This window comes from Micropterus salmoides, unplaced genomic scaffold (assembly GCF_014851395.1).
Source record: "Micropterus salmoides isolate LMB-PRFRI ecotype aquatic unplaced genomic scaffold, ASM1485139v1 Ms_hic_scaffold_3, whole genome shotgun sequence".
Classification (NCBI taxonomy): Eukaryota; Metazoa; Chordata; class Actinopteri; order Centrarchiformes; family Centrarchidae; genus Micropterus; species Micropterus salmoides.
Genome location: NW_024042261.1, coordinates 4,324,970 through 4,613,327, shown reverse-complemented (window position 1 = coordinate 4,613,327; position 288,358 = coordinate 4,324,970). Strand labels below are relative to the sequence as shown.

The following is a 288,358-nucleotide window of genomic DNA, read 5'->3' as shown; positions in this document are numbered from 1 at the left end:
TATTTTATTGTTGGGTACATTATTGTTCAGTGTACATATCACATCTGAAACAAACTTTACGTGCTTGATAACTCTCCACCCCGCAGACATCTACACACCAATACCGATTTATATTCATAGCGGCAAGTGCTATGTAGCTCCACATAGGGGACACAGGAAGTGACATAACACCTTCATGCGGCGTAACCGCGTAGAAATTCACAGCCGCACCGGAGCTCCAGAATATGCAACTCGGGGCCACACGCGGACGCGCTTACAAGTGCGAGGGCCGCCCAACGCTGCTTGCAGCTTTAATTTTTTTTTTTTTTTTTTTTTTTTCTGCAAAGTAGGCCCAAATGACATGGCCTAAACATACTCGAAAACTCACCAAAATTTGCAAACATGTCAGAACCGGTGAAAAATTTCGTATTCTACAAGTTTGCACATGGGCGTGGCAAAATGACTCGCTAGCGCCACCTAGAAAATTGGAAATGATTAGCCCCTCGTTCACGTTCAACCTACATGTACGAAATTTTCTGGGGACATGTATCGTATCAAGACGCACAAAAAAGCCTCAAGAACCCATAGCCTAAAGTCAACAGGAAGTCGGCCATTTTGAATTTTATGGCCATTTTTGGATGATTTACATACTTCGTACTTTAACGAACTCCTAGGGATTTAGTCGGATCGACTCAAATTTCTGCTGTGCCTTCTAAAGGCATTGACGATGAAAAGTTGTGCTATTTGCGTTTTCGTCAATGGGCGTGTCCGTGGCGTCGATGATTCGCAATGAAACAGGAAGTTGTTGTAACTTCAGTGTACATGCTCACATGGACCAAACTGTACATGTAGGATGAGAGTCCCGCCCTGAACACATGTACATGCCGACATTCACCCACAGTCATAGCGCCACCTGCTGGCAACAGAAAGTGACCTTTAACGAAGCAGCCCCCGCCGCACGTTTCACCTACGTGCACGAATTTTCTGTGGTACGTGTATCTTGTCCAGACGCACAAAAAAGCTCTTGGAGCCATAGCCTAAACCCAACAGGAAGTCGGCCATTTGAATTTTACGTCAAATTTTGGATGATTTACACACTTCGTACTTTAACGAACTCCTCCTAGGGATTTAGTCCGACCGACCTCAAATTTGTGCTGTGCCTTCTAAAGGCATTGAAGATGAAAAGTTGTGCTATTTGCAAGTTTTCGTCAATGGGCGTGTCCGTGGCGTGGCGTCAAAGATCAGCTCTTCGCCATGACACGGAAGTTGTCGTAACTTCAGTGTACATGCTCACATCTGGACCAAACTGTACATGTAGGATGAGAGTCCCGCCCTGAACACATGTACATGCTGACATTCACCCACAGTCATAGCGCCACCTGCTGGCAACAGGAAGTGACTTTAACGAAGCAGCCCCCGCCGCACGTTTTACCTACGTGCACGAATTTCTGTGGTACGTGTATCTTGTCCAGACGCACAAAAAAGCTCTTGGAGCCATAGCCTAAACCCAACAGGAAGTCGGCCATTTTGAATTTTACGTCAAATTTTGGATGATTTACACACTTCGTACTTTAACGAACTCCTCCTAGGGATTTAGTCCGACCGACCTCAAATTTGTGCTGTGCCTTCTAAAGGCATTGAAGATGAAAAGTTGTGCTATTTGCAAGTTTTCGTCAATGGGCGTGTCCGTGGCGTGGCGTCAAAGATCAACTCTTCGCCATGACACGGAAGTTGTCGTAACTTCAGTGTACATGCTCACATCTGGACCAAACTGTACATGTAGGATGAGAGTCCCGCCCTGAACACATGTACATGCTGACATTCACAGACAGTCATAGCGCCACCTGCTGGCAACAGGAAGTGACTTTTAACGAAGCAGCCCCCGCCGCACGTTTTACCTACGTGCACGAATTTTCTGTGGTACGTGTATCTTGTCCAGACGCAAAAAAAGCCTCTTGGAGCGATGCCCTAAAATCAACAGGAAGTAGGCCATTTTGAATTTTACGTCAAATTTTGGATGATTTACACACTTCGTACTTTAACGAACTCCTCCTAGGGATTTAGTCCGACCGACTTCAAATTTGTGCTGTGCCTTCTAAAGGCATTGAAGATGAAAAGTTGTGCTATTTGCGAGTTTTCGTCAATGGGTGTGTCCGTGGCGTGGCGTCAGAGATCAAGTCTTCGCCATGACACAGGAAGTTGTTGTAACTTCAGTGTACATGCTCACATCTGAACCAAACTTTACGTGCTTGATAACTCTCCCACCCCGTTATGGAGGACCGATCCTGACACAGTCAGAAATAAATACAGAAATAAATAAATGCTCAATAAATAAATAAGCATCCAATTAAATACACAAAAAAATAAAGTAAATAAATAAATGTAGGTAGTAATTAAATTATACAAGGAGACATAAATGTATATATTTTAATTAGTGCCTTTACTATTCACCTTTGTTATAATTACCTTATTTGTTTATTCAACTTTATTTTACAATTTTTAATGTATTTATTTATGTGTGTGTTTTAATATTTTTGTCTGTTTTATTCTTCCTTTGTATTTATTTACCTTATTTATTTTCACCCATGGTATTATTTCTGCCTGTCTTTTTTAAATTTTGTATGCATTTCTGCCTCATTATGCAAATGAGGAGGGGCTGTGTCTCAAGGGGTCATCTTCTCTGCTATTGGTGGACCAGTCAGACAGGAGAGCTCCTACTCTGCCTGCAGACATCAACGATCTTGCCCCTCACACAGTCAGATGGCTTCCTTCAGTGCGCTGAGGTGTTTAACAACTCTGAAGACATACAGCAATGTCTTCCTTCTCTTTTCACGTAGACGCTCCGACAGACGGTGCTTTCAGTTTGCTGCATGCATGGACACAGAACTGCGGTACAGCACACAGTAACGATGAAATGTGTGTTCTCACATTCTTCTCTGTATGTACACATAAACAACAAGGCAGGGAAATATAAAAGGAATTTATTTTATTGTTTGGGTACATTATTGTTCAGTGTACATGCTCACATCTGAAAACAAACTTTACGTGCTTGATAACTCTCCCACCCCGCAGACATCTACAGCCAACACCGATTTATATTCATAGCGGCAAGTGCTATGTAGCTCCACATAGGGGACACAGGAAGTGACATATAACACCTTCATGCGGCGTCATAACCGCGTAGCAAATTCACAGCCGCACCGGCAGAGCTCCAGAATATGCAACTCGGCCGGCTCACACGCGGACGCGCTTATAAGTGCGAGGGCCGCCCAACGCTGCTTGCAGCTTTAATTTTGGCCCGAGCACGACCGTGCGAGGTCCCTATTGAAATTGCTCGGATTATTTTATTTTTTTTTTTTTTTTTTTTTTTTCTGCAAAGTAGGCCCAAATGACATGGCCTAAAACATACTCGAAAACTCACCAAAATTTGCAAACATGTCAGAACCGGTGAAAAATTTCGTATTCTACAAGTTTCGCACATGGGCGTGGCAAAATGACTCGCTAGCGCCACCTAGAAAATTGGAAATGATTAGCCCCTCGTTCACGTTCAACTACATGTACGAAATTTTCTGGGGACATGTATCGTATCAAGACGCACAAAAAAGCCTCAAGAACCCATAGCCTAAAGTCAACAGGAAGTCGGCCATTTTGAATTTTATGGCCATTTTTGGATGATTTACATACTTCGTACTTTAACGAACTCCCCTAGGGATTTAGTCGGATCGACTCAAATTTCTGCTGTGCCTTCTAAAGGCATTGACGATGAAAAGTTGTGCTATTTGCGCGTTTTCGTCAATGGGCGTGTCCGTGGCGTCGATGATTCGCAATGAAACAGGAAGTTGTTGTAACTTCAGTGTACATGCTCACATCTGGACCAAACTGTACATGTAGGATGAGAGTCCCGCCTGAACACATGTACATGCCGACATTCACCCACAGTCATAGCGCCACCTGCTGGCAACAGAAGTGACCTTTAACGAAGCAGCCCCCGCCGCACGTTTCACCTACGTGCACGAATTTTCTGTGGTACGTGTATCTTGTCCAGACGCACAAAAAAGTCTCTTGGAGCCATAGCCTAAACCCAACAGGAAGTCGGCCATTTTGAATTTTACGTCAAATTTTGGATGATTTACACACTTCGTACTTTAACGAACTCCTCCTAGGGATTTAGTCGACCGACCTCAAATTTGTGCTGTGCCTTCTAAAGGCATTGAAGATGAAAAGTTGTGCTATTTGCAAGTTTTCGTCAATGGGCGTGTCCGTGGCGTGGCGTCAAAGATCAGCTCTTCGCCATGACACGGAAGTTGTCGTAACTTCAGTGTACATGCTCACATCTGGACCAAACTGTACATGTAGGATGAGAGTCCCGCCCTGAACACATGTACATGCTGACATTCACCCACAGTCATAGCGCCACCTGCTGGCAACAGGAAGTGACTTTTAACGAAGCAGCCCCCGCCGCACGTTTACCTACGTGCACGAATTTTCTGTGGTACGTGTATCTTGTCCAGACGCACAAAAAAGCCTCTTGGAGCGATGCCCTAAAATCAACAGGAAGTAGGCCATTTTGAATTTTACGTCAAATTTTGGATGATTTACACACTTCGTACTTTAACGAACTCCTCCTAGGGATTTAGTCCGACCGACTTCAAATTTGTGCTGTGCCTTCTAAAGGCATTGAAGATGAAAAGTTGTGCTATTTGCGAGTTTTCGTCAATGGGTGTGTCCGTGGCGTGGCGTCAGAGATCAAGTCTTCGCCATGACACAGGAAGTTGTTGTAACTTCAGTGTACATGCTCACATCTGAACCAAACTTTACGTGCTTGATAACTCTCCCACCCCGTTATGGAGGACCGATCCTGACACAGTCAGAAATAAATACAGAAATAAATAAATGCTCAATAAATAAATAAGCATCCAATTAAATACACAAAAAAATAAAGTAAATAAATAAATGTAGGTAGTAATTAAATTATACAAGGAGACATAAATGTATATATTTTAATTAGTGCCTTTACTATTCACCTTTGTTATAATTACCTTATTTGTTTATTCAACTTTATTTATTACAATTTTTTTAATGTATTTATTTATGTGTGTGTTTAATATTTTGTCTGTTTTATTCTTCCTTTGTATTTATTTACCTTATTTATTTTCACCCATGGTATTTATTTCTGCCTGTCTTTTTTAAATTTTTGTATGCATTTCTGCCTCATTATGCAAATGAGGAGGGGCTGTGTCTCAAGGGGTCATCTTCTCTGCTATTGGTGGACCAGTCAGACAGGAGAGCTCCTACTCTGCCTGCAGACATCAACGATCTTGCCCCTCACACAGTCAGATGGCTTCCTTCAGTGCGCTGAGGTGTTTAACAACTCTGAAGACAATACTACCAGCAATGTCTTCCTTCTCTTTTCACGTAGACGCTCCGACAGACGTGCTTTCAGTTTGCTGCATGCATGGACACAGAACTGCGGTACAGCACACAGTAACGATGAAATGTGTGCTGTTCTCACATTCTTCCTCTGTATGTACACATAAACAACAAGGCAGGGAAATATAAAAGGAATTTATTTTATTGTTTGGGTACATTATTGTTCAGTGTACATGCTCACATCTGAAACAAACTTTACGTGCTTGATAACTCTCCCACCCCGCAGACATCTACACGCCAACACGATTTATATTCATAGCGGCAAGTGCTATGTAGCTCCACATAGGGGACACAGGAAGTGACATATAACACCTTCATGCGGCGTCATAACCGCGTAGCAAATTCACAGCCGCACCGGCAGAGCTCCAGAATATGCAACTCGGCCGGCTCACACGCGGACGCGCTTATAAGTGCGAGGGCCCGCCCAACGCTGCTTGCAGCTTTAATTAGGGCCCGAGCACGACCGTGCGAGGTCCCTATTGAATTGCTCGGATTATTTTTTTTTTTTTTTTTTTTTTTTTTTTTTTTTTTTCTGCAAAGTAGGCCCAAATGACATGGCCTAAACATACTCGAAAACTCACCAAAATTTGCAAACATGTCAGAACCGGTGAAAAATTTCGTATTCTACAAGTTTCGCACATGGGCGTGGCAAAATGACTCGCTAGCGCCACCTGAAAATTGGAAATGATTAGCCCCTCGTTCACGTTCAACCTACATGTACGAAATTTTCTGGGGACATGTATCGTATCAAGACGCACAAAAAAGCCTCAAGAACCCATAGCCTAAAGTCAACAGGAAGTCGGCCATTTTGAATTTTATGGCCATTTTTGGATGATTTACACACTTCGTACTTTAACGAACTCCTCCTAGGGATTTAGTCGGATCGACGTCAAATTTCTGCTGTGCCTTCTAAAGGCATTGACGATGAAAAGTTGTGCTATTTGCGAGTTTTCGTCAATGGGCGTGTCCGTGGCGTCGATGATTCGCAATGAAACAGGAAGTTGTTGTAACTTCAGTGTACATGCTCACATCTGGACCAAACTGTACATGTAGGATGAGAGTCCCGCCCTGAACACATGTACATGCCGACATTCACCCACAGTCATAGCGCCACCTGCTGGCAACAGAAAGTGACCTTTAACGAAGCAGCCCCCGCCGCACGTTTCACCTACGTGCACGAATTTTCTGTGGTACGTGTATCTTGTCCAGACGCACAAAAAAGCCTCTTGGAGCCATAGCCTAAAATCAACAGGAAGTCGGCCATTTTGAATTTTACGTCAAATTTTGGATGATTTACACACTTCGTACTTTAACGAACTCCTCCTAGGGATTTAGTCCGACCGACCTCAAATTTGTGCTGTGCCTTCTAAAGGCATTGAAGATGAAAAGTTGTGCTATTTGCAAGTTTTCGTCAATGGGCGTGTCCGTGGCGTGGCGTCAAAGATCAGCTCTTCGCCATGACACGGAAGTTGTCGTAACTTCAGTGTACATGCTCACATCTGGACCAAACTGTACATGTAGGATGAGAGTCCCGCCCTGAACACATGTACATGCTGACATTCACAGACAGTCATAGCGCCACCTGCTGGCAACAGGAAGTGACTTTTAACGAAGCAGCCCCCGCCGCACGTTTACCTACGTGCACGAATTTTCTGTGGTACGTGTATCTTGTCCAGACGCACAAAAAAGCCTCTTGGAGCGATGCCCTAAAATCAACAGGAAGTCGGCCATTTTGAATTTTACGTCAAATTTTGGATGATTTACACACTTCGTACTTTAACGAACTCCTCCTAGGGATTTAGTCCGACCGACCTCAAATTTGTGCTGTGCCTTCTAAAGGCATTGAAGATGAAAAGTTGTGCTATTTGCAAGTTTTCGTCAATGGGCGTGTCCGTGGCGTGGCGTCAAAGATCAGCTCTTCGCCATGACACGGAAGTTGTCGTAACTTCAGTGTACATGCTCACATCTGGACCAAACTGTACATGTAGGATGAGAGTCCCGCCCTGAACACATGTACATGCTGACATTCACAGACAGTCATAGCGCCACCTGCTGGCAACAGGAAGTGACTTTTAACGAAGCAGCCCCCGCCGCACGTTTACCTACGTGCACGAATTTTCTGTGGTACGTGTATCTTGTCCAGACGCACAAAAAAGCCTCTTGGAGCGATGCCCTAAAATCAACAGGAAGTCGGCCATTTTGAATTTTACGTCAAATTTTGGATGATTTACACACTTCGTACTTTAACGAACTCCTCCTAGGGATTTAGTCCGACCGACTTCAAATTTGTGCTGTGCCTTCTAAAGGCATTGAAGATGAAAAGTTGTGCTATTTGCGAGTTTTCGTCAATGGGTGTGTCCGTGGCGTGGCGTCAGAGATCAAGTCTTCGCCATGACACAGGAAGTTGTTGTAACTTCAGTGTACATGCTCACATCTGAACCAAACTTTACGTGCTTGATAACTCTCCCACCCCGCTATGGAGGACCGATCCTGACACAGTCAGAAATAAATACAGAAATAAATAAATGCTCAATAAATAAATAAGCATCCAATTAAATACACAAAAAAATAAGTAAATAAATAAATGTAGGTAGTAATTAAATTATACAAGGAGACATAAATGTATATTTTAATTAGTGCCTTTACTTATTCACCTTTGTTATAATTACCTTATTTGTTTATTCAACTTTATTTATTACTAATTTTTTAATGTATTTATTTATGTGTGTGTTTTAATATTTTTGTCTGTTTTATTCTTCCTTTGTATTTATTTACCTTATTTATTTTCACCCATGGTATTTATTTCTGCCTGTCTTAAATTTTTGTATGCATTTCTGCCTCATTATGCAAATGAGGAGGGGCTGTGTCTCAAGGGGTCATCTTCTCTGCTATTGGTGGACCAGTCAGACAGGAGAGCTCCTACTCTGCCTGCAGACATCAACGATCTTGCCCCTCACACAGTCAGATGGCTTCCTTCAGTGCGCTGAGGTGTTTAACAACTCTGAAGACAATACTACCAGCAATGTCTTCCTTCTCTTTTCACGTAGAGCCGACAGACAGTGCTTTCAGTTTGCTGCATGCATGGACACAGAACTGCGGTATAGGGAGAAGCACACGGTCAGCTGGCTGCAGCTAAATCTGGAGTGCACTCGTATTCAATTCTGTATGGTAAATTCAGTTTTAACGGAGCAGAGCGAGCTGACAGGCAGAGTTAGAGACTTTTTCTGTCTGTTTCTCTCTTTACAAAGACGCATGTTGCAGTCAGAGTCTTCTCTGAGATGCGAGCACGACATACAACACAATTTATCAAATTACACAACGGATATACAGTATGAAAATAAGATTGATTGGATTATACTCACAGGAAGTATAAAACCTCTTACATGGGTCTATTAAAAGTAAAGTAACACAAAAATGTCAGGGAAATTACTTTACTTAGATTTAAGTACTGCAGTTGTACATTTGAAATACCTTCCTACCTTTCTGATAGGAAGCCTTCTTGAGGTGGTATAAAACATTTCTTCTTATATTCTGATTTGAGTTGTGGACAACTATGACCACATGAATTAAAAAAATTAAACATTTCACTGCCCAAGTCAGCTATAACACAAGTCTTGTTCATCAGACTACATGCTGTACAGTATTTGTGGACAGATTTTGTCCCAGGATTTCTTATGCATTTCTTCTTCTTCGTTGCATGATTTAGAATAATAAGGTGAGAAATGGGTCTATTCTGAGTTCATCCTGCACTGCAGCAGCTAATAAAGTCCATTTAATCCCAAAAACGCTTTTCTTTTAGGCAGGCTGGAGCAGAAAACAACTCACCTTTCTCAAGTTGTACAGTAATGTCACATGTGTATGAAGGTGGATCAAACAAGCTAATCTTAAATGTCAAAGTAGAGAGGAGCCTAGTAGGCCTATTTATTTTCATTCATTACACAATATGAATAAGCTATGCAGACAGTTGTAAAGAAAGAACATCTTTTTCTTCTGTTCTCTACTTGTTATAGTTACACAGTATTAGGGGTGTGGGCTGTATTAAAAGTATCCACTGTTCTCCCATGCTCTAACACACAGTAACGATGAAATGTGTGCTGTTCTCACATTCTTCCTCTGTATGTACACATAAACAACAAGGCAAGGAATTTATTTTATTGTTTGTACATTATTGTTCAGTGTACATGTCACATCTGAAACAAACTTTACGTGCTTGATAACTCTCCCACCCCGCAGACATCTACACGCCAATACCGATTTATATTCATAGCGGCAAGTGCTATGTAGCTCCACATAGGGGACACAGGAACTGACATATAGCACATTCATGCGGTGTCGGAACCGCGTAGGAAATTCACAGCCGCACCGGCAGAGCTCCAGAATGTGCAACTCGGCCGGCTCACGCGCGGACGCGCTTACAAGTGCGAGGGCCCGCCCAACGCTGCTTGCAGCTTTAATTTTTTTTTTTTTTTTTTCTGCAAAGTAGGCCCAAATGACATGGCCTAAACATACTCGAAAACTCACCAAAATTTGCAAACATGTCAGAACCGGTGAAAAATTTCGTATTCTACAAGTTTCGCACATGGGCGTGGCAAAATGACTCGCTAGCGCCACCTAGAAAATTGGAAATGATTAGCCCCTCGTTCACGTTCAACCTACATGTACGAAATTTTCTGGGGACATGTATCGTATCAAGACGCACAAAAAAGCCTCAAGAACCCATAGCCTAAAGTCAACAGGAAGTCGGCCATTTTGAATTTTATGGCCATTTTTGGATGATTTACATACTTCGTACTTTAACGAACTCCTCCTAGGGATTTAGTCGGATCGACCTCAAATTTCTGCTGTGCCTTCTAAAGGCATTGACGATGAAAAGTTGTGCTATTTGCGCGTTTTCGTCAATGGGCGTGTCCGTGGCGTCGATGATTCGCAATGAAACAGGAAGTTGTTGTAACTTCAGTGTACATGCTCACATCCGGACCAAACTGTACATGTAGGATGAGAGTCCCGCCCTGAACACATGTACATGCCGACATTCACCCACAGTCATAGCGCCACCTGCTGGCAACAGAAAGTGACCTTTAACGAAGCAGCCCCCGCCGCACGTTTCACCTACGTGCACGAATTTTCTGTGGTACGTGTATCTTGTCCAGACGCACAAAAAAGTCTCTTGGAGCCATAGCCTAAACCCAACAGGAAGTCGGCCATTTTGAATTTTACGTCAAATTTTGGATGATTTACACACTTCGTACTTTAACGAACTCCTCCTAGGGATTTAGTCCGACCGACCTCAAATTTGTGCTGTGCCTTCTAAAGGCATTGAAGATGAAAAGTTGTGCTATTTGCAAGTTTTCGTCAATGGGCGTGTCCGTGGCGTGGCGTCAAAGATCAGCTCTTCGCCATGACACGGAAGTTGTCGTAACTTCAGTGTACATGCTCACATCTGGACCAAACTGTACATGTAGGATGAGAGTCCCGCCCTGAACACATGTACATGCTGACATTCACCCACAGTCATAGCGCCACCTGCTGGCAACAGGAAGTGAATTTTAACGAAGCAGCCCCCGCCGCACGTTTTACCTACGTGCACGAATTTTCTGTGGTACGTGTATCTTGTCCAGACGCACAAAAAAGTCTCTTGGAGCCATAGCCTAAACCCAACAGGAAGTCGGCCATTTTGAATTTTACGTCAAATTTTGGATGATTTACACACTTCGTACTTTAACGAACTCCTCCTAGGGATTTAGTCCGACCGACCTCAAATTTGTGCTGTGCCTTCTAAAGGCATTGAAGATGAAAAGTTGTGCTATTTGCAAGTTTTCGTCAATGGGCGTGTCCGTGGCGTGGCGTCAAAGATCAACTCTTCGCCATGACACGGATGTTGTCGTAACTTCAGTGTACATGCTCACATCTGGACCAAACTGTACATGTAGGATGAGAGTCCCGCCCTGAACACATGTACATGCTGACATTCACAGACAGTCATAGCGCCACCTGCTGGCAACAGGAAGTGACTTTTAACGAAGCAGCCCCCGCCGCACGTTTTACCTACGTGCACGAATTTTCTGTGGTACGTGTATCTTGTCCAGACGCACAAAAAAGCCTCTTGGAGCGATGCCCTAAAATCAACAGGAAGTAGGCCATTTTGAATTTTACGTCAAATTTTGGATGATTTACACACTTCGTACTTTAACGAACTCCTCCTAGGGATTTAGTCCGACCGACTTCAAATTTGTGCTGTGCCTTCTAAAGGCATTGAAGATGAAAAGTTGTGCTATTTGTGAGTTTTCGTCAATGGGTGTGTCCGTGGCGTGGCGTCAGAGATCAAGTCTTCGCCATGACACAGGAAGTTGTTGTAACTTCAGTGTACATGCTCACATCTGAACCAAACTTTACGTGCTTGATAACTCTCCCACCCCGTTATGGAGGACCGATCCTGACACAGTCAGAAATAAATACAGAAATAAATAAATGCTCAATAAATAAATAAGCATCCAATTAAATACACAAAAAAATAAAGTAAATAAATAAATGTAGGTAGTAATTAAATTATACAAGGAGACATAAATGTATATATTTTAATTAGTGCCTTTACTATTCACCTTTGTTATAATTACCTTATTTGTTTATTCAACTTTATTTATTACAAATTTTTTTAATGTATTTATTTATGTGTGTGTTTTAATATTTTTGTCTGTTTTATTCTTCCTTTGTATTTATTTACCTTATTTATTTTCACCCATGGTATTTATTTCTGCCTGTCTTTTTTAAATTTTTGTATGCATTTCTGCCTCATTATGCAAATGAGGAGGGGCTGTGTCTCAAGGGGTCATCTTCTCTGCTATTGGTGGACCAGTCAGACAGGAGAGCTCCTACTCTGCCTGCAGACATCAACGATCTTGCCCCTCACACAGTCAGATGGCTTCCTTCAGTGCGCTGAGGTGTTTAACAACTCTGAAGACAATACTACCAGCAATGTCTTCCTTCTCTTTTCACGTAGACGCTCCGACAGACGGTGCTTTCAGTTTGCTGCATGCATGGACACAGAACTGCGGTACAGCACACAGTAACGATGAAATGTGTGCTGTTCTCACATTCTTCCTCTGTATGTACACATAAACAACAAGGCAGGGAAATATAAAAGGAATTTATTTTATTGTTTGGGTACATTATTGTTCAGTGTACATGCTCACATCTGAAACAAACTTTACGTGCTTGATAACTCTCCCACCCCGCAGACATCTACACGCCAACACCGATTTATATTCATAGCGGCAAGTGCTATGTAGCTCCACATAGGGGACACAGGAAGTGACATATAACACCTTCATGCGGCGTCATAACCGCGTAGCAAATTCACAGCCGCACCGGCAGAGCTCCAGAATATGCAACTCGGCCGGCTCACACGCGGACGCGCTTATAAGTGCGAGGGCCCGCCCAACGCTGCTTGCAGCTTTAATTCTAGCTGTCATAGATTAAATTGTGTGTATTTGCAAATCACACTGTATTTGTGTGGATATGATTTTACACAAAACAAACAATAAAAAAAATACATGTTTTGGGTAGTGAGATATTTGTGTATGTGTTTATTTGCAGATCTCTGCAGTACACATTGGACAAAATTCCACAAATGTAAACTAAACTGTGATTCATTTTACAAAGACTTCTAAGTACACAGAATTAAGTACAACAATTTAAGAAAGGTTGTATTGTCTTGGATATGTCAAACCAGTTTTACTAGAAAGGGGAGTGCATTGTGATTAGTTCAGCGGTAGAAGGTTACTGACACTGTGTCTACACAGGAGGTGTGAGCAGAACCTTGGCAGAGCAGCCCCAGCTTCACTACTCCATCTGTGTCTAGACGGAACGTTTTCAGGCATAGTATTGAGTGTAGGTCACACTGGCCTGTGTAGACAGCTGGATTGTTAACAATAGTTAAGTGAATTTGTCAGACAGACAACTAAAAAACGTGATGAAATGCTGCAAATAAATACTGTGTATTCAAGTATTGTGCTTAACCCTTCAGGCCCAGTGTTCACTGTAAAGGGCATCAAATACCAGGGGCATTTTTAGGATCTTGAAACATTGGGGGTTTAGCCCAGCCCATAAAACTTCATATCTTCACATAATAATTGGACCCCACAACCCCACCCCAAAGTTAAGTCTGTAAAGCAGTAAAGCAACAGTAAACATCCTCTACTTATACGGCACAGCAAAGCTCACAACAACACTATTAACTGTCTCATTTTGATGTTGCTAAATTGTAATGTCATGTGTCTAATTATAATAATATAACAACAAAACCGCGACAGTTTGAAAACATGGTGTGGGGGTACTCCCACGTACTCCCACTTAAAGAGCGACGCAGGCTGCTTTCCAACAGGCCACCTGTGCCATGGTGTGGCTCACTAGATTTCAGTTGTATTAGTAGAACATAAAGCCTTAAACTGAAAAGACATTTGCCTGATTTTCTAAATGTTTGCATCTGCCCAGCTCTGTGACTGTGGCAAGCGCCCGACCAGCGCTTTACTATGTGACTGAGCGTGCACAGCCTGGATGAGCTTATCTCGGTTAATGAAACAAAATGCAGATTACAGACTGGTGAAGTTATAAAAGGTATGAATGGAAAATGTAGCGAAATTAAGAGTAGTCCTACATGATATGTACCCACCCCTGCTGCAGACAACATCACTGCTGCCTTCAGCTAGAAGTAACAGCAGCACAAAAGAAAAGTCTGTAATATTGAGGCACTTTGCTGCACCGGCCTCGAGCAACTTTTTTTTCCTCCCTCAACATTTCTATCAGCTACATTTTGTCCGGGACTGCTGTGGATTGTGTGAGTGATTGACTGGTCTCTTAGTAAACCGCCTCCTATATGAGACAGCTCCAAAATTGCCTGAGCCAGGAAGGCAATGCCAAATAAAACGTTACATTAGGAAAGAGGGGTCACCAAACATAGATTTCAGCGCCTCTGATGCAGTGCAGCTCACAGCTTCAGGTGGAGCAGAGAGGACAGACACAGAGCTACAACTGGATCATCTTATTCTGGCTAATTTGTAGGAGAATAAATAATAACAATAATCTCTCTCTCTCGCTCGCTCCCACGCACATAACGTTAGTTAAACCTGTAAAGTTCAATTTCGGCCTTTTGTTATTTGTTTTTTAAAAATCCTTCTGAGATCCGGGGCTTTTCAAAAAACATCTGGGGCTACGACGCCGCCAATGAAAAAGCACAGATTTTTTCAGAAAAGATTTTACTTTGGCCTAGTACCTAAGTACACTCTAATAACCAATAATGTTAGGTCTTTACAGAAGTGGTCATGTGACAGAGTAAGGCATGACATTACAAGACATGCTTGACTTATTGTCCTACCTCAGTTTTCTACATGTGATCCTGTGAGGTTTGGTAAAAGCCCATGCAGGCTGACTATCAGCCTGAGCGTCTCCTGCTCTCTGCTGTTCTGCGTTTCTGAGCCCACCTGTTGCTTCCTCCTCTGTGTCAGAAGAAATTGAATCACCCTGTGGCACAGCTCTAACCCTGCCTGCAGTGTTTGTGTTCACTATTCTCTACAAGGCGCTTTCACGTCTGTCAAGCTGTGTGCAGGTTTGTGTGTGTGTGTGCCTGCGTCTGTGTATTTTGTTGGTATGTGCAGATGCGGGTTTGGGTGTGTATAAATAGCACACTGGGGAGGGACAGAGGCTTGCAGAGCTGCTGACTCAACACATTCTAGTTTGGGTGAGTGCTCATCACACAGTCATACACCAGTATGGATGGTGCTACTGAAGGACAGTGCAGGACTCTGTCCAACCAACACACTGCAGTGCATAACTACCAGACCTCACTAGTACTGTCAACACCAGGCCATCTAGGCCTTACAACAGTCAAAGAATTTAAGATTTACTGAAATTCAAGCTATCTAAGGCTTTGATGCCCCCCTGCATACCCTTGCAATAGTGATGCATTCCAATTGCATGGGAAATTAATTACGAAAATATGTCGATTTGCATTAGGAGTGTCAGCACGCTGAAGCTATTTGACCATCTAAAGTTTGGGAGAGACCCACCAACGTGTTGCTCTGTGAGCTCTGTAAATCATTCCAGAGCACTTTGTCAAGATGTCAGCAAGACAGCACCACAAATCCTGTTTCTTTTTGTCCCCACACAAGCCTGATGTATCAGGATCATTAACACGAGGAGCGTGTTTCTGTCAGTAGTCACTTAAAATTGATTTACTTAATCGCCCCCATGTTAAAAATAATTTCTGCACTGCTGCTGTCATGGTAAGGTCACATTACATGTGTCATCTAATGTTTGGCAGATTTATTATATTTTCTGTTTAACGGCCATGTGGAAGTGACAAAATGGCTTTAACTAATGTTACAGACTGTTGTTACAGCCTGTAAATCATTTAAATTATTTCCCTTATCCCACAATGATCCAAAATACATTTACCAGTGACAATCTTTCTGTATATTACTCCAGTGATGAAACCATCTTAAAGGTCCAGTGTGTAATATTGAGGAGGATCTATTGACAGAAATGCAATATAATACCCATAACTATGTTTTCATTTGTGTAAAAAGACCTTACATAATGAACCGTTACATTTTACGTACGAAAAAGAACAACAAGTACCGTTAGTAGTACGGTCTAGACCTGCTCTTTTATGAAAAGCGCTGTGAGATAACTGTTGTTGTGATTTGGCGCTATATAAATAAAATTGAATTGAAAATTTAATCGAATAGTAGTAGTAGTCGTCTGGTTTATTTGAAGTAAGAAAAGAAGTGAAATTTGGACAAACGGAGCCGACAGAGCGTGTCAGCCAACGTAGCTTCTCCTGCACACTATGTGACCTGTGACTGGTGGTGCATTCATGTGGTGTCAGAATAATCAGAATGTTTTTTGTCCTTAAATCTTTACTGCAAAAAGATAAATAAAATGTACATGCAATAAAATTTGAATAAAGTACCTGAGTAAAAATAAAGATTCTCTAGTTCAGGGGAAGAGTTGACATACAGAGTTTAAATTAGTCTGTGTCACAGCAATCCTTTTGAATTTGAGGTCCAATATTTTTCTGATCGGGCATCTGTTATTATTTTAAGTATTATAACAGTGACGTGGAAATTTTAAAACATGCTATTATTCTCATTTTTGTAATGATCTTTATGTGTCTCTTTTTCAGAATCTTTGAATAAAATATAGTATTATTAGTGACACGTTTTTGATATCTATTTTGGATAAATTAATTGTTATATTAATTCAGTAATAAAAAAATCTTCTGAATAATCATAAATAAATTAGTTATTAGGTTAATCGACTAATTGAAAAATTGATTGTCAGATTAATCCATTTGAAAAATAGTCATTAAGTGCGGCCCGACAAAATAACATCTTAAAAGCTTTTAATGGTCAAAACTACCGGATAACACAGCTCACTCAGACTCAGATTAAAAAAGAAACTGAGAGACAGATCCTTCACTCATGTCATGAGTGTTGCATAGTTTGCCCACCACAGGGCGATCTGCAACACCCCTGTTCAAAACAGCGCCACACATTCACCACAAAGCAAAACAATCAGCTGACCAGATTCTACCAGAGCATTCAGAACCAACAAGTGAGAGTATGTGATCACTGTGAGTTGGTCATTTGTGACATGAAATATATGACTAACTCATCTCTTCTCCTCTCCTGAAAACATTCAGGACCATACTTGCTAACCCTCCTGTTTTTCATTGCCCTCTCCTGGCTTCCTCCCAGGTCACAGCAGCGTGTTTAATGTTACAGCAGGTGAGTGGTGGAGGCTACGCTGCTGACAGACGTGATTGTAGATTAATTTCTGAATCAGTGTGGCAGTTCTAGTGAACGTTTCTATCATTTGTCCCTAGTTCATCACTTCTAAATATTCTCTAACATCACTTAAAGCAGCTAACGCTGCCCATTGCTATCAGATTAACCACAAAGCTAGTTAATGTTTATCAGTGGTAGAGCGCTATCGTTAATGAGCGGTTAAACTATAATGTTTAACTTGTTCCAAACATATCTATGAGCTACTTGTCTGTAGCTACAGTCGGTATGTCAGAAATGATTAAACTAGAGGGGACATGTAAATAAACATGAGCTGAACAAGTATCTAACACAGCTTCCAGCCAATCAAAGTTATCTAGCTCCTCTTTCAAATGTGCAGCGTCAGTGTGAAATTTCAAAGTTGCAAGTCTTCATTGTAGACAGTCATGGAGTATTAACAGCAGCGTTTCTCTGGGTCACTGTATCATAAACGGCATGGTTTAGACAGATGGTGGTAACTAAGTTCTGATACTTTCATGGCTGCGCTCCATTGACTTGTATGCAAAAGGAGTCATTTTCTAGCTTTTTTTTTTTGTTTTATTTTTCCATGTTATAGTCAAACACTGTTCCCGGGGCACTTAATAGTAATAGTTACAATCGCTACCCAGAGAGGTTGAAAGGAGAAGTACAATTTATTCTCTTTCCAAAACCTAAAATAAATCCAGAAAAATGTAGGCTGTGGATTGTTCCTAATGTTATGTTAGTTAGATAACGCTAGCTAAATTACTACTGAATATAAAGTTATAAAGCTATACTGTTCTGCTTTTTCATGATTGTAATAGTAAATGGAGACCTACCCAGCTGTACAGGAACCTTAATATCATTTTCCTCTTTCTCAGTAATACGGTGGTTCACTTTTACTCTGTAATCAGCAGGATTTAGCTTCTGTCTTTATTTGTTTCACGTCAGTTTAGTCAGTTTGACAGCCTGAATACAACCTTCAAATGCACAATGCAAATGCAAAAGTGTCTGCTTCTTTCTGAGATCGTTTTTTCCAAAAATTAGACAATATTTCTCAAGGGAGTGATGGACTAGACAGTGGCTGCGCTGTGATAAATGTCTGACACGTCCGACAGTTTGTTGGCAAGAGTAACTAAGGTGGGGCGTGGCTTAGTGAAGGGTTAACTGTTTCCATTATTTCAGTTGTTGAGACTGTCTTATTTTTTTTCATAATCCATTCAGGAAAAGGTATTATTGCCCATATAAATAACGGCTTTCAATATCGACCTGTTCTGAGAGTGGTTTGTACAGGAAAGGGGTCTACTATCCAATTCATTTTCAAAATCCAAATATTGCCTTATAAATCGGCTCCTTTTACTTTAATATCGGCCCCCAAAAACCCGTATTGCTCTAATAAAAGGGCAGAAAGAGGAGAGAGGAGAGAAAACAAAGACTGGGCACAGGCCATCACGCTGGGACCCTAAATGAATAGACTAGACAGGTTCCACCCATGGCTCTACCACACTGAGTGTTCAGTATTACACCATATCATGCAATTCAGTTCATTTCAATGTAATATTGTATGAACACAATGACCAATAATGCCATTTTACAATCTCCTTACAGAAATGTTCAGCCACTTATTTTAGCAACATAAGCAGGCACCAAAGAGAGGAGGGGCCAGTCATCAAGACAACAGCACTGCCAGCTCTGCAGAGATGACTGTTTAGATAAGCATATGACGACAGAGCACCACAAACAGTCTGTGAAGTCACATGCCTTACTGGCACAAGGTAAAGTTCCGCCGATGACATATCATAATAGGAAGTTATTTTAACTGATGAAGATGTCTCAGGTAGAACCTGCTTTTGTAGCAGTAACCATCAAAGAAAACATACAGTCCCCTCCAAAAGTATTGGAACAGTATGGCAAATGTCTTTTTTGTTGTTCACTGAAGACATTTGGGTTTAAGATCAAAAGATGAGTATGAGACAAGAGTTCAGAATTTCAGCTTTTATTTCCTGGTATTCACATCTAGATGTGTTAAACAACTCAGGACATAGCACCGTTTGTATTAGACCACAGCATTCTTAGGTGAGCAAAAGTAATGGAACAAATAATCTTATAGTATATAACAGTATATAATAACATTTAATATTTTGGAGGGGGACTGTATGTTTGTAACTGCTTGACTTAGGTTCTTCAGTTCTTGTTGTTTTTGACCTGGTTGGGATTTTAGAGCATGAGGCAATCATGATGGACTTCAAATTACATTCATATTTATGTTTCATCACTGCAAATCAGTTCATAATAATATTCAATCTATATTTATTCTCTACTTTTAGATCATAAAAAGACCAACTGTCAGCCTCATTTAATAATTCATCAGATGTTGGAGATTTTGGCCACCATGGTTGAGGAGCTAATCCTCTCCTCCATGGCTATCGGGCTGGAGGTGGATGAAAGCACAGATGTTTCTGTGGACAACAATTAATGACTGAATCTGAGTTGTTAGGGGTCTGCCATATCATATTTTCATGGAATATCATTTTTAAATTTATTAAAAATCATTTAGTGACAGTGGCAATATTCCCACTTACTGATTCCTTGTCTTGATTTTTTTCCCTTTCTGTTCTGAATGGCTGTTCTGAAAGTCCTTGGGCCAAGTGAATCTGAGACCACAGAAAAAATTACTGGCAGCTTTTAACAGCAATTCTAGCCATTACTGTGTACTGCAGCTGCACTTTGTGTTGTTATTAATCTTTCATCTCATGACACCTGGCATTATGTTCTCAGCTGCCAAAGGCCTGTATGGATTCTGTTGCTTTGTCGCTGCAGTTTTTTTCCAGCCAATATACAGCAGCCAAGTAAATAAGGCCATATCTATTTATCATTTTTTTTATTAACTAAAAACCTTTCAAAACCTTCACTTTTAAGTCATAAGGTGGTCACTACTATGTGTAAGATTCTTGTTGTTTTTGTCAGCCAAATTCCTATCGACTATGTAAAAATGGCATTAAAGTATTTAAAGGGGATCAGTGATTGTCCCAGTGTTTTTGGGATGACAAATACGGCAGGATATCTTCACAGACGTCATAAACAAACAGATCTGACAAGGAAAAGAGCTTCATTGACACAGTCAACTCTTCCATCCCTCTAATCCTGCCAGCATTTTATAGGTGAGGAAAAGTACACTTCTGCCATCTAGTGACTTTTTTTTTGTTTTTGTCTTAAACAGTTTTGTTTGTTGGACCCTTTTGAAACTGATGTATTTTTCTTTCTTCATTCTTCTGTCTGAATGATGTCAGTTTGGTATGGGGGTATGTGGGTATGTGGGTGGGGATCATGGCGCACAGGTCAGGCTCTGTGTCCAGCATGTATGCATGATAGGAGTGGAATGAAGGGGAGGTTACATCATCAAGGTGTAACTAGATTAGAAGGGCCCCTCCAGGCATACCTGCCATAGATAATAAATGATTTAGATTGGATCATAGTGTGGTACATTCCAAAATATATGGCTGTTATCACACTTGATACCACAAAGCCTAGCTTTTTTAGTATAATTTTAAAATGTAAATAACAGTTGTCAGGGCATAAAACCAAATGATCTGTTGATCTTTACAAATAAATATTTGATTGTCTAACAGTAGCATAGCCATCAGTGATGAAAGAAATAGAAAGACCTTGAATTCAAAATTCAAATCAAATTGTGGATTTGGAGAATCATGACACCCGATTCATTACATTATTTAAACTTGTACATTTCTTAATGTGACAATGGAAATGTCTTATGTGGGAAAGTTTTTTTTAAACATTTGCTAATAGTACAAGTAGGCATAGACATCTCAAACTTTCCCTTTTCAACTAAATACAAAATGTGTGACTATTAAACGTTAAACACTGTGAGGTGGTTACCACCACCACATGGGAATGGAGGTTATCACTACCTGAGTCGCCACTTCTGGTAACAGCAATCAAAACATCAAATAATATTAAACTGTGGCCAAAAAATAACTGCGACAGTACAGTGAACATTCCTTATCATGACACAGAAGCTGATGTGTAACAATTAATACTGTGTAGCACCTGTTTCAGATGATTAAGAAACGGTCCCCCTAACAAGCAAGAAGACGGCAGATGTTCCAGAACGTTACACTTCAGTGAAGTTACAGACCTTTTTGGAGGCTCAAGCACCGGGCTGGGAGCACGAGCATCGTGTGTACTTTAACGGAGCCTACCTCTAAAGTGCGGATCTCTTGCTGGCTGAGGTGGTCGGATGCGGCGCATCTGGTCAGGAGAGCCTGCAGGCTAGAGATGGAAATGTCCACCAGGTTCTGGATGAGTTGGCACTGATACAGAGTTTCCTCATGGTCCCCGGGCTCTGTTCTGCTGTCCATTCCTCTACATCGACATGCCCAGTTTATCACAACAGCGACCTAAAGACGAGTCTCACACCAGCGCTTCCTCGATACAATACGTAACATGTTTCCGTGTTTGTACTTCCATGAAGGTACTGAGAGTTTCCTTAACCAAGCTAACTGAAACAAGAACAAGGCAGCAGAAGTTAAAAACTACTTCCTTCAAATTAGACATTGAACGTTCCTTTAGAGGATATAACGGGATATAACTACATGTAATAAAAAAAGAGTATTACATTTATTATAACTTGTTTTTACATCAATTCCAGGTGATTGGCTACAGAGCAACCAACAGGCCTACAATTCATGGTGAAACTGCTGAAGAAACATATACTGGAGAACTTGGATTTATAAAGCAGATATCTTATAAACATTCGTTTTAACCTCTTTATCTGTCCAACTTAGCTAATGCAATCTTCAAGACTACTTTTCGTCGTCATTCAAACCCTGTATTATTTTGTAGGGCTGTTTTATGCTTTTCTTGAAGCAGGTATGTTTTATTTCCTGTTTTATTGTGGCTAATGCTGCGTTCGAGACCGGTCAGAACTGGGATATTTCCCAGTTGAAACTTCCGACGTCAAAACGTTTCAGGTGCAAGATGGTTGATGACGCCAAACGTAAACAAAAACATGGCTGACCGTGAGAAGCTCATGTTAATGTGGCAAGTGTATGCACAGTTGAACTATCAGCAGAGCAGCCTCCGTGCATTTATAAACAATACAGAGGAGGAAAAACGACGCATTAGGTAAGACACCATTGTACAGTTATTGTAAAATCTTATATTCTATTCACTAACCTAATACAAATCTGTAGCCTACAAATTGAAAACAAAATAGATGTAAAAGGAAATAAAATATGTACAAGCATTAACTTAAACAAACAGAAAGTTAAGGCTGAACATAAACCGAAATAAAACATCAGCTTTATTAGCCACGTATGTGTACACATAATGAGGAATTTCACTCTGGATTGTAGCCTACGTTGCTCACTATGTGCTTACTTAGACAATAAAGAATCAGACGTAGACTACATTAGGCCTATAAACACATACACACAACATATACACACCATAAACAAAAACAATGTTGACAGATCAAGACAATAGGGCAAAGGATGCAGAAGTAAATCATTATCAGTATTATTATAATGTACATGTCGAAGATGGATGTTAGATACACATATGCACATACATGGATACATACACACGCATTGATATTTACATATACATACACACACATACACATGTACACACAATGCAGTGGAGCAGAGGATGCTGAAATAAATAGTATTATGATAATAATAGTAGTATTACGTGCAGGTGTTATATACGTGAGTTAGGTGGATATGATATAGTAGTAGTAGTAATAGTACTAATAGTAGTATATACAGTACCAACAGTATTAAAAGCACTGAATTACAGAATGCACCAAGTTAGCATAGCCTATCAAACATAATACCTAATACAGTGTACTGTCACATTTATAAGAAATTTGTGGAAGATTTCACTTATTCAAACATTAGTCATTCCATTATTCTTAATTCATCATCTTGAATTTGTGTCACATTTTTTTCTTTTCAGAAATGCAATAATAGCCCAATTACTAATGCCACAGACAACAATTCTCAAGACTGGCACTGAATGGCAGATACTAATCATATGGATGAGCAGACATTCTTCAGGCATCTTCGGTTCGCCCATTCTCTTCTGATTACATCACAGATGTACTGAGACAGCAGGGTCTCGAACCACAACAGGCTGCGAGTCCTCCAGATATTCCTCTCAAGCAAAAGGTTGCACTCTTTCTGTGGTATATGGCCAACCAAAATAGCTTTAGAGAAATATCTGACAAATTCAATTTGTCACAGTCATCAGCACACAGATGTATTGTGGAAGTGATTTACAACCCTTTGCACCATGGTGCAATTATTCATCAGTTGGTTTACTATTCAATTCAATTCAAATTAGCTTTATTGGCATTATGGTAACAACAATATTGCCAAAGCATCATACAAACTACAGAAGAACAATCAACCCCGTACATTTCATTAAACAAGTACTATTGTGAGAAGAACTATACTTCTGCAGGCTACAGCCTAATGTGTGATACAGTGTGTGACCGAAATAAAGACAGTCAGCTAGACTGTCTTTGTATCGGTACATATATACATACATGTCTTTTATCTCTGTCTTGCAGTTGTTGTAATCACATAGTCAGGTTTCTCAGGAGAAATTTATAGTACATTTTTGTATATTAGCTGATGACTTCAAAGTAGCCAATGCATTGTGAACCTGACAGGAACAATGAAAGAAAACTGCAACAAAGTGTGCGAAAATGAAAATCTATGCTTTTATTAATGCATTTCAAATTACAACACATAAGATCTCAATTAGGGCACATTAATTTTGCGAAATGAAAAAGAAAATATCTCCATAGAGCACAAATGCAGATCCAGTCAAGTACACTTTGTAAACTTGGAAAAAACAAGTAAACACTGTAAACAATTCTGTCTTAGAATGTAACACATTTATATAATTATTGTTATGTGCCTATTGCTGGGCTGGGTCATATTAACCTCAAAATATTTTTAGGTTCTCGTTTTTAAAACAAAACCACACTTGGCACTAGAGCATAACAATGTACAAACGTAAGTCATCATTTCAACATTATTGACCCAACCTACTCATACATATGAGTTCACCTCACAACTTGCTTTGATAGTCTTTCATTAATGTCTCAAAGGAAAGCTGTAAAACTCTCATTTGACTTAAAAATTCATCATGTCTCCTTTGGCTTACAGCCTTTGATTCACGGAGGAATTCCAGAAGTGCGCTTGCCTGTGGACTCAACCTCTGTCTATGTGTGCCTCACGTGCTACACTGTGGAGATGAGCTGGATTGGCTGGGTGTAGGTAGCTGTCTCCTCTCACTACCAAGCAAATCAGGCCTGCGAATGTCAATCCCCTCTGACGTCATGATGTCCCCCCAAAAGAGCTTCCATTTCACTGAAGAACTTAAAGAGGTGGTATTATGCTTTTTGGCTTTTTCCCTCTCCTTTATTGAGTTATTTCTCTTTTTTGTGCATGTAACAGGTTTGCAAAGTGTCCAGGCCAAAGGGAGTTCCCATCTCCCACAGAAAGCTCTGCTCTGAACCGCTTGAAAACAGCTCGTTTGTAGTCCAGCCCTTCACTTCCTTTACTTGTGACGTCACAATGAAAACGCGTCATAAAGCTTGCCAAGCGGCTAGCGGGGTCAGGCACGCCCTCAAACCAAGCTAGTCTGAGCGGAGGCCCTTTGGCTCGACTCGCCTTTGTTTGGTTTTCCATTGTAGAAATGTTGCACCTGTACCTGCTTCCGGGTACTTTTTTTCGTATCACCTCACCTCCATCGAGGTTCCAAGCGAGCTGAGGGAAACTAAAATGTAAGGAAGTTTGATATTTTACAGTTTTCGTATGGAATTTCATCACTAAATCCACTTCAGCTGTGTAGATTTCCAATATTGACAGTTTTATGAGAAGTGATGGCGGAACAAAATGTGCTTGAATGTTTTCGGAGTTGAGGAGCTCTGCAAGTGGCTGCGGGGGAAGCCTGCTGTGACCCGCGGGAGGAGCGTGTGAGGCCGGCCAGCCGCCCGCTCACAGAGCCCTCTGCTCCCTCCGTCACACAGACCGCTGCAGCAACAAGGAAAACACAGCTGGAAGGTTTTCGTGATGACGTTTATCTCGACTGCTCGGCCCACGCATAGTTGTTAAATAAAAAAAAGAGCCGTTAAAAAAAGAGACAACGTAGTAATCAGTGTACGTTGTGTATTACGTATTACTATACTATACTTATATATTAAGATAGTATATTTATACTATTTTATACTATACTATTTATACTATATAATTCCTGCAAATAATTATTTACAATAGCCTAATAATAATAATAAGGCCATGTTTCAATTCATACCACTGTTGTACATTTTATTTCTTCCAAAGTAATTTTAAGTTTCACAAATATTCTGTAATGTTACATCACGAGCCAGATGTGTCTCGATTTAGGTTAAAACTTATTATTACTGAGAATTTATTGACAGAATAACAGTGGTACGAACATTATCCGCTGTTGCTGGACACGTCTGCTGTGTTGGCTGCAGTGGTCTGTGTGACTGGGCCTGGGGGAGCTAACCGTAGCTAGCTAGCTGACAGCCCCCCGAAGTATATTCCTCTTACCCCAACCAGGGTATGTGCCTAAAGTTATTGATTATATGCATGTCGACTGGTTAACCCTATCTGCTAGCATGTCGGCCAAAAGGCTGATGTACGCCGCCATTGTGTTGCTGTGCAGCCTCCGGTAACGTTACTGCAGCTATAACACCCGTCGGCGCTTCTCTACTCCGAAAACGTTTTAATACATTTTTGATTCGCTGCCAATTTTCGTAAAACTGCCGATCTTCGAAATCTTCACAGTTGATTTTTCGCCTAAAAACGTCTGAGAAGTGTATTTAAATTTCTGTTGTTGGCTTCTAAAGAATAAAACGGTTTGCATTAGGATCTATCATGTACGTAAGCCGAGATAAACGTCATCACGTTTTGTGCGCAGTGTCTTCTGGGACAAACCATATTTGGAAGTTCAACTTCCGTCACGATCTGCAGGCTGCAGCTGGATATACTTGCTTTGATTTGGATCACACTACCTTGTCTATGAAGATTCTCAGTCATCCAGGTCATAGTTATCCAACGAAGGTTAAAGTCAAGGGCAGCTGGACTTTAACCTTGTTACACATCAGCTTCTGTGTCATGATACTGGAAGACGTTTCATCCCTCATCCAAATGACTTCTTCAGTTCTGACTGACTGGCAAAGAAAAGCAATCTAGTGTATGGGTCCAATGCAGTGAGGAATGCACAGACCTGTGTATTGGGGAGACTAAACAACCACTACACAAACGCATGGCTCAACACAGAAGGGCCAACTCCTCAGGTCAAGACTCTGCAGTCTACTTACATCTGAAGGACAGAGGACACTCGTTTGAGGACCACCAGGTGCACATTTTAGACAGAGAAGATGGATGGTTTGAAAGAGGTGTCAAGGAAGCATCTACACCAGGGTTGAGAAGCCGTCATTGAACAGGGGAGGGGGTCTACGCCACCACTTATCCCCCACTTACAATGCTGTCCTCATTACAGACCTCAGCTTGATGAGATAAGCGTTTCATCATCAGTCCCTTTACAAAATGACACTGTAACATTTATCTCATATAGTCCCAATTACAGGTGTCATCACAGGACTCTGTTGCAATGACATGTGCAGACTACATTAGGCTATTAAGGTAATATCAGCATTGTGCCAGTAGAAATGATCCTGTGCCTTTGAGCAGGACATATGAGTAACCATTTTATTTTTCATGTGCAGGTGTTTGTTAAACAGGTAACAGAGAATCATGCTGCTCTGCACTGATAACTGTGAGACAGTGCACATGTATGTAGATACAAACTCCATCAAAAGTGTCTCAGCTCAACGTGTGATCAGCTCCGAACAGAAAAACATATCATCGTTGATTAAGAGTGTAACTTAGCCTCTCTTCCAGTTAAAAAAACAAAACACACACACTTCTCATTCATAATTTCCCTTTGAAGAGTAATATACTGTACACTATGGCATTTTGCTGCTATCAGCTGAATTTAATATGAAAAACTGACAACTGTGGAAACTGGACTACAATTTGAGCTTTGTGGGGGTCTGTAGTATAACGTTACCGGCAGGGATTAATAAATAAATAATAGAAGCCTGGACAGAGACTTCATTGCTCATTACGTGGTCAACACTTTCTCTCACACACAGCAGCACATTTCTTGCCCCAGATGTGTGTGATACTGCAACAAAGTTTAAGGTTTAAAAGCCTGAAATAAACCAACAAAAACCACTGCTTAAGGAGAGACCACAATCCCGCCCTTTATGGTATCATATTAATTATTATTAATCATGTCGTAATGGTATTCATGCGGTGCGCAGAATAGTTCATTTGGAAAACGGATTTATTTTAGTGTGTTTATTTTATTAATATAATATATTAATAATTTGTGATTAAAAACAATGGTTGTTGGTAAATGAATTGCTGACCCCCACAGATGCATGATTTTACTGCTTCAATAAGAGCTCAGACCCTCCTTATGGACCGTAACTAGAACCCTGCTGGACTATGTGGACTATCAAACTGTACAATCCGTAAAAAAAATGAACACACATGCAATACCACATGTATACCTGTATCCATAATTTTGTAAATATCCTCTATCCACTAAAAATGAATGGAGACACAAAAGTTAGTAGCTTACTGTAATAATACTTTATTTACTGTACACACACAGATTACACAGAAAAGGAGTTTGCAGCAGTGAGTGATTTGCATTATCCAAAACATCTGAAAGTCTGAATGCATGGGTCTTGGTATATGTTCGCCGTCAATAGCTACCGCTGTCAATATTGTACATCTCAATCACGCAAATTAGGATATGCCAACAGTGGCTGTGGTGTGGAGTTGTTTCTTTATGTGAATAACATTTTAAATAAGCGTGTGTGTTAAATATCTCACTGCTCCAAAACAGCTGATTCAAACTATCAACTGGTTATGAATCCTGAAGCTGCTTCAATCAGCTGTGTTGAAGCAGGGAGAGATTAAATCATGCAGGACAGGGGGTAACTTTCTTCTGGAAAGCGTACGAAACACTGTCGTAGTACATAAACTTCGATTCAACTAAGATCAATTCCTACAGCCAGCAAAGTCTTTGCACACTGTTTAACGTTAAGTGTGAAAAGCTACACCGAACGGTCTAAACGATACAGATTTTTATTTTATCTTCTTTTGGACAAATAACTAACCTGAGTGTTGTCGACATGTCAAGACAAATGCAAACCTATACCCTTGAAAAATGCTTTACAAAAAACAAACACACAGTAGCTTCATACAGTATTACGTTATACAAAGAAAAAAAAGCTAATCCTGCTACTTCAGGAGCTAACGCTAGCCACTGTTGGCGTAGCCGAACATTACCTATGTAGAATGACAAATAGGCTAACCTAACTTACACACATGTAACATTCTTTCATTTGTGTGATGTAGGTGTACAATATTCAATTCAATTCAATTCAATTTTATTTATATAGCGCCAAATCACAACAACAGTTATCTCACAGCGCTTTTCATATAAGAGCAGGTCTAGACCGTACTCTATGATGCTATTTACAGAAGCCCAACAGTTCCCACCAAGAGCAGCACTAGGCGACAGAGGCAAGGAAAAACTTCCTTTTAAGAGGCAGAAACCTCGAGCAGAACCATGGCTCAGGGTGGGCGGCCATCTGCCTCCTGGGGGTGAAGGAGAGAGAGAGAGAGAGAGAGAGAGAGAGAGAGAGAGGGCACGAGAGTAACAGAGAGAAAGAGGGAGGGGGATGGAAGAAGAGAGAGAGAGAGGGGAGGGAGGCAGCCTACACAATATACACACAGGTACAGACAGTAAAGGTGATGTTGCTATAGACTAAATGAAAAATGGTACAGATATTTATAATAGTGTTAATGATAACAATCATAATGTTAATGATTATAATAACAATAATAATAATAGGACTAGTAACAATAGTTGTAGCAGAGGGTGTCGAGCAGGAACACGGGGGCAGCAGGTGACCCGCAACCACAGATCCAGACTCCACAGCTCCAGAGCCAGAAACACCTGCAGGAAGTGATAGGAGGAGAGAGGAGAGGGACGAGAAAGCACAAGAATACCAGAAAGGGGAGAAGTTGTGTTAGTAACATGCAATAATGGGATAAGGTTGCATACAGAGGGAGAGAAAGTAGAGGAGAGAGGAGCTCAGTGCATCATAGGAAATCCCCCGGCAGTCTAGGCCTATAGCAGCATAACTAAGGGATGGTTCAGGACTCACCTGAGCCAGCCCTAACTATAAGCTTTATCAAAGAGGAAAGTCTTAAGCCTACTCTTAAATGTGGAGATGGTGTCTGCCTCCTGAACCCAAACTGGAACCTGGTTCCACAGGAGAGGAGCTTGATAGCTGAACGCTCTGGCTCCTAGTCTACTTTTGGAGACTCTAGGAACCACAAGTAACCCTGCATTCTGGGAGCGCAGTGCTCTGGTGGGGTAGTAAGGTACTATGAGCTCTTTAAGATAAGATGGTGCCTGACCATTAAGAGCTTTGTATGTAAGAAGAATGATTTTAAATTCTATTCTGGATTTTACTGGAAGCCAACGCAGAGAAGCTAAAACAGGAGAAATGTGATCTCTTTTCCTGGTTCCTGTCAGAACACGTGCTGCAGCATTCTGAATCAGCTGAAGAGTCTTAATGGACTTTTTCGAGCAGCCTGATAATAAGGAATTGCAGTAATCCAGCCTAAAAGTAACAAATGCATGGACTAGTTTTTCTGCATCATTTTTAGACAGGATGTTCCTGATTTTCGCAATATTACGTAGGTGGAAAAAGGCGGTCCTTGAAATTTGCTTAATGTGAGACTTAAACATCCTGATCAAAGATAACTCCAAGATTCCTCACAGTGGTGCTGGAGGCCAAGGCGATGCCATCCAGGGAAACTATATCTTTAGATAATGCGTCACGGAGGTGCTTGGGCCCCAGAGCAATATCTTCAGTTTTAACTGAGTTTAACATTAGAAAATTACAGGTCATCCAGGTTTTAACATCCTGAAGTGTCACGCTCTGCCGGTCGGCCATTCTTTGTGTTGCACTTTTGAGTTTAGTATCTGCCTTATAGTATGTTGAGTTTTGGGTTCTGTCCTGTCTAGTGTCCAGTATCTGCTTTATAGTCTGTTGTGTTTTGAGTTCCTCTGAGTTATTGTTTGGTCAGTTCATTATCTGTTATTAGTTGGTCTTTGATTCCATGTCATGTTCTTAGTCTTGTACTTTAGTTCATGTCTTTAGTGTTTACTCCTGGTCTTGTGTTCTCTGTTAAGCTCTGTACTGTGTTCTGATATTTTGTAACGTGTGCGTTTCTGTGTTGTCGCTTATTCACTCTGCCCCAGGTCTGCTTGTCATGTCTAGTCTCTCTGTTTTCCTCTGCTCTTTCTCTCTCTGCCTCTGCCTCGTTAGTCTCATGTCTGTCACCTGTGTTGCTCCCGCCCTGTGTATATATACCTGGTGTTTCTGTCTTGTCTTTGTCTGGTCATTGTTCATGTTACCCCCCAGTCTGTCGTGCGTGTACTCTCTGCCTGCCTGTAACCAGCCTTGCTTGTCTTGTCTCCCTGTACCTTTGGATTTCTGTTAGGATCACCTTGTTTTTGGACTCTGTTAACCAGCCACTCTGTCTGTAAGTGTGCTCGCCTTTTGTTTGTTTTCCCTTAATAAACCCCCATTGAACTATACTGGTTGCGTGTCGAAGTGTCCTTGGGCAAGATACTGAACCCCGATTTGCCCCTGGCGTGTGAATGCTAGTTTCTGTTTGAGCACTTAGGCTCAGTGTATGAATGTGTGTGACTGGTGAATGCAGATGTAGTGTAAAAGCGCTTTGAGTGGTCGAAAAGACTAGAAAGGCGCTATACAAGTACGGAGCATAAAAACATTTACAGTAGGTTTTAGTCTTCACTCACCCACTATGCTTGTAAATCATTTAAGGGCATATGGGCGTGAAAGAGTTGCACTGCAGAGCCCTGCTTCACTGTTGTACATAAAGCTTAGTGTATATGATATAAATGTGTATTAAAAGACATAAGTTGACATCATCCTTATCTACAAAAGCAGAGCCACAATTACAAGGTGTGGTTACCATAAATCATGATGTAAATATCTGAAACAACAGGGCCCTTTTCTGGTGCTGGAGGAAGGAGTGGTGTTCTGCTTTGTCCTGACAGTCAGCATTTATTTGAACAGAGAGTGATGGTAGATGATGGGGCCAGCCTTGATCATCAGTCCTTAAACCCTGCACAGACTCACATTCTCCAGGTATTGGGGAAAATCTGGGAGATGAGTACCAGGGAGAAAAACTAAATGACTCAACCTCGCTTTTATTTTACTATACATAGGTACCAACAGAGCAAGCACTGCCTTTCCCTGGTGGTTCATCAAATAGAATTAAACCCAAGAAAGGCAGTAAAAGATACATAATACTTACATACTACATAATACTTTATATTTCACTGGCAAATTAAATGTCTCAAAATAGAAAAAATAGAAAAGTCCACAGATTTATTTTGGAAAAGTTGTTTTGACACAGAAGGGGTAGTAGTAGATTGTTGAAGCTAAGAGTTTTTAGCAGTTATAGTACCATAGAAAGAGTAGCTGGGAGGCAGGTGAAGTTCTGCAAATCCTTCAAACTCAGTGATTACCTCCTGACTGCTCTACCACAGCCGCCCCTAAGGCTGTGGTAGAGCAGGTTGGCCGTTAATCGGAAGGTCGGTGGTTCAATCCACGCTCCCCCTGGCTGCATGTCGAAGTGTCCTTGGGAAAGATGCTGAACCCCGAATTGCCGAATTGAATGTGTGTGAATGTTAGTTTCCGTTTGAGCACTTAGGCTCAGTGAATGAATGGTGAATGCAGATGTAGTGTGAAAAGACTAGAAAGGCGCTATACAAATACGGAGCATTTACGGAACAGAATTCAAAAGGTCAGAGGTCTGTTGTGCTCCCACATAGCAAGAAGGCCGACCCCCTTGGGTAAGCCATAGTTGAAACAGTAAAGCCGACCAAAGCCTGCATGGACGTTTCCATGTAGGCCAAAAAAGGCAAATGAGAGATGTAACAGTATTGCTTAGGTTATAAACTCTCTGTGAATCTAAAACAACTATTCGACCATCAGCGACGCTGTGTTGGTGTTTGGCAGATGAGCCTTGTAGGTGGTGATTAACAGTGACGATCTGAGTCAGACAAACACACTGAGCCAAGAAACTTCTTGTTGGTGCAGCATAGTGAAGCTATGCAGCTACCAGAATTACAGTGTTTTTGCCATTGCTTTACATCAATAAGCCTCGGTTATGCTGCGCAATCATGCACAGTTGACACTGGTGCCAACAGGAAGTAGTCCAAAATTGGTCCAAAACTGGCTTCATTCCTCTCCATTCAAATCTGCATGGTGGCTTCGTCCATAACATGTTCCACTGGTGTTTTTGAGGGCGTGCCTGACTAGCCGCTAGACGAGCATTATGCTTTGTTTTCTTTTGATGTCACCAGAAAGCGAAAGAAAAGGCACAGTCGAGCTGTTTTCAGGCAGTATAGAGTTGTGTTTTTTGTGAGAGATGGGAACTCCCTTTGAGGTGGACTTTGGGCACAAAAAAGATATATAACTCAATAAAGGAGAGGGAAAAAGCCAAAATATGACCTCTTTCAAAAATGTTGCCGAAGCAGTCAAAATCAAAGGTTTATATTTAATTATAACATAACAAGACTATTTAATTTAGCAGTTATAAATGACAAAATAACAAATACAGATAGAACGTAAACTACAAAAAAAGTGAACAAGATGTAACCTGCCATGCAGCGAACGTTGAGTGCAACAGTTAGAGTCCCTTGCTGTCCCTCAGGTTTTGACACAGGGATGCATACTTGGTGGCAAGTAGGGCTGCACGATATTGGAAATAAAATGACATTGCGACAGGGACGTGCACAGGAATTTTGAAGGGCAGTTGCTCTGACCTGAAAAAAGGCACTAAACACAGTATCCAAAATGTATTAACAATATAAATGTCACCAAAATACATATGAGAAAAAGATTTCCTTATATTATTGTTTATTGTTTTTTTTAGTCATTATTATTTTTTCTTTTTTTTCCTTTTTTTTTTTTATTTGAAAATAAATAATCTAGATTGAATTGACAGATGGGGAAAACTCGCTTCTAATAAAATATTAAATAAAAAAACGCTTAGATTTCGGAAAAAAATACAATCCTTTTTTAACCTTTTGGCTTCCCGTACATTCAGTTGCGGTTCTAGCTCGTATTCACTTCTGTTGGTACGTATCACGTATGGTAACTGGGCAAAACTACGCATGATTTGTTGTAGTATGATTGCATAAAGGAAGGAAACAGGAATTCCGGTAGGGAACAGAATCGACTGACGTGCAGGCAGCGCTGCAGCAGTGCAGCCACTTAAACAGAGTTTGCCCTTCCCCTACTGACTTTCACTTTCGGTGCCCGAATGGAAGTGAATGAGGCTTTGCGATCGCGATTATTTTTTTATTTTATTTTTTTTTCTCGGAAGGGCGAGTCGGAAGGGCAACTTGAGTCAGGAAAGGCAAACGGGCAGTTGCCCGGGCAACCAGAGCAACCCCCCTGTGCACGTCCCTGCATTGCGATATTTTTCTTTTCTGTGATATATATTGCAATATGAAAAAATACAGGAATTTGTGCCAGATGACCCCATGTTGCTCTATGTGAAATTAATTAAGCATCCTAGAATTATTGGGATGATTCTGTAAGAAATAAGCCATAGAAAATAAATTAGCTGAAAAATGTCTATAGTCTGAAATCTTTGTTTGAGTGCTACTATCCTTTCTTAAGCTTTTATGCAGTACACATATTTTAAACAAATGATGAAAATAAAAATGAAAGACCGGCTGTACACCAGCTCTTCCGGGTGGTTTATAAAAGTTGCTTTTCTTTTTGCAACCAAATCCACTGTGTCGGCGGATTTCTCCTGGCAAGTCTGACTATGTTTTCAACGGATAGCGGCGGTGCGGGTGGTGGAGTGGTGGGGGAAGGGGATTACGGTAGTAATCTTTAGTCTTTTGATAAACTGATCAAGAACAATATTGTGATTAGTGGTTTGCTGGGCATGCAGAGCCGGCTTGTTACTCACTAGCAACAAACTGTGTATCCAAGAACCCCTTAAATCTGAGTAAATGATGACATCAGACAGACTTCTCTTGTAGATTAGTCATGGAAAATGAGAATGTTTTCTTTTGTATCAAGTAGCAAAAAAGCTGAAGTGTTTGAGTTTATTTGACTTGCTTGACATTGCATTGTTCTGCGATGTGACTATTGCGCAAGGGCACATTGGGATGACGATGCTCAAACAATACACTGTGTGCAGCCATAGCGACAAGGTTTGCCGTATGTGCTTCTCCTAGTAATATTCTTAATCACGTACGTGATTGGCTTCAGATAATTCCCTGTTGAAAAAATACATTTGTGAATCAAGCCATAGCAGTCTCAAAAAACCCACACTCAAATACTGGGTAGGTCAATAATCACAAGCACTTTGAAAGTAAATGTAACATCCAAATACGTTTTTGAATTGCCAATACACATCTTTGGATGTGTTTAACATTTTCATACAATAAATATTTTTGAGCCTTAAATCATTTTTGGACTCACAAATCCCAAAATACATTTGTGAATCCTTCTGTGTGCATATTTACTTGTGTACTTGTTGCCAGGCCACTGTCAAGCAAATCTAAACCCTGCCAAAACCTGTCTGTTGTCTGAAGGTACATTGCAGACTTTCTCTCCGATCATTAAACAACATTCTTTTGTCAAAAAGCCTTTATTGAAACTACAAACACACAAAAACAAATTACAAGAAACTTGCAGGAATTTTAAACATCATATATTCACACACACACACACACACACACACACACACACACACTGCATCTCACTGAGGCAGGACTGTTTGTCCCATCATGATGGTTACAGGTATAGAAACATCTTCTGTATAGATTTAAGCCATGCAGACCACTCCTTAAATAACCTCTTTATCTCAGCAGAAAATTCTGACCCCTCCCCCATGTTAAACCATCTGAAAAGGTAAACCTTTAGCATTAGCACAGTCAGAGAACTTAAATACTGACAGCTGCTCTGCATCAACTTCCCTCCCTTCACATCTCGTTACTGATGTAAAAATTGGAAATGACAATCAAGACAGAGGATTCTAAATATGCTGCATCTTAAAGAGTAATTGTGGATTATCATGTGCATATATGCGAATTATGTGAACATGAAGGTATTTAACACCAGATGGCCGAGTTTGGCAGCTGATTGTTTGGTTGCTTGTGATTACTTTCAGGGTTGCTGGAATTGCAATTTATGTAATTGTAAATTCAACATACCGCAAAAATATGTAACAGGGGCACAGCAGCACTGTCACAGTCTGCCCTGCAAAGAAATGTAATACAACTTTCATTTTGGGCTTTAGCTGTAGAATGTGTAGGTTTTCACATTTAAAAGGAAAACAAAAAAGTACAAAAATACAAATGCTCAACAGTAGAACTGATGAAATAAAGTGAAAAAAAAGCTTTGATATGTTTATAGACATGGTACAATTTTGTATATACATATCACAAAGTAGTCTGTATAGACGTTCAAATATAGATAGCAATTAAGCGACAGAGGTGCTTTGCTTTACAATGAAATCAAACACTGGTCTCAAGGCTTTGTATGCCCCACAGGACAGCGCTCTCACTCACACGGTTTGAAATTCAAGCATTGTATGTTGCCATTTATGTCACCACATTCTTTGGGTGTGCTACACCTGTGTCAAGTTAGCACACAGGTGTTGGACCGATGTTATCCAAAAGTCCAGAAGTGTGGCAGATTTTTGCAGTGTGCTAAAACGCTGATGTCAGCCAGTTAGTGTAGTTAGGCAATACATATTAGAGCTATTTTCGTAGTTTTTCAAAGAACCCTGTTGAGTATTTTTTGTAAACAAACAGTTGTGTTTACATTTTGTTTTTCACCACAACACTGTGTATCCTTGAGGCCTGACAAATGTGTTGAATGCATTACTTCCTCATAAATCCTTCATTCTTCATTCTAGAACCTGCATTGTTTACATCAACTATCAATCTTCTTTCCTGCCTTTGTTGGTACATTACTATATTTCTCTGTGCATAACCACCAAATCTCAAATCAGTGGAACAGCGTGAGACCATTAGCAGGATTCTGTGTTGCTTTGCCAGGTTCTCATGCATGCGATGAAAACAAAATGGGCACCCACTCAAAACATTGCTCCATAGTGCTACTGTGGTCAAAAACTAAACAGGGTGGCTTTAAAGCAAAAAGCAAAAATGTGTCTCCAAAGGTCTGGTCACACCAGCATTTTTAAGAATTTATAAACGTTGCACTAAATATCAAATATCTAATCAATTAATGACCCATAAAGAATTCTCACTCTGCCTGTTTACAAACAGCATTAATTAAATTAGGCAAACTAGGTTGCATACTGTATTGAAGCATCTAATACATCTGGCCAATCTTTTTCTATTGGAAATACAAACTACTGCTTACGAACATTAAAAGATGTCTAGGAGGCGCGATTGAAGTGTATAAAATGTTTTAGAGAAATATTCAAAATCTAAGAGAACACTGTTGATTACGTTTTTCTTTTATGCCATGACAATAATGTAATGTAAATATAGGCTACTGTGCTATCAGTAGGTGATCTGAGTATTGGCCTTCAAAAGCCTGCATTCTCTAAACAGCTCATCCATCCTTTTAACTCACCAACTAAACTGGACGTTAGGAGCAGGCACCACTGCAGTGCTTCATTACAGTAAGTGCAACAGCCATTTCAAGTCAAAGAGAGCTGGGGCCAGCTGGAAGATGATCTGAACACTTACAGGTACCACATTCATCTGATGGAGGGGATTGCTAAGGCAAAAATAAATACGTACAAAACAACGACATATCCTGCTGTAAGAAGACACAGTGGGGGTTTGACACGAGGATGTGGCTTTGAGCTTTTGGTAAAACTTGACTCTTTTCCTCCTGTACTGAACATTGTTCATTCAGAGTTCTACAAAAACCTTCAGAAAATAAGGGATTCATTAGTTTTCCAGCATTCTGCTGCCACAGGTGCAGTTGGGTCAGCTGGTGCTGTGGTGGTGAGTGGGGGAGATTAGATGACTTTGTAGGTCAGGTAGTCACGGAGCGGTGTAGGAATGGCCAGGGCCTCCACCTGGTGGGTGGTCATCACCCGTCGGAGAGCCATCCTGCACATGTGCTGCAGACTGGCAATGCTACGAGGACACTCCCAGAAGTGCACACTACCATCACGAGTCCTAGAAACAAACAAACAAACAAACAAACAAACAAAAATGATGACGATAAATCAAAAAGGAGTTTTAACTCTTAGCAACTCACAACACTGGTACATTATAAGAACACAGTGATTTCACAGCTAAGAATGCATACAGCCCGCCCGTGGAGAGAGCAAGCGGAGAAAACATTGAGAACTGGTTTCCTCAGCTCCTCTATCATAAGGCAGGGGTAAATAAAGTGTGACTTAGTTTAGCGTTTCCCAACCCTCTCCTGGAGGCACACTAGTCCTGCATGTTTTAGATCTCTCCCTGCTCCCACACAGCTGATTTAACAGCTTTAGCAGTTCATAACGAGATGATCATTTGAAGCTGTGTGGGAGCAGGGAGAGATCTAAAACATGCAGGAGTAGTGTGCCTCCAGGAGAGGGTTGGGAAACGCTGACTTAGTTAATGTAATGTGATCTGTGTATGTCTGAACATGTGCTGGTGTCTTACCCAGCAGCAAGGACACTTCCTTCAGCAGAGAAGGCACAACAGAGGCCATTAGAGAGAGAGGCAATGGCCTGAGGAGCTCTCTCCTCTATGCTCCAGAAACGAACCAGCCTGAACAGAGACAGGAAAACAAACAAGAACACTGGTGTCAGAATCCAAGCTGCATGAAAGAAATTGGAAGGCCTTTATATTTTTACTGTTGAGTAAAATGTGTCCTGCTGGCAATTGTCAAACTAAGTTTAAGTCTGTGTTTGACCAGCAGCACCGCTTGCTCCCCTCTACTTGTGGACTAATTTGTCCCTCATACATCCCCGCATAAAAACTGCTGATTCACATTTATAACAAATAACCTGTGGTACAAACTGAGAACATAATGTCTGAAAGAAACTTTTTGCGTGTGTGTGTAGCATGAAGAGACTACCCTGTGTTGTATAATGATAAATAAATTAACCTTGAATGTGGGCATTTACTAGGCAGAGAGTGTCTAATGAAAATATGCTATTGGCTGCATTATTGGAAATGTAGGATCCAGTGTTTTGAGCTTGACCCAGACTAGGCACCATAAGTCAGCATATCTCTGCCTCTGCTGCTTTAATGTGAACCAGGATCCTTCTTTTAAAAAAATAAATCTGTCTCTTGTGAGACTCAGTTTCATACAAGTGTAATACCAAGTCACAGGACTGAAAATCTAAACCCTAGAGGCTTCAGTGTTCATTACAACACAAAATGGAAATACAGTCTTGGACAGAAAAACATGCCAATGATTAAGCTTTTCTTACTGTTTATTCAGACATAATGCAAATTTTATGGAGGTGTGACTGTTTACAAAGTTACACAAAAACGAAAGCCACAAATACAGGGGAATTAGCCCAGGGCAGTGCCTCCGCATGACTTACGCTTATCCTAGGACTATGGGTATTGTTAGAAAGTAGGATTTACATGGGTATACCAGATCAGCTGGTTGTCAATATATCTTTCTATGCATGGAGCAAAAAGTTACATAACCTGCGTTTTGATCAGAGGAACTAAACCCCGGAACTAGAAACCTTTGGAGGAACTCACTGCATTTCCACCGAAGGGAGCAGGGTCTAAAATTTTGTTCTAGGGTCTTCATTTTACTCCCCAAAAAGTCCCTGCTCGGGGGGGTAGTATTTTCTGAAAGTACTGGTACTTTGAGAGGGGATGGGGCTTGCCTTGCAGTGAAATTCTGAACAGGCGAGTAGAGGGCAGGCTGCTGGCTTTAACTGGAGAATGTAGGGCGTTTTTCTTCCTCTCTTTCCGACCTTGTTTGCAACCAATAAATCACAATCAACAGTCAAACAGCCGCACAAGTCTTGGCGATGGAGATTGTGCGTTTGCATTAAATGTATTACTTGGAACCGTTAGCATGCCTGCTTAACGATTCTACTTATCGGTCTGCTCGTTGCGAATGCGTCATGATGTCACACACGCGCTGTGTTGTTTTGGTTCAGAACGCAGCACGGTGTCGAGGCAGAAGCACTCTAAAGTTTGGTTATATTTCACACGAAAAGAAGACAATACGGTCACTTGTAAAGTTTCCATTTCGTCAAAGGGGGGAAACTAGGTCCAATACGCAGAAACATTTGGCCACACAGCATGCAATTCATTTGCAGGACTGTCGCGTGTTTGATACACTACTACTTAGCAACACAACAAGGGAGTCAAGCAGCAGCTGCGCCAACAGGACGCCATCTGTTATTAATGCAGAAGGGAACTTTAAACTCTCCAGGCAGGACAGGCCCTGTCTACTTAGTTAATGTGAGCACCATTTCATTGTGTAAACCTTTACTATACAAATAATCTCCATTGTCATTGTCCATCAAATTTAGATGATGATGAAGACAGCCAGAGTCTGGCTGGCTCAGAGGCTGCAGCAGGTAGCTCTGGTGCACCTCTAGCTTCTCCATTCACAGAGGAAGGGAAGAATAAAATGACCTAGGCTAGGATCAACGAATGTCACCGAGCAGTGACTAAGTTTGTGGTAAAGGGTTTGCACCAGTTTGCCACAGTAGATGCCTCTGCATTTCGGTAGGTTAATTTGCTGTGTTTTGTCCAGCATGTCTTTTCAAATGAACAAATGCATGACCAAAAGTTTCATGTTTTTATTTCAGTATAGTCCTGTTTTATTTATTCCTAGTCCTACCTTATATTTTCTGTAGGGAGATGATAAAGACTCTCAACCCAAAATACAATGCCCCAAACAGAGACAGTTTAACAAATCATCTGATTCCTGCTTGGTATGGGGTTGAAAAGAGCAATCTGATCACAGACCTGAAACATGTCACACATGCAGCCATCACAGCAGATGGTTGGACTAGTTTCAGTCATGACCACTACCTCACCGTAACATTGCACTATGTCAGGGAAGGTCAGAGTAAAGAAAAAGTCCTCAAAACCAAAGCAGTGTACAAAGCTCAAACAGGGACAGCTGTAGCTGAGGAGATTAAGGGGATCCTGGAGGAGTTTGGAGTGAAAGAGAAGGTGGTGGCAGCAAACTGCGGATAACGCAGCAAACATGGATGTGAAAACGCTAAACATCATCAAGTTTCCATGTTTTGCACACACACTTAACCTTGGAGCTCAGAAGCTGTACAACTGCAATACAGTTTCCAACTGGGCAGCAAGGATTCGTTCTGTGATCGTATGGATGAAGAGATCTCACATGGCTACAGTAGTCCTGAAGGAAAAGCAACAACTCCTCAGTAAGTAATAGGCCTACTGTTTAAATACTATCACTGCAAGCTAACGACAAATTGTAACATATAAATGAACAGATTAGGATCAATTTAAAAACGATAAAGTAATGGTAATATTAAATTGTTTAATGTAATCTCAATCTGTGTGTGTGCCTGCAGAGCTGCCCAGCACATGCTCCTTTTAGATGTGAGGACGAGATGAAACTCTCTGTATTTGATAATGGAGACAATTTCTGAACAGTTTCCTGCTATCCAAGCTGCAGCTATAGACCAACGGCTTAGAAAGCCCATGGAGAAGGAGAAAATTAAGATGACTTATATGAAACTTTGTTGACTGTAGCCATTAAAAAGGTTATGTTTGTTGTTTATGTAATATATTTTTTTTGTTTTGTTTATGTTGCAGACTGGCCAGAACGGGCAATGAGGACCTGAGGAAAGCAGAGGAGTTTGTGCTGCTGATGAGGATGCATTACACATCCACACTTGCTGTCTCCAGCGAAAAAAGTCCAACCTGTGGCCAGGTACTGCCCATCCTTCAGAAACTGCGCAAACGCTACACAGTGCAGGAAGACGACTCTGCGTTTGTACCTGGTAACGTTTGGAAAGATCATTCCAGATGTTCTCCTTGATGCTCCTGACAGTCACTGACATGTAATGATGGATTACTATATGACAATCATATACACTAATGGTTATTTATTGTCAGTCACATTTTCTTCTAAATTTGTGTTGTTTGTCCTCCATTGTAAACTTAAGGATGATGATATCCAGGTGTTCTCCACTGCTGGAGACACCCTAAGTCCACTGTTGTGTGCGTTTCCACCGTGATCTAAAGACCTGCGAAGATTAGGCAAATTAACCAGCTGACGTAGGCTGTAGCCATACAAAGCAATGCACAGGCATCATTATTTGTAACCACTATCCCATGAGCAACATTCGCAGGTCTTTAGACCACGGTGGAAACGCACACAGCTGGGCTGAAGGAACCTTTTAGTTCCTTGAAAAGAGATCCGGAACCTTAAAAGTCCCAGGTACTTTTGGTCGAAATGCAGCTATATACATTTCTTTTGCATCCCCCCCACCCAATACCAGCAATCATTTTGCAGAGCTTCCTCCTGCTTCTTTTGAACATATTTTATACCACCAACTCAGCACTTTGCCAGCCAGAGATCACTTGTGACTTTCATGTGACTCGTACAAACAGGCAAACATACAGTAGCTCTGTGCTCTCAAGTTCCAGTCAGACTCATGACTCCCTGCGAGATGTCAAGACAAACTGCAGCAAACAGAAGCTTTTCTGCTTCACTTTGCTTTTTACTAGGGGTGTGACGAGATCTCGCGTCATGAGATCCCGCAAAATTAAAATGTAAAGATATTTCAGGTAAAAAGCTGTCTCGCGAGACTTGTGCAAATTACATTTTTCACATGCTGTCATGCCACAGATTAATTTTCTCACGCAGTGAAATACAAATTTATAACTGATCAGATAGACGACTCAGAGAAAATCAACTCCGTCCAGCTGACTGACACCGGTGTACGCTGTCATAGTAATCAACTGGACCCGCTCGAGATGTGACGAATTGTAACAAATCTGGTAGAGTTTTGCAACATAAACAACAACTGAACTGATACACATATATACATAAACAACTGAAACACCACCTGACCAGTGGTTAAGTTAAGGAGTATTACTTTAACTCTACTGTCATCCAGTGTCTTACCTGTCATCAGTAATGCTGGCAATGTGGCGGCCATCAGGACAGAAGCTCACAGAGCGAACCCAACGGTCATTTGCCCCCCCAGCAAAAATGGGTGATGGAGGAGGGAAGAGATGTCTGGAGAAAGATGAGAGCAAGAGTTCAATAACACCATCACTATCAACAAAGTTTCTCAGGTTAAAAATGAACATTCACTGTTTGCCAAAGACAGAACCGCCTTACCATTTCAAATGGCACATTCAATAGCACATTTATTTTCTTGAAACTAAAAAGTAGAACTTATAAGCAACAAAACACACTTGTGCTCATTTCAGTACACTCATTGGTCTGGCATGTTTTCCATTGTGGAAATGTTGTACCTGTACCTACTACCAGGTACTTTTTTGTATCACCTCCAGGCGAGCTGAGGGATACTAAAATGTGACGTGAAAACACAGCACACTGCTGATTGGTCAGAGAGAATATTCACTATTCACTGCATCATCATTGCTGCACCAGACAGAGGCCAGCATCAGAAAGTTTTATATTTTACAGTTTTCGTATGGAATTTCATCACTAAATCCACTTCTGAGAAGTTTTGAGGTGAGAAATCAGCTGTGTAGATTTCCAATATTGACAGTTTTACAAGAAGTGATGGAGGAACAAAAACGTGCTTGAATGTTTTTGGAGTTGAGGAGCTGCTTTGTTAGCCTGCGCCAACCCGCAGGAGGAGTGTGTGAGGCCGGCCAGCTCCCGGCGTCACACAGACAGGAAAACACAGCTGGAAGGTTTTCATACCGCTTATCTGTCTTTACATTCTGAGGAATGTTGGAACGTTTTAACTTAAAAAAGAGAAAGCTGTGTGGATCGCTGGTGTGTGTGTCGCATTACAACATTACGTCGCGGCAGTTGTGTGTGGCGTCGCTATGACGGCCAGCTACACTGAGGGGTACCATCTCTGGGTATTGTCTGCAATGGAAAACAGAGCACAGCCAAACCGAGTCGAGTAGAGGCAAGTTGAGCTGGTACTGGTAATGGAAAAAAGGCAGTAGATATTGCTGTGTAACTGACGTTACTGAGTCTAACTCAGTTTAAGCTTGCCTGTTTAAGCATTTACCATTGTCCTGTGACTACGGTCAGATACAAGTTACATAGGCTCACTTTAAAATACAGCAAATGCTGCTGATGAAAAACTGACATGACAGCGAAGCACACCCTCCCTTAATAAAGACCATGATATACAGTTGAAAAAGCCCCACCCCACAAAAACAAATAAAACAATACTTTTTCATTGGCAAACTCTACCCTGACCTGCGCAGTTACGAACAATTATGCAAGGCAGAAAAACCCTGAACCCCATTTGTGTACTTCTTACCCCAATTCCAGCAGGACAGTGGCCTTGTGATGGTCCCATATAATGACTCGGGTGTCATAAGAGGCAGTGGCCAACAGCGCCCCATCTGGTGAAAACTCACAGGACACCACATCATTGTGGTGCCCGTCCAGCTTCTGCATCAATGTGTACTTATCCATGTTCCATAGGAACACCTGCAATTTGAAGAGGGCACTGTTATGGCCTTATGAAATGATTTGGACAGAGTATATTTGCGCTACATTACACTTGCATTTAGAAATTCAATTAAGAAACATGAATTAAACAGAATTAAAACATAGTTATGCTCAAGTTATGTCATTGTAAAGCTTTGTAACCTTTAACCAGGCCATACAAACAAAAGTGCACATGCTACACAAGCAGCAAGGCTATAGCAAAATGCAACACTTCACTTAGGCCTACATGGGAAATTATAATTAAACATTCTAACATTTTATATAGGCCTAATAGCAATAATCTACATCATCATAATTTAGATTAGTACATATTATAATACATTATTGAATATACTAAATAAATACTATTATTTTATCATAAAAAGTCTACACAAAGAAGAGAAAATAAAACGAGTAGTAACTTAAGGTAACATAATGTTACTCCACTGGCTTCCCCTTTCAGAGTTTTAGTTCACTGTGTTTACAATAGGCTCACACCTCCAGCAGGAGCCTACGAAGAGAGACAGATACTGCAAGAGAAAAGAATATTTTATGGCCAAAGGGTTTATACCTCTGGCAAAGTACACACACACACACAAACACACACACAAAAGTGATAATGTGTGTATTAATATCTCCAGGGAAATTAATCATATGAGAGCTATGCATTTATAAAAAATATATATATATAAAATCAATGTCTGCACATCGTCACTAAGAAATGATAAATTCTTTAAAGTGCCACAAAGCTGCTTGTGAAGGAATGTAGTTGATGTACATTAAACTCCTAACAGTCATGTGCAGGCTAGTGGTTCAGTTTCTTTCTCTCTATACTAAATAGCTTCCTCCTCTCCTAGTTTCCCAATTTAAGTCAAAAACCATTAGTATAATTTTCTCTGTGGGATTTCTAAGCTGTGCTTTTCATCACAAGTATGCTGATTCAGAAATGCAGATGAAATAAAAGGGTAATATATTGTTCCACTTTAGCTGCCAACAGCAGAAACGCTCATATGCTATATATAATAACAGGAAAACAGCTGCAGATGGAGAAGTTACCTAACTGGCCAATTTGTCGACTGTTTTCTCAAGTTTTAATACGGCAGCTGACATTGTCAGTGCTCTGCAAATGCACAAAAATAGTCATAAGAATATCTGTACCAATATCAACAATAATCTGAAAACTGTACAATTCCATTACAAAAGGGTTTTGTGTAAAATTTGCAAAGCACTGAGAGCTGTTGGCTAACACTGACAGTGAAGGGAGGGGCCGGTTGGTTGTTAAACTGTAGTAGCTGGCTGAATAGTTGGCTATAACTTGCCATTAGTATCATAACGATGTTACACTGTATGCACAAGGGCAACATTTAACCTGACAGTAACAGAAATCCTAGTAACAAGAGAAAAGCTAGCGTGTGCAGACAGTGAACGGAGCTATGTAAAGATATAAGGGGGGGTGGTGTGGAAGTGGGTTTGGGAGAGAGGTGGGGGTGAAGGGAGATACAGGGTGTATTTAACAACCAATTTAATGATAGTTTTAAACTGAAATTAAAATAGAGGAACTGCAACAGCAGAGGTAGACAGACACGGAGCAGCACCTACGTACAGATTGACCTTGCGGGTCAGGTGCCAGGCTGCCCCTTGGCCAGGCCTTTGGGCATTGCGCACTGTGCGTCCCCGGTTTACACCGGCTGCTCAAATTGTCAGTGCGGCGCTCCCTTCAAAACCAATCACACACTGAGCTCTGCCACCACCTGTGACAGGGAGAGCAAGACACACACTGTAGGGACACACACAGCCTAACAAAGCTACCACCATGTCTATCATTACCACCATGTTCAGAGTGATCTAGAGCTGCAACATTGTAGATAAGGCTCGTCTATGGAATTAATGTCCAGGGGCTGCAGAAATATGGGAGGTCAATTCAATATCTAATTTTATCTGACCTTTAATAATATGCAAAGTAGGGCTGCACGATTTGGAGAAGAAGTTGTGAGATTATTGTGGACAATATTGCGATTCGATTATAATATTACAAAAGGTACCGAGTCTATTTGCTTGATTCTCAAGGAATACCCCAAAATACTGACATTTTGAAATGAATGAACAAAGTTAGACGATAAACAATATATACAGTTTTTCCCGACAGAATGACAGCGTAACTGTGGCACGGGGGAGATTGGCACAATGGCATCCTGCATCTGACTAAATCTCCATCTGTCCATTGCAGAGGCTCCATCCACAACCTGGAGAAGGAGCTAGTGTAAAGTATAATATTATAACATGTTAGTATAACGTTAATATATTAATTACTATATTCATTAAAATTTCATATAATGGAATAGTATTTTACCACAAGTTGAATATTTAATCCAGTTCCAGCTGTGGGTTAATTTTTTTAATTCATTTTTTTTAATATTATTTAATTATTGTGCAAGCAAAATTATCCATTTGGTCTCTAATTTGTTAATGCTAAGTACTAATTTGTCAATCATATTGTTCAACATTTGAAAGTTTGTTGTAGCACTTTTTCTTAATACCCAGGCTGTGGTTGACAAGAAGTGACTGACAAAAGGCTTTATTAGTAGTTGAAAAACAAAAGGCAACGATACAGCTAATGTTCAGCTGCCAACTACACATCTGTCTCTGCCACAGAGTGACCGGCTGATCGGCATTTCTCTCAGGTGCTCCGGTGGCCAGTCCAATTATGTCTTGAACAATAAGCCGGGATGGGAAGGGGGTTACGTTCGGTTGCTCTCGTCTTTAACTTTACCTGCTCACTGCCTATAAATTACTTTTTCTGGTTCGTACTTATCTGTTTTTTGTACGTGAGAGCCCGGTGTGGGCGGAGATAATGAGCGGACTGCAGTGCACACCGAGACAAGAGTCTCACAACACACAACACACCTTTTCTGTTTAATTAAAATCACACACTTTTTGCAGTTATGTAATCACACATGATGACATCGCGATTGCAACTGCGATTAGATCAATCATGCAGCCCTAATGCTTAGTTTATATGAAGACAATTGTTTTCAAAACGCCAAGAGTATTTTTTTTAGAAGTTGCTTAAATTTTTGTTTTCCAAGATTCCCCTTGCTGTAATGATTTAAAGGTTTAGTTTGGCCTCCACCACTTCAACATAAGAGGTATCTTAATTATGATGAAACAAGTTTACTATAACAAAAGTGAAAACATTTGCCTGCTCTGCATGCAAACTTCAGAACACTAAAATCCTTTTTTCCCCCACAAACAAAAATCAAACAGAATCTAGATGCAGGGAGCTCAACTTATCATGACACCTAGCAATTTGTTTTGAGGTGGAAATGGGAGGGCATGGCGGACGGGGTGTGTTTTCATTTGTAGATTGATTGAGCAGCACAAAGCAATTGCATACAGATTAGCTAGCAAACACATCAAAATAAGTAAAAAGGAACTTGTATACGTACTGCTTTGCCGGCGCCAACTGAACATAGGATGGAGGAGTCAGGGGAGAAGGCGCTGCAGTACACCCAGTTCTGATGCCCCCTCAAAACCTTCACCATGTTACCTACAAGACAAACAGCATTATCTAACATGACCTAATATTAATTTTGCAATTCAAGTAATAATTTATTTAGTTGTGTTTTGAAATAAGCAATCCATAGTTTAGCATTTTTCCCAGGTCCTTTTGTTGCCACAAAAAACAAAAACCCTCATGCACTCACACCGTTTCTTTCCTACTTCTTGGAGTGTAGCTGCATACTAAAGACTTCAGTAAACACTTTCCTAATGAGTTTATGGTCTCAATTAATTTTTAGCATTTTGGTCACCTACAAATGTCTTGTTCAGCATTTGGTTGCACTAAAACACTCAAGATACTTAAAGTACATCTTGCTTTAAGCCCATTTTCCTCAGCCCAAAATAGCATCTAAATTAAAATCACAGTTAACGTGAATTATGGGCGCACTTTGCCAACTAAGCTAGCTAGCTAGCCACACCCTCTTGTCTGAATATGGTCACTTTTGTCCACAAAAAGTATGGGTGATTTGAAATGGGTTTTGCACATTTATGGATCACTTCCTGTGAAGTTGTAGGTCACTTTACATTTGTAACTTCCTATTTATGCATTTCTGAAATTTGGACAATGCAGAGAGGTGTAAAAATAATATGTACACAAATATCTCCCTACCCAAAACATGTATTTTTACATTTGTGTTGTGTAAAATCATATCCGCAAAAATACAAATATGCACTATTGAATCTGTACTAATTTTAATTTCACATAAAAAGTTATTTACGCATTTGTGGATCTATGTCTACACAAAACAGCTTTTACACATTTGCAGATCACTTCCTGCCAATTTGCAGGTTGGTGTTGGGAGCAGTGTTCCGCTGTTGGACTTCCCCTGAAAGCAATTATGCGTCCAGCATCCAGCACCTGATGCAGCACCAGCGACTGCCATGATAGTAATCAATTGGACCACCTCGAGCTGGGATTCAGATCCAGTTTGTGACCCAGCCGTAACGTGATATGTAGAGTTTAAATATAAAAATGTAACGTTAAAAACTGAAGTGCAAACTTGATGGTGCTTTGCCCTTTTGTAAGCACCGCTCTGTACAGTAACTTTTATATGGGCTTGCTTGTATCATTTACCAGCATGCAATCACGAGTGACAAGTACTAGCCAATCACAGAAAAGCAGGGCGGACTTGTCGAAACTGGCAGGGGGAAAAAAAAAAAACATGATTCCACCAAAGCGAGCGAGACGAGAAGGAAGTGAGTGACAGAAAGCTGGGCTGCGTATCAGTGTGTGTATCAGCTTACTGTCAGGGAGAAGAAAGGCGCATTTTCAGGATTGATACTGTGGAAGATGAATACTGAAACTGTTGTAAATATTCAGAATCGATATGTATCAAACCAAATAAAAATCAATATTTTTTACAACAGTTTGGCAGGTAGTAGAAATATTATGAATTCTTATTAAACAATGGCTTTAGTCTCTTAACATTACAACTTTTTTTTCCTGGATATGTCAGAGAACACAGATATGTGGGAGACATTCTGAATGTGTACGAAGTTTTGAACATGAGCAGAAAACCTGCTGAAACACAGGAGCTAGTCCAGGAGTTTCTAACTGATTTAAAATGAATTAATTTATCATTGAGGTGAGAAGGTGCCACAAAAGAGGGGGGAACTAAATCATGCATGCGTGTGTGCTGACTCAGCTGGGATGATATTAAATAAGTTAATCTACAGGACAAACATATTTAAAAGCAATAAAGAATGCATGAGTACGTCACTGTATTATGTTTATTCCATTTTTATTTTTTGAATTGTCACCTGCCACCTGAATTTTATATTTCTCTTTAAATAATTTAAAACATTTCCACCATAAACTGGTGCAGAAAAGGCAGAGAGTGGAGGAAATTAAGTCTTTAATGCTCAAAATTTCCTGGGGGAGGAACCCATGACTCTCCACTTACTAAGTGCCCCATCCAAGAAAACAGTATATGTATTCACAGAGGTTCTGGAAGGAACATTGACTTATTAAATATAATTATTATTCAAATGGCTTTGTTGATCCCCGGGAAAGTAATAAATCTGTTTGTCATTCAATAATATGTTTTTTTCATGTTCTTTTAATAACAATAGTATCAACAAGAATAATAAACAATATTCAGGGCAAACAGCCTGCATCTTTTTTGATGGGGTGCCGTAAGGTACCTGAATAATGTATAGGGGGATGCTGGCTCAAAGAAGGGTGAGAACCACTGATGTAGACTATACAACAGATCAGGAACTCTCATAATGTCTGTGTGACTGCATTATCTCTGCATTAAATAAATAAATATAAAAACAGAATACACTAGGATTTTCCTGGGTTGTTCTTTGCCTTTACAGACTGGCCCTAGCCCCAGATTCTTTCTCCCACTCTTCAAAACTGTACCAGCCCTCTAAACTTACAATTTAGAGCTCTGTCAACAGCATGTTTTGAATTGAAGAAACAAATGTCTGGAACAAACTGAGCTCTGCTGTTACCTCATTACAACTGAAAATACAACTAAAAGGAAAAAAAGAAAAGAAACAAGTTAAAACTAGAATTGCAAGCAGTTGTAAGCGTCCAAAAGTCCAAGCCTCCAGGCGCCAGCCACGCCCCTGAAAGCTTGAAAGCTTTCCACTAAGGACAGCTCATCTACATACCGTCATCTTTGAGGTCCCATACACGGAGGGTCTTATCTCTGGATGCAGAAACTAGCATGAGGCTGCCATCAGGAGCAAAGGTCAGGTCTCGCACTACGTCAGTATGGTCCATCAGATTCAGCAACAGTTTTCCTGCAACATGCAGTCAAGCAGTAATGAAAAACTCATTCATAGAGAAGTGTAACAACTACTCCTCAGTCAAGTTTGACAATGTGTACAACTTAACAGTGACTATGTTAGTGATACAATGCATCTCCATTCCTGCTCCACAAGGCTCCAATACCTCCAACCTTTGTATGCTTAAGGCAAGGCAAGTTTATTTGTATTGTACATTTCAACAACAAGGTAACTCAAAGTGCTTTACATAAAACATAAAAGCAACAGGGAAATTAAAAATTTTTTTAAAAGCAATATAGGGATATTGAAAAAAAAAAACACATTAAAAAATAATAAAAGTTACAGTGCACAATCAAGGTTAAAAGAGTTAAATGGAAAATAAAAACAGGCTTTTAACAGAGAATTGCAAGGGAAAAATCAGAAACAAAAACAGAACTTCATGTATAGCGTGAAATGAAAGGACAGATTCTCTTTGTTTACTGAAAACTAAGAAACATCTTAGCTTTAGGCCACATCCACACTACTCCGTTTTAGTTTAAGTTTTCCACACCAGCGTTTTAGCTGCATATCAGATGTGATCTCTGTCTACATGAAGACACTGGGCATGCGCGTGCTGGTGTAAACATGAAGCAGATGATCTATTATGTAGTTACAGAAGATTTGGCGAAAGAATAAATAAATACAGACGAAGAATCACACCAGATTTTTTTTTTGCATGCAACAATAACGAGCATGGACTGTTACCGAATGTAACATGGGACAGTGGCGGCGGAAAACAGACTGGGAGTTGTTGCAAAGTAACCGTTGACATGCAGTAGCCTACAAGTGTAGGCAGATAGGCCTGTTATTTGCACGGTACAGAATATTTTAATAAAAACACCAATTCAAAAACACTGTCAGTATCATCATGTTTCAGCTTTGCAGAGTTATAAGACCCAATCAGAGAGCCAAGCATGAGCGCCTGCGTCATCGTTTCTAAAGTCCTCCGTTTTTGTCCATCTTCACTAAAAACGCTCTCCGGCGTTTCGAAACGCAATACAGGGGCGGCAGCGTTTCCAAAATTCACCATTTTAGGTCTTCCTTTTTGCCGTTTTAGTCTGGACGGGAGGTGCAATCATAGCAAAATGTTTCCGTTTTAATTCGAAAACGCAGTAGTGTGGATGGGGCCTTAGTGCTGAAAGTGCAATGACAAACAGAACGCTCCGAGGATATGGGATCTACTGACTCCTAGACTCTACTGTAATTATGCATGTAGAAGACAAGAAAACAGATTTGAAGTGTAAAAACCATTATGTGGTCTGTGAAGACAGGGGGATTGTTTAAAATGCGTGTTTTTGTTCTGTCAGACACACCTGAGACGGACTAATTAAAAACTACTTCAAAACGGTCTGTTGTACAAATAGACTGTAAACACTGAATCTGAGCAGGTCATTACAGTCTTAATATTTTTGTCATTATTTGTACCTATTCATTGACAGTGCTGTATAACTTAATTGTTTCTGTATTCCACACCTTTCTTTTTAACTTCATTTTGTTTTCATCTGTAAACCTCCTCTTGGAGGAAGAAGGAATGTGGACGATAAACATCTAAAGATAAAAATCACTATAGAAATTGGGTGTGGCGAGCTGTTTGGACAGTAACATCAAAACAGTCAAAAGTTAACATATGGGTCTGCATCCCCCAATTTCTGTTATTTTCTAAAACAAACAAGCAAGACTCACTTTGGAGAATATATCAGCTTTAAGCCCCGTGGACTTGATGGTGTTAATTTAACTTAGTGCCTCCCAAATCCCACTGCTGTGATTTTTGCTGCCAAAAAAACTGACATTCAAAATACTACAAAAGTCTGATTTAGTTCTAATAAAACCTTTTAATATCACAGTTAGCTCACAACATCCTATCACTTTAAAGCAATGTGTCCTCACCAGTGTAAACATCCCAGATCTTGATGCGACCATTGTTGAGGCCTGTTGCCAATAGCAGCTGGTCCTGGCCAAACCTGAAGCGGTGCCACTCAATATTAACACAGCGGCTCTGCTTCTCTGGCACAGAGGAGCCGAAGGCCAATCCCCATACGATGTCACCGCAGTCGATACGGTGTTCGCGGGGCTCACCGGCCACTGGAATTACTTGGCCTCCATTGCTGTTCTGACGAGACAAACGACGGGGGCTTGAAGCATTGGTGCACTCTCCTCCATGGCCCACTGAACTACAGCAACAAAAAACAGAGAAAGATACAAAAAGTAGCGCTAAGTCATCAAGTGAACAGTCGCATGCGCCTGTCACTATAACGTTTGCTGGACGATATATTGTCCCAGAAATAATTGCCATAAATGATTTTTCTGTCATTTTACCATGACAATATTTAACATTTTATGCCACTTACAGTGCATCCTGAAAATATTCACAGTGCATCACATCTTCCACATTTTGTTATGTTACAGCCTTATTCCAAAATATTTCCTCAAAATTCTACAAACAATAGCCCATCATGAAAACAGTTTGTTTGAAATCTTTGCAAATTAATTAAAAATAAAAAAAAGCACATTAAGCATAGGAGTTGTCACAGGTTGGCCATGGTCAGCCATCCATTACACGACAAGGGTCCATGGGAAAACCCTAAGTGTTTTAACAGAGGTAGAAGCAGCTAACCAGTCAATGCCTGCTGTTTGGGAACAAGCACTTGTTCTACAGACAATTTCAAAGTGTGGCTCCAAGAGTCACAAGCTAAGCTGAAAGGTAGCTGATGATATAAGCCACATGTCCTTGACACTGAGTAGCACCTCTTTGTGTTTGTTCTGCTTCCCATGTTTGGCAGGGAAAGATACTGGGGGGCAAAAAATGACTAGAAAGTTCTATTAGCACATAGATTCGCTTAACACCAAAACTATGTACAGCCCAGGAACAAATGAAAGAGAAAAGCTGAATAAAAGAATGGAGAAACATATCAAATGCAGATGCTTCGTCCACCAGGGCTCACTGAATGGTTTGGTCACGTAGATGTCATTTAAAGATCAGGAGAGGAAGCTCGCCAAGCATGGAGTGTTGCCGTGCTTGCAGAGCGCAAGAGTAAAATTCATTAGCTGATACTGATATTAATGATCATGTGAAATTTCAGTAGCAGCGCTCATTCATTGAGCAGCAGCAATGAACCGAAAAAGGGGAAAAACACGGCTCTGTTATGTGCCACCACAGACTGTCTGGTTCTACACTTCTGAGGTCCAGTTTTTGTATTCTGTCAACATTCGGTTTTCCATTAAAATTTAGAAAATCAATTTATAACATTTGTGAATCGAAAAAAAATACCACCTTTAAAAAAGGGACAATATGTCGTTTTCAGCAGCCACTAGCAGTGCGGTTTTAAGATTGCAACCAGGCGTGTGCTCGTACGCATGCTTTCTTGAACTCATAAGCGAGCATAATCACAACACAACCGCTTTCATACAGATCCTGCAATTAACACGGAAACATCGGCATGCCAGCTGTGGCTTTCCTCCAGACATGTTCAGGCTACTTCAATGTTCCCGGCTCAGAGGCAGCTCAACACTGGCTCCATACCTTTCATACAGCGCAGCGAGACGCATATCGGCACAATACTCCCGGAAAAAGGGTAGTATGAAAGCGCTATAGACAGGCAGGGAAACAGCTTCACACAACATGGTGGAAATTCACGTAAACTCCCACTGCAATGTTACAGTAATATTTTTGCTTGAGGTTGAACTAATCCATGCTCGTTACATGATAACGTTAGATTTACTGCATTTAGCTGACGTGTTACATCGGCGTTAGCTCGCCTATCTGCTTTTCGGTAACGTTAACTAACTTTACTATCTGTATCCTTCACCGGAGGCTCAGCAATTTAAGCACAGCTAACTTACATGTATTGGATGATAATGAAATGGTTAGTGAGCTAGACTGAATATTATAATTGAGATTGTTGCTACACTTTAACACTTTGCAGTAAGTAAACTTTACTGTAGTGTTAGTGGGTGGCTCTTTCTCTGTGTTGTTGTAGCCATTTTGTTGCAGTATTGTATAATATGTGGGTCATGTTAGTAACAGCGAATGAGACGGTGGAGAAGCTGTGGACCTGAGTATCGGCAAAACGACAATAAATCTAAACTGAACATTACGAAGCAAAGCAGTGGCAGGTCTGAGCTAATGTAACGTTAGCCGACTGCCCTGCCTGAATCACTATAGGCATAAACAAACATTTGCTCTGTACCATTACATCCTTTCTTGCAGGCTAAAATCAACACTTTGACATAATACTGGTGGTACACATGATAGTAATATGGGTCACGCAAACTGGTGAAGTAATGTGGAAAGCAATACAACTTTGCAATACCAACTGCTCTGCATTAGCCGGCGAGCTAACGTGCCTGTCTCAGTGGCTCCAGCCTTTCTAATGTTCATTGCGTTTTCACTCAACATTATCTGATCTTTTTTAGTCTGATTGGCTTCAGCACATAATACTTTATATTGTTGTTTTGTATCCTTACATGGAGTTTATGTTAGGGTTTGTGTTTTGTTGGGAGCCGCTTGTTTTGTGGTGTTAGTGGACTGCGTGTCGTTAGCTGCGGTGTTGTTGCTGTAATCAGAGAGAGGCTTGGGACATACCGACCAGGTGGCCTCACATAACACAACTTCATTTCTAAATGAGGTTAGAGTCCATTGACAAAAAGAAAGTAAACATTTGATTTATTAATAAGTGATTTCATTGAAAAACTACATATAGCCCCTTTAATAGTTGAGTATATTTACAACATAAAGCTCGTCAGTGAACTATGAGGGCAAAAAAAAAAATATTTCATCATCGTAATTGATGTAAAATGTTCATCCAGCCCTACTCTGAATCATTGGAGATAGGACAATTCATGCTTGCATTTTGTGTCTTCATTTACTTCATTTACAGCTTTTGACATTTATCTGTAGAACATAATAGGCACTGTCAGCATTTTTATTCACCCTTTCTGTATAATTTCATTTGTACATTAAAATCAAAAGGAAACTTCTCAATCGCTCAAAAGGTGACTAGTTCACATTTGCAATATAAGGGAAAGACTGGTGTATGGTCTTAACCATTGAACAAAACCATAAATATGTATGTTAACGTTATAATGGTTGCTACATTTCAATTACTTGTAACACTGCATTTGAGTGAGATAATAATGATGTGATACTTACAAGTTCTTTAGGCATTTTGTCCAGGGAATGAGCCTGACAATGCGATGCCCCTGAGACCAAGCGAAGTAGGAACCATTGGGTGCAAAGGCTACTGTCCACGCCTCGCGGCCAGATTTCTGGTCAAAGGGAGCAACAGGCACCAGGAGTTCACCAATGAACTTAGCCTTACCTGGAAAAGCGACATTGTTGCTTCAGCTATACCCATCAATAGAATCACTTATGGCCAACCCACAAGAATTCCATTCTCCCAAAGTAACCTCTTAACTCACTCACTCACACACACACACACACACACACACACACGGGCTTGTCAATGACGCAGGCATCTGTCTGGCTAACTGTGCAAACCAAACCATTCATACAAAAAAAGTGGATGGGGTACTTCACAAATTAATGAGCTTCAATGCTTGGTAAAATAACTAATAACTAACTAAAACAATTTCTGAAATGCATGTTCATTTGAAGAAATGAATAAATAACATGTCTAGAAAACAAACTACTAGAGACACTAATACTCTATGTCCACATCCATGATCCATACTTGACCTCTGAATGTACTGACCGACAAGTCAAAATGTAGTCAGATCTACTTTGAAATGTTGGCTTATACTTTCCCAACAAATGTGATGGAATCAAAACTGATGGACAATTTCATAACAACTGTCTGTTGTTCCATAAATGTTTCATTAGGGACAACTGTTTTCTTTTAGGGTTTGGTCCGGCTAACTTCTTGGATTTATCTTTACACATAAGTATGAAGGGAGCTGGATTTCTTTGTCACAACTTTTAGTTTTAGATTCTTACAATAAGGAAAAACAGAACTAACCAACATTACAGACACACTAGATGATATGATACACAAGCATTTGAGAAAGACAGGTTACGGTATATGCCGTGTAAGTTAACGTTTAGCATGTGGACACGCACGTAACACACGTAGGCAGTGTTGTGTGCAGGGTTATGAATCTCACTGCTTGTGTGTGGGGGAGGGCCGGGTCTGAGCACAGCTTTTAATCAGCAACACAGCGCGAAGGACCAAATTTTAACCATAGAGAGTAAAATAATAAACTAAATAACCATAACTAACCTGTAATATACCGGTAATGCAATGCACACTATGTTAACTGAGACGGTTGCATATAATTTTACAGATATTCAAGTGAGCTAAACTGACGCTAGCTGTGTTAACATTAGTTAACGCTACGCCCCGATGTTCAGTGTAATTAACCACACGCCGAACATAACGTTATACAAGACCATTGCACAAAACAGTGGCTCTGTCACGTTACCGTAACGTTAGATTCACTTAAAATAGCATCTTTGCAACTGAGCTATTACAACAGGCAAACAATGCTCACCACAGCCTACCACGGCGTAACTTAGTTAAAGATTTTAATTAATCTAACTGTTATTTAACTGGTAGCGTAACTTTAAGTTATACTGAAACAATTTAGTTTGGTGCGATATAATTTTAAGGTTGCAACGGACCCGTTGACTCCGAGGCTAACGTTAACTCCTCACGATGCTCCCAGAACTTGCTCACAGAGAAACGAAACATTTAGCATTTGAACTTACCTATATCATTTTCGTTTACAGAGTCTGGGAAGCTTGCCATCTAAATAAGCACACCGACTTAAGAGAAAAGCCAAGCACGGACGTTAAAACGAAGTTTAGAGGAAATAAACAACTGGTGCGCAATTAGACGGCGGATGTTCCTCTTCTACCGTCTACTGAAGTCGGTTGGATCCCTCCGCCAGGCTAACCGTGGAAAATACAGTCGTCGTTCAACCTCTGAAACGTTAGATCTCGTCTTTTCCTTTACTTCATCGACAATATACGTTATTTTATTGTTACTGGTGCGCTGGTGTTACAACTATGTCGAATTAAAGACTGTTTAAGATGTAATTTTAGTATTTCATTCCGTAGACATGAGAATGTTCCCCGGCGGTACAATGGCTCCCGACTGGATGGTACAAATATTCTCATCTGAAGGAGGCGTGACCATGAAACACGGGAGGGTTTTCAATACACGTCAGCACAGTTGCCATGACAATACTATTAAAACCTCCCCCTGCTGCTCTCCTTTTCTATAATGCTGCGTTCGAGACAACTCGGAACTCGAAACTACAAAAAACAATAGTCCAGGGGCGAGTTCAGCGCCGACAAAACGTGGCAAAACCATGGGCAAAACGTACACCATGTTGTCCGCATGCACACTGCATTTTCCTGTCTTTTTAACAACAGTGCCAAATCCTGCTAACGTTATATCCGTTCTGCATATCCGCAAAAGTGGTTCTGTCAGTCAAAGAAGGTTACCGCAAATCTGCCTGTTCAAAATGATCCAACTAACTCTTTCAAATCAAGATAACAAAATGTTTTTAATCACTGGAGATTAAACTGTTCACTATGATGTAATAGGAATATAATAAAGATATGAAAAACCTAATTCAACAGTACATTATTAATTTCTAATAATTACAACAATCTAACAAAGTAGCACTACTACACACTTGTACTACCTTAAAAATGATACAAGCTGATACAGTTTTAATCACCTTTTGCTTTAGAAATCCCTGAATTGATGAGATGTAATGTTTGAACTCATTTGAAAAGACAACAAAGCAAGGTTTCTTATCTGTGAATTTACATTTGTGAATATGAAATTAGGCCATAATATAATTATAAGGAGATTAATCAAGTACACACAAGTTTTTTGTTGTGCGTTATTTTTTGGGAAACCTAACAATACATTCTTCCAGAAGAAAGCAAAACTTTCAGAGATATTTTCTGAAATAAAATCACATAATTTTTTTCAGAAATTTTTCACAACAGGACAATGCCAAAACAAATGTACAACAGATTCTGGACAGCCACCACAGAAACTACAATTTACTTCAATATCTTTCGTTTAAGTCTCACATTAAGCAAATTTCAAGGACCGCCTTTTTCCACCTACGTAATATTGCGAAAATCAGGAACATCCTGTCTAAAAATGATGCAGAAAAACTAGTCCATGCATTTGTTACTTCTAGGCTGGATTACTGCAATTCCTTATTATCAGGCTGCTCGAAAAAGTCCATTAAGACTCTTCAGCTGATCCAGAATGCTGCAGCACGTGTTCTGACAGGAACCAGGAAAAGAGATCACATTTCTCCTGTTTTAGCTTCTTTGCATTGGCTTCCAGTAAAATCCAGAATAGAATTTAAAATCATTCTTCTTACCTACAAAGCTCTTAGTGGTCAGGCACCATCTTATCTTAAAGAGCTCATAGTACCTTACTACCCCACCAGAGCACTGCGCTCCCAGAATGCAGGGTTACTTGTGGTTCCTAGAGTCTCCAAAAGTAGACTAGGAGCCAGAGCGTTCAGCTATCAAGCTCCTCTCCTGTGGAACCAGGTTCCAGTTTGGGTTCAGGAGGCAGACACCATCTCCACATTTAAGAGTAGGCTTAAGACTTTCCTCTTTGATAAAGCTTATAGTTAGGGCTGGCTCAGGTGAGTCCTGAACCATCCCTTAGTTATGCTGCTATAGGCCTAGACTGCCGGGGGATTTCCCATGATGCACTGAGCTCCTCTCTCCTCTACTTTCTCTCCCTCTGTATGCAACCTTATCCCATTATTGCATGTTACTAACACAACTTCTCCCCTTTCTGGTAGTCTTGTGCTTTCTCGTCCCTCTCCTCTCTCCTCCTGTCACTTCCTGCAGGTTTTCTGGCTCTGGACCTGTGGAGTCTGGAGCTGTGGCTGCGGGTCACCTGCTGCCCCCGTGTTCCTGCTCGACACCCTCTGCTACAACGACTATTGTTGCTAGTCTTATTGTTATTATTGTTATTATAATCATTAACATTACGATGGTTACCATTAACACTATTATAAATATCTGTACCATTTTTCATTTGGTCTATAGCAGCATTAACTTCACTGTGTGTACCTCTGTGTGTATATTGTGTAGGCTGCCTCCCTCCCCTCTCTCTCTCTCCTTACATCTCTCTCTCCTTACATCTGTCTCTCTCTCTCCCTTACATCTCTCTCTCTCTCTCTCTCTCTCACCCCAACCGGTGGAGGCAGATGGCCGCCCACCCTGAGCCATGGTTCTGCTCGAGGTTTCTGCCTCTTAAAAGGAAGTTTTTCCTTGCCTCTGTCGCCTAGTGCTTGCTCTTGGTGGGAACTGTTGGGCTTCTGTAAATAGCATCACAGAGTACGGTCTAGACCTGCTCTTTTATGAAAAGCGCTGTGAGATAACTGTTGTTGTGATTTGGCGCTATATAAATAAAATTGAATTGAAATTGAATTGAATTAAATCTGTACATATAGAATAGCTGGAAAGGATTTATGTATTAATTAAAAGGACATTTCTTTGATTTTATTGATGATTAAGTATTGATAAGGTAGAAGCCATGCCTTCTTCCATACTATATCATCTACATATCGATTCCAGTATGAAATCACATATGGTACTGTAGCAATGTCTCTTTGGAAAAAAGCTCTTATAGATCTGTTATTGAATGACTAGAGAAACTCATTTTTCCTATGGAAGTGTCGGACTGAAATAACAAGGGCAGTTGCTGTGCAGTAACCCTTGTTTGTGATTTGAATAGCATATAGACTCCAGAGGGTATTGCACCAAAAACCTTTGCATAGTCCCCAGGTATAACAGGTATATTATATTCTGAAAGAAATTCTTCATAAGTAAACAGAAGACCATTCCGGTTAAATAACTGATCTACCAACACAATGCTGTTGTTAAACCAATATTCCATGAAGAGAGATTTGTGTTTATATAAAATGTCCTTGTTATTCCATATAAGATATTTGTGAGGTTGTATGAAGTAGATGAGAGACCATGACAAGAAAGCCTGGCGATGAAAGGCAGACATTTTAACAGATACCTTATCAATATCATAGTTACAAACTAGGAACAACCTCATGCCACCCAGCTTTGATAATACATGAAGTGGTAAAACATTCCAATGGTCTATAATATTGTTTCAGCCAATTTATTTTAAAGGTGTTATTTAAGTTATAAAAATCCAGAAAGTTAAGTTTTATTGGAATATTACAAAGAGCTGGTTTAGGGCACTCTTTTATAGCCAAAAGTTCACACTTATGTCCACAAACCAGAAGCCTTAGAAAACATGCCGATTACATCAATTGCAATAGAACCTTTGTTTTCATTTTTCAGGAATAATGTGGTGTCATCTGCCAACTGAGTTATAATTAATTCTCTCCCTATAAGAGAGATACCTTTCACAGTTACAACAGTTGAGCTACTAATAGGAAGAGGTATGGGGAAGTGGGGCAACCCTGTCTAATGCCTCTAGATAGATTAAATCTTGGGGATGTACCACTCTGTTGCTATACAGAGTTTTAATAGCTGTACAGAAAAAATTACCAAAGCCGAATTTCTTTAAAGACTGTAAGATGAACTGATGCTCCACAGTAGCGAAAGCTTTATAGAAGTCTAAAAATAAAATAAACCCATTATCATCAATCAAATCTGTGTAATCTAGGACGTCTACGACAAGTCTAATATTATTTGTTATATGTCTTTTGGTCATGAAACCTGACTGTGTTTCTTCAATAACAGAGTACCATTTTAAGTCTTTTAGCCAATAGTAGATGTAGAGGATGTAGAGGAGGAATGAAACGGCGAGGGAAGAGAGAGGGGGGTCCAGACAACAGAGACTCAGGAGAAGGACATTTAAGCCGTTTCTCCTCTCTCTCATCATGGGCAACGTAAGGTCACTGGCAAATAAGATGGACGAGCTAACAGCGTTAGCCCAGAGTCAGAGGGAGTTCTGGGAGTGTAGTTAAATGTGCTTCACGGAGACTTGGCTACACTCGGATATTCCTGACCACAACGTCTCCATCGACGGCTTTCAGACTGTTCGGGCCGACAGGGACTGCACCGAGAGCGGTAAGCGTAAAGGCGGGGGGCTTTCCGTTCTAGTTAACAACAGACGGTGTAATCCCGGCCACATTACGGTTAAACAGCGTATCTGTAGCCCGGACATTGAACTGCTTGCTGAGGGACTCCGGCCTTATTATCTGCCACGGGAAATTTCACATGCCATCGCCGTTGCTGTTTACATTCTGCCCTCTGCCAACCCGACATTGGCGTGTAACGTCACCCACACCGCCATTGCTGAACTCCAGACTCAATACCTGAGTGCCCTCATAGTGATCTTGGGTGACTTAAACCACATCACCGTGACCACCCCACTAACCAACTTCATCCAGTATGTGAGCTGCCATACTAGAGGGGAGAGGACCCTGGACCTGCTGTATGCTAACATTAAGGATGCATACAGCTCCTTAATGTTAAAATAACAAATAAATAAAAATATGACTCCCAGATGTTCGGCGATGCAAACGTGGAAGACCCCGACCCAACCAACAGATCCCCAAAATAAATAAATAAAAACGGCCATCCAAATGCCAATTGACAACGCAATGCTGACGGAACGCAAGAGGAAGAGCAGCGCTCGGACTGACCGCAGCGCGCACAATCACATAGACCAGTGCCCCCCCCCACCCAGCACCCCACCGCCGTGTAACCAAAACGCCCAAATGCCACGCAATCATCAACACAAATGCACAAGTGACGAGCCCAACACAAGCATGGCAACACCCAATGCCCGGTAGCCCCCCCGTGAATCCCGCACGCGAGGTCAGGCAAACGAGAGAGAGCGAGCGGCAGAACACGACAGCGAAAGCCAGCTGAGTGAAACACCAGCAGCAAGTCCCAGCCCGGCAGCAAACGCGCCATGTAGGCCACCGTGCACCCACCGTGCACCCACCGTGCACCCACCAATAAAAGTCTGCTGTCCCCCCAACTGCCGGAAAAATTAAGGCCGCCCGTGCCAGGCCGCCGTGCAATGCCAGCCAAACCAGCAACGAGGCAAAATCAACTAGCTCAGCTGCATGCCACCACCAACCCACCCACCTGTCAAGGGCCAAGAACTCCAGGCACAAGCCCAGAATAAACCAGAGCACAGCCCTGCCCAGCACCCACACTGCACATCCCGAAAACTAACTTTATACCTCAGTCTCCAGAGGGGTCTGACAACTGGCTGACAGAGAAATGGGGAAGCATGGATCTGAGACCAATGAAGCAAACCAGGCACGCAAACCGGTCCCTCCAAGCCAACGAGGAAATGCCTCGCCCGGACTCCAATGCACAAACTAAACCACCAGTAGCTATCCCGAGACCCTGCACAGGGAAGGAGAAAAAAAAACAAAAAACAAAACAACCCCACAATGCATCAAGATGCATTGACAATCGCCCTACAATCCCATCGCAGCCGTCCAAAACGCAACCAGATCAACCTGCGCAGCGCCCACCCCTAGTAGCCAGGGCACCCCGCGACCCCCAAAGCGCAAAGGACCCCAGACTGCATGTCCTGGGGAAAGCTGCGCCACACCCGGAGGAAGAACAGCAGAAAGCCGTGCCGGGAAGCTCCCCGCTGTGGTAACGCGGGAGAACCAGGCCGACAGTCCCCCAGCCCAGCCAGAGGCACCCCCCCCCAGAGGCTGGTCCCGTCCAGCCATCCCAGTTAACCACCCACCAGGAAGAGGGCCAAAACCCACCCCAACAACACCGGCCATGTGCCCCAGGCACTCCTGAATGCCCCCACTGTGAGAGAGCCGGCAGGGGGAAGCAGCGAGAGCCCCACCCCTGCCGAAGAGGGCCCAGGCGAGGAGAGGAGACAACGAGCCCCCAGGCCCAGGGACACTCAGAAATGAGCAAAAGAGTCCTGAGTCCCCAGACCCCTACGTCCAGAGCGGGCCTACCATCGTGCCCCTCCCACCCCCCAAGCCCTCTGTGTCTAATGTGTAATTAAAATTGAGGGGCGGCCAATGGGGGAGGAAGAAGGGCGAGGCTGCAATAATGCAGCCCCCCCCACCAAACGCCCTGCAGCCTGTCCGCCCCCCAGAGTCCTAAGGGTTTATGTAGTGAGACATGACCAAAGGGGGGAAAGTGAAGGAGGTCACAGGGAGTCCTCCCCACTGGGTCCAGATTCCTGACTGGCCCCATCATTCAGTCCCGTCCCCCACTCCCCTAAGCAGGAGGACGCCAGGTCCCTCCAGCCCAGGGCTTATAGCAAGAGCCCCTCTAGCACCTAGCACCCCCTCCCCCACCTCACCGTTCCCACACAATCAGGAGCACCCCGAGCACCACCAGGCTATTGGAGCTGGCACAACCCCCTCCCCCCCACAAGGGAGCAGGTCTGGAGCGGCAAGGACCCCGCCCAGGGACAGAACCGAAGGCCAGAAGACCCCCACCCCCTCGCCCTTCCCTCCCTAGCAGCAAAGCATCCCACACACACACGCCCCCACCGTCCCCAAAGAAAAGACACAGCAGTCACCTCTCCTTCTTCAAGTCATTTTGGTCTAGATCTTATAAAAGCACCTTTTGCTTTTTGAGTGTATAAATCATCAAGTTTGACTTGCAGGGTAGCTAATTCTGCTTTTTCCTCCTCTAAAAGTAAATCTGGGATCTTTTGAGATCTTTTGAGAAAAGTGATCTTTGTTAATACCTCTTCATCTTTAACTCTTCTGGATTTGGCTTTTATACTACCATATTTTCTTAAAAGCTTTGCAACCTCGAATTTTAAAAGTTCCCAATTATTTCCAAATGTTTTTTCTTCCTTAGCTTTGGACCAAAAAAAAAATCAGAGATGTAACCTCTTTTTTAACTTTGTCATTTAATAGTAAAGAGCTATTGAGTTTCCAAAACACAGACTGAGCAGCGACACTTTTAACGGTAGAAAATTTTAACTTAATGTGTATAGCCTTATGATCCATAAGAGGAGTGGCCATATTTCCCTATCAATAAGAAATTTATTAAAGTTCTCGGACACTAACCAAAAATCTATCCTTGATTGACTAGAGCCTGTTTTATTACTCCAAGTATATGACCTTTGTGTTATATCCATAGACATTGGCTATTATGAATACTAGATCGTTGTGTTTTATTGCATGGCATATAAAGTGTCCAGCTAGATCACATTTTGTAAGTAGGATATCTCCAATAAATCTGTACTTTAAGGCAGCCACACCAGCTGAACGTTCTGTACCGTGAGAAAGCCATATGGAGTTACCCCACTGAGATCTCCAAAAAGTGGCATCATTTGGAAGAGAATGAGATTCTTGTAAAAAGAAAAAATCTGACTTGAACTGTTTAGCAAAAAGAAATATAGCTTTACGTTTAACACTATTACGTAACCTCCTAGCGTTGAGTGATATAAAGGAAAGAGTTAACATATTAACACAGGAACAAAAAATAAGCGAATATAATGGTTAAGATTTGGGTAAATTTAACCTCTAAGATAAAGTGAACTAGAGATACGGCAACGAGAACAACGCCTATTTAAAGATAAGAAGCATATCTGATTAAACACTTTAATTAAATTAAAGTTGGTTGCGTTTCTGCCCATTTAGAAAGTGATGAGTAACAAAGAATAAATTAAATAAGCCTAGGCAGATCAACATATATATGAGAGAAGTAAGGCCTTACATTTTTAAACAGGGAAGCAGAATTCTCCCATCGATAAAAAGATGAATCTCGATCACCTCTGCACGTACGTCTTCCTTTTTGGCTTCCTGAACACCATACAGCCTTAAATTCCACCGCCGACAATAACGTTCCAAATCAAGGACACGGTCCATGCTTTTCATGGCAGTCTCTTCACTTTTCTCCACACGCTATCTTCTCATGCATGTGTTTTATTTCTGCACGGACAGTTTCCACCATTTTCTCAATTCGTCACTTCTGGAGTTGATAAGGTTAGCCAGGGTGTGAACAGCGTTCTCAGATTTTAAAGCACTGTCCCACTGGACATGGGAAATTGTAGGTTTTTTAGCAACAGTACTTGGTTTTACTTGATGTCACAGGCAGTGGGGGAAACTCGTCTTCATTATCCACTTGAACATTACATTCCATCCTACTGCCGTAGTTGTGTTCGCTAGCAGAAAGGCTAACGATGTTGTTTACCTCCTTGCTGGGTTCCATCTGTCTTTTCTGAACAGACTTAGGCATTCTTTAAGGCTCCGTCTCACAACCAGATGTAACGTTGTTTAATGGATTTCTTCAACAGACCGCACCAACTAAAGTTGGTCAACTATTCTAAAAACGCTACAAATAAAAGTTTAGTGTTGAGAGCTCGACAACATTTGACTTGTCACAGCGCCATCTTGTACGGCATCCCAGACTTAAGTTTAGGCACACACCCCTGTGATGGTTAGGGTAAGGGTAAAGGCCCATTTATACTCCTGCATAGGGTGTTTAATCAGATATGCATTTATTATGTAACCATGCATTTATACTTGTGCTTAGGTGTGTCTGTCATTCTGCAATTACACCCCCAAACGCTAGTTAGCAGTAGCGCCAAAGCGTCCACTGTGTTGACTTTTGCCCGGTGAGCAGGCTAACTTCCAGTTTAGCCCTCCACTAACGGGAATGGGGGTAAAATTGTATATGTGCGGCTGGTATAGCCGTTTCAAACGTTATCGACCAAATGGATCACATTCTGATAGTGAAACGAGTCATTTCGCTCGGGTTGTGACGGTCAAATATGTTGATCCACCGTGTTACAGCCACTGTTTTGGCCGACAGTAAAAGTTACTTGACTTGACTACGACAAAGGAAATTGCTTCATAGCAACAAAAATGGCAAAGCCAACAAAACCAGGTTGTCATAAGACAATCAGAAGGACTACGATAAACTACTTACAATCTAAGTAGAATATAGTCACAACCGTTCACTATGTACAATAAACACAGACATAACACACAGTCCTCAGGCAGGTTGGGAATGGCAGAGAGAGGGGAGAGTTCCTGTCAGTAGGGCTTAAGATGGCTGCTGTCATCCAGGTACCCAATCAGGAGGCTCCAATCAGCTCAACAGGACCAATCCAGTGTGTCCACCTGTTCTCCAGTACCTGCATACACTCACACACACACTCTAATGGAGGAGAACAGCTGACAGTGCCAGGAGAGAAAAACAAACAACAAAATATGACCCCAGGGTCATAACAATAGGGATCCGGCGTAGGTACCACATGTGCTCGGGTGGTCAGATCTGCTCGGGGACCTGCGCCTGCTGGTAACGTCACATAACGTGATTGGCTGTACGTTTGTTAGTGATGGGCAAAGCGAGGCTTTGTGAAACATTGAAACGTTTGAAGCAAATGTGCCGGAATTGTGTCGAGGCTTCGAAACACTTCGACACCCGTCTCCACGGTGACACCTACTGGTCACTTTTGATATCGACACATCTTGGTAGGGGTTTCATTGAAACAATGACTGACCCGCGTTTACAATTCTAAACGTCTTATCAATACGTGACCAACAGGATTTCGGAGAAATCACCATACACCATACACAAAGGCTTTCAGATTGTCAGAGACAGCAGATGGGGATTGCAATAAAAGTGTGTTTAAATAAAACACAAAGTAATCACTCATTTAGCAAATCACAATTGCTATGTCAGAGGGCACACCTTGGGAGCAACTAGGGGTTAAGTGTCTTGCTCAGGGACACATGTATCACAGTGGGAATCGCACACAGATCTCTCAGACTAAAGACATATGTCTTAACCACTGCCCCATTGAGACAACTTGTTAGCTCACTACATTTTCCAAGTAAGTTGCCCAACACTGGTAGTTTGTCCGAGAGCTTAAGTTAGCTACCGTTAGCTTAACTTGATTGGCAGCTAACATTAGCGTTGTAACATTAATACACAGCTATTGCCAGGCTGTGTTAATAATAAGTTTAATAAGTTGAGCTGTATAAGTTCTCCCAGAGCTGTTAAATAAGATTATTTAGCTTAAATAAGATTATTTAACGGCTTTGGGGTCTCCATAGTTGATCCGAGGACCCGTTAAAACTATATCCGTAAGCACTCCGACGTACAGCCAATCACAATCTGCCACGTCATCACGTTATGTGACGTTATCGACAGGCAATCGACAAATATCGACAAAGTTCCACACTTCGCCATGACGCAGGAAGTAACTTGACTGTACATGCTCACATCTGTACCAGATTTTACACGTTTAAAAAGAGTCCTGCCCTAAACACATGTACAAGACAACATTCACCCATAGTCATAGCGCCACCTATTGCCAACAGGAAGTGACCTTCAACGAAGCAGCCCCCATGGCGCGTTTTACCTACATGTACAAAATTTCTGTCGCACATGTATCATGTCCAGATGTACAAAAAAGCCTCTTGGAGCGATGCCCTATACCCAACAGGAAGATGGCCATTTTGAATTTTATGGTCATTTTTGGATTTTTTACACACTCCGTAATTTAATGAACTCCTCCTAGATAATTAGTCCGACTGACTTCAGAGTTTGTCTTCTATAAAGCCATTGACCATTAAAAGTTGTACAAACGGTGAGTTTTCGTGGAACGGCAACCAAAATCGATGAATCACCATGAAATAGGAAGTTGTTGTAACAGGTTTCAGAACAAAACTACCTGTTGTCAACACCAAAGCGTAGGAAACCTACCCAACTCTGTTTTGTAAATCTTCTGAAACCTTATTATGCTTGTCAATTTCAGGTTTCTGAGTCGTGTGGCGGGGAACAGAAAGGAGCAGTTTCATTCGCTGCAACAGTAGTTGTGAGAGATTGTTGCGTGGCCGGTTAAAGAATTGCAGAATCTAGAGGCTTTGTTTGGTCATTTGTATGAGGAGATATACGTTGAGCTGTCTGCTCTTATTAACAGTTATCTTTGTTTGTTCAATGATACACCCTGTCAAACACATTTGATGGAACATGACATTGTTGTAAGTAAAGCCCAGCAATCCACCAGCGGGTGTCGGAGGAAAAGTTTAAGGTGATGGACACGGAGGTAGAATATATGCTTGAGAACAGTATTGCAGAACCCTCATTTTCCAATTGGGCATCTCCTTGTTTACTGGTAGATAAATCAGATAAAAGTCCTAGGTTTCGTACAGACTATCGCAAGGTAAATAGGGTCACAAAACCAGATGCGTATCCACTGCCACATATGGAAGATTGTGTTGATCAAGTTGGCTCGGCTCAGTATGTGAGTAAATTTGACTAATTGAAGGGATATTGGCAAGTACCTCTCTCCTAGAGAACAAGAAAGATTTCTGCTTTTATAAAGTCTTTTGGTCTGTTTTCCTATAATGTGATGAGTTTTGGGTTATGTAATGCACCAGCAACATTCCAGCACCTTATGAATATGGTTGTGACTGGGCTGGAAGGATGTAATTGAGAAGGAGACTCTTGCACTCATTTGGGCATTACAGCATTTTGAAGTCGACGTTGACTCTGGTAGTGTTGTGTGTTGTGTCTATACAGACCACAATCACCAAATTCTTTGCATTGCCTAAACCGCAGATTGATGTGATGGACTGTTCTTTTTCAGTCCTATTGTTTGGATATCTGCCACATTAAGGGCTCTGAAAACATTGTGGCAGATGCTAAGTCAAGAGCAACTTACTCTTGAATTGTGTACTGTACCATCTATAATGTAATATCTCTGGGGGGGGGGGGCATCTTACTGGTAACAGACGAGAGAGCACGCAAAGCAGAAGATAAACAGAAAGACGGAGTACAAAGTGAGGAAATAGCCGCCAGAAGATGCTGAAGAATGCTGAACTCTGTAAGCCGTCACAGTACGAGAAAACAGACAGTACAGTGGACAAAAGTGGACAATGGCACAAGGAGATGCTTTGGACAGATCCAAAACAGACCCTAATAGACTGAGCTGGAGGGGTGGGACGGACGCTAGGGACAGGATACAGCTGACACACACACACACACACACACACACACACACACACACACACACTGTGTGAGTCATAATCTCTCTCAGAAAAAAAAACTTAAACAGACTGAAGCTAAAACTTATTACCATATTCATTTATAAGTGAATCCTAATGAGCCTAAACAACCTACATCTGTGATGAATGATGACCACAAAGAATATAGGAAATGCTAAAGTAACTAAGTAAATTTAAACATAGCAGGTGACATTGTTGCTACATTGGCATATATACGGTGTCATGTTGATGAATTTTGATGGCATAGTTATTAAACTCTTATTTCAAGCACTGAATGAGTGACCTATGGCCTACACACACACCGCTGCTAGCGAGGATGGACACACACACACACACACACACACACACACACACACATACATGCATACATACATACATACAGACTTTTGACTACATGCAGGTAGACTCACTACACTTTACAGTACACAGTTTTGAAGAACAGAATGCAAAATATGTATAATTTATGGAATAGGGACAGTAAAAAGAGAGAGAGATAGTTTTATTATTTTTGAATTTATTGCAACATATTACACATGGTGAAGCGAAGCCAAGACATTTGGAAATGGAGGGATTTGGATATGGAAGTCCACCCGGAGTTGGCTGACTGACAACAGGCCTGTGAGTTGGAATCTGAGAACACTGTACAGCAAAGAGCAAAAATACTGCTCTGGTTAAAAGAACCGTTGAAGTAGTTCCTGTAACATCTTGTTACACACCATTGTTAAAACATTAAATTGTGACCTCATGTCCGAGCTGCAAACTGAATGAGAGTTTATAACTATAGTTAACACAAGATTTGATTTGATTCATTTTGATGATATGATGTGTGAACTAATATCTACTAAACAAGTGCTTGGAAGTATTAAACATGTTTTCTCTTGATTCACTGCTACAAGCTGGAGTCACCTATACGCACCCAGATATTCCAGTAGGAAGAAACTGTGAAGGTTGACCAACAGAGCGACAGAGTAGTAAATGCAGTAAATGCATTAGTGCACCCGCGAGCACTACAGGTTTCAAAATTTCTCATTATTGATTACATCACAGACTACACATTCTCTGTTGATGATTTGGCAAAGGTCTGTTTTCAATTTTACATTTCCCGAGCGGCTGCTCAGTTCTGTTCTGCAGTCTATTGAAAAGAGCAGAAAATGATCATTGTGATGCTAAAAGCGGTTAGCCCACAACAATGACTAAGCTAGTCTTTCTCCAATTACGATTCAGAGACAAAATAACTTACCTGGGAATGTGATCACAATGGGAGTAAATCTCCCTCTCTCCCAATTGTAACAAGCCTTTTTATCTATTCCAAAACCATTCACCATAAAGAAGGTGATGCTGATTTTATGGACAAGGGATTCCATTTCTAAAAAAGGATGAATAGAGAGATAAATCTCTCCCATGATTCATGGTAAAATAACAGTGCACTTGACTGACTTGAACTGATAAAGCTGAGGTGACAGAGCCTCACTGACTGAAATGGCTCTCTATACTACAAAGACATGACCTACGTTATTACTTTGCTGCTGACCAAAGGACACTCTGACACTACGTTCTGACACTACATCTTGGAAGCAAACCAGATGCCTGGTGCTTATTGTCATGTTGCATGCTGTTTCTGTTGCTTTTATGTTAAACTGGATGTTCCTTTGTGGGCTATTGCCATATTGATGATAAAATGTGAAGCACGCTAACAGATTGACCCCATTTCCACAGGAAAAGAATGAAGCTGCCTGCTCATTCCATGTTGTTTGATTTTGTTTAAACCCCTTTTTAAAACATGGTCCAGAGTTTTGCCCATGCGCTCCTCCACAGTGAAAAAGGAGGAACTGATTGCAAAACTAAGTTGCATGTAATGTAATGTAAATGGCAACTCTGTGTGTGAGGTGTGTTATCAGACAGCCTGGAGGCTCAAGGTTGAAACTCATTCAGAGAAGGTGAGACCGATTTTACAGTATCACCCAGAATGAACAAAACAACTACAGTTCAAATTGAAATCTCATGCAATAATTTGGTTCCCCTACAGTGAAATGAGTGACCTGATCTTACGATGGATTGAACTTACATCATGAAATACTGTCTCGTTATTGTTGACATTGTTGAAGTGTTTTCCCTCTCCTAAACAGGAGTAGCGGCCAGAGCCTAATATCTAACACTAACTGATATTCTTCCTTTTTATTTAGCATTCCTACAGCTGATGCTGCAAAACTGTAACTGTATCACTAATGAAATATTGAAGCAAGACACTGCTTTATGAAAGGTTTCACATGTGAAAGAAAATTTCTTCCTAAAGTATGGATTCAAAGATGTGATGAATCGAGTCTTTACACATGCAGCATGGAGAGGAAGATACAGTTCTCTCCCGCCATTCAGAATCTCTCCCCTTATATTCTCTCAAAAACAAAACGAACAGCAGATGGTGATTTCAAACAAATGCTGATTCCGTCTGGCATTTAGCATACAGTCCTAAGCTCTTCCTGAGATCACAAGAAATGCAAATGTATAGTATCTCACAAAAGTGAGTAGACTCCTCACATTTTTGTAAATATTTGATTATATCTTCTCATGTAACACTGAAGAAATGACATTTTGCTATAAAGTATAAAGTATTGAGTGTACAGCTTGTATAACATCACTTAGCCATTAATGTCTTACCACTGTCAGCAAAAGTGAGTACACCTCTTAGTGAAAATGTCCATTGTTCACTATTTTACCTTTTATGCTGCACTATTATAGGCCTATGTTTCACTGTGTGGTGTTTGATAATTTCATTATGTTGCAGCTAGGTGAAGGTTCCCATGGGAAAGTAGCTCGTTAGCGGGTTTCTGACTGTCCTTGATAGGCCTTCATCTTAGGGCAGTTGGTTCATACTCTCTTCCTCCCTAAGACAGCTGCGTAATACTATAGAGTATAAAGTCACCTCTTTCTTCACTGGCTCTTGGTCTTATATTCTGCAGACTGGTTACACTCTGTATGTTTATCTGACCCTTTGTAAAGAATAAAACCCTTAAAGATGTCTGGATTTAATACTTTATTTCAGAAGTTCCACTAAAGGAAAATTTCCATTACAAAATTTTATTCATCTAATTTGTGCTGAGTTTAAAACCAGGCAGTTCTCTTTGAATCCTTCCATTGTAAACATACAGTCCCCTCCAAAAGTTTTGGAACAGTATGGCAAATGTCTTTGTTTTTGTTGTTCACTGAAGACATTTGGGTTTAAGATCAAAAGATGAGTATGATACAAGAGTTCAGAATTTCAGCTTTTATTTCCTGGTACCTACAACTCAGGACATGCCACCGTTTGTATTAGACCACAGCATTCTTAGGTGAGCAAAAGTAATGGAACAAATAATCTTAAAGCAAATAACATTTAATATTTGCTTGCAATAACTGCCTGAAGCCTGCGACCCATCGACATCACCAAACTGTTGCATTCTTCATTTGTGATGCTATTCCAGGCTTTTACCGCAGCTTCTTTCACTTCTTGTTTGTTTCGGGGTGTTTCTCCCTTCAGTCTCCTCTTAAGGAGGTGAAATGCAGCTCTGTTGGGTTAAGGTCAGCTGATTGACTTGGCCATTCTGAAACCTTCCACTTTCCCCCTGATGAAGTCCTTTGTTTTGTTGCCAGTGTGCTTTGGCTCATTGTGCTGCTGCATGATAAACTTCCTCCACATTAGTTTCAATGCATTTCTCTGTAAACTGGCAGACAAAATGTTTCTGTCCACTTCTGAATTCATTCTGCTGCGACCATCATCAGTTCCATCATCAATAAATATTAATGAGCCTGTTCCAGAAGCAGCCACGACATTACCTCCAGCATGCTTCACAGATGAGCTTGTTTGCTTCGGATCATCAGCAGTTCCTTTCTTTCTCCACACTTTGGCCTTTCCATCACTTTGCTAGAGATTAATCTTGGTCTCATCAGTCCATCAGATTGTGTTGCAGACCTTTTGCAGCTCATCACTTCTTTGCAAATTTCAGTCTGGCCTTCCGATTCTTGCTGCTGATGAGTGGTTTGCATCTTGTGGTGTGGCCTCTATATTTCTGCTCTCTGAGTCTTCTTCCAACAGTGGATTGTGATACCTTCACCCTGCACTGTGGAGGTCGCTGCTGATGTCACTTCCTGATATTTTGGGAGGGGTTTTCTTCACAGCTCTCACCATATTTCTGTCATCAACTACTGTTGTTTTCCTTGGACGACCTGTTGGACGTCTGTTGCTCAGTACACCAGTAGTTTCTTTCTTTTTCAGGACATTCCAAATTGTTGTGCTTGCTCTGCCCAATGTTTGTCCAACGGCTCTGGTCGATTTTCCTTCTTTTCTCAGCTTGACAGTGGCTTGCTTTTCTCCCATAGACAGCTCTCTGGTCTTCATGCTGGTTTATCCTCACAGGAAATGCAGTCTATAGGTTTGAACCAAGGATGAAAACTTAGACTAGTCATGCAGAGCTGTTTAATGTTTGGACAATCAACCTAAAAGGCAACATCTGGGCAACAAGAAACATCTGGCAGTCACATGTTCCAATAGTTTTGCTCACTTGAAAAATGGGTGGGTTCAAACAAAGGGAGGTATGTCCTGAGTTGTTTAACACACCTAGATGTGAATACCAGGAAATGAGAGCTGAAATTCTGAACTCTTGTCTCTTTTGATCTTAAACCCAAATGTCTTCGGTGAACAACAAAAACAAAGGGATTTGCCTTACAGTTCCAATACTTTTGGAGGGGACTGTATATCCACAATTCGCACCTTCTTAACACAGGCTACATCACTTTTACTATTTCTTTACACTATGCTAGTTTCACATCTACACATACAAATGAAAAGAGCAGTAGAAACGGATGGATAAAAACTGCACAAATTTTTTTGTTTTCATTTTGTCCAACTTCAGTCTTCCTCAGAATGAGTCTTCACAGAATAAACATCCAATTACATTTCAGATGCGTTATCCTCCCAAACAGACATATCTTTCATTCATGTGGAAATCACAACAATGTCCGAACATGATGCTTTTGTTTATAGTATTAACACCGGCATTTAGAAATGTGCTCCCCATAACTCAAGCAGTTAAGAGCAACAAAGCAATGATTTGCTCAAAGGCTACAGGGACAATCTGAGATATGACAACATAGTCAGTGATATTTTTTATTTCTATATCATCTTGCAAAAATCTTTCAAGTTCAAATCTTGAATTCTGGAAACTTGGCAGAATATTTATAGTAGTAGTTTATAGACAAACATGTCTAGAGCAGTGTATTCAGACTCCTAGTTTGGTTCAATAGGCAAGCTGACAGCAATGTTCCCAAAAAAACATAAATATACAGTATTGCCCACAAATGCCAGTCTGTGCCATCATCACTCAAAAATGTGCTACCTTATTGTAGGAATGTATTGATTTGATAAGTCCGTAGGTATGACAACCATATGTTATGTAGAAAACTGACCTTTTTTATCCAAATGCCTCAGTATGCTTCACACCAAGTTGAATAGTCAACCAGCATCTGACCCCTCAAACCACACTTTTCCAACAACAGCACAGGGTGGGCTCTGCACTTGACAATTTTTGTTTCTCTCAGAAACAGACAACCACACAAACACACTCCCTTGACACTGTATAATTGGCCAGGTGTTTGAACTTCTCTCAAGATCTTTTCATTCTTCACACAAGTACCTCTGTCTTCTTTCATGAGTACAATTGAGTCCAACATTGTGAATGATTTCAAGGAGACTGTCTGAAAATGTGCAATTATGCCAAATTTAAATCATTATCAAATCATAGCCCTCTCTGACTGCAGCCTTTTCACAATGCCTTTGAGTGTGTTCATTCAGAAAAGGCATAAACCTTTGGACTTGGACTGACACACTTTCTAAAAATTACAATAATTAGTTTCAAGTATATCATGGCTTTACAGTTACACAGACTCATTCAGTTAGCCTTTTGAAACTTAGTAAGTTATTCTTTGTGTGATAACCCTGTTTGCTCATGGTCCGTCATCCTTGTTTAATGTTCTGACAACATGGCTCATCACAACTGGTACCTGTGCCAACTGTGTCGTTAGTGGTGCTACAATAGATTGAATTATACTTTTTTCACCTTGCCTAACAAGCCAAACTAGTAAACTGCTCCAAACGCTGCAGAATTCAAGTCCATTATTCCAAACATGCTTTCTAAAAACACAGTTCTTTAAATGTGATTAGCAGGTTATTATGGCCATGGAGAAGTTTTGATATTTGGGCAGCAATAACTTTATTGGCCATAATATTCTGACACACAAGAATTTCAGTTACATAAGTCCTGATGTTTAAAAAAAAAGCAACATATAACAATTGGGTTAACAAGATATGGTAAAAAAAACTCTACCTTGTTTAATATAAAGGGGCATGTGTACACTTGGGATTTGAAAAACCCAGCCTTAGGGACCCAGGGGGCCTTTACAAGACTTGTACAAGACTGGAAGAGTAACAAAGGTTCATATGGCAATATCACTGCTAGTGTTCCTCTCATTGGATTAAAGGATAACTCTTAACAAATATTGGTGAGACTAATGCATTTTGCTTTACATAGCTTTACATACAAAAACAAAGTGTTATAATACAGAGATAATGCATTTATACACAGCCCAGTAATGGGAACAGTCTAAAACTCATTGCTGAGCCTGAAATTGGCTGGTTTCGATTTGGATGGGGTGAGCAGGTGGGGACAGTAAGAGCTGCAAGGCCACCAGCCATGGGTCATGCAGTCATCGCCATGGTAACCCTGATATGGTGCAGCATCGGAGGATCTGAAATGCAGAAGAGACTCTGGATGATTAGGGTGTGTGTGTGTGTGTGTGTAAGCATGTAGTGGCAACTTTTTGAGCAATGTTGCTGGGCAATCTTGCTGGTGGCAAGTCTGACTATGTTTTGAACGGATAGCGGCGGGGCAGTGGGGGGGGGGGGGGGGGTATAGCAGTAGTAATCTTTACTCATTACCACTGACGGCAACATTGTCCAACAACATTGCTCTAAAACAGTGGTTCTTAACTTGGGGGTCGGGACACCACTGGGGGTCGTGAACCTGGTCCCGTGGGGGTCGCGAGAATGCTACTAATGACACAAAAATAGAAAATAAACCTTAACAAATAACTAGACGGACTATAGTTGTGAATGGAATCACGTTGGGCGAGCACTGTGAATATTTTGCACTGTTTAATCCAGTAGGTGGCGGTAATAAGAAGAATAAGAACCCCTGCTCCAGAAGTTGCTCTGTGTATCATCAGCTTTAGGCTGGCCACAATAAAAGGGCACTCGAAAATGTGCAGTTTCACTGTATTGGGGGGTCCGGAAACCAGTCACTATCTGGTATGAGAACCATTTGCCTCACACAGTGCAACACATCTCCTTCACAGAGTTGATCAGGTTGTTGATTGTGGCCTGTGGAAAGTTGGTCCACTCCTCTTCAATGACTGTGCGGTGCTGGATATTAGCCAGAACCTGGAACACGCTGTCATATATGCCGATCCAGAGCATACCAAATATGCTCAATGGGTGTCATGTGCGATGAGTATGCTGGCCATACAAGAACTGGGATGTTTTCAGCTTCCAGGAATTGTGTACAGATCCTTGCAACACGTGGCTGTGCATTATTATGCTGCAACATGAGGTGATGGTCAATGAATGGCACAACAATGGGCCTCAGGATCTCGTCACGGTATCTCTGTGCATTCAAAATGGCATAAATAAAATGCACCTGTGTTTGTTGTCCATAACACACGCCTGCCTACCATAACCCCACCGCCACCATTGGCCACTCGATCCTCTGTTCACCCACACAACGCTGTCTGCCATCTGCTCTGTACAGTAAAAAGTGGGATTCATTAGTGAAAAGAAAACCTCTCCAAAGTGCCAGACGCCATCTAATGTATGCATTTGCCCACTGAAGTCGGTTACAACAATGAACTGCAGTCAGGTCGAGACCCCGATGAGGACGACGAGCATGCAGATGAGCTTCCCTGAGACGGTTCCTGACAGATTGTGCAGAAATTCTTTGGTTATTCAAACCGATTGTAGCAGCAGCTGTCTGGGTGGCTGGTCTCAGACGATCTTGGAGGTGAAGATGCACGTGGTTGCACATGGTCTGCGGTTGTGAGGCCAGTTGGATGTACTGCCAAATTCTCTGAAACGCCTTTGGAGATGGCTTATGCTAGAGAAATTAACATTCAATTTACAGGGAACAGCTCTGGTGGACATCCCTGCAGTCAGCATGCCAATAGCACACTCACTGAAAACTTGCTACATCTGTGGCACTGTGCTGTGTGATGGAACTGCACATTTTCGAGTGCCCTTTTATTGTGGCCAGCCTAAGCCACAATTCTTTAGCAAGGCAGTGGTCGCCTTGGAGGTGTGTTTGAGGTCCTTATGTTGGAATACTGCCCTGCAGCCCAGTCTCCAAAGTAAGGGGCTCATGCTCTGCTTCAGTATGTCACAGTACATGTTGGCATTCATGGTTCCCTCAATGAACTGTAGCTCCCAATGCCGCCAGCCCCAGACCATGACACTCCCACCACCATCCTTGACTGTAGGCAAGACACACTTGTCTTTGTACTGCTCACCTGGTTGCCACCACACATACTTGACACCATCTGAACCAAATAAGTTTATCTTGGTCTGACCACAGGACTTGGTTCCAGTAATCCATGTCCAGTCTGGTTGTCGAACTCCTCCTAGAGATTTAGTCTGACCGACTTCAGATTTTCGTTGTCTAGTCTAAAGCCATTGGTGATTAAAAGTTGTACAAACGGTAAGTTTTCGTGAATTGCCGTCCGCGTGGGGTGACATCCAAAATCAATGATTCGGCATGAAACAGGAAGTTGTTGTAACTTCAGTGTACATGCTCACATCCGCGCCAAATGCTACATGTTTTATAAGAACACATGACCAAGCAAAATTCACTCAGTCATAGCGCCACCTACTGGCAACAAGTAGTGACTACTTCTACGCTGTGATGAAACAGTTCTTGCAGTTTGGTGGCATCTACGTCAAAACTACGTCAGAAAACCCTTAACACATTTATGATATTATGTTCTAAAGGTTGTGAGTTTTTCTTCAATGGCGTATCCTTGCCATGAAACAGGAAATCCTCGTAACTTTCAGTGTACATGCTGAAATCTGTACCAAACTTTACATGCCAATTGTCATAGTGGTAGCACCACCTTCTGGAAACAGGAAGTAAGCGCTGTGTGAATTGTCATGATGTTTTCCACACTTGACGTACTGGGACGTAACGTATAGTTACCGGGTGCTCCTTAGCGCCACATAGTGGACACAGGACGTGGCGTTCTGTTCCTTCATGCAGCTTTAATTTCTTTCTGTTTCTGCTTCAGAGACCATACCACAATATCTGAAAACATTTTGAAACTGTGTGAAAATAATAACCTAAGCATGTGAATGTTTGAACTGCAAATTGCCATAAGATAAGAATAGAAGCAGACATCAACACAATTTGAGGCTTAATGTTAAGCATGTATCTGGTCACAGTCAGCAGTGCCCCACCTTTGCACCAATGTGTTATTACTCAGAAGGATGGCATTATCTTAGCTGCACAATAGCCCTGCATGGCAGGATTAGACGAAACATGCAGCCACGTTGGAGCGGTTCTTTTTGCTATCAAGGCAGCTGTTTTGTTCCATGAGTCCCAAACTATGACAGAAGGACCTGCACATTGGTTATTTCCAAGTGAGCAACCAAAGTAAAAGTATCTTGAAGTGGAAAACATTGACTTTCACTCAAAAGCGATAATCAAACACTGGCTGGACACAACATTGTCAGAAGGAAAACCAATACAATATTAATACATAGTACATTGCGACTGCTGTGGTGATGATGTAGTAGAGGTTAAATATCCATTTTGTGCACATGATAGCATAAGCCTCAAAGACTGTGCTAATGGCAGATTCTGTTTGAAGGAATCTAATGGCAAATTACAGATCAAACATTTACATGCCTCATATTTTTTGGTCCAGACACTGATGCTTGTATGCAACAAGGAGTTTGCTGATTTTGTTGTATGGTCAGAAAATGATATACACAGAGAAAACCAGCAGCACCATATTTAGAAGAGACTGTGGAGCCAACGGCCATGTGTAGAGCATGCTAGCTTGCTTAGCTAGGTGCATTTGTAATTGACGTTAACTGTCATTTTAACCAGGGTAATAATTTTTTCTAGCAAAAAACAGGCTTAAAACAAAATGTACTCACCAGAGAAAATGAACAACCAACACCTAATAAGCTTTTTCAGCAGCACTGGTTAAATTTACACAGTGCCGTGGGTACGAGTCACTCTAGCCTCACTGACAGGTCGTCATTGTAACAACTTGTCACAGATAGTCCCACCCTGAAGCATCCCCTGCTTTCTGGTTTATTTTCCTTTAAATTGGACCATAATTTACTAAATGAACATCATGCTGTATTAAAGAAGACATGAAACTAGCGACTGAGACCATAAACTCATTAGGAAAGTGTTTACTGAGATAATAAATCAGCTGAGAAGTAGGGTCATTTTACCATTATTTCTAATGAAGCCGGACTTCTTCTAGATCCAAGATGGCGCGGTCTATAGCTGCCTCGGAGTTAGGCGTGCTCTGTTTTGTTTTTGTGTGTTAACTCAGTTTTCGGCTGTCATTCCCGGAGATATTTCACCAGAGAAGAGCTCATGAACATCAGGGGAACAACTCCAGCGGATTTATTTCTCACTTTTCTCGCGTCATCAGTGGAATTATTGGACATTTTGGTGAAGGGCTCTCTTGTTGTTGTTTGAACGAATGAAGCGCCGTATGATAGGCAAATGAGCCGGGTCGCTTGTGCTACTCCGCCGGCGAGGAATCCGCACACCGTTACCGGCAATATTTCTCTCCAATATTTCACACTGTGCAACAAACTGGATGAACTTCAGCTACTGGTGGGGAAAAACAAAGACTTTTATTCATCTTCTGTTCTGTGCTTCACGGAGACGTGGCTGTGTGGATCAATACTGGACTCAGCACTGGAGCTGGCTGGCTTCCAACTCTACAGAGCAGATCGTGACACAGAGCTCTCCGGCAAAACAAAAGGTGGAGGTATCTGTTTTTATATTACCAATGGTTGTTGTACCAATGTGACAGTGATTCAGCAGCACTGTTAATCTGGAATATTTAATCATAAAGTGTAAACTGTTTTACTCCCCCCGTGAGTTTGCTTCATTCATTCTGATCGGTGTTTACATTCTGCCGCACGCCAACGTGCACGAAGCACAGCGCATGCTGGCCGACCAGATACTGTGTGTGGAGCAGACAAACCCGGACTCCCTTATCATTGTTCTTGGTGACTTTAACAAAGGAAACCTCAGCCAAGAACTCCCCAAATACAGACAGTTTATTAAGTGTCCAACCTGAGAGGGGAACACTTTGGATCACAGTTAGCAGTGCCTATCACGCCGTTACACGTGCTCCACTGGGACACTCTGACCACGCTATGGTCCACCTGATTCCTGCTTACAGACAGAAATTAAAACTCTGAAACCTGTAGTGAGGACATCAAAGAAATGGACCAGTGAAGCTGTTGAGGATCTTCAGGCATATACAGAGGCTGTGACATCCTACATCAGCTTCTGTGAGGACAGCTGCATTCCAACACGCACCAGGGTGAGTTATAACAATGACAAACCCTGGTTCACAGCTAAGCTCAGACAGCTGAGGTTGGAAAAGGAAGGAGTGGAGACCGGGCCAGGTTTAAGGAGTCAAAGTACAGGTTTAGCAAGGCGGTGCGAGATGCTAAACAGCTGTATGCAGAGAGACTACAACACCAGTTCTCAAGGAATGATTCTGCTTCTGTCTAGAGAGGATTCAGACAGATCACCAGCTACAAACCTAAATCCCCCCACTCCATGAATGACTCACGCCTTGCCGACGAGCTGAACCAGTTTTACTGTCGCTTTGAAAGACAACGGGACAGACCTGACACCATCCCCCGTCACACCACTGATCGGCCACAGTCCACCATCTCATCCCCCACCTCCTCCCCCTCTCTTACCATCCTAGAGAGGAACATCAACAGACTGTTCAGGAGGCAGAAACCTCACAAAGCAGCGGGGCCGGACTCTGTCTCTCCATGCACCCTGAAGCACTGTGCTGATCAGCTGTCTCTGGTGTTCACAGACATTTTTAACACCTCACTGGAGTCATGCCATGTGCCAGCCTGCTTCAAAGCCTCCTCCATCATCCCTGTCCCCAAGAAACCAAGGACCACAGGACTAAAAGACTACAGACGAACCTGGGACATTGTACATATTTGTTGTTAATTGTAAATTGTTGTTGTTCCATTGTTATTTTTATATTGTCAGTTGTATTATTTTTCTCTATTCTTCTGTTATTCTTATATTAGTTGCATTTGTTTATTACATATTCATATATTTCTACATCCATTTATGTCAGCTGTATGTCTGTCTGCATGTAGCACCTTAACACCAAAGCAAATTCCTTGTATGTGTAAAACACTGCTTGGCAATAAAGCTCCTTCTGATTCTTTCTGCAACCAGAGGAGTCACCCCCTGCTGGCCGTTCGATAGAATGCAGGTTTAAGGGATTTCTGCACTTGGGTAGACTAGACCGTTGATTGCAATTTGCAACCTCACCACTTGATGCCACTAAATCTTACACACTTTACCTTTAAATATGGAGTTGCATGTTTAGGTGAAGAGTCCTAATTGCTTACATATGTTTGAGGATAGTTACATGCAGTTTACCACATATTTACCTGTGAATAGTGCTGGGCATTGTGTTTGCATACTGTCTTAAACTTTGGCATCACATTGCAGGATAATTTATATACACCAATAGCAGGGCTTATTTGAAGCCCAACTTAGAACGACTGAGGAGTGTCTTACCATGATATCGGCTCTTTGCGTTGTTCATTCTCTTCCTGAGTGTTTGCTCTTCTAGGCTGGCTATCTTCCTCTGAATATAGAAACAAAAACATACAACCATAGTTATGTGTATCTCCAATAAATAAGACATGTTTATTTAAATTTCCTCAAGATATTCACAACAGCAAGTACTCAGTATGAAACAGGAAGGACATAAACATATATTCTAAGAGGGATTGACAAAGGGTGATTCACATTAAATACTACTGAGGTGGATGGAACTTTGGGTCATCCTAACAGTAGACCATACAGTCTGATTTTATTATTTAAATTATTTTATTGCAAGGACTGCAAGAAAAAAAAATGCTTTTCATGTGACAACATTGAAGAAATGCCACTTTGCTATAATGTAAAGTAGTGAGTGTACAGCTTGTATAACAGTGTAAATTTGGGCCCAATTAGCCATTTTCCCTCCCCAGTATCATGTGACTTGTTAGTGTTACAAGGTCTCAGGTGTGAATGGGGAGTAGGTGTGTTAAATTTGGTGTTATCACTCTCACACTCCCTCATGCTGGTCACTGGAAGGTCAACATGGCACCTCATGGCAAATAACTCTCTGAAGATCTGAAAAGAAGAACTGTTGCTCTACATAAAGATGTCCTAGGCTATAGATAGAAGATTGATAGAAGATTGCCAAGACCCTGAAACTGAGCTGCAGCACGATGGCAAAGACCAATACTGAAGCAGAGCATGATCCCCTCCTTTTACAGACTGGGCCGCAGGACAGTAATCCAATATGAGAACGACCCCAAACACACCTCCAAGATGACCACTGCCTTGCTAAAGAAACTGAGGGTAAAGGTGATGGACTGGCCAAGAATGTCTCCAGACCTAAACCCTATTGAGCATCTGTGGGGCATCGTCAAACGGAAGGTGGAGGAGCGCAAAGTCTCATCTCACCCAACATCCACCAGCTCTGTGATGGAAGAGTGGAAGAGGACTCCAGGGGCGACCTGTGAAGCTCTGGTGAACTCCATGCCCAATTTGGACATTTTCACTTAGGTGTGTACTCACTTTTGTTGCCAGCCGTTTAAACATTAACGGCTGTGTGATGTGTTATTTTGAGTGGACAGCAAATTTACACAGTTATACAAGCTGTACACTCACTACTTTACGTTGTAGCAAAGTGTCATTTCTTCAGTCTTGTCACATAAAAAGATATAATAAAATATTTACAAAATTGTTAGGAGTGTACTCACTTTTGTGAGACACTGTAAGTTCATGAACGATATACAATTATTTTGTTTTTGTTGACATTCTGTTTGGCTCAACGGTTAGTGTGATTGAAGGCTGATTTCTGTGAAAAATCGCACGTGAAATGGGAAATGAGCGATCCTGAACACGAAACAGCTGCTGTTTGTTATTATAAAGACAAAGAATCTGGGTGAAAGGATGGATTAGCACACGCAGGTAGCAGGGATTTGGGGGGTCGTGGGATGCCCTAGCTCCATAATAACCAGGAAGAAACAGAATATAAATAACTGAACCACAACATAAGCAGACAGATCACTAATTTAACTAACAGACTGAACTAGCTAGAAAACCCTAAACATGACAAGATTAAATAAACCTATAGAAACGCAGAATCCAAAAACAGACTAAAACAGAGAAAGACATGAACACAAAACCACACTCCTAACAATAAGACCTGTTTCCATTAATATCATTAGTAACCAACAGTTACTGTACTATTGTTAACCATTCCTGTTTGGTTCCCAGACTGTTGTCGGGTAGCACAGAGGAGATGTTCTCCAGGGCCAAAGTCGATGCTAACCCCTTTCACTCTTTCTTCAACAGTTGGCAAGCAACACACAGGAGCTTTGCTTTAGTCTTGAGATGCTGTTGTCTTTATTCACTAGCTACTGAAACTTATACTGTACATTTACAACTAAATTGAGGGCTCACTGCCGACACCACACACTGTGACACATGACTCTTACACATTTTTGAAGGATGTCAAATCTCTCTCTCTCTCTCTCTCTCTCTCTCTCTCTCTCATTATCCTAAAACATATACAGAATCCCAGAAACTATCTAGATAGTATTTATGTCAATATTGCACAGACTGACTCCAGTGTCTTCAGGTTGTCTAAAGCCAGATATAGTCTCCGCCTCTGTTTATAGACCTTAAGTGATTGTTGTCACCAGTGGTCAATACTACATCTTTGCTTCACGCCTTAGCTGCATGGATCTGGTTATAACAGTCCTCTGTGGTTGGATAAATTGCCAAAGCAGTTCACAAACATTCTGCCAGCATACCTAACTTACAACAAGGCCATTTACAAGTCTGTGCTTCATGAGGGCCATGAACTGAGGTGCTCTGACATGACAAACTAGGTGAATGAGCTGATGAACCTTAAATATGAACAAACTTCAACTAAATTAAAACTGTGTGTAAATTTAATGTAATTTATGTTGTAATTTCCTTGTGTATAAATATATAGCTAAATAACTTGTTCTTTTTTTTGTGTCAATGTGCATATCTGAACTGATAGTTATTACTCATTATAAATGTATTTGACTGATTTGCTTAGTATTCTTCTTCTTCCACCACTTTTCAACAACTAAGGGCCAGCTCTGTCCCATTGCTTTGCAGATACTATAATTTCCCTTGTTTATCCTTGTTTCAGAACTCTCTTTATTACACTGAAAGCACTTGTTTGAGTAGATCTAATAAAACACTGATTTTAAGTATAACTTGTTTCATTGGATTTCATCTTCAAAGCACTTGTTAGCTTTTTGTTTAATATGAATTACAGGTCAATACGTTATCGTTTAATTCAACTTTGAATTTAACACAATAACCTTGATTGTAAATATGATTTTTGCCGTGTAATATTACATTTTAAACCAATATAACACACTATATTTTGGGCATTGCTTTAAAAAAAACCTGATGTACACCTTTTAAACTGAGCTCGTATTGCAGCAGCTCAGCATTGTTGAAAGGGAAAGTAAAATTGAATACTAAAAACATTAGTATTCTGCTCTCTAGGCTACTATTTCATATTAATCAGAAGGAAAAGTGCCTACCAAAGTGGGATTTACATAATTAAAAAATAGCCGTTTATCTTTTATCATGAATTACAGCCTGACTGGGATTCGAACCACCGTCCAGATAATCGTTCAGCACCTTGGACAGCGGCCGCAAAATGCTGCAATCTGATTGGCTGTCAATGAGTTACAACCGTCTGCAGCTGGCCATGGGAGGCGGACACGCTGATGACGAGGCTAAACCCCATGGGCACTAGCGTTGGTCGCCACTGCGTCTCTTAAGGTGTCAGGGAGTGAAGTTTATTCGCTGCACAGCCTCACTGATTTCCGTCACACGGGCTTATACGATACAAGACCAAAGCAAGGCAAGTCTGAAGTTTGGAAAACTTCTCAGTTACTGACAATAATTAATGCAAAGATTTATGTTGGTTATTCTGAACGTTTATCATAGCCCAAACATTTGTGTCCTTTTTTTTTTTTTCTCTGTATGTCACAATGTTTGCGGGTGCAGGTGGGAGTGAATACACATGTTGTGGGAGCGGGGTGTAGCTTAACAAATTGTAACAACTACGGACAAAGCAGGTGGAAACATCGCTTTTCTACTTTTACCCTTCACTTCCTCCACCGCAGCGTCTTTGCTGTCGGCTGGGTGTGAGCTGAGCTCCGCCCCCGGTCAAACACGCAGAGAGGACAAAGCAGCTAGCACGACTAAGGTTACTTTTAAATGGTTCTGCATGATTCACGTGAGTCAGAAAATTAGGACAAATCACATCCCTGATAAGTGTTCTTGAACCACTTTCCATGACTTTTCCAAAACTTTTATGATTTAATTATTTTCAAAATTTTTCCAGGCCTGGAAAAAAACATTTTCCAAATTTCCTCATGCTCATGAAATACTGTCCCTCATTAGCAGCGGTTAGTCCACTACACCAACTTGGCCACCACAGCTAGCAAACTGTGGGTAAGGCAAGAACTCAATTAACAAAATAATCATGTCCCATTCTTAAGTTATTGTGGATCCTGCAGCACATAATGTGAGTAATGTAAAAAATTACATCTAATATGCTGGCTGTTTTTGCTGAGCGTGCATTGCGCTAAACCGCAAAATAAACAAATAGCACAATTATTTTTGAAATACTTACATTTCCAAAATGGTGCACCTTTGCAAGGTAAATCTAAAACCATAGATAGAGGTACTTACACAATTAAATGAGCTAGCACTCTATGTAGGGGGGAAAGGCAAATCTAAATGACTAAGAATCACAACTTTTCTGATATAGGGAGCCCACAAAAACAGCCTGGTGTTTAATTTCGCATTTTGTGGGTTGTCTGCACAACAGATCCACACAGTTAAGTGCACAAATACCGTGAGATTTTTATAATATATGTCACCTTTAATGTTTCTAAATGTTGGCTTTATGTCCTAATTGCGCTCTCTTGCTGCAATGCTTCTTAGTGTGTGAAGCTCAGTGGTTAGCTGTCTCCTCACAATCATTTTAGAAGTTCTTAGGTTTGAATCCACTGACAGGCAGAACGGAAATGATGAAAATATACTGAAGGGGTGTGAGGTTGCTCTGTGTGGGCTTTGACCTGAAATTTATGGGGACATTTGGACCCTGAAGCTAAACCAGTTAAGAACCACTGCTCTGTAACAGAGATAAAATCAAATGTTGTGTGTGGGTGACATGCATTTCTTACCACAGGGGTTTCCCTCCACATCGTCGAGGAGATTGGCTGTAGAGTTGGCTGAGCCCAATCTGAAAAGGAGCTAAGTTAACGAAGCAAAATGCTATTATCAGCTGAATTAAAAACTTTTTAAATGGTATATGATCATAGTCAGTGAATAAGATTTAGCTACTTTACTACCTCATAGGGATGTCCTGATATGAAAATTCTTGGCCGACACTTACTTGTACACATGTAATATGTTTTATTCTTTCTGTGAATATAATCCAATTAATCTTATTTCCATAGTGTACAGACACCTTATTTTGATAACCAGACACTTGCACTAAATTCAAGTCAGTAAACTAAGTCCGACCCAATTTGATAAATAATGTTGTATGTGGTTCTCGTATCACGTAACCTAAAGACTTCCCAGCCTCTCTTCAGGTAGGACTCTTATACTGCAACACCTGTCTTTATAAAGAAAGAAAATGGTTAAAGGATAAAGTCGCTAACCTGCCTGTCAGCTTGCACTGGTCCGTTTGAGTGGATTTACCATAAAGGCTTGAATACATGTGCACTTCAAATTTAGGTGCATCCAGCTTAATTGCCTTCTCACAAACGAGTGACAGAAACAGTCAAAGCGGTTCTTTTCTGAGAAGTCGGATGTGCTACGAGACAATTCAGCAGAACAGTGTCTGCAAATGGCGATTATGGTCTTTCTCTGACATTACAATGCTTCCACACTGCCGACATGTCAAAACTTAATTGTTCAGTAAAATTTATTCGGTCTTTTGACTTATGAGGCCAAACACCCAAAGTGCTATTTTTGACTGATTAATTTTGGTTGCCAACCATTCGGTTCATCCCTACTACCTTACAACAAAAAAGAAATGTTAGCCAGAAAACGGGACAAAGATTAATTAAAGGATACGAATGGTGCTTCAGCAGCATCCTTCTTTTTGACTTCCTCCTCTTTGTCTTTTCTGAGAACGTTCTCGCAATTTCAAACAGCTTCTTTCTCGTTGCTGAAGGGTAGAAAAAATCCTTTATCATTAACTACACCAGACAATGACCTGACCATTCACAGTAGTCTTGTAAATCAGGAGACTTACATTTGCCCATGTGTTTGAGTTTGGCTCTGAACAGTGCGTCATCTGAGACGGCCTCCACTGAAGCTGCAGAGTACTGTTCTCCTGCACACAGACATAGCAACATTGCCACCCTGTACACTTGCACACAAATACATCAACTGTAAAAGAACAAGTATTTATAGTATGATAAATATAAGTATAAATCTTTGATGCAACCAACAAATATCACAGAAAATTCCTAGACACACACAGACCAGTATTCAATAGATTTCAATGTGCTGAGTTGTAAATAGCTTGGCAGGGGAAGCTTGATGAGTGATATCTACCTGTTGAATTCTCCGTGCTAGATGAATGATTGGACTTTGATTTCTTTGATTCATACTTCAAGCGATCTAAAAAACAGAGAGCAGATGTTATGACCACTGATATGAGGAACCCAGGTGAATGAGCTCTGGTATAACAGTATAATACCCAATCTACTAAACCTTCACGTCAATATATCTTGACCAGTATCTGATGAGACGGGAAAACTTTTCAAAGCTTTTCAAGGTGGGTTATCTCATTCCAGAAGCTTCTTTAAGCAACCTCAACCCACCTTGGTTAACTATGACCTAGATGACTGAGAATTTTTACAGACATGTTTAAAGCTTTGCATTGGTGCACCAAGGCAAGCATTTTACTCACTTACTACTATCTACATAAAGATGGCCTAGGCCATAAAAAGATTGCCAAGATCCTGAAACTGAGTTGCAGCAAGGTGGCCAACAATCCGAACAGGCCTCACTATGGTAGACCAAAAAAGTTTAGGGCCCGTATGACTGCTACCAGAATTGCTGTAGAGGTTGGAGGGGTGGGGGGGTCAAGCGTGTCAGTGCTCAGACCATACACTGCATCAAATTGGTCGCATGGCTGTCATCCCAGAAGGAAGCCTCTTCTAAAGATGATGCACAAGAAAGACAAACAGACTAAATACATGGATTACTGGAACCATGTCCTGTGGTCTGATGAGACCAAGATAAACGTATTTGGTTCAGATGGGGTCAAGCATGTGTGGCAGCAACCAGGTGAGGAGCACAAAGACAAGTGTGTCTTGCCTACAGTCATGGATGGTGGTGGGAGTGTCGTGGTCTGGGGCAGCATGAGTGCTGCCGGCATTGGGAGCTACAGTTCATTGAGGGAACCATGAATGTCAACATGTACTGTGACATACTGAAGCAGAGCATGATCCCCTCCCTTCGACTAGGTTGTAGGGCTGTATTCCAACATGATAATGACCCTGCATTGCTAAAGAAGCTGCGGGTAAAGGTGATGGACTGGCCAAGCATGTCTCCAGACCTAAACCCTACTGAGCATGTGTGGGACATGGTAATAGTGCTAGTAGCTTTTGGGTTGTTGATACTGTAGTGCTGTATGTTTTTTAAAAGGTGGAGTTTTATGTTCACATTCAGCATTACTCACCAAAATGCACTGTATCCTTAAGCTTTAATAAATGTGTTGAATACACAAGTATTTTCAATCTAGCATTAGTCTTGTTTGAGAAGAGCTGCAGCTTGCCTCGAAAGTAACATACCTGAAATCCAACAGCTTGAAGATGGCTTGACTCGACTTGTAATAGCGGAAATAGTATTAGCGTTCTTTGTAGCTGATGAAGTGGATGTGATAGAAATCCCAAGGGACTTAAGTGTCTGTTCATTTTAAAACAAATCAATACAGGGGAGTTGAATACTACATGTAAAAGGCTTAAGCACTTTTCTAAACCATTTCGGTCAGTGATTTTCACCAGTTGGCATTTATGGAGAATGCACAGAGGCAGTAAATTGTTAATGTCAGAAATGTACTCATTAAATGCATTTGTTACTGCTTAATTAATGTAGATAAACATTGGGGAATAGTGATGAAAAACAATAATGGAACTGTCATTTAATGTGGGTGTGAGATAAAACTTTTGCTGAACCAATTGGAGCGTTTCATCACGGAGTAAAAACTCCCAATGAGTGCTCTGCTTGATCTATAGGCAAGTTATTTCCCATCAGGCATTTTGCCTCTGCAGCTTGTGGAGAGAAACTGAGGCACAAGCCTACTGTTTACATTCATGTTCACTAGCTTGCAGCATTCTTCTTCCCTGCCTTTGGTAGTGTACTGCAGCATATCTTGGTGGGTTGCAGTGGAATAGTGTGAAACCGTTGTCAGGAATGTGTACCATCGTACTCTTGTGTGCATGCAGAGGAGACTATAGGTAGAAATATGTGTCACTAGAACTGAATTTGAATAATTTAGATTTGAATTGCTCAACTTGAATAATTGCATAAAAAATTAATGAATTGTATAATTGGAATTTGTATTTTTTGACTTGAATAACTTAATTGAAAAACTGTATAATATGTATAGTAGCATAATTTGAAAGTAAATGTATTTGTTTGGAACGCAATCGCACTAAACTTGGTCTGAAACTGTATTTGATCCTCACAGAAGAAGTTTGCAGACACATCTAGATCATTTATACAGTAGGTCCTTGAGGAAGAGCAATCAAGTGAAAATTCACAGAATCAGCACAGATCTTTTTTTATCATTTGCCTCCAACTGTGTGCGGGTGCGCTAACCATTTTACAAAGAGGACAAGAAACATAACAAACAAGGATTTAAATTTGAAAATTTGTTACTTTAACATTTGCATGTTAACCAGTTGAAGTTGCTGCTTGCACACTCCGCAGCTAATGTGGCTAGCGGCTATACACATTCTGGAGCCTGAAAAGAAATATTGTGTGGAGTTCTTGAAATAGACCTGTGAAGAACTGCGACGTGCATGCAGCTGTCGGCCGCACGGCATGCACGCAAATCTCAGAAAAAGACTGGAATGGCAGGAAATGTACAGTGTAAGTAACCGTGGCTCTGCAGCTTGTCAAGATTAAAGCGGAGCTACCGTGCCCCCCCCCACTCATAATTGCCGCACACATATACAGTACATGATTCAACTATCATTCGACTACAGGCAGGACATGACAATTATGATTCAACTATGTAAATCCTTAGTCGTGGACAGCCCTACAAACTAGTCAGCTTTTAAGGTCTTAAGGTCACTTATTTTACATTAATTTCTAAGTACAAGAGAAAAGGCAAGCATGACCAATCCCATGTATAATGTATAGTAATCCCATATGATTACGGCTTGAGTGCTGCGCCATGAAAGTAAAATCATTATGAGAGCATCAAAACCAACTAGATGACTTGTAGTTCCTCCCCAGTGGACTTGGGCATGTTGAGTCTTTAAGCTTTTGGGATGTTGTTCGATTATCTGCTCTAGCTTTCCTACTTTTTGTACAGATATTGTAATAATAATGGTCCAAAATAACGCAAAATGGCATATTGTCCAGCTTAGAAACCAAGTATCTGCAGCTACTGTGAGGACTGTGCTGAGTAACTTCAATCTTTTCAATAGAAAAGTTATTTCCTCCTCCTAAAAATAAAGCACTTTATTCATAGCCAATGAGATGGAAACATGAAACATTAAGTGGGTTTTAAGCCATAACTATGTTAATGGTTATGTATGTTAACTCTGCTTGACTGAAGCATGACGCCTGACCTGCAATAACTACCTTCTCAGACTGTGATACGCCCTACCTCCCACCTGGGGCGGCTGTGGCTCAGGAGGTAGAGCGGGTTGGCCATTAATCGGAAGGTCGGCGGTTCGATCCCTGGCTCCCCCTGGTTGCGTGTCGAAGTGTCCTTGGGCAAGATACTGAACCCCGATTTGGCTGTTCCGCCAGTGTATGAATGAGTGTGAATGTTAGTTTCCGTTTGAGCACTTAGGCTCAGTGTATGAATGTATCTAACTGGTGAATGCAGATGTAGTGTAAAAGCGCTTTGAGTGGTCAGAAAGGCGCTATACAAGTACGGAGCATTTACTTTAATTTTATTGACATTTAAGATTTGTTTCCAGTAAGATATCATTGAGTTGATAGAGTAACTTTGCTTTTGTAAACTTGTACTGCTGTAGAAACAAGTTAGTTATAATTAAAATATTAGATGTTTATCAATTAACATAATACAAAGTGAGTGAACAGAAGAAAAATCTAAAACAAATCAATAGTTGGTGTTACCACCCACAGCGATGTAGGAGGAATACAACTGGGTGAAGGCAGACAGGAGTTTCAAGATGTGCTGTCCAAGCTCTTTTGAAGAAACAGACATGGGGAACAATGGGAGCCGTAGACACAGTGGTCAGCCAGCAGATGAAAGACATTCATACTTACTTCCCTTTGCAATCCAAAGATGTCCGACAGTGCAATCAGCTCAGAGCTGCAGAAAACAGTGGGACCCATGTTACACTCATCTACTGTCCAGAAAGACAAAAACATGTATATCCGACATGGAAACAAGGCCAAGAGGGGCTTAAATAGTCCAAGCCCCCCCCCCCAAAATAATAAAAAGAAAAATAATTTTGATGCACTGTAGAGCAGTTCACACATAACGACTGCCGATCGACCACTGATATACCCCTGATCACAGCCTGACTGTCGCTGAGCTCTCCGACAATCGGGCTAAAAATCATGGCTAGGCTTAAGGAAAAATGGTGTGTTCTCTTCTAACAATAGGCATTTTTTGGCAGCAGGATTTGACATTAACATTTTTGCTCATAAGCCAATGTGGCTATTGTTTTCCAAAGTTACTAGCCACGCAGCATTTTCATTAGCCACATTTTTGTTGTTGGAAAGTTATGTTTTCGATGATTCAAGCGTGCTAAAATCTTCTAATATTAGTAGCTCTGATAAGGTTGTGTGTAAAGCTACTTTTTTAAAAACATGTAGTCCATTAAGATAAACACATAAAATAGTAGCTTCTTGTTGTGGATAATGAAAATGCTGCATGGCTGTAAAAGATGAACTAAACTGAAATTTTTTTTTTCAAATTGTTCAAATTTTTTTTATTTTAACAGTAGTAAATACTGTAATACAGAGTAGAACAAGTACCTGCATTAGAAACAAAGAGCAAAGAATAAATTATTTTGAAAAAATCCACAATCAAGGCAACAGGGTTAAAACTTTACGAAGGTCTATATCAGTTTTGGGCACTTTGGATAGTTTGTTCAAATCTGTATTTCCTCAGAGCTTTACCTGAATTTATGTTTATCATCATGAAGCTCTGGTAGCTCTGAGTAACTGGAGATCACCTGAAACGAGGTCTTTATTTTCCAGATTACTCCCATACAAACACATCTGCGTTCCTACATGGCCTGAGTAGTTTTATTAAAAAATAGAATTAACTCTGGAAAGGTAGTTGTGATATGACGATATGATGAGACGTAAGGGCAGCCTTGCTAGTAGTAACACCGTGTCCCGTAATTATCAATAATCTGCAATTTTCCAGCATTTACCGGCACTTCCCTCCTAGCTTTTCTCGTGCACTCTTGTGCATTTCTTCCCCACACTGGTCGGCCACGCACTGACCGAACGCTGTGTTGATGTGTGTGCATGCGATCAGTCACGTGTGATGACAGAGATCATACCATCAGGTTAAAAGCAAGGGGGTAAGCCAGAGATCGGACAGTGAAGCAGACCAAAGCCTGCATAGAGGGATCCACGTAGGCCCAAAAATAACGTCAAAACCCAGTGATTTCAATCTCAAAACGTTTTGCACCAGTTTGCAACGGGCTTTGAGGTATGTTTTCTCCCGTTTGGTGGGCGTGTCTCAGGTGTTACCCAATCAGTTGCAACGAGTTTGTAAACACAACAGTGTTAAAAAGATTCAGTGCGCTCGTGTATACAGCAGGGTGTTCAAGGAACCACCGTTTCCGTAGAAAAAAAATGTTTTGCTACGTTTTGTCTGTGCTGAACTTGCCCTAGGTCTGAGGGACTGTGGCTGCCCTGTGACAGATTGAACTTTTATCTTCTTTGACAAAAGTCTGGATGTCATATTTGGCGCACACGCACGCTGGCGCGGTGGCACTGCAGGAGAGAGCGAGACGTGCCTTTGGTCTGGATTCTCCTGCTATTAAAAAAGATTGCTATGACATCGCTGCTGCTGGTTAAGTTGATAATTAATGGCAGACCAAAACAGCCCTCAGTCAGACGGCAAGTCCACTATATTAATGTCCACAGCGTCTATTTGTTTACAGTGTCGTCGGTAAAGACAGCAGGCTTCACGAATGAACCAATGAGCAAACACTGTATGTATGGAAGATTTTATTGGAAACAAATGTGTACTATGATGCACAAATATTTCACTATCTATAAATATCTATTTATACTTTTGTGATCTGTAAAATCAACATTTCCTGTCAATTTGCAGGTCACGTTACATTTGTGACTTCCTTTTTACGCATTTGTGGAATTGTGTCCAATCTGCCCCACAGAGATCTGTAAACAGAGATCTGCAAGTGTGAGAACAGTTTATAAGCTACACCAGCAGGTGGCGGTAGCGACACTGCCTCCCATGAGTTGTAAGAATGTCTACTCCAGTACCTAGAGTCATCTGTAGGAGACAACATCTTCTGCTTCTGCTGGACCAGTGGACTCTACTACGTCTAAACTTATCTGTACAAGTGTATATATTTTATTATACTTTATCACTGCATTTGTTTAATGTTTATATTATTTAAATCAATATACTACATTTGAAAGTACTGTTGTACCTACTGTCTATAGGAACTATTATAAACCCTATGTATAAAGTTACGGTCCTCAAAAGTGCAGTCAGTGTCCATTTCCCGTTAGGCTTTTGCATGAAAAAACGTATTTTTTGTAAGGCTCATGAGTAGGATTTACATGACACCTCAACAGCTCCATAAGATAGGTCAGTCCAATAAAATCTTCCATATATTAAGACTGAAACAGGGAGTCATTCAGGACATGTGGATGTCTAAGGCAATACTGGAAATCTATCTTGTGTGCCGTTCTGTAATGGGAATTTCATGAGAACCATCTTTAAAACATTGCCATGTAACTGATCTCACTAGGGGCCTCCGTCCTCTTGGGTATGGGGAAAATGGAAGGTAAATGTGGGTGTGATGCTTTAACATATGTCCAGAGGGGTCAGGACTTTAAGTGGTTCACCACATGTACCTTGGACATGGGTGTCTTTCTATAGATCCAGATTGAGTGAAAGACACCATGTTCCTTTGATATAGTACTCCGACCCTGAGACTAAGATAAAAGCTGCATGAGCTGTTACACTGGAGCTCACTCGGATGATACTCCCTGATGTGTATGTGCCCCCGTGAGTTCCTTCTGCAGAAGACTTGAATAAAAATCATGGAAAGACAAGTGTTTGCCTGAGCTGTTTGAGGGGCAATATTCACTTTATCAGACTAGGCCTATTGCGGCTAATGAATGAATAGCCATTTGCTGGACAACCAGGGGTCCTTAAGGGTACTCCAGCTAAAAGGGAAATAGTTTTCACCATAATTCCATCCATAAGTAACACAATGACAGAATGTATGACTATTTGGGTCATGGGTTTCATACACTTTCTGTAATAAAAACATCTAAAAGCAAAAATCCTATCTGATAAGCGTGTCTGGGACATTGTGTCATTTAAGGTTGATGTGAAAAAATTGGCTTGGAAACTGGTGGGTTGCCGGATTGAGTCCAGCACGAACGTGCCCCCTGAGCAAGGGCCTGAACCCCGAACTGCTCTCCGGGCACCGTACGAATGCAGCCTACTGCTCCCTAAATAGGATGGGTTAAATGTAGAGAACAAATAAGCTCCTTTGCCCTTCCTTTACAGAATTTTTGATTCTCATACCTAATGTCCTGTAAGTATGTAGGGGAGCGGTGAGACAAACGAAACAGCAATTTTCTCATACAACCCATAAAACTACCTCAGCACATACAGTCCACAGTACTTAACAGAACTGGGAAAAATCAGGTCAATACGTCACACTCATAAAAGAAGCTGTTTCAATCACGCAAAGTAAATTCACTCAAACAATCATTTTATTTGAATGATGAGTTGTGTTTACTGTTTCATGGTCATGATCACATGAAAGATTAGTTAGTACTTTAACACATCCTGAATTTTTAAATGTCAAAGTTTAACAGTTTAGAAGCTATTGAAGTTTAAACGTCAGGAGTCACTGTCATCGTAGTCATTGTATGTCGCTTTTATCCAAAGCGACTTACAATTGCTATATCTGTCAGAGGTCGCACGCCTCTAGAGCAACGAGGGGGTTAAGTGTCTTGCTCAGGGACCCATTGGTGTCTCACAGTGGATTTGAACCCGGGTCTCTCACACCAAAGGCATATCTCTTATCCACTGCACCATCACCACCCCCTACTTGGCAATAAAGCGCCTTCTGATTCTGATTCTAATTGTTTAATCTGATATGAGGCTGTATGTTTCGGACACTCGGGCGAAGAGAGGGGCGGAGCTGTCAACTGATCTCCATCTGGTGGTGAGTTGGGTCAGGGGGTGGGGGAAGACTCTGGACAGACCCGGTAAGCCCAAACGGGTAGTGTGGGTGAATTGGGAACGTCTGGAGGAGGCCCCTGTCCGTGAGATCTTCAACTCAAACCTCCGGCAGAGCTTTTCTGGCATCCCTGTGGAGGTTGGGGACATTGAACATGAGTGGGCAATGTTCAAAGCTTCTATTGCTGAAGCCGCAGTGGGAAGCTGTGGTCTCAAGGTCTTAGGTGCCTCAAGGGGCGGTAACCCTCGAACACTGTGGTGCACTCCGGCCTTCCGGGATTTGTTGTCTCAAAGGACTCCGAGAGGTGGTTGCAAGGTACCGTCAGGCCCGAAGGGCTGCAGCCTCTGCTGTGGCAGATGCAAAGCAGCGGGTGTGGGAGAAGTTCGTAGAAGACATGGAGAAGGACTTTCCGTCGGCTCAAAGTGCTTTTGGAGAACTGTCCGCCATCTCAGGAGGAGGAAGCGGGGAACCGTCCACTCTCTCTCTAGTAGAGGCAGAGCTGGAGGCTGATGGGGGTTTCTCACAAGGATCTTGGAGTGGGCCTGGGAGCATGCCCATCCAGTCTACATATGCTTTGTAGATCTGGAGAAGGCGTATGACCGGGTCCCCCGGGAAATACCGTGGGAGGTGCTGCGGGAGTATGGGGTGAGGGGGACCCTTCTCAGGGCTATCAAATCCCTGTACATCCAAAGCGAGAGCTGTGTCTGAGTAAGTCAGACTCTTTCCAGGTGAGGGTTGGCCTTCGCCAGGGCTGCACTTTGTCACCAATCCTGTTTGCAATATTCATGGATCCCCTAGTCAGAGCTGGTTAAGCTGCCCCCGCAACCCGACCCCGGATAAGCGGATGAAGATGGATGGATAGATTACGAGTTACTGTTACTGAGTTAATTTCCAACATTTAACTTATATTTGATATTTTGCTGCATCATTAAGGTAGGATAACTTATGCGATCCTGGAGAAATCCAATGCCATGACAAATACCATGATTATAGAGTGAACAACGACACAGCAAGTAATGGAACTAATGTTAGCTAAGTTGTGGGTTAGCAAACTGTTGCTACTTGCTGCTGCAAAAATAAGGAGAGGATGAGACGGTCCCAGAACCCAGAGTATCTCAGACTGCGATACTGCCAGCTCTCCTGCTGTTATAGCTAACATCACAACAACAGCATGTCCTAGGCTACGTTCAGACTGCAGGCCTTAATGCTCAATTCCGATTTTTTCCCCAGATCCGATTTTTTTGTTTGACAGTTCACATTACTGTTTAAATGTGGCCCATAACACACTGCAGTGTGAACTGTCCACGGCCTGAAAGTGACCCGCATGCGCAGAAGAATAACACGTCACACGCAGTACACTGTTGCAGGCTACAGAAGTAAACAAAGAGCCACAGAGGTTAGCTCTTGTTAGCTCACGGGAGACTCACCTTTTTCATGGTCCTCTTGCGGGTCACATTTCTCCCGAATTATGACAAGTGTTCACAACTTTCTGTTCTTTCTGTTCACAGCTGACCCACAACTCCCTTCTTCTGTCTCTCTCTCTCTCCCCCCACTGTGTCCGCTCGGACAAGTAGCATGCACGTAACTAAGAAGAGAGCTTGCGGTCCGGTGGATTTCAGGTTTAAGAAAGGGAATTTGTGAGTAGATGATAGCGAGGTAGAGAAGGAAGCAAGACACGTGTTTAATTATGGCTTTTTGTGGAGCTTTTTCATTCAGTGCAGCTCCGTCTACAGCTGCTCTACAGTGACGTCAAGAGTGTCCAGACTCAGGTCGCATTTAAAAAGTTTTTGGAAAAAAGCATTTGGACTACATATGGAAGTGGCCCAAATCTGAACTAGAAAAGATCAGATTCCATGTGACTTGGCCTGTTCACACTGTCATAAAAAAAATCAGATCTGAGGCAAAAAAAAATAGGATCTGAGTCATATTGGCCTGCAGTCTTAACGTAGCCTTCGTGAACTATAAAGTAAACTGAATGTCAATTGCCAAGCCATTAAAAGTTACCTGACACACATATCATGGCTGGAACTGCTGGAATAATGTTGCATAGCTCAATGAACTTCTCTCTTTGGTATGACCTCCTCGTTTTAGCTTGCATGGTCTGATTCTCTTGTTCAGTATTATCCAGTTATGAGTAAGCTTCACTCTCCTCCACGTTTGTTTATCCTGAATGCAAGTTTCGTTTCCCCAACACCGGCATATGAGGAAGAATGGACCGCGGTGAAGTTAGTTTAAATTTGGCTATTAGTTTTACAGTGGATGTTCAATAGACGTCACATATCCAACATAAAACTAGCTTCATGGCGGTGCAAAGTGCCGTCCCCTCACGGAAATATTATGGTATATTAAGTGTGGAATTTGCTACATAACGAACGATAGAGCATAATTGTTAACGATAGAAAAATGTCAATAGTCAAACGATATATATCGTCATATCGCACAGCCCTATTCAATGGTATTTATTTCTATACATTTCTACCTCCAGCGATGGACTGGTGACCTGTCCAGGGTGTACCCCGCCTTTCGCCCGATGTAAGCTGGGATTGGCTCCAGCCCCCGCGACCCTGTACGCAGGATAAGCGGTTGACGATGAATGGATGGATATTTCTACCTCATTATGTAAATGAGGGGTGGTGTCTCAAGGGGTCAACTTCTAACCTAATGGTTGACAAGTCAGATGGCAGAGTTCAACTAACCTTGCCATTTGAGAGGCAATTTTTTCCCCCTTCCTCTTGCTTGGGCTCCCAAGTGCGTATGGGCCCCTGGGCCCTTGCCCAGAATGCCCATTGGATAATGCCTTTGGTGTGAGAAACCCGGGTTCAATTCCCCACTATGACCCATCCACCAATGTGTCCCTGAGCAAGACACTTAACCCCTCGTTGCTCCAGAGGTGTGCGACCTCTGACATGTATAGCAAGTGTAAGTGGGTAAAAGCGTCAGCTAAATGAATAAATGTAAATGTTATATACAGCTTGTATGTTACCATAATTAAACAGACAGCCAAACTCAATTTTCACAAGACAAGAAGCGAGCACCTTGCTCCTTTTATGGACTTCGATCTTCATGTTTGACAGGTGTAAACTTGTGAGTGAAACTGAAATCAAGTTAAATTTAAGACTTTAAGACCTTTTTAATACCACCTAGGATGGAATTTAATACCAACTTCACTGCCGTTTAATGGAAAATCTGAATTGAATGAATTTTAAGCCAAAAATTAAAAAATTATTCACAAAGTTACCTGAATTTAATCAAATATTTTATTATAATACATTCGTATTTAACACACTATAGCTCTTTCGGGTGTGTTTGTACTTTGATATGAATCAAGGACATCACTTATATAAGGGTTCAGATTAGGGGTGTGACGATACACTTAGCTCACATGCACACTTCACAATACTGGCTTCACGAGAACAAGACAAGAAGATATTTTAACACTATTTGATGAAATATTCAATGCTGAAATATATAAATGGGGTTCTGGGGGTCCCCTAGAAAATTTTGAGCACTAAACACTTAATTTCCTGCATTCTGGAGACATTTTCTGCACTAATTTATGGTAGAATTGTCTGATTTTTTTTAGCTTAAACGTTTTTGAACAATGCATGTGTCTTATCTTTAAATTGCATTGCATGTTTTCTTATTGTGCAAATAAATCTTTCTCAAAGTGTTTGTTTTTTTAACATTTCTTGTTGCAAGCCATTTTTCAGAACATATTTAACAAATGCTTTAAAAAAATTGGAGACATGTCCCCAGTATCCACAGTGTAAATGACACCTATGAAATAATACAATATTTTTGCAATAAGAACTCTTAAGTAAATAAAAAATACAAATTGTGTGGTGTGAGTTGTTGCAAATAGTTACACTTTGGCTAGATAAGGTAATGTAATATAATCTGCCACTTGCTTCAGTGATTATTCATCCTGTTCTGTTTTTCTAAAGCATCTAAAGGCTACTTGAAATATAGTATTGGCTTGAAAGCAGCGGGGATAAGGAGTTGGGCTCCAGTTTGTTTTTCCCTCGTTTCCGTGATCGGCGCATCTGGGTGCTGCAAGTTTAATGTGCGCTAGTTTCATGTTTCTATTCACATAATGTTACTCTACAACAGCGGCGCAACGCCGACACACAGACACGGTCCTCGTCTCATACACAACTGTCCCTCCGTTGCTGTTGTAACATTCACTGACCAGTAACCTTTTGCGGGTCTTCCAGCTCTGCTGTTTCGTTAGCGCTCGCCACAGTGTGACTGGCTCGCACGCCGATCAGCTTGTTGCGCAAACCTCAGCGCCACTGCCCTCAGCCTCGTCCCCTTGTTCGTATCTCTGGCTTTCTGAATTTCAGACACTTGCCCATTCTGAGACGTCGAGCTAACGTTAGTAGCACGTCAGAGACGTTTTCTTTTCTTTTCTAACAACTGACTGATTCGTGCAGAGCTGGATGCCAGAGCTGTTGCACCGCAAACACTCCACAGTTCAGAGCGTAAAGCTGAACACTGACGTAAACAGGAACGTTACCTGTACTGCCGTAACATCAGTCACACCAAACGGAGTAAATTATGAAGTCTCTCTCTTTTTAAAAAAAAAACATTTTATTGAAAATCAGGTTTCAGACATTCCAGCTTATAAACAAAATATAAGACTTAATAGTGCAATATATATAAATTAATAATAAATTTAAATAACAAATACATTAACAGAAACGAAAGGAAATACAAAACAGGACAGACTTAAGAGATGAGTAAGTGACAGACCATCTTAACAGGTGGTGACATAAGATATTTTTTAGAGGAATAGCTCTGAGTAGATATTACTTATTGAAATGCTTTTCTTGTTTGATACAAGTTTAAGAGACTCAAAGTACATATCTTTTTCGATTAGGAGTACTTTAAAACATGGGGTAGACTTAGAGCATTTAGCTTCCCAAACAAAATAACGAGACTCACAATTGTGCATAAGTTCTTATCTTTAGATTCAAAGTAGGTAATGACATTTTTCCTTTCAATTGTGATTGTATGTGTTGTTTTAGAATATATGTAATTCTCAAGGTCCCTCCAGAATGTGCTACAGAATGAACAGTCATAGAAAAGATGATTTAAAGTTTCTTGTTCTGTTCTACAAAAGGTGCAATTGTTATCAACAAGCATGAAATTTGAGATAAGCATGTTGGTTGGATATATTTTATGCAAAATTTTCAAATGTAATTCTCTAACTTTGTAATACAGAATCTAAAAGGAACAAGCCATGCCTTACACCACTTAATATTGGAAAACTGAGAATTCCAGAAAAATTTGCCATTTTATTTATTTAAAAAGCATTTTCTAATGTATTTTTTAGTGCATTTGCTGCTCAAAATATCAATATTATTTATATAAAGAGTATATGTGGAACTGGGCACTTCTTTCTGTTTCTTATAGCTTTTCATTAGTTCCAATAAACCATTAGGTATAGATTTAAAGACTGAGCTATATTCTCTGAATGTTATTGGGAATGCCTTCTCTCTAAGAAAGGACTCATAATTAATTGATCGTTACAATCAAATAAGTCCCTTAAGAAGATAATTCTATCAATCCAGTTTTGTAAATAAAGTGACTTGTTCCTTTTGGTGATGCATTCATTATTCCATATAATAGACTTGTGTGGAGAGAAGTTATGAGAATAGCACAACTTCCAAGCTAAAAGAGCTTGCTGATAAAATCGGGACAGTTTTAACGGTAACTTTGTGATATTATAGTGACACTTCAACAAGAATTGGAGACCTACAACTTCTTTGAAAATGTTATGTGGGATAAAGTACCATAATGAGTCGGGTGCATTTAAGCATTCCTTTAACCATTTCACCTTGAAGGTGTAATTCAAGTCACAAAAGTTCAAAGCCGCCTTCCTCCTTAGAGCCAGAGAGCACCGCTTTTTTTAAGTGATGGTGCTTATTCTTCCATACGTAGTTTATGAGTATGTTATTAATGTCTTTGCATGTTGAATCATGGACACTGAGGGTGAGAGCAGGGGAAACAAATCTTGAAATCCCTTCTGCTTTAGTCAGGAGGATTCTGCCCAGTATTGAAATGTCAGTATTAAAAAGTTCAGGTTTATTTTAGTCTTCTTCAATTTAGGAGAGAAGTTAAGTTGCTGACGTTCCATGTAGTCCTTGCAGATATGAATACATAGATATTTTACACATTTCTTGACAGACATCAAACAACAATCTTATCATCAGTTTGATATAAATATAAAATTTCACATTTAGATTTGTGTGTTGTAGGAGTGTTAATCCAGAAGCAGCAGAAAATTGGTCAATTAAGGATATAACATATTCAACCTTTAAAAAAAAAGGGCTATATCATCAGCTAACTGAGTCAATCTGATTTCTTTACCAAAAATAGACAAACCTTTGATAATGGGATCATGATGAATATGTAGTGACAGTAATTCAACCACCAGCAGGAACAAAAAAGGAGAAATAAGAGAAGCCTTGGCGAACTGATCTAAGTACAGGAAATCTTTTGGTGGTATTTGGGTACAATATAACACAACTGTCAATATTTTTACAGTGGATATAAATTTTGGTCCAAAATCAAATGTTTGGAGTGCTTTGAACAGGAAGCAGTGGTCTACAGGATCAAATGCTTTATAGAAATCGAGAAATACAATCAGTGCATCGGTATTAATGTTGTCAGAATAGTCCAGTAAGTCAAGAACAAGTCTTATATTTGAACTTATGTGACGTTTAGACATGAAACCTGTTTGTGTTTCATTTATGATCTCGTGAAGGCCTTTTTTTTAACCGCTTAGCAAAAATGAATGACAATATTTTATAATCAATGTTTAAGAGAGTTATAGGTCTCCAGTTTTGTATAAGTAAATGATCTTTATCAGGTTTGGAGAGAAGGCATATAAAGCCTTGCTTCATACTTGTGTGTGTATTTATATATATATATATATATATATATATATATATATATATATATATATATATATATATATATATATATATATATATATATATATATATATATATATATATATATATATATATATATATATATATATATATATATATATAGTTGGAGTTAATTCTTCAACTGAATCAATAAATTTATCACAATCATCAACATGAGTATTTGTCTTATATATTATATATATATATATTGCTATAAACTTAACTAACATGTCTAGAGATGTCCAAAGGATTAGAGGTGATGTTACCATTAAGCATTTAATTCATCCACAATACATATTTCTTTTTTCCACCAGATCACAGAATCCTTCATCATATAATTTATTTAGCTTCGAATAACCACGTAAATTACTGTTTTGTTCCTGCTAAATGGATTGAGATTACTTCGTGATCAGAAAGTGGGGCATAACTATGAGCTGATTCTGAAACAAACTGTAGACAAGAGGGAGATATAAGCCATAAATCAATTCTAGATTGTAGGGATCTATTGGCATTACTCCAAGTAAACTCATTAATGTCTGGGTTTAAAAAGCGCCACACATCTATAATTGACAGCTGTTGACAAATAAATGCAGTACTTTTGAATCTTGAATGTGAGATTAGTCTTGCAGGTATTCTATCTACAAGATCATCTGGAGCATCTCCCCCAATGATCAAGTATGCTTCCTTATATTTGATTATAACGGCTTTCAGATGTGTGCAAACTGTTATGAGCATTGATTTTGCTTGACCTGTATTGTTGTAGTTATATAAATTGCAAACTATAAAAAAGGAATTGTCTAATTTGAAAACTAAGATTATCCATCTACCCTCTTCTGACATCAAGGATTCAACTATGTCTCCTTTAAAACTTGTTAAGGAGAATGGCGATGGCGACACCTGCTGATTGTTGAGAGGAATGGCAGAAATAACATTGGTCACCCCATTGTGCTTTCCAAAACTTCACATCACAGTCTACTGAGTGTGTCTCATGTAAAAATATCAAGTCTGCATTTTTTCATCTACTGAACATAAAAATAGATTTTCTTTTGTTGCTGTCACGGATACCTCTGACATTAAGAGATATTATTTTTAAAGAACTAAAATAGAAGTCTAACATAACGAAATTTAAAAAATGATACTATTAACTGGAAGTCTGTTAAAAGTTGTAGGAATTTGTTAAGAAAAACAAAATCTTAAGAGAGAATATCAGGTAAATTAGCTTACCACCAAGTTGAATACTCTGAACACGAGTACCTAAAATATTTAGTGGGATGAACATGTTGCTCTATTAAATTGTAAACAGGGAAAAGGCAAATTAACCCATTGGGATTCAAATTGAACTGCTGAACTCACATTAAAAGTCGTTTAACATTCTATGCAGTGTGTCTCACACCATCGATAATGACAGCAGGTCCCTGCCATTTGGTCTTCTTTCCATCAGCACGCGCTTGCTTCACTATAGGCCAGAGTTTGTTTCTGCACCGCCTTTCCAGCTGAGTGAGATCTTCGGTCAGCCGCAGATTCTTTTCCTTCATGACATCGGCGTTGAGAGAAGCTCTCCATACCTTGAATCTGAAGGTGCGCATGGTAAACTGTATGATGATGGGGCGTGTGCTTTTATCCTGTCTTGGTCGTCCAATCCTGTGCACAGTGTCCACCACGAATGCAAGCTTGTTCTTTTCCTCTGGGATGATTTCAGCAATGATCTCCATCACCTCCTTTCTCACATCCTCATTGTTGCTTTCTGGTAGATTCAGAAGTCGGAGGTTCCATCTCCTGCTATAACGCTCTGAATCGTCTTGTTTCCTCCTCAGGGCTGCAATCTGTTCTTTCATTGTCTTCACTGTGTCATCTGTTCCTTTCCATTGGATTATCAGCCCTTTCATATCTTCTTGCACTCTTGCAATCTCAGCTGTATTTTTGATTACCATTTCTTCAAACTTTGAAAAGCGATCATTTAGGCCGTTAATGGCTTTAAGAATGTCAGCATTGGAGACCGTCTCATGTTCTTTGGTGCATACTTGGGGTTTGGGCTGTCCATGGGTGTGACAGGTAGAGGTGTACATAAACCAGAGAATGATTTTTCAGGAGATACATCCATTATCAAGCCTCCTGTTTTTCACATTCTTGGTGTCTCTCTTGGACATCTTGGCACACGTACCCCAGTTATTAGCAAAACCTTGGCTAATAGCAAACAGTTCGTAGGCTAGTTCACTCACTTTGGCCGATTAAAGTCTTGTTTAGCTGTGTAGGCGTTCTACATACAAACTTAAATACAAAAGCAACTTACAGCTTCTTCACTCAGGATTCAAATGGTCTCATTGGCTTATTTTAACCGCTGGTACTCGGACAGAGACTCGTAGCTCAGAAGAAAGTGTCTGCACAGGTCGCCTTGTACATGTCAAATAATGTATTAAACAACCAAACAACTTAAAGCCGTTGCTTTTGGGAGAGAAAGAAAAGCAAAGACACAGGAGACACCTTCACCACATGCACATCTATGCCTGCAACTCTCAACTGGGGTTTCCTACCCCAGAATGCAGGGCATGTCTCTTGCAGTATCAAAATACAAGGTTGATCTTTCAAAAAATAAGAGTTCGATACAAACCAGCTTTACTGAGTTTGAATCAGAGGGTAGAACAAATAATATTTACAACAAATACAACTGTTTGATTATGTCCTCTCCTTTAGGTTTGCAATATCAAAGTAATAAACTGAAAATGCAGGTTACAGTGCTGGTAAACAGAGCTGTTGTTGACAAACATTTTGTCCCGCCTTCAGAATTCCAGCCACACTCCTGGGATTTATTCTGCATTTCTACTACTTCCTTGTATGATTTAGAATAATAAGTTGAAAAATTGGTCTATTCTTTGCAGCTACTAAGTGGCAGGATGGAGTAGAAAACAAACTTACTGTACCTTTCTCAAGTTATACAGTAATGTAATCATATATGTGTGAAGGTGGACCAAACATAGCCAATCTTAAAATGGTAGATAGGGTAGAGCAGGAGCCTAGAAGGCCTATTTATTTTTATTCTTTACACACATTACAAAGATTGTTAAATGTTCTCCACTTGTTATCCTGTAGTTACACAGGAATATTAGGGGTGCGGGCTGTATTAAAAGTATCTGTTATTCCATGCTTTATAATCACACAGGTAACAATAGGGTATGTGCTGTTCTCCTATTCTTTATCTGTATTTATACATACATACAGATTTAATACATACATACACATTTAACAAATACATAAAATTCAGCTTAACAATAACTTAACAGTTATTGTTTTTTCCTAGTCACCATTATTAGCTTCAGCCTATAGCATTTTACACTGCATAAATTAGCCTAGCGGCTATTTGACTTTTCCTCTCCTCATAGCTTAACAACTTACAGTACATGTTTTATTCATACTATTTAGTACTTACCGCTGGTTAAGTCACTACATCTCGACACAACACCATGGTTGAATTTTCAGCCTGGATGGAAGTTTTATTTAAACACAACAGCTAAAAAGTAGCAGAGCAACAAGTAACTCCGTGTCGGTGCATTTACTATAAAGGCTGGAATGTGTGACCACTCCAAATTTAGCTGCGGCTAGCTGACCAAGTGGTTCTCACGAACAACAGCTCCCTTTACCGCAGTTCTGTGTCCATGTATGTCACTAATACTGGTAGTATTGAGTTCTATTAGAGTTGCTAAAGGCCTCATGTCCCTGAAGGAAGCCATCTCTTGTGACAGAGTTAGAAGCAAGGTTAGTTGATGTGTGCATGTAGAGTCAACCTCTGTCATCTGACTGGTCCACCAATAGGTGAGAAGTTGACACCTTGAGAAGCCGCCCCCTTCATTTGCATTATGAGAAACGGAAAAAGAGACAGAAATAAATACCGTTCAGGAAATAAATTGGCTAGAAAATGCAAAGGAAGAATAAAACGGACAAATTTTAATTACTTCACTTCCATGGCCACAGGTGTATAAAATCAAGCACCTAGGGATGCAGACTGCTTCTACAAACATTTGTGAAAGAATGGGTCGCTCTCGGGAGCTAACACCAGTCATAGGTTGCCACCAGTGCAATAAGTCCATTCGTGAAATTTCCTCACTACTAAATATTCCACAGTCAACTCTTAGTGGTGTTATACAGTGAGGAAAATAAGTATTTGAACACCCTGCTATTTTGCAAGTTCTCCCACTTAGAAATCATGGAGGGGTCTGAAATTGTCATCGTAGGTGCATGTCCACTGTGAGAGACATAATCTAAAAAAAAAAAAATCCAGAAATCACAATGTATGATTTTTTAACTATTTATTTGTATGATACAGCTGCAAATAAGTATTTGAACACCTGTCTATCTGCTAGAATTCTGACTCTCAAAGACCTGTTAGTCTGCCTTCAAAATGTCCACCTCCACTCCATTTATTATCCTAAATTAGATGCACCTGTTTGAGGTCGTTAGCTGCATAAAGACACCTGTCCACCCCATACAATCAGTAAGAATCCAACTACTAACATGGCCAAGACCAAAGAGCTGTCCAAAGACACTAGAGACAAAATTGTACACCTCCACTGGGCTGGAAAGGGCTACGGGGAAATTGCTTAGCAGCTTGGTGAAAAAAGGTCCACTGTTGGAGCAATCATTAGAAAATGGAAGAAGCTAAACATGACTGTCAATCTCCCTCGGACTGGGGCTCCATGCAAGATCTCACCTCGTGGGGTCTCAATGATCCTAAGAAAGGTGAGAAATCAGCCCAGAACTACACGGGAGGAGCTGGTCAATGACCTGAAAAGAGCTGGGACCACCGTTTCCAAGGTTACTGTTGGTAATACACTAAGACGTCATGGTTTGAAATCACGCATGGCACGGAAGGTTCCCCTGCTTAAACCAGCAAATGTCAGTGTGTGCAAACCTGGTGGAAAACTACAGGAAACGTTTGACCTCTGTAATTGCAAACAAAGGCTACTGTACCAAATATTAACATTGATTTTCTCAGGTGTTCAAATACTTATTTGCAGCTGTATCATACAAATAAATAGTTAAAAAATCATACATTGTGATTTCTGGATTTTTTTTTTTTAGATTATATCTCAGTGGACATGCACCTACGATGACAATTTCAGACCCCTCCATGATTTCTAAGTGGGAGAACTTGCAAAATAGCAGGGTATTCAAATACTTATTTTCCTCACTGTAACAAAGTGGAAGCGATTGGGAACAACAAAAACTCAGCCACCAAGTGGTAGGCCACCAAGTGCAATGCAAAGCTTCGGATGCAGTGTTGTAAAGCACGCCGCCACTGGACACTAGAGCAGCGGAGACGTGTTCTCAGGAGTGACAAATCATGTTTCTCTGTCTGGGAATCCGGTGGATGAGTCTGGGTTTGGCAGTTGAAGGAGAACGGTACTTGCCTGACTGCATTGTGCCAAGTGTAAAGTTTGGTGGAGGGGGGATTATGGTGTGGGGTTGTCTTTCAGGGGTTGGGCTTGGCCCCTTAGTTCTAGTGAAAGGAACCGTTACTGCTTCAGCATACCAAGACATTTTTGGACAATTTCATGCTCCCAACTTTGTGGAAACAGTTTGGGGATGGCCCCTTCCTGTTCCACCATGACTGCGCACCAGTGCACAAAGCAAGGCCCATAAAGATACGGATCAGTGAGTTTGGTGTGGAGGAACTTGACTGGCCTGCACAGAGTCCTGACCCTAACCTGATAGAACACCTTTGGGATGAATTAGAGCGAGCCAGGCCTTCTCGTTCAACATCTGTGCCTGACCTCACAAATGCGCTTCTCAAAGAATGGTTAAAAATTCCCATGAACACACTAAACCTTGTAGACAGCATTCCCAGAAGAGCTGAAGCTGTTATAGCTGCAGAGGGTGGGCCAACTCTATATTAAACCCTACGGATTAAGAATGGGATGTCTTTAACCTTGATGTTCATGGCCCAGAGTGCTGCTGCAGCTTTCAGGTATGAGCAAGTTAGCGGCTTGGTGCTAATTAAAGTTACACATTGCTAAGCAACTGACCATTCGTTTTTCCACATGTACCACGGGTCCATCAGGTACATTTACATACGGCTGCAACAGACGCACATACCAGCGATCGTAACAGAGCAGAAGGGGCTTTCAAAATAGCCAGCATAGCCAACATTAGCACTGCAGTACGATGTTCCACAAAAAGCAATATACAACATATTACTCTTCTTATTTAACTGGCTTCAAATGAGGCTCAAAGTCCACACAATTTCTCTTTACTGTCCCTTAATATTGAAAAGTCCAACATTGCTCCAGAGTGTGTATAGCTGCTAGCCACATTAGCCTTGGAGGGTGCTAGAGCAAAGTTTAACAAGCTGAAATGCAAAATAAACAGTAAAGCAACCTAAAAATGCCAAACTTACAGGTTCCAAGTTTGAAGTTGGTATTGATTCATCATTGCGCTTTAGTTTTGAAGCTTATACTGGTTTGTAATGAGATGGTCCTCTTGAAGTTAGTGCAGTTTTCCATGAGTGAAGGATATGGTAAAAAAAAAAAAAGGTGCTGATTGGCAAAAACAAGCCCTACCATAGTTCTACTAGGTTGTCAAGAACTCCACAGTGAAAGTGTAAAGTCTCACAACCTCAAATGTGAATGATTTTACGCATTATATGCATTATTTGCAGTGCCTTATATCCTGTGTACAATACCATACCACCAAAAACATTACAGCTATTGACACCGACCTCATGCTGACATTATGAGCAGAATTTCTATATGTAAAATTAGTCTAATATACAGTCATACCTCTCTCTAAGGCGATGAGGAACTCGCGGTTGCGTTGCAGCTCTCTCATAAACTCCTCATTCTGCAGGAACAAGGCGATGCGCTCGTCTTCCAGATACTGCTTCAGTTTCTTGTCTTGCTCTACAACTCCCGTCGTCAAACCTGGATCTCCAGTGTTCCCTGCAGCTCCAGACTGAGAACCAGTCTGGGCTGTCCATTGGCTTATTGAAGAAACTGAGGAGGAGGATGATGATGAAGGCTGGGATAGACTGCTCTGAGAGCTCATCTGTTGTAAAGATAGGACAGGTTATTGATTATAATGTCAATTCACATGGTTTGATTAGAGATCATTTAAAGTCGTCACAGCTGTTTGTATTACTATTACCTACTACTACCTTGCAGTATTTATGCTAGATTAGGCTAATAAGCTGCATGAAGTCAAACATACAACAGCAAAAATGTTAAGAATGCATTAATAGTAAGGAAGTAGCTAAAACACTAATACGGTAATTTAACCTCCTAATACATCAAAGGAGCCATCTCATTCATATGTTTTAATTTATAAAAATATATGAATGAAATAATAGTGCCCGCCGGGGGCAGCCCAGTGGGCAACAACAATCTCTCATGACATCAAACTTAAAGACAATTGAGGGCGAAAACCGCCCTCTAACCTCCCAGAGCTCTTAGCTTAGTTTTTGCCATGGGGCCACAAAGAAAATAAGGAGCATTCTCAAAACTGGCCAGGTCTTAGAGGTGCAAGCTAATCACCAAACTGACAGCCAAGCAGCACAGCAGAAGAACATTCTCCCCACTCAGAGAGCTGAGCCCAGCTTACCCTCTGATAGACAGGTGATAGATAGCCCAATAAGTGGCCTAAGTAATTGATCGAGCCTGTCAACCCACACTAAAGGTCATTCCCTATCAGTGTTTGATAAGGCAGGATAACCATGTTTATATGTTTTGCAATCAATTCTTGACAGTTTTCCTCCACAGTGGCACCAAATGTAGCTCATGGATACCACACACACACACACACACACACACACACAGGTCATATAATTAGAATATCATCAAAAAGTTGATTTCAGTAATTCCATTCAAAAAGTGAAACTTGTATAATGTATACATTCATTCCACACAGACTGATATATTTCAAGTGTTCATTCCTTTTATTTTTGATGACTATAACTGACAAATAATGAAAACCCCAAAATCAGTATCTCAGAAAATCAGAATATTGTGAAAAGGTTCATTTTTGAAGATACTTGGTGCCACATTCTAATCAGCTAATTAACTCAGAACACCTGCAAAAGCCTTTAAATGGTCTCTCAGTCTAGTTCTGTAGACTACACAATCATGGGGAAGACGTGTCCAAAAGACGACCATTGACACCTTGCACAAGGAGGGCAAGACACAAAAGGTCATTGCTAAAGAGGCTGGCTGTTCACAGAGCTCTGTGTCCAAGCACATTAATGGAGAGGCGAAGGGAAGGAAAAGATGTAGTAGAAAAAAGTGTACAAGAAATAGGGATAACTGCACCCTGGAGAGGATTGTGAAACAAAACCCATTCTAAAATGTGGGGGAGATTCACAAAGAGTGGACTGCAGCTGGAGTCAGTGCTTCAAGAACCACCACGCACAGACGTATGCAAGACATGGGTTTCAGCTGTTGCATTCCTTGTGTCAAGCCACCCTTGAACAAGACACAGCGTCAGAAGTGTCTCGCCTGGGCTAAAGACAAAAAGGACTGGACTGCTGCTGAGTGGTCCAAAGTTATGTTCTCTGATGAAAGTAAATTTTGCATTTCCTTTGGAAATCAAGATCCCAGAGTCTGGAGGAAGAGAGGAGAGGCACAGAATCCACGTTGCTTGAAGTCCAGTGTAAATTTTCCACAGTCAGTGATGGTTTGGGGTGCCATGTCATCTGCTGGTGTTGGTCCACTGTGTTTTCTGAGGTTCAAGGTCAACGCAGCCGTCTACCAGGAAGTTTTAGAGCACTTCATGCTTCCTGCTGCTGACCAACTTTATGGAGATGCAGATTTCATTTTCCAACAGGACTTGGCTCCTGCACACAGTGCCAAAGCTACCAGTACCTGGTTTAAGGACCATGGTATCCCTGTTCTTAATTGGCCAGCAAACTCGCCTGACCTCAACCCTATAGAAAATCTATGGGGTATTGTGAAGAGGAAGATGCGATACGCCAGACCCAACAATGCAGAAGAGCTGAAGTCCACTATCAGAGCAACCTGGGCTCTCATAACGCCTGAGCAGTGCCACAGACTGATGGACTCCATGCCACGCCGCATTGCTGCAGTAATTCAGGCAAAAGGAGCCCCAACTAAGTATTGAGTGCTGTACATGCTCATACTTTTCAGTTGGCCAACATTTCTAAAAATCCTTTTTTTTGTATTGGTCTTAATATTCTAATTTTCAGAGATACTGAATTTGGGATTTTCATTAGTTGTCAGTTTTAATCATCAATTAATGAAATAAACATTTGAAATATCTCAGTCTGTGTGTAATGACTGAATATAATATCAAAGTTTCACTTTTTGAATGGAATTACTGAAATAAATGAACTTTGATGATATTCTAATTATATGACCAGCACCTGTATATAAGCCATGGGATGATTGGGCCAAGAACTTGCAACAGACAAAAGTTTATAGCAGTAGGCTATAAAAGGTATTCGGTGAAATATAAAAAAATTTATTCCAGATTCAACAGAATTAATTTAGTCTTATGTACTTTGGTATTCATGTCACATAGCGACAAGTGCAGTGATGATTGCTGGGTAATATGTAAATGAATGGCCAATCTTAAGTTTCTATTTGATCATGTGACAAGATGACAAGACTCCAGAAATCAAGTGAAACGCAAAATCTGACAAGTAGACTAGCAGAGCAAACGTGAAAGCTAGAAGCCATGCTATTCACACATAAAAGCTGTTTCAAGAAGAAGAGAGAAAAGAACAGGAGGAGAGGGTCACAAAGCTCCCAGATAAGATTGTTTTGGATTACTGAGGACATTGTTAAAGATTTTGCTCAATGCAGGCTCGTTGGATGCCTTTCAAATAGGTGAGTAACTTGTAGGGGTGGGAGAAATAATCGATTCTTAGATGCATTGCGATGCAGATGTGGAAGATTATGAATCGATTAACAAATGTCTAAAAATCGATTATTTAAATGTTAATTGATAACGTAATGTTGACGGAACGCAAAAGACGGAACTCGCGGAAATGCAGCGCTCAGACCGTCTGTGGAGCGCGCACAACAGAGAGACCAGTGTTCCCCTGTATTCGCCACCGCTGCGGAATGAATAACCACCCTACTAAAATGTTACACAATCATTAATATCAGTGCACAAGACCAAATGTGGGAGACCAACACCGACACTATCATCAAGAAGGCCCAGCAGAGGTCCTGCGCCAGCTCAGGAAGCTCAACCTGCCTAAGGAGCTGCTGATCCACTTCTACACAGCCATCATCCAGTCTGCAATGACAGCACTGGCCATGCTCCTTATAACTTTCTCTTTGATTTCTGTACTTTGCAAATACAAAAGTCTAGGCGACACAGTCGGACTGTAAAATCCATCACATGATGGTACTTGCTGCGTCTAGGCGCACGCAACACAGCCGCAGCAGCGTGTGTGTGTGTTGGAGAGAGACACACACAAAGAGAAAAAATAAATCAATTTAAGAAGCTTTAAATTAGATATCTACTGAATCTAATCTTATCAGTTGTTAAACCGTAGTAAAATGAGGAAACAAGACACATAAATTTGCCAATATAGGGTTCCCTACTAGACACCAATGCATTGTAACGGTGTAGCCCAAGGGCCCATCATAACAGCCTGCACTGGGGGCCACTGGCCTTGAATCAAAATTATAAAGTTACTGTTTAAGGCAGGTCACTTTTTCCATGTAGTGGTTAATTTTGAGATTTTGGTCTATTTTGCTTCGATGTCTTCTTTTACTCTAATGGTAAGAAAGCTTACATAAAACACATTTAGATGGTGTTGGTTTTAAGCCTACTATACTCCATCTGTTTGCATCTGTAGATTTCTTCTAAATTAACCAAAACAAGCTAATCTGCACATTTAAAAACCATTTCAGCGGAAACATTCTTAACGTTAGTCATTAACTGAGGAAGTCCTGTGGTGATGTGCTTTAGTTTTTTTTTGTTTGTTGTTTTGTTTGTTACATTCAGTAACAGTCCCAGCTCATTTTTGGTCCATGCAAAATAAAATCTGGCGTGGTTCTTCATCTGTATTTCCTTATTCTTTTACCAAGTCATCTGTAACTACGGAATAGACCATCTGCTTCATGTTTATACCAGCATGCACATACCCGGTGTACGTCAAAGGCCACTAGTTGTGTGTTTTCAGTCATTTTAAAGCAGAGGGAGATCAACTCTGATACACAGCTAAAACGCTGGTGTGGACGTCGATTGTATTAGTTTTAAAACTCCATTTTTAAACAAAAACACTCTGCCCCCCCCCCCATCACCATACTCAACAGTCCTGTGTCTGCTGTGGAATCCTACAGGTTTCTGGGATCCACTATATCCCTGGACCTAATGTGGGAGACCAACACCATCATCAAGAAGGCCCAGCAGAGGATGTACTTCCTGCGCCAGCTCAGGAAGCTCAACCTGCCTAAGGAGCTGCTGATCCACTTCTACACAGCCATCATCCAGTCTGTCCTCTGCACCTCCATCACTGTCTGGTTTGGCCACCAAAAAGGACAGGAGCAGACTACAACGGACAGTCAGGTCTGCAGAAAAGATGATCGGTGCCAACCTGCCCTCCATTTAGGACTTATACATTTCCAGAGTCAGGAAACGGGCAGGAAACATCACTGCAGATCCATCTCACCCCGGACACAGCCTGTTCCAGCTTCTACCCTCTGGAAGGCGCTACAGAGCACTGTACGCCAAAACCAACAGACTTGGGAACAGTTTCTTCACACAAGCCATCACTCTGATGAACAGCTGATTTCTGACTCAGTGTCAGGAACAATTCCTGTGCAATAACCCAGTAACTCTGTCTCTAATCAGCCACCTGTCCACCTGTTTACTGGTTACCACTTATTATATATTAATCAGTCTCTATTTCAAAGCTGTTCATATTCATAATGTGTTTTGTATATACTGTATACCAAATCCACCTACCTCATGTACATAACACCACACATAATATTTTTTTCCAGCGTTCTTTGCACTCATCACACTGTGTGCTTGTATGTGTACCTGTATATCACATCCACCTCCGACATGTACATAATAATAACAATAATGGTAATACTAATTTTTCTTCACTCTTCACACACACACACACACACACACACACTCTATACTGTAGCCTGTGTTTGATTATTATTGTATAAGTTAGCACATCGTGAGCATTGTCCAGAGTCATATTCCTTGTATGTGTACACAAATCTAGCAATAAAGCTGATTCTGATGTCCATGGGTGCTACTCAAGCAAGGTTATAGTTTTGGATTTTTCATTCGTTTCATTTATTTTGTTTTGACTTTTTGTATTAAATTTCAGTTTAGTTTTAATTAGTTTTTAACGTGAATTTGCTAGTTTAGTTTTTATTTTTTGAAAATGCTTAGTTTTAGTTTAGTTTTTATTAGTTTAAGTGTTAGTTTTAGTCTTTGTAGCTGCATGATGCCAAGCTCAGTTCAGTTTAGTTTAGTTTATTCACAAACTCTAAGAGCAAAAAACAACAACAGGTCCCTAGCACACTGAAGGTAAGTATGACTGGAAAGCAGTTAGGCTATTTTAAAATGTAAACCTATATAATCAAAAAATAGATTCTATGTTAAAAGCACAAAGAGACAGGTTGGCTGAGATATGAATGAGCCCATAAAACACACACACTGGCTGACATGCAGTAATACAGTACAGTATTAATGACCAGCAGACAGTTAATCCAGGGCAAGGGGAGCTCACAATCAATGGGCAAGGAGCAACTTTATCCCACACACAGGATGAGCACTAAGCCAGACCATCAGAACAGAACAAGGAAAAGAAAACCACCAAGACAGTGACTCACTACCTGCAACCCAACCCAAACTAAAAAAAGCTCTGTATAGTTGTTGCATTCATATTATTTTGTACACATGTACACAGGCGATGTATAAAAGATTATAGGAAACATGTTCAAATCCCACCAACTACGCAGACGATCCCTACCTGGGTCTCCTGGCAATGTTAGCCTCCCCATAACGTTACATGGGGTTCTCGTCGTAACAGCGGTTGCCAGCTGCTACGCTGCGGCCAGACGCCGTCCTCACCCCGGCTCTCTTGATGGATAAAGCAATTGTGGCAGGTCAGCCACACGGTCAGCTCTTCACGCGGAGGAGCAAAGCATAACACACCCGCGGCTCACCAGCAGGTGCCTATCGACTTTTCTAATTTTCTAATCACTGCCGGTCCGGCAAGAGACTAACTTAGGCTTCGGTCCTATGAAATAAATAAATAGACAAAAACTAAGGACTTTTACCCTTTCATTTTAGTTAGTTTTGCAAACTTACAATATAGTTTTAGTTAGTTATCGTTTTTTTGTAAAGCATCGTTTTTATTTTTATTTCAGTTAACGAGAATCTTTTTTTCATCTAGTTTTCGTTGTTTCATTCGTCTTCGTTTACGATAATAACCTTGTTCTCAAGTCTCTTATTAGGGTAAGTGAGAGATCGGACAGTGAAGCCGACCAAAGCCCGCAAGGAGGGATCCATGTAGGCCCAAAGATTACGTCAAAACCCCGTGACACCCCGTCGCACATGAGAGATGTAACCGTATTGCTTAGATTATAAACTCTCGGCAATCTAAACTATTTGCCGATCAGTGGCACTGCGTTGGTGTTTGACAGGTGAGCCTTGTAGGTGGGCTGATTAATCAGTGACAATCCGAGTCAGACAAACACACTGAGCCATGAGACTTGTTGTTGGCGCAGCTATGCAGCTACCAGAATTACGGTGTTTCTGCCGTTGTTCTACGTCATTAAACCATGGTTATTTTTTATTTTTTTATTACAGAAATTATATAGTTACAGTTCACGTTTTCATAAAGAAGAAAGAACAAAAACAGTAAAAAAAAATAAATAATAGAACACAGTTATAAACAAAAAATAAAGTACACAGCCAGAGTATCAAACAATAAATCAGTTAAATTAATTATAAAGTTAAATTAGATAAATGTTGTAAACATTCTGATGCTGATTTACCCTTTAATCCAGAAATACAGACTATATAATTTTTTAGGTCAAATTTAAAAACATTGAAAAGAGGTTTGTTCTTCATGTGATCTGTTTTAGCTTCTTTGCATTGGCTTCCAGTAAAATCCAGAATAGAATTTAAAATCATTCTTCTTACCTACAAAGCTCTTAGTGGTCAGGCACCATCTTATCTTAAAGAGCTCATAGTACCTTACTACCCCACCAGAGCACTGCGCTCCCAGAATGCAGGGTTACTTGTGGTTCCTAGAGTCTCCAAAAGTAGACTAGGAGCCAGAGCGTTCAGCTATCAAGCTCCTCTCCTGTGGAACCAGGTTCCAGTTTGGGTTCAGGAGGCAGACACCATCTCCACATTTAAGAGTAGGCTTAAGACTTTCCTCTTTGATAAAGCTTATAGTTAGGGCTGGCTCAGGTAGTCCTGAACCATCCCTTAGTTATGCTGCTATAGGCCTAGACTGCCGGGGGATTTCCCATGATGCACTGAGCTCCTCTCTCCTCTACTTTCTCTCCCTCTGTATGCAACCTTATCCCATTATTGCATGTTACTAACACAACTTCTCCCCTTTCTGGTAGTCTTGTGCTTTCTCGTCTCTCTCCTCTCTCCTATCACTTCCTGCAGGTTTTCTGGCTCTGGAGCTGTGGAGTCTGGATCTGTGGTTGCGGGTCACCTGCTGCCCCCGTGTTCCTGCTCGACACCCTCTGCTACAACGACTATTGTTGCTAGTCTTATTGTTATTATTGTTATTATAATCATTAACATTACGATGGTTACCATTAACACTATTATAAATATCTGTACCATTTTTCATTTGGTCTATAGCAGCATTACCTTCACTGTGTGTACCTCTGTGTGTATATTGTGTAGGCTGCCTCCCTCCCCTCTCTCTCTCTCCTTACATCTCTCTCTCCTTACATCTCTCTCTCTCTCTCCTTACATCTCTCTCTCTCTCTCTCTCTCTCACCCCAACCGGTCGAGGCAGATGGCCGCCCACCCTGAGCCATGGTTCTGCTCGAGGTTTCTGCCTCTTAAAAGGAAGTTTTTCCTTGCCTCTGTCGCCTAGTGCTTGCTCTTGGTGGGAACTGTTGGGCTTCTGTAAATAACATCACAGAGTACGGTCTAGACCTGCTCTTTTATGAAAAGCGCTGTGAGATAACTGTTGTTGTGATTTGGCGCTATATAAATAAAATTGAATTGAATTCATAAATTTTGATTTATGAATAAAGAATTTTCCAAGCAAAATTAATAGATTGACTATATGTTGTACAGAGGAGATTGAATCAGAAAAATAAAAGATAATGTCAAAATTGGATAAGTGTATGTTTGAGCCAAAGTGTCCATTAACAAAGCATTGCATATCATTCCACAGAGAAGAGCTATGTGAATAGCAATAAAATAAATGGTCCAACGTTTCTGTGAGCAGAAGGAGCATTTTTCGTCTACAGTAGGGATAAATTTCGAGATAATCTCATTACAGGGGTAATAATGGTGAAGAATTTAAATGATATTTCTTTTACTTTATGCTGCGCGACCATGCGCAGTAGATGCTGGTGCCAACAGGAAGTAGCCCTGTAGTAGTATTTTATTGGTCCAAAACTGGCTTCACTGTTCTCCATTCAAATCAGCGGGGTAAGTAATATACTGTCTATGATCACTCCTCGCTTGAACCGGAAGTTATTCGACTCTGCCATCTTGCAGACTGTCCCAAAGCTCTTATTTGCGCTCCTAGGATCGAGGAGCAAGGAGCGATCTCTGAGGAGCTATGAGCGAGGATACACCAGTGCATCCTTTGCAGAAGTCTTTTACTGACCGATACGCCCCCTTATTGAGTAGCCATTATATTGATTGGACACTGCAGCTGATCGGACTGATCTTATGCATCAACACAGCTAACATTTAAATCAAGTGCATCACTGCAAAGTCTTATTTGCTTTGTTTTATGATTCATTGATCATTCACTGACTGAGTTCATTGTAGGTCTGAACAACAAAAGCCCCACACAACTTTCTTCTTTTATTAGAAAGATTTTTCTTTCTTTTATTTCTCCCATCAACTTTTATTATGGAGAGAATTAAAGTCAGAGAGAGTCGAAGAGTCTGTTAGCAAGAAACATGTTTACATAATTCATCATCATTTCTATTTAGTCACATGTGAGGCTGGTCATTCCTGTTTAGTCCAAATAAACGACAATAAAACATAGTAAACATGTAGCCCCAGGCAGTCGGACAATTCACTAAACTGCACTACAGTCTCTAATGAAGCAAGGAAAGGAAAATAAAACAGCTCATCCAGCCACCTCACCGACCGCATATGACGAAAGCAGTCGGCGGCTCTGCAAGTAAAATCAGCCGATGAAAGTATGAATGAAAGCTGCTGCACTAAAAATAAAAAAATCATTGGACTGATATGATGGAAGGCTGTGATTGATCAGTGACGAGTGATGTGACTAGCAAATAAAATGTATGCAGTAGTGTTAAAGGATATCAGACGAGGAAATAAACGGAAAGCCTAAAACTGAGCATCGACTTTGATATGAGTTACATCATTTCAATTTCTCTTAAACATTTAGCCTAATGAATCCAAGGACACCATAATCATATTCTGGGTTATTCAAATACAAATTCACAATCAGAATCAATAAATATAAATGCAGATAACAAACATTGTGCCAGTAGAAATGATCCTATGCCTCTCAGCAGGACATAGACCTACAGTAACCTATAATTATTCATGTGCCGGTGTTTGTTAAACAGGTAACAGCTACAGAGAAAATCATGCTGCTCTGCACTGATCATGATGAGACTTTATTAGTATAAGTACTATTTATTAGCATCAGTATATCTCTTGCTGTTAAAGCCGACTGACAGCTGATCCAGCTGTGATCAGCTGTCGCCGTCATCAGAAACGGATGTCGCGTCATGTGATGCTTCGGAAGAAAGGATGTCTCATTTCTTTAAAAACATATTTCCTTGTTCCTTCTCTTCTCGCTTAGTTTCCTACGCAAGGAAAAGACGCAAGTGAGGGAATCGTGGATTCAATGAAGAAACCTGAGAAGCACCCCATGTCTGCAAGTGCCTGGTGAGGCCCATCTATCAGATTTCTGGCTTGACTACTGCTTTACACTACAATTGTGTCAAAAAAATACAAGAAACCAAACGCCCCCCTTTAACATCAGCATGCTGATATTTTTACCTTTATACTGTCTGACTGCTGTGGCAGGATCCGCAGAAAATCATCTGGGAGATTTCCAAGCAAAGGAGGGTTCCAGTTCCGGTAACTTCTGACTTGCTGGTGACCTGCCTCTGCTTCAAATCTTTGAGAATGCATGGAGTAACAGCACACATTAGAAATTCCACCAACTGCATTTAAGCAAACATCATCAACTTTCCTGTTGTGATACATCTCAATTACTATTGATTATTCTGTAATTCTACAATTCTGCTATGAATATGACAGCTTTAACTTCTCTTGGATAATAGTGATACAGGGCATTAAATCTGATGAATTTACTGTTATCAGACCACAAATGAGACAAGAATTAGGTTGGAAAAACAAGTGTTTCTAGGGGCCGGTTATATACTAGATATGCTTAGCCTGGCAAATCTCCTCACTGACCCTACAAAAAACACCCAACTTTTCTAACTTTATTCACTGATTTTTGTGACACCAGATAATATTTTATGAAGGTTCTAGATGGACAGATAGATTTAAGTAACCAGTTTTCAAGCCTGGGCTCCAAGTTCCTAGGCCAGTATTTATGTTAATATGCTTGAGCGATATATGCAGGTTGGATGAGATGGTGGCGCTAGCTAGCTTGGTTAGCAAGGTGCATCCGTAATTCACTTTAACGGTTATTTTAACTGATGCTGATTTTGGCTAGTTAAAAACAGGCTTAAAACAAAATGTACTTATCGGAAAAATTAACAGCTGACTCCTAATATGCTTTTTCAACGGCGCCTATTAACTTTACACACTGCTGTGGAAACGAGTCACCTCTAGCCTGATGGGATTAATGCTCTTGGACAAGTCTTTGGAGTAGACTGTAATGTAGCTATTACATTAACTCTACCTAAGTAATGGATAACCGTTACTGTGGAAGTTTCTCTGTATTTTTGTAACTATTTCTCAACACAAGCCTGGGGCGAGCTCACCTGTAGGCATACATCATAAGTATGCATCGACAGTAATTATTCTCACTGCCACAAAGGCAAGAGACAAAAGTTCTGCATTGCAGGTTTAAGTGTCCAAAATAAGTAAGATTGTCAGAAGGATTGTTACTGGCCTAAACCAAAAGCAGCTCTATCAAACACTACACCTTGTAGAAGGGCTACATTATACGTTTTCCAACTACAAACCTTCCATTAATTTAATAAAATCAGAGGCACACAGACTGCTAAATAAAGGAAAACAAATTAAAAAATTGTTGTCTCTTAATTTGATAATTGAATAATAATGACCTCAGCTTCTTTTATGCGAGAGTTCAGTCCCTCTCTCTTACCTTGGCAGGGGTGTTGGTGGGGATTCTGGGTATTTCCTGTCATAAATGTGCATATCATAAGATGGTGGAGAGTAGACTGGAGGTGGTTCCTCATCTGAACTGTCAGGCTCCAGTGTTCGCTCCAGAATCTAGTAATAAAAAAAGACAGTACAACACAAACTTAGTTTCATTAAATATTTTCAACCTGCACTTACAATTTTTACAAACTGCATGTGTGCTTACTTACTGTCAGCTATACTGTAACATTTGCTTCAACACCAATATCCTTACAAGGCTGTTTCACTTTTCACAGTTAGCTTTGTACATATTAATAGTATGTACCGTTCGTTTTTATGTTCCTCAGTGTTTTTATAAAGCGAGCTAGCTTAGCCGGTTAGCTAACCTAGCTAGCTACTAAAATGACGTTTCGTAAAGGAGACAAGCATTTAATACAGATCTATGTCCGTTTTTACTAATATAGTCTTCAGTGCAAATCAGCACACTTAACTGATAAACCACAGAAGTGTAGAGTAACAATAGGCTGCATGAGCCTATGGCTGGTGTTTGTTCTCAGCTGTCCTCCTGTGTGTGGCCAAAATGGCCGATTGGTGATGGTGAACTTTTCCCTTCTAATGTTAAACTGCCCATTTTGCCCTTATCTCAGCATTAGTTGAAATGAAAGCTCACAGAGAGGAACTTGGCAAAACTCCATAGAGCTGACAGCCCTCATTGTTTGATTCTGCTTTTCTTCATTTAAGTAGCAGCTAAGCTAGCTCATGTTCTAAAGACATTAAGGTGATTAGGCATCGGAATGATCAAAAACACTATAATTAAAAACTAACAGTAAATACTATAATAGTATATACAAAGCTAACTGTGAAAAGTGGCTTAAATAAGATTAAACAGCACTGTAAGAAGATTGGCGTTTAAGTTAACGGTACTGTAAAGCTGACAGGAAGTAAGCATGCATGCAGTTCGTAAGATGGATACATCACACATGTAAGTAGAGAATTAGTCAGTTATCTGAAGTTTAGGCCAGAGTCAAATTTAACATGCTGAATTTAGACCACCCTATGATCTTTTATTTATTTTGGTACAAAGACTGAATTTTACAGTTCTGCAGCAATCTTTCCTGTCATTGTCAATAGTGTGTGTTCTTCTCGTGTCATCTCTTTCCTTCTCTAAAACATCTAAAATAACATCAACCTGTCCTAATCTGCAGAAATCTAAATGTTTTTCATTAGGTCTTTGCATACAGCAACTTCTTGTCACATGTGTACCAATCACATGTTCCCAATGTGTGATTAAGCACCAATGTGTGATTAAGCACCAAAAACCATGCATTAGACTCCCCAGTGATGGTGGTGCCGTTGGACCTCTTCCACTGACCTCTGGTGGGATGCTGTCATCTGAGTCTGAGCTGTCATCTGAATCCTGTCCGTCAATGCTCATCTGGAGCAGCTGGTCGATGGTGGCATCCACAGCTCCGTTGTTGGAGCGCAGCACACACTCAATCACCTCATAGTCCATAGAGGGAAACATGGTTTTGAAGTCCTCCATGGCCTGGTTGAACTCCAGTCGTCGAACCTGCCGGTTGGGCCTGCTGTTGTTGAGCTGCCCCTGCCCACTGCCACCGCCCCCACCACCACTTCCACTACTTCTGGAGCCTCCATTGCTGCTGCGCCTGAACAGGCTAGTCATCCTCAGGGCCTGGCTGCCTCAGGTGCTGCCAACCTACTGATAGGATGGCTTTTCTTTTATATCACCAACACAAGCACTTCAGCCCCTTCAGGCTCACTTGCTTTCCACTTCCTCCTGGCTCAGTTTCTCATTCTAAACACAAACATGGCAGTCTTTTGATGAGTTTAGTTAGAGTCCTCAACCACCACCACCACCCACCAACCCCACCCCCCAAAATGCTTGTTATTTAGCAGCATCCAGCATCACTGACTGTATTATAGCATGGGCAGACTGGAATAGTCAGGCGGTGGCAAAAGATATAAGGTCCTGTCACCGGGTAGCGATTAGAGTAAAAATCTGCAAGGGAACATATTTATCACACAGTCACCAGCACCTACAGAAAAAGAAGACAGGCAGTGTTTTAGTAAGCAACACAAACACTGTATAGTTCTACAATTAAATTAAATCATTGATTCTTAACTGGGATCAGAGCAGTGGTGTAGTCTACGTGATACGCAGGTCTACGGCGTATACCCACTAGGAACGGTAAAAGATTTCTGATAACCCACTTAAAATAGCGAGATGATACATAACAATAAGGTTTTGTGACAGAACTTTCACATGTTCACCCCGTCTGTGTTGCGAAGCACTGAACTGACTTTTTGGGCTTCTGTGGCCTGGATCCGACCACCTACCAAACAACAACACAGCTGTGTAATATGAATCACTAAAGGGAGTGTGATAATGATAATGTGCAACGCGAGCAAACTCAAGCTACACTCTTGTAGTGTTTTTGTAAGCCTGCAGCTGAAGTTGCTGCAGCTCCGGGTGACACCGCAGCTGTGACGTGAACGTTACAGAAACTAACGTTACAGAAAACGAGCCCGATGAGGCTGATGCTATCATAGTGTTACCTGGTGAGTGAAAGCAGCATATACGTCATCAATAACGGCACTGTAACAGCATTGTTGATATATTAAATTGCATCTATTACTAATTAACTTAAATAACGTTGATGTGGTGGATCAATGAATGCAGGATACTGTGTGTGTGTGTGTGTGTGTGTCTGTCTGTACAGTAGTAGAAGTAGCAGTTACTGGATGCTTGCTCATGCATTTAAGCTGATACAGTAGGCTACATAACCTTGACAATGGTTTTGGAAGACAAGTGTGCTTGAGATGATGCGGACCACCTTTTGTGTACTCACTGTTAATAATATTATCTAATGAGTGAGTTTTGTTAATAGAACTACACATTGGCCTATGTTCATTGTTATTTCTGCAACTGATAACCCTCAGCTTTCCATTATTGTTAATACTTGTTGCAACTTACAACCCTTGCTTCACTAAGGGTTCATGGTAGTTGGCAGCTGCCCAGTGCCCATTCGCATCCACAGAGTCATGCTTTGATATAAACAAGATGTCTGCCCTAATAGTAGTGCTGGATGATTAGTTGAAAAGTAATCAAAACCGAAATTCAGAATCAAAATGTGCCCATGTCTGTTGTTTCGTTTTTTTAATGCTGTTTATACTTTCCTCACTGTGTGCATTCACACCTGAAAAATGTTGTGCACTTCGGCCAAAAGGTGACGCTATAATCCATGCTCAAATACAGTGGGAAAATCCCATTCATTTCAATGGGAAACAACGCACATTTAGCCTCATAACTACATCTCACATTCATAAACTTTATGTCTACATGTTTGGGGGATACTACCGATTCTTATGGTATAGTACACGCCTTTATATGATTTTCACGTTTTCATTTCGCTAAATTACGAAAACTGAAAAACCTATTTGGATTAACTCCTCTGAAGTCGCAAGTCCGATCGGCACTAAACTTGGACCATCTCTGGACAAAGCTGATACAGGCTTGTGCTTCTCACATACGATGCGTGAAAAAACTGTTCCAATTACAAGCTAACAAATGTTTGCCAAAACAGGAAGTGATGTCATATGTTAGATTTGGCAAAGCCGATCAACACCAAACTTCAGAACCTTATGTGGCACACATCCCCGACGGGCTGTACAAAATCTGTTGCAATTAGCCTCTAGGTGGCACTATTTAAAACTACAATTTAGTTCTTCTATAACCACAAGTCACATTGATATGAAAGTTAAGCTGAATTGTTCAGGACGGTCCCCCCTGAGTCCAGGGACCAAAGTTGAACATAATATGCCCATAGGTGGCGCTATTATTGCAGATTAAGGACGTAAAAAAAAACCTCCAGAACCACAGGTCCGATAGATACCGAATTTTGGCCATTTGTTCCCCATGGGCCCCTGATCACACCTGAAAACTTTGGAGCAATTCGGCCAAAAGGTGGCGCTATATTCGAAGCTGAAATACCGTGGAAAAATCCCATTCATTTCAAATAGGATTCTGAACACAGCACATTTTGCGTCATAAGTACGCATCACTACATCGCACATTCATAAACCTGTGTTTGGGGGATACTACCAATTCCTATGGTATATGACCCACCTCCGTGCGATGCCGTTTTCATTTCAAAAAATGGCGACAACTGGAAAACTTATTTTAATTAACTCCTCCGAAGCTGCAAGTCCGGTTAGCACCAAACTTGGCACGGACCATCTCTGGACCAAGCTGATACAGGCTTCTGCTCCCCAGATCGACACGTGAAAAACTGTTCAAATTACAACTGCTTGAAGTTCTAGTTGGTATTGATATGTTTTTTTCTGACGCCAGAGTCAAACACCGCACCAAGCACATCCGATCTTGAACGAAGCGAGGCGTTTCCTCACTTGCAAAATCTCATGAACCCACGTCTGTGCTCTCATGTTTCAGCCTTCTCTTCATGCAGAGCAAGGGCCAGAGCAAGTAGGCCTACGTACTTTGTGGTGACATTTTTTTACATTCAGTAAAATTAAGTAGGCTAACCTACTTGCAACACAATGCCTCCACGGAAATTATGTATCATAGCAACAACAGCATCTCTAAAAAACACTGCGCCTCCAAAACGCACCCTAGCGCTCCTAACTAGGCGTTTTCAGAAGAGCAGGTGGCGTTTTCAGCTGGCAAAAAAGCGTTTTGTTTCTGTCTTTTTTCGTCTTTTTTCAATTCGTTCAAATGGTAGATAGATTATCTTTATCAATAGATTATCATTTGATCATCATGTGATAAAAAATGATGTCCTCCACTGTGTCAAGACAGCAAACAGCTTTTGTTAGTTTTAATATTTAATTTAATCATATGTACTAACATATGTACACTCCTGTGACCATTTTTCCCGTATTGCCGTAGCAAGCGCATTAAACTATCTCCAGTCTGTGAGTGTGCGTATTATCATGATGGAGAACCCAAATGCCAGTACGTCACAGTTCAAGTCATTTGATGTAGCCTCAGCGTCAGACACAGAACGTTACATCTCAGACGGTCTGACCAGGCCTAGCGCTAGGATGAAGTGACTGAGGGGGCAGTTAAAAATGGCGAGTGGGCAAATCTTTTTATATATACACACACATGCCCCCTCGCCAGGATCAGGATCTAATGTTAATTGATGTTCCTTGTATTCTTTTACACATCTCACACACAGTCCAGGTTCATACAGTGAAACTCTTTGGAGTAAAGCACCTGTCCTCTGGATCAAAGCTTATGGATCTGAGCTTATATATACACTTTATTGTGTACATGGAAACATTTTAAATGACTGACAGCAGCCTCTCTAATCATGAGAGTAAATCATTAAAGAAACTCCGCAATAAAACACAAGATAATTAAACCACTGCAGGGGAGAGATGTGACCCTCGACCGGTTCATCATCGTTTCTAATAATGTAGTACAGTAAGGACCGCGTCCATCTGTTAACAGACTCCAGTCTGCTTCACTGATAAAGCACAGAGCTGCAGAGGAACATTTGACTTCATGAGACAGTTTTTATATCACATGCACACTTATGTCCATATCCCCTCTCTGCTGTCAATCTGCTATTCAGTCAGTCAATTGATGTTTTTAAAATGTGCCATTCATCCGCTATTATGACAGCAATGCGCCACATCACATTTTACAGATGGTGTTGGAATAGCTTAAATAACGGGACTCCTGGAAACTTTTTGATCGCACCTGGTTCCATATCAAGGCACATGTCATAAACCAATTTATGATCAACTCAGACTAACACATTTTAATATACTGGTCTCTTACTTATTCAACCAGTGTTTCCAATTAATTAATTAATGAGACCATGGTGGCCCGCCATAGTTTTAAAATGAACCAAAAATATTTTTACACATCTCATAATTACATTTCAGACCTCTAACATTTTGTTTTGAGCTGCTGCACCGCGCTACTGTAAACTTGCACACTCAGGCAATCGACTTGAGACAACCACTTTTCTTTTTAGGTAACGTTAACCACGGTAACCTTAACGGCCTGTTTCTGTCACTCGTTTGTGAGACGGTGATTAAGCTAGCCACGCCTACATTTGGAGGACACACGTATTAAAGCCTTTATGATGCGAGCTGACAGGCAGGTTAGAGACTTTATCCTGTCAGTTTGTCTCTTTACAAAGACAAGTGTTGCAGTATGACAGTCCTACCTGAAGAGAGGCTGGGAAGTCTTCAGGTTACGTGATACAAGAACCACATATAACATTATTTATCAAATTGGGTTGGACTCTGGAACTTATTATGTTTTCTATTCTTTGAGTTAGGGTTTTTGGAAAAACATTAAATAAATTTGTTGACTTTTGTTGCCGTTTCATCACCATTTATAGCCATACAATGGGTTTATGACCCAATAGTTTATTAGAGCACAACATTGTTTACAAGCGTACAAAGTTCTTTATAGATAGTCTCTTAATTTTGCACCAAATTAATGCATTTAACTTTAAAAATTTACAAAATCTATATCCGGGAGGACATGCCCCCAGACCCCTCGAGAGGGTCCGAGGCCCACCCACCATAGTCTCTTGAAATCCTGTGGGAAACACTGATTCAATCAAGGTACAAGTTTAATAAACACAAATATGTGTAGTCACTTATGACAACGTAGGCTACAATTATTATAATAATTACATTATTTACATTTAGAGTTGGTGTGCCTTGACGTTCTGGATTACCCATTGAACCTCTGCTTTAGACAGCAGCTGTTTTAATTGCAAATTTGGTGACACCAGAACTAAGCTTAATAATAAAATATGATATGGTTACTGGCTTGCATCTGACATCAAGGCTATTTTTTAGAATCACATCAGGTATGGTATGGATGATAGAAGCTTCAGACATAATTGTGCTAAATGATAGTCTATGGCTACAAAGGTCCAAAAGAGCTGTTTTCTCAAGTGGCTCCAGGTGATCACAGCTGAGGGAGGTGCAGTGCAACACCTGCTGGTCATTTTTTCTAAATCCTTCTTGTGTGCTTGCTGTTGGTTCGATGCCATTGATCTTTATAATATTTTGAACACTTTACTGTCCACAGTATTTACTTATATTACTGACAGATTAAGGCTTAATCTGTGAGGCGAGACTAAATGACAGACACACCTTGTTTAATACGCTACGGTTTAACAGCACCACAAACTACATGCTCCAAACTGTTCATACAGTTGAATCGCCACCTCTCATAAACTGTTAATCTCTTATCATGAAGGAGGATTTATTGCATTATGTAATTAGTTTTTGCTAATAAACTGTCAACTAAGCATAAAATTTTGAAATTTTGAATAGTAGCCTGAAGCACAAACATAACTGATAGAACACACTATCCAATCAGAAGCAAGGGGTTGATGAAGTCCCACCCACCAATGAAAGGAAATATTGAGTAATGAATTGGTTTTGTCTGTAAGAAAGGACAAGTCATAGTGCTGAATTCGTTTTTTAACGTGTAACGTTCCCTTGGTCGTATACGGACCGACCGAGCCACCCTGACCGACCGAGCCACCCTGACCCTAGCTAACGGCTTCAAGGGAATAGCCTATTAGGAAAATTCAAATGTTGGTATAACTTAAATATCGTGATCACAAATGTAAAATGTTGACTTTATGGTACAATGGCTGATGTTAGGAGCGACCTTTTAACAAGTTTACTAGCGACGTTATATTATAGAACGTTAACGTTAGTTGTTTCAGCTACCGTTAACTAATCACAACAAGGTCTACCTTGACAGGGAATTGTCATCTATTACAAGGCCTCGGTCAGTGACTCTCAGACGCAGCATCCAACCCGAATTAAGAAACGAATGTTCTGAATGGCACTCATTTACAGTGTAAGAAATGCATAACGTTAAGTTACTAATGGAAGCAACACGTTTCCATCACTGTGTCTGTGTTTACAAACAGGAGTAGTAACGTTAACGTTAAGCTAACTAAAGCTAAATATTTACACTAAATCTGTTAACGTTAACTTTAGTTAAAGCTGTGTAACAGTTCATGTCAGACACGTCATTCGTGCCGGAAAAAACAACCGCGCAATGCTAGCTTCACTCACTGAGAAAGGCGAGAGGGTCCAGTTGAACACATAATATCCACCGTGAACTGAAATGTCGAGAGTAACGTTAGGCTGGACAGCAGGCTAGAGGATTTTAGCATTGTAATGGAAACCAGAAGGATAATTTACGGCTCATCTTCTTCTTCTTTGGATTAGGCAGACTAGACGCTACAATGGCGTATTGCTGCCCTCTACTGTTATAAATCACAGCTATTCCATCAATTTCTCCATTTCACTCTGGTTATCCTGGTTGAATAAATTGTGCACAGTAAAGGGTCCGGGTATGGTGGTGGTCCGGTCCGTGTACGTTCTGATAGTTTGACGACTAAACCAAATTCAAATAATGGTTCTATTTTGGTTTTTTGAAATTCCTATTTTTCTTTCTCCGTTTGAAGATAGACGTTGAGAAAATAAAGACAGGTGGACCAGGTGACCCGGAAGTGATAGTAAACATATTAAAATAAAAGCCAGGCTTGTAAAACGGTCAGATCTGTAACATTATGCAGCACTAACATTATACCAGGGTGATGTTAGATGAAAATAAATAAACCTGGACCGAGAGAAATAAGTTAGTAACAGTAGTTGATTATGCAACAGCAAGAGTCACGTTTTTTTAAGTGCATTGTTTGGTGCAGTAAAGTTGGTAGGTTAATATAGGTATACCCAAGAAACTAATATGTGTGCAGAGTTGTTACTGTCAGCACTATATTTTTAATATTAAATTAATATTTAATGTGGTTTCCACCGTTTCCCCTTTCTACCAGCAGGTGGCAGTATTAAACGAAGGTGTCTTTATTAAACATTTTGAATCCAGATTACTGATATAGATGTATTTATTGTTGGTCATTTCATTTGGTTTTTGATATTTATGTTTTATTTGCAACATAGTTGCAAACATCTTCATCATCCACCCTCAGCCCAGAGTTAAACCTGCATGCCCTTCTGTTCTAACCTGTTTCTAACACTGCTGTCTGCTTCTAGCAGCTCTGACAACAAACTCACATAAGAAGTGTTCAAATGTAGAAGAATAATTTACCAGTGTGCTATATACTGTGTGAATCTTTCTTCTCCATACACATTCCAGTGTGTAACATACACACTCCACAATCCATACAAGTCTTTCCATTTCCATTTACTCATTTGGCAGACGCTTTTATCCAAAGCGACTTATATTTGAGGGACAACATACAAGCATCAACAAAGCATCAAATACAGATCTGACAATAATAATAATAATAAAACTGACAATACATACTAGTAAGAGCAGCAATGAATACTGGTAAGAGCTCACAGTACATATCACATCAATGGGGTAGATACCTAGGGAAGGAAGTAAGAGTTAACAAAAAGTGCAATACAAGATCATTGTAGGGGAAAGAAGAAGAAGAGCACAGGAAGTGCATGTTAGAGGTTAGGAGTTAGAGTTAGTTAGTGTTATAAGAGGAAGTGTTCTCGGAAGAGATGAGTTTTCAAGAGCTTCTTGAAGTTAGAGAGGGACGCCCCTGCTCTGATGGCGTGTGGTAGCTCCTTCCACCATCGTGGTGTCACAGATGAGAATAGCCGGGACCGGGATTGCTTTGTGTGAAGGGATGGCAGAGCCAGGCGGCGTTCGTTGGAGGAGCGTAGTGGCCGAGAAGGAACGTAAACTTGTATTATGGAGTTTAGGTAGATGGGTACAGACCCAGTAGTCACTCTGTATTCAAGCATTAGTGACTTGAATTTGATTCTGGAGGCCACGGGGAGCCAGTGGAGGTCACTGAGTAATGGAGTGACATGAGTCCTTTTGGGCTGATCAAAAACCAGACGCGTTGCTGCGTTCTGAACCATTTGTAGGGGTTTCACCGCACAAGCTGGAAGACCTGCTAGGAGGGCATTGCAATAGTCGATGCGAGAGATAACCATGGCCTGTACCAGAAGCTGGGTGGCGTACTGAGTGAGGTAGGGCCTGATTTTCATTATGTTGTATAGAGAAAAGCGGCATGACAGAGAGACAGCAGCAACATGGTCTGAAAAGAACAGCTGGTCATCAATCATGACACACAAGTTTCTCCCCACCCCCTAGAGTCATCGTTGAGGAGTCAATTTGTAGTTTGATGTTATGGTGTCCTAATGTAGACCATCTGGCTTTCCATACAACATTTATTCAACATATATAGCACATACATGCTTTCAGAGGCATTGAATGTACAATCTATGGCTGCAGAACATTGACTGTGAAGCCATGAGGTAAGAACATTTTACGAGGTCCTCAAAACAAATAAATAATTACATTATTAAAGACAGGCTGTCAACGCTGAGAATGTCTTCTCAGGACGTCAGTCAGGCCTCTGAGGCCATATTTAAAATGTTCTGGCTGATATTGTATGCTAACAAATACGAACAAAAAACAAAGTTCAAAAATTCAAAAAAAGACTACTTCGTCTTTTTAGTTGAACTTTGACCTGACCAAGCATTTCCTCCCTCCTATGTTTTATGAGAGCAGCTCCTCCCAGTGTTACCTTATGTCTTCACAGTCAGTTCTGCAGCCATAGCTCATACATTTATATTATTACATAATATTATATGATGTTTATTATTGCCATGGATGTATGCTATACAGTGCGGTGCTCGAAGTTTTGCTCGAAGGCTTCCTGTCTCACTCAGGATTGAATAAGATGTCCCTCCTTACCCACTAGTGTATCCATGGTGAAGATGAGATTGTACATTCAATGCCTTTTTAAGCATGGATGTGCTATATATGTTGAATAAATATTGTATGGAAAAACTTTTGTGGATTCTCTTCACTTGCATGATACAATGGGAGTGTTGTATGTTACACACTGGAATGTGTATGGAGAAGAAAGATTCAAACAGTATAAAGCACACTGGTAAATCATTCTTTTGGCCAGAGGACACTTCTGATGTGAGTTTGTTGTCAGAGCTGTGTGCTGAGAAGCTATATTTTCTTGGGTTTACCTATATTAACCTACCAACTGTACTGCACCAAACAATGCGCTTAAAAAAACATGACTCTTGCTGTTTGAATAAATGCACAATATTATAGTGCATAATCAGCTATGTTACAATGTTACAGATCTGACCGTTTTACAAGCTTGGCTTTTTATTTTAACATGTTTACCATTACTTCTGGGTCACGTGGCCCACCTGTCTTTCTTTTCTTTTCATTTCATTTATTTTTTTTTTAACCTGTCCTGCCTGGCAGCCTGGTATAAGTATGAGGAGCTGGGTACCATATTGTGCCAGACAGATTTTACTTTAACAAGAGAGTATTAATATACTCCTTTGTCTGTATTGTTATTTATTCTAATTTATTTGTCACCAGGCCAGACAGGGGACAGACATGGGGATGGGGAACAGAAACACCACATAAACAGACAGCACAGAGAGAGGGCAACACCTGCAAGAGAATGGGGATGGGGGGTGAGGACAACAGGAAATAGAAGGAAACACCAATTGCAGAAAGCAACAAAACCAGCAAGAGAACGGGGAGGGGGGCTTGGGGTGGAGAGAGAGTCCTAGAGAGAAAAACTGAGTGGCTCAATTTCACTTTTATATTAATTTACACTGGTACAAACAGTGCAGAGCTATGTACCTTTCCCTGATGGTTTATCAAACAGAATTAAACCCAAGAAAGGCAGTAAAAGATTAGAAAGCCCCAGAGCTAGAGGAAATGTTTTTTTTACTCACAATAAAACTAGGCCAACATAACAACAACAACAACAACAAATGTAAATGTAAATGCTCTGTAATTCAACTCAGTTCAGTTCAGTCTAGCTTTATTGGCATGAATGTAAAACAATATTGCCAAAGCTACAAATAAATTATAAAAGAATAATTTATTTTATACAGTTCATTAATCACTATAAAATAAAATAATAATCACACTGTCACACTGGGACAGGGTGATTGACTGAGGCCAGCTCTGTCTTTTCTATGGCCAGGCTGTGTTCACTCATTCTGTATGTTGTCAACATTTTTCTTAGTTTAGGACATTTTATTGTGCTCAAGTAATTTGCCACTGTGAATTCTCCTTTTAGGGTCAGATTACTTGTAACTTACTTAACTTACAGATAAATTTACTTGTGTTTTGGATCGTTTCTTTCCAGTATTCAATATATTTTTCTTTCTGCTTGTTGATAATTTGGTTTGGTCTGCTTGAGTTGGTGTTGCTGTCCTGAGGCTGAGGGGACTGGTTTCAGTTCCTGGTATGTTAGGGCTTTGTGATGGTATGTCTGGGGGTTAACTTTTTAAGTGATTATAAAATTTAATTGATCTTTTCCGTATTGGCCGAGCTCTGCTCTGCACAGGTTATTTGGTGTTTTTCTCTGCACCTGCAGGATGCTCTTACAGAACTCGGTATGGAAAGATTCTATGATTGTTTTGTCCCATTTGTCAAATTAAGTATTTAGTTTTGGCCCCCAAATGTCGCTGCCATATAGAATAATTGGTTCTAGTACAAATTAGAAAATTTTAAGCCGATTTCAACTGGAATATAGATTTTAATGTTTCTTTTCCTTGCATTGTCCCTCAGATCTTTCTAAGCCCTGTTGATATTTCCTGTGTATTTAATGTTGAGGCCTAGTTAAGAGTAGAGTTTTTTGGGTGGTGATGGTGCAGTGGATAAGACGCATGCCTTTGGTGTGAGAGACCTGGGTTCAACTCCCTACTGTGACACCCACTAATGTGTCCCTGAGCAAGACGCTTAACCCCTAGTTGCTCCAGAGGCGAGTGACCTCTGACATAAAATAGCAACTTTAAGTCGCTTTGGATAAAAGTGTCAGCTAAATGAATTAATGTAATGTAGTATTTTGTAATTTATTGGTGTCTAAATAGAAATTGTGTGTAACCTGATTTCTGTATTGTTTCTGAAAGATCATTATCTTAGTCTTTTCTGTGTTTACTGTCAGGGCCCAGGTCTGACAGAATCTCTGCAGGAGGTTAAGGTGCTGCTGCAAACCTTCTATAGTAGGTGAATGCTAAGTCATCTGCCCACAGCAGACCTCTGATCTCTGTGTCGTTCAGGGTGAGGCCAGGTGCCGTGGAACGCTCTAGTTGGTTTGCTAATTCATTGATATATAGATTGAAGAGAGTTGGACTGAGATTGCATCCCTGCCTCACAGGGCCCCAGGAGAAGAATGCTGTTTGTTTGTTTCCAATCTTTATGGCACATTCACTTTTTGTATACATGTTCTTAATCAAATCACATGTTTTTCCCCCAGTGCCACTTTCAAGTAGCCTATAGAAAAGACCCTCATGCTAGATGGAATAAAAGGCTTTTTGCTTGCTTTTTGCACTTTGCTTACAGCTCATTAAATAATTTATTAATTATATTAAAATAATTGAAATAATGTCTCTATTAAAATAATATTAACTTCCAATAGCAATTTTATTAAGTTTTTCAAATATAATATCTATTTTTCTGGCTAAAACAGTGTGTCTGTGTACATAAATTTCATCACCGTAACATATTTTCCCGCCTGTCAAAACGACTGTATATACTTATCAATAAAGTTTTATTTAAAGGCAGAGTTCCACAGAGCAGAGAGGATTGAAGATGACCAAAAGGTAAGATTATCTGTTGACATTTGATAGTTAAACTTTTCTTACACCCCTCTTACCCCACCACAGGTGTACATTACCGTAACACTGTAGTATTTAATATTTCTCTAACAAATATTCATTATGAACATAGCAATAGAAAGCATACTGCGGGAATGAAGTGAAGGAGTATTATTTTTTGCCAAGTCATTGTGTTTCCCGCCATTTTATGCTAGCTAAGCTAAAGTGCATTCATTACCGTAACAACAATCTTTCATTACCGTGCCATAGAGTTGCCTGTTACGGTAATGAATTATGATTTTACGGTGATTAACATAAGAGTAGTTTTCTATTGTTTATTAGATATTTTTGTTTTAGCCCAGTAATCTAACTCTTACACGACAGTGGTACCCCCTATGTATGATTTATATGTTTGTGCTAGATTGATAGTCGATTGTTATGTTTTGAATAATATTTTATATATAGGGTATGCATCAATTACACAACACCTCCCAGGTCCTATTTCACAAAAACAACCAACCAACCAACCAACCACAACAAAATATATATATATACACATATATATATATATATATATATATATATATATATATATATATATATACACATACATATATGTATATATATATGTATATGTATATATATGTACGTATATATATATATATATATATATATATATATATATATATATATATATATATATATATATATATATATATACATATAAAAAGTTACACCAGCTTGGTATCATCAGGGCTTTAACACCTACAGAACTGGTGGCCACATCTGTTTGTGATCCTGACAACATGAACTGTATGTACAATAGATGTAACAAATTCCATGAAAAAACATTTCCCACAGAGATCAACCCAAACACAAAGGGCAACATTGCGTCCTGGGAAGAGTGGGTTACTAGGTCCAAACTTTGAGAAAAAGTTTGGAACTAAAACGTCTTGCAGAGCTCACCCAAGAGGCTCTCCCTCGGTTCTGTATTCATTTATACAACATTAGTCACCAGCATGATGAACTGAAAAAGCTGAAGGACAGCTTGACAGAGGAGGAAGTTCATCCATGGAAGTTTAATCCATGTAGATTATAGTGAAAATTATAACTGCAAATGGAGCAGGGAAATAATGTCCACTTTGGAGGGTCACAGAAGCAGGTGATGATTCACACTGGAGTGATCTACTTTTCTGGAGGAAAGGTGGAAGCATTTGCCACACTTTCAGAGTCTCTAGCACAATGCTATTACTACATGGGCCCACCTCTTGGATCATGTCAGAGCCAGCCATCCTGCTGCATCAAGGATTCACTTCTTGTCCGATGGGCTAACTTCTCAGCACAGGAACAAGACAGCATTTTACATGGTCTTAACAGTCCCGTTCCTGAAAGGTTTCACATCAATGACATGGAACTTCAAAGAGGCATCACACGGAAAAGGAGCCCCAGATGGAGGTGCTCTAAAAAACCTTGCAGATCGGATGGTGGCCTATGGGACTGACATTCCTGATGCACAGGCTCTAATGGAAAACCTTTCCAAACAGAGTTCTGTCAAACTTTTTGAAGTGACAAAGGAACAAATCTCAAAATGTGGGGAATTAGTTCCCCCATCCCTGAAGACAGTGCCAGGGACACTGAGAGTGCATCAAGTAAGCTCTGCTTGTGTTTCATACATTTATGAACGTAGAATCTCTAGACAATGTCTGAAAATGTTTTAGTGATTGTGATAAGCTGATTTGCTGCCATGGTTAATTATGAATCCCTACTTGAATTATGACTTGAGTCCTTACTTTCCCTGTTAAATTGTTTTTAATTTAATTCCTTTTCTTATAGCTTGTTGCCACAGAGCCTGGAACCATCAGAACAAGAGACGTCTCCTGCTTTTGAAGTCCCTCCTGCAACTGTTTCTCTCCAACAGAGTTCGTTTTTTGTCCAAAGGAGGTGGAAGAGGAATGCCATGAGGATCAAGCTCCCAGAATCAGGGTTGGAAAATGGGTTCTTGTTAACTATGATGGAGATCTCTACCCTGGCACAGTCACACAGGTATATACACCACAGTATAACAATTAGCCTAGCCATTTAATAATTTAATTGTTAGCCGATTGGTCTTCATTCTTCTTCCTGATTCTTTCAGATTGTTGGTGAACAATATGAGATTGAGATGATGAGCAGAGCAGGGGAAAACAGGTTCTTTGTACCAGCAACACAGTTCACAGGCAACAAGGTGTGGTACAATGAAACAGACATAAAAGAAGTCATCCCTGAGCCCATGCCTGCAACATCCTCTGCCAGACACTTCAGTGTGCTGCCTGAGATTTGGGGAAAATACTCCACAAAGAGAACCTAAGTGGACTAGAATAAAATAGTCACTTAAAAGTTCATTGCGTTTAATGATACAGCATTATTAGGTGTAGAATGAGGTGTGTTGCGTCAGGTGAGAGCTTGATTGGGAGAGGGTTCGATCGTCCTTTGTTAATTATTTAAGGCAGGTAGGCGAGCCCAGCTGACTGATCAGATGACGGAGGTGAGTGGACCAGGACTGGAGTGACGACGATCAAGCCGAGATGGAGTGGAGAACTGGGGTAGATATACTGGTGAAGATGAGGCTGATGGCTGGCAGGTGTGGCGGGCGGAGGTGGAGGTTGACGAGACACAGGTGCGGATCATCAGCCGGGCTCAGGAGCGGAGAGAGGGAGCGCACACACAGGGGGAGAGGGGAGGAGACACAGGGAAAAAACAGAAATGCGAAACGAGGGAAAGAAAAAAAAGGAACAGCGAAAGAACACAGGGCACTTACCGTCAGCCGGGCTGCCACCGCAACAATTAATTTTTTGCAGTCATGTACTTATGCAGTTTGGAGCAGGCATTTTCTTTTATTTTCTTTTTTTTAATTTGAAGAATTGGAATTTGTGACAGCTCATGTGACTTCCTTTTTGGACCATTCTTTCTGTTTCTAGGAGTGAGGCCGGGCCTCATTGATACTACTGCTCCCTAGCTTTATAGGGTGGTGGATTCAGTCACTGTGTCTCTCTCTCCCTATGTGGTTTGTTGTTTGGGTTAGATTTTCTTTGTGTTTAGTTGCTTTGTTCATTACACTTCACTGTACATGCAGACAGTCAACACACTACTGACGGTACTGACTTACATACTTTATCTGTTATTTTGTATTGGTCAACGTTGACAAGCCTGGATGCCGCCACATTTAAGACACTGTTGTGTGTTTAACCGTGTTCTGAAGGTTTATTGTCTCCTAAGAGTCTAGAGCAACAACTTTTTCTCCACAACATCCAGATGGGCAGCGAAAGCAGTGAGAATTCAAGATCACCTCAGGTGATACGGACAACTTCAACTGGAAGTCCCCTCCCAGAAGAGCTGAGAGAAACATGTGAACCCGTACATCCCAACACGAGACAACCTGAGAGATGGAGATGGACGGAAAAAATCCTGCTGCAAGACATTCTGCTGAAAGACAACAGCTGTAGTGTTCACCATCGCCCTGGTCAACACGTTTTAGAATACTTCAACTCTGGTCACTAGCCCAACAAGATGACAGACGTTTCCCTACAAATCTAGGAGCTCTCAACAAACAGACTCCAATAGTACTTATATAACCACAACACCCACACAGATTATTGATACATCTGCATTCACCAGTCGAACTGATGTCATTTACACTGATTTTCTACACGGACTGTTTCACACAAGGAAGAAAAAATAACTGTCATAACCAGTGAAGATGCAAGAAGAGGGGAGATGTGACATTGGCATGTTACCAACACAGGAGGAAGAGGACAGAAGAAGAGGGATTCATAATAACTACAAATAAACCATGTAATCAAGGAGAAGACAATGACTGTTTCTGGAGTGGTCCTGTTTTTGAATTACAAAGATCATCTGTTGGTATATTTGTTTTAGTTCTTTATTTATTTTTTCAGCAAATTCTATTCATATTTTTAATTCTTGTTTCTGATTGTTTTTTCTTTCTAATGTTATTGTTGTGATTTTGTATGCAGGTTTTCTTATGCATATTGTATCATTTTAGTTTCTATGTTTTCTTTCCAACAAATGGGTAAATGACCAATTCTGGCCCCTATGGTATTATGACCATGCATGTAGGCTATTTCAACACCTGTATTAAGTGTTTCTTTGAGATCATTCTACATTTTTTTAAACTTGCCCAGCACATGTAGATCAGCCTTAATGTACAGATGATATAGGTTTTTACAAATGTAGTCCTTCATATTTTTTATTGTTTTCTTTTTTCTTTCTGTTTCTAATTCATTGTTTTAACTATTCATCAAACATATAATGTTCTCATTTTTTGTATTCCCACTAAGACAGTTTTACAGTGAATCCTACCATTTTGATTTCTCAAAAACATTTTGTTGACACTTTGTGTCAAAAGGAGGGAAATGTCACCGGAGGAACCCAACCCCCTGAACTGAGCCTATCCACCTTGTCTTGTGTTCAATAAACTGAGTAAATATCCTTAAGAACTGTTCTTGTCTGCATTTAGGTTTGAGACACAAAATCCCTGACAGGAATGTGAGAAATACATTATAAGTTGCTGATTTTTAGGATTTCACTGTGTGAGAAATTAGCATTGGTCACAGGGTTTTTATTCTTAATCAAAGGGTTGTCTGAATTACAATAAACATCGGCTGACATGTAGGTGATAGTTTTAACATAGACTAATCAAGAAGTAGGGACACAACTCTGATGCCACATACATTTGCATTCTTTTGTCAGCCCAGGAAGAAGCTTTTGAGTGTATGCTAATACTCTGCCATTTGTTTTCCCTTGTCTTAACAGTTTACTATTGGCTATTGTGTTCTGTACTTGCTCTGTATTTAAGAAGAGGAAATGCTGAGTTCAGGAGAGTAACCATGCGTTCTCTCCATGGCCACGTTACATGTGAAATGAATTAACACTAATCTATTTGACTCCGTATTCTTTGGGAAGGAATTATTTTCCCTGACAGCAGCAGCATGGATATGACTATCTTGCTGGTAGGGAAACTGGTGCTAAGAACTTTCCATTAGAGTCCATAAGGAGGATAATGTCAGTCCTTCTGCCTGTGTGTGTTTGTTCAGTCTCAGCTGTCAGGTCTGGATGTGGATTGGTTTCAGGTCTTGAGCTCCTAGCTGGAGGTTGGCTAGATTCCGGGCCCTGGACAGGTGCAGGGCTGTGACTGGCGTCTTGGCTTGGGATGTATGTATGTATGCTGTGTTGTACTTCAGCAGGTGTAGTGGGAGTTTGGCTGGATGTGGTCTCGGTCTGAGAGGTGGGTACTGTATAGCACCTTTGGGTAGTCTTCCGACAAGGAAAGCTGCAACAACTGTCTGCATTTAAAATATTTAATCTAATTAACTAACATAATACAGTATATTACACTGGTAAATGCAGCAGTATATATTCCAATGAGTGAGTCATGTATTTAGAAAAGAATATCAGACCATGTTAGGATTTACCACAGAGGTGTTGGCAATATTTCTGGCCCCAAAGTGGATATAGGAGGTAATAAAGAAATAACATATGGGTTTCCCAATCCAGCTGTGAGAGCGTTCACATAAAAAGGGCCGCAGAGGACCAATTACAAACACAGACAAGTCCACTGGCAGCATGGCAGCATGTTTTATAAATGAAGAGCAAACTGTAAGATATTGATAATGGAAAACCTCAGGAAAGTGTAATAAGTCCTGTCCTTTTCAACATTATGATAAATGATATATTTGAAGAAATTGGGAATAGTTTTGGAAAATCTCTGTTTACAGATGATGGGGCCATCTGGAAAAGGGTCAGGAATATCAAAAAACGAATGCAGGTTGCACTGAACAAGTTAACTAGTTGGGGTGAAAAGTGGGGATTTAAGATCTCACTCAAAGTATATTACAAAGTATATAACATTTGGTAATAAGAAAACTGAATGTGGTGGTTTACTTTTGTATGAACAAGCCATTGAGAGGGTAAAAGATTTCAAATTCTTGGGTGTGCACTTTGATGAGAACATAACATAGCATAAGCAGACAAATAATGCAGTAAATAAGTGTGAAAAAATGATACTATATATATATATATATAATGTGTTGCCTCTCAGGTAGTACATGGGGTGCGGACAGAGATACTCAACTAATGATCTACAGAGCAATGATGAGGTCTACACTGGATTATGGTTGTGTTTGTTATGGGACAGCAGCTGACTCGCATTTAATAAGGCTGGAAGTAATACAGGCTAAGGCAATGAGACTATGTTGCGGGGCCCTTTGTACAACTCCAGTCCTGGCTTTACTATCAGGAGTGTGGTTTTGTGTTCATGTCTTTCCTGTTTAAGTCCATTTTTGGTTCTGTGTTTTTCTGTGTAGTCTTGTTTAGTTAGTTCTTAGTCCTGTGCTTTAGTTTATGTTTAGTGTTTTCCTGATCTGTGTACTTCTGTGTTTTATCATCATGGTCTGTGTCCTAGTCCTTAGTCTTATATTTCCATGTTTTAGTGTAGTCTTGTCTCCTGTTTGGTCCCGTCTCTGTTCGTGCCCTGATTTTGCTGTCTTGCCATCTTTTGTGTTTTACTTTGGTAGATCTGTCCTTGCGTGTTCCTGTGAACTTTACTTCCTGTTTTATTTTAGTAATCCTGTGTACCTGGTGTCCTTGTCTAGCTTTGTCCCTGTGGTTGATTACCTGATGTGTTTCAGCTGTGCCTCCCTCCCTGCTCGTTTACCAGTGTATATATTGTCCTCAGTTGTCTTCAGTCCTTGTCATGTCCTTGCGTCTATGTTTTCTGGATTTCCCTGGATTTCTGGTTTGTTCCCCCGTTTTGGGTTACTCTGTCTTTGTGTTGGATTTACCTTCTTCTGCATTATCTTTGTTTGGACTTTTGGACCAAGCTTCCAGGTAAGCCTGTTTAGTTATTTGAATAAACTTTATTTTGAACTGCCTCCTCGCTTCGCTGTTGTCTGCATTTGGGTCCACACTCCTCAGGTCCCTGCCACTTCACTCAGTATTATGCTCAGATGTGGCTTCAGTGTTAAACTCTGAGAGGAAGTAATTTGGGAGCACAGCCAGACCTGTTTGTAGAGCTCATGATTCTGTTGTATAGGTGGCAGACAGGGTAGCAAAATGGCTCTGAAAAGACACTGATTTAACAGTTTGTATTGGGGTACATGAATGTCGGTCTGTCATAAAGGAACACATTACTGCAGTAATGGCAGAGGCAGTGGGAAAATGAAACGAGGGGTCGTCACTACTATGCAATACAAAATAAAGACCGAGCAGGGTTACTTGGGTAAATCAACAACTGACTGTGTTTATGGAATGTTAACAGTACAAAAGGCAAAGAGAACTAGGCTCTGCACTGTCCAAGAGGGTCCAGCTGCAGACCTCCAATGTCAGGCCACTTTCAGGACAGGAAATACTACACGCAGGGAGGCGCTCCCTCCTGCATGGCGGCGTGTGTTGGCGCCCATGACCCTCCCTTCCCCGCCAGGTGCTAAGCTCTCCCGTTCGGTGGAACACAGAGATTGCTGCCTCCCAGGCCCCCCCACGGTCGGCATCCCCGCCCATTGAGGGGGCCCCTCCCCCATGGGTCGTGGGTGGGCACCCCCCTGAACCATGATGGCGGCAAGGGCAGCAGAGTGGCTTCCCTTCAGGGCCGCCAGGGTGCCTCATCAACGGGTCAGACCGCTTTCAGAGACGCTACTCGGAGTGGCTCTCTTCCTGCTCGATGCACAGATGGATGGACAGCCTGATCCGCTGGGATCACAGGCTACAGTTTGGACTTACTTCTGGACCGCATACAGTTTTCAGCCTAGGCGGTGATTCTGGTGGTTCCGGAGTGCACGAGTGTCCTGCCTCCAGCGGTTGCTGGCGGGAAACTCCCACGGGGGGATGCCCTCTAGCAGGCAGGGGCGCGATCAGGAGTTGTCCACTTCTCGGCCCCTGTAGGTCCGGCCACTGAGAAGCGGCGCCTGGGGGGTCGAGGTCTCTCCCGTGAGGTGGCTGGCACAATCCAGGGGTTGAGAGCTGCCTCTACTCAGTCCTCTTACTCCTCCAAGTGGTCAGCGTTCCAACGCTGGTGTTTGAACCAGGGGTGCTGGTGGTGCTTTCGTTCCTCCAGCTGCTTGTGGACAGGGGTCTGGCGTTCAGCACAGTTGAAACCTACGCTGCCGCCACCTCATCCTGTCATGAGGGTTTTAGTGTCTGGACAGTGTCCAGACGGCATCGAGGCGCACTCCACGAGAGGTGTCCTCTGTGGCGTTGCATAGTGGGATGACGGTGGATGACATCTGCACGGCGGCTCTCTGGTCGTCCCCCGTTTCTCGCTGGCTCACTCAGTATTGAGTGTTTTGGCTGAGTGTGTTTCCTCCCTGTGAGTGTGCGGTGCGCCCTCTCCCATGGGGCACCACCCATCCAGTTCCCCGTTACGCATGGGTCGGTCGGTGCTTGTGCGCACGCTGACACCAATGCCGCGGACAGCGAGTGACTGGGTAGCTCATTATGGCTCTGGGCAGGTGGGTTTTGTGCTTAGTGGTACCGTATGGGCCAGTGAGGCATTGGCTAAACCCAATAGCGATAGCCTTAGAGGGTGAAGCTCATATGAAATAGAACAGTAGTTATGTACTGTAACTCCAGATTCTATGAGTATAGGCGCAGCCCTCTAAGTTGAGGGCCTCACTGGACCTTGGTTCTCAGTGCTGAAGAAAAGGCATTTTGGGAGCCGAAGGCCAGGTCGTGTGTGTATACACAAGGTTCGGACGTAGGAGAGGTCCACGCTGTGGGTGGGCGTAGACAACTTTTCTCAGTGCGCGCAGAGGGGTTAACCCAATAACGATAGCCTCAGAGTGCTGCGCCTATACTGGAGTTACAGTACGTAACTACTGTTTGTCTCGTCTGTCTGGTCAACAGCTACAAAAAGTCCAAAACAATTAGAAGAAATAAGTTAGTGTATCATACTACAAGCATTGGCATTTACATATTTACGCTGCACTTTGCAATATTCTGCACAATAAAGGAAACACTACTGAGCAATAAAGATATTTAAAGTTCCATATGTCTCATGCTCAGTTAGCCAATTCACAACATCCCATTACTCAATTTACAATTTGGCCTAGTGGAGCTAACAAGCGGTTACCTCTTAGCTAGGTTTATTGTCACAAGTTGTAGAGCTCTTGTAGCAATGGCTACAAAGTGCAAAACAATAATTTTTAAGTATAGATGGAAAATTAATTACACAGAGCATTTGACTTTAGCTGTAAATGGTGCTCATTTGAGTACGTGAGACTCTGCTGTTTATAATGCATTGCCAGGCTAGACAAATGCAGCAGAAGAGCAGTATTCCTATATTTATTACACTGGACCTGTAACAGAGCTGCAGCATTGTCACTGATGGTAGTATAGCAGCAAGTTCATGTTAATAGTTTTAATGAAAATCTGAATTATAATGTTTTGGTCGCTGTCACCTTTGTGTTTCCCCTTTTCTGGCTCACCTCTACCAAGTAGGCTGTGTCCCTGTGGAATGAAGACCTGCCTACTTCCTGGTTTGTGGGTGCTGACATCAGTCCTGCCCATTGGTTCATCTGTTTCCACTCAACCAATGGCTCGTCACCACATTGATTACCTCCTGCTCATAAGGGTAGTCCACCTGTTGCTCCGGGCAGCTTGTCACTGCCAATTTACTTGTGTGCTGCGGGTATTGACTGCATACTTTGCTTGTTAGCTGTACATTGTGTTAAGTGGAACAATTTGCATGCCTTGTTAGCTCTACATTGTGCGCAGTGGAGAAATTCACTTAGTAATTTTGTTTACTATTGTGTTAGTTTTCATCAGGTGGAGTGGGTGCTGTGCTCTGTGTTCTTTTTGTAGCAAGAATCAACTCTGCTTAAATAGATGGGTACAGGCCTCCTTTTGAGGACCTTTTTTTATTTTAACTTGGTTTGTTGTTTTCGCAGCACCCTCATCCACCCTCCTTTTGTTTGTTGTTACCTGTCAGCATCTCCGTGTTACCAATAAAAGTTACCTTTTTTAAGACCTACACCAGTTGTGCCTATATGTTTATGGCCCCCACTCCCCTAGACCAACAGGGGGTCGTAACACTGACTTTAAACACACTGCCCAACGGTTCTCTAACATTAAACCTTTTGGGTATGAGCAAGTTTGCAGCTTAATGTTAAAGTTAAACCCAAGAAAGTGACCATTTGTTTTTCACGTGTACCACACAGAGTCTATCGGGTACCTATGCATATCACAACAACAGACCCACATAACATTACCAGCAAACATCAAGAGCACAAGACAGCTTAATAAGCAGAGTTAACATTAGCGTGACAGTAGTTCCACAAAAACTAACCCACCATATCAGTATGAAATAATCAGAGGTGGGACAAAGTCATCGTTTTACAAGTCCGAGTCACTTCTCAAGTGAAGGACCAACAAGTTCAAGTCTTAAACTTTGAGTTTGGAGTCCTAAACAAGTCATAATGCGCTCTTCACCAAATTGGAAAAACTATTTCAAAAGTTGAAAATAAATGTATTGAATGAAGCATTAGCCTCTACAGAAAGAAGGTAGAGGTCCAGTTTAACACAACAGATGTTCTATAATTTCATGAATTAAATGTTCATGTAGGGCTGCTAAATATTTTGGTCAATATTGATATCAGGATTACTCATTGCATTGCATTGTATATTATAGAATGTTGGCACACATTACAGACTGGACATGTTGTTGGGATTGTTTAATATAGTTTGGGATGTTGGCCAACTTCATTTAGCTTGGAAACAAGCAATAATAGTGCCCATTCCACAACCAGGAAAAGATCAGTCAGACTCTTCTAGCTACAGACCTATTAAATAACTTCACATTGATGCAAAATTATGGAACGAATGGTCACAGAGCATTTAACATATTTCCAAGAGAGTAAAGCTCTTTACAAAAGTGTGTTCCGTAGAGGTCGGAATACAATGTGCTTAGAATCAGACATCAGGAAAGAACAGACCAACAAAGAAATATTGATTGCTGTATTCTTTGATATAGAAAAAGCATATGATATGCTCTGGAAAGAAGGGTTACTTCCTGAAGTCATTGGGTATTGGTGGTAGAGCATGTAATAGGGTTGATATTTTTATTTGACAGGGAAATGCAAGTAAGAGTAGATGCAGAATAGTCCAGTGTATATAAGATGGAGAATGGGACTCCACAAGGTAGTGTGTGTGTGTGTGTAGCCCGCTGTTATTCAACATAATGATAAATGAAATGATGCAAAGGCAGAAACCATAGGATTATGACAATTATATTACAGGCCTACAGCATCAGTCTTCCATTCCTCCCTGGTTATTTCCAACTCCAAGAGTAGACCTAAACATACAGCAGGAATTGAAGGATATGTCAAAGCATAAAGGCCTTTTCACACGGGAAGGATTTTAAATACAGAAATGTCAGCCCATGCAGATGTACTCAGTACGGGCCCCTTTTGCATGAATTACTGCCTCAGTGCGGCGTGGCATGGATGCTATCAGCCTGTGGCACTGCTGAGGTGTTATGGAAGACCAGGATGCTTCAATAGCCCAGGATGCTTCAAAATGCCCAAGGACCCTTCGACACGCAACCAGGGGGGAGCCAGGGATTGAACCACCCACCTCCTGATTAATGGCCAACCCGCTCTACCTCCTGAGCCACAGCCGCTCGGGAGGTAGCTGCTTGGTATAGTTGCTGGGATTGTGTTTAGTGGCCAGGAAAATAGGCCCCAAAGATAAGTTAATTTTGTTGGCTAGAGCAACCTATAAGAACCTTAAAGATGTTAAACACACGTTACCTAATGAATTACCACCTTAGTGAAGAAATAAATTCAATGTCTACTACTGGTACTTTAAATACAGTGATTATATATTTTATTGCAAAATTAAGCAAGGACAAGCATACAACTTAAAACTGATTAAAACCTAAATAAACTGATAAAATCTCTGAAATTCAAAACCTGATTGTGATAGCTGAGCTTGAGGATTTTGATGTCTTCTTTTTGGAGAGAAAGGAAGAGGAAGGATGAGGAAGGGCTGTTGACTCTGGTGGAAACCTGAGGCTTTGTCCAAAGCCCTCAAATTGTCTTCAGTCTTCGTCGCAGCTTGTCCAATGATTCTTCAGTTGGTTTGGATGTTGTGGTTACCCTCTGTGGCTCGATCTCTTGAAGTCCCCTGAAGAAATATCTGAAGTGTTCTCTAGTTGTTTGCTGCTCAAATCCCCGTCTCTTGTCTTGGGCTCTTGGTCCGGTGCGGTGATGGTCTTGCTCCGAGTCCGATGCCTCTGAGGTCTGCCGAGGAATAACCCCGATCTCTCTCTGACTCCTCTTTATATATTCTACTCCATAGCTGAGTTTCTTTGTCAAATCAGCCACCACCCTTTTCTGTCCATGTGACTACTGTCACATAGCTTGTTCCTCATCCTTAAATTCAGTTGGGCCAGAGATGTCCTTATTTGGCCATTTCATTTCCCCTTGCTGACCCTTCTCTCCCAATGACTCATAGTCATTTCAATCATCATATCATGTTTAATACCAAATATCTTTCTTTTAATCATTATTCAATATATTGCTTATAGCATTGTTAAGCTCTGTGTTTTGCAGATGGAAGGATGTTACACCTTTTCTCACTCACTGTTGTTACTAAAGGGAGAAAGGCTCCAGTTTTCTTCTTTGCGACCTGGTAGCAAGAGCGTTGGGATCTCAACTTATTGGACAATTTCTTTCATCTTTCTCTTGGCAATGCCCCATAGATTCTCTATGGGGTTCAGGTCAGGTGAGTTTGCTGGCCAATCAAGCACAGTAATCCCATGGTCATTGATCCAGGTTTAGGTACTTTTGGCAGTGTGGGCAGGTGCCAAGTCCTGCTGGAAAATGAAGTCAGCATCTCCATAAAGCTCGTCTGCTGAAGGAAGCATAAAGTGCTCTAAAATGTCCTGGTAGACTGCTGCGTTGACTCTGGACTTAATAAAGCACAGTGGACCAACACCAGCAGATGACATGGCTCCCCAAACCAACACAGACTGTGGAAACTTCACACTGGACTTCAAGCATCTTGGATTGTGTGCCTCTCCATCCTTCCTCCAGACTCTGGGACGTTGGTTTCCAAATGAGATGCAAAATGTGCTCTCATCAGAAAAGAGGACTTTGGACCACTGAGAAACAGACCAGTTCCTTTTTTTCTTTAGCCCAGGTAAGACGCTTCTGACGTTGTTTGTTGTTCAGGAGCGGCTTGACAAGAGGAATACGACATTTGAAGCCCATGTCCAGGACCCGTCTGTGTGTGCTGGCTCTTGATGCAGTAACTCCAGCCTCAGTCCACTCCTTGTGAAGCTCCCCCACACATTTGAACGGCCTTTTCCTGACAATCCTCTCCAGGCTACGGTCATCCCTGCTGCTTGTGCACCTTTTTCTTCCACACTTTTCTCTTCCACTTAACTTTCTATTAATGTGCCTTGATACAGCACTTTGAGAACATCCAACTTCTTTTGCAATTACCTTTTGAGGCTTTCCCTCATTGGGGAGGTTGTCAATGATGGTCTTCTGTCAGCTCAGCAGTCTTCCCCATGATTGAATTCCACTGAACCAGACTGAGAGACCAATTAAAGGCTCAGGAACCCTTTGCAGGTGTTTTGGATTAATTAGCTGATTGAGTGTGACACTTTGAGCCTACAATACTGAACCTTTTCACAATATTCTAATTTTCTGAGATTTTGAATTTGGGGTTTTCATAAGCTATACGCAATAATCATCAAAATTATATCAAATAAAGGCTTGAAATATCTCACTTTGCATGAAATGAGTCTATATATTAGTTTCACCTTTTAAGTTGAATTACTGAAATGAACTTTTGCACGATATGCAAATTTTTCTAGTGTTCCCACTGAACAGTTACTGGGACATTAACCGGAGGGCATTTGCATGACTAGATTTATCAGCTATATGAATAATATATATATAATAATATAGCCTATCAACTAATGTTACTAGATTTACTTTAGGCTAGGCTGTGAAGCCATTGCCGTGGTTACTATCTATAGACTGCCTTACGTTTACTGGTGGAGCACTTGTCTCGGTGTCTGTTCACATGAGAAGCGCAGAGCAACCAGGCCAGGCGACTAGGCAGGCGGAGTGTCGCTTCCCGTGTGAAAAGGCCTTAATACAGAACTATTTTGATCTGCATTTTTTCAGACTCAGTGTTTATATTCACAGATGGCTCCAAATATCCTGATACAGGGCATATCTCAGTGTATACCACAGAGCTGACTGCAATAGTACTGGCCCTGCAGTGGATAGAAGAGAGGGAAACAAATAATACTGTTATTGCATCTGATAGCTTGTCTGCACTAATGAGTATTAAATCTGGCAAATCATCATTTAGATCCAAAATCCTCAATGACATATTCCTTATATTGTACAGGATGGAGCTAAAGGGTTTATCCACATGCTTCCTTTGGGTTCCTGCTCATGTTGGTGTGGAGGGAAATGAGCAGGTGGATATTCTGGCCAAAGGAACACTCAAAATCAAACAAGAAAGAAGAAACTGATTTAGATAAAAGATTTTTTGGTTTGTTTGTTTGGTTTGACTTTTTTCTGTGTTGTTTATTTGTTTTATTGATTTTTCTGCTTAATCTGTCGTTCTACACTCCAGTCCAGTTGGTGGCGGTAATGCACCATTAAACTGCCAAACAGAAGAAGAAGAAAAGCGAGCGAGAGCGAGAGAGCGCGCGCGTGTGTGCGCGCGTGCACGTGCGCGTGTGTCCGGACCTTTATAGATACAGTCAATGGTCCAGATCGATCGCACCGGGCCGACGGGAGACTAGAAGACAGGACGATAAGACTGGTATGTACCGTTATTTGACTTGGCATTTCAGGAATATTAAGTGCAGCGACAGTGACGTGCAGTGTCCCCTTTGCAGTCTGTTTACAACACGCTGAAGTTAGCTAGCGATTCGCCAGTTAAGGGCAACTTGACTTAACTTTGCTTTGCCACCTCTGACTGTTGTGAAAGCGTGTTAGACATTCAGGTAAAACCTTAAAGCCTTGGCAGCAGAGCGGCGTATTTACAAACGAAGAGCAAACTATGATATTAGATAAAAACGAATAAGTCAAACATAATCCTGGCTGAAGGCAGCTCAACTGAAGCTGCCACATTCAGGAAGACTGAAAATGTGTGACAGTGTGAATGCCTAACAACAGGTAACGTTATAAAATGAATATGTTAATTTGATGTGTTCTTATGATGTGTATGACAATTTCCTAAAATGTAGTGTAGGCAATGTCTTTCTAAAACTCTTGTTGTCATTTGTTGAAAACTGTCTTTACATACCAAAACGTACTAAAAAGTTAGGCGCTCTGAACAAGAGAGAAAATAAACCGAGTGGATCTAACGTTAGTTCAATAAACACGGCCTTTCTTGTCTGTACTTGTGTTCTTGTGAAACGTCATCTTTTGTGGCCCAAGTTCTGTCCCAATACACAAGTTCGCATTTTGGCAAGAACCGAGGATGCATCGGTTGGTAACTTGTGTGAACTTGACGGCAGAGATATCTCTTCATTCATTTCAGCATTCAAGCAAGGGATGGAAAGAAGCTGAGAGAGAGGCCAAAAGCAGAACGTTTGTAGTATTGTTTTTTTTGTTTGTTTGTTTTTACTATTTTTGTACGGTATTTCATCACTGGCCCTGCGATGGGCTGGCGACCTGTCCAGGGTGTACCCCGCCTTTCGCCCGATGCCAGCTGGGATTGGCTCCAGCCCCCCGCGACCCTGTACGCAGGATAAGCGGTTGACGATGGATGGATGGATGGATGGATTTCATCACTGTTCTCACTTCTGAGAAGTTTCTAACTGTGTAACGTTAGATGTTGAATATTGGCAGTTTTACTAAAATTGATGGCAAATTGAAAACGTGTTTTTGGAGTTGGTAACACCAAATTCTGTGACCATCGTATTTTGTGACTCTAAACTAGTGGTTCTCAACCTTTTTTGGGCCAGCGCCCCCCTGTCCATTATCCAGGTCCCTTACCGTCCCCCATCAAAAAAGATGTTGGCTATTTGCCCTGAATATTGTTGTTTTTTTTATTGTTGTTGTTACTATTGTTATTAAAACATGGGAAAAACACATAATTGAATGACAAACAACATATTAATTCCCAGGTAACAATAAAAGCCATGTGAAAAGTAATTATATTTAATGAAAAGTAATTATATTTAATGAACAAGTGACTTTTCCTCCCAGAAACTGTGAGTGAAGCCACAGACTGTTTTCTTGGATAGGGCACTTACCCAGAAGATTTTGAGCATTAAACACTTAATTTCCTGCATTTTGGTGAAAGTTTCTGCCTTATCTGCACCATTTAATGGTGAAAATGTCTATTTATATAAAGGTAAACACAAAATTCAGGTTACAATTCAAAATATATAAATATAATGTAGTGAGGGTCTCAGGCATTCTTTATTGCTTTTAAATATTTTTCTCCTGTAGATCAACTTATTTAATATCATCCCTGCTGAGTCAACACACATGATTAAGTCTTACTTCCTCTTTTGTGGGGAAGTAACCTATTTAAATGTGTTTGTGGCCCCTTTTCATCGCAGTGATGAATTAATCTGTTTTAATTCAGTTATTGACTGGACTTTATTAGCTCATCTGTTAATAACTTATCATAACTCAGTGTTTCCCACAGAATGACAGTGTAACTGTGGTGCACCCCTACAGCGTGCTAGCCTCAAAAACCCAGCTGTATTCTAACATTAATTTAGCTCTCCTTATTAGCTGGCTAATAACTTTTAATGCTTGTTCTGACAATGACAGCGTTGTGTTGGACAGATTTGTGCAGCTGTGTTGATGAGAGAGAGAGGGCGGGTGACAGGATGTGCCCCGCGAATACGCGCTGCCTGCAGCTCTGCAATCAACTACAATTGTAATAGGCCTAGTAAAAGAAAATCCAACAACAATATGTTTGCTCATGTTCAAAACTTTATGCACATTCAGAATCTCTCCCACGTATCTGTGTTCTCTGACATGCAAAGAAAAATAGTCGTAATATTAGGAGACTAACGTCTTTAGCCTATTTAAAGAGAATTCAGAATATTTTACTACATGCCCTGCACTGCATTATCTTGCTGATTCGCTGGAAGTTTCCCCTCGCCGTCTAACAGACAGAACTGAATGAGACGAGGAGGCGCTCATGCCAGGGGGAAAAAAACTAAGTTCAGTTTCTAACGTTACATTTTTATAGCCTGCTGAAACTACTGTATATGTCTGCTTTGGCTCAAACTGTCTGCGACTCACAGCGCGAGGTGGGTCCACGTCACTCGCTGGTGTCGCAGCCAAGTTGCTTTCAGTTTGAGTCCGACAGCAAAATACCCGTCTTGTAAATGTGTAACCACTGCGATAACCAGACGTTCACGGTGTATTCCTCAGAGAAATAAACACTTTCCCACGGTAATACCAAGAAAGAGAGCGTCACATTTCCAGTTTACACAGTAGTAACACAGAGTTTACACAGTAAACGCCATGAGGGTAAAATATTACAGATGATTCACTGACTTCCCGTTCCCGTGAAGGCAGCACGGAGCTGCACCACAAGTAGCTGACGGAGAGAAAATACAGTCTCGTCCAGTCACAGTGGACTAAACTGGCAGGTTTTAATGGGGCAGACCAGTTTTTTGCAAGTAGTTTAAAGTTCAAACTCGTATTGTTGTGAATCTTACGGGAGCGCATTGCATTCACCAAAGAAAAAAAAAATAGACACCTTATCTCATAATTACGAGATATTTCTACAAGTGTTGAAGTATCATAAGCAGGATATCAATGATTAGTGGGGTGATTTTTGAGACACTACAGCCTGTAATAGTGTAGTTACTGAATTTTAAAAATAGGCCTACCTAATATTAGGTATGCAAAAGTCTTTTTCCCCCAAAACTAAGTGTATAACCAGCAGTATATTATTAATGTGTAAGGTGATTTTGGGGGCACTACATTGTATAAGTGTGAAGTTATTGAATATCTCTGCAGAATGTGTTTTCGGTGTTGCACTTTGTAGACGTCTCACAGCCGGCTGCACGTAGAGACCAGTGTTATTTGTGCTGCTCCTAGGAAGACACATTTATGTGAAAATGTACTTGTAGCTTGTTTTCTACTTAACTATGATAATAAAGAGGCGTCGTTTGTGTTTTAAACACGTTTTGCTACAAGTTATTGATCCCGGAAGTTTGAATCTGTGAATATATTTCCAACTTTACTGAACTCTGTAATAAATGGCACCTTTCCAGTTATCTGTAATTACGTGATCCTGGTCTCGTAATTATGACATCTATTCTCATAAATAAGACCTTCCAGCTCACAGTGCATGTCAGAGCAAATGAGAATCATGAGGTCAAAGGAACTGCCTGAAGAGCTACAAAAAAATTTCTGCTGCACTTAAGGTTCCTAAGAGCACAGTGGCCTCCATAATCCTCAAATGGAAGACGTTTGGGACGACCAGAACCCTTCCTAGAGCTGGCCGTCCGGCCAAACTGAGCTATCGGGGGAGAAGAGCCTTGATGAGAGAGGTAAAGAAGAACCCAAAGGTCACTGTGGCTGAGCTCCAGAGATGCAGTCGGGAGATGGGAGAAAGTTGTAGTAAGTCAACCATCACTGCAGCAATCCACCAGTCGGGGCTTTATGGCAGAGTGGCCCGACGGAAGCCTCTCCTCAGTGCAAGACACATGAAAGCCCGCATGGAGTTTGCTAAAAAACACCTGAAGGACTCCAAGATGGTGATAAATAAGATCCTCTGGTCTGATGAGACCAAGATAGAACTTTTTGGCCTTAATTCTAAGCGGTATGTGTGGAGAAAACCAGGCACTGCTCATCACCTGTCCAATACAGTCTCAACAGTGAAGCATGGTGGTGGCAGCATCATGCTGTGGGGGTGTTTTTCAGCTGCAGGGACAGGACGACTGGTTGCAATCGAGGGAAAGATGAATGCGGCCAAGTACAGGGATATCCTGGACGAAAACCTTTTCCAGAGTGCTCTGGACCTCAGACTGGGCCGAAGGTTTACCTTCCAACAAGACAATGACCCTAAGCACACCGCTAAAATAACGAAGGAGTGGCTTCACAACAACTCCGTGGCTGTTCTTGAATGGCCCAGCCAGAGCCCTGACTTAAACCCAAGTGAGCATCTCTGGAGAGACCTGAAAATGGCTGTCCACCAACGTTTACCATCCAACCTGACAGAACTGGAGAGGATCTGCAAGGAGGAATGGCAGAGGATACCCAAATCCAGATGTGAAAAACTTGTTGCATCTTTCCCAAAACGACTCATGGCTGTATTAGATCAAAAGGGTGCTTCTACTAAATACTGAGCAAAGGGTCTGAATACTTATGACCATGTGATATTTCAGTTTTTCTTTTTTAATACATTTGCAAAAATTTCTACATTTCTGTTTTTTTCTGTCAAGATGGGGTGCTGAGTGTACATTACTGAGAAATAAAATGAACTTTTTTGATTTTTGGAAAATGGCTGCAATGAAACAAAGAGTGAAAAATTTAAAGGGGTCTGAATACTTTCCGTACCCACTGTAGATGTGTTCTCTATACTGTAGCCTTTGTTTGATTATGATTATTATTGTACAAGTAAGCACATCCTGAGCATTGTCCAGAGTCAAATTCCTTGTATGTGTACATATACCTGGCAATAAAGCTGATTCTGATTCTAAATCTGAATAAAAATGGCGCCGTCAAGTCGGACACATTCTACCGGCGTGAGCTGAGATCAATGACTGATCTTGCGCAGTTAGCAAAGAAAAATGCAGCGAGACCAGGCAATAGTGTGGTTTCAACTTTGTGCAGCTAGAGAAAAGCAACTGCGTTCGAGATGACAGTGGCTGACTTTCACTGACTTGATAGTGTAACCAAAAGTGAAGCAAGCATTCGGGGTGGTGAGTTTACTTGCAAAGTCAATGCAAAGACGCGCAGAGCCGCGATTTCCTCTCGGGCAGCGCTAAGCAACGCAAAAGGGGTGGTGCCGGTGTTGTATTCCTACTGGTTTTCAAACTAAAGGCCCATTTATACTCCTGCGTAGGGTCTACGTGCGTACCTACGCATTTATACTTGTGCGTAGGTGTGGCCGTCATTCTGCATTTACACCCCAAACGCTAGTCAGCAGTAGCACTACAGCGTCCACCACGTTGACTTTTGCCGGCCGAGCAGGCTAACTTCCGGTTTAGCGCTCCACTAATGTAACTGGGGGTAAAATTGTAAATGTACGGCTCGCATTTTCAAATGTTACCGACCGAATGGATCACATTCTGATAGCAAAACGAGTCATTTCGCTCGGGTTGCGACGGTGAAATATATTGATTGTTAAAGCCGCTGTTTTGGCCGCTAGTAAATGTTACTTCAAAGCTCGGGGTACTTCCGGTCGGCTCGGAGGCATTGCGAGACCATTCAGAGCTTATGGTTCGCGTCGACTCGACGTGAAGTTACATTTTTTGGGAGGTGCATGTCAGGCGACGGCATAGCCTCTGCGTAGCCTGTTAGCCTACGCCGTCACCTACGCCGTTGATTTGACACAGAAGTATAAATTGCACTTAACTGGTTGCCGTGCGCGTGTTGTGTGCAGCAGCTGCGGACTGACTCCATCCCCAGATTCGTCACACATTCACAAACATGTTCCTGGTGAGTTTCAAGTCATCTTTAATCTACTGCGGCGATCAAGTGAGCACTACATTATAGCTCTTCATGGCCTCTCGCCTTGTTATATTTCTGACCTTTTAGTCCCATACACACCAGCACGTACCTTGAGATCCTCGGGCAGAGGTCTGCTGTCTGTTCCAGAGTCTCGACTGAAAACTAAAGGGGACAGAGCGTTTGCTGTCAGGGCCCCGAGGCTCTGGAACAGCCTGCCCGAGGAAATCAGGTCAGCTGAGTCAGTGAACTCTTGTTCTTAAAACATACTTTTATAGGAGAGCCTTTCCCGATCTTATTTGACTTTATTTTATCCCTTTTTATTTTATTGTATTTTACTAATTTTATATTAATCTGTATTTTAGTCTTTTCAATGTTTTCATGCTCTTATCTTGTTTTTTTTGTATTATTCTTTACACTTGTTAAAGCACTTTGTAACTTGTTTTTGAAAAATACTCTACAAATAAGGATTATTATTATTATTATTATAGCCACATACGAAAAAAGAAATAAAAGAAAATAGACTTTTTACAAAATCGCGTCAAGCTGGATTTGAACTCATCTGAGCAATAAGTAGCATCTACTCCCAGCTCTTAATGTTACCTGCGAGCTGATTGAGCAATCACAGATGACTGTCTTCCAGTCACGTATTGATTAAGCACGTCATCATCCAGGTAACACTTTGTTTGGCTGATCTAAAACATCTGGTTACCTTGAGCGATCTAAAAAATACCATAACATGTTTATCAAGGTGTTTTTCTCGAGGCTTCGGCAATATTGACCATTGCATTACAGCCCCCCTCACACTATCACACGGGAAGGCCTAAGGCATGGACTTAATTCACATCCATCCTTCCTATATTGTAGGCTATAGTAAAATACGAGGCACCCACTCTGACCTCTTTGCCAGTAAGTGCTCATCAATTCTGCGTTTTAATGCCGAGCTTTAGCTGCTCCAAATTATGACCCCAGCGTGGATATTATTTAATGCCATGATTTGACTCTCAACACAGGCCTGGCTCACAAGAAAGAACAGTGGATGTTTCATCTATATGATATTGTGTTGGTCATACTATACTCAGATTTAAAGGAAGCATATATAAAGTGAACAGGATTGGTCCGAGGACAGTATATTTAAACTAGTAAATTCTAATCCTGTAATTAATTGAAAAACAACCAGGCAGTTAATATGCAGACTTCAATATTTGTCAATTTATCATCATATGTCATCTCTATATATAACAGTGTTATCGTACATTGAATATTTTCCTCATACAGTGCAGGCCTACCTCATGCCTGTTGGGACTTGTCTTACCAAATAACCGTCACCAAATAATAGTGAAGTATTGATAAAGAGTCGGATCGTTAAGCAGTCTCAATAATGGTATTAATATCAATAAAAAATAATGATCCCCATCCCTAGTCATTAGCCTACAAAAGGTATTTGTGCATATATAGAATGCTCCAGTGAGGCTTCGCCACATACTCTACATTCTCACATATTTAACTGAGAATAGATCAGTTACCTGGGTTAGGTAATTTGACTCACGACCGGCATGCGGCATAAGCTAGCTAGAAAATACCATAGAATGGAAAATACACATTGCCAGGGAAATGTAGAATTAATAATGCTGGCGAGGATACCAGCTGCAAACAGTGCGTCTCTATTTTCTGTTACCAAGTAAACATCGATGACAGATGCTGTATCCAGGAAAGAAGTAGCCTAGTAACTGCGGAGGTAGTATGGGCGCTAAATATGTCTAATTCACATTATTTTTACAAATCATGTGCAGACACGGGCCTGCTCATTTTCTTTTGTCCGGTCATGAAAATGCATTGGTCAAAATGTGTATAAAACTATGTACTGAATTTCATTGTTATTGAAGTTATTGTAATTTTAGAGTTCTTCAAAATACTGTACCGCTGTTTCAAATGCTTTTTCAAATGACTGTACTGTGTAGAGCACAGTAAAGCACCCTATGGAGTTTTCTTGTAAACATGGGTTAGGGTTTCTGTTGTATTATTTTCACCAAAACACAGAACAGGTGTGTCTGAAGGTTCTCAGTCATCCAGGTCATAGTTATCCAAGGAAAGTTAAAATCAAGGGCAACTGGACTAGCTGAAGGTACTTGATGATGTTCCGCTTCTCTTCCTCATACACCAGAAAAGCAATCAGGTAAATGCTGTTTAATGCAGTGAGAAATGCAAAGACCTATATATTGGGGAAACGAAACAACCTCAACACCAACGCATGGCTCAACACACAAGGGCCAACTCCTCAGGTCAAGACTAGGCAGTTGACCTACATTTGAAGGATAAATGATACTCTTGAAGACCACCATGTACACATTTAAGACTGAGAGGACAAATGGTTTGAAGAGGTGTCAAGGAGGCCATTTATACCCGCCAATAATGGCTGTAGCTAATGTTGATTTTAGTATTCGAAGCTTCTATAGATTATTTCAACAATTCATCGATGCGTTGTGCTGACATAAGTTTTGTTTTACGGTGGACGGACGGAAACATTACAGAGTTATTGTTTTCTTTAGCTTGAAATAATCCCATACTGTCGCGATGTGCGACAGTAATGTCCGTGCGAAACAGTGTGCTGTAGTTATATGGATTAAATGAAGCATCAATGCAAAGAATTTGCGTCGATTCATTTTATTAATCGATTTAATCTATTTAATTGATGAATCGTTTTAGCCCTACCGCCAATACACACTTACAATTCTTTCCTTCCACTTTCCTAGGAAACTAAACAAACACATTTGGCCTCTTGTGAGAATGCCCATGACGGTCGTTCAGACTTGTCCTCAGGTGTCCAGGAGCACGAACCAAACGGTATCCATCATCTTGACTATGACCCCACAGAGGTTAAATAGCTGCGAGTCAGTCAGATCTGAAGAAGGCTCTCAGTAGAGCGGTGAATCATCTTTGGGTATCTTCAACCAGTCCAGTTGTCTTCCTTGGACAAAATAGATATGTGCTTGAAGTCTAACATCAGCTAACAGTCTGCATCTGCCCTGCCTTGCTAAATTGTTTTGGTGTTACTGCCACCAACAGTCAACAAGTAGTGTGAGACTGTTGGCAGGTATGTGCATCATCTCTTGCACATGCCCTTGCATGTACATGTGCATCCTCATAAAATACAACAAAACATTGCTCCAGGGTACCTTTTTAATTTTCTTTTGTTTAAGTTGTCTCACTGGATAACTGTTTTTCACAGAACGCTCCCTGACCGAAAGGCAGCAGAACAGAAGGATGCTGCCCAGATCACTGCACAGGTTGGTGACAAAAGTTGATACTGAAGATCAAATGTCCATGATGTGCAAACTGTCTGATGTAGTATTGAACTACAAGAAACAAGACAGTTGCAAGCCTTTAGAGTTATGTAAAGCTTTTGATGGGACAGTTAGGTCCTAGAGATGTGGTGACAACAGCTGCGCAGTCATGGGACTCAAAGTTTCTGCCGGCGCCGCTGCGTAAAGCTTCAGGTAATAGCCGAGTCCCAAGTAGCCGCCTACCCCTTTTACTGGCCTGGTGTGGGAACACATTTTGACAAATAAATGCAGGACCCGATTAAACGCCTGCTTTAGCTGCTTAGATAGTTAATACAAATATTGATGTTTAAGCACATGATCAATGTCAGTATGGATTTGCTCGTTAGATCGAATATATTCTCCACAATTCAATCTTTAAGTTCATTTAACGGAAACAACAAGTCCCAAAGTCTAAATCTTAGAGATTTACCAGTATAACCTGCATGGTACAGGTGCAAGGTGCAGACTCACGTTATCTTTGAAGTGCTTGTTAAGTCTGAATGTGTCCGGTCCTTGATTATTTATATTGCATTACTCTGTAAGGGTCCACCGATCAAAAGAATAAAAACAGCTTTTCCTAAAAATAATCCAAGTTTTGAAAACTGTCATGTGAAGTCCATCACTCTCTGTCTGCTAACTTCTGCCACCCTTCTCTTCATCCTGCACCCTGTTGTTGTTTTCGTTACGTTGCTGCCTTCAAAATAAAAGCGCATAAGCAGTCTGTCGGAGCTAGATCAAACGAATGTTGTTTATTTGATATTATTGGATCATTTTTATACAGGTAATGTTCTGTTTGAAATGAATAAACTGTTTCATAGTAGCCTATTTCAGTTTTGTGCAAGAGGAATTAAAGGCCTGTCCCAAATATTAGGCAGGGTCAATTAAATGATTTTAGCAAATAAAAGCCCGGGATATTAATCAAAGTTTTACGGTAATAACATATCTAATCCCTCTCTATTCATAGTTTTCAGTCACGTGACATTCGCGGTACCTGGAGGGCAAAACAACAGACCAACCTAGCGGCTCGCGCCGCGACTCCCCTCTTAGAGACGCCGCAAAAGCAGCCTCCAAGGGAGCGTTTTTCATGGAATGTGACGTCACGTGAAAACTATGAATAGAGGGTATGCGTTGATGTCACTTTCCCTTCCGGAACACGCTGAACTGAGTGGCAAAACATCTGTTACCATGGCTGCGTTTAGCAAATCGGCAATAAAACAAGTGATTATTTGCTCTAATAAAAGGCATTTGGACTCGACAGTGATCCTTACTGCTTACCAAAGAACCAGTGGTCCAGCTCTTTCCCTTTTTAGTTGTGTTTTTTGTGTTTTAGCTGATACAGGCTAACACTGCTGCTCGTCTTTCTGCCACTCCGTGAGCATAACTGCATTCTGTGACGTCATGCGCATACCCTCTATATTAGATTATTTGCAGGTCCAAAGAATCCACCACCTGATATTTAATTACATTAATTACTCTTACTGCACTAAAGATTGGTTTAATCAGAGTGTGCTGGTGCGGCTGTGATTTTGCCACACGCCTTGGACGCTGCGCGAAGTTGTTAAACGTCACTTCCTGTGTTCCCTTTGTGGCGCTACAAAGCACTTGGCGCTATGAGTATAACTGAATTTTAGCATGTAGATGTGTTCGGGGTGGGACAGTTATTAAGCACGTAAAGTTTGTTACAGATTTGAGCATGTACAGGGAAGTTACAACTTCCTGGGTCATGGAAAAGCGGTTAACTTTGCCGCTGCCGCAACACAGTTAACTGCAAACTCACAAGTTCTACAGCATGGCTTCATCAATGTGTTGAGAGTTTTCTGGGATAATTTTGAAGTTGATATGGCCAACCTGCTAGGAGTAGCCAATCATAGCGTAAAACGAGACAAAATTGCGATCGGACTAAATCCCTAGGAGGAGTTTGTTAAAGTAAAAAGTGTGTAAATCGCTAAAAACCATTACCATTAAATCCAAAATGGCCGACTTCCTGTTGGGTGTCGGGTATTGCTCCAAGAGGCTTTTTTTTTGTACTTCTGGACATGATGCATGTACCACAGAAATTTCGTTGCTTGTTTCATGCTCGGGCCCTAAAAATTCCTTCAGTTTCAATAGGGACGTCACACGTTTCGTGCTCGGGCCTTAAGAAAAATCCATGGCAATTAAAATTCTTTAAAGGGACACCGGATTGTGTAGGTCCAATCAATTAAATATCATTCAGTCTCATAAAATGTACTTAACTATTAATTTGGCTCTCTGATTAAAAATTAGATTATTAACTATAACTAAAATAAGCATATCTATAGCTAAAGGTTGAAAGATTTTGGAGTTCTAGCAGTGTTTTGCAATTAATTTCCACCATCCGCCCCGCCCCGCCCGCCGATATCCGTTCAAAACATAGTCGGACTTGCCACCAGCAAGATTTCCCAGCAACATTGCTCAAAAAGTTGGCTGTGTATCATCAGCTTTAGCCTGTCCCTCTGTCAACATACAAATGTATGCTGATGACACTGTTATATATGTGCATTCAAAAAACAAACAACAAGCTGCAAACAAATTAACTGCAGCCATGGCAAAGGTTTCTAACTGGTTAAATAATTCATGTTTACACTTGACTGTAAACAAAACTGTGTGTATGTACAACACAATGTTTTTGTTCATGGTGAAAAGATCACAGTGGTGTCTCATTTTAAATACCTTGGAATCATTATAGATTCAAAGATGACATAAAAAAAAAAATCACCAACACAATTAAATTCAGTTTGGCTAATTTTAGGCAAATCAGACCTAGGATCCATTTCAATAAACTACATTCTGAGGAAAGTCAGTTGCTGAGCGTGGGATCAAAGTAACCGTATTAGCTTGTCTCTGTGGATTTGCATCTGCAAGATTGTGAACAATACCAACTGAACCAACATCTGTGATGTGATCTGTGTGTTTTTCAGACAGCTGACTCAGCTATGCAGAGTATGGAGGTGGAAGAGGAGGGTGGATGTTTCATTCTACCCAGCCACTGACTTTCACTGCAGGACCTTCTGCTCCAGCACTTCGGGACCAGGTGCACAACTCAGTTTGATTCTTTATTGCTATTTGAGAACCATGACAACATACTGCTCTTAAAGAGGTCATATTATGCTCATTTTCAGGTTCAAAATCTTATTTAGGGGTTACGCCAGAACAGGTTTACATGGTTTCATTTTCAAAAAAACATTTTTTGGTCATACTGCACATTGCTGCAGCTCCTCTTTTCACCCTGTGTGTTGAACACTTTGTTTTAGCCATGGAGTGATGGATCTTTGTTGGGAGTGGCACATGCGCAGTTCCTAGTTAAGGACTACTAGCCAATCAGAAGCAGAGTAGGGCGGGTCGTGAGAAGCCCGTAAACACGGCTTCGGTTCAGCTGTATATGTTCCCCTTACCAGCTTAGCAACCTAGACTGGAGCAAGAGTGGTGAATTATTCTAATTTAATGTATCTTTTATCCATAAAGTTTTAACTGTGCACTGTCTCTACATCAATGTAACAACTTTATGTCCATTGACTGCCTGGAGGGTAGCTAATGTTTGGAAGGGAGAGGAGAGGCAGCAGGCAGACGTCTTGTCACTGTGTGCTGCAGCTCTGAGTGTTTTTCCACCGGTGTTTATGAGGACGTGTCGGACTAGTCGCTAGGTGAGCATTATGATGCATATTTTGCTGTGACATCGCAGAGAACAAAAGGAAAACAAGCTGTTTACATGCAGTTCAAAGCACTGTTTCTTGTGGGAGATGGGATCTCCCTTTAGGGTGAGGCTTTTTCACCATGTGCTTCCTGCAGGACGCTCCAGTCAGTACACTCAGAGCCTCCACTGCTTCAGGAGACCATTTCCTGAAGGAGCGTTTGGTTGTGGACTAGATACGTAACCATTGTAGAAATAAATAGGGTAGAAAATGCAATGGAAGAATAAAACAGACAAAAATATTAAAACACACATAAATAAATACATTTTAAAAAGAAGTAATTAATAAATAAAGTTGAAGATTATAATGGACAATAAATAAGGTAATTATTACAAAGGTGAATAAGTAAAGAAGCTAATTAATAGAGATATATACATTTATGTCTCATTGGATAATTTAATTACTGACTACATTTATTTATCTACTTTATTTTTTGTGCATTTAATCAGATGCTTATTTATTTATTGAGCATTTATTTATTTCTGTATTTATGGATCAATCCTCCATACTTCAATACCAAATACGCAAAAAAAGGCAAGATGCGCTGTCTGCTCAGTGTATTTTTAGAGAAACATACAATTATAAAATGTCCCATTGCCATCAAATCAAAATCGATCTTAAAATGTTTTTATATGATGCCTTGCACTGGGCCAGTACGACAGGATCTGGCCTATCAATGACAAAAAATGTTGTTTTGTAGGTGTTTTTGAAGACATTTTAGAGTGTATCATTTCCTGGAAAACTATTTTAAAATGTTGATGAAGCATCCTGCACTAGGGCCTGCATTAATTTAGTGTCCAATGAAAAGCTTTTTAAATTTTTATGACTGCTGAAAAATAGTGTTTCTGGGGCCAGACCCCACTGATTACTGCACGAAAGCACAACTTTTTTCATTGATTTTGCTGAAACTGAATCATATTTGATGGAGAACATCGTTGTTGCTGTAGCAAGTCAGCTAACTGTTGCTAGCTAGCTGACATTACCTAATTAGCTCAGTTAGCCTGCAACTACTAGTCAAATTAGCTTTCTCTGCCCATACTGGGAACTCGGAGCACCAGAGTGTGTTTAGGTTTACACCTTTACTCAAGCACTGCAGGTTTTCAGGCCAGGGGACATGGCGGGGAATGAAACTGCGCTCAACAGCCTCCCAGTGAACACGTCATAAACGGGACCGAACACAGCCTTGTTAGCTGACTCTGCCCCGTGGTGACAAGAGCCAAACCGTCAAGAAAACCACCTTCTTGCTGTATTCCCAGTGGTCAGATTGGCCTCCGTCTGTCTCGGAGTCTGTGCTCGGGTCCGGCTGCTGTGTTCACTCACTGGGAGCTGGAATCAATCCGCACAGAGTCTGCATGACTGGGTGGGGGCGGAACCACATTCAACTACTGGCTATACTGGCAATCAATATCTGCGACTAGATTCCTCACTAGCTGTGTGTTTTTATTGGAAACACGTAAACAGCAAATTGCACTGCGCTTTCCGTTTCATGGAAACTTTGTGCTTAAAGTAATCCCTGTGTATAATCCCCATTTTTACAGCATGTACCTGTAATCTGATTATGTCTTTATATTCTGTACTTTAACGGAATGCAGTTACTTTATTTTTGTATCCTGATTACGTAACGCCATTACATGTAATCCATTACTCCCCAACCGTGCCAGTAGGTGGCGGTGTGACCATGAGCAAATATGAGATTGTAGATCTGTTCAGGGTGGGACTTTTATGAAACGTGTAAAATTTGGTACAGATTTGATCATTTACAGGGAAGATACAACATTTTCCTGTGTCTTGGCAAGGTGTTGACCTTTGCCGCCACGGACACACTGTTTACTGAAAGCCCTAAAGCTTCACAATAGCATCATCACTGTGTTAAGGCTTTTCTTGGACAGTTTTGAAAGTTGATATTGCAAACATATCACAGCATGAAGCATGGCTCCATGACTTTCAGTGACTGATGGCACATGGATGTGGTCAAGGTGGGACTGTGATCACACCTGTCAAATTTGGTAGAGATGTGAGCATGTACACTTAAGTTATAACAACTTCCTGTTTCTTGGCGAATCATTGATATTTCATGCCACGGCTGACCTGGTTGACCAAAACTCACCATTTGTACATGTAATTATCGATGGCATAAGACTATACAGCAAAAATTTGAAGTTGCACGGACTTATTCTGTAGGAGGAGTTCATTAAATGCGGAGTGTGTAGATCGCCAAATATGAAAATAAAATCCAAAATGGCCGACTTCCTGTTGGCTGTTGACCCGCCTGGCCTGTGTTCAAAGTTTTGTAAGTTTTCGAGAACGTTGAAGGCACAGAAAGCAACTAATCTCATGAAAAACTTATTCCATGTAAACAATTAATGCATTTAGAAAGACTAAAAACATACACATTTAAAACTGACCACTGCAAGTCAGTGGGAAGTGAAAACCACACAGGTGTTTGAAGTTGAAAGGAATTATCACTGCTGCTGGAGGTCTGATTCATAAGATCTGCTTGGGGAGAGTTTGAAGGAGTCACAATTTGATCCCTTGTTGAGACAAAAAGTGTATTTGGTTAAAAAAAAGCTTTTAGTTAAAGCCTGAGTAGCTGAGCATAAAAATATACATCATGTGTCCAAACTCCAAACAGAAAGGAAGATATAGCAAGTTAAAGAATTAGTGACAGGGGGAAAACTCAGGCTGAAGTTAGACCAGGGAGTCAATGAGGCACGACTGTGACTTACCTGTCAATTAAGGTTCACATCTAAAAAACTAAACCACCACTGAGAGCCACACAGAGAGCCACAGCTCTCACGCTAATAAAGACCGAAGATAACAAAAAATCCCAAATCCTAAATGGCTGACTTCCTGTTGGCTGTTGACCTGCCTGGCCTGTGTTCAAAGTTTTGTAAGTTTTCGAGAACGTTTAGACCGCCAATAATGAGATTTATTTGCAGAAATATTTCTTCCGTTCAGTATTGGCGTCAATAGCACATTTCTGGCTGATGGTCTTGTTTGTAGGTTATTTAGAGGAATCTGTATTAAACTTAGTTTTATGTCCTCACACATTCAGAAGCTTTTGTGTTTTTGCTTTACGACAAGCACAGCTCCAAGAATGCTGCAACCCTAACCCTCTCAGGAAACATGCCTAAACCATATAGTTAAACTCTGTTTTAAAGTGGAATTCTTATGTCAGACTCTCATGTCAAAGTCAGTTTGTTAGTCTCAAGAAGTGCTACTCCTCCCATTATGTCATCAGTGGCTCTAGGGGGGCTTTATGAAGTCTGACAAAATAAACCTTATTTAGCTTTATAATCGAGCCTTCTTTACAAACTGGGGGTGTGGAGTTTGAAAGACATGATCGTTTACTTGGCAAGGTTGCATTATGGGAAATACCGGGTCCAGTGTTTTGGAGCTTGACCATTATTAGAGACTAAAGGTCAGGATATCTCTGTTTCTGCTGCATTGATTTAGACCATTCTACTTTAATCTGTCTTTCACAAGTGTTCCAAATTTAGATGTGGAGTGCCACTATCTCGTTCATGTCAGAGAATACGTAAGTAGTAATACACTCAAAATGTAAATATACCCCTTTTTTCTTACAGTGGAACCCATAGAGATCCACAAGAAGAAGCTCTTCCTGTGGTTTAGCCACCTTCCTCGGGAGGAGAAACAGTTTAAAGGTTACTTCAGCCCAGAGACCATGCATGTGGATCCACTGATTCTGGAAAGAAAGGCTGAGGAGACTGCAGGAATGCTCAGCTCCCCTCTCCAAACCCAGACGTCCTCCAGCCCCTCTTTGACTGTGGAACAGCTGTTTAAGCCCACCGATGCCTGGAATGAGTGTCGTGGGCTCAATGTGCTGCTGTACGGGGCTGTGGGAACAGGGAAAAGTACGGTGGTCCGAAAGCTGGTGCTGGATTGGTGCACTGGGACCACCCTGAACAACTTCAAGCTTGTGATTCCTTTCTCTTGTGAGGACCTTGGCCAACTATCAAAGTAAGATGTCTTTCTCTTAGTCAGTGGAGTTTTTCAGTTACATATATTGGATATCTTGAGTTTGCATTTCACATTCCCAACAGTCTAAGACCCGAAGGAAAAAAATATGGTAATGGAAATCACTCAAAGCTAGAAATGAATTAGGGCAATACAAATACCACTTGCAACAATACATCCACACTAACGCTCTTCCCTTCATAGATATTATACAGTAATCTATAGTTGTATTGGAGTATACAAAATAGTATGGGAAATGTTACAGAAAAAGTATTTTCTTATCTTACCTAAACCGGATTTCATAAATTAGAAAAGGTAAATGAGAAATATGATTGGATTGGGACAAAAGAAAAAACACAATTTTGACCTCCGTTTGGTTGTACAGGGTTTCCATGGGGTCTTAAAAAGTCTAAAAATTCAAAATCAAAATTAGGCCTTAAAAAGTGTTAAATTTCTTGAAGTATTGTGTTTGAGGTCTTAAATAATCTTAAACAGGTCTTAATCTTTCTTCTAATTTTCCTATGTCCATGTAACGCTACAATTAAAATGCTCCTGCAGTGCTTTGGAATGTACCCCCCCCCCCCCCCCAGGGTGTTTTAGATCTTTCTTTTTCCTTTATTAAGACTAGAAAGACCAACATGTCTCTTTTGATTTTGAATCAAAATATGTCATTCATATGAATCGTGTAGATCCGAAGATTGTGTGTGTGTGTGTGTGTGTGTGTGTGTGTGTGTGTGTGTGTGTGTGTGTGTGGGTGGTTGGGGGGGGGGGGTTGCTGCTAAAATTTCACATGATCGTTAATGATTTTCAGCACGGTAACACTCAGCGCAAGGCTAGCTTCCTCTCCTCATTCTGCAAAGGACATCTACATGGCAGGTGCCGTTAAAGTGTTTAGTGTGTGGGTGAGCAAATGTGAAAGCTGCAGAAAGTGACGGTGAAAGTTAGCGGTGGAAAAGATCAGCATTGTCAGCCCTGTCATTTACACCTAATGTACATCTTGATAGTTAAATTACAATACAAAGAAAAAACAGTGGTGACCACGGAGGAGGTAAAGCAAATTAGTTGTGCAAACTAGTTCTTTTAAATTAATGAGGAGATTATTCTTTTGGATTTTAATGTACAAATGAATTGCTTGTAATTATACAGAAGGGAGATGGTTCTCAGGTTGCCTGTTTTTTATGTTAATTTGTAAAATGTAAAAAGCAGTAAATTACATACACGTAGGAGCCATTATACATGTCCTCCCACATTTCAAAATCTATGTTTTGTCCCCCCCACTTTTTTCCAGTGATTTCGGAGTTCACTCATAGCTGAGCCGGTTTGAGTGACTAGTCAATCAATCACACACTCCGCATCAGACAAGATTAAACGGTTGAAACGCAGACAAAAATCATGTTGCCTGTAGAGAACATGCAACAGAAGGCAAAGGGAGTACTTAAAAGTTAAGGAGTAAAAAAAGAGTGTGATCGAGGCAGTTGAAGTGCCTCACTATTAGTTTCTTTTGTGCTGCTGTTACTTATAGCTGAAGACAGCAGTGATGACGCATGCAGCAGGGTGGGTAGTAACTTGTTACAAGTAACGCAAATTTGCAAAATAAATAAATAAAATAAAAATGTAATTGGCACCTTTTCATGTTCCTTTTTTAAAACTGTAGCCTACTTTTACTCTAAACTCCAGTATTTTCTTTGGGCCAGTAATCTAGTTTTAATTTCGCTACATTTTCCATTCATACCTTCATAACTTTACCAGTCCGTAATCTGCAATAGGCTTCATTAACTGAAATGAGTTGTCATCCAGTCCGTGTGCGTGCAGTTACGCAGAAGCGCTTTGATCTTGGTTTTACTCAGCAGCTACCAGCTGTTATTTATTACAGAAACAATCAAATTTGAGATGCACAGAGAGAAAATATGGGTGGATAAAACAGTCCTGTTGGGTTTTACACGACTCACAGCTTCCTCTGTATGCAGGTTTACCTGCTTCAACAACGAGCTGCTCTGGTGTTACTGCCACAATAATTCTTTGCGTTGCGAAGATTATTTAGATGCTTTAGGAATAATCAGATTGTTTTGGCTGCCTGTGCTACTGCAAAGCAAGTGGTTTGGTTGGCTACATGTCCATAATAAAAGATACAGAGAACAATAGTTGCTGGGCAGCAAGTGTGAGAGTTTAAAGTGATCTTATAAATACATTCAAAGAGATTTAAAAGGTAAAATAACTGTATTAAACAGAAATGGCTAAATTACAGATAATCAACCAGCAAAGCAAATTGCATTCCCTAGAAATAACCATGTTGCAGCTGTTTCTAACCAGATGAACAACAGATGAAATATATCATTATACTTTTACTTGAGTAGGTTTGTCATTTTTTTCTTTTACTTTTTATGGCATTGTACTTTTTCTTGAGTAAAGATCAGTACTTTACCTGCCACTGGCCAGCGGCATCAGTACTAGCGCTGACATGAACATGAGAGACAATTCCACCGCGCTTTTTGGCACTCCCAACATTTTTCACCGTAAACACATTCAATCATCAAAATAAATTGCCCTATTAGGACATTTGGGTTTCAGATTTTTGATAACTTTTATACTTTCCAAAATATTACAGGCTTTTCAGGATATCTTCCCTATTCAAATGAATGGACAGAAAAAAAAATCATACAAGATCAAAAATGTCGACATCTTTCTTACATTTCAACTGTCAAATCCCAATCCAAATTTTCAACTTTGTGTTAAGTAAGTTATAATGCGAGCCAACCCACTCATCTTCAACCTTTTCCAAGTAATTCATTCATTCACGTAGAAACTCCATTCCAACTTTAAACTTATTCGGAGAAAGGCAGGCAGTGTGAGCACCTCTGTGAGTGCGGTAGTTGATCTGGTTTGGCGGTGAGTAAGGCAGGTTTCAGGCAAACACAGCAATGGAGTGAACTCGAAAGAGAGCTTGGGTGTAAATACCAAACTGTCAAACGGAACAATCTGTCAAAAACTGGAGTGAAGATATATAGCAGATTCCAAATTAGTTGAATGAGTCACAGGTGTGTAGGAGGCGGGTAGCCGTGGAGCAAAAGTGGAACGCCACTCCCAGACAGATAAACAGACTAGAGGTACATTTGAGATGACTGCGACTGACTTTCGCCGGGGGTGGGTTGCCAAATATACTTTGGCAGTTGCTAATATACCTGGGTGGGCCGCTCAAGTAAAGTATATGTCGAAAACACTGTATTTAAAGTTAGTGCAAGCTGTGGGCCTGTCTTTTATAAATATTAGACCGACCAATTTTATTATCTTCTAACTGCGTGTCACGTGACTATTTTGGTCCAGTCATGACTGAGTGATCATGCCTGCAAGTTAGACTACTTTAATAAACTAAGATGGAATATAATAGGAAGAATATTAATAATAATGATAAGAATTGAACCGAACCATTGCTCAGTAAATCATTACAGCCCTATATCATTACACCTCTAAATCATATTGTTTTGCACGTAAATTTATAATAATATGTTGCCAATGTTATTATAAGTACACCAGGGGCACTGCTGAGTGTTCAATTTTGTGTGCACTTGACAAAGAACCATCAGTTTGTCACAGTCAGCCATGTTTTTTGTTCACTTTCGACATCATGAACCATCATGCACCTGGATCGCTTTGAGGTCAAAAGTCTGAATAACTAATGCTATTAACTCCATTCAAACACACTTTCATACTTTATTGTTTCAACTTTTAAAGCCAGCAACTCTGTTTAGCTTTAGCTTTTCAACATCACAACGTTCACGCCACAATTTCTTCACAAAATAGTTTCTCTAGTTTGATTTACTTGCTGTTCTAAGATTTATGTCTTTGGCTGCCCACAGAATTCGTATGACTTAAGAAACAGTGGCAGTTTAAAATGCATGGATTTGGGTATGATCCTTTATACAAAGATGGCTGCATCACATTGCTGTTACAAAGGTGCACCAAATGACAAATCCCCTCCCACATAGGGTGGCTTCCTTAAGGGACCTTGTGGGCAGGAAGTACCTCCACCTAAGAAAACACCCCATGCTGAGTGGGGAGGGAAACCAGGCCAAGGATGTGCTGTTCATCTTCAATGGGATGGAGAAGATGAACCTGGATTTCCGCATTGGAGCCACTGAGCTATGCAGTGATCCTAATGAGGCGCTGCCTCCAGGTGTCGTGGTGGTGAACCTGCTGAGGAAGTACCTCCTGCCTGAGGTAAGGAACAGTCTTCCATAACTGCACTGTTCATTTATCTATTTGTCTGAAATATTAACTAAAGTAAATTACTATTATTAAGTATTTGTCATGCTGAATTGAAAAATGCTGCTATGACTCTTGCTGGTAATGTGGAAAGTTACTTAAAGGGCAGAAAGACAATTAACTCATTGTTGTTGCAATGCCGCAATTCCTATTAGCTGGGCTATCTGACAAAACCAAAAAATAGTTCAACTTTACATAGGTAACTAAAGGCTTGCAAGTGCTTTCCAGCTGTTGAGGACCAGGTTCCCTTTCTTAAACTGAGAATGTATGTAATGTAGGGATGAGTATTGCTACTCGATACCTTTATGGTATCGACGGAAACGGCAACCAACAAAATAATTTTCCATTGTTTACTTTCGGTTTTGGTACTGGTATCGTAAAATTTTAAACAATACCCAACCCTAATGTAATGTTACTATCCTGGAAACCTTCACTAGGAAAATCCAGTGGAATGCTTTGCCTTGTTCTAAATTCCATGACTTCTACAATAGTAACCAGAGTTGTGACGAGACTTAAATGTTACAAGATTTCTCGTCAGGTTAAAAGCTGCACGCAATGGATATTTTTTATACACTCTCACACTTTAATTTTCTCATGCAGTGAAAAATAAATGTATAACTGTCGACTGGCGGAGTGAATCAACTCCGCCCAGCTGATGTGACACAGGAGTAGTAAGGGGTAGTAATTAAGTGAACCTGCTCTTGCGCTGAGAGTTGCAGTCAGCTTGTGATGAGTGGTAACAGAGCTAGTTTAGCGTAGCTAGAGTAGTTTTGCAGTATTAACATATAAAAACTGAAGTGCCACCTTGCTCTGTTTGGGACTGTCAACTGCACTTTCAGAGCTGCTGAAGTTAACATGTGTGGGTGTGTGGGCAGTTAGTTTTGTTTTCAAAATAGTCTGAAGGGGATACTAACAGCAATAACGTAATGCACATCAGATTATAGGGCAGATAGACTTTTTATGAATTCTCATTAAATGACGTTATTATCTTAATATTAGGATTTTTTTTCTTCACGTCAGAGAACACAGATATGTGGGATAGATTTTGAACATGAGCAGAAAACCTGCTCAAACACAGGAGCTATTAAAGTCCAGGGGCCTCATTTATAATGATTATGACACTTTTTGTGTGTAGCAAACATCTGAATTTATGAAAAAATAGTATGCAGAAAAACGTGCGGGGGGGGGCTGTGTCTCAAGGGGTCAACATTTTGCCTATTGGTGGATCAGTCAGACGATAGAGGTCGACTCTAAATGCACACTTCAACAGGCCTTGCTCCCCACACAGCCACAAGAGATGGCTTCCTTTAGTGAACTGAACTGATTAGTAACTCTATTTGAGGACAGTTTTACCAGCCATGTCTTCCTTCTTTTTTGTGTGGACGCTCTGATAGACAGTGTTTTCAGTTTGCGGCATACATGGACAGAAGTGCGGTAAAAGGAGCCATTGTTTGTGAGAAGCACACGGTCAGCTAGTAGCAGCTAAATGCACGTGTATTCAATTCTGTATGGTAAATTCACTTTTAACGGAGCAATGCGAGCTAACAGGCAGGGTTAGAGACTTTATTCTGTCAGTTTCTCTATTGCAAAGACAAGTGTTGCAGTTTGAGAGTCTTTTCTGAAAAGAGACAAATCTCAGTAGTACACTATGCGAGCACCACGTACAACATAATTTATGAAATTATATCAGACTTGTAATTAGTTAAAGATGCACATATCACAAAGTCTGGTTTTCAAAATAAGGTGTTAACACAACGTATATACAATATGAAAATAAGATTAATTGGATTAGATTCACATGAAGTATAAAACATGTTACATTAGAATCAGAAGGAGTTTTATTGCCAATTAGTGTTTTACACATACAAGGAATTTTCTTTGGTGTTAAGGTGCTACATGTAGACAGAATAGTTGACATAAATAGATGTAGAAATATATAAATATGTAATAAACAAATGCAAGTTATATAAGAATAACAGAAGAATAGAGAAAAATAATAGTGACAAAAAAAAACTGACAATATAAAAAAATAAAAATAACAATGGAACAACAACAATTTACAATGAACAACAAATATGTACAATGTGCCAGGTTTGTGCATGATATGTCATGAAGTGATATTTACATGTGCAGAGACGATTATTATTAGTATTATTTGAGGGGGGGGTGTCAGTGGGGGTCCCGGGCCTTGTTGATGAGGCTAGCTTCAGACCGGTAGAAGCTGTTTTTTGTGGCGAGAGGTTTTGGTCCTGAGGGGAGAGTCTGAAACAGTTTGTGGCCGGGATGGGAGGTGTCAGCTGCAATCTTTCCTGCTCGCCTCAGAGTCCTGGAGGCAGCAGCATACCAGATAGTGATGGAGGAGGTGAGGTTGGACTCAATGATGGCGGTGTAGAAGTGCACCATCATTGTCTTTGGTAGGCTGAACTTCTTCAGCTGCCGCAGGAAGTTCATCCTCTGCTGGGCCTTCTTGGTGAGGGAGGTGATGTTCAGCTCCCACTTGATGTCCTGGGAGATGATGGTGCCCAGGAAGCGGAAGGAGTCCACAGTGGCGCCAGGGGAGTCACTCAGGATGATGGGGGAGGGTGGGGCTGGGCTCTTCCTGAAGTCTGCGACCATCTCCACTGTCTTCAGAGCGTTGAGCTTCAGACTGTTCTGGCTGCACCAGGTCACCAGATGGTCAATATCCCACCTATAGGCAGACTCATCCCCACCAGAGATGAGCCCAAAGAGGGTGGTGTCGTCCACAAACTTCAGGAGCTTGACGGACTGGTGACTGGAGGTGCAGCTGTTGGTGTACAGGGAGAAGAGCAGAGGGGAAAGAACGCAGCCTTGAGGCGAACCGGTGCTGATGGTCCTGGAATCAGACATGTTTTCTTCATCTTCACGTGCTGCTTCCTGTCTGTCAGGAAGTCAGTGATCCACCTGCAGGTGGAGTCAGGCACGTTTAGCTGGGAGAGCTTGTGATGCAGTCCACAAACATCCTGGCGTAGGTTCCTGGGGAGTCCGGGTGCTGGAGGATGTAGTGAAGGGCCATGTTTACTGCATCATCTACAGACCTGTTGGCTCTGTAGGCGAACTGCAGGGGTCCAGGAGTGGGTCTGTTTGATGGATTTAAGGTGGGACAGCACAAGGCGTTCAAAGGACTTCATAACCACAGAGGTCAGGGCGATGGGTCTGAAGTCGTTTAGTCCAGTGGTCCTTGGTTTTTTGGGGACAGGGATGATGGAGGAGGCTTTGAAGCAGGCTGGCACATGGCATGACTACAGTGAGGTGTTAAAAATGTCTGTGAACACCGGAGACAGCTGCTGCAGGGTGGATGGGGAGTCCAGCCCCACCGCTTTGCGAGGTTTCTGCCTCCTGAACAGTCTGTTGATGTTCCCCTCTAGGATGGTAAGAGAGGGGGAGGAGATGGTGGACTGTGGCTGGGCAGTGGTGTGACGGGGGATGGTGTCAGGTCTGTCCCATTGTCTTTCAAAGCGACAGTAAAACTGGTTCAGCTCGTTGGCAAGGCGTGAGTCATTCATGGAGTGGGGATTTAGGTTTGTAGCTGGTGATCTGTCTGAATCCTCTCCAGACAGAAGCAGAATCATTCCTTGAGAACTGGTGTTGTAGTCTCTCTGCATACAGCTGTTTAGCATCTCGCACCGCCTTTCTAAACCTGTACTTTGACTCCTTAAACCTGGCTCGGTCCCCACTCCTAAATGCCTCTTCCTTTTCCAACCTCAGCTGTCTGAGCTTAGCTGTGAACCAGGGTTTGTCATTGTTATAACTCACCCTGGTGCATATTGGTATACAGGTGTCCTCACAGAAGCTGATGTAGGACGTCACAGCCTCTGTAAACTCATCCAGATTGTTGGTAGCAGTCCTGAAAACATCCCAGTCAGTGCAGTCCAAACACGCCTGGAGGTCCTCTACAGCTTCACTGGTCCACTTCTTTGATGTCCTCACTACAGGTTTACGGAGTTTTAATTTCTGTCTGTAAGCAGGAATCAGGTGGACCATGGCGTGATCAGAGTGTCCCAGTAGAGCTCGTGTAACGGCGTGATAGGCACTGCTAACTGTGGTGTAGCAGTGATCCAAAGTGTTCCCCTCTCAGGTTGGACACTTAATAAACTGTCTGTATTTGGGGAGTTCTTGGCTGAGGTTTCCTTTGTTAAAGTCACCAAGAACAATGATAAGGGAGTCCGGGTTTGTCTGCTCCACACACAGTATCTGGTCGGCCAGCATGCGCTGTGCTTAGTGCACGTTGGCGTGCGGCAGAATGTAAACACCGACCAGAATGAATGGAGCAAACTCACGGAGGGAGTAAAACGATTTACAGTTAATGATAAAATATTTCAGATTAGGAGAACAGTGTTGCTGAATCACTGTCACATTGGTACACCAGCCATTGTTAATATAAGAACAGATACCTCCACCTTTTGTTTTGCCGGAGAGCTCTGTAGAGTCGGAAGTCCAGTATTGATCCACACAGCCATGTCTTCGTGAAGCACATAACAAAAGATGAAAAAAGGTCTCTGTTTTTCCCCACCAGTAGCTTATGTTTGTCCAGTTTGTTGCACAGTGAGCGCACGTTGGAGAGAAATATTGCCGGTAGCGGTGTGTGGAGTCCCCGCCAGCAGAGGTGCACGAGCAACCCGGCTCGTTTCCCTCTCTTACGGTACTTCATTCGGCCAACGAGAGAGCCCTTCACCAAAATGTCCAATAATTCCACTGATGACGCCAGAAAATAATAATAATAATAATAATACTTATTTGTAGAGCACTTTTCAAAAACAAGTTACAAAGTGCTTTAACAAGTGTAAAGACAATAATACCCAAGAGACAATAATACAAAAAACAATACAAGATAAAAGCATGAAAACATTGAAAAGACTAAAATACAGATAAATATAAAATTAGTAAAATAGAATAAAATAAAAGGGATAAAATAAAGTCAAATAAGATCGGGAAAGGCTCTCCTATAAAAGTATGTTTTAAGAAGGGACTTAAAAGAGTTCACTGACTCAGCCGACCTGATTTCCTCGGGCAGGCTGTTCCAGAGCCTCGGGGCCCTGACAGCAAACGCTCTGTCCCCTTTAGTTTTCAGTCGAGTGGGAAATAAATCCGCTGGAGTTGTTCCCCTGATGTTCATGAGCTCTTCTTTAGTGAAAGAGCTCTGGGAATCACAGCTGAAAACTGAGTTAACACACAAAAACAAAACAAAACAGAGCGCACCTAACACCGAGGCAGCTATAGACAGCGCCATCTTGAGGGCATCCATCCATCCATCTTCATCCGCTTATCCGGGATCGGGTCGCGGGGGCAGCAGCTCCAGCAGGCAATTCGTCCAAAAGGTGGCGCTATAATGGAAGCTCAAATACCGTCGGAGAATCCCATTCATTTAGAAACTCTCATCACAGAGTACGGTCTAGACCTGCTCTTTTATGAAAAGCGCTGTGAGATAACTGTTGTTGTGATTTGGCGCTGTGAACTACGCGCCACTACATCGCACATTCATAAACCTCAGGTCTACGTCTTTGGGGGATTCTGTTGATTCGGATGGTATAAGACACGCATCTGTGTGATGATGTTTTCATTTCGATAAATCACGAAGACTGAAAAACCTATTGTAATTAACTCCTCCGAAGTCGGCCTCTAGGTGGAGCTACAAAGCGTATATCAAATAACACTCCCATAGACATACCTTCATTTTATATCTCCGTAACCGCAAGCCCGTTTCATTTATAACTCTTGTCGTTTATTCTCCACAAGCCCCCCGAGCCACGGCAGGGCGCATGGGTTGACTTGCGCGGCCTCCGCGGGGCGAGGGGGGCGGCTGGCGCCGGGAGACTTGGACCCTGCTTACAACTGGTTGCAGTTCTAGTTTATATTGTGATCTGTCAACAACACCATAATAAAGTTCATGAAATGAGAGAGATGTCTGGCTTACTGATTCACCATTTAAAAATTACTTGCAAAACATTTTCATTTTAAAGATGTGAGATGGACCAGGTTTTTCAAGTCTTCTATATGCATGAATTTAACGTTTTTCAGAAAATCTTTTTGAAGAATTATATTTCTCTAAAACCCCAGGTCCCTTAACACTAAATTTAAAAAGACCAAAACCCTCTTAAAAAATGTATCACTTTATTCATATCCAATGAAATGGAAACACAAATGCAGGGTTTCTTGTATATTGAAGATGTGTTTGCTAGTAACGGAGCTCTGAGATCATAGTGGTCATCCTGAGGCATCTTCCCGTGGATACAAAGTCTTTCTGCTGCTGCTGGCTGCTGTGTTGTCTTCACTTCAGGTGCTTGACTGAAGCATGACATCTGCCCAATAATATCGGCCTCCTGAGTTTTGAGACTGTGAGTAGAGTGTGGTGGGTCCAGGAACATCTTATCAAATGCTATCTTCACCATGTAACTCTGTAAAACATGGCAGTCACTGTTATTTGAACATTATATTGTTTGTTTCATCAGGTCAGTCATGTACAACTGCAGATACATTTAGTCTTGAATTAGGAGAAGCTTGTATTTAACAGTGTGTGTGGTGATCACAGAACTAATGTCAAGGTGATGCCAAAATGACAACATTTCATGACCCACCCACGTTAGTTACTCTTGAATCTATCTTGTTCTATAATACTATGTATGTCATTTCTAGGTAGTTAGACCGTAGTATTGGGTCCAAACTGGTGCAACACGTATAGAGGGGTTACATGTGTTAAACAATGGTCAGCAATGCTTATCATGTCTTTGTAGCATTAGCTCTGACCTATGTAAAGTAAGCTGCACCTTGCCATATTCTGCACAATAATGGAAACACTACTGAGCAATAAAGATATTTAAAGTTCCATATATGTCTCTTGCTCAGTTAGCCACTTCATAACATTCCATTACTCAATTTACAATTTGGTATAGTGGAGCTAACAAGCTGTTACCTCATAGCTAGGTGTATTTATTGTCACAATACGAGTTGTAGAGCTCTTGTAGCGAAAGTACAAAGAGTGCAAAACAAATAATTTTTATTAAGTATAGATGGAAAATTAATTACACAGAGCATTTGACTTTGGCTGTAAATGGTGGTGTGACGTACCAAAAGCTAATTTATAAGCAAGTGAGACTCTTTTGTTTATAATGCATTGCCAGGCTAGACAAATGCAGCAGAAGAGCAGTATTCCTATATTTATTACACTGGACCTGTAACAGAGCTGCAGCATTGTCACTGAAAGTAGTATAGCAGCAAGTTAACGTTAAGTAAATCTGAATTATAATGTTTTGGTCTCTGCCTGACTTTAAACACACTGCCCAACGGTTCTCTAACGTTAAAGCTTTTGAGCAAGTTTGCAGCTTGATATTAAAGTCAGTGAGCATTTGTTTTTCACATGTGCTGATTGGCTGAAAAGGCGCTCTGTGCATCTGCACACGATTGCTCTTCCTCAAGGACCTTGACCTGCCTGTGACCTTTAAAACTGAATCTTGTGGATTGAAATTGAATTTAGAGAACTGAATTTGAATTGAGAGAACTGAAAGTGAAAGCACACAAAGACTTTTTTTAGTGATTTAGATTTTTAGTGAGGCTCAAATACAATTTCAGTTTAGATTCATAATATCACATTCAGTTTCAAGTTTATTGGAATTCAGTTTCAAGCTAATAAATTCAAATTCAAGTTGAGCAATTCAAATTCAGTTCTAAATTATTCAACTTCAGTCTGTACTGATACAAAAATCAGCCTATATGTGCGCTGTATTAAAAGTACCCACTGTTCTCCCATGCTCTATAATCACACAGTAACGATGGGATACGTGCTGTTCTCCCATTCTTCTTCTCTACACATAAACAGCAAGGCATATAAGGGGGAATATAAAAGGAATTTATTCCATTGTTTGGGGGTTATTTTCTTTGTTGCTCTCCTTTTTTCTTCCTTTTCTTCTTGTCCTCTGACAAATATGATTATGTCCATCCCATGGCGCCTCCTCTGTCTTCTGTGGAAGACCTAAAATAACATTAACTAGCCTACATTAAATCATTTTGACTGGTAAAGTGCAGTAAAGTTAACAGATGCCATTACCACATATAAAACATGGCTTAATAGCAATTATATTTAACAGAAGCATAAAATATGGCTTAATAATAAAGATTAGTTTTGTTGGTCACCATAACTAGCTTAAGAACTTTAGCCTATATGGCACTACATAAATTAGCCTAGCGGCTAGCAGACTTTTCCTTTCCTCAGCTTAATAAATTACATGTATTATTCATAGTATTTCCTACTAACCGCTGGTTAAGTCACTGCATCTCCGGACACAACACCACGGTTGAATTTTCACCCTGAATGGTCTTTTGTTAAAACAGAAGCTGATAGTAGCCATAAACTGTATATAAGAAGTGGATGTAGTCATCGTGACGTCACCCGTTGATTTGTGGATTGCCGTTTTGGAGCCTCCAGTTTGGCCGATAGGGCGCCGCCATGTTGAGTTTTTGCAACCAGCGGTGGAGGAGGTAACGGCCGTGTGTGGAGCTATCTAGCTTGCTTAGCTAGGTGCATCTGTAATTCATGTTAACTGTCATTTTAACAGGGCTGACAATTTTGCCATTTTTTGTGTGCACAGACATTGTTAGTATGGATTCTACACACTGTTTTATAAATGAGGCCCCAGGAGTTTCTGACTGAATTAAAATAAATTAATTTATCATTAAGGTTGAAAAGGTGCCATATGCACATTTAAAGAAGTTACTTCCCCAAACAGAGACACAAAGAGGAGGGAAGATTAAATCATGCCTGCATGGGTGCTGACTCAGCAGGGTTGACAAGACAAGAATACAAGTCTGATCAGGTATTCAAATCTAGTCAGGTAGGACACAATTCATTTGGAACCAAATAAAAGCACAGAGGATCAATACCAAGCCTTAATTAAAATCCTTCCAGCGGGTGATGGAAATGATCCCCCCCATTAATTTTAGGTAGGGGTGGGACAATATATCGGCCTAATTGATTACGGAAATAAGTCGATTTGTGTCGCAATGAAGTGCTGCGCTCGGTCTAAGCAGGGATTCCCCTGGAAAACAAGCTTACACTAAGAACCTTGTCTACGGCTATCTAAGGTTTGGGAGTATTTTAGATAGAGACCCAACAACATGGTGCTCTGTAAGCTCTGCAAACTGGAAATAGCTTATCACACAACACAACTTTAACCGGTCATGTGTGAGTGAGAAGATGGCTTAAACTAATGTTACTGACTGTTGTTACATTAGCCACAGATTATCTTACTGAACATGAAGTTTTAAGTCAAATGCTTCAGTAACAATACTGATTCTGCCATTCAGGGAAAGGGTTGACATACAGTGTTTAAATGTGTGAATTTGAGGTACAGTATTATTCTGATCAGGTATCTGACAAATATGGTCTATTACTATTAATATCATAACACAGCAATGACTAGGAAATTTAAATATGCATGTGAGTAATTCTTCATCTCAATATGTTTTACCTGGCTTTTATTAGGGACCAAACTTAATTTGTTCTTCAGAGAGATGCTGTGTTCATCCCAAGCAAAATCAAAAACAGTATCCCAGGCCATACAGTCCTAACAGTTAGCAAAGGCATCAAGTAATCCAAAAAAATTTAATCCTTGTTTGTTTCTAAAGTGTTCATTTCAATATTTGTGATTACCGGTTATGGAATTTGACTATTGTATGTTTCCCAGGCCAGCATCTTGGTTACCACCAGACTGTCTGCCCTGGACCGTATTCCTCAGAAGTATGTGAGTCGCTATGCACAGATTTGTGGCTTCAATGACCCTGACCGCCAGCGGGCGTACTTCACCAGCCGCCTACTGCAGCAGAGTGGAGAGCCTGCTCGTAACCTTGAGGCCCAGGCTCTTATAGAGCTGCTTTATCGCAACCTCCAGAGAGAAAGCCAGTTAGCTGCAGCCTGCTTCCTCCCCTCCTACTGCTGGCTCACATGTGCTACCTTACAATTCCTCCATTTCACTGATGCCAAGGTACCCATCCGCACTCTGACAGGCATATACACCAGTTTCCTCAGGCTCAACTTTGGGGGTGAGGTGCTGGGCACAGGGACAGGGACAAATGTACAGGAGCACCACAGTTCTCTTATGTTGTATGTAGTCCGTACAGTTGGTAAACTTGCATTTGACGGTGTGACATACAAACGCACATCGTTCTCCGAAAAGGAACTGGAGCAGTGGATAGGAGGAAAGACCAAGACAGATGAAGAGCTACATCAGCTGGCCATGTTTCGGACTGACGTGCTTGACTTCTTCTTGGCTCCCTGTGTTGAAAGTGGTAAGCATCTACCACAAGAACCCAGTGAGAATGATGAGAGGCGCTATGTTTTTGCTGTCCCAGCCTTGCAGGAGTACCTGGCGGCTCTCTACGTGGTTCTAGGAGAGAACAAATCGGCTCTGGAGAAGCTAACCAGGCAGGTTTCTGTGGCCATTGGTCAGGCAAGTGAGGATGTTAATGCCATTGTCAACATCTTTTCCAAGTTCATCCCCCTCCGAATCTTTGCTGTATTCAATCTCCTTAAGCTTTTTCCAAAGTTCTTTGAGAAAATCAGCACTCTCAACAAAGGCAGCATTGCCAAAACCATGGCAGCTGAGATGTTCCGCACAGAGGATAGCTACAACGAGGATGTCCTGGATCAGATGGAACAACGTCTCCTGGGAGTTCATGGCCCGCAGCCAAGACAGTACAGTGAAGGTCAACCTTTTGAACTCTACCCCATCTTCATGGGTGGACTGTTGCATTATGGTAACCGTGTCCTTCTCCAGCAACTTGGCTGTAGCATTCAGAGCACCACTGTGGCCCAGATCACACATGTTCTAAGGAAGTACCTGGTCAGAGGTAACGTGAATATTCTTTTCAGTTTTGCTAAACGTGTGCATTGTTTTCATGTTTGAAGAAGTTAAACTTACTCTAGTAGTATAGTATATATGCATTAAATATTACAGATATACTGACTTTAATTTGACATTATTAATTGTACTGTTATTCTTCTTCGGAAAACATCTTGAAACATGCTTTAGGTTAAACCTGAAACTTTCGGACAATTCAGACCAAGCATGTCCGAGCAGTTCAGATATAGATCATGTGTTCTCACAGGTATGAAGCTAAAATGGTACAACCCCTTTTCCAAAAAAGTTGACACGCTGTGAAAAATGTAAATGAACACAAAATGTGATGATATGCAAAACATTGCATTTTGCTTCACTATTTCTTTCTTCTGTTAATGTTGCTCTTCCTCTGCCGTTTATATGTCAGCCAGCTGCGGCATTTTCATACTGTAATTCACAAGCAGTCAGGCACACAGCTAGCGCATACAGCACACACAAATAGGCACACACCATATACAAGGACACAACACACAGACATACATATACATGCAAGCCTACACTACCTACGTTAGTTGGAAAATTACCTCACTTAAGCTCACCTCTTGAAATGTTCGCCGAATTGGTTCGAGGGAAAAGAGATTTTTAAAAACTTAACCATATAAATAATCTACAGGCAGACATTGTCTTACTACAGGAGACTCATTTATCTAACCCCAGCACAGTTTCCTCACTCGTACTCAGCCTGCCATAACTCCACACAAAGAGGTGTCAGCGTTATGATAACTAGAAAAACACAGTTCATAATCATAATATGACTACTATAGATCCAGAGGGTTGATTTATTATAAACATTTCAATTTAAAATACTGATTTATGCATCGCCAATATCTATGACCCGAATATGTACCCTCCTTTTTTCACGCTCTTCACCTCACTCTCTGCTTACTCAGGCACAGCTCTTATAATAGGAGGGGACTGGTGTGTAATCCAGTGGTAGGACAGGCTCAGTATGGCAGGCAGTCACCGTATTTGGAAATCAACACCCTTAAATAATTCATGATCGATATTGGTCTTTGCAATGCTAGGCATTCTCACCACCCAACTCTCAGAGAATATACCTTCATGGGAGGACCACGTTGGGAGGCTCCAATGCCTGCCTGCTGAGGGTTGCCCATGTCGCAACTACCTGCACCTTTGTTACGATGCACCTTATCTTTTTTCTCTTTTTTCCATGCGGCAACCTTATGGTCTCTTGGGTGAAGCGAATACGGAAGTAACAAAAACTGCAATAAATCAAGTGGCCACTTGAGGCTGGCTCCAACAGGGAGTCAATCTCCGTTGAACACCACATTAAAATGCCTTAACTTTACAGCAGAAAAAGGTTTACAGCCTGGTAGAAAGGATGGTTTTAGTGTATGAAGCTAATTTACTGTGAACAACTGTGAGGGAGGTGAATTTTATAACTCACGTTTTAATTATATTAATCCTTAAAGTTCTGCATTATTAGGGGTGTGGCCTCTTTGAGTCACAGGTGGCTGCTTCCGCTGTCACTGCCAGCAGTCTGTCTGTCGTCTGTTAGCCTCAGTCACCTAATATAGTCACAGAGCTCTGCATCTCTGCAGTGTTTGAGCATTTTGGAGATTTCTTCATGCAAATACCGGACAAATAATGACAGGCTGTGCACTTAGAAGCCTGTGCTGCAGTTGGTGAGTGAAATTCTAGTATTTTATTTGTGGGTTAACAATAATTAGCAGGTATCAGTACATAAAATTAGGTTGTTAGCTTAGCTACTTAAGCTTCAAGCTTTGCCAACAATGCTAAAATTGTGGGAGTGTATGCTAACTGTAGTTTTTAAAGAACCATTGACAGAGGTCAAAATGTATTAGAGAAGTTGGAATAAGTGGACTGAGGGACGGAGAGGTGAGGGGGAAGCGGCGTGTGTTCGCTTGTCATTTCAGTTGACAGACAAAATGTGAAATCTAACATTTTCAGTCAGTAGTAAAGACAAAGGAGTGCAAATATGCTATATACCGTAAAACTTTGAATAATAGCCCGGGCTTTGATTTGCTAAAATCACTGAATTGTCCCTGCCTTCATTTGGGACAGACATGCATATGGGACAGGCCTTTAATTCTTTTTGCACAAAACTGAAACTACTATGAAACTGTTTATTTCTTTCAAACAGAATAATAAAATTTGCAAATAATATCAAATACACGTCATACATTTGAAGTAGCTCCAACAAACTGCTTATGCGCTTTTATTTTGAAGGCAGCAACCTCACAAAAACAACAACACGGTGCAGGATGAGAGAAGTTAGTAGACAAAGAGTGATGGACTTCACATGACAGGATTCACAACTTGGATGAATTTTTCTGAAAAGCTGTTTTGATTCTTTTGATTGGTGAACCCTTACAGACAGAAGATAAATAATCAAGGAACAGACACATTCGGACTTAACGAGCGCTTGTAGCCATGCAGGTTACACCGGTAAATCTAGAAGAATTAGACTTTGGGTCTTGTTGTTTCCGTTAAATTAACTTAACAGTGGTATTGTGGAGAATCTAACCAACCTAACGATGTGCAGCATGTCCATATTGACATATTGATCATACCTTTTAACATTAATAGCCTAACGTTATTTGTATTATCTAAGCAGCTTAGAAGCAGGTAAAGCGGCGACCCCGCGGGGTTTAAGAGGTTTTATACATCCAAAGAACTTCTATAAAAGCCAGACCAGGCGTTTATTTGTCAAAATGTGTTCCCACACCAGGCCAGTAAAGGAGGTAGGCGGCTATTTGGGACTCGGCTATTCATTGAAGTTTTACAGTTTATAGAATTTATTGCAATGTGAACCATAATTCATATTTTTTTAAATGGCCATGAAACAGAAATGTATCAGTAAACAGAAGGAGAGAAGACCTTTCCCCATCAGTCCTCTCTAACAGATTGAGATGTTCGCACACTGAGGACACATCTCAGGTCTCTGCAGCTTTCTGGGCACCAGGTGGGACACATGATTTGCACTGTGACTGTGGGAGGAAAATAAAAGTGTAATAAATGCTTCAGGTAATAATATTGTAAAATGTAAAGTTAACTATTAAAGATGGATCAGTTTTTTTATGTTGACAATGCTATTATGTCACATGTCGGAGAAAATGGAACAAAGCAGCAACATCTCAAAATGTATGACAATCTTTAAATATGTTTTTGTGTTGTCCTTTGAAGACAGACAATGTAAAATCATCTTGTAACAAATATTGAAGTGTTTTTCTTTCTCAGCAGTCGTATTCAAGACAATAATCTCACACAGCACTGTCAATAGCAGTAATGCTACTCAAATAAAAAATCTAAATAGCTGTGTATGAAATTACAATCTGTAACATAACGTTAAGCTGTAAGGAAATTGCAGTTTGTTTTAAACTAAATATCTACCATCATAGAATCTAATAGCTTATTAACGTTATGACAAGTAACGTTATAGTCACGTGAAATCCAAATAAACAGCTCGTAACTATAATTATGTGAAAATCTAAATTCAGGTTAATTGATTTGCTTAAAATAGTTTGCTCAATATTTAAGTAATAAGTGCTGATTCATGGAAACATTAACCATTAAAACTAAATCCCACATTTCTGCAAGTCTCCACAAATTATAATGTTGCAAATCACCACATTTATATTTAAAAATGTTGAAGCATTTTAAACCTTATGTAGTATTAACCTCATTAATAGATAAATAGTTATTTTAAATTTTGTTGTATAGTTTCAAGTTAAGTGTAAGCAGGAAACGATACGGCACCTTCTGTGGGCTCAAACTCATTAAAGATGAACTGAGGGGATGTGGAAAACTGTCCTGTGGTCTGACAAGTCAAAATGTTAAATTCTGTTTGGAAATCATGTACCTCGCGTCCTCCAGGCTTAGGAGGAGAGGGACCATCCAGCTTGTTATCAGTGCACAGTGTAAAGGCCAGCATCTGTGATGGAATGGGGGACATTAGTGCACATGGCATGGGTAACCTGCACATTTGTGAAGTTACCATTAGTGCTGAACAATATATACAGGTTTTGGAGCAACATATGCTGCCAAGTAGACATCTTTTTCAGGGATGGCCTTGTTTATTTCAGCTAGACAATGCCAAACCACAATCGGCATGTATTAACAGCATGACTCTATAGTAAAAGAGTCAGGGTGCTAAAATGGCCTGCCTCCAGTCTCGACTTGTCTCTCTCTGAAAATGTTGGGAGTTGTGAAATGTAAAATACAGCAAAGGAGACCCTGGACTGTTGAGCAGCTGAATTCCTACATCAAGCAAAAATGGGAAAACATTCCAATTTCAAGATTTTAGTAGTCGGTATCTGCAGGAGTGGTGAACATGACCCTGTCCCAACTGTTTTGAAACCTGTTGATGGCATCAAATTCAAAATGGGCATATCATTTTCCAAAAACTAACATTTCAGTTTCAACATTTGATGAGTTCTCTTTGTGCTATTTTCAATTAAAAATGGCATTACAGTGTTGCACATCATCACATTTTGTTTCTATTTAGAAAAATTAGTTGAGACAAAACTAATCAGAAAGAAATTATGGGTGTAATTGTGTCCCTATGATTTTGTACCAGGAGTGGAGGCATTTTTAGTGTTATTGGATAAGAATTTAATTAAAATTTTAGGCAGAAAGCTGTATGGATAATGAGTCTTTTATCTCATTTAATGCTAGAGCTTAGCAAGCCACAGCCACCAGAGGAGCTGATGGATCTGCTGGTCCTTCTGTATGAGTTTCAGAACCCCAGACTGACTGCAGAGGTTCTGGCCTCAATCAGAACCATCAACCTCACCAACATTCGTATGACATCACTCAAATGCTTTGTACTGAGTTCTGTGCTCTCATGCTCCCCTGCAAGGTAAACTATGTATTGTGCTTTTACTGTTACCCATTCTGAAAGTAGGGTTTTGTTGTTGTTGCCCCAAGCTTCAGCTCCTAATGGATCCGGGATGGCCGAGAGGTGTTGGATCAATTTAAACATTGAATGTAGGGCTGGGCGATATGGCCAAAAATGTTATCACGATAAAAACATTTCATATCATTTGATATCAATAATTATCACGATAAATGTAAAGTCGTTAGTTCTTTCAAGTTTAAAGGCTGATTTTTGCTCCTTACTGAAAATTTAAGAAACCAGATGGTTAATTATGTGGTTAAACTTTTCTTTGTGGTCAGAATGGGAGAAACACTTGACAGTGTTTCACAAACAGTGAATCACTTAACAAAACTGAGGGAGAACATCCAAAACTAGTATTATAACTAAACTAGAATATTAGTAAATCTTTTTTCAGTCCCTTTTCCGCAAAAAAATAAATATTTTAACAGAAAAATTAAGTGTTAATTTGTTCATGATTCATATGAATTAAACCAAATATTTGACAATATATTGAACATTAATTATATTTATATTGAGGAAAATTATATTGCGATAATTATCATTATTGTTTTATTGCCCAGCCCTAATTGAATGTATAAAAATCAGTAGCAAATATCCTGCACATTTTAAATTTCAAAGTCAGCAGATGATGTTACAGATGTTAAGTTTGTGTTTTTTAGCCACAAAAATGCTGTGGCTGGAAGGACGGCAATGTCTGTCAGTTCTACTATTGGATAAATTGTCAGACATTCTTGTTTCCCAAAAGAAAAATCCTACCAACTTAATCTGATTTTCCTCTAGTACTTTGAGATTGATATTTGTGACTTGAGTAAAATGTATCAACAACTAGTGAATGGATTCAAAAATTCATGTTGCTCTCAGGATGAATTGTAATAACTTTGTTGATCCCAAGACATTTCGTCTAGCGCCATCATCATCATTCCTTTGGTTTAGGAAAAAATACCTGCAAAAATAACATTCCCATAAACCTCAGCTGTAATTTATGTTCAGTGCTATTTAACAAATGTTGGCATGCTAAAATGCATACTATGACATTTTACCTGCATTGGTTATCATTTATTTTAAGGGATCACTGTTTGTAAGTAAAGCCTTACTAACTTGGATGGATTGTGATGAAATTTGTCTAAAGTGTGGCAGAATGTGCTTGAAGACAGCAGCGGTGTATTGTTGAAATTAGATGTTCTGGTATTTCCAGATATAGAAAAGTGCTTTGCTTAGATTTCTCTGTTGTATATTGGGCTGTGCCATTAACATGAGATTGCAAAGTGCCAATTGTTTGGCTTTAGATTATAACAAGATTAGAGTTGGTTAGTGTCTGTATATAAAATATGTATATACATATGAAGTATGGATATGAATTTGTGTTTGATCTTGTAATTGTTTTTTTATGTGTAATGGGACCTTCCTTTAGTTATCACCTTGAAGAGCTGGACCTGTCCTCCTGTCTCTTGACTCCTGATCTGCTTCAGATACTGCTGCCTGCCTTCAGACACACCCATAACCTCAAGTGAGACTAAATAAATAATTGTTGTGGTTTGCATTGAAGGTCTTAGAAAAAGAAAGGATGACCTCTGAAAGGACAGGTTTGTATTTAACATAATGCTGAACATTGCACAGGTTATATTTTTACTACTGCTCCAGTTTAAAATGTTAGGTCTGTATCACATTACATATACCAGTTTTACATGAAGGTCACAAAGGCCCGTATCCGGCAGGTAAATCTGTTGTTACATTACATTTATTCAGCTGACACTTTTATCCAAAGCAACTTACAAGAAGGGCATTCAGCTGTGAGGATACAAACCATAAACTGCAAGAATCATACAAGTACATCAACTTCATCAAATATGCTGAATTTCTTCAAGTGCTACATATAGAGAGAGATAAAACTGCAAACTGCTGCTTTTAAGTGTAAAGTTACAGTAATTATAACTTGTGCACAGCTCCTATCAGGTCCTGACTTGATCCATCTTGTTACTGCTTTTCCAGGTAAATTTAGCCTTACTAAAAACAAAAGCTAGCGTAAGAGATTGCAAAACACTATCAGTTGCCTCTTCTGAACAAACAAATGTGTGTCATGGAGACACTGATAGCAAATGACCCAAGACAAGGTACAAGGTTGTTTATTTGTCATTATACAGCACAAGGCTTCATAACGAAACGAAATTTGTAGTTCCTTCGTGCTACACACACACACAACACATAATTAAGTTAAGTGTTACCATATTAAAATATGGTAACATATAAAATAAAAATAAATTAACTTCATTGCTGTTGTGTTAATAATAAACTTGATTACTCAGGTAACCACACCTCTAGGTGTACCTGTGTTAGAACGTGTTTGATAGCTGGCATCCTCTTTGCAGCCTACTATGGGAAGAAAACACACAACTAGGGGATGGAAGCATAATGAGCAGGAAGTGCAATACACAATTATTCAAAATCAAAATCACAACAGAATTTTACAAACTTGTCAAAGAGAATACATGGCTTTTAAAAAAATAACTGAACAAAACAAGTACAAATATACTATTGTTCTCATCCTTAGAGTGGCATAATGTCATGCTCAGATCACATTTCTGCTGTGTGTATGCCTTATGGGTTTTTGTGCTGCATTCAGTCTTGTTCAAGTGGTTCCTCCCACCCTGTAGGCATTAATTCTAAGCTACTGCACTTAGCTTCTTGAATTTGAAATACTGAAAAATTGCGACATGCACCAGTTATTCTGTTTTTTCCTGCTTCCCTGTGAATTTCAAGAAGTTCTCCTGGTGGGAGGATCTGTAACTAATACTTTACTAAAGACATGATTGTTCAGTATTGCAAAGATAAAAATACACTCAGTTACCAGTTTATTAGGCTAAAATTAAGTCAGTTGAATGCAACAGTCCTGCAGTGAATCCTACCTTCATAATGTTCAGGTTTTGTTGAAACTGTTGGAGAGGTGTTGATTCAACTGTCTGATCATTTTGAAGGATGTAATTTATGGTGCTGTTGTTATATAGAGAGGTATTCCTGTTATTTAGCTTACCCTCAGTGATATAATGGATCATGGAATTTTTGATGTGTCTGCCTTCTCTGTTGTCCTCAGTCTGCAGTTTAACAGCCTGGGTCCTGAGTCCTGCATCTTCCTGAGAGATCTGCTACTAGACGCCAAGAGTTCTATTAGATCTTTACAGTTAAGACAACCCTTTAAATTATATCCTTGTATCTTTAGCCTGTGTGTCCAAATTAATCCCTTTCTGCAACATTGAAAAATGTTTAAATGTGAGAAACATGAGAAAATTTTAAACATGAGAAAAATGTGTGTAACCCCTAAACCCCTGCTCTTCCCACACTCTGTGCATTGAGTATGGACCATGTCGCCTTCAAGTACCTATTAAGTGCAGTGCACACTGAATATATTTTATATTATATTATATTTTGCCTTGGACTGACACGTACTGTAATGCTGAAATACTACCTGACGCCAGCTTTGTCCTTCTGTCAACGTTTAAATATTACAAGAAAAGAAAGGACCACATTTAGCTGTTCGATGAAGCGACAGACTTTTACTGTAGTTTGTGTGTACCAACACACCTGTAACATGTCAAGATAAACATTGCTTTTACCATGCCACTTAGTTGTAATGGGGAACCTGTTCGTGCCAGCACAACTTAAGTGGTCATATAATGGTCAGTACAATTGCCTTGGCTCATTTCACTCTGGGTACCCCCACTTAGTAATTTATCCAGAATACAGAGTCTAGTAGTCCTACTTTTTTCCTGACCATTTTCTAGATGTTAACCACCGTCAGTCTTTCTTTGTGTCATCAGGCCCCTGGTTGACGTCACCATTTATACTATGTGTTCTTAGTAGAAGACCAGAAATGTCTCATTATTCCAATGTGTTCTCCAGACTGTGTGACAACCGTCTGGAGGATTCTGGAGGCTGCATCCTGCTGGAGGCCCTGTCACAGAATCTGTCCCTGACACATCTATCCCTGATGCACACTGGGCTGGGGGACCAGGCAGCACTGGTGCTGACTGAGAGGCTCCAGCAGCACACGGGCCTCCAGGAGCTCAACGTGGCCTATAACAACATTGGAGACAACGCTGCTGTGGCTCTGGTGGACGCCTGCAGGGAACACCCCAGCATTCACACCGTGCAGTAAGCAGCTCTTCACTATATCTGTATATTCATGAAGTTTCATTCCATAAGCCACAATCTGTCCTCCTCAAAGCTGATTTCACCACATTTGTAAAAGAAGTTTTCTTTTTGCATGTGGAATATTACTGCTAAGATTGTAGAAGAAGAACACATAGTATTGTATTCCTAACCTCTAACATGCACTTCCTGTGCTCTTCTTCTTCTATCCCCTACAATGATCTTGTATTGCACTTTTTGTTAACTCTTAGTTCCTTCCCTAGGTATTTACCCCATTGATGTGATATGTACTGTGAGCTCTTACTAGTATTTATTGCTGCTCTTACTAGTATGTATTGTCAGTTTTAGATCTGTATTTGATGTTCTGTTGATGCTTGTATGTTGTTCCTCAAATGTAAGTCGCTTTGGATAAAAGCGTCTGCCAAATGAGTAAATGTAAATGTATTACCTTAAGGAAAGAGAGCGCACCTCGTCTTCCTCTGTTAGTGATGCTTCATTCAGACAGAGCAGATTTCACATTTACTGAAAGAGACATATTGCTCATGTAATATCTGGCACCTGTTGTGCAAGAGGGAAGCGTTTAAGAGGGAAAATAGAGTAGATGTCTGTGAAGGTTCTCAGTCATCCTGGTTGAGGTCAAGAGCAACCATAGGCGGAAATCCCCCTATCTGAGGGGTGTCCCCAGCTTAAAAACCATAAAATAATATGATATACTTAAAATTGTGTAAATAGTAAAACTATACAAACGCAAACAGGGCAATTAAAGTGCGTTGTAAGTTTAGAAACATTTTGAGTCCCCCCTCTCTTGCCTCACAGTGGTTTAGTCCACTGCCTGCTTTCCCCTTACAGGAGTCTGGTGGCAGAAAACCAGTGCAAATCCAGTCAGTAGTTGTGGAGCTCCAGTAATGTTATAAGCAGGCTGGCAGAGCTGTTTTATTCACTTTAAACGTTGGATGAACTGATTCTTTTGTCTTTAATACAGATGATCATACAGATGATGCTGAGTCATTAATAAATTAATTGTGACAAAAAGTTATGATAACCGATTATTATTTTATGAGCCCACTCTGTTATTATAACATCACCTAGCTTGTTCGATAGCTTGTTTAACAGCTTATTGGACTGGAACTAATCTCATCAGCCAAAGTGAGCTGGCTCAGTAAAGACATAAACTCGGCCAACTCTGAAACGAACCTAAATGCGGTTCTTCCAGCAGCACATCGTGAGCATTGTACTATCCAGAGTAAAATTCCTCGTATGTGTACACATACCTGGCAATAAAGCTGGTTCTGATTCAGTTGGGTCTGTTCGAGGTCGGATAGCATTCTTACCAAAGTGAGGTAGCTGTGTGACAGTTAAGGAGCAGGCTGTCAATGAGCAGCTGAGATGGACTGGAGCAGAGACAGTTAAATTGGACTGCCAAACCTTTCTATTATTAATTGTGTGGTTTATTATCTGGTTTTGGAAGGCTAATAATGTTGTATTTTTAGCTTTATGCTGTTCTTCACAATTTCGTACATATACTATGTGTGTATTTATAGAACAATTGTGCATACAGTTTACACTGGTTGTTGTATTAACATCAATCAAGGGAGCTTAATGCTGCTTTCTCTGCTGTAGCTTGGAGCAGGGCCTCAATAAGCCTGTAAAGTTACCCATACCATTTTAAAATCACTTCTAACAGTTAACAATAGCAAACCAACACAGGGATACTATAATGTATGCTAGCTGTTACACATGTAATCCTTACCAATGTCACCACATTGATAGTAAGTTAAGTGTTGATGTAGTTTCTTGTTTCTTTGTGTAGCTTGTATCTGAACCCTCTTAGTGATGTGGGGAAGCAGTCACTGTATGTCCAAGGTGTTCCCAAGAACCACAGTGGTCGGCGAGTCAAGGTCCTGGCTTCGGTCACTGAAGGATCAGACATCTCCGAAGACTGGCACCCCATCCTCAGTGTGATACAAAACAATGCCTCCTCCTGGGACCAAGAACGTGTCATGCAGCAACTTAAGGTACACACTTGCAGGAACAAAAAAAGAAGTAAAACCCATGCAAAACAGCTCACCAAGCACATTTTTGTAAGTAGGACTATACACGTGTGGGTTTTTAAAAGATGGTTCTTGGAATAGGGGATTCTGCTAATATTTTCTTAAATGTTTTTAGCCAATCTACTATGAAGAGAGGACAGTGATGGTGATAACGATTGTGTCATGCATTTAAATATCAGGCCTCACCTTTCAGTGAAATTTTCCGTTTTGAAACCAAAATGGGTCACCTATGTGATATGTGCAGATCCGATGAGAAAATATTTTGGGAGGAGGGGTCCGTCGTTCGTTGCAAAGACAGCTTTTAAGTTGGGCTTACACTGTAAGATTTCAGCCCATTTCTGACCAGATTTTCGAGCTGCACGACTCATTTTAGAGTTGGTGCATTGTACAGGGGGTAGTGAGGAGCGATCAACTGCTCCTAAACGGCCGTCGGTCGGTTGGATGAATGTCAGAAATTTTTGTTGGCCATCGTCAGGCTCTCGCACAGCTGAAACAGAATCACGAATGGATTCCCCGCAATGAGTGCCTTTGTTTTTTCTCACAGCACCTGTGTAAAGTGGTGAACGGGGTCTGAAAGTGCCATGGCAACACAACGCTTGCTGTCAAGTCAACAATCTGTACAGTAAAATGTAGCTAGTTTACCTCCAATTATCTCTGCAAAACTAACATGGCATGCTGTCTTAGATCTCAGTCAGATCAACAGTTACTCATTGTGCCTCTAAAATAAAAGCGCAAGAACGTTTTTTTTTTTTTTGCAGCAATGCTTCATGGCGAGCTTATTAAGAGCTTTTACTTTAAAGAGTTCTTAAGGAAATTCAAAAGAGTCTCTGGCATGCTTGACACACCTCTGAAAAAGCCGTCAGTAAACGTGTGATTGGATTCCCCTGAATTTTCTCAGGGAAATGAAAATAAGTGACGGCTTGGGAAAATTTGGCCCGATGCCAGACTTATTTTCCGACCCTTGACGTATAGTGTGAGCACTCAGGTTGTGACTGACCATTGGACCGTACAATGTGAGCAACTACATCGTGAGCTTTGGCTTTACATTGCAGACGATGTACTGGTACACTGTGAGTTGGAATGAAACAACAAGATTTCTAAAGTCTTGCAGTGTATGCCTTGCTTTAGGCCTACCTGTTATATCTAGAGAGTCCCCTCTATCATGGGCTTTGCAACTTTGACAACTGCCTAAATAATCGTCACTCCTAATGCCTCAACCCAACCACCAATCATAGGCAGAGTAGGGCGGGTCTTTTTTTCAAGTCCGCTACACTGCCGAGTCTGACAGCTGAACACGTTAGGACCGAGGACGTTACTGCCGAACGAACTGTCTGTTGGAAAGTAAGTCTGATGTAAAACAGAAGTAAGCTAGCTTATAATGTTAACTGTCCTGTCAGATACAATAATGTTGCCAGTTTTATAACTTAGCCCACTGTTATAAACCAGTACTATCAGCTAAACTAATTGAGCTAATTGCTAATGGAGAGCAGTGGCAACAACCTGGATGTAATGTAGTTTAACGTCAACAAGATGAAACATGTCGGCATCTGTGTCATTTACACTGGGGGCGCTGGCCTCGGGCAAGATACTGAACCCCGAATTGCCCCTGGCGGCTGTTCCGCCAGTGTATGAATGAGTGTGAATGCTAGTTTCTGTTTGAGCACTTAGGCTCAGTGTATGAATGTGTATGACTGGTGAATGCAGATGTACTGTAAAAGCGCTTTGAGTGGTCGAAAAGACTAGAAAGGCGCTATACAAGTACGGAGCATTTACATTATCAAATGACCCAAATCATGCAGCACCAGTCAGTAACTTTAAGAACTTATTATCACAGTTTCTTTTTGAAAAAAAATTCCGTTCTCTCCTTTTGAACATGACAAAAGACTAAAGGGAAGACTAAATCAAGCGTGCATGTGTGCTGACTTAGCAGGGTTGATATTACATGAGCAGATCTACGGGAGAAACGTATCTGAAAGCAGCACAGACTGCATGAGAGCTGCACTGCATTAGATTCTATATTTTTTGATTTTGAATTGTCACCTGCTACTTGAATTTTGTGTTTCCCTACACAAACATTTCCACCATAAATTGATGTAGGAAAGGCACAACAGAAAATTCACCAGAATGCAATGAATGAAGTGTTCAATGCTCAAAATTTTCTGGTAGGGCTGGACAATAGGGATGAAATGGTATGAAAATTTCATATCACGATTATAGTGACCAAAATTATCACGGTTATCAGTATTATCACGGTATTGTGAAAATGCGCCAATAAATATTAAAATGTACTGATACACACACTGAAACCATTTCAACAATTCTCTTATTGAAAACTATAAATACCATTGCCATTTTGTTTGCATAAAAAATAAAATAACAGCAAATACCTTTTGTAAACATATGAAAATCATCTAAGTGTGCATTATCAAGATTTTATATTTTATAGGTAATACAATGACCCAGTAGACAATTACACGAAAAGAAATAAGTCTTTAGAAGACAGTGATAGTAACTGTAATGAGCCCAACAACTGAATAAATACAGAGCAGTCTGTAGCGTTTCTAGATCTGCTGGTTGGTTGGCTAAACTGCGTAACGTGTTATCATGTCTAGTGGACGAATAGACTCTTCCCGACACACGATGCACACAGCAGCAGAACGTGTAGCGTTTTTACAAGAGCAGCTAACACAGAGCTTCAGTTTACACGCTGTTAGCAAGTCAGAGAGACAAAGCTAAAAGTTCACTCACCTGCATTCACTGTAAGGTTATTTTCATTATCAAGCTTCCCTCAGTGCTCTCATAAAAACTCAAATACGACCGGACTTAAGAGTGACTGAAAAATCTCTGCAGCTTGTCTTCCACCGTGTTGTCATCGACCCAAACAAACCCACGTTGCATTCTGCGCATGCGCGCCTGCTTCTGGGAGACGCTGGACAGTTGGTGCGTTCCATTTACCTCGGAGGTCGGAGCTGGGAATGACGTCACACCCGAGTTGACGGCGTTCCAGTTAACAAGTTGGAAAACCTCGCTCAGCCAGGTTAGCCATTGATACGCCGGTTGAAAAAAACGCATTGGGCGGTATTTACTCACACTAAACACTGTAGCCACACGACCACATACAGCACTTTGTGTACGAACATTTCTATGAGACACAAGTACAGAGAAGTGCTAATAAACAGTATAAACTAGAGCTTTCACTAATTGTTGATACAGCCATCATAAGTCGTAAGTTTTTGCTCCTGAGTGAAAGTAGAAGAAACCTGATAGTTAATTGTGGTTTAAACTCTTATTCATGGTCAACACTTGATGCCAAACTTCACAAATCTGAGGTAAAACATTCAAAACCATTGTGATAAAATCTTTGTCAACAAATACAGTGAGGAAAATAAGTATTTGAACACCCTGCTATTTTGCAAGTTCTCCCACTTAGAAATCATGGAGGGGTCTGAAATTGTCATCGTAGGTGCATGTCCACTGTGAGAGACATAATCTAAAAAAAAAATCCACTATAACTATTAATTATTAATATAACTGTTTATTTGTATGATACAGCTGCAAATAAGTATTTGAACACCTGTCTATCAGCTAGAATTCTGACTCTCAAAGACCTGTTAGTCTGCCTTCAAAATGTCCACCTCCACTCCATTTATTATCCTAAATTAGATGCACCTGTTTGAGGTCGTTAGCTGCATAAAGACACCTGTCCACCCCATACAATCAGTAAGAATCCAACTACTAACATGGCCAAGACCAAAGAGCTGTCCAAAGACACTAGAGACAAAATTGTACACCTCCACTGGGCTGGAAAGGGCTACGGGGAAATTGCTTAGCAGCTTGGTGAAAAAAGGTCCACTGTTGGAGCAATCATTAGAAAATGGAAGAAGCTAAACATGACTGTCAATCTCCCTCGGACTGGGGCTCCATGCAAGATCTCACCTCGTGGGGTCTCAATGATCCTAAGAAAGGTGAGAAATCAGCCCAGAACTAGACGGGAGGAGCTGGTCAATGACCTGAAAAGAGCTGGGACCACCGTTTCCAAGGTTACTGTTGGTAATACACTAAGACGTCATGGTTTGAAATCACGCATGGCACGGAAGGTTCCCCTGCTTAAACCAGCACATGTCAGGGCCCGTCTTCAGTTTGCCAATGACCATTTGGATGATCCAGAGGAGTCATGGGAGAAAGTCATGTGGTCAGATGAGACCAAAATAGAACTTTTTGGTCATAATTCCACTAACCGTGTTTGGAGGAAGAAGAATGATGAGTACCATCCCAAGAACAGCATCCCTACTGTGAAGCATGGGGGTGGTAGCATCATGCTTTGGGGGTGTTTTTCTGCACATGGGACAGGGCGACTGCACTGTATTAAGGAGAGGATGACCGGGGCCATGTATTGCAAGATTTTCCCTCAGTTAGAGCATTGAAGATGGGTCGAGGCCGGGTCTTCCAACATGACAATGACCCGAAGCACACAGCCAGGATAACCAAGGAGTGGCTCTGTAATAGAGTGGGCTAAAATCCCTCCTGCAGTGTGTGCAAACCTGGTGGAAAACTACAGGAAACGTTTGACCTCTGTAATTGCAAACAAAGGCTACTGTATCAAATATTAACATTGATTTTCTCAGGTGTTCAAATACTTATTTGCAGCTGTATCATACAAATAAATAGTTAAAAAATCATACATTGTGATTTCTGGATTATTTTTTTTAGATTATGTCTCTCACAGTGGACATGCACCTACGATGACAATTTCAGACCCCTCCATGATTTCTAAGTGGGAGAACTTGCAAAATAGCAGGGTGTTCAAATACTTATTTTCCTCACTGTATGCATGAGTAAAATTAAGTATTATCTAAATTAAGCTTTATCTATTCCTTTTCCCTCAACAAAATAAACATCTTAATAAAAAAAACTAATTTGTGTATGATTCAAGTGAATGAAATCAGACATTTATTGAATATTTGCCTGAGGTTCTCCATATTCATCCGGATGGAGATACACTCACTGAGGGTCCCGCTGGAATTTTCATCACAACAGCTCTACAGTAATAAAGTCTATCTGGTCCAGCTCTCGTCACTCACCACGCGCCACCAACCGGGCTGTCGACCACAGTGTGTTAGCCCGCCTAGCTCGGTCGGCTAGCACCACCACCAGCTGTGACAACACTGCACTCAGCTTCGCTCTGCTCAACATCTGCTCATTGACAGACAAGGGACATCTCATCCAGGACCTCATCTCCGATCGTAAGCTGGACTTTCTCTGTTTAACCGAGACATGGCAACAGCCCAACGACTTTTCTCAGCTGAATGAATTCACTCCCAGTGGGTTTGTTTACCTCTGTAAACCCCGTGGCTCCGGCCGGGGGGGGGTATCGCAAGAAGTGGACAGTCTCGCCGGTGTCCGCACCTGTCTCTAACACGTTCGAATCTGCTGTCTACAAGTTATCTGGTCCCAGCCCAACCATCATTGCAACTGTTTATCGCCCCCCTAAACTAAAGAGTGAATTTTTAAATGATTTTACTGCTTTTCTCACCTACTTATCTTCTCTCTCACCAAATATATTACTGCTGGGCGATTTTAATATCCACATGGACAATGTCAATCTGCCTCTTACTAAAGACTTCACCTCCTGCTTAGAGAGTTTTGGATGCCAACAATATACTACTTTCCCAACACACTCCAAAGGACATACTCTGGATTTAATCTGCTGTTCTGGTGTCACCCCTTCTGACCTTACAGCTGTTGAACTCCCTATAATTGACCATTTTCTCCTCTCATTTACATTGAAACTCACTCTCTCTATTTCTAAAATATAACGCCTTATTTCATTTCGGAATATAAAGAACATTAATCTTGCCACTCTCACTACAAGTATCCACTCCTTCTGTTTTCCTGACAAAAATTCCTGACATGAATTCCCTTGCTCCATTAAAAAACAGATCTGTTTCCTTTTCCGTCTCCGCCCCTTGGTTCATCCCCGATCTTCGTCTCATGAAAGCCAAAGGTCGGCAACTTGAACGTCTATACAGGAAAACTGGTCCCACTATTCACAAAGAAATGTACAGTAACCACATCTTATGTTATAAGGACTCTGTTGCTAACACCAAAACCCACTACTACTCCAGTATAATTATTGAAAAAAAAGGAAACTCCAAGTCACTGTTCTCCCTACTTAACAATATCAACCAACCCCCAGGACTTTCTCCCCCCTCACCTGTACACAACATCCTTCTGCAACTCTGTCATGTCATTTCTCACTGAAAAAGTTAAAAACATCCACCAGCACCTTGGATCTACTCATCACCTCAGTATCTCAGCCGACTCTCACCCATTCACACATCCATTCTCCTCCTTCCAGCTCCCCACTACCTCAGAAATTACAGAACTCATCATGAAATCCAAGCCTTCCACCTGTCAACTTGATCCCATTCCCACACAACTTGTTAAAGCCTGCCTTCCCTCCCTGGTTCCCCTCATCTCTGCTATCATCCACTCCTCTCTCACCACTGGAACTGTCCCTACATCATTCAAAACTGCTGCCATTACCCCGATTCTGAAAAAAACTGGCGCCGACCCCTCTAACTTCAATAACTTCCGTCCTATATCCAATTTATCATTCATTTACAAAATTCTTGAAAAAACGGTTTCCTCTCAACTCCATCTTCATCTATCCCACAATAACCTGTATGAACAGTTCCAGTCCGGCTTACGTCCACTTCATAGCACTGAAACAGCACTTATCAAAATCACCAATGACCTCCTTGTGGCAGCTGGTGTCTGGACTACTTACCATTCTCATCCTCCTCGACCTGAGTGCATCCACAACCTTGCCCCTCCGTATTTGTCTGATCTCCTGCAGGGTCCAACTTCCACCCACTCCCTTAGATCCTCTTCCTCCATACAACTGTCTGTCCCCCCTGCTCGTCTCACCACAATGGGGAGCAGAGCATTCAGCCACTCTGCTCCCCGTCTCTGGAACTCTTTACCACCCCAACATAGAAACATCGATTCATTCTCCCATTTTAAATCTTAACTCAAAACACATCTGTTTAAAACTGCCTACCTCATTTGATGTATTTTTTTTTTTTGCTTTTAGCTTGTTTTAATGTTCTATTTTCTAGTTTTGCTGCGTTTAAATGTTTTGCATCCCTTTACGGTGTCCTTCAGTGCTGAGAAAGGCGCCTTAAATAAAATGTATTATTATTATTATTATTATTATTGTCCAGCCCTACTTTCCCCATACCCCCCAAATCCTATATTTCAGCATTGATGATTTCTATAGAAATAGTAAATTATCGTCACATCTCGTATGTATGTAATATGGTGCATCGCCATGTCTTGTGAACTAAGTGTATCTTCACAGCCCTAATCTGAGTCCTTTTGTCCCCTCTACTTTTCTACAAAAAGCGACGCCCTTGCGTGTCGATATCTTTCACTGCAGTGAAACTGCATGCTATTCACTTAATTTTTTTGTTTGAGCTGTTTAAATAAATACATTTTAAATACAATTTCGACCCACTAGAGAAATAAAAAGAAAAACTTAACAGTCCATCCTGCCTTGCTTTCACACAGGCAGTTGTAGCGTGACTTTTAGCCCCTTGTACCTGCAAGCCAGCTAACCCTTATGACATCTTTAGTACGAACAAAGCCCAGGCCTGTCAACCACTTTGCAATTTCTTTGCATCAAATGGTGCGTTCCATTTGACATGGGAAGTTGGAATTTCCAAGTTCAAAATCGGAAATTTCAAAGGGAATGCCCACTTAAGTCGGATTTCCAACTTGGGAAGTCGGGAGAACTGCACTACCCCGACTTTGTGATCCAAGAAGGCTGTGGGGGTATCAACAGGTATGCCGTTTTTCCATTACCAGTACCAGCTCAACTTGCCTCGCCTCTGCTTGACTCAGTTTGGCCGTGCTCCTTTTTCCATTGCAGATAGTACCCAGTGATAGTACCCCTCAATGTAGCTGGTCGTCATAGCCACGCCACACACAACTGCCGCTACGTAATTTTCAATGCGACCCACATACAGCTGTCTCTTTAAAGACAGTAAAGTTAAAATGTTTCAACATTACTGTGTAATGTAAAGACAGATAAGCGGTATGAAAACCTTCCAGTTGTGTTTTCCTCTGCCGTTGTTGCTGCAGCGGTCTGTGTGACGGTGGGATCAGAGGGCTCTGAGCGGGCGGCTGGCCGGCCTCACGAGCATGGGCGTAAATCTCATCTCACAGTAGGGGGAGACAATAAACCTAAAATTTCTCAAGATAAATTTTTGAGGGGGACACAAATAATACAGCCAAAATTGTACTTGTATAGGATACGTGTACACAGAGAGAAGTCTTACTACTATTTTTCTGGCCAACAACACAAAGTAATAGTTGTTCAAGTGTGACTTAAGTTCATAGGTTCACCACGCGGCCATATTATCCTAAATAACTTGCGTCCTCTAGGCTACATAGTAATTTAGGTTTCTTCTGGGATAGAGGATATTATTACTACACTAATCGCTGACGTAATCTGTACTCTACGCATGCGTTGGCGTCTTTAGCTACCTGTCAGAAGCTCCGTCTTAAACCTGACTCCAGTTTTAATCCACACTTTTACGTTACATTTTTTATATCCTTTTATTTTACTTAAGTTTTTAACTTAAGTTTTACGTGGGTTAAGGATTTTAGTCATTCGACGATTTTAAGCTAGATGACCGTAAAAACGCTATCAACGCTACTGACCACAACCAAGCTCCGGCGACTAACGTTATGCTAGCCGAGATAACTCTGCCCCATGAGGACTGCATAATCCTTAAGAAAACGAACAAAAAGATTGCTGACCTTATGGAAGACATCCTACGACTTTCAGAGTAACTCAAAGAGAAAGATTCCCTGCTCCAGCCAAACATATTGTTTCTCCAATCAATTACCGTGCTATGGGACCCCTCTACCCTTCCAAGGCTTTCGTCCTGCTCGACTCCAAAGCATCAGTCAACCTGGGTTGAAGTGGTGGTCCGTGGCTGCAAGAGAGGCTCGGACGGGGCTGCCTCTCCTCCGCACATCGGCCTCTCCAACCACTATGCATCCCTGTCTGACGACACTCCGGTCCGTCCAGCTTCGAGTCTCACTGACACGGATCCCTTTTGCGGACAGTTCCTGCCGACACTGTTACATCTCCTCCACCGGCTGCATCTCCTGCACTGGGAGCAAACGGTGATCGGCTGGGCTGGCGGTCTGCCGCTGGGCCTGATCGGTGGCCGTCATCCCAGTCAAAAACCTCCGCTTCCTGACGTAGGATCCTGAAGGAGGCTGTGCTCAGACGCTCCGGAGGCCGTCTCTACCCTGCACCAGCGGGTAGCCCTTCTCTCAGGTCTGTTACTGCTACTCCAACACAACACTCAGCAGCTCACACACTACATCCTCAGTCCGCACGCTGTGCTGAAGTAGATTCTGCTCAGTCCTGCTCTGGAACCCCACAACCGGAATCTCCTCATCCCCTTTTCTCCCCAACCACACTAATAATTGGTGACTCCATAACCAGAAACATCCGTTTCTTTAACGCTACCACTCACTGCTTCCCCGGTGCCACCACGGCTGACATTTAAAAAAAAACTGCAGGAGCAAATGCCGTCGCTCCCGTCCTCCATCACAAGAGTGATAGTCCATGTGGGAACAAATGACACAGCTCTTCAGCAGTCTGAGCTGACAAAATCAGATTTTAACTGTCTTTTTAACTTTTTAAAGCAGTGTGGAAAGTCTGTTTTTATCTCTGGTCCCATTCCCACAGTTGGTCGCGGTGCTGGCCGCTTCAGTAGACTCCTTGGCCTCCACGACTGGCTCCTGTCCGCCTGCAGGGCTCACGGTGTGTGTTATGTCGGTAACTTTAATATTTTCTGGCAAAGAATGTCTCTTTTTAAGACAGACGGACTTCACTCAAACAAACGGGGCTCAGAAATGTTAGCTGCTCACATACAGCATGTGGTGCGGTCCTCCCCTCAGGACTTACATGAATGACTAATCATTCATGCAGCACACCTGGACACACCACCAATCACTGAACAGAACTCTGCCTCACTGCCACTAACAACTGTCTCCACCTGCTGGCATGTAAAGCCGTCTGCTCCCAGCGCTGTTCCACAGACTTCTATTCCTGTCATCATCACGCATAGACCAGTAAACCGAAATGTGCACATTCCACACAGAAATCATAGTAATCTCTTAAGGATTAGGACAACTGCACCAACTCCAGCACCCAGAACAAACACATTTAAAATGGCTCTCTTCAATGTGAGATCACTTTCAAGTAAGACTTTTATCTTAAATGATTTTATCTTGTCTGCAAATCTAGATTTTATGTTTTTAACTGAATCATGGTTGCAAATGAATGACTATGGCCAGCTAGCTGAACTGTGTCCGCCTCAATATGATTGTTTGGTCAACCGAGGGTCAGTGGTCATGGTGGTGGGCTAGGGAGCGTGTAAAAATTTTAAATGTCATCAAGTACGCTGTGATGAATTTAACTCCTTTGAAGTTCTCACGTTGTTTTTAGCTGCGAATCGCCTGTTACTCAAGCCGCCTCACCAAGCTCCGTGTGTTCTCGCATCTTTAATGAACAAAGTGTTTCAAAGTTTTGCACATTCTTTCAGAGCCTGAAATCTGGTCGATCACTTCAATCATATCTGCTTGTCGTCACTAAATATTACTGCTCTAAAGGTTAGGCCTACGTCTAAAGCTAGTAAGCAACCCTGGATAAATGACAGCATTCGCAGCCTAAAAAGGGAATGCAGGAAAGCAGAGCGCAGATGGAAAAAATCCAGTCTCCATGTCCATTATCTCAGTCTGAAGGATTTATTAATTAACTACAATAACATGGTTAAGGATGCGAGAACACTATTTTACTCATTACTACACATAAACAAAATCCCAGGTTTCTGTTTAAGACTGTGGATCAGCTGGTAAACCCAACCCCTCCTTGTGCCTCAGCTGGAAGTAATGATGACTGTGAATTGTTTTTATCTTATTTTACCAATAAGGTGGTGTCAGTCAGAGCCTCTATTACCCCCACTGCCTCTTACTCAGAGGTCCCTCACCAGCAACAAGAGAGTTTTAACCAGTTTTATCCCATCGACTTGTCTGAGCTTTTAAAAACAGTATCACAAATGAGAGTGTCCTCCAGCCCACTTGATGTAATACCTACAAAGTTTTTACTGAAAATAATGGATTCTGTTGGGCCCCATTTGATCTCTGTTTTTAACAGCTCCCTATCTACTGGTTGTGTCCCTGATTATTTTAAAACGGCTTGCGTGAACCCACTTTTAAAGAAACCTGGTTTAGATCCCTCCCTCCTACATAATTTTAGACCAAAGATTTTAGAAAGAATTGTGTCCAAACAACTGCTCACTGTACTGGAAAATAACAAATTATTTGAAAAGTTTCAGTCTGGTTTCAGGAAGTACCACAGCACTGAGACTGCCCTGCTTAAAGTCACCAATGACCTTTTAATGTCTGCTGATGAAGGAATGTGCTCAGTCCTGGTACTCCTGGACCTTAGCGCTGCTTTTGACACCATTGATCACAACACCATGTTAGACAGACTGAGGCACTGGGTGGGGATCTCTGGTACTGCCTTAGAATGGTTTTCATCCAACCTGTCAAATAGGAAGTTTTACGTGTCTGTAAACAACTATGTCTCTTCGTTCTGTCCAGTTAAATATGGTGTGCCTCAGGGGTCGGTCTTGGGACCCATTTTGTTTTCCTTGTATCTGCTTCCCCTCTTTTCATATTTATGCTGATGACACACAAATGTACTTGCCCGTCAGATCCACAGATCCTGGAATGCTGAGTTCACTTAACAACTGCCTTTGTGAAGTTAAAAAATGGATGTCAAATAATTTCCTCCAGCTGAACTCAGACAAAACAGAAATCCTGGTCATCGGGTCCCAGCAGATGGCAGTATTTGCCACATACTGTATAAACAAATACTGCCATCTGCTGGTTCCCGAGTAAGTCACATTAAGCCTGTTGAACTTTGGTGTCTGGTTTGCAGCACACCACAAAGCTTGTTTAATCATGTTTTTATCAACTTAGAAATATAGCAAAAATTCGATCTATGTTAACTTTTAAGGACACCGAGACTATTTTACACGCCTTCATCTCATCACGCCTGGATTATTGCAACAGCCTTTGCACTTGTTTAACCCAAAAATCTATTGATCGACTCCAGACTGTCCAGAACTCAGCTGCCAGGCTTTTAACCAGAACAAAGTAATATGACCACATTACCCCTATTTTAGCTTCATTACACTGGCTCCCAGTATGTTTTAGAATTTTATTGATCACTTTTAAAGCTCTTCATGGCCTCTCGCCTTGTTATATTTCTGACCTTTTAGTTCCATACACACCAGCACGTACCTTGAGATCCTCGGGCAGAGGTCTGTTGTCTGTTCCAGAGTCTCGACTGAAAACTAAAGGGGACAGAGTGTTTGCTGTCAGGGCCCCGAGGCTCTGGAACAGCCTGCCCGAGGAAATCAGGTCGGCTGAGTCAGTGAACTCTTGTTCTTAACACATACTTTTATAGGAGAGCCTTTCCCGATATTATTTGACTTTATTTTATCCCTTTTATTTTATTCTATTTTACTTATTTTATATTTATCTGTATTTTAGTCTTTTCAATGTTTTCTTGCTTTTATCTTGTATTGTTTTTGTATTATTGTCTTTTGGGTATTATTGTCTTTACACTTGTTAAAGCACTTTGTAACTTGTTTTTGAAAAGTGCTCTACAAATAAAGATTATTATTATTATTACATACATACATACATACATACATACTGTATATATTAGATATTTAACAGGAGCAGGCCAACTGATCTGCCACTTGCACAATGTCCATTACAGTCTTAGCCTAATATCGGTTCACATACAGGATTATCGCTGTAGTAAGAGATGCACAGATTACAGTTTTCCTGGCTGATTCCAGTTAATGATTTTTTAAAAGGTCTGACCTGCCAATTCTGATTTTGGCCGATTTTTCTTTCTTTCTAAGAACTATAATTGACAGCTTACACAAACTATTTATTGGAAAAGTCAATTTTTATTAGAATCCCTTCAGAACCAATAGCCTATAAATGTTAGCTATTCTCACTGGGGTCCATTCAATTGTATGGTCATAAGGAAACATTGATTATAAAATAACATTAGCATGTTCACTGGAAGGAGCTGAAAATAAATTGCACACCATTTAATTTATTAGTGTTTAATCATAAACTACAGTAATCTGCTCACCTTGCTTTTCCCCTCAGACACAGAAGCACACATCTACACCTGTCTGTCTGTCCATCTCTCTCTCTTGCTCTCTCTCTCTCTGCTATGACGTTATTTGTCAGCAGGCTTGTTGTTAATTACCGATAGAGACCACCGTGGTATGAATGACATCGTCACCACCGTTATGGAGTCACCAATTATTAGTGTGGTTGGGGAGAAAAGGGGATGAGGAGATTCCGGTTGTGGGGTTCCAGAGCAGGACTGAGCAGAATCTACTTCAGCACTGCGTGCGGACTGAGGATGTAGTGTGTGAGCTGCTGAGTGTTGTGTTGGAGTAGCAGTAACAGACCTGAGAGAAGGGCTACCCGCTGCTGCAGGGTAGAGACGGCCTCCGGAGCGTCTGAGCACAGCCTCCTTCACCGTTGAAATGTGATGGGCAGAAATTTCACCGGTCAGAGCTGAGTAGACGAAAAAAAACAGCCTATTTCAGCCCCCGGCTGATCAATCTGCACGTTTCTAACTGTAGAAGATGAGTTACAAAAAATAATTAATAGTTATCATAACTTTTTTAACTCATAACTCACCATCATCTATATTAAAGACAAGAATCAGTTCATCCAATGTTTAAAGTGAATAAAACAGCTCTGCCAGCCTACTTAACATTACTCGAGTTTCACAACTACTGAAGGATTTAACTGGTTTTCTGCCACCGGACTCCTGTGAGAGAAAAAGCAGTGGACCAAACCACTGTGAGGCAAGAGAGGGGAGACTCCAAATGTTTCTAAACTTACAACGCACTTTTATTGCTCTGTTTGCGTTTGTATTGTTACTGTTATTGTTACTATTTACACAATTATTGTAAGTATATATCATTATATTATTTTATGTATAGACCTGACCCCCCCGTCCCCCCCGTGATTAGCGCCTATGCTCGCAAGCTCCTCCCGCGGGTTGCTGCAGGCTTCTCCCGTGTCACTTGCAGAGCTCCTCAACTCCGAAAACTTTTGAAAGCACATTTTGTTCCGCCATCACTTCTTGTAAAACTGTCAATATTCAAAATCTACACAGTTGATTTCTCACCTCAAAACTGGACAAAAGTGGATTTAGTGATGAAATAGCATATGAAAATTGTAAAATATAAAACTTTCTGCTGCTGGCCTCTGTCAGGCGCGTGCAATGATGATGCAGTGAATAGTGACGATTCTCTCTGACCAGTCAGTAGTCTGCTATGTTTTTCACATCACATTTTAGTATTGCCTCAGCTCGCTTGGAACCTCAACAGAGGTGCTACGAAAAAAAGTACATGGAAGCAGGTACAGGTACAACTTTTCCACAATGGAAAACCAAAAAAAGTCGAGTTCAGTCAAGCTGGTACCGTACAGTGGAAAAGGAGCATTAGTGAAAGCTGTAGTTTATACTGTTTATTAGCACTTCTATTCATATAAATGTTCGTACACAAAGTGCTGTCCAACTGCTGTCTGTGGACGTGTTGCTACAGTGTTTAGTATGAGTAAATAGCTGCTCAGTAGGGCTGCAACTAACAACTATTTTGGTAGTCGATTAATGATGATTCGATGATTGAAGCGAATAATCGACTATTCGGATTATGAATTGCAAAATTACACAATGCGTCTTATTACACAATACGTCTTATTTAGCTATCAGCTTTTAAATTAATCTTGAGGTTGTTTTAGGCATGTGCTAATTAACAGTCATGACAATAAATAATGCTTTCAAAAATGCATCTTTTAATGAACGTTTCTGCTACAGCAAAAGAAAGTTCCACTGAAATCAAGTCCTGATCTGAGCAGCTTATCTGCTGTTTAGTGACGGAGCAGTTTACACGCCAGTACTGCAACACACCGGGATAAACTGACACCATATACAAAGAAATGAATAACAGTTTATTGTTAACCTGGAAACCAAGATACCGGAGTCCACAGTCTCAATGTCCACCCCCTGAATGTTCACAGTTACCTTGGAGACATGCTTACTCCTGCAGAAGTCCACCACCAGCTCCTTAGTCTTTGCTGCATTGATAAGAAGGTGGTTTAGATTGCACCAGTCCACAAAGTCCTGATTCAGTTCTCTGTTCACTCTGTCATCCCCATCAGAGATGAGACGGCAGAGTCATTAGAAAACTTCTGGAGGAAGCAGTCTGAGGTGTTGAAGGTGAAGTCTGCAGTGTAGAGGGTGAAAAGGAAGGGTGCCAACACTGTTCCTTGTGGTAACCCGTGCTGCAGACCAGTGTCAGACTGACAGTCCTTAATCCTCACAAACTGTGGTCTGCTGTTGAGGTAGTCCAGGATCCAGGTTGAGAGATAAAGGTCTACTCCAGCGTCCTCCAGTTTGTCTCTCAGCAGCGTAGGCTGGATGGTGTTAAAAGTACTGGAGAAATCATAAAACATGATCCTCACAGAGCTTCCAGCTTTTCCCAGGTGGGAGAGGGATCTGTGGAGAAGGTAGATGATGGCGTCATCTACTCCGATGCCAGGCTGGTAGGCTAACTGCAGTGGGTCCATTGACGGGTTCACCAGGGATGAAGATATCCAAGAAGTCTTTCAAATGTCTTCATCAGTGAGACGTCAGAGCCACCGGTCTGTAGTTCATGTCCTTGGGGTGTGGTGTCTTAGGCACAGGAACCAGACATGTTTTCCACAGCTGTGGGACTTGCCCCAGCTTCAAGCTCAGGTTGAACATGTACTGAAGAGTCTCACACAGCTGGTCAGCACAAGACCGAAGATGCCTTCCTCATCTTCAGTCCTCCTCAGTTCTCCTCTCACCTGGTTAACGCTAACAGACAGTTCTGTAGTTGGGTGCTCAGAGCTGAGGGTAGTTGTAGTCTGGGGAATGGGATACGGAGGAGTAGGTGTGCTGGAGGTGTGAAAAGGCTCTGAACCAAGTGTCAACTAGGGCTGGGCCGATAGACGATGCCATCGTCCATTGGTGATGGTTGACAGACATCACGACGTTGAGCCGGCATCGTGATTGTAAAACCCTCAAATTTTGACATTATACCACCCTGTGAAAGCAGGTTTTAATGACCACAAACATTCTTATTATTGTTTTTAAGTATGCTTTGCACCTGCCTCAGAATTCTCTTCTCCCCACACTCTGACACACTCACACACACCTACACCTCAGGTAAACACCCCGGCTTGCCCCGCCTCTCTCCGTCTCTCCTCCCCCGTCTGCTCCATTTTCTCCAACAGCAGTATGTTTTATAAAGTCGCATAAAATACTGACAACTCGTTGTTTTTCCGTATATTTCCACCTGCGATCCGTTATCACGGCAGCACGTGAGCCACACGTCGGCATATTAATGACGCAGCCTATCAAATCACTGCTGCTTTACCTGGTCCGTGCATAAATTATCCACCTCGACTTGTAACGTAAGTTAATAGTCTACCAATTTTTTTTACCAAGTGAAGTTTGTGCGAGAACACATGCACATAAGACGACTGCTGCCTCCCACGCATCCGCGCACCTGATGACAACGTCCATCCCGATGTTTCATTGCAGACGTTGTCCAATGGACATTTTGTAGACATCGCCCAACCCTAGTGTCAACGATGGTGATGTGCTCGTAAGGAGTGTCAGGACAGAGGGAGGGGCAGATGCCTGGTCAAATCTATTGAAAAAGATATTCAGGTCATTCAGCCACTGATGGTCCACCTCCGGTTGAGGAGTGGTGACTTTATACCCAGAGATGGTATTCAGGCTCCTCCAGACACCTCTGACGTCGTTATTCTGCAGCTGATCTCAGCTCCTCTTTATTTCCTGACCTAAAAGCCCTCTTCTTCTCCTTCAGGAGCACTTTTTATATCAGAAGTAATCCACGGCCTGTTATTGGAGAAACACCGTATGGTTTGGTTGGGTACAGTGTTTTCCACACAAAAGTTAAAATAGTCCATGATGCAGTGCGTCAGGCTGTTGATATCCTCCCTATGATCATTTGCCAGGACATCCCACATTGTCAGGGGTGCGCTGAGTGCGGACTGAGGTGAGGACCCAAATGCAGACAATGGCAAGGCGAGAGGAGGATGCAGTACAAACAAAAGATTTATTCAGCAACTTAAACAGGCTTACTCATACAATAAATCCAGTATTTTATTGTCCCTGGTGTGGCAGGTGATATAAGTTACTACTTAAATGTGGTCAGAGTAGAGGACAGGGAGGCATGACTGAAGTCACCAGAGATAAGGAGGAAAGCATTTTGGTGCTGTGTCTGCAGTCTGCTGGTAACATTGTGGATATATGCAGCATTCACATCAGCTGATGGAGGCACATACACAGCTAACACGATAACGTGTAAACTCCCTCGGCAAATAGCTGGGTTGCATGTTAACTGCTGACAACTCTATATCCTTGTTGCAGTATTTATCTTTAACAGTGATGTGACCTTGGTTACACCATCTATTGTTCACAAACACTATCAGTCCTCCTCACTTCCTCTTACTGCTCTCCCTTGTCCTGTATGCCCGTCTCATCTGGAAGCTGTCCAGCATGATGTTTGTGTCCGGAGTTTGCTCCGTTAGCCATGTTTCCGTAAACACCATGACGCTGCTCTCTCTGTACTCCCGCTGGTGCTGAGGTAGCGCCCCTAGCTCATCCATCTTGTTAGAGATCGATCTTACGTTTCCCATAATGATAGAAAGAAGAACTGGATGGTATCGTCTTCTTCTGACTCGTCTCCTTATTCCAGCACGGCACCCTCTCTTTTTCCGCCTCAGCTCCGGGGGAATTTCAGGTCTTTCTTCCAGTAGCAGCGCCAGTCTGCGCAATGCTAACTGCTGATCCCTGGTGTAGACAATGCTAGTTGCTAGCCAATCGTCATAAACCGTACACCAACCAGAAGAAAGGCCAGTAAGACCTCCTCAGTGTTAATGCACATGGTGGGAAATAAATAAATATTAAAAAATATCAATAAATATATATAAAGTTAAAGAGAAAAAAGGCCCGTCGATATAAAACTGTCTGAACTGTCTAAAATGTCTGAACAACATTTTAAAACACAACAGTGATTATCTGTCTCTCAGTCAAAGTTAAGTTAAAACTCTGGATTAATGCAAGATGGGAAACAGTGGATTGACTATTAACTATTAAAATGGTGATTGGAGGGGCAGACTGGGTGATATGGATGCACAGCTGTCAGTAAATAATAAGCATCACATATTCAGTAAAGTATAGTATACATAATATTTATTATTTGAAGATATAAATCTGGGGGAGCCCGTTTGAATGGGCCTAATGCAGCTGATACCAGTTCAGACGTCTTTAGCAGGTCCCACAGACCCAGGTGAAACACAGGCAGCCTCAGCCAGTACGAGCACAGCCAGAGATGTACAGCCAGCATCAGATCCAAGCAGCTCAGACCCTAATGGAACAGATGCCGCTCCACCAAATGACCTAGCAGATTGGCCCCCAGTCTTATCAGACTTTGAGGACTGAGTTAGTGCACAGAGGTCCATTCAAAGCAGCACTGGATTTTTCTAGAAGAGGTTTCCATTCAAGCTTCTTACAGACACAGACTGTTTTAATGATGATTGTAGTGAGAGCACTATGGTATCAGGTGTAAATGTTCAGCAATGACAAATTGTTTACGTGGCTCAATCTAAAACATTTCACCACATCAGCAGAGCAATAATGCAGGCTAAACTTCTGCACAGTAAAAAAATATCTTTTCTCTTGACTCAGTTTTCTGTATTGTGATTCACAATAATTTATGATACTGTATTCAAACCTGTCTTCAATGAATTTAAAAAGATAGGTTGCTCTTTGTAAGATCAAAAGATTTGAATGTGTAGTACTTTTTACTTTTGATATTTTATTGGGGTGTCTGTACTTTTACTTAAGTATAATAATTAAGTATTTTATAAATTACTGATAATTATTGTTAGTGTGTGTCAGTCACCCAGTCCCCCTCTGTGCAGGTATTCCTCAGGGATCTGGAGTGGGGGCGTCAGCAGCAGAGCTTCTGGAAGAGGCTGCACTTTCGCAAGGTGGAGAAGGGAGTCCTGCAGATTCTGCAGATGCTGGAGAAGGACTCTCTACCTCCATCCACAGGATACAGAAAGTAACTGATAAAAATCAAGCTTCAGCAGCATATCAGAGGAAAATATGCAGCTAATATAAACCAGAGGTCCAGGAGATGCAGCTTGATTATTGTAAAGTACATGACTTTATTCAACAATATTTTCAAAGCAGCTTAAAGCTAGACTCCCTGACTTTGTACTAAAACAGGTGGTGGGTGGGAATGTAGTAGTGAGGATGTAGAGCTCATTGTTGTTTTATGCAGACAGTTTATATGGACCGCCTGTTGTTAGAAAGAGGTCGTAGACATACTGGAGGATTTAGACTGGGGGGATGCTTGGAACACCTGACTATAAAATGACTTCCATGCCTGCCTGAACTACTGTGAGGCTCCAGGAAGATGATGCAACTATGATATTGCTGCACTGGGTGTTTTCCAAATGTGACTGTGTTGTGAATATTCAGCTGACACTGTGTGCATTTGCCTAGTGTGGATTAACACATTTGACATTTAATTCTCTTCCCGGGCCAATAAAACACACTGCAACCCCCTCCTCTTGCTCTCTCTTTCTTTTCCTTGCCACGATGGCCAAGTGCTTGCTCATGGTTGGTCTCTGTTAATAACATTACAAAGAGTACAGTCTAGACCTGCTCTACATGAAAAGTGCAATGAGATGAGAATGAGTATTTTATGAAATGATGCTCTATAAATAAATAAAATTGAAGTGAAATGTGAAAAACAGGTAACTGCTGATATAATAGAAAGTATGTCAACAGGTATCACATAATACAGTATATGATACAGAACAAAAAGGATTTTTTAAAACATTAGCGAAATAATAAGAGGTCCTCTAATTCCAAATTGGAATGTTAGAAAAATATTATACAGCACTTTAAATGATTGAAAGAAGAGTTCCAAACAGCTGCCTATCAAAGGACTTTCTTTCTTGCTGGATTTAAGTTACAAGTCACTATTTATGAGTAGAATGACAATGTTAAAAGGAGTCCTATGTGCCTAGAAGAACTGACCAAATATTGACACCAAATATTGATGTGATCTAGATTTTTCTTCTGTTCACTCACTTTGCATTTTGTTAATTTGATTATGAATAAATATAATCTCTTAACATGGCTATTTTTGAAATATTCTTACTTTACAGCATTTTGGACGCTACTTCAAAGATGTGTTGGATTAGTATTATCAGAGCATATTAACAACACGCAGACATCTAGTTCACTCTACATGGACAGCAAATTAACCATTATAACCATATTACAAATTACATGTTTGCAACATATGTATATGCAATACGTGATTTTGCATAAATCAAAGTTCTGTATAATTCTTTGTCCCATGTCACAATTTATTTCTCTTTTTGCAATAAAGATTTATGAAAGAAAAAAAAAATCTGATTTTTTGAATGCACCATCAGTCACCACTCAGTCCTCTCTTTCCAAGCGTGCAGGAGAAGCTACGGCGGCGGACACGCTCTGTCAGTTCTTGTGCTAAATAATACCTGTGGTCCTCCATTTGTCCAAATTTCACTTATTTTCTTACTTCTAATAAACCAAACCACTACGACTACTACTAATGTTAGTTGTTGTTATTGTTCTTCTTCGTATGTATTCAACATAGTGACAAAACATGCTCTGTAGAGCAGTTTGTCCGTTTGGCTCATTCTAAGGTAATAAAAATATAACGGTTCATTATGTAAGGTCTTTCTTTCTTTATACAGCACTGAAAACAAAGTTATGGATATTTGGCCTGTACTACGAAGCATGGTAACTTATCCAGGTAACTTCATGACGTCTGGTGTAACTTCCCGGTTAACCTGTACTACAAAAGGTAGATAGTTGTTTCCCGAGGTCTGTTGACATGGCAATTTACGCGGCATTTCTAAACTGCTCCGAGCAGGTTTTGTTCATGGTTATCTCGAGGTTACCCTGCACTTGGACTACATATCACATCTGTACTCAGATGAGAAGTAGGATATTAATACACACCACACATAAAATATGTTTAGATTTCATCCTGATTTGCTCCACTGCGGGATAGTTTCTTAGTTGCCCATCTATAGTCTATAATTGAATTCTCTTAAGTGTTTTCACATATTTAGATTTAGACTATTTTACGTGTCCAAAAATAGGGAGCCAGGGTGGGGGTTAATAACCGAGAAAAAAAATTCTAGATAAAAGTGAGAAAAGTACAAAAAGAAAATATTGGAAATTCCCTGAAATGAATGTCACAAAAAATCCCACCCTTGTGTTTTCTTCTGAATACGGCTAATCCACAGCAAAGTCTCTAATGTGCTTGATAGTGATTGTGTAGTAGAGTATTTCCTCACTGCAAAATCCAGTTGCAAAGTTTAATATAACTTTCCAGTGCATGCATACTACACGACAGACAGGTGTGTGTGATGTTGCAGCCTTGCAAAGTGAAGTTTCTCTCATAAATGTGTGACTATACTGTCTGAGAATATTCAAGTTTTTTACTTCTAGATTAATCTTGGAAATAAACATTTTTCTTGGATAATTCCCCCTCTCTGCTGGCTCCTTTTTTTCTATTACAATGGACCTTATATGCAGTAGTACTTTTACATCTTAATCATATTACACATAAAAGAAGAGTCCATAAAATACGTAACAGAGATTTGAACTACAATACAAATACTGTGAAGATACTGCAAATTTACTCAATGCGAGGCCAATAAGCCTCCCTGGCTTTGTTGTGCGCCACGATAATAGATTTAGCCGTTAACATATCTTTACATTCATAATTTCCTGACACTACCAACGTGCATTCCTCTGGAGAAATACGGAGCATGCACCGTTGCGAAAAAGCTCTGCCTGCGCAGCCGAACACACCCCTTTTATGTGAACACGCACCAACTCCAATTAAGTTAACACCGGGTTAACACGGGCTCAACTAACCAACATCTTATCCATCGTTGTTGTACCGTTTAATTCTAGTGTAGGCTGTCAGAGTTTGTGAACCCTGAGTTTGCCTGATAACCCAGAGTAAACTCTGAGTAGGTTGAACTCCCTTTGTAGTACAGGCCAATTATATTGCATTTCTGTCAATAGATCCTCCTCAATATTACACACTGAACCTTTAATTGTTATATAACACTCAGAGGTAGTATTTTGACTTACTTACACAGCAGTATCCATTTCAAACCTTTTTCATTTTGCAGTCTGAGTCACAGTTTCTCATTTCTCCAGTTTATGTGCACATGGCTCAGAGTTACAGCGGAGGACCGCATATTCTCCTGCCTACTTTCGTGTCGCTAGCTTTAGCTAGCACGTCAGCAATCTGCTCCGGCAGCAGCCGTAAAGGACTTGGTGAGAGAGAGAGGCAGGCTCCGTGAGAGCCTACGTGTAGCTGACAGCAAACCGCCAACTGGGAGATGTATTGGAGAGCTGTCTGGTTAATGTAAGATAGGTATTTGTACCATCACCTAATGTCTCATAACTATTGTTGGGCAGTAATGCGTTACTGTAATATTATTACTATTATTACTCTCCCCAGTTATTAGTAGTGTAAGGGATTACAATTTCCAAAACAGTAATAATATTACAGTTACTACTCCAAGTAACGCTGTGCTACTGCGTGAACTTGGCCTTAACATGTTTGCATGACGCGGCAATCAGGGGGGCAGTTCAAGTCGAGAAGCCAGACCATATGTTGTTCAAGTCAGCTGTTAGCCAAAAAACTAACGGAAGAATGGGGGTGAGAGGCGTTCTTTCGACAGCTGTAACTATTGACACTATTGTGTCACAGTCTAAGATGCAAAGAACATTGTCGTCCATTGTAAACTTTGTGCAACCTGCAAAAAGCTGTCAACCACTAACAATTCTACGTTCTAAGATATTGAAGCATCTGCTAAAGCAGCAAAGCAAAGTGAAATTTGTAGAAGGAAACTCCGGCCGCTTTCAAGTAAGTCTAATGTAACCCATCCTATAGTTTTTAGTTACATAACATTACATACATGAGTTGTGTTATGTACTTATTTCAACCCAAACTATGATCTTTTCCTAAACCTAACTTGTGCGTCAAACACGGCCATGGGATGAAAACATGTTGAGGTATCAGTAACTTACAGTTTATGGCGGTTTTCAACCAGCCACTGCTATGTAGTCAGATGTGTGGTCTGTTGCTCCTTTGACCACACCCAACTGCTGCATTGCAGTGAGATCTTACATCACTTTTGAAAATTGCATCATAAAATGTATAACTTTAATGTCAAACCGCTGACCATGCATTACCAACAAGTGAGCTAGCATTAGACATATTTTAAATGTGGGCAAAAGAGGGCACTTTTACAGGATGAGTACTTAACAGTTTATGTCAGAAAGTCTGATCGGTGCATCCATAACATCTTCCAGATTTTTGGCTTCCATGTTTATTGGAGCCACAGTCAGACACATCTATGCAAAGCAACATTGATAAAATTTGAAATGTGCTTTTTAAGCCAACAAAGTGTGACTGTACATTATTGTAGAATTTAAGAGTCTCACATCCTGGGGGAAAAGCTGACAGCAGATAATTCTGTACCTCTGCTGTAGGTGGAACCCCCCAGAGATGCACCCCACCACTGTGGCGTGGTCTGCAAATGGTGTTGCTATGGTGGGTGGGTGTAGAGGGTATAGAGCAGGGGACTCAGCACGCAGCCCTGCTGGGAGCCAGGCCTGAGGCTTAAGGCCGTGGACATGTGGGGGCCCACTCTGACCCTCTGTGTGCATTCTGTCAAGAAATCCTTGGTCCAAAAATCAGGTGGAGTGTGGAAGTCCCAAGTGTGATAGTTTGGACACCAGTCTGATGGGGAGGATAATGTTAAAGGCAGAACTAAAGTCTGTGAAGAGCACGCGGCATAGCTCCCTTGCTGCTCCAGGGCAGACAATGGTCTGGGACAGAGACTGGTTGCAGATCCTAGTGAAGACCTCAGCCAGTTGGTCAGCACAGTCCCTTAGCATGTGTCCAGAGATGACACTAGGACCGGCTGCCTTCCTTGGACAGCTCACAGTGTGCGCCTCACCTCACACTCCTCCACTGTGAAGATGGGGTTGTTGTGGGCCTCTGGGTGTAGCGTAGCTGCCTTCGGATACTTCACCTCAAAGCAGACAAAAAAGTGGTTCAGCTCCTCTGCCAGTAAGGCATCACCTTCGGCAGCTCCAAGGTTGGTCCTGTAGTTGGTGATATGTTGGAATCCCTGCCACACCTGCCTGATGTTGTTGCTGCTCAGGTGGTCCTCAGTCTTTCTCCTGTTGGCCGACTTGGCCTTCCGGATGCCTCTCTTCTGGTTGGCCCGTGCCAAGCTGTTGACAATATCAGAGGTGGGACCATGTCGTTGTTTTACAAGTCATGAGTCCAGGCACATGCAAACATAGACATCAAAAGGGGCTTCATTTACATTTACTCATTTGGCAGACGCTTTTATCCAAAGCGACTTACATTTGAGGAACAACATACAAGCATCAACAGAACATCAAATACAGATCTACAACTGACAATACATACTAGTAAGAGCAGCAATAAATACTAGTAAGAGCTCACAGTACATATCACATCAATGGGGTAAATACCTAGGGAAGGAAGTAAGAGTTAACAAAAAGTGCAATACAAGATCATTGTAGGGGATAGAAGAAGAAGAGCACAGGAAGTGCATGTTAGAGGTTAGGAGTTAGAGGTGTTATAAGAGGAACTGTTGTTTTGAGTTTTCAAGAGCTTCTTGAAGTTAGAGAGGGACGCCCCTGCTCTGATGGCGTGTGGTAGCTCCTTCCACCATCGTGGTGTCACAGATGAGAATAGCCGGGACTGGGATTGCTTTGTGTGAAGGGATGGCAGAGCCAGGCGGCGTTCATTGGAGGAGCGTAGTGGCCGAGAAGGAACGTAAACTTGTATTATGGAGTTTAGGTAGTCACTCTGTATGCAGCATTAGTGACTTGAATTTGATTCTGGAGGCCACGGGGAGCCAGTGGAGGTCACTGAGTAATGGAGTGACATGAGTCCTTTTGGGCCAGACGCCCAAAACCAAAGACCAAAAACCAGACGCGCTGCTGCGTTCTGAACCATTTGTAGGGGTTTCACTGCACAAGCTGGAAGACCTGCTAGGAGGGCATTGCAATAGTCGAGGCGAGAGATAACCATGGCCTGTGCCAGAAGCTGGGTGGCGTACTGAGTGAGGTAGGGCCTGATTTTCATTATGTTGTATAGAGCAAAGCGGCACGACAGAGAGACAGCAGCAACATGGTCTGAAAATCATCAATCATGACACCCAAGTTTCTCACCACCTCCCCTGGAGTTGGCCTTTTGACATGCAAAACTAGAGACATCGCCTGGTGTTTTGGTAAGGACCTGCAGCGACTCAATCAGAAATGCATCGCTTAAGGATTGTGTATTCAAGAGCCTTAGTGAACCCCTCTCGCCATAAAGGTGTTACTGGAGACACTTAGCAGGACAGCAAGAGGGCTGTCCTCAAAAGTATCACCCGTCCTGCCTCACCCTGATTCCTTTTCCCACAGGATGGCTGGGCCATAAAACACCACTCTGAATATCTACTGTCCTCTCATAGAACCTGAGCTCCATCAAGAGGACAGAAAAGGTATAACACACAAGCGTTTAAAACTCAGCTTACACCGAGAATGAGCATCGAATATCTATCACAATGTCATTGTGTAAGGGATTCTTTGCTGCAATGCTTTCATCTATTTTGTCTCTTGAGTTAAAACATGTAACCATCAAGTTTACACTGGAAACATGTAGTTAAGCTGTGTTACGCCTTTTATTAAGTATCATAACAATTAAGAAACAACTAACCCTCTAGTGTTTAATCTTGTTTTGCTTGTCTTTATCTAAATGTTTAGAGCTAAGTATTTTTCAAATGTTGATATTGTGATTAAATGAAAATACGTGCAAAATATATTTTCTTTATCCCACTAAACGTTAACACTTTGAGGCCGAAGTATAACTCCCCCAGGGAAACCCACTCCCAAAATGATGTCACCACGTCCCAAAAAAAGAGAATAGATAAAAGACCTTGTCGTCTTTTGTCTCACTCTCTTGAAAACTAAAACTCTTGTACTCTCTGATGCAGATGTATTTATTGTTCATCTAGCTGTTGTATCATTTCATTTGGTGTTTGATATTTATGTCTTGCAACCAAGTTATCATCTTCATCATTCACCCTCAGCCCAGAGTTAAACCTGCATGCCCTTCTGTTCTAACCTGGCTCTAACACTGCTTCTCAGCAGCTCTGACTAAAAATAGGAATTTCAAAACACCAAAATTGGCTCTTTTTTTCCCAATTCTTCATTTTTGGTTTGAAATGACAAACAAAAAAAGGTGGTTTTCACGTTTGTTGTTTGACGAAAAAACAAACTATCAAAACATACACAGACCAACTAGCTTAACCTGAGTTGTGTAAGGTTAGTAAGTTAACTTAGCTTAAGTGTAAATACGTGGTGAATTCACTGTTTGTCTTGTTAAACTTATTTATTAGTTTGTGGACGCTGAATAAAAGCAAAACAGGTTTACGCTCATTGTAGCTTCAGCTTCTTTGCTGTCTAGGCTTGGACATTAGACTGGCCAAGCCTAACGTTACATTATTCCTGACTGGCTGTAAGCATGTTTTCTAATCTTGTCAATGTGTTTACATTCATATTGGTAAAAGGTGGTTAATGTGCACTGATGGCAAGAGTCTACATAATGGCATTCCTAGGTAGCGTTAGGTGCCTGAAATTGCCGATAAAGTAAATTCAAAACACAACGCGGAGCGTCATTTTATCTTTAAGCAATAGCTCACGAAAGGCCGTGGTATACGCTCATTATATCACAGTTAAGGGGCGTTGTTCGGCCTGACGCGAAGATTGTGCTTCATGAAGTGACCTAACATGATCATAAAATGAAGTGCATCCTTTATCCATTGAGAGCTAGAGGGGGGGAAAGGGCTATTCCACCGCAGTAGAATGGCACGTCTTGCTAGCAGTGTGAGAATGGAAACAAGCTCAGCAAAATAAGGCAGCAATAAGAGGCCAATGGGTAGGACGCCAAACAGGGCGAGTAATGATGAGGGGTGAATTGGCAGATGTGATGGCTGAGAGGGTGTCAAAAACGCTTAGCCAGAAAAGAGCAACGGTAGGGCAAGACCAGAACATGTGACTGAGATTGGCTGGACTTTGGTGACATTTGTCATAGATTGGATCGATGTCAGCTAGATACGGGCAAGCTTACTGTTAGACCAGTGAACTCTGTGAATCACTTTGCACTGTAACACTCCATGGTGAGCACAGACTCGACTCAGGGTATAGCCCAAAGTGCCGCCTGAACTGGTTCCAGATTCTAAGGCAGTTTTTCACTTACACACTTCTGGAGTGTGCAGTTGGTGAAGAAGTCAGGGGGAGGCACAGCAGGGACATCCTCTGAGGGACTACACGAGGCTTCCTCAACCTGCAGCCATGGTGGAGATTGGCTGTTGGTGTGGCACCAGTGCAATATTGTTCTAATGTTTGCAGCCCCATAGTAGAGCAAAAAGTTGGGCCGAACTGTTTAGGTTTTTGTAGAATTTCTTTTTTAATTTTAGGGGTGCTTTTATTCCAAATAAATTGTGAGATTAAGCTATCAAGAGAGTGGAAAAAGGGTTTAGGGAGGAAAACAGGTATGCACTGGAAAAGATACAAGAACTTGGGAAGTACATTCATTTTAATACAATTTATTCGGGCCAGCGAGAAACTGAGGCAAGAGGACCACCAGTGGATGTCTTGGGATAGTCTGGCTAAAAGAGGGGAGAAGTTATATTTAAATAGTTCTTAGTTGGTTTTTGTCACACAGACACCCAGATATTTAAAGTGCTCCAGGGACGTTCGGAATGGTAACTTTGAAAGGGGATAGGCGTTGGCCGCTGCTCTAACTGGCATAAGTTCGCTTTTATGCAGATTATATTTATAACCTCAGATACGCCCAAAGTCTTTCAACACAGTACAAGGGGTATAGATTTGTCTGGACAAGAAAGAAAGACCAAGAGGTCATCAGTGTACATAGTTTACTATTGAATACTTCAGCACTGTATTTGTTTTACATTTATGTTTAAATTAATAGCCAATATTTACTTCTGTTTGTAAGAGCTGTTCAGGTATCATGGAAAACATATGTATAAGGTGACATTGCAGGAGTTTGTGTTGGCTGTGGGAGCTGTTATAATTCAGCTTCCATTCAAAGTCCTAAAAACTACAGTCCACGTCCATTTCCTGTTTAGTTTTTGCATGAAAAACTTTAATTTTTTGTGAAGCCCATGAGTGAGTTTACATGTTCCATAAGATTAGTTGCTACTCAGAATATTGTCCTAGATATAAGACTGAAACAGGGAGTTGTTCAGGACATGTAGATGTCTAGGGCAATAGTGGAGAGTGATCTTGGAAAATAATCATGGGGGTGGTGTTCCCAACCAACCCAAGACTTATATTACTGGGGGACCTCTCGGTCTTACAGTCAACAGTTTTAATTATATAGCACTGATTCACATCAAAAGTTATCTCATTGCATTTTTCATATAGAGCAGGTGTAGACAGTACACTTCTTCTCTCTCCTTCTGTCACTTCCAGGTGTTTCTGGCTCTGGAGCTGTGGAGTCTGGATCTGTGGTTGTGAGTCACCTGCTGCCCCCATGTTCCTGCTCGACACCCTCTGCTACAATTATGTATAACTAGTTGCACTGTTATTATTATTAACATTACAATTATTATCATAAACATTACTATAAATCTGTACCATTATTCATTCAGTCTTTAACAACATTACCTTTACTGTCTGTAACTGCTGTGTGTGTGTGTTGTGTAGGCTGCCCCCCATCCCTCTTTATGGCTACATCTCTGTCTCTCTCTCTCTCCCTCACCCACAACTGGTCGAGGCAGATGGCCGCCCACCCTGAGCCATGGTTCTTCTCGAGGTTTCTGCCTCTTAAAAGGAAGTTTTTCCTTGCCTCTGTCGCCTAGTGCTGCTCTTGGTGGGAACTGTTGGATTTCTGTAAATAACATACATGAGTATGGTCTAGACCTGCTCTTTCATGAAAAGCGTAACACTCATTTATGCTGAAAAAAGACATGGATGCAAATCTTGGCAGGTAGCCTACATCATCTGTTCTGACGAATAATACATCCACCTCTTAAGGTCCTTTTCAAACACTGATCAAATCAAATCATCACCACATATTTTTGCTGAATCTCAAGAAATGCTAGTTATCACCATTGATTAACCCCACAAAGAATATTATAGCGTTTAAAAGCACTATTTGTAGGGGAATGCCACTCTCGGCAGGCAAGCAAAAATTGGTGCCATCTGCCTCGGCAGCTTTTGTATAGCCATTTGCTTCAGTACAATTCCATCCATAAGTAACACAATGACAGAATGTATGACCGTTTTGGTCATGGGTTTCATATATTTGTTATAAAACATCTAAAAGCAAAAAGCCTGGGACAAAATCCTATCAAATGAGATCTGTGGTCTAATTTGTGTCAGTTAAGGGGGTCTTGATGTGAAAAAAAGAACCATATATATTTACTCATTTAGCTGACACTTTTATCCAAAGCAACTTACAATTGCTATGTCAGAGGTCGCACACCTCTGGAGCAACTAGGGGTTAAGTGTCTTGCTCAGGGACACAATGGGGGATTGAACCCAGATCTCTCACACCAAAGGAAGGCGTCTTATCCATTGTGCCATCACCACTGCTATAAACAACTAAAGATCTGGGTAAACCACAAAAAAGACTGACTGCCATGCAACTTAGGAAACAGAATAAATATACTTTGTACTGCATGCTTTGTCCTGTTAGCATGTCTATATGCTGCACCAAGTTTCATCTCCCATTGTTTTGGACATTAAAGTGAGGAGAAAGAAAAACTGGTTGTACTGATTTAATTTCACCTTTATTTGTGGTGAAAAAGTACAATCTCAATAAATATTCAACGCTTTAATAATTTCAGAACGAAGTATGTTATCTTTTCATATCAAAACATGCGTTAACTTCATTGAAATGTAGTATTCCTAAGTGGGATTTTATAGAATACAGAACATTTCTGCTTATCATGTGCTTTTACAAAGCTTTCTTTGCTCTGACAGGAAGGTGTACCATAATTTAAACATAAATAAATGCATACTGCACAACTTCAGTAGTAGCCTAATACAAGACTGCATACTACAAACACAATTTGTGCTAAAGTATTCAATAGTAAACTATGTAAACTTGTACAGAAAGGTTTAGATGTAGTAGAGTCCAGTGGGCCAGCAGAAGTAGCTCAGAAAGCAGTGCTGCAAGCTGGGAGTCCAGTAGCAGCTCAGACAGGAGGAGGCCAAGGTGCTGCTGAGAAAAGGGAAAGGCTCCTTGATATAATGTAGAAAATCCTCTTCACGCCAATCCCGTAATCATACAACAGAAACACAGTGCAGTGACATCCAGTTTGGGCAAGGTACTCAGAAATTGTAATATATAACCAGTTACTTATTACTCCTCAAAACAGCTCCTCAATCAAAAATTATTTTAAATAGCCCACACCTAGTAAAAAAAATTTGAATAGCAATATTTGGCGGCCCTATCCAAATTATAGGCCTTTTATGGGAAACACTGCTTTCACGGCCCTCATGAGTTTCTTTCTGTAAGCTGTGCTGCTTCAGCAGATGCTTCAATAAATCAGATGTAGAAATGTTCGTGGTTGAAAGCTTTTTGCTGGTTGCACAGAGTTTACACTAGAGGACAATGTTCTTTGCATCTTTGCATCTTAGACTGTGACACAATAATGGCAGGAGCTATTTCTTTATACAGTGTATGGTTCAGTAACAGTAACGCAGTGTTACTTGCCTTAGTAACTGTAATAATATTACTGTTTTAGAAAAGTAATTAGTTACACTACTAGTTACTGGGAAAAACAATATTATTACAGTAACACTTTTGACATCATGGTTTACTGTCACTAAGATAATGATCATTCTGCACTGATCTGTCAAATTATCCTAGCCTAGTGATTTTATCACTATATACCTAAATGCTAACTGATCACCGGACAGCGGTAAATGGAGGCAAGAGAGTGGTATGCTAACTCCAGTTGTAGAGGGAATAACCAATTATTGTGAAAATCATAAAATCTCTAGGTGAACTAAATGATTTAATATGAGCTTGTTACGTTTAACATGGGCTAACGTTACATAGCTAACTTACCACAGGAGACACAAAGTTAGCAAACTGTTGAAACAAGGCTACAGTCCTTTTCCTTGTTGTCTCTACAGATGAGGATGACGCTAGCTAGTGACATGCAGAGGGCTCTGGTGCCATGAATATCCTTTCAAATCACGGGAGAGAATGTTGTTCCCACCTGCTGGTGTACCCAGTAAATTGCTCTCAAACAGATCTCTGTTTACACATCTCAGCGGGACAGATTGGACAAAATTCCACAAATGTGTGAAAAGGAAGTTACAAATGTCACGTGACAGGAAGCAATCCGCAAATGTGTAAAAACAGTTTTGTGTGTAGAAATGTATCCACAAATGCATAAATCACACTTTGTATGTGAAAAAAAAAGACCTTTGTACAGATTTAATTGTGTGTATTTGCAAATTGTGTGATATTTGTGTATATATTTATTTACAGATCTCTGCAGTACACATTGGACATAATTACACAAATGTGTAAAAAGGAAGTTACAAATGTAAAATGAACCACAAATTCACACGAAGTAATCTGCAAGTGTGTGTGGCAGGATGAGGTTTTCTTTCCCTCCCTCTTACCTGTGTACTGGAAGGCGCACCAGCACACCTGGGGCTCATCCCCTTTGATTGGGAGAGGTGGGGAGTTGCCTTTTTAAGCCTGTGTGGTAGACTCATTTGGGTTTCTGTCTTCTCCTGTTGGGTGTGGAGACGTGTCTGGGCTGGCGTGCTGCACGTTTGTTGCCGTTGCCAGAGGTTGTTAGTTTACTGCGGAGTGGTAAGGAAGTCTTGTTTTTTTTTTTTATCTTTGTGCCTTTCAGTGTTTGCATTGTTGGGCGGGTGGCACTAATGAGCGTTCTCTCATAGAGCCGACTTTGTTTCGGCCGTGGATATTCCCCGTGTGGATAGATGAATACTGGGCTGCTGGCATTGGGTATCTCGGTAAGCTGCATGCCTCCCTCTTCGTCCTATTTGGTGTTTATCAAGATCTGATAGTCTTATTTGTTATAGTTGGGTGCTGTGTGGATTGCTTGCCCCCCTGCTGGGGTCTGATGGTGGCATGTCCCGTAAAGCGCGGGACCGAGCAACAGCCGTGTGCATGCTGCTGTCGAGGCTGATGGGTGCCACAGTTATCTAAGAGGTTAACACTCCCCGGCGCGTTTCTCCTACTCTTGCTGTTCTGGATATCGGTATAAAACTCTGCTGTGTATTGATACAAACAGTGTCTGGATATGACTGTCCTGGATGCACAGAACTGGTTTGGAGTGATACGTTTAAGTGTTTCAATATCCAGACATTGGCTCTGTAAATATTGGCATTAACTGGATGTATATTGCATGTGGGTTTGTTTGGGGGGGGGGGTTGATTTTGATCCTTTAATTACGCATGCAGGTTTGTTTTTGAATGGTTGGTTTTGTTTTTTTTCTCTAATACGCATTATATATCTCTTCTTAATAGAGCAGGTGTTGCTATTTTAATATATGACAAAATAAAATTGTATTTTTTAATTACTTGATTGTCTCTGCCCCCTAATTTTGATAAAATGATCTGTGTGCTTTAAAGGTCTTGGGCTTATCCCAAGTGGCGTTGTCAGACAATTTCAGCTTCTCAAGTGTTATAGACCGCTCGTCTCTGCCACATGTGTAAAAACAGTTGTGCGTACACATCACCCTGTTTTCTGTGGGTTACAAATATTAAAGTCCAATTAAATCTTCCATAGTTTTAGACATATTCGAAACACAAAATAGTCAGTACAGTTACACTAGCCTGTTGCAAACTAAAAATCTTTAAAAGGTAAGCTAAAGGCTAAGTTGTGGGGACCAGCTGACTATGCGTCTACATACTGGAAGTCTCCCGAAAGCATTATTTTCTGATGTCATTTCTAAATTTAAAAGGGAAATAACACACTTGCAAGAAAATAGTCCAACTGTGAATAAGTTGATAGATCTGTAGTGGCTATCTTAATTGTTAGTTTTACGCGTTGAGTTGGCCCGGAGAGAACCAACGACGGTAAAACAACCGTGTTGCTCCGCCGTCCACACTCGTTTGTTTTTCTTCCTTACCGCTTCCTTCAAACTTCAAAATAAGAGTTCCAATACAGAAGTTGCACCGAAATACCAAAATAAACACAAGAATGACAGAATAACATGTTATAACATAAACAAACTTGCTACTAATAAATGGCACTTACAAAATCTTTCCTGAAAATTAAGTCCTTGTCTGTCCACCTCCACCCTCTTAATCTACCACTTGTTGGATTTTTTTTTTTTAATAGTAATAAGGTATTAAAATTAAGACTTGGACACATTAGTTTGTAGTGATCTGATTTGAGTCGTGGGCTTAACATGTTCTGTGCTGACACAAGTTTGATTACTGGACAACTACTTTTTTCCTCAACATGCTTACAGTTTATCTCTTTAATGAGATAAGGAGGAGATGACTGCTGACGTACTGCGGTAAGCGTGTCGACTCATTTCCGTTTCCGGTGCTTGTGTGTTGGTACCGTGTTGTGCTGCTCTCGCTAAATAACAGTTACATTTGTTAGATTACAGCAGCCAACTGTTCGCTAAACACTTAGGCAAAATTACTGTAAAGAATAAGCACTCAGTTCTTTCCTCCTTTTAGTGACTGCTGTTCAATCTCATAGTTGTTCTAAAGTTTTGGTAGCTGACGCTACAGTACTTTAGCTTAGCCGTTAGCGATGGCTTCTCCTTCTCCCTCTCTCTGTCCTACTTTCTCCTGCTCGGTGTGTCAGATGTTCAGTTACTCCTCTGCCTCCTTTAGCGGTAATGGTACATGTAATAAGTGTAGTTTATTTATAGACATGGAGGCGAGGCTCAGTGATTTAGAAGTCCAGCTCCGCACCTTGGTAGATCAGTCTTTAGCTACTGTAGCTAGCCAGTCCCCGGTATTTGGTGCGGAACGGCCTGAGTTAGCCTGTGGTAGCCGTCCCCTGGCATCCCCTGTGCAGCCAGGAAGGAAGGAATAGTCGTAAGCATTCAAAGTCCACGGGGCACCATCAACCTGATCACGTTTCTAACAGATTTTCCCCACTCAGCGACACACCCGCTGAGAAACCAACTCTGATCATTGGCAGCTCCATTTTGAGAAACGTGAATTTAGCGAAGCCAGCGGCCATAATTAAGTGCATCCCTGGGGCCAGAGCGGGCGACATTGAGTCTTATTTGAAACTGCTGGCTAAGGATAAACATAAATACAGTAAGATTGTTATTCACGTCGGCGGTAATGACTCCCGGTTACGCCAATCAGAGGTCACTAAGATTAATGTTGAGTCGGTGTGTACATATGCAAAAACAATGTCGGACACCGTAGTGTTCTCTGGACCCCTGCCAAATCTGACCAGTGATGACATGTATAGCCGCATGTCGTCATTCCGCCGCTGGTTGTCGAGGTGGTGTCAGGAAACGATGTGGGCTTTGTTGATCATTGGCAGACTTTCTGGGGAAGACCTGGTCTGATCCGGAGAGACGGCATCCATCCCACTTGGGAAGGAGCAGCTCTCATTTCTAGAAATCTGGCCAAGTTTATTAGTGGACCAAATCCATGACAACCCAGAGTTGAGACCAGGAGGCAGAGTCGCAGTCTAACACACTTCTCTGCTCCTCCATTTCAGGAGTTACTTAGTGAAAATCCTATAGTGACGGTGTCTGCCCCCCGACCATCGAAATTATTTAAAAAGGCAAACAGAAGAGGAGCTGTGCATAAAAACCTCATAAAAATTAAAACCACAAGAGCAATAGTGCAAACGAATAGGAGAGTTAAATGTGGACTCTTAAACATCAGATCTCTCTCTTCTAAAGGTGTACTAGTAAATGAACCAATATCAGATTATGATATTGATTTATTTGGTCTTACTGAAACCTGGCTGGGTGATGGAGAATATGTTAGCCTAAATGAATCCACCCCTCCCAGTCATATTAATACTCACATTCCTGGAGGCACAGGCCGAGGAGGTGGAGTTGCAGCTATCTTCGACTCTAGCCTACTAATCAGCTCTAAACCTAAACTATAACTCATTTGAAAGCCTTGTTCTTAGTCTTTCGCACCCAAGTTGGAAATCACTGCAACCAATTCTTTTTGTTATAGTGTACTGAGCACCTGGCCCGTATTCTGAATTCTTAACTGAATTTGCAGAGTTTTTGTCAACTTTAGTCCTTAAAACGGACAAAGTTATTATTGTAGGGGATTTTAATATTCATGTGGATGTTGAGAATGACAGGTTTAGTACTGCGTTTATCTCTGTTAGATTCCATCGGCTTCTCTGAGTGTTCATGAACCGACTCACTGTTTTAACCACACCCTCGACCTTGTTTTGGTGTATGGTATTGAAATTGAACGTTTAGTGGTGTTCTCACAGAATCCCTCTTTATCCGACCACTGTTTGATAACTTTTGAGTTTGTATTGCTGAACTACTCGCCATTGGGCAAAAATTTCTATACAAGATGTCTGTCTGATAGTGCTATAGCTAAATTTAAGGATGCGATTCCATCAGCTCTAAATACATTATCTAGTCACAAAGTAACGGAGGACTCCTATGCTAATTTCAGTCCCTCCCAAATCGATCATCTTGTTAGTGCTGCAGGCTTGCTGCGAATGACACTGGACTCTGTAGCCCCTCTAAAAAAGAAAATACTAAAACAAAGACGGTTAGCTCCATGGTATAATACTGAAACTCGCAAATTAAAGCAAATATCACGGAAACTTGAGAGGAATTGGCGTTCCACCAAAGTGGAAAATTCTCGTTTAATTTGGCAAGATGGTCTTAAAACTTATAGGAAGGCCCTCCGTAATGCCAGAGCAGCGTACTACTCGTCATTAATAGAGGAAAATAGGAATAACCCCAGGTTTCTTTTCAGCACTGTAGCCAGGCTGACAGAGAGTCACAGCTCTATTGAGCCAAGTATTCCCATAGCTCTCAGTAGTTACGATTTCATGAGCTTCTTTAATGATAAAATTCTAGCTATTAGAAACAAAATTCACCAAGACCTGCCCTCAACTGGCACCGACTTATCTCTTAACTCAGGAACCTTAGAAACAGCTGTAGAACCAGATACATGTTTAGACTGTTTTGCTTCCCTCAATCTTTACCAACTAACTTCAATAATTTCTTCATCTAAACCATCAACCTGCCTCTTAGACTCCATCCCGACTAGGCTGCTTAAAGATGTTTTACCCTTAGTCAGCACCTCTATACTAGATATGATCAATCTATCTTTATCAACAGGCTATGTACCACAGTACTTTAAAGTAGCTGTAATTAAACCTCTTCTGAAAAAGCCCAAACTTGATCCGGATGTTTTAGCCAACTATAGACCTATATCTAACCTTCCATTTCTCTCTAAGGTTTTGGGGAAAGCAGTTGCTAAACAGCTGTGTGACTTTCTACAGAGCAATGGTTTATTTGAGGATTTTCAGTCAGGATTTAGAGCTCATCATAGCACAGAGACAGCACTGGTGAAAATTACTAATGACCTCCTTATTGCATCAGACAAAGGACTTGTCTCGGTACTGGTTTTATTAGATCTTAGTGCTGCATTTGATACCATTGACCATCAGATCCTATTGCAGAGACTGGAATATTTCATTGGCATTAAAGGAACCGCTCTAAGCTGGTTTAAGTCCTATTTATCAGATCGATTTCAGTTTGTACATGTTAACGATGAGTCCTCCATGCACGCCAAAGTTACTCATGGAGTTCCTCAAGGATCTGTCCTTGGACCAATCCTCTTCACTTTATATATGCTTCCTTTAGGCAATATTATCAGGAAACATTCCATAAGCTTTCATTGTTATGCAGATGATGCTCAGTTATATCTATCGATCAAGCCAGATGAAACTCATCAGTTAGCTAAACTTCAAATGTGCCTTCAGGATGTTAAAACCTGGATGACCTGTAATTTTCTCATGTTAAACTCAGATAAAACTGAAGTTATTGCTCTGGGGCCTAAGCACCTCCGTGACGCATTATCTAAAGATATAGTTTCCCTGGATGGCATCGCCTTGGCCTCCAGCACCACTGTGAGGAATCTTGGAGTTATCTTTGATCAGGACATGTCGTTTAAGTCTCACATTAAGCAAATTTCAAGGACCGCCTTTTTCCACCTACGTAATATTGCGAAAATCAGGAACATCCTGTCTAAAAATGATGCAGAAAAACTAGTCTATGCATTTGTTACTTCTAGGCTGGATTACTGCAATTCCTTATCAGGCTGCTCGAAAGTCCATTAAGACTCTTCAGCTGATCCAGAATGCTGCAGCACGTGTTCTGACAGGAACCAGGAAAAGAGATCACATTTCTCCTGTTTTAGCTTCTTTGCATTGGCTTCCAGTAAAATCCAGAATAGAATTTAAAATCATTCTTCTTACCTACAAAGCTTTTAATGGTCAGGCACCATCTTATCTTAAAGAGCTCATAGTACCTTACTACCCCACCAGAGCACTGCGCTCCCGGAATGCAGGGTTACTTGTGGTTCCTAGAGTCTCCAAAAGTAGACTTGGAGCCAGAGCGTTCAGCTATCAAGCTCCTCTCCTGTGGAACCAGGTTCCAGTTTGGGTTCAGGAGGCAGACACCATCTCCACATTTAAGAGTAGGCTTAAGACTTTCCTCTTTGATAAAGCTTATAGTTAGGGCTGGCTCAGGTGAGTCCTGAACCATCCCTTAGTTATGCTGCTATAGGCCTAGACTGCCGGGGATTTCCCATGATGCACTGAGCTCCTCTCTCCTCTACTTTCTCTCCCTCTGTATGCAACCTCATCCCATTATTGCATGTTAGTAACACAACTTCTCCCCTTTCTGGTAGTCTTGTGCTTTCTCGTCCCTCTCCTCTCTCCTCCTATCACTTCCTGCAGGTTTTCTGGCTCTGGAGCTGTGGAGTCTGGATCTGTGGTTGCGGGTCACCTGCTGCCCCTGTGTTCCTGCTCGACACCCTCTGCTGCAACGACTATTGTTGCTAGTCTTATTGTTATTATAATCATTAACATTACGATGGTTACCATTAACACTATTATAAATATCTGTACCATTTTCATTTAGTCTATAGCAACATTACCTTCACTGTCTGTACCTCTGTGTATATTGTGTAGGCTGCCTCCCTCCTCTCCTTACCACTCACTCACTCACTCACCCCAACTGGTCAAGGCAGATGGCCGCCCACCCTGAGCCATGGTTCTGCTCGAGGTTTCTGCCTCTTAAAAGGAAGTTTTTCCTTGCCTCTGTCGCCTAGTGCTTGTACTTGGTGGGAACTGTTGGGCTTCTGTAAATATCATCAAGAGTACAGTCTAGACCTGCTCTTTTATGAAAAGCGCTGTGAGATAACTTGTTGTGATTTGGCGCTATATAAATAAAATTGAATTAATTCCTGCTCACTTTTATTTCTTGTAGGTATTTATCATATAGGATTGTCTTGGTGTGATGTGGACCAGAACCTAATTCTTTGAGCTCATTGTTTTGGTAGTGCATTTAACATCTTAGTTACAGTGCATTTAACATACATCTTAACAGCTATACTGATCACAGCAGTGCTGCTAAGGAAAAATCAAAAAATTTTCTGTAACTGTGTGGTATTCTTTTTTTTTCTTTATGGGGGGGGGTCGCAACACTGGTACTTTGTCATCATAATTCATAGAAGTGCTGCTATAAAATTACCAGTACAGACATTTTCTTCATGTGTAGCTTCCTGCTAGACATGTATTTGGTCTTTCTATAACGGTAATGACTAACAGCAGTGCAAAGTAAATCTGCCACAGATCATGTGTAGAAACCATTACTCTTAGGGTGTACTCACTAGGCCTGGTTGCCCTGTACTGTGCCCAAGTACGATCGCCTGAAAACTGTTTAAACAGTATTTTCAGTAGGCTCTAAAAACATAACGTTAACTGAAGCCCTGACTTGCTCTGTTGGGGATTGTAAGCGGCACTTTATCGGAGGTGCTAAAGTTAACGTGTTAACATTTGTCACGAGATTTCTAATTTCTGTAACCAAAGAACTACCACCAACAAGACCAAAAGTAAACACTAACACAGAACTGAGACACAGAACTAGGAGTTAAGACACAGGACTAACAGAACGCAAGACCAGGAACCGAACCTCAAAACAGGAAACATGACGACTAACAGAATGGAGTAGGGAACAGAGATGGAACCGACTGGGGAAACAGGACAACCCTAAACATGGAACGGAACAGCAAATAAGGGAAACACCAAGACACAACAGACTATATAACAGATACTGTGCAAAGAACAACAGACGGGACCGAACCCAAGACTCAACAACTCTAAGACATAAAAACTGGACTGGGAACAAAGACATGGAACCAAAACACAGAATAAATAACAGATACAGAAGGGACTATAAATAACAGGACTGACTGAGAATAAATGAACAAAGCAGACAGACACGGCCACAGTGTGACAGGTACAAGTACAACTTTTACACAATGGAAAACCAAAAGAAGGCGAGTAGAGTCGTGGCGAGTCGAGCTGGTACCTTGAAGTGGGGAAAAGGTATGTCCGCTTCAGTGACTTTGTCCATCAGTAGTAGGCTAGGCTGTATAAAGGCACCTGCTCTTGTGAAATATTACATTTAGCTGACGCTTTTATTCAAAGCGACTTACAATTGTCAGAGGTTGCACACCTCTGGACCAACTAGGGGTTAAGTGTCTTGCTCATGGAAACATTGGTGCAACAGTGGACTTGAACCCAGGTCTCTCACACCAAAGGCATGTCTTATCCACTGTCCCACCTTATCCACAATGTTGCAACTTGTAACGTAATCACTGTGTCTCTGATAAATGCAACAGTGTGTTGCCTAAGTAAAGTGTATGTGTGGGAAAACACTGAATGAACCGCGCTTTTCTTTTTACAAGCCAGGTCTTTAACAGTGTCGACCAGCACTGCGTCTCCCTCCATCTTGTTGAGAGTTTTTGAATAGACAGCTGCGTGCAGACGCAATGGGGGTGGGGCTGCCCGGTGAGGGAGAGAGGAGCAAATGCTGGCAGGACTTTACGGAAACATTAATTAACTCAACATCAAACTATCGGTATAAACGGTATTGTCAAATTTCATATCTCTTTTGAAATTATATTGGTATACATTATATACCACCCAGCCCTAGCATGAGCACCTCCTTGTCTCATCCAGTTCTGTGTCTGTCAGATGGTTGAGGGGAAACTTCCAGCAAATCATAACATAATGCAGTACAGGGCATGTAGTAAAATATTATGAATTCTCTTTAAATATGACGTTAGTCTCCTATTATTACGACTTTTTTTATTTACATGTCAGAGAACACAGATTGGGCCTACATGGGAGAGATTCTAAATGTGCAGAAAGTTTTGAAAATGAGCAGATAAGTTAGTGTTTCCCATACCTTCCCCACAGGCCTCATTGTCCTCAACAGACTCGGATAGCACCATCATTCTGCCACATTCAGACGTCACGTGCATGGCCACGTGAATTCAGCCTCAATGTGAAAATGACAGCTTCAGAGACACTGGCACTTAACTGAAGATTACTCCAGGGTTGAAGTCTGACATCTTAGAGAAGCTAGTTGAGTAGATCTTCCAGTATACAGCATATCAACAAAATTACCAAATATGAGGTAACAGAGGCACTCATCAAAAAATTTCCCTGTTTGAACCATCTGCCACTGGTTACTATGTCTGGATGATTAGCCTAAAATATAAAATGGCTAATAACGGGACAAAGATGTGAAACATTGGCTGTCCAGAAAGGACTGTAAATGCTTTGAAAAACAAATGTAGTAATGAATGCCCCCCAGCCAAAAATGTAAAGAAGCCTAAAAAGGCTAAAGTCAACTTTTGTCCTTCACACCGTGCAGGCGAAACTGTTGAATGATGTCAGACATAGAAACAGTACAGGGAAATACAGCTGCCGGAGAGTTTAAATCCAGGTGGCCTGCGCTTTTTCATACCGATGAGGTAAAAGCACATGCTTGCTCCCTGAAATTGGGATGTTTACATTGTACCATGACCCATTGTCAATTTTTGTTTGTTGCCATTACCCTTGATTGATGGCAACACGTTTGGCTAGAACACATTGTACACCAATGCACATGCTATCAGAGACAGTCTTGGATAATGAGGTCAAAATTAGAATAATGATAAAGGAGCTAGGGTGGCACAGTGGTCAGGTGGGATAGCGCTGTGGCCTCACAGCAAGAAGGTCGCGGATTGCCCAGGCCTTTCTGTGTTGCATGTTCTCCCCGTGTCTGCGTGGGTTCTCTACAAACAAAAACAAACCTGATGCATAACAAAATCAGTGTGTTGACACCACAACGATGGCAGCTGCAGTCCTATCAATGTCTACACGCTGTCGTGTTTTGGGATCTAGAGCTATTATAGGGTGGAAGCCTGCAGTTTATTTAAATCAGCCACTGCAAAACTTGAAAAATGATCTAGCCACTAAAGCGTGTCACTTCAGAGTATTGTAAGGATCATACTGGTGTTTTTATGTTTTAGCCCACTGATGACAAATCACATTAACATTACCGCTGACCATTTTCCAAAGCATGAATTTTTGAAAATTTATTTTAACCTTATAAGTAGCCATGAGGTTGAGAATATTTATATAAAAATCAACAATTTGCTGCACAGTTTTCAAAGCAGGTACCATTTTCTAAGCACACCCTGGTGTAGGGCTGTCCCCGACTAAGGATTTACATACATGAATCAGAATTGTCATGTCCTGCCTATAGTCGAATCATGTGTATGTTTGTGCACACGTGGTAGCTCCGATTTAATCTTGAGACGCTGCAGTCTCTATTCATTCAACTTACACTGTAAGCTAACCAGCTAAACCGAGGCTTTTTGAAGACCCTCTTCTCTCTCTCTCGCCTGCCATTCATCGGTCTTGTGTGAATTTTGCATGCATACCGTGTTGCCGACAACTACATGCACGTCGCGGACATTTCAAGTAGGTGGTTACTTAAAAACAATAAAATATTCTTTGTGTGGTTCATCAACGGTGATAAATTATCCAAAAGTCCCGCTGTGAGGTGTGGACAACTCGGCACAACACCAGTGAAGCTGGGGCTCAATCTCTTTTTACGTGTTTATTTACAGCATTAAACATTGCAATGTATATTGTAATAGGCTATATATTAACTTATTGGGAGAAAACTGGTAGTTCTATGTAAAATCAGACGTTGAGCATCCTGATATCGCCAAAATGGCATGATCCTTGTTTCGCTTCGACTGTGAGATTGACAGTCGAATCTTCGACTATTAGGGGTCAGTCCTACTCTGGTGCAATCAAGAACTCTGACATCCAATAATAATCCTGAAGTTAACAACACTGCAGGATTATTCACATGAACCTTTATTTAACTGACAAAAATATTTTCAATAGTTTTATGACCAGTGTAAATAGGGGTCCAAGCCCGAGTGGGCTGGGAACCCGCAAGGCATAAAAGGCATAAAGAAACCTGGTTTAGATCCCTCCCTCCCACAAAATTTTAGACAACTTTCAAAACTGCCTTAACTTGCAAAGATTCTAGAAAGAATTGTGTCCTAACAATTGCTCACTGTACTGGAAAATAACAAATTATTTGAAAAGTTTCAATCTGGTTTCAGGAAGTACCACAGCACTGAGACTGCCCTGCTTAAAGTCACCAATGACCTTTTTATATCTGCTGATGAAGGCATGTGCTCAGTCCTGGTACTCCTGGACCTTAACGCTGCTTTTGACACCATTGATCACAACATCATGTTAGACAGACTGAGGCACTGGGTGGGGATCTCTGGTACTGCCTTAGAATGGTTTTCATCCTACCTGTCAAATAGGAAGTTTTGCATGTCTGTAAACAACTATGTCTCTTCGTTCTGTCCAGTTAAATATGGTGTGCCTCAGGGGTCGGTCTTAGGACCAATTTTGTTTTCCTTGTATCTGCTTCCCCTTGGACATATTATCCATAAACATGGTATTTCTTTTCATATTTATGCTGATGACACACAAATGTACTTGCCTGTCAGATCCACAGATCCTGGAATGCTGAGTTCACTTAACTGCCTTTGTGAAGTTAAAAAATGGATGTCAAATAATTTCCTCCAGCTGAACTCAGACAAAACAGAAATCCTGGTCATCAGATCCCTAGTAAATCACATTTAGCCTGTTGCAAAGAACCTTGGTGTCTGGTTTGATAGTAATTTAAATTTCGAGCAACACACCACAAAGCTTGTTCAATCATGTTTTTATCAACTTAGAAATATAGCAAAAATTCGATCTATGTTAACTTTTAAGGACATGAGACCATTTACACGCCTTCATCTCATCACACCTGGATTATTGCAACAGCCTTTTCACTTCTACTGATCGACTCCAGACTGTCCAGAACTCAGCTGCCAGGCTTTTAACCAGAAAAAAGAAATATGACCACATCACCCCTATTTTAGCTTCATTACACTGGCTCCCAGTGTGTTTTAGAATTGACTTTAAAATTCTATTGATCACTTTTAAAGCTCTTCATGGCCTCTCGCCTTGTTATATTTCTGACCTTTTAGTCCCATACGCACCAGCACATACCTTGAGATCCTCAAGCAGAGGTCTGTTCCAGAGTCTTGACTGAAAACTAAAGGGGACAGAGCATTTGCAGTCAGGGCCCCGAGGCTCTGGAACAGCCTGCCCGAGGAAATCAGGTCGGCTGAGTCTGTGAACTCAAGTCCCTTCTTAAAACATACTTTTATAGGAGAGCCTTTCCCGATCTTATTTGACTTTATTTTATCCCTTTTATTTTATTCTATTTTACTTATTTTATATTTATCTTAAACATGTATTTTGGTCTCTTCAATGTTTTCTTGCTTGTATTGTTGTCTTTTGGGTATTGTATTGTTGTCTTTGTCAGCATGTTCCCCTTACTACAGGCAGCAAAGTTCACCCAAATATGCCCATAGGTGACGCTGTTATTGCAGATTAAAGACGTCAAAAAAAATCCCATTGATATACATGCATTTTATATCTCCATAACCACAAGTCTGATACCAAATCTGGGCCAATTGTTCCCCATGGGGCCCTGATGACACCTGAATATTTTGGTGCAATTCGGCCTAAAGGTGGAAAATTTTGAACTAAAGGACATTTATCATCATAACTGCGTGCCACTACATTGCACATACATAAACCTTATGTCTATGTGTTTGGGGGATTCTGCCGATTCCGATGGTACGCCTCTGTGCGATGACGTTTGCATTTCAATAAATCGCAAACTGAAAAACCTATTTTAATGAACTCCTCCAAATCCGCAAGTCCAATTGCCACAAAACTTGGCAAGGACGATCTCTGGACCGAGTCGAGGAAAGTTTGCAGAAAACATCCCAATTTTAAGCTGACAAATGTTTGCGCAAACGCTAAAAACAGGATGTCATGTCAGATCTTTTGTTTGCAATGTCCGTTCTTCACCACACTCGGACCTTATCTGGCACGCCTTCCCGAGGGCCTGTAAGAAATTTGGTGTCAGTTGGCCTCGAGGTGGTGCCATTAATTGGAAATCAAATAACACTCCCATAAACATACATTCATTTCACATCTCCGTAAGCGCAAGTCCGTTTCATTTATGACTCCGGTCATTTTTTCTCCACAGGCCCCCGAGCGACGGCGGGGCCCGTGGACAATAAATCATGGCGGGCCCGGCCCAACTCGAGCGCCTTCCGCAGGGCCAGGGGGGTGGCTTGCGCCGGGAGGCTATCTATCTATCTGCTTGCAGTTCTAGTTGTATATTGTAAATATAAAGAAATTTAGAATTTTCAAGTCATTAAAATCTATTACATAAATACATGTTTTCTTTTTGTCACCTATATTCTACAAATATACAGGACATCGAAGGAGATGACATCCTGAGAGACCTGCAGAAATCTTCCATGGGTATATATGTCATCAACAAGGAAGGTGGAGAAATTGGAGCTCAAGATGACATTGGCATTTATGTTGAAGGAGAAATCATTCTGGACAACATTGGATCTGTAGCCCAAGCATGTGCAATGATGCTGGGAGTCATGTATGTACTGAACATGGTTTACCCCAAAGAGCTGAAATACTCCTATGAATTCATTCAAAAAGTGCTCTTGCAAATGGATGGAGAAAGGCTTTCCCCCAAAGTCCTTGGACTAAAGAACAAAATCATTGCTGGACTATAGCATTTCTTCAGCTGCTCTTGTGAATGACGCTAAGCTGCATTTTTCTGCTTTGGGAGGAGTTAAGTGCTCTGAGATAAACAGTTGGTGACGTCTGTGCCATTAAACCATAGCATAAGAAGAGGACTCGATGAGATGATGTCATTAAAAGAGCTCCAGTCAAACAATGTAGAATTATGACATTTTTTGTTAGTTTCATGTATCCTCATTGCTCCACACTGATGTGATTTTTTCATTTGCCACAGTTTTTTATTATTCTCAGAGGAGCTTAAGCTTCAGTGGACATTTAAGTCACATGTTTCATGTATATCATGATTTATTCAGTACGTCTGTTTCCATATTGATACACTAACTTTTTCACCTCAGCCAAGCATAAAATCTATTTTGTGATATTACGGTCTTTTCTTCTATTACAGTATTCTTTGAATGTAACTGTTTGCAGTTTTTTGCAATCTCAGCATCAGGTCCTCAGTGCGCTACTGTGGAAGGTTATAGGTAGTATTTTTTGTTCTGTATAGTACTGGTGTATTTTATTTGTATATGTTGTGCTCTGGCAAATGGGTGGTGAAAGGCTTTCCCATATGCAAAGTATTCTTTCTAGTCTTTTCAACCACCATCAAAGCGCTTTTACACTACATCATTCACCATTTACACACTGAGGCTAAGTGCTCAAACAGAAACTAACATTCACACACATTCATAGCCACCAGAGCCAATTCGGGGTTCAGTATCTTACCAAGGACACTTCAACATGCAGCCGACGACCTTCCGATTGTGGTGTCCGAACAATAATGCTGTGGTGATGGGTTGAGAAGAAATCTGCTTGACACTGTTCTTGATCATAAAGTTTATTACATCAAGGAGTTCAGCATCAATTACAAGCTCTGCAGCAGCTTGGAGAGTGACCCAGTCCGATGGCCAGTCTGTCTCTCTGTACATCAAACATAGCTTATAGGATATGTGTAGGTATCTGTTAGGTACCATAGAAGGGTTTGAGTCTGCAAAATAAAGCTCCAGCCCATAGAAGGGTACGGAGCTATTCTGAGGTAACAAAACAAGGGGTTAGAGGTCAAATTCTATAGAAGGGTTCAGTCCCTACATAACCACCAATCACTGCTCTCCCCTTAGAAGGTCACTGACCCTCTGTCCTGCTGCTACAGTGCTATTTTGAACTGTTATGAGTCAAATGCACATATATTGGACACCACATGATTAACAGGCAACATGCTCTAGCTCCTGAGCCACAGCCACAGTCCTTCCACTAAAGAACAAAATCAATGCTGGACTGCAGGATTTCTTCAGCTGCTATTGTGAGCCCTTTTAAACTGCATTGTTGTTGTGTGTTTAGGGAGTGATAAAGCACATTTAATATGATGTGAAATGCAGCTGTAGAAGAAATGCAAAGTGAGTGGTGGACTGTAGTGTGTGTGTGGATATATGTATACACCCACTGTTGTGAACATTTAAAGGGATGTTTTGGAATATTTACTCGAAAGGAATACTGCAATCATGGAAATAGGTGCTCAATGGAAAAAATGGGTATTGACTCAATGTAAATTTAATGTAATCTCACACAAGGTCCTCAGTGTTTGCTGTCTTTTAGTGGTTCATTTGTTTTGTTTTTGTTGATTGATATGATGTATTTTATGTTAATGGTTGATACTAAGGCACTTTGTTATAAGAAAGTAATTTTAGAAATGGTGACTACTGAGTTACATTACTGGCAGTCTTGTTTGGGAGAGCAAAAATGGTGTTCTATCTCTTGGATTAGGAAAATAAAGTAAGAGTTGAAAATATTTGGTTTGCTTTATTTATCTGAATATTAATTAAAGTTAAGATACAATAATTCAATTCAATTTTATTTATATAGCGCCAAATCACAACAGTTAACTCACAGCGCTTTTCATAAAAGAGCAGGTCTAGACCGTACTCTATGATGTTATTTACAGAAGCGCAACAATTCCCACCAAGAGCAGCACTAGGCGACAGAGCCAAGGAAAAACTTCCTTTTAAGAGGCCTCGAGCAGAACCATGGCTCAGGGTGGGCGGCCATCTGCCTCGACCGGTTGGTGGTGAAGGGGAGAGAAAGAGAGAGGGAGATAGGGCGAGTATACACACAGAGGTACAGACAGTAAAGGTGATGTTGCTGTAGACTAAATGAAAAATGGTACAGATATTTATAGTAGTGTTAATGGTAACAGTCGTAATGTTAATGGTTATAATAACAATAGGACTAGTAACAATAGTCGTTGCAGCAGAGGGTGTCGAGCAGGAACACGGGGGCAGCAGGTGACCCGCAGCCACAGCTCCACACTCCACAGCTCCAGAGCCAGAAACACCTGCAGGAAGTGACAGGAGGAGAGAGGAGAGGGACGAGAAAGCACAAGACTACCAGAAAGGGGAGAAGTTGTGTTACTAACATGCAATAATGGGATGAGGTTGCATACAGAGGGAGAGAAAGTAGAGGAGAGAGGAGCTCAGTGCATCATAGGAAATCCCCCGGCAGTCTAGGCCTATAGCAGCATAACTAAGGGATGGTTCAGGACTCACCTGAGCCAGCCCTAACTATAAACTTTATCAAAGAGGAAAGTCTTAAGCCTACTCTTAAATGTGGAGATGGTGTCTGCCTCCTGAACCCAAACTGGAACCTGGTTCCACAGGAGAGGAGCTTGATAGCTGAACGCTCTGGCTCCAAGTCTACTTTTGGAGACTCTAGGAACCACAAGTAACCCTGCATTCTGGGAGCACAGTGCTCTGGTGGGGTAGTAAGGTACTATGAGCTCTTTAAGATAAGATGGTGCCTGACCATTAAGAGCTTTGTAGGTAAGAAGAATGATTTTAAATTCTATTCTGGATTTTACTGGAAGCCAATGCAGAGAAGCTAAAACAGGAGAAATGTGATTTCTTTTCCTGGTTCCTGTCAGAACACGTGCTGCAGCATTCTGGATCAGCTGAAGAGTCTTAACGGACTTTTTCGAGCAGCCTGATAATAAGGAATTGCAGTAATCCAGCCTAGAAGTTACAAATGCATGGACTAGTTTTTCTGCATCATTTTTAGACAGGATGTTCCTGATTTTCGCAATATTACGTAGGTGGAAAAAGGCGGTCCTTGAAATTTGCTTAATGTGAGACTTAAACGACATGTCTTGATTAAAGATAACTCCAAGATTCCTCACAGTGGTGCTGGAGGCCAAGGCGATGCCATCCAGGGAAACTATATCTTTAGATAATGCGTCACGGAGGTGCTTAGGCCCCAGAGCAATAACTTCAGTTTTATCTGAGTTTAACATGAGAAAATTACAGGTCATCCAGGTTTTAACATCCTGAAGGCACATTTGAAGTTTAGCTAACTGATGAGTTTCATCTGGCTTGATCGATAGATATAACTGAGTATCATCTGCATAACAATGAAAGCTTATGGAATGTTTCCTGATAATATTGCCTAAAGGAAGCATATATAAAGTGAAGAGGACTGGTCCGAGGACAGATCCTTGGGGAACTCCATGACTAAATTTGGCATGCATGGAGGACTCATCGTTAACATGTACAAACTGAAATCGATCTGATAAATAGGACTTAAACCAGCTTAGAGCGGTTCCTTTAATGCCAATGAAAGGGAGAGAAAGTAGAGGAGAGAGGAGCTCAGTGCATCATGGGAAATCCCCCAGCAGTCTAGGCCTATAGCAGCATAACTAAGGGATAGTTCAGGACTCACCTGAGCCAGCCCTAACTATAATCTTTATCAAAGAGGAAAGTCTTAAGCCTACTCTTAAATGTGGAGATGGTGTCTGTCTCCTGAACCCAAACTGGAACCTGGTTCCACAGGAGATACAGAAGTTGCCTGCATGTTGGGATACAAGATTCCTTATAGTGTTGTCTGTGTGAGTCTTTTAGTGAGTTTGAAGCAATTTGGAGCTCAACTCAGAGAATTTTACATCAGAGACCCTAAAAGGTAGAAGATTTGGTGTTTCAGCCATTACACACTGAGTTGATGACCTTTAGAATGTAAAGGCCACTTTATACGTTCTAAATTGAGTTTTTACACTAAAATAGCACTGTGTGAGCGGTGAGAGATGATGAATTGAGGTGTTGTGACTTTGGGCCATTTTTTAGCCTTTGAACAGCTTGGGGAAGTTGCCTGCAAGTTGGGATATAAGATTCCTAATGGTGTTGTCTTTGTTAGTCTGTGGGTGAGTTTGAAGCAATTTGGCTCAACTCAGAGAATTTTACATCAGAGGCCCTAAACGGTAGAAGCTGGGTGTTTTATCTTTTACACACAGTCGATGACCTTTAGTAAAGGCCACTTAATACATTCTAAATGGAGTTTTTACTCTGAAATAAGAACGTGTGAGTGGTGTGGGAAGATGAAATATGCTGTTAATACAGTCACTTACATGCTTTTGTAGGCAACCATAGTTATGGCAGAAAATTGTGTCCTCTTACATTTAATCTTTTATGTATTATCTTTTAATATTATTATTATTATTATTACTGTTCTTGTTATGTCTTACAGATATATATGTATTGTGTTTTTATCCTTAACCTTTCCTCTCCTATACTCCTTATGTTAGTCTGTCCACATTCATTAGGGTTTAGGTCAGAGCTGTGAGATTGTTTTGGTGTTTCCCTCTCCTCTCCTGGAATGTTCATTCAAGGCCGAGAGAGGATCTCTCTTCCCCAAAACATAGAAACCTAGACTGTGTAAATGATTAGGCATCCCTTTGCTCTGGACCAGCTGTAAATGTGTTTTAGTACTTCTCTGTTAATTCTCTTTTGTTAAATAAATTCTTCAAAGACAACAGTTGGTTCTAACAATTCTTTGCTCAACCCCTCACCAGAAATATAATTTCCACGACAACCATCATATCTCATAATATTTCCAAGAGCTATATATTAGTCAATTCAAATTGTAATGGTGGAATTTATGCCACTAGTGAGCTTTGTCATTGCCTGTGCTGTTTCGCTCTCCTTTTCTGACTGTCCATTTCACTGTGTTACTTGCCGAAAATTTCTTCGGTAGAGAGGTAGAATGATGGTCAAAACACTGATATAGATCTGGAGTTGGTCCCCGGGCGCTGCACAGCGGCTGCCCACTGCTCCCTTGAGGGATGAGTTAAATGCAGAGAATGAATTTCACAGCATGTATTTGTGTGTGACCTGTTGTGGGGACAGCCCGGCCGACGGTGAGTGTCCTGGGGGTTTTTTTTCTCGTTTTATTTCTCCCATTGTTTTTTGCTCTGCCTGCCTCCCTGTGTTCTCCTCCTCTCGCTCTCCCTCCGCTCCTGAGCCCAGCCAACAACGCGCACCTGCACCTCGTCAGCAACCCCCCCAATCTGCCACACCTGCCAGTAATCAATCTCATCTCAGCAAGTATTTCAACCCCAGGTCTCCACACCGTCTTCACTTGATCGTCGCTGCTCCCAACCTGGTGCCAACCTCTCAAGCTCTGGTTAAACCTCAGATGTGATCTCAGTTTTCCAGCCCCCAGTTGTTTCCTATGTTAACTCTGTCTCTCTGTTTTCCCTGCCAGGTTCACTCACCCTTGTCCTCCGTTCTGTTGGCTGGGCTCGTCCTCCGGTCCTCTCCTCTCGGGCTTCCTCAACGGCACCCTCCGGGGTCCCCCGCTCCTCGCCTCACCGCCTGCGCCTTGCCTGCTCCTCGGTCCTCCGTGTCCACATCCCCCGGCGTCCACCTCACCTCCATCTCCTCTTCCCTAGCCCCCCTGTAAACCCTCAATAAACCTCCTCCCACTGAGCGTTGCGTTTGGGTCCGTTCTGTCCTGACCATCATAATCCATTCTGGTGCCATGTGTTCCCCAGGAAAATAACAACACTCACCTGACCATCCACGTGATATAAAAGAAAACAGGATTCACAAGACGAGGCCAACTTCTTTCCATTGCTCTGTGGTCCAGTTCTAATGCTCTCGTGCCCGTATTAGGTGCTTTATGCAGTGGCCAGCATGGGCATCCTGAATGGTCTGTACCAACAAAACTGTGATGTACTGTTACACTGTAGACCTTTCTATCAGAACCAGCATCAGCTTTTCCAGTTTGACCTATAATAGCACGTCTGTTGGATGGGACCACACAGCTTAGCCTTTGCTCCCTACATGCATCATTGAGCCTCTTTACCACGACCGTGTCGCCTTGGACCACTTTTGATAGAAACAGACCACTGAAAACCGGTTTGGAGATGCTCTGACCTCTGACCAAGGCATCACAGTTTGACCCTTGTCAAACGTTCTCAAATTCTTACGCTTGCCCATTTTTCCTGCTTCTAACACAGTGTTCCCCTGCTGCCTAATATATCCTGCCTACTGTTCCATGGTAATGAGATAATCAATGTTATTCACTTTACCTGTCAGTGATCATATTGTTTTGGCTGATTGGTGTATTTAATGTCTCATTTAAATTGTGATTTAATGTTATTTATGTATTCATATATTTAGTTTCAGTCCTTAAAACAAATCCATACTTTACTTCATTTCCATTCTTCCAGACTGTACATAAATATTATTTACAGTGTGTGTGTATATATGTGTGTGTGTGTGTGTGTACTAACATTTGCGTCGGTGTGGGTTCCCATCGGTGGGAGCACATCCACCTAAGGAGTTCCAAAATTAATTTAATTGAAATCGGAGTGGGGCCCACCATTTTGGGCCCCACTCCGATTTCAATTAAAATGAGCTCAGCAGCTTCCCCTGATGCTACCATTGCTTTTTTTTCCATTTCTAAAAAGTGGCCCGTAAGGTAGCAAAAAGTGGGTAAGTGTGTGAAGGTGTGTATCGTCCAGCCTTTTTGTACCGGAAGTCAGGATATACACTTCCCGCGAAATCGAATACACACCGCGGGAATCTGAAACCTTTGGCCAATGAAATTACTGCACTGTACAATCAGCCGCGAATGTAAGGAAAACTGCGGAAATTGCACAAGAAGAAGAAGTAGATGAAGAAGAAGACTTCAAGGATAGAAGATTGAAGACAGAAGAAGACGGAGTGGTTGGAAATCTGAATATTTTTACAAATACCGACCTCTTCATGCAAGTGAGTTCATATTTTGGCGTTATATCGTGATGTTTGCTACCTCGTTTAGCTGCCATGTAGCTAACGTTAGCGACATAATATTACTATTAGCAGTTGGCATAACCTAATAACGTCACCACGGACATGACAGCGGGGCAGAGACAGGGTCCAGTGAAGTCCTGTCGTTAAAGGTGGAATCGGTTGTGAATTGTGAGCAAGACAGGGCAGGACTCGCTGATGGAGGTTAGCCAGAAGCTAACGCAGGACTGAAGCTACGGTGCCGTGTTGGAGTCACTCAATAATAATCAATATCAAAGATGTTTTCAAAACAGAAGTTATGGCCGAACTTACGCACCACATGATGTTTTGACACTTTAAATAACAAAAAAAATAACAAATAAGTAAAGGTTTTTGAAAAGTTAAAGTGAGTACATACATGGGAGAGGTACTACAAATATGCAGTATCCTTTTAGGCATTTAAACCCATTTTTGCCTGAAAAAATGCAGTCGAACAGAAAATTTAGGCGTCACGTCATTGACCCACATTTTTAACAAATAAAAACACATTCTTAAATTTCAGAGCATCACTGTGACTGATCAACTGATCAACAAATGTAGCAAGATGTGAAACCTTTGCTTGTTTAGACTCAATACTTCTAAGGGAAGTTTTCACCAAGCTTTTGTCCTGGTGGTACCGGCCTACCCTGGACCCCCCCATAACCATCCATGCACTTATGTATGAGGAAGGATGTGATGCTGCATATGTCAGTCAATAGTCATGTGGCAACGCCGCCATGCTGCTGTACCAGAAGTTAAGTTTGACAGCCCTAGTTTAAATTGATTACGGAGTGTCTGTGCAGCACAACATGGTTATCATCTAACAAGTTAACTTCTCGGCTTCAACAGGCTAGGTCAGCTTTCAGTGTGCTCATTTCAGAATTTGCATATTTCATTAGCCCGTGTTTGATGTTAAACAATGTGCATCTTGCAATAGCAAAGCTCAGTACACAGCTGTTGCAGCGTCTATGTGTTTGTATGAATGTCTGTTTATTTATTTATTTTACATAATAGATTTTTTTTGTGACTTGCTATTTTTCAAAAACCTTTTTGTGAGATTTGCCTTGACTAAGTACGAATTACAATTATTTTCACAGAGCCATTATGTCCACAAGGAGGAGGAGGAAAAAGCCTATAGACGATGCAAAGACATACATTCTGTCTTGCACTGACAAGGATGGGTTTATGCCGAGATTCATTGACCGTTACAAAGGTAAGTTGCAGAAGATTCCTTGACACAACTTGTGCATTTCAAAAGCAAAAAAGTATTATTGTTGATGTTAGGGATGAGTCGCGATCTTCAAATAGTCGGAACTGCGTGCGAAATTCGATCATAAAAAAGCATTTTCGAATATCGTTATATTTTCGCGCAATTCCTATGTGTTCTAAATTGACACCGCGCCTACATTCACAGAACACGCAGCTGGGTATTTTCCTGTCGGGGACACAAGGTGTCGTCAGCTAACATGAATGAAACACCCTACTGCGCGATCTAGGCTACCTGTGTTTTGTGCATAGTGTAAACAAACAACAGAAGAAGAGCATTGTCGTGACCGTTTACTCTGCGACCAACCATTTTAAATTATGCCAAGCAAAGCTCGCTGACATACCACCACTCGGGGGCTGTTTACACTTCACTTCATGTGTTTTCTGTGATCGGACAAGTGTATGTGCATCTGGTTGTTGAAACCACATATGTAAATGTTACTCCTCCCAAAAATGCAAAAAAATAAACGTGTGAGGGTGTTTTATTATAGGCTATACGTCATGTTATAGCTAGATATGACGACGCTACTGCAACACGGCGCAGCTGAGCATCTATTCATCAAGACAACTTGCAAACTATCGCAAATCAAAGTGAAAGTAAGTCGCAGATGCTTAACACACAATCATCTTCATTAAAAGTAAAGAAACGAGATGATCTTACCAGCGCTGTTGCCACTCTCTTTGATGTTGACATTTTAGCTGACGATCAATAAAATGCAGCACATATCTTAACTCCATTAAATCAGTATATAGTGCGGGAGTTGAAAATCGGATTTATATCCGACACATTTGTGACCAAGTGTAAATGGAGCAATGTACAGCCCCGTACAACAACGATGCATATAGCCACCTGAGATTCAAAGCTCCCGGCAGCAGCTTCATCCTCCCCACCAGTCATGGCTAGTTCGTTGGGTAGACTTGGCTAAGTTGCATGCTAGGCATCTGGCAATATAATTTCCCCGCCTGACAAAGTTAGTAATCTTCTGCTTGAGTGTCCCAGCTGTGCTCATTAGCAATTAGCCTCTGCGTTGTGGGCGGAGCCAGCGCTGCGGTAAATTATGAAAGCTAATACCAATATCTCTCTTCTTAGCACTGCAACCCACTACAGCACACAGGTGTTGATCCGCCATTGTCTTCTCTACTCCTCAGAACCTGAGCGGAGTGGGGCAGGAGCTTGTGGCCCCCCCAGAGTTATTACATCACAACTCCAGTCTGTTTTAGGCTGCCTTTTAGTGACTGCCATTGGTTCACAGCCATTTGAATGCAGAAATACTCAAAAATGCAATTTTGAGCTTAATTTTCTAAAGATATGTCCTCTAGCTTTAGAAAAATGCCACAAGAACATGTTAACAACACGAAAAACATGATTTTCATCTGAGTGGGTCTTTAAAGCTCATTTGCACAATACATTATTTAACTAGTCTCTCTATTTGTTGTATATACGTTTGTTATATTGCGTTTCTGTGTCCTATATTTATTTTGTAAATCAGGAATACTTTCCGTTTTTTATATTGCTATTTAATATTTAGTTTCATGCCTTGCTGCAGCTACAATGTATTTTTCCAGTTTTGGATCAGTATAGTACATCTGTCTGTCTATGTCAAAAGTCTGAGTTGCATGATGTTCTTACGCTTCACTGGTGTTACCTGCACTAAATGGTACACGGCACTCTCAGTTTAAAGGAGTCATAACTTAGTATTACCTTGGATACCCACGCTCTATTATAGCCTTTCAGGCCCTTCTAAAAAAGAAAAGTGGAGAGCTCCTCTGACCCTTATTTCTGAAGGCATTATTGTCTCGCGAGATCTGATGTGATATTTTGGCTGTCATGGATGGTCATTTTAATAATGCAAAGGGGCGCGTTGATTGGTGGCAGGAAGGAGGGGGGGTTGACACCGCAGGTAACTTCAGCATATCATTCCAAAATGACATCATGGCGCAAGTTGTGAATGCACCCGACCTGGCTGCGACCTACGGAATTCAACCGTACATGCACGAGCCAGACTCTGAATCTGAGCTGGAAAGGGAAGATGTAGAGTCGATGGAAGGACGTCTACATCAAGATGTCTCTGAATGGTAAAAACAATCATTTTGACTGAGACATTCATTATACCTTTTATTTAATGTAGATTACATTAACGGAGATGTAGTCTACTTTTTTTTACCAGCTTACAGTTGTTATTGAGATCAACGTTTGCTATCATGTGGTGTTTTGCCTTGTTTCACGTTGTGGTTTTTTAGACATTCAAATTTGTGAACGATTCCGGCGTAAAATGATTAGCACAGACACCTAACGTTAAGCCAGTGGGAAGGGTTGTAGGAACCGCGTCATTAAAAATGAATTTAATCCACTGGTCCCTGACAGCTTGGTCCGTTCTTGGGAGAGAAAACACATTTAAGTTACATGTTGATTCTGGCAGTCAACAACAGAGCAACTCACGTGTGCACTACGTTTCTGCATCTTTCGCGACTGAATATGAGGGGGAGAGGGGCAGGGCGGGCTTCCTGCAGCATAGGTCTGCGGTGTCCATATATGGTATTTCCTGCCCCGTCTTGACGTCAAGTCGGGGCAGAAATAAAATCTCGTATTTGAGTGCGCGTGCACGTGGGCTGGTTGACGAACCCAGGGGTAAACAAACGCTTCACTTTTAAATATCGGCTTCCCGGCCAGTGTATAATCGTTAGGCAATCATAACATACAATAGCCGCGTTTCCACTGTCGGGCCAGAGCCGGGCCGTGCTAGTTCACCCCTAGCGTGTTTTAGTGAAGCGCTGTGGAGCTTCTGGCCAGACAGTGGAAACGCAACAGCTGGTTTTGAGCCCGGTGCTCCTGGCCCGAGGCCATTAGCCCGCCCAGTTTAAAGCCCTGGCTCGCACTGGCCTGACAGTGGAAACGCGGCTATTGATTCTCGTGGAAAAGTGAAAATTACAGGTCATGACTCCTTTAAGGGAACCAAACAGAGCATAGACAGGACCTCAATGATGCATTGATGTGGATGGGTCTGCATCAAAAACATTTTTTGGCCACAAAGTCTGATCAAAAAAGCACTTTACCTGTAGAGTGTGTATCACAACTGGGAGAGTGCTGAGCATTGTCTGCAGGTAATACACTGACTAGACGCAAGAACATCAACCTCACTTTGAAAATACTGTAGTATCTGTTTTTAGTCCCAGAATGAAATGTTTAATTATTATATTATTGTAGGAAGAGGAGTGTTTGCCACACAACCCATTGAACCCGGGGACTTCGTGTTGGAGTCAGGGGTAAACTCCTCACACAGGAGGAATGCAAGTCAAGAAAATACTCAGAGATTGAAAGCACATTTCTCTTTGACTTTCAGTGGCAGAATCATCACTTATGGTAAACATTGAAAGATGGATGTTTTGTATTGATTTAGAGAAATTATGAGTTAACCCTGAAACAAGGGTTTAATACTTGATGAATGAGTTAAGCAAAAATACTCTTAAATTCTTTTGAAAATAACTCTTTCAATAAAACTTTTAAAAAGATGTAAAACTATTACCATTTTTTGATACTTTTCAGCCTGGATGCATCTGAAGAAGATTTATCTCTCGGAAGATTGGTCAATGACAACCACCAAAATCCAAATTGCGTTATGAAAAAAATCATAGTTGACAACAAACCACATTTGTGCCTTTTTTCTCTGAAGAAAATAGAAATAGGAGATGAAATTGATTACAACTATGGTGATTCAAAATGGCCTTGGCGCTGTAAGGTGAGTTGGTTAGATTAAGTATAGAGATTTCTTTTTTTAAATTTTTTTGTTGCAAAAGAAAATTTTGTATTTCTCCAAAATTAACCATGTTTCCAATATTACTCTTGACTGTCTATGGAAATGCATTTAATCTTTGATCTGTGATGTGTGTTAAAATGAGTTCTTCTTTATCTGCAATCCAGTTGAAAAAAACCCAAGCTCCAGCCGCAGCAGAAGAGAATGAGACCAGCCCTGTTCCTCAGATGCTTAATGATAGACCTAACCCAGATCAGACCTGCACACAGGTAAAAGTACATTCAAACACATTCATCTATGCTGACATGTATGTGGTGGTGTTCTATTACTAAAGTGGACCAATGCTTATGTGGCTTTATATTGGCTGTTAAAGGCCAGGTAATGTCACACACACCGGCATGTTTCCAGTCATGTTCTTATGGGGTCCTTCCATCTTCCAAATACATTTGTTTCTCAAGTCGCTCCTTTACACACTCGTATGTCTGTAGTCTGACCCATGTGGGGCCCTTCCGTCCAGTTCTTACTGTAATTGTTTTTAATGCACTGTGGCAACACCTGACATGACCTCAATTGTGATTTTAACATTTTTAATTGTATACTGTGTCTGAGCTGTTAGATGTTTTTAAAGCATCTTTTTGATTTGAATTTTGATGTTAAATATTTTGATTTGATGCACTGAAAACCCCTGTAATGGTCAATTGGACCATGGACCAATGCTCACGGGGCTTTAAAGTAGTCAGGTGACCTTTATTGGGTTGTAAAGGCCAGGTAATGTAACACACACTGGCATCTTTCCAGTCCCATTCTTGTGGGGCACCTTTTAATGCATTATGGTAACATCTGGGGAGGAAAAAGAAGAAAATCTGCATACTGGGTTAAAGCTCACAGTTACCTTTTTTATTGACTAAAAAACAAAGGTTTCAATCCAAATGGTCTTCCTCAGGCAACTATATGATAGTATTGTAATACTATAGTATAGCTGTACTCTGATTTTAACATTTATAATTGTACACTGTCTAAAAGGGCTGATGTTCACATTTCTGGATTTAGATTTTTAGTCAGACCATGCCATGTTTCTTTGGCCAACCTTTCTAATTCCATACTTAATGAATTTTTGTTTATTTTTAGGTATTTACTGTCCAAGGATTTTCACTGGTTGATTATCCAGATAGCGATGAAACTGATGAGGATGGTATGGAAAACGAACCTCCCACCCCACACCTGGATGTTATTATAGGGCAGAATGATATTGGCCCAGATGTTTCAGATCATTTGTACGATTCAGATGAAACTGTTGTGAAAGAAACTTGTGATGAGGCTTCTCCAAGCAACCATTCCAACAATCAATCGGATGATGAACTTGTTCCACCACTGAGACGCACAAAAAGCATTCTGGTAAGCCCCAAAACACATTTTAACAATATAATTAACTTGTTTATGTGATAAATTTTTTGCCACTAGTAAGCGAATTTGAATTTTATATTTAAATGGGAATCATTTACTTTGAACCTGAATCGATTGTTTTGAACAATTGCTTTTAAAATCTGAATTTAAATGGACTCATTTGAAATTGAATCTATTGGATTGACATAAACACCTGCAGGAGTGATGTCCAATGATCAGCGCTCAGGTGTGTGCTTAAAAAAATAAATAAAAAAGATACAACGTGCCCAGTGATGTAGGCTACTGGTCAGCCAGCATACCGGGACAAACCCCGGTAGGGCCGGTCTCTGTTGCCAAAATCCGGTCGAGTCCTCGTCCTCGCCTGGTGCATTAATTATCAATTGATTGTTGGTGATCTCTATTTAATCAGTAATCATTTATTAGAGAAGCTCAACTCTCTCTCTTTTCTGACTGATTAAATTATTGACTAATCTCTCCCTCTCTCTTGAGTAGTTCCATGTCTACAGGAATGACACTATATCATTATGATGAATCATTTGCTGTGAAGTCATTAAATTTAACAATCAAATGCATGAAAACTGAAACGTTACTCTTTTTTAATAATTTTGTCAACGTTTACTCCACCTGGAAGGCAGTTTGGACATGGGCCTCAGCAGGTGGATGGAGGGGTAATATTGGTCAATAATTTTCATAGGTGTCTAGCTCACCTGACAACCTCTGAATGGTCTCCCTATCAATAAAAAAATACAGCAATCATACAGCAAAATATCTCCATGTCTCCCTTTTTGCAGATGGATAGAGTACAAGATTTTACCCACAGTCTCTATGATTCAAGTAGTGACAGCGCAGAGGAGACTCCTTTTAAGTCTGAAAGGGATTCACAGAAACTGAGAAGAAGGTCTTGCCGTCCCGTAAGTCTTTTTTTGGGGGGGGGGGGGGGTTACGATTGTGAAAATGTCTGTTGCTCTTGCTAGTGAGTCTGATGGGGATTCTTCTAATTTGTAAATTTACTTGTACTGAAAATGGTCCATACAGATTTTTCTTCATTTAGTATCCTGAGCCTGTTCAATCAGTATCCTCAGGTTTTTATATTTAATGTTGCAAAAATAGTTATTAACAGATGTGTGTTTGTTTTTAAAGATTCAGATAAATCTCATGGAATCGGATGACTCAAACTCAGGTAGCGAAGAGGAGTATATTCCAAATCCCATGGATGAAAGCACAGAAAGTGATAGCAGTATGGAATTAACCCTGGAAAAGGAAAAAAAGAACAAAGGTGCATCATCCAGTCAGAGCAAGTTTAAGCCCAGAGAGAGAAGAAGTGGATCCTCCAGAGAGAGTGGAAGCGAGTCCTCCAGTCAGAGCAAGTCTAAGCCCAGGGAGAGTGGAAGTAGATCCTCCAGAGAGAGTGGAAGCGAGTCCTCCAGACAGAGCAAGTCTAAGCCCAGGGAGAGTGGAAGTAGATCCTCCAGAGAGAGTGGAAGCGAGTCCTCCAGACAGAGCAAGTCTAAGCCCAGGGAGAGTGGAAGTAGATCCTCCAGAGAGAGTGGAAGCGAGTCCTCCAGTCAGAGCAAGTCTAAGCCCAGGGAGAGTGGAAGTAGATCCTCCAGAGAGAGTGGAAGCGAGTCCTCCAGACAGAGCAAGTCTAAGCCCAGGGAGAGTGGAAGTAGATCCTCCAGAGAGAGTGGAAGCGAGTCCTCCAGACAGAGCAAGTCTAAGCCCAGGGAGAGTGGAAGTAGATCCTCCAGAGAGAGTGGACATTGAAGGTATGTGTATACGATGTTCCTAAATTGATTTTTAAATGATCCGTTTTAGATATTTTGTGTATTGTATTAAGTTATTTCCCTCTCCAGATGTCAGTATGCTAAGAGATGATGGGTCAGACGATGAGGTCAGCATGTCATCCACGCAAGAATGTACCTCCACATCACAAAGTCAAAACCAGGGAGTGTCTGCAACTGGTGAGCTTGAACGCAATTCTTACCTTTCGTGCATTTCACACAGCACGTGGCAAAAATTTCAACATCAACAACTCCACCTCCCTTCTTTGTCCCACCCACCTCTTTCTCCTGCAACTCTGTCAGGAGACCTGTCTGATGCAGAGGCTGCACAATCAGTCAAACACAACCCCAGTTTTAAAACTGAACACTGCGTCAGTACTGCCTGAAATTACAAGTAGCATTAACTTTGAGGTTAGCGGGAACCCACCTATTGCTTATAGGTTGCTCTAATCTCTCGGCTCAGACTTCATACAGGGATAGCACAGCTACTACAACACGTCACTGTCACTACAGAACATCTGGAATGTGCGCGATAAGGTGATGCAGGACAATTCCCTGAGCACATTATCCAAGTCTGCTTCATGGCAGCAAACAGACTCCACAGTTGATCGCAGTGACCGCACTTGCACTGCAAAGGGTTGCCGACCCTCTTCTCACTGTCATCTCCGTCCGGAGCCGCTGCAGCTCCCTCAACCAAAAACGGGTCTCTCAACCCTCCTCCTCATCACTGGCTCAAACGCATATGCCATCGGGTTAGATGACATCTAATAAACTCATACAGCCTTGTCGTTAATTCTACTTGTAATGTCACTAACAACAGTCGCTTTCTGTCTGATGAAATCAGTTCATCTTATATTGTCCAACATACAATCTTTTCGGCGCACAGCTACTTCAGCACTAGTGGACTGCGTGGGACGGTCTGTCGTCCATACACTATATGAGGAAATATACTGCTTGAGGGCCACTATCCTTTAGGTCTTAGATGTTTCCCTGCTGCAACACACCTGATTCATTGTGCAGAGCTTGGCAACAAGCTGTTTGATCTATTTAATTTGAATCAGGTGTGTTGAAGCAGGGAAACATTTCAGACCTGCAGAATAGTGGCCCTTGAGGACTGGAGTTGCCCATCCCTGGGCTAACATGACAACTAATATTTTCACATCACTAGTCACTTGAAAAGAATTTAGGACTATAGGAGACGGGATGAAATAAACTGTCTCTCTTTAAGAGACACAAATCCCATATACTGACTTCTTATTAAGTGCCTTGAGATGACATCTGTTGTGAATCGGCGCTATATAAATAAACTGGATTGAAAATTGAATTGAATATACTAAATTATTTTATAAAATAACACAACCACTGTACTGATGGCTATTACATATTTCATGTAGTGTATACTACAATAAAGTTATTTCTTTGTCCAGATGTCAGTATGCCAAGAGAAGAGGGGTCAGAAGATGAGGTCAGCATGTCATCCCTGCAAGAATGTCCCTCCACATCACAAGTCCAAAACCCGAGTGCGTCTGCAAAAAAGAGAGGTAAGCTTTGGGGCTTGCACTCTCTTTTGGGCCAGAGCTGCTCATTTATTTTTAAGGGCTTTTATTTTGCTTCCTTGACTCAACACCTGAAATATGTCTGTCTCTCCTTACTGTCCGGTGCCACAAGCCTGACAGTGACTTGAAAGAAGCTGTTGCAGGAACAGACCTTGTGAGCCTGCATTGTCGCAGGTTGTAGGGTTGGGGAAAGACTGGCATTATCACCTTTATATCAATAAGAAGTCTGTTGTATTTAAAAAAAAAAAAAATCTTTAACACTTTATGGACTTACTCAGGAAAAATGCTTGGATTTCCTCCAACAACGGAGGTGTACAGTGACCAGTTGAAAAACTCGAACAACCTATAATCACCTTAAATACCTCCTAACTGCTAGTGTTCCTTCATCCAAGTCTCATTAAGCCTCCACATGCAGCTGACTTTATTAAATGACCTTTTAAAAGTGCCTTATAAATAGAATATATTATCATTATTATTGTTTTTATTATTATTATTATTTTGTGAAATGCAAAAAAGAATAAAATTGCTTTAAGTGAGAGAGTGTGTGTTTATACTCGAGTGTAGGGTAAAAGCATCCTGTTGCAGTTTCTTTTCCAGAATTATAATGTAATGCCGTCAGCAACACACAAAGAAAAAAGAATGCAATCAAAACAGTTAACTATAAATAAAGTTAAAAAGCAAAACTAAACAGAATGCGCAACGGAGGAGGAGCAGGCACTCCTCCGTTGCTTTCTGCCTTTCGTTCACCCGTTGCAGCTCTTCCTTCAGCCAGTTGTCGGTCGTTCTCATGGTGGTTTTGGCAAAAGAGGGAGCACGGGGCTTGGAGAAGCTGGCAGCACAGGGGTTTTTCCACCGCTTCATGCACTCTTTCAGCAACGAGACCAAAACATCCGGAGACTTGTGATCACTCTGGCCAATTACAAGAGAGTACATCCACGTAGCTGCGTTTGCGTAGCTGGGCAGCACGTCAGGTCCGAAGAGGTGCCCATCAAGCTGCATAATTAAGGATTAATTTGCAGTGTTTTTGTTTTTACCAAACCAGTGTATAAAATGAATAATAATCTCAGTCATGTTATTATGAAGAGTTGTTTATTCCAACAAATAAGATCTTTATTTATTTACATTGTTAACAGTGCAATGTCTGCAGTGTTCTCTCGCTCTCCACTGAAATTTATGTGCTCAGTGTGAAGTCCACCTTTACTTATAGTGGTAATCCCAGAAACAGTTCCTGTCCTCTGAAAAACAGAGGCGGACATCACACTTACTGCATTGGGTATTGGTGTACCCTTTACTGCAATGTCTGCAGTGTCCTCCTTTGTCTTCAGGGGGAAACGTCCAGTTTGGTCCATGCGCGCATCCATGGGCGGTGGTTTGCATGACTTTTTAGAAGAGGGAGCCTTTGGACTTCCATCATCCATGTGTGGTCTCTTTCCACTATTCAGAGGGCTCCTGTCTCTGGGCTCTTGTTGATTGAAGATGGCCGTCCTCTCTTTGGCGTTTTCAGTGTTGTGTCCGCCAGATTAGAATATAAATGTATCAATTTATGTACATCTCAAATTCCAGTCTGATTTATCACAAACAAGGTAAATAGCACAAATAGATCATTACCGTAATGAGAGAGGAAGCCAGCTGTGCTTGGAACTTTCTCATATTCAGTATCTCCTTTGGCATCCTGAGAGCATAGGCTGTGCTGCTTGTAGAGGAGCCAGGCGTTGACCACAGCAAGGGTGATTGTGTGCCAGAAGATGTACATGTACCACCGCCAGGATTTCAGTGCATACTTGTGTTTTGCTGTAAATGAGTCCAACAAATCCACACCTCCCATGTATTTATTGTAGATGCCACACAATGGAAGCCTTTCTAACGTCAATGTAGGTTTTGGCGGCTTTGTCCCAGTGTTGAATCTCCTGAACAGGTTCTGGTCCAGCGAAGTGTCACCGCCCTGTTGTCGTACCATTTGACAGCACAGATGTTGTTTCCCCTCCACTCTGTGGTCAAAGCTTCCTCTGCCCTTCTTCTTCAAGCTCTTCACATGTAAACATTACAGTTGGGGAGATGCACTTGCCTGGCTGTTCCCACATAATGGATTCCTTGCTCAAGGAGCTTCACTACCAGTGGAACGGAGGTGAAGTAGTTGTCTGCCTAGATCTTCTTGTGTTGACCCTTTGGAAATGTGGAGGCAAGCTTCATTACAACATCACCTGACAATCCAAGTTTAGATTTGACTCGTACATCATTGTTGCTCCCTTGGTAAACATCAAAGTCAAGCATCATGCTAGAGATTCCAGCTTTCACCCATACTTTAAAGCCCCATGAGCATAGATTACCTTGCATATACTTCTTGATGCTGCTGAACTTCCCGTTGAAGGGTATCATCATCTTGTCCATGGAATGTGCTCTTCTGGTACCACCTGCAGGCAGTTTTCTCTGAGTGAATCAAGCCGTGGTCTGAGTTTCCAGAGTTTGTCCCTCTTTTCAGTCTCTGGCACGGTTAAATTGTTTACAAAATGTAATGTTCCATCCTCAGGTACATGCCCAATGCTGCCTGTATTTCTTTTGTATTAGTGTTGACTGATCTTTCATCATTTTGAATGCTGTACTCATTCGTATTTGTTGCCAGAGCTTGAACCAAATCTTCTGACACAAACTTTTGGAAGTATTGCAGTGGTGTGTGGAGGGAGGTGACATCATCTGTGAGAGCTTGACCAGAAAAATCAGTGACGTCTGTCATGTGGCATGATGTATTTCTTTGATTGCCCGGGTTCAATATTCACATTAGCTGGACAATTGGTAGGTTCTTGGTTTTCTTTGTCCACAGAGACATCAATATCTGATTCTTCATCACTCGCATCAGTGTCGTCAAAATCTATGTCCACATCACTTTCTCCGTTTTGGATGATGGCAATTACATTGTGCACATTATACCGAGGATTTCTCCTTGCTGGTGGCATTCTGAAATGGAAAAGTTTTGGAATGGAAAAAAAAAAAATTGAAACAAATTTCCATTGTATATACAAATAGCACACATGCCTCATTATGACGTGTTCACACTTTGGACTGAAGCAGCCTATTCACACATCTCACCGGTCACGCTATACCCTAATGGCTCACCTATAGTAGACTGTGATTGTAATCCTTACTGGAATGCATTCAGCGTCCAGTTTACAACAAAAACTAACAGTGATGAACATTTACACCTGTGTCAGAACAAAGCACCAGGAGCATCCCGCACAACTTGGAGGATTGGCCAGTTGTGGCCAGGTGTCTCTTGCAAAAGAGATCTTGGATCTCAATGGGACAGACCTGGTTAAATAAAGGTTATAGGCCTAATGATAATAAGCTCTTTGACTATAAATTGATAAGAACATTTTGTTTATCAGTAGACTAAGAAAAGGCAGATTTGCACAAACAGAATTTCTTTGTTAGAAAGTCCTGCAGAATGTGATAGCAAATTATAATCTTTAGATATGGCAATATATCTTTCAACTTTAGTCTCTAATACAGTATAGAATATGTAATCCGATATAAAGCTAAAGGGTATAATGTTTAAATCCTGTATAATTTGTTGTGAACATTTTCATTTAAGTTCCCCTCAAGATGTTCCTTAGCCTGGGAAAACCCAGACAACTTCCGGCAAATTTAGATTTGCTCTGAAAGTTAGTCTGGCAAAGAGCTCATTCAAGTCCATTTCCAATCCACCGAAATCGCGGCACCAATCAGAAACGTTGGGGCGGGCTTTACACGATGACGACAGCGCTGGGATTTTGAAGCAGATTTTGTAGCCTACATTACAAAGATGGATGCCGCCGTCGAACATCACTCGTTTGAATCAGCTATCGCGTCTGTTTTAAGCGGTTTGAACGTTTCCTTTTTGTTAAAAACCGAACAACACTCGGAGATGTTTCTCTGCCGGCCGCCGCTCTGCATACGTCATCTCCTTCATCGCTCTGATTGGTTTTAGGCCTACCCGCGACGTCCGTTGGTGACGCCCCTCTGGAAATGATTTGTCTATGACGCTTTGCCAGACCATAACTCAGTTACAACTGAGAATGGTCTGGTTTTAACCAGGCTAGATGTTCCTCTTAAATACAGGGCAATTATGACTGCCACTCTCATCCAACATTGTAATATCGCAACATTTATAAAACAAGCTCTAAACAAAATGTAGGGCATATTTTCAACATTTACTGTACATGTCCTTGTTCTAGACACTGTAATAAACACAGAAAAACATATTCCAAGCATTTTACTTACTTCAAGATGAATCCAGTCCAGTAAATCAAAGGGATGTTGCTTGATCAGAAAGTTGTAGGATGTGTCACTTCTTGACTTAAGGGGGGTGGGCTTTGTATACAAATCCTGGATCCAATTACATGGTGGGAATAAAATGTAGGACCCACAGATCATATTGATGTGGTTGTATAAACAAACAAACAATAAAAAAAAAGACAAAAGGGGTTTTGGGAAATAACCACAATTGTTGTAATTCTGAAACAGTGGGTCTTACAGGGTTAAGTAAGATTAAAATTTCTTTATAAAAGAAAACCTACAATGTTTTGTGTTTTTGCCTACATAGGAAAACAAACAGCCATCAAAAGAAGCTGGACCCCAGACGAGTGTGCTGCAGTGGACACACATTTGAGGAGATTTATTGTAAGGAATCAAGTTCCTGGTAAAGAAGAGTGTCAGCGCTGTATTACTGCAGAACCTCAAGCTCTCAGAAACAGAGACTGGAAAGCAGTTAAATATTATGTTAAAAATCGCATTACAGCCCTGAGAAGAAAAGTCTAGTGTGAAAGCACCTAATGGAACTGAGGTAAAACCAAAACATTAGAGGTAGGATCTTAAAATGTTTTGTCTTTGGTTGTGTTCTGTTGTAACCTTGTTGTTGTTGTTGTAGGGGTTTGCTCAGGTTTTATGGCTGTCCAGTGGCCAACAAATATACACATTTCACAGATCTTATTTAATTTTATTTTTTATTTGATGGATGTAGGATGGATGTTGGATGGATGTAGGATAGATGATTGATGTTTGATGGATGTAGGGTAGATGATGGATGGATGGATGTTGACCGGATGAATGGATGGATCTTGAATAGATGTTGGATGGATGGATGGATGTTGACCAGATGTTGGATGGATGGATGGATGGATGTTGACCAGATGTTGGATGGATGGATGGATGGATGTTGACCAGATGATGGATGGATGGATGGATGGATGTTGACCAGATGATGGATGGATGGATGGATGGATGTTGACCAGATGATGGATGGATGGATGGATGGATGTTGACCAGATGATGGATGGATGGATGGATGGATGTTGACCAGATGTTGAACAGATGTTGGATGGATATTGAGATTTTCTTATTTATTTTAATACATTTTTTTATTTATTTTAGGGCCTGAACACTGAAAGTGTGTGGGGCATATGTTAAATATTTCAAAGGATTTTTCATTTCTTTAAATATCTCTGTATCATGATTTCAAAATTTGAGGCTTCACTGGAAAGAGAAACTTGTGTTAACATGATATTATGGATGCAGTCCAATGAAACATATAATTTCAATGCCTATATAAGAGAAACTGTTGGGTTTACATAAAAGTTCAGGCTGATGTTGTTCAAACATTGAGTGCAGATTGTACAGACCTCTAGACATTAAATTAATAATTTGTTTTAATCATTTCATAAAGTTTATTGACTGACAACTGTGTGGCATAAACTGTCATTACAATAAAATTGGTCATTTCAGTTTTGTCATAAAACTGTCTTTGAAGCCGTATGTCTTGTAATCTGTAAAGGCAGATGGAAAGTTTCACATGTATACATAATTACTCATTACAAAAATAACTATTTTAGTCCAAAATAAGGAAACTGGGAGTAATAATAAAGGCTGGTGTCAGCAGCTGCAGATAGTGACCTTGGGCCCCATTAACATATAAAAACTTGGTATGTATGTGTGTATGTGGGCGGACCCCACAAGTCGGCAATCCTAGAAACGGTCCCCACAAAGGGCCAAATACCTTTTTTGACAAAACTTTTGAAATTTGTCAAATTGAAGTGATATTAATGATTGAGATTTTTTTTTAGATCTAATGTTGTTTTTTACAGCAGTGTAGGACCACTGGAAAGGGTGGATCCCACAACGCATAAAAAAACTGGTGGGCCCCATCAGGGGGCCTGCGTCAGAATGTGTGTGTGTATATATATATTGTGTGTGTGTGTGTGTGTGTGTGTATATATATATATATATATTAATTAGAGAGAGAGAGAGAGAGAGAGATGGCTAAATAGTTATAGCAAATCTGAGCAGGCTATTGTAGATATACTCAATGTTCATAATAGTCACACACATACAAGCTCTGTATGCAAAGTATAGTACAAAGAATATTCTTTACATTTGTTCTTGAACAGTACAGTAGCAACTATGTTCAGTAACACATCTGTATGTAGAAGGGGTGATGGCTTTGTTGTGGTTTTTCATATGGCCTGAAACTTATTGTATTTGTCTTATTGTATTTGTTATGGCAGAAAATTGTTTCCTCATTTATGCATGTTCTTTTATTATTACTACTATTATTGTTATTTCTTATAGGTATATATTGTTTCTATCCCTAACCTTTCCTTCTTCTATACTCCAGGGTTTAGGTCAGAGGTGGCATTTTGTTTTAGTGTTTTCCTTAATTGCTGTTCCCCAAAACATAGAAACCTAGACTGTGTAAATGATTATGCATGCCGTCTGAAGTTACCCTAGGCAGCAGGTTTCTGGACCAGCTGATTTTTTCTCTCTCTCTTTTCTCTTTTTATTAATAAATTCTTCAGAAAGACAACCGTTGGCTGTTACTCAATTATCTGCTTAATCCCTCACCAGCAATATCTAATTTCCACAACAGTATTGTATTTTGTATCTGACTTTACCAGGCATTTATAGTGTCAGAAAGCAATTAACTGAACTGACACACTGCTTACTGACAAATGTGTACAGTAACTGGTGTAAGCTGTGAATTTAAGCATTGGGCACAAACTTTATACAATTTTTTATAATAACTTTCTCAGAGTAAAATGCAGAGGTTTTAAATACATGTCATAACACTGTTTCATTTGGTTCATACTTCAGCCAGAGTAACATTTATTAGTGAACGTGACAAAGTGTTCAAAAGAACCAACAATAGATATCGCCCCTTTATCACTGCTTAAACCCTGATTGCAGCAGGTTAAATGTAGTAGTCCAATGATGATCCAGAGAAAATTTGGTGGCAATCGGAGCAACAGTTTATGAGATGTAAAAAAATGTGTTTTTAAAAAATCTAAAATGGCAGAGCTATTTTTGTATGCTTTTTTTTGATTGCCACAACAAAAACAATCGCTAATATAGCTGCAAGCGGCGATTCGCGGGTTCAAAGCTTTTTTTGCAAAATCGCCATCAAAATAATTTCCAGGATCTAGTGGTACAATATGGAATTAGCCATAATAGATTTCTGGAATTTCAACAGTTTAAATCCATAATTCAGGCTAGATTTAAGGATAAAATAATGGACTTAGATTTACCTCCAATGATAACAGACTTTCTTAAACTCTCGCCTCCAAAACTGTTATCAAAAGTATACATGTTACTGTTAAAAACAGATAGTTCAATCTCTCTCCCATTCTTAAAGTGGGAGACAGATATATCCATTAGTCCAGACCAAAACTTTTGGATGCAGATATGTTTAAATACCTTTAGAATGACTACAAATCCCAATCTACAACTTATACAGTATAAAACTCTCCATAGAACACACTATACTGGACAAAGGATGTTCAGAATGGGTCTTATGCAGTCAAACATCTGCCGGAACTGCTCAGGTAACATATCTGATAGTTACATGCATGCTATGTGGCAATGTACACCTGTTCAAAAGTTCTGGCAGAAGATATGTGAAGACCTATCGATATGGCTAAGTTACCCCGTCCCAGTTTCCCCATCACTCTGCGTGCTGGGGGACCAAAGTGACATTAGTATAGAGGTTGACACATCATACATGCTTCTCACTGCCTTATGCATCGCCAAGAAAACTATCCTCATGAACTGGAAGGCCAAAAAGAATATAAGTATCACCCAATATCGGAATCACCTTATAGATCACATTAGCATGGAGAAAATGTCTGCTGTAAAAAAAAACAAAGTGACACAATTCCAATCTCTCTGGTCCCCCTTGATCAACTTTATCACTTAATGGGGGTGGGTGTGTACTGCCTTGCTGGTCAGGGTCCCGTACGGCCGGTAGGTGTGTCTGGGGGTGGGTTGATTCTTAGATGCATTGCGGTGCGGGCGTGGGGGACTTTTTCTAATTTTAAATGTTGGTTGATGGCATGGTGTTGGCGGGGGGGAGGGGCGGTGGTGCGGCGCTCGGGTTGCCTAGGGCGCGGGCTTGACGGGGGGACCGGTGTTTGCCCTGTTTTCGGCGTGCCGCTGCTGCAGGTTGGGTAGCCACTCTGCTTCGGTGTCGCGAGGTTGTTGGTATCGGTGCGCGGGTGGTGATTTAGACTAGCGCGCTGTGCGGATGTGGTGGCGCTCGGTGCTTGGCTGCCTCTCTGTGTGTCCTGTGTGTGGGTCCGGGTTGGGGGGAGGAGGCGGGCGGCGGGCATGGCGGTGGAGGTTGGTGGGGGGGGATGCTTGTGGTGGGTTTCGGGACGGGTGGTGAACATGCGGCGTGGGTCACGGTGTAGCCGTGGGTGGGGTCTGTGGTCTCTCTGGCTGCGGGGGGGATGGGGGCGGTTTGCGCCGGCTGGCATCTCTCCTGCGCAGCGCATTACTTGGCTGTTGTGTGCCGCTAGTTAGATTGGTAGCGGGGTAGTGTTGATTGGCTCATCTGTAGGTCATTATTGGCTTGCGTGCTTGTCGGGGGTTGGGGGCATCGGGTGCGGGCCGGGACTGGGCTGGTGTGCGGCTCTGTCCTGTGTGCATGCTGTGCATCCTGATAATTGCATTTCGGTTCTCTGAGGGAGGGGGTGGGGGACCGGGAAGAAGGGGTTGACGGGGTGGGTTGGGGGTGCGGGCTGGTCCTTTTTGAGCTGGTTGGGGGGTGTCTCCTCTGGATTTTAGTGCCCGGACTGGATGCTTGGTGGTTGTGCCGGGATCCTGTGTATGGAGGGATTGTGCTTTGGGGTGTGTCGATGGTTGCTTGCAGTCGCGTCGCGGCCCTCTGGAGTGTGGTCGTGTTGAGTCGTAGGGGCTATTTGCATCTGCTGACTCCCTAGGGCTGAGGGGCTGTTGCTGCTGTCGCGGGGTGATTGCTGTCTCTTTTCTTTGGGGACGGTGGGGGTTTGTGTGTGGGATGCTTCGCTGCTAGGGAGGGAAGGGCGCGGGGGTGGGGGTCTTCTGGCCTGACCTGGCCTGAGTGGCATTGCCTCCTGGGTGTGGGCCGACCTTCGGGTCTGGGCTGTTGGGCCGTTCTGTCCTTGGGTGGGGTCCTTGCTGCCCCGGACCTGCTCCCTTGTAGGGGGGGGGGGGTTGGCAGTGGGGCTGCCGGAGGGGCCCCGGCGAGGACGGGGGATTGTTGGACTTTGGGTTGGGGCTGCACTGACCTGCCTCGGGAGTGTGTGGGGGTCTGGGGCACGGGGCTTTGGAGCCTCTGGGTCTGGGGCGGGTCTGTGCGCTTGGGGGGCTGGGGCCCCCTGGGCCCATCCTGGGGATGGGCGGGGTTGTCGCTGACTCTGGGGTGCTGCCGGTGCTAGAGGGGCTCTTGCTATAAGCCCTGGGCTGGAGGGACCTGGCGTCCTCCTGCTTAGGGGGGTGGGGGACGGGACTGAATAAATGATGGGGCCAGTCAGGAATCTGGTCTTCTAGCCTCCCTATGACCTCCTTCACCTTTCCCCCTTTGGTCATGTCTCACAACATACACCCTTAGGATCCTGGGGGGCGGGCAGCCTGCAGGGCGTTTGGGGGGTGGGGCTGCTTTATTGCGGCCTCGCACTTCTTCCTCCCTCACTGCCTGCCCCTCAATTTTAATTACACATTAGACACAGAGGGCTTGGGGGTTGGGAGGGGCACGATGGGAGGCTCCACTACCTGACAGTTGTGGGGTGCCTGTGTCACAACTACCCTCCAATTTTAGTTGCACCTTAGTTACCACACACCTTATCTTTACTCCACCATACAACACTTCACAATCCATGACATGCAAAACAATACATTTACGGAGGCAGGCAGAGGGGTTGAAGGAGTGGGAGAGATTCTCATTGGCCTCGTGTCCTACCCCTGGAGCCCCGGGCGTTGGGGGTGCTGACGGCCTTGCCTGATCTGGGGTGGGCTGGGGGGGGTCGGGGCTCCCCTGGCGTGGGGGCCCGCCCTTGGCCTAGGGTTCTGTGGACTCGGGCTTGTGGCCTTTGCTCATTTCTGGGCGGGTGGTGTGTCCCTGGGCCTGGGGGCCCGTTGTCTCCTCTCCTCGCCTGGGCCCTCTTTGGCAGAGGTGAGGCTCCCGCTGCTTCCCCCTGCCAGCTCTCTCACGGTGGGGGCATTCGGGAGTCTCTGGGGCGCATGACCGGTGTTGTCGGGGTAGGTTTTGGTGCTCCTCCTTGGGGGTGCTTGACTGGGGGGGCTGGGCCCCTGTCCGGGGATGAGATCGGCCTCGGGGGCTGCTGTCACTGCCTGCACTGTAGGGAGGGATGCCTCTGGCTGGGCTGGGGGACCGTTGGCCTGGTTCTCCCGCGTTATCACTCCCTGGCGGTAGCGAGCTTCCCGGCACGGCTTTCTGCTGTTCTTCCTTGGGGCGGGGTACAGCTTCCCCCTGGACATGCGGTCTGGGGTCCTTTGCGCTTTGGGGGGTCGCAGGGTGTCCTGGCTTCTGGGGGTGGGGGTCTCTGCGCGGGTTGATCCAATTGCGGTTTGGTGGGCTGCGGTGGGATTGTGGGGCGATTGTCGATGCATCTTGATGCATTATACTTTTTCCCTGGGCAGGGTCTCTGGATGGCTGCTGGGCGTTTAGTTTGTGCATTGGAGTCCGGGGGAGGCATCTCCTCGTTGGCTTGGAGGGACCTGTTTGCGTTCCTGTTTTGCTTTGTTGGCCTCAGATCCGTGCTTGCCCATTTCTCTGTCGGCCAGTTGTTGGACCCCTCTGGATACTGAGGTATATAGTTAGTTTTTGGGATGTGCAGTGTGGGTGCGGGGCAGGGCTGTGCTCCGGTTTGTTCTGGGTTTGTGCCTGGAGTTCTCGGCCCTTGATGGGTGGGTGGGTTGTTGGTGGCATGCAGCTGAGCTAGTTGATTTTGCCTCGTTGCTGGTTTGGCTGGTGTTGCATGGCGGCCGGGGGCGCGCTGGGCATAGGGGATGTCGGCTGGCGCCGGCGGCCTTAGTTTTTTCCGGCGGTTGGGGGACGGTGGACTTTTATTGGCGGGTGCACGGTGACCTGTGCGGTGCGTTTGCTGCCGGGCTGGGACTTGCTGCTGGTGTTTCTCTCCGCTGGCTTTCGCTGTCGTGTTGTTCCGTTTGCTCTCTCTCATTTGCCCGACCTCGCACGCGGGATTCGCGGGGGGCTGCTGGGCATGGGTGTCGCCGTGCTCGCGCAGTGTGTGCGTTGGGCTCGTCACTTGTGCATTGGTGTTGATGATTGCGTGGCATTTGGGCATTGTGGTTGTTTGCTGCGCGGCGGTGGGGTGCTGGATGGGGGGGCCACTGGTCTATGTTGTGTCTGCGCCGCGGTCGGTCCGGGCACTGCTCTTCCTCTTTTGCGTTCCGTCGGCATTACGTTGTCAACTGGCATTTGGGTCGGGGTCTTCTGCGTTTGCATCGTGGTGCATCTGGGAGTCTTTGTTTTTTTTTTATTTTGATTTATTCTTTTTCTTTCTTCCACCCCTATTGGCTACTGGGGTTCTTGCCTGCCTGTTACAGTCGTGGCGTCCCACTCTCACTAACAACTAATTCTTTAACAGGCTTATGCACACACATGTACACACACACACACAGACACATTCACCCACACGCACACAGACACACACAGACACACAGACACAAACAAACTTAGGTTGTCCCTGGTAGAATTATTCCTGATGCCTTTCTTTCAGTTACTTATTTAAATTAATTATTATTCCAGCTCTCGTGGCTGTGTTGTGTTGCTTATTTAGTGTGTGTGACTGTTTCTTGTTTTCATTGTTCTCTTAGTTGTCTTAATATGTCATTAATATGTCAGCTGTTTATTGCTGCTGTTCGGCTGGTTGTCTTTTACTATTATTATTATTTTTATTGTTTTTTTTGTTTGTGTTTGTTTGTTGTTGTTTTTCTCCTCCCCAAGCCCCCCTCTCTGTTCTATTGCAGGTTTCGTTGCTTTCTGCAATTGGTGTTTCCCACAGCTTTTCCCTGTTGTCCCCACCCTCCATCCCCCTTTCCCCCTTCTCTTGCAGGTGTTGTCCTTTCTCTGTGCTGTCTGTTTGTGCCCCCCCATCCCCGTGTCTGCCCCCCTGTCCGGCCCGGTGACAAATCAATACATAATTAAATAAATAATAAAACAGACAAAGGAGTATTTTAATACTCTCTTGTTAAAGTAAAATCTGTGTGGCACAATATGGTATCCAGGTCATTATACTCTATACCAGGCTGCTGGGCAGGACAGGTTTAAAAAAAAAAAAAAAAAAAAAAAAAAAAATAATAATAATAATAATAATAATTTCACACACGTGGTTCAATATTGTAATGAAACACATCCTACAAGTTTTGTAACGATTGGACAAGCATTTTCTGATAAATAGTTTAATTTGTATGATTCCACATCCAGTTATTGTGATTTATAGCGCCTCATAGTGGTCGATTTGAATGAGACTTGTGTTGATTGGACAAACCTTTTGTAACTTGTAGCCTGATTTGTGTTAAATCACCTGCAGTTTGTTTGCATTTACAGCTCCCTCCGGTGTTCAATTTGAATGAATATACGATTTATAGTGTAATTTGTGTAATGCTAAGCACCTTTTTTGCACTTGTAGCGCCCCCTAGGGACATATGTACATTAAACTGTTCAGGTATATCTGAGTCACTTATCTGAACATATCCTGTGAGTTTTGTGATGATTGGCCCTGATTTGCTGATTTGTGTTCATTTATGTCCAGAGCCACACCCCTTTGGAAGTTTATTGGTCCATATCTTGAAAAGTAATTGAGATATCGACATGCTTTATACAACTTTTAATAGGCTTGATCCAATGATGATCCACTGAAAATTTGGTGGCAATCGGAGCTACGGTCTAGGAGATGTCAAAAATGTTTGAACCCTAATAATTAAAACAGACAAACATAGAAGGGTTCTACCGCTATGTGGTTTGAACCCTAATTAATGTTCTGTGTTCTTCTACACATCCAAAAGGTCTCACACAGCTTAGGTTAATACAGTGAAACTGTTTGGAGTAAAGCAGTGATCGATCCTGAGCTAAATTATTTCAGAAACTAAAATGTTGATTTCTGTTTCCTCTGTCCTTCCAAGTTTGTAACTACAGTTTTTGGTTTTGCTGTATAAATGTCCCAGGTTATTTGCTGACACTACAGAGCTGATGGAAACATTTAAAATGACTGACAGCCGCCGTTCTAATCATAAAAGTAAACAGTTAATAATAATTAATAAAACACTCATACATCAGCACAATAAAGAAATCACCTGGAGAGTTAAAAGGGCCGGTAGAGGTGTGATAAATCTGAGAAAATAATTAGTTGGGTTGTGTGCAGGTGGATGACTTGTGCGTAAGATATTGTCAGAGCAGATCCATGCATCACACCAATGTAGCTCCTATAATCGTGACAAAACTGTGCAAACAGCGGCTGACATCAAATTATTAGGCTGTATTATTAAGGGTATCCTCTACATTCAGCACTAACCTGCTTCATTTAATATTGTTACATAGTAACATTAGTGCTCATTATGTAGTTTGCACATGTAATTTGCACACTGTGTTCCTCTCTGTCAATAGGGGGTGCTGCAGCACCCTCTGCACCCCCCTTCCCCGTCCTTGAACACAGGTGGATATTGTAATCTGACTTTGGACCATTGAGCCTCATCTATAGACGCTTTCATCGGACGCCTTGCCAAGGTGACGCGCCCGGCCCGAAGTCAACTTCCGTTTGTTTAATACGGGGTTTGTGTTTACTGGCTAATATGGTGAGTGATATCCAGTACAGTGTTTCCCATACATTAATTTGTGGTGACATTATCAGCGCTGACCGCCACATATTGATTTCCGTTATTTCTTTTTTTTTACTATTTAAGATGGGAAAACTATTTAATTGCAGAGCTGCACGCAGCGCATATTTGCTCAGCACCTCCTCTCACTTGCTCCCTCTCTCTCTCTCTCTCTCACTCCCGCAAACACTGACAGCTGAACAGTCTATGGTATTGAATGGTTAGTATCATGAACACCGCTGCACGAATTGCTGTTATGCTGCTTACATGTGTTGGTTTACCAATTAACACTGTTCTCCAGCTGTCGTTTATTACTGTATTGTTGACTTTCTATATTTTTATACTACTGGATAAGAAGTTCACCATTTACATTTCAACTTCAGTCTCACCATATTTTTTAAAAAGTTATGCATGCATAATTTGAAACACATAATACTTCTTAAAAAATTAATACAAGAATAACATATGTAATGCTGTATCTTTCAGTTACTTAAGATAGCTCGAAAGGTCTCTCAAGTGGGCCTGGGCCATGGTTCTGCTCGAGGTTTCTGCCTCTTAAAAGGAAGTTTTTCCTTGCCTCTGTCGCCTGGTGCTTGCTCTTGGTGGGAACTGTTGGATTTCTGTAAATATTATCACAGAGTATGTTCTAGACCTGCTCTTTTATGAAAAGCACTCTGAGCTAACTGTTATTAACATATATAAATAAAATTTAATTGATGTTTTTAGGAGTGCCCAGTATGGGCTTGTGACTGTTGAGACAGAGACATGCACAAAGAGTTAATTAGATGCAATTAATTAGACGGGGTCAGACAGCGCAAAAAAATTATTTGATCCCCTTCTGAATTTGTACGTTTGCTCACTGACAAAGAAATGATCAGTCTATAATTGTAATGGTAGGTTTATTTGAACAGTGGGAGTCAGAATAACAAGAAACAAAAAAAATCAGAAAAACTCATGTCAAAAATTTTACAAAATGATTTGCATTTTGCAAATCATTTTGTAAAACCACCTGCAATGAGTGAAATAAGTATTTGACCCTTCTGCAAAACATGACTTAGTACTTGGTGGCAAAACCATTGTTGGCGATCACAGAGGTTAGACGTTTTTTGTAGTTGGCCACCGGGTTTGAACACATCTCAGGAGGGATGTTGTCCCACTCCTCTTTGCAGATCTTCATTCATTCAAGTCATTTAAGGTTTCGAGGCTCACGTTTGGCAACTCGAACCTTCAGCTCCCTCCACAGATTTTCTATGGGATTAAGGTCTGGAGACTGGCTTGGCCACTCCAGGACCTTAATGTACTGTTTCTTGAGTCGTTCCTTTGTTGCCATGCTGGAATAAACATCCACAACCCATTTTCTGAGCGAAGGAGGTTCTCCCCCAAGATTTGACTGTACGTGGCCCCATCCATCGTCCCTTTGATACGGTGAAGTTGTCCTGTCCCCTTAGCAGAAAAACACCCCCAAAGTATAATGTTTCCACTTCCATGTTTGACGGTGGGCAGGGCTGGACTGGTAATCTCGCATACCGGGCAAATGCTCGGTGGGCCGACGCACCTTTGGGGCCAATGTAACGTAAATTATGTATTTATATAAGTGTTTTTTAAAGATGGGCCAACGACCAGCCTATAAAGCATTGACACCGGCCCATTGGTTAATTTTCTATACTGACACTGGGCCGGCCCAATCACATCTCTTACTAACCCCCACCATTAGGCTACAAAAAGAGTGAACATTGGCCTTCTCATTGTTACAGCGGAAGTTGGAAGCAAGCAAGAGTTGCTGGCAAAATAAATTGTGGAAGTAGTTGTTGCCCTGGAGGAGCACATCATTAAGTATACAAATAAGTAAACATTTGCTTATACAAAAACTTTTCATGAACATCAGTAGCAGCAATTGTTCAGCCGAAGTTCATTGACTCTGAAACTAGATGCTTCAAGGAAAGTGTAGAGACTGTACAGGTCAGGGATGGCACGGACTTGGTGTGACAGCATGTCAGCGTTAGGCTTGTATGCAGTGTGGCAGTCTGTGAGGTCGTCTACGGTGCATTCAGTGGTGCAGTCCCAGGTGTGTGAGCACGCACCAGGAAAATGCCCCACCGACTGATCAGTCGTGTGAACCTTAGAATGAGTCTCACCTCGGTGAAAACATTCAAATTTGATGTCTGTCGCTACTGTGGTGTTCTGAGGAGTAGGTGTGACAGTGTTTGCGGTGTCAAGGAGTGGACATTTAGCATGGTGTGTACCACACAGTTAATTGCTGAGCACATCCCCCCTTTGCCCACGTGATCTCTCCCATGAGCCATTTTAGCATAACCATGGTAGAGAGCACATGGCAAACATGGCTTGTCATCAGGCCCCATCCACACAGAGTTTTTGAACAAAGCCCCTGATTTAGCCCACTGGGCATGCTCCTGTGGCGTGGAAAGAGACTGAATGGTTTGAACATCATCATATGGAGACACCTCATAAGGTGTATCCAATATTAAACAACATGGAACAAACCTGGAGCCTGATACTGCTGCTGTCTTAGCAGCCGCATCTGCTGCAGCATTTCCTGTGGAAACGGAATCTGTTTTGTTAGAGTGTGCACCACATTTTATTAGCGCAATCACTATAGAGAGCAGAACAGCATCCAACAGGCCAGACACAACGTTGTGGTGTGCTATGGGTTTCCCTGCAGAAGTTAGAAAATCTCTGTGACGCCATAAAGCAGCTAAATCATGAATTGTTGCAAATGCATAACGAGAGTCTGTGTAGACGTTAACTGTTTTGCCCTTACCCAGCTTGCAGGCTTCCGTGAGAGCCACTAGCTCTGCAGCCTGAGCTGAAAAATGTGCGGGTAATTTACCACTGAACAATGTTTCATGCTGAGTGACAATTGCAAACCCCACCAAACCTTCACCAGTGTCTGGAGAGCGGGACGCTGATCCGTCCATGAACAACTCAAGATCTGCATTTGCCAGAGGGATGTCCGTTAGATCTGGTCTGGGAGTGCACACCAGGTTTATGGAAACTACACAGTCATGTGGATACCCATCTGCTGGGGTAGGGAGGAGAGTAGCAGGGTTAAGAACAGTACATCTTTTAACCGTGATATTAGGCATGTCAAGAAGGGTAGTGTGATATCTTAACCAGCGCTGCGCAGATAAATGTGATGTCTTTTGTGTGTGTAGTATGTGTGAAACTGCATGTGGTACCATGAGTGCGAGCTCACCATATCCTACAATGTCTTGTGATGCAACCACTGCTTTTTCTGCTGCTGCTACAGCTTGGAGGCACAGTGGCAGTCCAGCAGCAACAGGGTCAAGTCTGGAGGAAAAATAACCTACAGGTCGTTGTTTTCCCCCGTGTTCTTGAGTCAGAACAGAAGTTATGTACCCATTTTTCTCATCAACAAGTCCCAGTGTGGGCGAAGACTGTAAAGAGCCCTTTAAGTCTGTGAAAACTTCTTCAGCCTCGTCAGTCCAAGTCAGTCGGTCATGTGCACAGAGATCTTTACCATGAATCATGGAAGTGAGGGAGCCTCTCTTTGTGAGTAGTTTGGCAGCCATTATCTACAGTATGACGTCATTCCTAGAAAACTCTGGTTTTGGAACAGACTGAATACTCAAAAGGCAGTTGGGGGAGAGGGATTTACCCTCTGCAGTGATCACATGCCCCAGATATCTCACTTCTGTCTGGCAAATTGCAATTTAGACAGACTAGCCTAGCCATTGTGAGCTAAATGCTTTAGCATCACAATGGTATCAAGCTTGCATGCTTCATGGGAGGAACTGCAGACCATGATGTCATCGACGTACTGCAACAAAACAGAACCGTGCGTTAGATGTAAACTTTGGAGACTATCACGTTGCACACTGTGAAAAACCCCTTGGGGCAGCGCGACCACTTGTAGCTTGGAAAAAGCAAACCAATACTGGAGGTCAACAACTGAAAAATGTGTGGCATCTGGTGGAATCAATGACAAAATCGTGTGTGGATTTGACACTTCTGGTGCTCGCGGATGCACAGCTGCGTTTACTGCCTGCAGGTCGTATGTGTAGGTTGACCCTGTTTACTGGAAAAATGGGTGTGCACACAGGGGAGTCAGGGCATGGAACGATGACTCCAGCCTGTAACAATGAATCAAAAAACGGTTTAATACCTTCTAGCGCTTCCTGTTTAATTGGATATTGTTTAACACAAGGACGGAAATCTGATCTTGGGCGAACTACCAGAGGGCTGGCTCCTCGTATCAGTCCTACGTCAAATTTGTGACGGGCCCACAACTCAGCCGGCATCTCGGACAGTTCAGCCATGTCCACCTGTGTGTGCGCAACCATGGTGCATGAGAAACCTGTTACTGGACTTAGTTCAACAGTTCTCTTAACCAGAGCAGTGTATGTCAATATAGTCTTGAATACATCACCCTCTTTACTGTACAGTGTTCTCGGATCCCCTTCCACGGGCTTGTAGTCAGTCAGCCAACTCCGAGTGTGAATCCACCTCCCCAGATCCCTCCATCTCCAATCAGCAGGCTTAGCTAACGCCACATGCGGGAAAAACTCTCCCTAGCTCAGTCATTGTGGGCCGATACTCTCTGACAAACTGATCAATCTGTTTCTCATAATTTTCGATGTTGTCAACCGGACTGGTCACATGAACCACTGCGTCTGCAATATCTGGTTCAGCCCAGGGACGGAAAACTAGCACCGGGCCTGCTTGCCCTGCAGCTTCCATCACTGGCATTTCCATGTTCACTTGGTCATCCGTTTTACTCTCAGACCTCAGCGCGTATCGAGGTCGCTCTATAGGCAGTGCCCTCGGCTTCCTGTCTGTACCTCTGCAAACGGAGCCGCGTCTCTGAGGCACCTGTGTCCCGACACCTCCAGGGCTCCCTCAGTCTTTGTTGCGACTTGAAGCGTTACAGGCCCTCCCGCAGCCACAGCTGTTGTTGTCCAGGGCCAAGTCTCGTCCCCGGACGGGGGCCCAGGCCCCCCAGTCAACCACCCCGAGGAGGAGCACCAAAACCCACCCTGACAACACCAGCCATGTGCCCCAGAGACTCCCGAATGCCCCCACTGTATGAGAGCCGGCAGGGGGAAGCAGCGGGAGCCCCACCCCTGCCAAAGAGGGCCCAGGCGAGGAGAGGAGACAACAGGCCCCCCAGGCCCAGGGACATGCCAACATGAAAACATTTAAAAGACTAAAATACAGATAAATATAAAATTAGTAAAATACAATAAAATAAAAGGGATAAAATAAAGTCAAATAAGATCGGGAAAGGCTCTCCTATAAAAGTATGTTTTAAGAAGGGACTTAAAAGAGTTCACTGACGCAGCTGAACTGATTTCCTCGGGCAGGCTGTTCCAGAGCCTCGGGGCCCTGACAGCAAACGCTCTGTCCCCTTTAGTTTTCAGTCGAGACTCTGGAACAGATAGCAGACCTCTGCCCGAGGATCTCAAGGTGCGTGCTGGTGTGTATGGGACTAAAAGGTCAGAAATATAACAAGGCGAGAGGCCATGAAGAGCTTTAAAAGTGATCAATAGAATTTTAAAGTCAATTCTAAAACACACTGGGAGCCAGTGTAATTAAGCTAAAATAGGAGTAATGTGGTCATATTTCTTTGTTCTGGTTAAAAGCCTGGCAGCTGAGTTCTGGACAGTCTGGAGTTGATCAATAGATTTTTGGGTTAAACAGGTGAAAAGGCTGTTGCAATAATCCAGGCGTGATGAGATGAAGGCGTGTAAAATAGTCTCGGTGTCCTTAAAAGTTAACATAGATCGAATTTTTGCTATATTTCTAAGTTGATAAAAACATGATTGAACAAGCTTTGTGGTGTGCTGCTCGAAATTTAAATTACTATCAAACCAAACACCAAGGTTCTTTGCCACAGGCTTAATGTGATTTACTAGCAAACCAGGAGATGGCAGTATTTGATTTGCTATCTGCTGGGACCCGATGACCAGGATTTCTGTTTTGTCTGAGTTCAGCTGGAGGAAATTATTTGACATCCATTTTTTAACTTCACAAAGGCAGTTGTTAAGTGAACTCAGCATTCCATGGTCTGTGGATCTGACGGGCAAGTATATTTGTGTGTCATCAGCATAAATATGAAAAGAAATGCCATGTTTATGGATAATATGTCCAAGGGGAAGCAGATACGAGGAAAACAAAATGGGTCCTAAGACCGACCCCTGAGGCACACCATATTTAACTGGACAGAACGAGGAGACATAGTTGTTTACAGACACGCAAAACTTCCTATTTGACAGGTAGGATGAAAACCATTCTAGGGCAGTACCAGAGATCCCCACCCAGTGCCTCAGTCTGTCTAACATGATGTGAATAATGAGAATCCCCCCACTCCTTCAACCCCTGTTTTTTGTTTTGTGTTGGATGCATGTCATGGATTGTGAAGTTGAGTAAAGATAAGGTGTGTGGTAACTAAGGTGTAGTTAAAATTGGAGGGTAGTTGTGACACAGGCACCCCACAATTGTCAGGTAGTGGAGCCTCCCATCATGTCCCTCCCACCCCCCAAGACCTCTGTGTCTAATGTGTAATTAAAATTGAGGGGTGGCCAGTGGGGGAGGCCCTCCCCCCCACACACACACACCAAACGCCCTGCAGCCAGCCCGCCCCCCCAGAGTCCTAAGGGTGTATATAAGGGTGTACCCTAAGGACCCTAAGGAGGTCATAGGGAGGCTAGAATGGTCCTCCCCACTGGGACCAGATTCCTGACTGACTCCATCATTCAGTCCCGTCCCCCACCCCCCAAAGCAGGAGGATGCCAGGTCCGACCCAAAGCCAACAATCTGTTTCCCACTTTAAGAATGGGAGAGAGATTCAACTGTCTGTTTTTAACAGTAACATGTATACTTTTGATAACAGTTTTGGAGGCGAGAGTTTTAGAAAGTCTATTATTATTGGAGGTAGATCTAAGTCCATTATTTTATCCTTAAATCTAGCATGAATTATGGATTTAAACTGTTCCAAAAATTCCAGAAATCTGTTATGGCTAATTCCATATTGTGCTGATCTGCGTTAATAAGTGATATTGGGTGATAACTGGACGGGAGTGTGGGGTCTTTGTCTGGTTAACGGAGCAGGCTGATATTAGCAGAGTTCATTGCTGGAGGCAACATGCAAGTACCCCTAATTTGCATAACCATCCTATAGATAGTGGGCGCAGGTATTTCTCAGAATTCCTTGTAGAATTCAGCCGGAAAACCATCTGGCCCAGGGGCTTTATTATTCGGCATATGTAAGAGAGGTTCCTGGAGTTCAGCCATTGAAACAGGTGAATCCAGAGGCCTGATTTGTTCATCATCTAACCTTGGAAATGCATTGATGTTAGAGCTAGATGGATCAATTTCAAGTTTTAATAATAATCTCTGAATGCATTGTTGATTTCTTCTGGGTTATATGTCAGATTCCCAGCTGAGTCCTTTAGGAGGAAATTGTTATTTTTTCTTTATTCAATTTCAGTTGGCTGGCTAAGAATCTGCTGGATTTATTGCCATGTTCAAAGTTCTCCAAGCCAAATTGGGTCTTTTTCTTAATAATTTCATTTAATTCAAGTTTTGATTTTCTCACATCATTCAGCATGTGTTCCTGTGGGGAGGCAGCAAGGGCAGTTTCTAATGTTTTTTTTTTTTTTTCTAGCTCTAATTCACAAGATCTCTCTTTCTTTTTTTTTGTATGATGAATAGGAGATTATTTTACCTCTCATGACTGCTTTTGCTGCCTCTCAAAGAAGACATGGCGAGGTTCCTGGCAGGTCATTAGTTTCCATATATATTGCCCACTCCTTTTTTAAATATATCATATAAAATCTAGGTCTTTGAGCAATGATGCATTAAATCTCAAACTTCTAGTTGGCCGTGTGACCATTTTTTTTAGTAAGAGTGATAGAAACCGGTGCATGATCACTGATAGTGATAGGGTGAATCTGAGTGTCGGAAATGTCTGTCATAATTGAGCTGCTAACCAAAAAATAGTCAAGGCGAGAATATGAGTGGTGGACTGGTGAACAGAAGGTATATTCTCTAAGAGTTCAATTCAATTCAATTCAATTTTATTTATATAGCGCCAAATCACAACAACAGTTATCTCACAGCGCTTTTCATAAAAGAGCAGGTCTAGACCGTACTCTGTGATGATATTTACAGAAGCCCAACAGTTCCCACCAAGAGCAAGCACTAGGCGACAGAGGCAAGGAAAAACTTCCTTTTAAGAGGCAGAAACCTCGAGCAGAACCATGGCTCAGGGTGGGCGGCCATCTGCCTCGACCCGTTGGGGGTGAAGGAGAGAGAGAGGGAGAGAGAGAGAGAGAGAGAGCAGGAGAGGAATAGAGAGAAAAAGAGAGGGATGTAAGGAGAGAGAGAGGGGAGGGAGGCAGCCTACACAATATACACACAGAGGTACAGCCAGTGCAGGTGATGTTGCTATAGACTACATGAAAAATGGTACAGATATTTATAATAGTGTTAATGATAACAATCGTAATGTTAATGATTATAATAACAATAATAACAATAAGACTAGTAACAATAGTTGTTGCAGCAGAGGGTGTCGAGCAGGAACACGGGGGCAGCAGGTGACCCGCAACCATAGATCCAGACTCCACAGCTCCAGAGCCAGAAACACCTGCAGGAAGTGATAGGAGGAGAGAGGAGAGGGACGAGAAAGCACAAGACTACCAGAAAGGGGAGAAGTTGTGTTACTAACATGCAATAATGGGATGAGGTTGCATACAGAGGGAGAGAAAGTAGAGGAGAGAGGAGCTCAGTGCATCATGGGAAATCCCCCGGCAGTCTAGGCCTATAGCAGCATAACTAAGGGATGGTTCAGGACTCACCTGAGCCAGTCCTAACTATAAGCTTTATCAAAGAGGAAAGTCTTAAGCCTACTCTTAAATGTGGAGATGGTGTCTGCCTCCTGAACCCAAACTGGAACCTGGTTCCACAGGAGAGGAGCTTGATAGCTGAACGCTCTGGCTCCTAGTCTACTTTTGGAGACTCTAGGAACCACAAGTAACCCTGCATTCTGGGAGCGCAGTGCTCTGGTGGGGTAGTAAGATACTATGAGCTCTTTAAGATAAGATGGTGCCTGACCATTAAGAGCTTTGTAGGTAAGAAGAATGATTTTAAATTCTATTCTGGATTTTACTGGAAGCCAATGCAGAGAAGCTAAAACAGGAGAAATGTGATTTCTTTTCCTGGTTCCTGTCAGAACACGTGCTGCAGCATTCTGGATCAGCTGAAGAGTCTTAATGGACTTTTTCGAGCAGCCTGATAATAAGGAATTGCAGTAATCCAGCCTAGAAGTAACAAATGCATGGACTAGTTTTTCTGCATCATTTTTAGACAGGATGTTCCTGATTTTCGCAATATTACGTAGGTGGAAAAAGGCGGTCCTTGAAATTTGCTTAATGTGAGACTTAAACGACATGTCCTGATCAAAGATAACTCCAAGATTCCTCACAGTGGTGCTGGAGGCCAGGGCGATGCCATCCAGGGAAACTATATCTTTAGATAATGGGTCACGGAGGTGCTTAGGCCCCAGAGCAATAACTTCATTCTTTTATCTGAGTTTAACATGAGAAAATTACAGGTCATCCAGGTTTTAACATCCTGAAGGCACATTTGAAGTTTAGCTAACTGATGAGTTTCATCTGGCTTGATCGATAGATATAACTGAGTATCATCTGCATAACAATGAAAGCTTATGGAATGTTTCCTGATAATATTGCCTAAAGGAAGCATATATAAAGTGAAGAGGATTGGTCCGAGGACAGATCCTTGAGGAACTCCATGACTAACTTTGGCATGCATGGAGGACTCATCGTTAACATGTACAAACTGAAATCAATCTGATAAATAGGACTTAAACCAGCTTAGAGCGGTTCCTTTAATGCCAATGAAATATTCCAGTCTCTGCAATAGGATCTGATGGTCAATGGTATCAAATGCAGCATTAAGATCTAATAAAACCAGTACAGAGACAAGTCCTTTGTCTGATGCAATAAGGAGGTCATTAGTAATTTTCACCAGTGCTGTCTCTGTGCTATGATGAGCTCTAAATCCTGACTGAAAATCCTCAAATAAACTATTGCTCTGTAGAAAGTCACACAGCTGTTTAGCAACTGCTTTCTCCAGAACCTTAGAGAGAAATGGAAGGTTAGATATAGGTCTATAGTTGGCTAAAACATCCGGATCAAGTTTGGGCTTTTTCAGAAGAGGTTTAATTACAGCTACTTTAAAGTACTGTGGTACATAGCCTGTTAATAAAGATAGATTGATCATATCTAGTATAGAGGTGCTGACTAAGGGTAAAACATCTTTAAGCAGCCTAGTCGGGATGGGGTCTAAGAGGCAGGTTGATGGTTTAGATGAAGAAATTATTGAAGTTGGTTGGTAAAGATTGAGGGAAGCAAAACAGTCTAAACATGTATCTGGTTCTACAGCTGTTTCTAAGGTTCCTGAGTTAAGAGATAAGTCGGTGCCAGTTGAGGGCAGGTCTTGGTGAATTTTGTTTCTAATAGCTAGAATTTTATCATTAAAGAAGCTCATGAAGTCGTAACTACTGAGAGCTATGGGAATACTTGGCTCAATAGAGCTGTGACTCTCTGTCAGCCTGGCTACAGTGCTGAAAAGAAACTTTGGGTTGTTCCTATTTTCCTCTGTTAATGACGAGTAGTACGCTGCTCTAGCATTACGGAGGGCCTTCCTATAAGTTTTAAGACTATCTTGCCAAATTAAACGAGAATTTTCCACTTTGGTGGAACGCCAATTCCTCTCAAGATATTTGCTTTAATTTGCGAGTTTCAGTATTATACCATGGAGCTAACCGTCTTTGTTTTAGTATTTTCTTTTTTAGAGGGGCTACAGAGTCCAGTGTCATTCGCAGCGAGCCTGCAGCACTATCAAAAAGATGATCAATTTGGGAGGGACTGAAACTAGCATAGGAGTCCTCCGTTACTTTGTGACTAGATAATGTATTTAGAGCTGATGGAATCGCATCCTTAAATTTAGCTATAGCACTATCAGACAGACATCTTGTATAGAAATTTTTGCCCAATGGCGAGTAGTTCAGCAATACAAACTCAAAAGTTGTCAAACAGTGGTCGGATAAAGAGGGATTCTGTGGGAACACCACTAAATGTTCAATTTCAATACCATACACCAAAACAAGGTCGAGGGTGTGGTTAAAACAGTGAGTCGGTTCATGAACGCTCTGAGAGAAGCCAATGGAATCTAACAGAGAGATAAACGCAGTACTAAACCTGTCATTCTCAACATCCACATGAATATTAAAATCCCCTACAATAATAACTTTGTCCGTTTTAAGGACTAAAGTTGACAAAAACTCTGCAAATTCAGATAAGAATTCAGAATACGGGCCAGGTGCTCAGTACACTATAACGAAGAGAATTGGTTGCAGTGATTTCCAACTTGGGTGCGACAGACTAAGAACAAGACTTTCAAATGAGTTATAGTTTAGTTTAGGTTTAGAGCTGATTAGTAGGTTAGAGTCGAAGATAGCTGCAACTCCACCTCCTCGGCCTGTGCCTCCAGGAATGTGAGTATTAATATGACTGGGAGGGGTGGATTCATTTAGGCTAACATATTCTCCATCACCCAGCCAGGTTTCAGTAAGACCAAATAAATCAATATCATAATCTGATATTGGTTCATTTACTAGTACACCTTTAGAAGAGAGAGATCTGATGTTTAAGAGTCCACATTTAACTCTCCTATTCGTTTGCACTATTGCTCTTGTGGTTTTAATTTTTATGAGGTTTTTATGCACAGCTCCTCTTCTGTTTACCTTTTTAAATAATTTCGATGGTCGGGGGGCAGACACCGTCACTATAGGATTTTCACTAAGTAACTCCTGAAATGGAGGAGCAGAGAAGTGTGTTAGACTGCGACTCTGCGTAGGGTTTTGGGTGGGTAACTGCTGAAAAAGAAGGGCAGAGAAGTGTGTTAAACTGCGACTCTGCCTCCTGGTCTCAACTCTGGGTTGTCATGGATTTGGTCCACTAATAAACTTGGCCAGATTTCTAGAAATGAGAGCTGCTCCTTCCCAAGTGGGATGGATGCCGTCTCTCCGGATCAGACCAGGTCTTCCCCAGAAAGTCTGCCAATGATCAACAAAGCCCACATCGTTTGCTGGACACCACCTCGACAACCAGCGGCGGAATGACGACATGCGGCTATACATGTCATCACTGGTCAGATTAGGCAGGGGTCCAGAGAAAACTACGGTGTCCGACATTGTTTTTGCATATGTACACACCGACTCAACATTAATCTTAGTGACCTCCGATTGGCGTAACCGGGAGTCATTACCGCCGACGTGAATAACAATCTTACTGTATTTACGTTTATCCTTAGCCAGCAGTTTCAAATAAGACTCAATGTCGCTCGCTCTGGCCCCAGGGATGCACTTAACTGTGGCCGCTGGCTTCGCTAACTTCATGTTTCTTAAAATGGAGCTGCCACTGATCAGACTTGGTTTCTCAGCGGGTGTGTCGCTGACTGGGGAAAATCTGTTAGAAACGTGATCAGGTTGATGGTGCCCCGTGGACTTTGAATGCTTATGACTATTCCTCCTTCGGACAGTCACCCAGCCCCCCCTCCTTCCTGGCTGCACAGGGGATGCCGGGGGACGGCTACCACAGGCTAACTCAGGCCGTTCCGCACCGACTACCGGGGACTGGCTAGCTACAGTAGCTAAAGACTGATCTACCAAGGTGCGGAGCCAGACTTCTAAATCACTGAGCCTCGCCTCCATATCTATAAATAAACTACACTTATTACACGTACCATTACCGCTAAAGGAGGCAGAGGAGTAACTGAACATCTGACACACCGAGCAGGAGAAAGTAGGAGAGAGAGAGGAAGAAGGAGAAGCCATCGCTAGCTGCTAAGCTAAAGTCGCTAACGGCTAAGCTAAAGTACGGTAGCGTTGGCTACCAAAACTTTAGAACAACTATGAGATCGAACAGCAGTCACTAAAAGATGGAAAGAACTGTGAGTGCTTAGGCAAAATTACTGTAAAGAATAAGTGTTTAGCGAACAGTTGGCCGCTGTAATCTAACAAATGTAACTGTTATTTAGCGAGAGCAGCACAACACGGTACCAACACACAAGCACCGGAAACGGAAATGAGTCGACACGCTTACCGCAATACGTCAGCAGTACGTCAGCAGTGACACTTGCTAAGAGTGGGGTGGTGAGAACGCCAAACATTGCAAAGACCAAAATCGCTCATATATTGTTTAAGGGTGTCTGTTGATTTCCAAATACGGTGACCACCTGCCGTACTGAGCCTGTCAACCGCTGGATTACATACCATGTTGAAGTCCCCTCCTAATATAAGAGCTGTGTCTGAGTGAGCAGAGAGTGAGTTGAAGAAAGCATGAAAAAAGGAGGTGTCGTCAACATTTGGGCCATAGATATTAGCAATGTATAAAGGAGTATTTTGAATAGAAATGTTAACAATAATAAATCAACCCTCTGGATCTATAGTAGTGGTATTATGATTGAAGTGTGTTTTTCTATTTATCATAATGGTGACACCCCTATGTTTTGAGTTATAACAGGCTGAGTACGAGTGAGGAAACTGTGGTGAGGTTAGTTTATCTGGTGTCTTGGACAAATGAGTCTCCTGTAGTAGGACAATGTCTGCTTGCAGATTATTTAGATGGTTAAAAATTTTTAATCTCTTTTCCCTTGAACCAACACATTCCAAGAGGTGAGCTTAAGCGTGGTCATCATTCAACTAAGGGATGTGGTGTAGGCTAGTGTGTGCAGTGTGTGTGTTATATCCTTGTGTGTGGTGTTCATGTTGTATGCGCCTGCGTGTGTGTGCTAGCGGTGTGCCCGACTGCTTGTGAATTAAACAGTATTAAAATAGTGCAGCTGATTGACGTGTAAACGGCGGAGGAAGAGCAACATTAACAAAAGAAAGAAACAGTGAAAGGTAGCCATCAAGGTAAAGTTTATCCACTTCGATGGCCCGTGATCCATCTCCATTAAGCTTCTTTCTTATCGGGAACAGGACTCTGCGTCGGTCCAGGTTCTCCCAGGGAAACTGGTCATTAATGCTGAAGTTGGTCCCTCTCAGCTCCCTGCCGCGGCCTTTAACCAGTTCCTTCTGCTTGAAGTGTTCAAACTTCGCGACGATGGGGCCTTTGGTTCTCCTGTCTCCGTCCTCCCAGGCGGTGCACTCGGTGTAAGCTGATGTTCTTCATGGTTCTGTCTCCTAAGACAGTCACTAACGTCTGGCCCAGAGCAAAGGGCTGCATGATCATTTACACAGTCTGAGCATCTATGTTTTGGGGAACAAAAGATCCTTGACTGGTCCCAGTCAAGGAAGGAGAAGAACAGCTAGTGAGGAAAACAATCAACAACCCCACATCCGTTGGTCTGCTTTGAACTTGTTTATACACTAAAACTACAGCACACCGCCATGCCCACATACACATCAAATGGTTAAACACTCAGCACAAGGCCTATTCTAAAAAGACAAGGGCCTGTAAAACTCACATAAAAAATGAATATGATGTCAAAATGTTATGAACAAGATTGTATTACATATGTTCATAGTTTACATAATCTGCAAATTAAAATTTTGTGCAATTTAACTACAGCACTTCAACTTAGTTCAAAATTTCTGCTTATAGTCTGATGTATTTATAGCACATTACAAAGGCTATGGCTCCATCTAGTGGATGAAATCTGCAATATCCTTTCCTTCCAGCAACTTTATTAGCATTTGACCCGGTCTTTTCTTAGGCTGCAAAAACTCCATTAATTGTGGTGTTTACGTATTTAAATATTACACTGAGTGTGTTTTTAAATTCATTCATTAATAGACTATAGCTATAACATTTAATATTTGCTTGCAATAACTGCCTGAAGCCTGCGACCCATCGACATCACCAAACTGTTGCATTCTTCATTTGTGATGCTATTCCAGGCTTTTACCGCAGCTTCTTTCACTTCTTGTTTGTTTCGGGGTGTTTCTCCCTTCAGTCTCCTCTTAAGGAGGTGAAATGCAGCTCTGTTGGGTTAAGGTCAGCTGATTGACTTGGCCATTCTGAAACCTTCCACTTTCCCCCTGATGAAGTCCTTTGTTTTGTTGCCAGTGTGCTTTGGCTCATTGTGCTGCTGCATGATAAACTTCCTCCCCATTAGTTTCAATGCATTTCTCTGTAAACTGGCAGACAAAATGTTTCTGTCCACTTCTGAATTCATTCTGCTGCGACCATCATCAGTTCCATCATCAATAAATATTAATGAGCCTGTTCCAGAAGCAGCCACGACATGACCTCCAGCATGCTTCACAGATGAGCTTGTTTGCTTCGGATCATCAGCAGTTCCTTTCTTTCTCCACACTTTGGCCTTTCCATCACTTTGCTAGAGATTAATCTTGGTCTCATCAGTCCATCAGATTGTGTTGCAGAACTTTTGCAGCTCATCACTTCTTTGCAAATTTCAGTCTGGCCTTCCGATTCTTGCTGCTGATGAGTGGTTTGCATCTTGTGGTGTGGCCTCTATATTTCTGCTCTCTGAGTCTTCTTCCAACAATGGATTGTGATACCTTCACCCTGCACTGTGGAGGTCGCTGCTGATGTCACTTCCTGATATTTTGGGGGGGGGGGGTTCTTCACAACTCTCACCATATTTCTGTCATCAACTACTGTTGTTTTCCTTGGCCGACCTGTTGGACGTCTGTTGCTCAGTACACCAGTAGTTTCTTTTTCAGGACATTCCAAATTGTTGTGCTTGCTATGCCCAATGTTTGTCCAACGGCTCTGGTCGATTTTCCTTCTTTTCTCAGCTTGACAGTGGCTTGCTTTTCTCCCATAGACAGCTCTCTGGTCTTCATGCTGGTTTATCCTCTTTAACAGGAAATGCAGTCTATAGGTTTGAACCAAGGATGAAAACTTCGACTAGTCATGCAGAGCTGTTTAATGTTTGGACAATCAACCTAAAAGGCAACATCTGGGCAACAAGAAACATCTGGCAGTCACATGTTCCAATAGTTTTGCTCACTTGAAAAATGGGTGGGTTCAAACAAAGGGAGGTATGTCCTGAGTTGTTTAACACATCTAGATGTGAATACCAGGAAATAAAAGCTGAAATTCTGAACTCTTGTATCATACTCATCTTTAGATCTTAAACCCAAATGTCTTCAGTGAACAACAAAAACAAAGGAATTTGCCTTACAGTTCCAATACTTTTGGAGGGGACTGTACGTTTGTATAATTTTATAATAGTGTGCTGGTTTCTCTTAGTGTAGCATCCTGATAGAAAATGAAGAACTTCACTGAGGGTCTTAAGATTTTTTATTTGCTGTCTTGTACTTCAACAACAATGTAATTGCTAAACAAAAATGTGCAGACAGAAGGCAACATAATATGTTATAACTCATTACATTGCATTTAGCATGTTATAACTGATTACATTGATTAGTAACGCATTAGCTTGATCAAAATACTCCAAATCATTATGCAGAAATATACATTTAAAATACATTCTTGCCAATAAAATAACCAAATAAAAGCAATAGCCTATGACAAATAGCCTACAGTTAATAATGGAAACTGAATAAGCATGAAACACAGTTACACACAAAGTAACTGTAGGCCTAATACAACCATTTTCACATTGTGGGGAAGTGAAACCACTATCTTCTTCAGTGGAATTTTATAGGACAAAATAATAATGAATCCAAACAATAAGCACAATACAGGCTATGCACAGTAGGCTACTCCAGAGTTCCCAGTCGGCACAAGAATAAAGCTTTTAACACAGGTTATACAAAACTTGACTTGAATTCACTCTAGTGACAACATATGTGTCACAGTTTTAAGGTGACGCACCTAGTTCAGATGTATTAAGTAGGTGTGTATTTATATAGGAATTCTAACATACGGCGGCATCACGTTGCGGCGGGTAGTCTCCAGAATGCAGGAAATTAAATGTTTCATGCTCAAAATCTTCTGGGGGTGGATCCCCAGAACTCCCTATTGAATATTTCTTCAATAAATATGTTTTTTTCTAAATTGTAGGCCTATTAAAATATAGGCTATTCTTGTCTTGTTGTCATGGCCCCAATCTTGTAAAATGTTATGTCTCAAGTGTTTCGCCACACCTCTAATCTAAGCCCTTAAAGGGAAGGATGGTGTATTGGTGTCCGACTGATTTTGGGCCACCTGGGCCAAAAATGCCAGGGCCGATTTTATGTCCCAGTCCAGCCCTGGGGATGGTGTTTTTGGGGTCATAGGCAGCATCCCTCCTTCTCCAAACACAGCGAGTTGAGTTGATGCCAAAGAGCTCGTTTTTGGTCTCATCTGACCGCAACACTTGCACCCAGTTCTCCTCTGAATCGTTCAGATGTTTGTTGGCAAACTTCAGCCAGGCCTGTACATGTGCTTTTTTGAGCAGGGGGACCTTGCGGGCGTTGCAGGATTTCAGTTCTTCAGGGCGTAGTGTGTTACTGATTGTTGTCTTTGGGACTATGGCCCCAGCTGCCTTAAGATCATTGACAAAATCATCCAGTGTAGTTCTGGGCTGATTGCTCACCGTTCTCATGATCATTGCAACTCCACGAGGTAAGATCTTGCATGGAGCCCCTGACCAAAGGAGATTGAGTGTGAAGAGTGTGCTCCTAATCTCAGCTCGTTACCTGTATAAAAGATACCTGGGAGGCAGAGATCTTTTTGATCTTTTTTCATTAAAGTGCAAATCAATTAACAACATTTTCGACATGGATTTTTTTGTTGTTATTCTGTCTCTCACTGTTCAAATAAACCTACCATTAAAGTTATAGACTGATCTTTTCTTTGTGGGCAAATGTATAAAATCAGCAGGGGATCAAATTATTTTTTCCCTCACTGTCATCTCACCACTGACTACACATTTTCAGCCGAACTGAGATGACACTTTGTTTCTTTGCCACAGGATTTGCCACAGCAATGCTGATGATTTGGGTTCATCACAACCATCAATAAGCCGAATTGTTATGGAAACAATTGTGGCACTTACAGCTTCATTCATTGTCACGTGTTTAATCGACTTCCCAACAATACCCAGCATAATCCAACAGAAACAAACTAAATTCATGCAAATAGCCAACTTCACTGGAGTAGTAGGTGCAATTGGTGGTGCTCATATAAATTAAAGAGAAAAAAGAAAAAAAATGTATCTTTCATTTCCAATATGTGTATCATAATGTATTCTCTTCAAAATTCTTTGTCAAATGTGTGTTGAATGTAAAATCCTCTTACGAATTTCACCATTCAACGTG

At 41.4% G+C, this 288,358-nt stretch overlaps 4 protein-coding genes and 3 long non-coding RNA genes across 10 annotated transcripts in view; 4 read left to right on the top strand and 3 right to left on the bottom strand.

Annotated features, from left to right (window-relative positions):
• Positions 1-21,818, bottom strand: part of LOC119882913 (kinase suppressor of Ras 1-like) — a 96,129-nt gene extending 74,311 nt beyond the window's left edge. The window contains exon 1 of one of the 2 annotated variants that reach the window (XM_038693276.1): positions 21,428-21,818. In XM_038693276.1, the coding sequence (XP_038549204.1) occupies positions 21,428-21,586 (159 nt within the window). In that variant the 5' untranslated portion in view covers positions 21,587-21,818. The remainder of the gene's footprint in view (positions 1-21,427) is intronic. The other variant, XM_038693277.1, reaches the window with a different exon arrangement.
• A 13,243-nt stretch (positions 21,819-35,061) lies between these two features.
• wsb1 (WD repeat and SOCS box containing 1) lies at positions 35,062-57,496 on the bottom strand. Its single transcript, XM_038693299.1, has 9 exons — positions 57,086-57,496; positions 55,511-55,679; positions 52,249-52,532; positions 50,206-50,337; positions 47,472-47,572; positions 43,853-44,025; positions 42,502-42,615; positions 38,067-38,174; positions 35,062-37,592 (listed from the first exon to the last, which is right to left on the bottom strand). The coding sequence occupies exons 1-9, from the start codon at positions 57,123-57,125 to the stop codon at positions 37,430-37,432; spliced, it is 1,284 nt and encodes a 427-aa protein (XP_038549227.1). The 5' UTR covers positions 57,126-57,496; the 3' UTR covers positions 35,062-37,429.
• A 16,963-nt stretch (positions 57,497-74,459) lies between these two features.
• On the bottom strand, positions 74,460-130,102 carry cuedc1b (CUE domain containing 1b). The gene is made up of 11 exons (XM_038693298.1): positions 129,952-130,102; positions 123,215-123,899; positions 121,847-121,974; positions 120,541-120,661; positions 110,130-110,394; positions 88,344-88,409; positions 88,039-88,119; positions 87,858-87,951; positions 86,957-87,015; positions 82,227-82,296; positions 74,460-76,110 (listed from the first exon to the last, which is right to left on the bottom strand). Coding segments are annotated over exons 2-11 (1,197 nt in total). The 5' UTR covers positions 123,527-123,899; positions 129,952-130,102; the 3' UTR covers positions 74,460-76,109.
• A 12,070-nt stretch (positions 130,103-142,172) lies between these two features.
• On the top strand, positions 142,173-145,528 carry LOC119882319. The gene is made up of 2 exons (XR_005440492.1): positions 142,173-142,395; positions 145,000-145,528. It is a non-coding gene; the product is annotated as an uncharacterized LOC119882319 (long non-coding RNA).
• A 4,701-nt stretch (positions 145,529-150,229) lies between these two features.
• Positions 150,230-213,272, top strand: nlrx1 (NLR family member X1). Of its 3 annotated transcripts, none has more exons than XM_038693060.1 (12): positions 150,230-150,351; positions 159,415-159,472; positions 162,448-162,560; positions 166,806-167,199; positions 171,180-171,411; positions 181,152-182,313; positions 187,023-187,206; positions 188,657-188,752; positions 190,334-190,420; positions 191,140-191,391; positions 193,199-193,403; positions 212,619-213,272. In XM_038693060.1, exons 2-12 carry the CDS (start codon positions 159,450-159,452, stop codon positions 212,763-212,765), a joined length of 2,895 nt encoding a protein of 964 aa, XP_038548988.1. In that variant the 5' UTR covers positions 150,230-150,351; positions 159,415-159,449; the 3' UTR covers positions 212,766-213,272. The 3 variants fall into 3 exon arrangements, with proteins under 3 accessions (XP_038548988.1, XP_038548990.1, XP_038548989.1); XM_038693061.1 differs by lacking the exon at positions 150,230-150,351 and adding an exon at positions 150,423-150,707; XM_038693062.1 differs by lacking the exon at positions 159,415-159,472 and having other exon boundaries at positions 150,266-150,351.
• Positions 213,273-225,669: 12,397 nt separating this feature from the next.
• On the top strand, positions 225,670-226,418 carry LOC119882289. The gene is made up of 3 exons (XR_005440488.1): positions 225,670-225,685; positions 225,775-225,849; positions 225,919-226,418. It is a non-coding gene; the product is annotated as an uncharacterized LOC119882289 (long non-coding RNA).
• A 24,262-nt stretch (positions 226,419-250,680) lies between these two features.
• Positions 250,681-251,603, top strand: LOC119883375. The gene is made up of 3 exons (XR_005440629.1): positions 250,681-250,780; positions 250,964-251,156; positions 251,339-251,603. It is a non-coding gene; the product is annotated as an uncharacterized LOC119883375 (long non-coding RNA).
• The last annotated feature ends 36,755 nt before the right edge of the window (positions 251,604-288,358 follow it).

Excerpts from the sequence above, each read along its gene's own strand:
- wsb1 (XM_038693299.1), bottom strand. The coding sequence starts at position 57,125 with ATGGCAAGCTTCCCAGACTCTGTAAACGAAAATGATATAG. Across the intron at positions 52,533-55,510 it reads ACAAAATGCCTAAAGAACTT|TTCAGTGGGCCATGGAGGAG; the intron begins GTAAGTATCACA and ends TTGTTGCTGTAG. Across the intron at positions 42,616-43,852 it reads ACTGTCCTGCTGGAATTGGG|ACATCTCTTCCCTCCTCCAT; the intron begins GTAAGAAGTACA and ends ATCTTTCTCCAG.
- cuedc1b (XM_038693298.1), bottom strand. The coding sequence starts at position 123,526 with ATGACTAGCCTGTTCAGGCGCAGCAGCAATGGAGGCTCCAGAAGTAGT. Across the intron at positions 87,952-88,038 it reads ACTCAAACACATGGGCAAAT|CAACGAGAAAGAAGCTGTTT; the intron begins GTAAGTCTCCTG and ends TCTACCCTTCAG. Across the intron at positions 82,297-86,956 it reads TGTGGAGGGAAACCCCTGTG|AGGAAGATAGCCAGCCTAGA; the intron begins GTAAGAAATGCA and ends TTCTATATTCAG.
- nlrx1 (XM_038693060.1), top strand. The coding sequence starts at position 159,450 with ATGCTGCCCAGATCACTGCACAG. Across the intron at positions 162,561-166,805 it reads CTCCAGCACTTCGGGACCAG|TGGAACCCATAGAGATCCAC; the intron begins GTGCACAACTCA and ends TTTTTCTTACAG. Across the intron at positions 167,200-171,179 it reads GACCTTGGCCAACTATCAAA|GGTGGCTTCCTTAAGGGACC; the intron begins GTAAGATGTCTT and ends CCTCCCACATAG.